Source organism: Falco punctatus (genome assembly GCF_963210335.1).
Source record: "Falco punctatus genome assembly, chromosome: 7".
Classification (NCBI taxonomy): domain Eukaryota; kingdom Metazoa; phylum Chordata; class Aves; order Falconiformes; family Falconidae; genus Falco; species Falco punctatus.
The window spans coordinates 70,606,939-70,846,727 of NC_137587.1; the positions used below are offsets into that span (position 1 = coordinate 70,606,939).

At 54.7% G+C, this 239,789-nt stretch overlaps 1 protein-coding gene across 7 annotated transcripts; it reads right to left on the minus strand.

The window, feature by feature from the left end:
• Window positions 1-21,917: 21,917 nt before the first annotated feature.
• Window positions 21,918-198,433, minus strand: LINGO1 (leucine rich repeat and Ig domain containing 1). 7 transcript variants are annotated; one of them, XM_080395439.1, is made up of 6 exons: window positions 191,030-198,433; window positions 176,128-176,300; window positions 133,010-133,052; window positions 90,738-90,915; window positions 85,554-85,639; window positions 21,918-23,834 (listed from the first exon to the last, which is right to left on the minus strand). In XM_080395439.1, the coding sequence occupies exon 6, from the start codon at window positions 23,820-23,822 to the stop codon at window positions 21,981-21,983; it is 1,842 nt and encodes a 613-aa protein (XP_080251565.1). In that variant the 5' UTR covers window positions 23,823-23,834; window positions 85,554-85,639; window positions 90,738-90,915; window positions 133,010-133,052; window positions 176,128-176,300; window positions 191,030-198,433; the 3' UTR covers window positions 21,918-21,980. The 7 variants fall into 7 exon arrangements, with proteins under 7 accessions (XP_080251565.1, XP_080251566.1, XP_080251563.1 ...); XM_080395440.1 differs by lacking the exons at window positions 176,128-176,300; window positions 191,030-198,433 and having other exon boundaries at window positions 133,010-135,864; XM_080395437.1 differs by lacking the exons at window positions 85,554-85,639; window positions 90,738-90,915; window positions 133,010-133,052; window positions 176,128-176,300; window positions 191,030-198,433 and adding exons at window positions 28,740-28,871; window positions 39,605-40,435.
• Between the last annotated feature and the right edge of the window lie 41,356 nt (window positions 198,434-239,789).

A 239,789-nucleotide genomic window follows, 5' to 3' on the forward strand; every position in this document is an offset into this window, starting at 1 on the left:
CACCCGGCAGCGCCCAGGCTCGTGCCTGCGCCCCCCGGCGTGGGCTGTGCGGCTGGAGGCAGGCAGGAGCAGCCTGCCCACGGCACACGGGCTGGCACCTCTCCTCCTCCCCGTGGTATTTCTGTGCCACCCGCCGAGCACGCGCGCACGCACCATACGGCTCTGACGTTATTCTCCTTCGGTTGATGTAGAGGAGTCAAAAAAAATGTCCATTTTAGGGTTTTTATATTTTGGGAGCCAGGCTGAAAAATCTTTTCATGGTCAGTGACAAGCAGCTTATGGGAAACAGATGAACAATGCTCTCAGGAATTCCTCTTATTGCTGCCTGTGTTTAAAATCTAAAGTTAGAAAGGGAAGGGGGGGAAAAAAAGATAAAGTTTTGTAGGCTGAATTCCAGTTGGGTGCTATGAGACAGTCTCTGCAGCTTTCCGTGTATGGGTACAGAGCTCAGATGGGAGAAGCGGGCACGGGCAGCTTGGCTGGGTACGCATCTGATTCGGAGCGAGGCCTTGCCCCCCGGCTGGGAAGCTGCTGATCCTCTTTCCTGGAACCCAGGAAGAAATGGTGGGTGCACCCGGGGACCAGCCGCCATGGGGGTGTCTCATGGTGCGCCCCAGCCAGGCCTGCTGGCTCTTTCCAGGGGAGACCATGTTCCTCTGGTGCCTTCCACCGTGGAGAACTGATTTGCTTTCAGGCAGCCTGATGGTGATGGAGGACTTGGTGACCACCCTCAGCCACCGCCGGCGTCTGCAGCAGGATTGATCTGCCTGGCTGTCACCTTTCCCAGTGTTGTTGATGTGGCTGTGTAGGTCCTACAGGGTCGATGCCTGGACCTGCCCGGTCCTGGCTGCCGCATCTTTTCGCTAAGCGTTGTGCTGCTGCCTGCAGGCTGTGCGTGCTTGTGTCTGTAGGCAGAAGCCGTGCCTGAAGGTGGGAAGGGAGAGAGAGCTGCAGCTCCTGTAATAGATGGCAAGAGGGACTGATGGCCCACGTGGTAAATAAATCTTGTGGGCTGGGTGATATAATAAGGCACTTGACCTTTGCCCTGGTGGTTTATTTTGTAATCAGTGCCCAGCAATTGATTTATGGGATAATCAATCTCTCCCTCTCTCCCTTCCTCTGGCCTTGGCATTGCCTGCACCATGGTCCTTGCTTCTGAGTGATGGCTCCGGGTTACAAACAGCGCCCAGGGACGAGGCTGCCTACCCCTGCCCCCTTCTCTCCCCCATGCCCAGCTTGGGAGCGGACGTGCTATTTTACAACCTTATCTACTCAATAAATGTTTATTAGGTAGCTCTCATCCCTCTTGCAGGGGCAGCCCTCTCCGCCTTGCCAATCTGCAGTGCTCCTGGCCTGACAATTGGCTTCCCAGCACCTCAGTTTATAACTCCTGCGACAAATTGTCCTGAATGAAAGGCTTTCATGCCTTGTGATGGATTTCCCTCACATAAATTGAGGCTGTGAGCATCCTTGCTCTTCCCAGAGATGCTCTGGGCTGGGAAGCTGCAGCTGGAGCAGTGAAGCTTGTGCGGAGGCAGAATCCATGCCCAGGAGATGCATGTCTCTGCTGCGTGTGTGTATGTGTGTGGCTGCAAGTCCCCGGGGCTTCAGACAAAGGGCAGCGCAGAGCTGCTCAGTAACGTGCGAGTAACTTCCTCCCTGGCTATGATGCACAATTTCTCATCTCTGTGGCTGTTACTCTCCTTGTTCTTGCACTGGCTTGTGTCTGCTGTGCTCAGCGCTATGCTGCCTGACAGCTGGATGCTGCTGTGATGCGGATGGGGGGGCAGGCGGAGGGTAATGGCTGTGCCGTGCCTTGGGATGGGGCTGGTAACGTTGGGGGCTGCGTCCTCCTTTGCTGCCCAGTAAATCTGTACTTGCTTGGGTTCTGGTTCCCCTTTGCTCCCTGCCCGAGAGGCTGACGGGATCCTCGCTGCTCTGATAGCTGCTGTGTGGCCAAGGCTGCCTGAGCGATCGATAGAGACCTTGGAGGGATCTCATAAATATGGTGCTGTAAGGAAAGAAAAAGAGAACAAGTGAGGGAGCTCAGCGTGTAGCTGGTCTCTTTTGACGGGGAGCAGGTTCACCCTGTCAGCGGTAGCCTGAGGAAGGCATTTCAGTGCCAGTTCCATCTGGGGGGTGTTTGTGATGACCCGGTGAGATATGAGCAAAGGAGGAAAGGTCTGAATCTCACCAGGCTTTACTGGAGGAGAGGCAGCAGGGCCAAGGCCCTAAGTTACTGAAAAACTCTGGAAAATGCTTCCCAATTTTAGCAGCGTTAAATTTGGGTCCGGATTTCTATCAGAGACCCTCCTAGTGATGCACACTTACCAAGACCTGCATGTCTCCCACCCGTCCTGAGGATATGGTATCATGTGTCATGCTATGGGGCAGCCACGGTGAAATGGTAGTACTGGGAGAGCTGCCTGCATTGATGGGGAGCTGTGGGATGGACTGAGGGGAGCTATGGTAGGTACCAACTGCTCTGAGCAGGATGCTGCTGAGAAAACAGAGCCCCAGCCCCGTGGCATGTAGGGCACAACTCCGTGTGTGATGGATGCCATAATCCTGAGGGGATGCTGTGTGGGACGTGGGGCTGGGCTGGCTGTGATCATTCCTAGCCATGACACCTTTTCTTGGAGTTTTTTTAAATATTTTTTTCGTCCTTATGGGAAATCTTTCCTTATATCTGTGCTAAATTCGCCCTTCTCTTATTTAAGACCATTCCTTCGTGCAATACATCATCTTTGGTCAGCCTTAAAGGTTGGCAAACCCTGAGGGAAGAAAGGAAAGAGTTACAATGTCTGAGGGACTAAAGGTTTGATTTGGATGCAACCACATTTATTCAGCAGCAAATTACATCTTCAATCAAACCAATGCAAATCAAGCTCCACTTCAGTCTATTTGTTTGGACTTAGTGAGTGCAAGGGGATTCATTATTTCTTGCTCTTTCTTCCATCCCGCAAAGTTTATATCCATGTGTATGGACTTGTGTGCTCTTTCTTGTCTGTAAAAACCCTCTCCCTGCCCCCCTGCAAGGTGTCGTGCTGTTGGGAATAGGTACCTGATGATCTCTGGGTGCGGGCAGAGCCTGTATCCCTTGGGGAAAGCCATAGGAAAACAACGGTTTCTGCCCCGGACGGTACTGTGTGAAGGATGGGAAGGGTACCTCAGAGTTGCAATTAGAGCTCTCTGAATGATTCAGTTTTTCAGCGTGGTGTCTGAAGTAGAAAAGTTAAAAAAAGTCTCTGTGAGACTGACAGCGGTCCCTTCCCCTCATACACACCCCGAGGAAGAAAGAAACCATGATAATCTATTTCATTTGTTTGGGGTCATTTCATTTTGCTTCTCGTTTGTGCATGCCGTGCTTCCTCTGTTTCTGACATGTCTGGGGGGGGGGGGAAATCAGGTCTGAAATTTTCATTTTCACTTATTTTTCTGAAGCTCATCTCCAAATTTGACCTGTGCGTCTCTGGGTTGATACAAAACCTGCATTTTACGGGGGAGAGGGGAAAGGTAAATCCATTGTGTTTATGAACAATTTCCCTTGCCTTTGTCCTGGTCTGCCCTGGACATCTGTGTGTCAGCCCCTGCCTGAGAAGCCCCTGCGAGTCCTTCTCCCGCGCCTCAGGCCCTACGCGAGGACTGGGGACTGGTCGGAGCCCTGAGCTGTGCCATGGGTGCAGCCACCCATCCCGGCTCCCAGCACGTGGGTAGTGAGCAGCCCAAACATGAACGCAGCAATCTGATTTCCCCCGGGCGGAGGGAGGCTTCTTCCCTTGTAATCGTCCTTTGTTTCTGCGATAGCCATGACAGTGCTGGCGGAGAAGAACCCGCTTGCGAGTTTTTGTTTGATACGCTCCGACACAGCATGGCAGCGGGGAGGTGAGCGGGTACGCGCCGTCTCCCGCAGCGCTCCCGAGCTGCCCGCCTGTGCGCGCCCTTCGTACACTGAGGCCCTGATCCTGCGCAGGCTCACGTGTGGGCTTCGTTCCTTGCACTGCCAAATTCAGTAGAACCTGACCAGTAAATCTCAGGAGAAGTTTGCAAGGTCTGGACGTGGTGGTAAGCCCTTCGAGCCTGGAGGTGTCTTTGTTGTACGTGTGTTAGGCGGGTTTTTGTTCCTGCTTGCAGCCTCCTGTTACCCCTGCCTACCGAGTCCAATCTGGATTCACCACACAGAGTGTTTTGAGCTGAAAAGAGCTCAAAGCACCTCCTGAAAACGGTAGGAGCAGAGGAGGACACAGCGGGAATTCCTCTCTCCTAGAAAGTTGCTCTGAGCCTGAATTTCAGTGCCACAAAAACCTTGGAGGATTTAGCACACGGGTCTGGGTTTGTTGGTTGGGTTTTTTTTGTTTTGTTCTTTTTTTTTTTTTTTCCACTCCTGAATTGGGTCAAAAAGCTCTGCCTTTTTTTATGGATCCAAAATTGTGCATGACATTATTTCAGAAACACTGCAACTGCTGTGTGCCCGGTGCTTCCCCAGCTGCCGGGGGTGGCTGGGAAGGGGGCTGGCAAGCTTCCCTGGGGACGTGCTCATGTTTATGGGACCAGTTCCTCAGGGCTGGTGGTGTCTGGTGAAAATGTGTATCTCATAATGTGTTCAAGTGGTGCCAGGGAGGGGATAGGATGGCAGGGAGGCTCCTAACCGCTACAGCACACTGCAGTGTGAGGCTGAGATGTTTGCCCTCTTCTTCAGCTGAAACCTGCTGGTACAGGCAGAGTGGCTTTGACAGGCGAGCACAGACCTCTGTCTTCTGGACCCTGGCTTCTCCATCCTCCCCAGGTTATCTCCTGGCAGAAGCGGAGCTGCGAGTTCACGGACCTCTGCAGCAAAGCCCACTGCGAATGCCAGGTCCTGCACACAACCAGCTCTGGGCTGGCACCTGGCAGCAAAGATCTCACAAGCATCAGACAATTGCCCATGCTTTCAGAGGGGCATGGGGGGTTGCCCAGGTCCCTGGACCCATCCCTCTTTTTCCAGGGACCTTGCTTGCTTTAGGCAAGGGGAGCTCATCTCCAAGCTCCTGGTCTCTGTCCCAAGCAGCCCAGAAGCTGTTTCATTTATCTTTTGTAGATTCTCTGCCATGTAAATACTTGCTTGTAAAGCCAAAGTTATAGACAGCATTGTTACGTGGAGGAAATGGATATTTAAGGCCGCTCCTGGTTTGTTATTGCTCACGTTATTTTGAAGGCCAGAGCCCTTTTTATAGGGCAGCTGCTACTGTTACCGGGATCTCTGAGCCGGCTGGTTCAGTTAGGGCTTTGCCTCCTGGTGCCCCCCACCAGGCTGGCTGCGGGGGCTGGGCTGAGCTCGCAGGGGGTGCGGTGACTTTTCCCTTGCACTGTGATTCCCTTCCCCTTTCCCCTTTGATCTTCCCTTCCCAGACAGGTCTGCTTTTCTTCCCTTCTACTTTAGGCCCCACCAGCTCTCCCTTGCCCCTTCCCCCCCCACCCCGTCCCCATAGCTTTTGGAACATGCTGTCAATGACTGCTACCCGCTTCTGCTCTGGTTCCAGCACAGGGCTGGCCCTGTGCCCTGCTTTCCCTGATGCTGATAAGCTCTCCCTGGCAACAGCTCCACCTCAGCAGAACATTTCCCTTCTCCTGATCCCTTGTCCCACAGATCTCTTGAAGATCTGTCCTCCCTTGGCAACCCAATTCATCTTTCCTAGTTTTTTGTCTACCTCTTTGTTTGTCTTGTCTGTCTGAAGAATCACCTTCATCGTGCCAGTAGACTGTTGGCTTCAGGAATGGCTGCCCAGAGCCCGTCCTCAGTTGCCGTCACCGCTTGCGCTGCCTGGAGCCGTATCTCTGTGTCGGTGAGCGAGCTCCGCGTGGGTAGCTGAAGGTTACCCCAACCCACGGGCCAGCTCGGCACTGCCTGTGGGTGCGCTGGCTGCGCTCGCCCTGCCTTGTTCCTTCATGTCAGGCTGCCGAGGTACAGCTAAAGCTCTCATCCGGAGTGTCATCATCTCATGGCTCAATTCCTTCAACATCCTTTTCTCTGGCCTTGACAAATACAATCTTCTCCCACTCCTGCCTGTTCAGAGCTCTGCTGCAAGGATCATTTTCCTCGCCTGTCATTTTGCTCGTGTCACCCATGCTTTACTTGCTTTTGCTGGTTCCTGCTGGCAAACAGCAGTTACCTGTCTCTGCTCTCCAGGCCTTTCACAGCTCTCTTTCCTGTTAACCTCGTAGTCCCTCTCCACCGGCGGTTTCTCGCTGTCAGTCAGCCCTTGGTGGCAGCCTCTGCCGGCACTCGCTGTGCCTCCCGGCTCTGCTTTCTGCCCCAGTGCCTCCTGCGTGACCAGAAGCTCCTAGATGCACCCTGCAAAAGAACCATCTCCCAGCCCTTCACCCCTCCTTTGCCAGTCTCTGTCCCAAACCAGTGACGGTGGCTGGGGTGCACATGTGGGAACCACCCGGCTGCCAGGCAGCAACCCTGTTTTCTCCTTCTGGTTCTTCTCACTTTCCGCTTAGGCTGAAGACCTTTGGGGCAGGGCCTTTTTCAGCAGTGGCTGTCTAAAGAAAGATAAGCTTGTGAGATCCTGCTGGCTCGCTGCGTGGTGCTGTGCCCTGCTGCCATGCTTTATGGAAGCAGCAGTGAATTCAAGACGAATTTGGCAGGCGGGGTGGGGATGTTAGGTTCCTCCAGGTTTAGGGAAAAGAAGTATCTGAATACCAGAGAGGGACCTTCTCTGGCACGCAGGGATGGAGGCTGGCTTTGCACTGGGTTTGTACAGCTCGGTGCTGTTGTGGGGGCGGGTTGAGCCCCCACCCCTTCTTGCTTGATGCCTGCTCGGTTGTGCCTGGGGCAAAGGGTGCAGGCAGCCGGCCAGGGGAGCTTCACCAGCCCTGAACCTTGCTGGTGGCTGAGGGACACCCCAGGGCAGCATTTGCTGTTGCAAACCAAGTCCAGCCCCAGGCACCACCTGCCTGGGCTCAGCTGGAGCACGGGCAGGGTCGCGGGGATCCTGAGCAGAACGTGGAGCCCCAGCCTGCACCGCAAGTGCCAGAGGGAGATAAAATCACATCAGTGCCTTCGTCTGCCCTTATGGATTTTTCCACCGTATTTCATAAGTGTTCATTTTTATTTATGTGAGGTTAGTCAGTCCAATTTGGAAATCAACTTATCTGAGGAGCTCCCCTCAGGTCTTATTAGCTTCATGTAGTATTTCTATTCATTTTTGCTAGTACCACTCACCAGGCTGGCTGCGGTGGCAGTAACCCTCTCCCTGCCAGGGCCATGGGGCCGGGAGCCTGGTAGCTGCAGGGAGGGCTGTGGGAGCAGCAGGTCTGGCCTCCCGGTGAAGGGCTGGGGCTCCCGGATTTCCAGCTTCCCACGGCGTGAGGGAGCAGTTCCTGACACCTGCTCCCGCACGGTTCCCCCTTGCTGCGCCCAGCACCACCAGCAGCCCACTCGTCGCTGCTGGCACAGAGGGCATCTTTACCTGCTGGCACTGGAAATCAGCGGCTGGCTTGGACACAGAACAGTTAGGAAGCGCTCGGGCTATCCTTGTAATTAGAGAAATTCCTGGAAGAAGAAGAAGAAAAAAAAAAAATCCAGTGAGGGCTTTTAAAGGAGAACTAGGATGCCTGACTCGGGAAGTCCTTCAGCCGCAGATTGCCGGCAGCTGGAGGAGCGTCCTGGGGGGTACCGGTGCACGCTTGGCCAGCTTTTACACCCATCCCCTGGCATTTGTTGCTGGCCCCTGCCAGAGAGGGTGTTGGCAGGATGGACCTTTGCACTGGAGCTGGCAAGCAGTGCATCCCTTCCCGAGGTGTTATTTCGGTAACCCCAGCGTTAAGGTAGGGGTCAGCTGTCAGCCCCAGGCAGAGCTGCCAGCACGGGATGCATACCTCCCCGTGTGGTAGCACGGTGCTCCGCTCCTAAAGCATCACGGCTGCCCCCTCTCTCCCCTGCCTTTGATTATTTATTGGAGCAGTTTGATACTGGTGACTGTAATTAAAAGAAGAAAAATACACACAATAAAATGATTTCTAAAATGGCAACATGCTGGATGCAGTGAAGCAAGGAATGTATTAAATATTTATTGCCACTGGTCTGCTGGGGGGGGGAAATTAAAATTACTTAGCCTGAGAAAAACATTTTAATTATTTAATTTGAGGGGAAACCTCCCCCACAGCCCTCCTCACTACTAAGCCCTAGACAAATGGCAGCATAATGTAAGGTTTGATTAAAATCTGAATGGGACTAAGGCCTGGAGACTAGAACAAGGGATGGGGAGCCACGTGGTAGCCATCTGAGCCCGAAGTCCCCCTGCTCCTCCACGGTGGGTCTGGGCACGTGATCCTGCATCTTGCAGGAGTGATTCTTGCTCCCACGGTGTGGTTGATGCTTAGCAGCAGTTTGCCAGGGATTTGCTCTGCATGTGGGAGCCTGGGCTCAGGACAGGATTGCTGGGTGCATCAGTCACGGTGTAGGAAACGGCAGCACATTACTGTGACTTGAACTTTCTGGACCCGTGGGTTGCTCTGCAGAGTTTCACAGAGGCAGGAGCTCTGGTGCGTCAGACCCAGCAGCCCAGCTCCACCATGCAGGCTCTGCTAGGCTCGCCCTGCACCAGGCATCTATGCTGTGCAATGGCATGGGGCTGTGCAGACCCCCGCATCTCATGGCATTGATATACTGAGCTGTGAGGCTTTTCCAGAGAGCCTTGGTGCTCCCCTGCAGGAGGCATAGGGGCCAGCATCCTGCTGGCACGGCTGCTTGAGGATGGAGCTGAAGATCTTCCAGCCGCATATCAAAGACTGAGAAGTACGAAGCGTGTGGTCTGGTGGAGGTTGATTTTTTTTTTTCTGTGAAAGGAGGGGCTGTGGCTTTTTTTCCCCTTGTGTCTCCAGATTGACACTCTCTCATTATTAGCCCCCTGGAAACAGGCACTTTGACTGAAAAGAGCCATCCCAGCCTTCACTGTAACAATCAAAGCAGCTCAAGAATAAACATGACTTGGCAAGAATAAACACAAATTGCAGTGCTTGCTGTGAACAGTGATATCCAAGGGAGCAAACATCAAATGAAGGATTATCCCTGTTTGCAAGGAAGCTCTTCTAGCAAGAGATTGAATAAGGACCATCTGCAGCCCAGAGCAAAGGGGCTACCAGGAGAACCAGCTTGTGCCATCAGGAGCTCTCCTGTTTGAAGCTCACGTGGTCTCCTTTAGGCACTGTCTGGTTTTACTTCATACGCTCTGTTGGCTGCTGAAGCCCTGAGCCCTTTGCAGTTACCTCTGGCTTGCAGACAGCGTGGGCAAGCCGAGAGCCCAAGGAAGGGAGGAGGGTTAGAGAGGATGAGGAGGGCTTCTCTGGGGCGGGCAGGTGGGGTAGGTAAGTGGACCTGGCTGTGGTGGCTGTTAGCAAAAACACTGAGTGCCAGCGAGAGCCAGAGGAAGATCACATCAACCAAACGCTCCCAGCAGCTCTGCTTTCTGCTCCTGACGCTGATGCTGCCGGTCTAAGGCAGGAGTCCTAAAAGCAGCCACCTGCGGGAAGCGAGCAGGAGCAAGCCCTCCTCCCCAAACCCTTGCTGAGACACAGCCTGCACAACATAAATCAAATTTGGAGGCACGGAGGTTCTATAAACAAGCTTATTTTCTGAAGCCAGGTCCCATTATGTTATCTGTCACTTTATTGGGGTTTTTGAGCCGTTTATTTTTATGTATATACATCGGAGCTGGTGAGCCGGCATTGGCCTGAGAGTATAAAGCCGACAAGACACAGTAGCAGCGTGTGAAACCTGTCAGCAGAGCAGCCGCCTGTGAAATGAACACGAGAGCTGAGGCTGATGATTTTATTTCTGGGGAATCTCAGGTAGCGCACACGGGGCGCTGGGTGCCACTGGGCACAGCCCCAGCTGTGTCACCCCCCTGCTGCCGGTGCTCAGCCCTCGGAGAGGGGCCGCTACCGCACCCATCACAGGCAGGAATAAGGTCTTGAAGCAGCTGGAAATGAGAATTTCTTCTCAAGGAATACCTTCTTAGGCTGCTGAAATACTTTGGTCACCCAGAATCTGTATAAAAGGGTAAATTTTCTTGGGGTGGAAGATTCTGAATACAGTTCTGCAACACTTTGCTTTCTGGTGTTGATACTCTTGGTAACTGTTCTCTTAATGTTTAGTTTGTTTCTTTGTATTTAAGATCAACTCAGATTTAGTGTTAAGGATTTGTTCTGAAATAGGAGAACTGGAGTTCCCTTATCTAAAAAAATATATATATATAGGGCTTTAAAATGCTTTTGAAACTTTTTTTCCAGTTATTTTACCCCTGGAGCAACATTTTGCCAAACTCAATAGTCTTGACAAAAGCCTAAATGAATAATTGTTTCTGTCATGTTCTAGGAGATAAGGATTTAGATCAGCATTTTTTCCTCTCAGTTGGAGCAAACATTTTGGATGCGAGATAGTTTTATGGGTCACTGAAAACCCTAAAGAATCGTCTAGATTGTTATCAGCGCAAGGGTAGGAAACACAGACCCTACTGTTACCCTGTCGTGACCTTGCTGTGCGTCCTCTGGTTTCGTGCAGAGAGGAGGTTGCTGTCGTGTTCTGGTCCTTCAGCAGGCGCAAAGTGCTCGGTGCACCCGCGTTGCTTCGGAAGGGGAGTGGGAGGTTGTGAGCGGCTGTGGTGCGCGTGGAGGTTGATGCTCCCTGCCTGCTCCTGCCAAATCTTCCACCTTTTTTTTCTTGCCAGATTTCCCAGATGAATACATCCAGGCTTGCTCTGCTAGCCCTCTCTGTTTCAGCGATGCGCTGGCACGTGGTGGGTTGGTGGATGATAGCGTGGCTGTGTTTTGGCAGCAGGAGGTGAGCGTTGTGGCTGGTGCTGGGCAGGAGAAGGGGCCAGCAGCAAGCACTGCGCTGCCTGCTCGTCCTGCTGCCGCAGGAGCCCTGCGGGGCTGCTCCCCTGAGCGGCTCTCAGATGAATAAAGTCTGGTTAGGTCCCGTTTGGCAGGAATAATACTTAAAATTTTAATCTAGGCTCCCACTCTTTATCTTCATGATTCATGAGGTGTAGCAGTGTGTCATCTTCCTAGAGCCATTCAGGAAAACGCCTGTGGAGCAGTTGCGTGTCTCATGGGTACCCCTCGGAGAGCCGACGGCCATGGGTTAGATGGTGGCATCTTTCTTCCTCAAAGCAGCAAGCCCTGGCCTGTGGGTAGGAAGTTTTTCGGTGCTGCTCTGCTGCCTGCTTAAAAGCAAGTGGTCTGATTATAATCCTCAGCTTTGTCTCTGGTTTGTGTGAGGAGCACGTTTCCCTCCCTGATCTGACTTGCAGCCTCTTCCCCCAGCACATCACGTGCCAGCCGGCTGCGGAGGGGCCCCTTCTCCGTGAGCGAGAGCAGGCGGCAATGCCTGGCTGATCTGGCACCTTCCAGCCTGGGTCATCCCTCTGCAGGTCTGTCTCTCACCTGCCTGGGCACTGCTAAATCTAACCTGGAAGGAACAGCTATTTTTCAAGTGAAATAGGAAGGTTTGAGTCTCACGTTCCCCAAGGCCACTTCGTAGGGCTCCAGTTGCTCTCCAGACACTTGTCTTTCTGTGCCGGCGTCTTACAGGCAAGAAGAAAGGCCACAGGGCTTTTCTGCCCGCTGTGAGCCCTCGTGGCGAGCACTGCGTGTGTCCTGTCCCCCCCAGCCTGGAAAGGTGTAATGTACCCCAGGTTTACCCTCTGTGGAGCGACGTCTGTGGTCTGCACACCATCAGCATCTGCCTTTGTGCTTCTCTGCACCGACCCGCTTATTGACTAGGAGCATAATTGTGCTGCATCGTGTCTAATTGGTTTGCTCTGTCACCCTCCATTTGCTTTCTCTGGCTGCACCCTCCCCGCTCCCCTCCGTAAGCGCACCGAGCCGTGAGTGTGAGCAGGGCACAAGGCCACACTCCTGATTGCTGGAGGGAAAAAAAAAAAAAAAAAAAAAAAAAGCCCCCCAAACTTCCTCCTTTCTTCTCCTAAATTCAAATGACAAGAAACAGAGGAAAACAATTTTGCAAACCCTTGGCAGAGGGCCAGCTCTGATAAAGAGCCGTAATTAATCTCCCCAGCTTTATTAGAATATCATTACAATTAACTCAGCGATCTTCTGTTGATCAAAGCCATTGTTCCCCACAGAGCAGAGGAAGCCAGCGTGAGCCTGGGTTCTGTGCTGCTCAAAAGCACCGAAGGCTGGATGTGTCCCGCCAGCCCGACGGCAGCCGCTCTGCCCTCCCGCCTGGCAGCGCCAGGGCCTGCAGAGGTGCGGGCCGCAGAGCCACGCTGGCACAAACCTCTGTCCCCATCCCGGCTCCTGAGCCTCTCGCAGCTTTGATTGATTTATTTTTTTTCAGCTGCTCTTCTCTGTTGAGCTCTTACAGCCCAGATCCACCATGGGCTCCTAGGTGTCCCTCATTGCCCACGTAGATGCTTCTGGGTCCAGCCTTTTAAGCAGCAGGTTTATTCCTTTGTGTGCATTCGAACAGCTCTTCGTGTGCCTGCTTCCTCGTCTCAGCTGGAGATACAGTGGCTGCTGCAATAATACGGCGAACAGCAGCATAGCGGGTAAAGAAAGCAGGGGAAGCATTTGTGGGAGCCACACGTGAAAGAAAGGAGAGTTGTCAGAATGAAGCTTCATAAGCTCTACAGTTAAATAGCCCAAGATGTGTGCTATAGAAAGGCAGAGAAAATGAGCACCGTTAAACTACCCCTTTCCTCCTTTTCAAACTGTTCTTTTAATATCTGGTATTTATCTGTAATTTAAGCCTGTGATTAGTTTTATCAAAAAGATAGTTCTGAGGCAGAGATCTTAAAAATGATTAGGTGTGTGTTTGACAGACAAGAACAGCTCCGCTTGCACTGCAGGATAAAGACGTATCTGTTTGCTGCCTGGAGCATCCATCTGTGAGGGCCTTGTGCCAGGAGGAACCTCCTGGTTCCGCACGGATCCAGCCCAGCCTTTCAGGGCACTGCTCGTTCTCCTTTGAAGGTGCCAGAGCCGGACCCTCTCATCACTGGGCAAGATTGTTTGTCTGAGGGGAGTTTGTGTTTCTTCTTCCTCACCCCACTTCTGCTTTTGGAAAATACTCTCAACTTCGGTGCTGTCACTGGGGCCCTGGACAGCACCCATCCTGCTAGCTTGGGGTGCGTGGACCTGGACACGCCTGGGACGTTTGGCAGTTTTGCTTCCAGAGCATCCCATCAGAGAGGCTTGCTGTGGAGGGGGGCGGGGAGCCCACAGCCCGTTCCCCATCTATTCCTGCCTCTTCCTGCATGGTGCCAGCCCTCTGCCCAGCCGGAGCAATGCCCAGGGAGTCCTCCGCTCTCTGGTACTCGGTGCAGAGAGCCAAGGAGGTTTGCTCCAGGGCAAGCAGCCTGGCCCTGCCTCCGCTTTCAGCCTGATGTAAGATGGCACAGGTGGAGGTTTTATTCCTAAAATGGCTCTGCCACACAGGATTTCTGTGTTGCGAGCAGGCACAGCGAGTGTGAAACCGTGCTGTCTGGTTACACAAAGGAGAAGCACGGGAATTTAAAAAGCTTTGGGTCTCTTCACCCATGGTTTCTGGAGCAGGTCGCAATGGGCGGCGAGCTGTGGTGGCAAAGGCAATGCTGCGCTGCCAGCCAGCCTGCCTGGGAAGGGCTGTTGGGTGAAGGTGTTTGAAGCCCTTGCTCTTGCTTTTTGTCCTGAATTCTCATCTGTTTGAATTGTCAACACTTGTGAGACCTGGTGAAAAGAAAAGAGAAAGAACAGGGAGGTCCAGGGTTGGGTCTAATCGACCTTGGCATCGTCCCTTAAAGCAGCCACCCAGAGGGGAGCAGCTGCCCCAGTGCATGTGCCGGTGCAGATACAGCCCTGCCTGGCTTCACCTGCGCTCTGCAGATCCGTAACCCTTCGGGTGGGCGCAGAAGGAGCAGGACTGCATTTGCAGCAGAGATTTCACGTGCAGGGTATGTTGAGCAAATGCGCCTCGCTGGTGGCACCAAGCACCGAGCAGGATCTGGGGGAGACCCCCCCAGCTGCAGCAGCGGCTGCTGCAGGCCAGGGGCATGAGCAGATTAACAAATGCAATCAGACGACTTCAAGGAAGAAAGGTTTGTTAAGGACTAATAAGAAAATGGTGCAGAGACAACAGCGTGGCTTGGAAGCTCTGTAACCTCAGGCTGCCTGAGGCTGGGAGGGATTGCAGAGCAGGGGGGTTAGCAGGGGGTTCTGTACTCGCCCGGGCATTCCCTCTGCCCTAGGCACCTGCCTGCGGCCATGCCTGGGGGCACGTTCCGGAGGTGTGGGGGGCCCTGGGGCTGGCTCAGCATGGCCCTTCTCAGGGTACAGACCCTCCCAGTCCCCCAACCCTTGTACGAGAGAAAGCTGAGGTTTTTCACCTTCCCCAAGCCTGTGTCCTTGGGTATGGCAAGGGAACCTTCTGTGGGCGATGGACACCTGGTATCTCACCTCTCCAGACCACTGAGGAGGAGCTGTGGCTGGATGAGGGTTAGGTTTGCTTTCCCCAGCACAGCTTGAGCAGCGCAGTGTCCAGCACGGGTGCAGAGACATACACCCTGCAGCTGCGGCAGGGACCTGATGCTGAAACAGAGTCCTCAGGTCTGACATATGCTGCCGCGTAGGATCCCCTTCCCACCTCTCTTTCCCTGCCTGTCGTCTGGCCGTGGATCTGAGGCAGTAGAAAACCCTAAGAAGAACAAACCAAACCCATAAGAGCCATAAAGCCTCCGGTGGCAGGGGTTGTGGCTTCATGTGAAGCGCCACAGTTGCTGTCAGGTCCTTTGCTGGTTGCCTCCCTAAGATGAGAACTTGTCCCTTCGCAGCGTGGCTGCCAGCCCTCCTCACCGTGGGCACGGGCAGGTGCTCAGCCTGAACAGAGCGGGCTCGGAGGGAGCAGGAGCTGGGGAGGCTCTTCCGAAGGGCGTCAGGCAGTGCTTCCCCACGCCCTGTCCCGCCTTCCCTGGGAGGCAGCAAGCACCACTCCTCCACTGGTGTCCCCACACCTGGGGACATCAGTCAGGCTTCTGGCGTGGCTGCCTCCGGTCTCCGAGTGAGACGCAGGGGCTGACTGTCAGGTTGTTATTAAATATCATTAGTAAGTAACAAAACTGTGTGGAGCACTTCAGGTGCCGACGGTGGCTGGAGGAGGGATCGTTTGCAGTGCTGGGGAGGCGAGCGGGTGGTGACGGTCAGGGACACCTCATTCTGGGCTGCTTCCCACTCCATCTGCTCGCCACCTCCAGGAGGGACGGGTGTTTCCTTGGGGGGAGACACGGGTTTGCAGGGAACCCCTGTGGTGGTGCTAGGGGACTTCAACATGCCCCAGTGTGGAGTCCCCAGGATGGTCTGTGCAGGAGGAGGGAGGACCTGTGCAGCCCCCAGACCCTCCTCCTCTTGTACCACTCTGTTCTCTAGGGACTCCAGTATGGGGCCGGGCAGACTCCTGCCTGTCACAGCGGAGCTGCCCGGGGGAAAAGGCTGTTTTAGCATCTCTTCTACCCAGCAGAAGCAGCTGGAAGAGAAATTTTGGAGACGTTTGTCTTGCTAACCTTGTTCCATTCCTGGTGCTAGCTTTCCCCCACAGAGAGCTGGAGATGGTGGACCGTTGGGAAGGCAGTGCCCAAATCAGCAGCCCCAGCATCTCCAGGAAAGCTGCCTGCTTCTTCGGCGCCTGGCTAGCCATGGAGCTCTGGGGAGGAGCTGGCTTTGGTGGCAGGGACGTGAGCCGAAAAAGCCGGAAAGGGCCTATCTAAGGAGCGAGATGGAGGCAGAGGCACCTCTGGTGAACACGCCTGGAGTGGGAGCCGAGGGACTGCGAGTCGTGTAATCATCTGCTTGAAGCAATTGCAGGCCGTCAGTGGAGTGGAGAGACACTTACTTGGCGTTTATTTAAGGCGAGATGCCCTAGTTTCGTTCTTTCAGTGGAGTCCCTAATTATTTCTTGGTCTTTGTAGTGAGCTAATTAGTTTTGCAGCACTCAAGGCTGGGGAACGCTGATAGGCTTGGGAAGCACAAGCTGGAGGGACGAGGAGGAGGAGAGAGCTGCTGGAAGATGGCTGACTGGCAGATGGGAATGGCTGGGAAGCAGGGCAGGGTTTGGAAGGCTGATGGATGATGGTCTGGGAAGGATGATGAAGGAGGGAAGAGCCATAATTTCATGTCAGGCAAGGTGCTGGAGCGTAACGATATGGGGAACTGCAGGTGGTAATTGAGGGGGATGATGAGGTGGAGAGGGAGTGAGAGGGATGGCTGGTGATAGAGCAGCGGCAGCGCCCGGCACAGGGCTCAGGGGTGGATCCTGCACAGAATGGTGCGCAGCTGCACCCAGGGCAAGGCAGCAGCTGCCCTCGTACATGGTGCTGCGTCGGGCAGCTGCCTGTCCCACAGTGCTGCTGACTCGGGCTTGCAGGACCAGCAGCGTTTCCTGACTGTCCCATCTCATTTCCAGCTTAGTGGTGACACCGAGGAGCTCTGCTGGAAGAGCCCAGCCTGGTCCCTGCCATACGGAGCGCGGCTGGTCCCCAAGCTGGATGCTCCCCTTCCCACCTGATCAGAGCTGCTGCTTTCAGAGAGAGCCACCACAGGTAAGGTGACCCACACTGGTCCCCAGGTCATGGTGCTCCCACGTCCGCTCTGGCTTTTGTGTACGTGGACGCCTCGCTGCTCTGATGTAGGGCTGCGCTCCAGAGCTCACGCTCCCTACGCCTGTACCGTGAGCCCGGGGATCACAAAGGTCTTGCTCCTGTTCTTGCTGTCGTTGGGAGGTTCCCAGTGGCCACCAAGTGCAGCGTGTGACAACCCTGAAGTGCCCAGGTGGCCATGGATTTATTAGGGCATTATCCTACTAGTGCTGCAAATGGTGTCATCCGTCTTCTAAACTCTGCACTTTGTTTCAGAGAGAGAATTTAGTATATCCAGGCAATATGCTGTAGTTTTAGCATATGATAAAGCCCTGCTGGGAAGTGTAGTTTTATTGATTTTGTTATTAAAGTGCCACCGGAATAAATTTGCTCATTTGAATGAGATGTCTTATTACCTGGATCGTAACAGGCACATGATGAAATCTCTGAAGGGGCTGGAGCTACCTGCTGCGTGATGATGGGGAGCTGAGATGGAGCAGCTGACAGGGACCCACAGCTTTCACCCCGCTCACCCCAGGCTGGGTCACCCTGAGACCCTCAGCACCCACCCAGGTCTGCTGGGAAACTCTACTGGGGACCCTCAGGGTAGGCACAAACTGCAGGGTGAGGGGGGCGCTGCGTATTAGTCGAGGTTCATATTGTTCCTCTGATCCTTTGCTCAGGTAAGGCTGTTGTTCTAAAGGAAATTGAGGAAAAATCTCTTTCACAGGGCAATATTTCTTTAGTACCACCAGTAATGGGGGTGGATTGGGAAATGAACCGTTCCCCATTACACCGGGACCTAACCGCACAGCCCGTGCTTTCCAGTTAAAATTTGATTGCCTTGAATCCTGCGGATTATGGAAAATAAGAAAAAGGCCTAGTAAAATTTATGGGTTTTAATCATAAACCGATAGAATCACAGTAAATCTATTGTAAGCGTGCAGATACAGACCCAGGGAGGGGAGAGCAGCAGCCCCGCTTTTTGCTGGGGGAGCTGCATGTACCCACGGTGGGGCCAGGGGGTGGGGAGTGGGGCTGCTCCCCCAGCCGCCCCCGCCGGGGGGCTGAGCCCCCGCGCCTCAGAGCCTTTCTCACCGTAAAAACCCGGTGGCAGGGACAGCACTGCAAAGTTCATGCCCTGTCTCATGGCAAACTGGTGGGGGGGGACAGCACATGGGGGTCGAGGAAGGGGGGAGGTGGGAAAAGGAGGGCAAGGTGGGAGGGTGGGGCAAGAAGGGAGGGAAAGGGAGAGAAGGAGGTGAAGCCTGAAGGTCTTTCTCTCTGCCCTTCCATCCCACTGGGCTGCTCATCACGGAGGGAGCAGGATGAGACCCTGCCAGGGGAGGAGGGAGGCAGGGATGCGGGGGAGAGATGTGTGTGCAGAGAGGGGACTGCGGGAAACAGCCGTGACGGGGGGAGAAGAGCACCTGACACAGATGGCAGGAGAGTGAGAAGGCAGAAAGTATTTTTTTAAATAAAAAAAAAAAAACATGAGTGAAAGAGCGATAAGGAAGAAAAAAGGGAGAGACTAAAAAAATGGCTCCAAAGCAGAGATAAGAGAGGAGTTAGTGAGAGAAGAAGTAAAATTAAGCACGATAAGGCCTGACAGAAGTGAGGGAAGGCAGCAAGCCCGGGCGGGGGCTGCGGGGCGCAGGGATTAATGAGGAGGGGCGGGGGGTCGGCAGGTGTAAATGCCTCTCCCGCAGGGTGCTTGTAGCTCTGCTCCTGCCCCGGCCAGGCACCTGCCAGCCACAGCCCGTGGTGGTGGTGGGGAAATACGGAGCCTGGTGGGGAGGGATGGGTGATGTGTCCGGCTTGGAAGTGGTGAATAACCCTCATCCTCCTCCCTGCCGCATCCCCACACGCTGCCTGTCATGGAGATCCCCATGGGGCTCCCACTCTGGAAGCAGAGGAGGTAAGGCGTGTTTCCCCTCCTAACACCTAACCCTAAACACATCTGTTCCTGGGGTTTTTGCTACCTCTTCTAAGCTGTTTATTCTTTGGGTTGGTTTTTTTCCTCCCGTCTTTACCAGCCACAAAAATTGCTGAGCTGAGATGTTGGCCACTCTGAGATGCTTTTCTTCTGCTCCATCCATCTGCTTTAATCACACAGTGACCGGAAAAAAAAAAATAATTAAACCAGTTCACAAAGCATTGAAGGTTAAAAAATCAGTGTGGATAATAAACTGTGTGGCAGGCAGCAGTGCTACGGAGCATTGGGCAAACTCCCTAATGAGGGACTTGGAGGCACAGCTCGGCGGCGGCAGCGCGGCTTCTGCCCCCGGGGAGGGTTGGAGCCGCGGGGGTCTGCGGGTCTGGGTGGCAGGGCCCGGGATGGGAAGAATCCTGTGCTAGCACAGCCTGAGACCTTACACAGAAAAGAAATAATTTCCTCTCCTTTTTTTTTTTTTTAAAGTTTCTTTTTAATAGTAAAAGACTTGGTTTCTCCCTTTGCTTGCCAGAACGCTGTAGTGTGCTGCAAATACCTTGTTGGACTTGGATATTAGTGTTTTTTCTTTTTAATTTCTGTGTCTTGTATTAGCTCTTTTAATTACACCATTAAAAAATGATAACCGGAGTAAACTGAGAAGCTGTTTCGAGTTGCTGGCGTTAATAGCTGCCCAGGATCACACAGACCCCCTCTACTTCTCTGCCGTTTGTTGAACTGCTGATGGAGTTATTGTCAGTCCTGGCAACAAGGCTCACCCTGAGGTTTCTGCACCTAACGTGCTGCTGGACACAGCTTTCTCGGCTACGCTCGCCTTGGCATCTTCCTCTGGAGGGCTGAGGCCCTGGTGCATCCCTGCCTCTCCCGGGGGGCAGTGCCAAGGGTCCCTGGAGCAGGATCTGTGGTGCAGGTGGAACCACGCGTGCCCACCTTCAGTTTCGAGCCCAGGTTTGTGTGTTGCTCTTTGTGGTTTCATATTTAGCTCACTGAAAATGTTGGTTAAACACTGGTGGGAGGGGAAGCTGGCAAAGAAGTGTTTTTCTTTGGCTCTTTTGAAAAGCAAAACAAAAGCAATAGGCTTGGGGGAAAAAAAAAAGTTTTCGGTTTCGAAGTTATAAAGGAAAGATTGGTTAGAGATGAGAAACTAACAAATCAAAGCTCCTGAAACCTGCTGCGGAGAAAAAAAAACCCACAAAATGTTTTGTTTGAAGATGAATAGAAAGAAGAAACCAGCAAAAAAATCCCCCCTCCCTACAAGCACAGATGTTTCAGGTTCTTCTAGATTGGCACGTTGCTGGAAGAAAAGCAAATCCATTCTTTTCCTTGTCGGCGCTCCAGGTTCCTGTCACTTATTTTTTATCATCTTGTAGTGACTTTGATCCCTGAAGACTCAGTAAGTGCTTTACAAATCAAGCATGCAAATCCCAGCTCAACCACTGTGGAGATGCCACCGAGGCTGGGCAGGCCAGGAACCCGCTGGCCAGCACAGTGCCACCGCTCCCGGTGGCAGCCGGGAAGGGTGGGAAGCACCTGCTGCCTTTAATATCCATGTTGCCTCTGTTTGCAGGGATTTTTTTTGTACTTCCAGCACAGCCAAAGGCTATCAGGCTGTGCTGGGATCCCCAGGCCGTGGTACTGGCCCTGTTTCTCCAGGCTGCGGGTGGGTGCTGGCAGTGGCCTTCCCCCTGCTCTGCACCTTCTGGGGCTTGGGGAGTTGGCACAAACCAGCTGGAGAAGGGCTGAGCTGGTCTGATGATGCTTCAGAGCTTTTCTGATGGTACTTTTCAAAGCTTGAATTGAGCCATCTCTTTCCCCATTGTTCTCTCTCTCCTAATTTCACTCTCCCCCTCTGTGGTTGCCTTCCTAGTTTGCTCCTTTCAATTCATTTGCTGTACGACACCTGTATACTGATATACTGTATACCATAGCCCCGCCATGCCTCACTGCTGGCAGCGCGGGGCTCAGGGCAGGGTGGCACTGTCACACGTCTCCCGTCTCCCCGTTGGTGCAGCCCTGCCGGGGGCCGGGTTAACCCCATTCCTCCCCTTTCCCTCACTGAGACAACACAAACCTTCCTGATCCTGAGTACCAGAGCTGAGCAAAGGCAGGTTGCTGCCCAGTGACCAGAGCCCATGGTGATGGGCATGCTGGAGCTAGCTAGCACCAGGACAGCCAGCACGTTACAGCCTGCAGCACCTCCCTGCTGCAGCCCTGTGCCTGTTCTCTGGCTCAGGCTGTGCGTTTGTGTGTTTAGAAATGATGTAATTTTATTTTATTTTATTTTATTTTTTCAGAGAGAGTCTGCAAGCCTGGAAGCTAAATTCCCTTGGATGTGCCTGGGGGTGCTTGCGAGTCTGGCTGCCAGCGGCCAGGGCTGACGACCACCATGACAGTCCTGACAGGCAGGTGGGGAGCAGCTCTGGGGGCACCCGGGCGGGCACTGCCCACTTGTGCTGCCAGCAACGGCGCTTCATGGGATTGCAGCATCCCTGCCCGCAGGGACAGCTGTCTGCAGCACAACAGCCAGCTTGTCCCCCACCGCAGAGGACACGGCAACGGCAGGCATAAAGTCCTTTGGCCACGCAAAAGGCAGGAGGATGCCCAGATGATGCTGCGGGCACGGCGAGCTGCTGCCTGCCCTGCGACGGTGCTTTGCATCCTTCTCACGGCACGGAGGGCAGGCACCGTGGTACCGCTGCCCCGGCCCTGGGGGCAGGCAGGGCAACTGGCTATAAACCCACCGCCGGACCGCAGGAAAAAAACCGTCAAAGTCCTGTGGGTGCTGTGCAGGGCCCAAGGCACGGCACGAAGCGCCTTTTGGGGGAGCGCAGCCCTTTGGCGGCAGCGGGAGCCAAGCCCTGGCCTGGGGCTGGTCTTGGTGAGCGGGCTGGAAGCGAGCGCTCGCCAGAGGTACAGAACTGGACAGATCAAGAAGTCAAGATTTTGCATTCCAACTATCTATAGGAAATAGGGTGTTTTTATTATTTCAAGTTTTCATAAAAATCCATATTATTGAAATCAAAGTTACAGAAGAAAGTTCGTAACTTTTTATTGATTTTATTTCTTTTTTTCTTTCTTTTTTTTTTCCCCCCTCTGTTGTTTTTCCCTCTCAGAGTTATATCTGACACCAGAGTCCATCAGACAAAGTTCTTACAAACACAGGAGTCCTGAAGACATCGGCTGAACGTTTTCCTGGTATAAAGAAGAGGAGGAGAAAGAGGTGATGACAGTGCGGGTGCAGTGGGTTTGGACAGGGCCAGAGGGCGTGGTGGAAGGAGAGAGGTCGGTATGTTTGTTAGCAATGTTTGTTTTTTAATTATTTTTTATTTGTTCATTTGTTCTTTTTTTTAAAAAAAAAAAAAACCAAACACAAAACCAACCCACCATTATTATTTGCAAATTGTTGTGTTGCCTGGTTAAATCATTTTCATGTTGAACTTGCGTGGTGCGTCGGCAGAGCTGATGCCCGCATCGGATTTCCGTGGCACGTACTCGATCTCAATGTTGTGCTTGGTGTTGCCTTTCCCCCGGCTCCACAGGAAGAGGAGCACCAGACAGAAAAGCACGACACCCAGGAAGGAAATGAAGCCCATGGTGGTGGCGATGATGAGAGTCTTGATGTCAAAGGGGAAAGGCACGGTGGCGCGCGTGCTGTTGGCATCGCTCTCGTTGGGCTGGTTGGAGATGAACGCGAAGGTCTTGTTGGGCTGGTGGGGCCAGTCTGGGGAGTAGCTGCGCACGTGCAGGTGGGCCAGCATGGTGTCGTTGCCACCCGCATTGCTGGCGATGCATAGGTAGGTGCCGTTGTCCTGGATCTGGGCGTAGCGCACCTCCAGCGTGCCGTCAGGGAAGACAGTGAGCCGCCCGTTGGTTTTGGTAGAGATGAGGTGCTTCCGCGGGGAGAGCCACATGATGGTGGGGGGCGGGTCCCCATCTGCCCGGCAGACAAAATGGACCGTGTGGCCTTCGTCCACAAAGATCTGCTGAGCTTTGCGGTCCCGTATCCGTGCTCGGCGGCAGGTGAAGTAGTTGGGCAGGAGGACGTCAGGGAAGTCTTTGAACTCCTTGCCCTGGACAAACTCGGGGGTGGAGCAGGTGGGCTGCTGCTTGTTGAAGTTCAACCTCCATCGCCGCCGGAAAACCCAGAGCAGCCGACAGTCGCAGGCTAAGGGGTTGTTGTCGAGGATGAGCGTCTCCAGGTTGCCCACCGAGTGGAAGGCCGACTCCTCCAGGGTGGTCAGCAAATTCCCTGACACGTTCAGTATGCGCAGGTAATTGAGGCCGCGGAAGGCGAAGGGCTCCACCATGGTGAGCTGCCCTCCCACCAGCTGGATCTCCTGCAGCCTGAGCAGGTCATGGAGCATCGAGCCCTCGATGGTGACGATGGGGTTGTAGGACAGGTTCAGGAACCGGAGGTAAACCAAATGCCTCACCGACACGTACGGGATGGACGTCAGGTTGCAGTGAGTGATGGACAAGGAGGTCAGATTCAACCCGTAGAGGCAGTTGGACGTCATAGTATCCAGGTAGGGCCAGTGTGAGATCTCGAGGACCTTGAGCCGGTACAGCCTCTTGAATGAGTAATCCCGGATGGTGTTGATGTTCAGATGGCGCAGCCGCAGCACGATCAAGCCGTGAAGGTGAGACAGGGCCTCCGTGGGGATGGAAGTCAGGTTGCATTTCTCCAGGGTGAGCTGCTCCAGGCTGTTGAGGCCGCTGAAGGCCCGGTGGGAGATGTAGACAAGGTCATTGTCCCCCACCTCCAAAGACTTCAGGTTGTACAAGTCCTGGAACATGTAGTCTAGGAGGATCACGATTTTGTTCTCACTAATGTCTAGCTTGGTAAGGTTGCTGAGTCCGGTGAACACCCCCAAGGGGATCAGCTTGAGTCTGTTACTCCTGAGCCCCAGCGTCCTGAGGTTGAAGAGGTTGTTGAAAGCCCCAGGTTCAACGGCACTGATAATGTTCTCATTGAGCTCCAGCTCCTCCAGGTGAGGGTAGTTGGCAAATTCATCCTGGTTGAGCGTCTTGATGCGGTTCTTGCCCAAGTCCAGCAGCCTGGTCTCAGTCGGGATCCCCTCCGGCACGACCATGAATCGCTTTCGGTGGCACAGGACGGCGCGCTCCTGGGCAGAGCACTCGCAGCGTGGCGGGCAGCCCGTGGCGGAGCCGGACAGGATGGATCCCAGCATCAGGAGGAGAATCGGCTGCCAGCAGGCCAGGATTGGGCTGCGCATACTCGCCTCCCCAGCTACCATCCTATCTCTCACCTGCAGGTAACACGGGGGAAGAGAAAGAGCAAGGTGGACGTGAGCAAACGGGCATGACCACGGCCGAGGGTCTGCCGTCCCGGTAGGGCTGACGTCGGGGCGAAGGGCACTGCTGAGGCAGGGCAGAGGTTCTCGCTTGCCAGCTGAAATCCAGCCCTTTGGCTACAAGACCGTATCTCCTCCCCACCCCCTAACTTTCCACTTGATGACTGAACGTGCACAGACTTTGAGTGGAAAGCCTTGAGGAATCTGTGTCAGACAGACCTCGCTTCCTCGGCTTCTTAAAGAAAAAAAATCTAATACTAAACACATCTATCTACATCCTATTTTAAGCTCCTGAAATTATTCTGTTCCCTGTAGATGGAGCCTGAATATAAAGGCTGCTTTGCAAACACAGAGGAGCTGAGTGTGGGATTGAGCATCTGGGGGAACCCCGCTCGGGGTCAGCGGGGAGTGGGGTGTCCGAGCGGGGAGCAACGGCGGCAGGTCCGCAGGAGCCAGCCCCCTGCCCCTCCCCAGGCTCCGCAGCAGCCCGGTCTCAGTGTGTCCCCAAGGTGAGTCCCCGGCCACGCAGACTCAGAAGCAGCAGCCGGCCAGCCTACCTCCAGAGGAGCCGGAGCCTGACGTGAGGTCTGGGGTCTCTGTGGGGTGCGGGGCTCTGCCCTGCTGCCCTCCCTGGGGGGCTGGGAGACCTCAGCGGTTACGGTCTGGCTCGTGCCCAGCCCCCAACCGCCCCGGCCCATCGGCCGGCGGAAGGAAACGCTCGCTGTTGTGCTGCCTCTGTTGCATTTATTTCCTTGTTGTTCAAGCTGTTGTGAGGGATCAAATCATATTAATATTGCATATTAGATGCTACTCCGGACCGTGTTTATATCTATTGTTATGTGTACGCTCTGCGTTGCCTCCACTAATGCTCTTTATGGCTATGACTGAATATACTCAATACGTTACTTCCACGGGCTCCATTTGTATCCATCATTATATGTCCTGTACATTACTTTCCCTGCTCCGGCGCTATTTATGGGTAGGGTATGCATGCTGTGCATTACTTCCATTGCGTCTGTTTATATTCATCATTTCCTACACATATATGACCCAAGTATAACTTTTGTTCCCAAAAAATTATTCAAAACGTCTTTGCAAGATGCAAGGATGAAAGATGATGGATTGGCCGTAAAAATGTCCACCAGCACCATCACAGAAACCACCAGGCCTGGCGTGCTGGGCACTGGCTGCGACGTCCCGGAGTCCCCACAGAAATCCAGGGTCCCTGTCCTTCCCCATCCCCTTTCCCTGCCACCTCTGCAGCAGGGCTGGTCGCCGGGGCCCACCCAAAGCCCGTCACCCCCAAAGCGAGGGGGTGCAGTACTGGGGGCTGGTCCCGCACAGCTCCCTCGGCAGCGGTACCCAGCTCCCTCCCGCCGGCCTCGCACCTCCCAGTCCGGTAGAAACATTTCCAGTGGCTTCACTTGGGCCTGGGCCAGGCGGCGAAGAGGCGTTTGCCCTGTTTACAATTCATCATCCCCCGTGTCATCGCCTCCCCGGCGCTGACGGTGCTGGGCGGCCTCACAGCCACCCGCGGGGCCGCCGGGCTGGGGCCTGCTGGAAGGATGCGCCGGGACAGCACCAGGGCTGCCTGGGGGTTTGCTCCCCAGGCTCGTGCCGTGGCCCCGGTGGGAGCTGAACTCCCGAGGGGTCCCCAGCCGCCTCTCCCCGTGGGCAGCACGCGGCCGGCGAGCACACACGTGTCCTGCCTGTGTCCCACAGCCCACCAAGGCGTGCCGGCTCACGCGCAGCCTCCCTCGGCCGGTGCTTCTTGGAAACCAATTCCCGCTCCTCGCAGCCGTGCTGAGAAAGTCATCAAAGAAAAAAGCAAAACACTGCATGCAAAACAAAATACAGTCTAAGGGGCTTAATTATACCAGGGCTGAAAAGCTTTCAGCTCATTAGAGCGCCAGGCAGCCTTAGCTGGCTGCGGTCGGTGCGGAGATTTCAGCTCTGCCTGCGCGTGCAGCCGCTGCTGGTCCCTGCTGGGCACGGGGAGGGGGTGGGAGCTGAATCCCACCGCAGGGCCCCACGCACGGCTCCTGCAGTGGCCCTGGGCCTCCCCTGTGGGCCAAATCCTGCCCCTCTACAGGTGGGAAGAGGGTGGCAACGCATTCAGTCCCATGCTGTTGTCCCCGCAGCAGAGGGGCAGCAGCCAGAGCTGCTGGGAGCGCTGCAGGGTCCGCGGCTAAAATACAAGCAAAGAGGTGATCGATGAATGAAGCGAAATCTGCATGGCGTGAAAGACGAGACCAACCCACCTGCACAGAATTAAAGTCTAGACACACCTCACATGTTATTAGTTCTCAGCTAAATTTAAATCTGTGATAAATACAATCCCTGACAAAAACATCTGTAATCTTAATAACCAGAGTCACCGAAGAGCTTTGGGAGAAAGACAATGAATAAGCTGAATAGTCCGGGCTAAGATGAGCTTTAAATCACTTCTGGTTCCCATTTACCTCTGGCTGTTTCAGAGGAATACTCGTGCCTCAAGGTGAGGTGGATATTAAGAGGTGCCCTTCTACAAAATGACTCGAAACATGATTTTTGTGTGAGTTGACGGCAACAACCCACACACGGCTTTACAGACTGTCGTGCATCCCCCCCGCCAGTGGCTGGACTCACGTCACATCAGCAAACCTCAGTCCAAAGTCACCGCTGCCCTGTTGGCTGTCCTGCACCTGCCGCCACACAGTCCCTGTGCTGGGGCCATGGGGACCAGCCAGGTGAGGGGCTGCGGCCACCTCGGGTGGGCTGGGGTGACTGCGGGGAGAGGCCTCGGCCTCACCGGGGGGAGAGGGCAGTGGCTGTTCCCAGCACTTGCTGCCTGCGGGAAACCAGGATGTGACTGAGACAAAGCACCACCAAAAAGTCAAGCCCACCCGGATTTATTCTGAGTAGGACCGTGAAACATGCCCAAGCACCCCTCCAGGGGGTCCCAGCCATGGTCCAGCACCAGCTGCCAGGCAGGATCAGCCCACACAGCCGTGATGCACAGGCCACGCCAGCCCAGGGAGAGCTGCAGCCCTCCGGCATGAACGTGGCGCTCGCTTCTCGGACACAAAAAAAGCATCTGTAAGAAAGGAGCAGCTGCCAGACTCGCTACCTGCAGGCAATAAGCAAACTAGTGCAAACCAAAGCAAAACTCATGCTCAGGGCGACGGCATCCACTGACCCCTGTCCTCACCACGCTGCTGCCTGGGGACGAGGGCTCCCAAGCACAAGCCCATCAGCCGGGGGAGTGCTGCCTTGGTGCGAAATGCGGGCCTGCCGAGCGGCTCCGGCTGGGCTCAGCGCTGGGAGGAAAGATGCTATTCTGGGCCTGGGCCTGGAAATGCAGCCCAGGGCCAGGCTGGAGCACTGACGTGTGTGGGGTTTGCTCCGTCGCCACAAGCACAGGCTGCCACCACGCAGGAGGAATGGCCCTGGGGAAGCCAAACCCAGGCGGTGACCCAGGGGGGAGCCCAGCTCCACGACTGGTTTTGCTCCTGAGGCTGCTGCTCCCCTCCTGCCCCAAGGGGTGGGCAGCACGCCTGGCCGTGCCCCCCACTGTCACCGCTGTCCCTGGGCTGTCCCTGCCCACTGCCCCATGGCAGTGCCCAGCAGTCAGGGCCGAGCCAGCGCTCCTCGGCACTGAGCAATCTGCCATGCTGACAGCGAGCGAGCAGCAAAAATCCCCGAGTCAGCTATAACCCCCACCTGGCAGCCATAAATTACAGTGTGGGAGACGTTCACCCTTGAACCAGATGCTTTCGAGAGCATCCAACGACAACAAGCAATTTAGGACGAAGCGAGCCACATCCCGGGGGGGCTCGGCAGGGCTGGAGGAGCGCATCCCCACCCCGTCCATCCCTGCAGGAGCTGTGGTGCTGGTGCTCCCAGCTCCATGCAGGAGTGAGCCCAACCCCAGCGGCACCGTGCGCCCACACCGGGCTGCGGTGCGGGTACGGGTACGGGCTCCCCCCCTCTGGCTTTGCACAAGACGCGGCTCTTGGAGTCGGTGCTCTCGTCTCCTCTAAGCTGCTCCAGCTAAATCAAATTTTATTGAACTTGACTACATTTTAGAAATAAAGACTCCAGGTTTACAAATAAATATTTAACAACCTTTCCTGCTGCTAAAAGAGTTGCTTATCCAGACCCCGGGCTCTGCACTAAGTGTTCCTGTAGCTATCTGCAAAGCAGCAAAACAAAGGGAGAAGCTTTAATTTGCCAAACACGTTCGTGCCCACTTCCTCCTCTCTCCATCATTCCCCCCGCATCCAGCGTGCATTTGTGGGCCCTTCTGCTTTGTCTCTCCCTCCTCCCCACCCTACCTGCTCCCTCCTCTCCTCTTTTCCCACCCAGCCCCCAGAGCACAGGCATCCGGAGGAGCTGCCCTCCTTGCTGGTGCCCAGGGACGGGCAGGGATGGACGAGAGCAGGGGCCAGAGCACATGGGGCAGTTTTTCCTCCTGGGACTATGCTGCTTCACACGGGTAAAAACAAACCAAAGAGGGAGAGCTGCCAGGGCTGGCTGGGGGGCAGCAGGCCGGGTGGCTGGAGGCACAGCGCTGGCCTGGCTCATGGAAAGCTGCCACTGCATTTCCTCTGGGCCTTCATTAATGGATGGGCTGCTAACGAAGGGCATGAAAACAGGCTGCCACAGTGCAAAGGGCTGCCCTGGCCCACGTCCTCCACAATCAGCACAAGAGGTTGTAAGAAGCGGGGAGAAACAGGGGAAAAGTTGAGGAGGACCCCTCCAGCAGCGGGGACACACCAGCGAGGAGCACGAGGCACCGAGCCGCAGCAGGTCAGCCAGAGCAGACCACCCCCAGCCCCCCCAGCCCCCAGCTGCCCGGGGTCACCGGCTCCCGCTCACCCACGTGAAGGCATGACTCTCCAGCCAGGAGCTTTTGCTCAGCCTCCTGAAGTATCTGCTTTCAGCTGCTCCGAGGCGGGAGCCTGGAATAGGTGTGCGGCAACCTGATCTGCTCTGGCAGTTGCTCTGAGGCTGTAAAAGAGCATGGAGAAGTATTTAAGATGCAAATCCCCTTCCGGCACTGACACCGCCTGGCTGGCACCAGACACCGCCGCCAGCCCGCGGGGCTGCCCTGCAAAGACGATTCCTGGTGGCAACCAGCAATTCCACCCAAAACGCGGCGCCCGCAGCACCGCAGGGCGTGGAGTCAGGGAAGCACCAAGCCAAAGGGCCAGAAGAAAGGGGATGGGGGATGCACAGGGGAGGAGAAGAGCTCTGAAGGGCCAAGACGTTGGAAGGGGGAGGCTTTGGCCCTGCTGTCCACTGCTTTAGCTCCAGGCTGTGGATCTGCTTGACCCCATGCAGGGACAGATACGTACAACCCGCGACGGCCCAGAGCCAATCTGGAGAGTGACTTTCAGGCTCGGCAGGCAGGTTATCGGAGCAGGGCCATGGGAAGGAGATCCCGGTCATCTCTGCAGGATGCTGAAGCTCAGGGCAGTTTTTGCTCAGGCCGTTTCTTGCAGCAATCACATCTGTGCAAGAGCTGCTCACCCTCCTCACACCTTTGCTCCTTCGTTTTTAACGTCTTTTCTCTCGCTTTGGCTGCACATGCTTCAGTGCCCCATCAGCAAAGAAAACATCCTGACAAGTGATCAATAAATAATTGCAAAGGCAGCTGTGGATGCTGGGGGTGTAAAGCCCTGAGCTAGCAAGAGATAAATGAGGAGTGTAAGGGTGCAGCCACTGTGGAGCTCGGGCTCGGAGCCAGCCACGCTCCCCTGCTCATCGACTGAGGTGGCTGGGACACGGGCTGGCCCACCGCTGCCGCAGCCGCTGTCGGTTAGTGGTTCAATGCTTCCCAAGCTGGGAGGAGGCTGATTTTTTTCTTCTTGTGAGACAAAGAGCAGGAGAGCTGTGTTTGCCGAGGGAGTATCTCCCAAGGGTTGGCCTGGGGGCTCCAGCACCAGAGATGTTCCAGGCTGGGTCAGCATGAGAGTGCTGGGATGCTGGGAAGGATGTGCACCAGCTAGTTGAGTGGGGCTTCTCCTCTTTATTTATTTCAGCAGATCTCCTCGGGATTCCTGTCTCCACAGACATGAGCTGGGTCACCAGGATGTTTTAGGTGCTCACCCAAAGGCACCCAGCTCAGCAGGCACTTGAGTGATGAGCGAGCACTGGGCAGAGGAGGCTTCAGTATAGCACGAGGGTCTCCGTAGATGTTTTTTCTTCCCCGTTGGTAGCTGTGAATGGTGGATGGAAAAAAATCCAGGCTCTTCTTAGGGCTATGGAAACATTTGCACCGGAGAGGTGAAAGAAAGGTCTGTCCAACGAGTGCCTTCTGGGAGAGCCGCCAGGGTCACGATGACATTGCGAAGGCATCCTCTGTGCTCTGCCTCGTGCCCGTGACCAGCCCGGCACGGGGGGACGGGGCTGCCCCTGAGGCAACGCCTGCAAAGGCCGTTTGGGAAGAGCAGGGTATTGGTACCTGCTGGAGCCTGGGCCATCATCCCACGCCTGCCCACGCAGGGAGAAAATGGCCTTCTCCTCTCAGCACAGCCCAGCCACAGCTGGCAGCTGCCCTTTCTCCTTGCGCTGGAAGGGGAATAGTATTTTTCCTGGGAATGGTCTCGAGCAGTATCCAAACGCCTCCTGTGCTCCCCAGGAGCACCCTGAGCAGCACCAGCACGGGCCCTGCGAAGGGCCGCACCCTGGGCAGCAGCGGTACCTTTGGGGCTGGAGGATGGGGGACAGCCCAGCCGTCCTGCCCACGGGCTCTGCGTGGCTCAGCACGCCGCAGCGGGGCTGCTGACTCAGCCGGAGCGCAGCTGTACGGTGCCTGTGCTAAACCCTGTGTTCGTGTCGGGGGCAGGACACCACCTGATCTTGCATAAAAGCGGCTGGTACAAAGTCACCCCGCTGCCAGAGCATGTTTCCTCCAGATCAGGCACAGATGGCATTTCTGTATGGGCTTGCCTTGATGGTTGGTCTGGTGGCCAGTGGCTTCCTGCTCCCCCAGACCCAGGCACCAGCCCCCAGGGACAGTCCCTGTGCCATGGCACCCCAGCAGCAGTGTGGGGAGGCTGAGCCACTGCTCCTGGCAATCCCCGTGCACAAACCACACCTGGGGGCACCACGAAGGGCCTGGCAGGGCCAGCTGTCTGGCACCAAGACAAGCTGCTCCCTCCCCACCTCTCCCTGCCTGGGGACACCCTGTCCCCTCCGCCTCTGCCAAAGGGTGTCTTGTGGTTCTGCAGCGCCCTGGAGCTCTGCTCAGCACCCGGAGCGGGGCTGGGGCGCCCGGCAGCTCCAGTGGCAGAAAACCAGAGCCACAAGCAGCGATGGGGGAGCACCCCTGGTGCCTGCTGTCCTCCTTCCCTCAGGGCTGGCTCAGCAGGGGAGCAAACATCAAACCAGCCAGACACCCTGGCCCATGAGCAACCTCACTCCACAGGGCTGTAAGGCTGAGGCTTCGTGATGTGACACCCCCACCCCCACCCCCACCCCCGTTACAGCCACGGGTCCAAGCCACTGTCCCCCCAGTGTCCCTGCCACTGCCTGAAGGCAGAAACCCGGGATCAGAGTCCCAGACGCTGCAGCCAGCGGGGACCAGCGAGCACGTCCTGAGCCAGCAGCGCTACAGGTCCCACCACTGCAGGACCGGCCACGTTCCATACATTTAACTTAAACTTAGACTGTACTTACAGCACCGCTTCTGTTCCCACGCCACGTGCCTTAAATACCCCTACAACCAGAGCAGGATACCTAGAAACGTAGAGGGGCTGATCCAGGGCACTGCATCTTCCCCTGGAAACCTTTGGGATAACAGCAAGAGGACTTCAGAGGACATGAACCCGGCAGCTTGGCTGGCTCTAGGGAAACCTGCTGATTTACCTCCCTTTAGGACCGGCCCTGATATTTTTATACTGCTGCCTAAAATAAGCAGCCTCAGAAGCCTTTCGGGAGAGGCTGCCCGCAGCCCAGCCCAGCCAAGATGGCTCCGTGATAACCCATCGGTGGGACAAGCTGCACAGGGCAACGAGGGCACGAGCGAGCCGTGCCACCAGCACCGACACCCCCGCGGGCACCGGGCGGCATCGGCAGGGCTGCCCCTGCCCATCTCCCACCTCCCACGGCGGGGACGCAGGGGCAGAGTGGGGTGCTGGGCTGGGGTGGGGGCACAGCTGTGTTTCAAGGCGCTGCGAGAGACGAAAGCCTTGGCTCTCTCCATCTACCGCCCTTCTCGACTCCTTCGCGCAAGCCAGATCTCTCTCTCCCCCCCCTCCTCCCAGTTACTAAGTTTTGTTCACACAATAACAAATTCAGTGCCGCAGGAATTTCCAGAAAAAAAGAAGCGGAGAAAAAAGGAAGCCAAAGAAAGCATGAGCAATGGCCAACGTGGAGAGAAGATTCCTCTTCCCAGCCTGGGCTTCTCTGTGCTGGTTTTACATGTATAATTCTTTTTTCTTTCTCTCCTTCTCGCTTGTTTGATTTTTGCATTATTTATGGCTTGTCTTCAGGGCCTGTATTTGCTGTTATTGTTTCATTCAACACTAAAATGGATTAGATAAAAACAAACCGTGCTGAGCCATGGCTCAGCCCGCCTGTCCTGCACTCAGCTGTAGCCACACAGCCGGGCAGAGCGGGCGCCGTGGGTGCGAGTGGGGACGAGGTGTCACCACCTTGCCAGCCCTTCCCAGCCCCAATGCCTGCTGGCAGGGAGGTGCTGCAGGATGTGGCCCAGCCAGGATTTTGGCTCCAGGTGCTGCCAACCCCCCTGATACGTGTCCTCTGCAAGTATGGGGGCTACGCACAGAGCTCCTGGGGTCCTGGCACTGCACCCAAGCCTCCGATCCCGGCCAAGCAAGAAGGAAAAGGTGGGAAATGATGGCTGAGAGGAGAAACAAAGCACTGGAAATGCTGTTTTTTTCAGGGCAATTTCATGAAATCCAACGCATTGATTTCACTAGTGCCCCAAGCCGAGCCGGCGCCGGCTGCGGGTGCTGTGCCTCAGCAAATCTCAGCCCCAGGTGCTTTGGGAACATGTCCTGGAAAGCGCAGTGCTGTCCTGCAGCATCGTGCTGGGGAAGGGCGCAGTGCGAAGCTGCTGGCGCAGGGGTGGAAAGCACCGTGGGTTTGATGCCTACGATACGGGGTGTCAGCATGACCAGCCTCAGCCGCGCTGCGGGGAGCCGTGCCGGTCCTCGGCTTTCTCCGTCTTCCAGCAGGCAACTGCACTGAGCCCATGGGCAGGGACAAAAAGGAGGGACCCACTGTGGGGACGGAGTGGTTCCCCTGCTGCTTTGGGCTGGTTTTGTTGCGTTTTGCTTGAGCTGAAAGAGATGCTTTCCGCCCCTTCCTCCTTCTCCCCAGTGATGCTGATAATAATACAGAGCCTGCACTCTGGACTGTACGTGAGAACAAAAGTAATCACGGGGGAGTACAGTGCATAGAAATTAAATCGGAAACGCAAGGCCAGGGTTTCCATTTCGGTTCAGCTTCTGTATCACTTCCATTGAAAAGGATAAACAGGCTGAGCACAAATCAGTTTAATGGCAGCGCAATTCCATGTTTCCCAGAGCAAATCGTAGCTCAGGCCCAAAGCGGCAGCGTGATACGCAGCATGCTAGCACTGCGGGATGGCCGTGGCATGGCACAACCCCAGCTGGGCACTGCGGGGCCCCCAGGGCCCCCACAGGACTTGCTGCCCTCAGCAGCGGTGCTGAAATAACCTGGCTGACCAGGGCACAAGAGGGGCTGGTGTCCCTCTCTGGGCTTGGGGATGCTGGTCGGCCCTTGCCTGCCCAACAGCCAGCAGAAAAGAGGTGTCCCTTTGGCTGTCCCTCACATCCCTGAGGTCCCAGCAGCAGATCTGGACCCACTGGGACCTTGCAGAGCCGTGCCAGGCTGCTCCCCCAGCGCGGGACAGGCAAGAAGGTTTTCCTGCTGCTCGCCGCTGTGGCCCTAATTCTCTTTATCACCCGGCTCCTGCAGCACACGCGCATTTACAGCACAGCTACACCTGCCATCTGTTTTTCCTACCTAACCCTCCTTGCTGCGCCTTGCTCCGTGGCACAATGCACAAGCCACTCACCGGTGGAGCTGGGGCAGAAGCAAGCCACCAAGCCAATTCTCACCCGTAATGTCCCCCCAGCTCACGGTTTGGGTTAGACCACATCAAATTGGCTCTCGGTGACTGCCCCCCGTTCAGAGGGGCAGTGGAGGAAGAGGTTTGCCTGCACGGATGGTAAGAAGAGCCTCTGAGAGTGCTCAGACTTCGCTCGCCACCCCCAGGTTGCCTCTGAGGTCTATATCAGTTGTTTCCCATTTCACACTCGACATCTCAAATCCAAACAAAGAGCTGAAAGAATAGATTACGTCAAAATATTTCTGCTTCTCCCTCCTACAAGAATTCCCCATCAGAGACCAATCCAATTAAGGTGCTGGTTATGAAATTAACCATAATTACAAGAGTGGTATTTAATGTTTTGCATTCTGATGCAGAAACAGAACAGAAATGACAAAAAAAATATTTGTGGGTCCTATTGAGATCACTAAGAGCAATGTGGCGTGGTGGGGGAGGGCTGCCAGGGAAGTGAGGGCTGTGCAGGGGGGCAGGGCTCACATGGGTGCCCAGCCCAGGGACTCCCCAGCAGCGAGGGCAGGGGCTGGGTGCTCATGGGCACACCGCGCAGGGAGCAGTGGCCAGCCTGTCCCCCAGCGCAGGGATCGGCCCAGCCCAATGACTGCCAGCAGGTATTTTGCCATTTGAGCATCACCCAGACAATGTTGGACTGCTGGAACCGTGTCCCAGGAGGCACAGCCTAGTCCTGCACCTCCTCAGCCTGTCGCCACTCCCCATGGGGACCCTCCAGCTCGCCCACAGGACTGTCCCCAGCTCAGGACACCAAGCCCAGCCCTGAGACAAGGGACAGGAGAGCTTCAGTGGGAAAAGCCTTTGGCCTCTGACCAAGACACATGGGTCCTCCTCTGGGACCCAGGAGAGTCATGTCTCTGTGTGGACACATGTCCACTGCAGGATGCCGTGGGCACCAGAAGGTTGACCGGCTTAGAGACACATGTGGGAAAAAACACAGAAGAAAGCATGCAGGGTGGTGAAACAGACACCACTTCTGTGCTTAACCAGGAGAACGAGTGAAACGAAGCCAAGCTCCCTGGCCCCCACAACAGGGATGCTGACCTGCTGCCTAGCCTGGTCCCATGCTAGTTAGGAGGTGCTGTTTGGATGGGGTGTGGAGCCATGGAGGACAAGGGATGGTGGCCGAGGTGCTGGCGAGGCCAGAGGGAGGACTGAGCCGCTGGTGGGGCTCATGGCAGGGCTCCCCCCGCCATGGCCGTGCTGCTGCCAATGCATCAATGCATTCTGCGCGTCCCCTCGGCAGGGCAAGGCATGGCCTGAGCGGGTTCTGTCACTCACTCCTAACTGCTGCTCCTGAGAGGTGGGAATCACCCGTGTCTTGCCCCAGCACAGCTGTTAACTCCAGCGGTGGGGGGGGTGTCTCTGCTCAAGCTGGGCGCTCCCCCCACGGTCCCCCCTTCCCAAGCCAGCCAGTGCAACCTGCTGCTCTCAGGGCTGGAGGGAGCCTCGTGCTCCCTGCCTGGGCTAAAGAGATGAGGCCCCTCTGTGGCATTTATCAGCGTTTATTCAATTGCCTGGGTCAAGCTGACAATTAACGCTGCCCACTCAGACACGGCCACCTTTGTACAACCCGTCTTTCTCCTGGCTCGCCACGCCAAGGGAGGGCAGAGGCAGCGCTGCTGACAGCAGCCCTGGGGCTGGGGAAGCACTGCGGGGGGCTACGGCTGGTGTTTCCCCCCTTCCCCGAGCCAGCCCCGTCCTCAGCTGCTCCTCTCCCTCTCTGTATCACACAGGCCTTGACACTGTCCCAGAGGCTGTAAGACACGGCCCCAGCCAGGGTCGCAGGGAGCTGGGACATGCGGCCAAGGCGTGGAGATCCCTCGCCATGCAGCCATTCCCCCCCGCAAGCTCCAATTTTAACTCCAACATATGGAGAGAGAGAAGAGGGAGACAACTGACTCAGAAGAAAATTGAGGCTGTGGCCTTCAGTTGCTTTCTCCCTTTATTTTTCTTGGGTTGTTTGATTTGAGTTAAGCGTTTGTAGCCCTCTTCTCTCCCATCCCAGCCTTCTTCACTACCTGAAAAGCTCTTCCAGCTCTTTTCCCACCCAAAGCCATTTCTGCCCATGCTAGGACAAACCCTGCTCCCTTCCCGGGGTTTAGCAGAGGATGGGGGAGAGCTGCTGACTCAGTGCATTGGATGTGTTTGAGAGCTGGGCAAACACCCGCCTCACCAAGCTGTGCCGTGACTTGCGCTGCCGGCTGTGCCCTCCTCTTGCTGGCCCAGAACCACTGCCACGGTGGCCAGTGACAAGCATAAAGGGTGAGTATGTACCACAGGAGAGCCAAGGGCACCACTAACATCCACCCCAGCGCCAGCACTGCCCAAGCAAACTGCCCAAGGGGCCACAAGCCAAGGGGGACCCAAGGGCTGGCAGGACTCTTCTGAGGTGACACAGAAAAGTGTCTCTCCAGCCGTTTCCACACCTGAAGCTTCACAAAAGAGTCGGCGGAGTCTCATTTTCCACCAGGACGTTCACAGAGATGTGCCCATTGCAAACACGTCCTCCCCTACCTTGAGAGGACGGGGTCCAACTTCCAGCCCCGACACAGGTGTCACCCCAGAGCTGTCACCGCACCCAGCAGCCGTCCAACACCCCCAGGCCCATCACAGCCCAGCAACAACCACGCACGTGAGGCAACACCTGATGAGGTTATCAATCCTCATTGAACCAGAGTAGGTTCAGTTGTGCTTTATAATTCAGCAACTGTAATTACACTATAATTACACTATCATTGTGGCCTTATTAGAAAGTGATTTATCAACCCCTGAAATAAAACCTCAAGTTACAGGATTTTATACTTGTTACATACATCAAGCAGTATCAACTTCAGCATCGTTACAGTGACTGTATGAAGTAGCAAACTAAAGGAATAATAAGTCATCCGGTCACGCTGCTAACCTTCCAGTGCTATGAAACAGTGGTCATTAGAGGTATCACAGACTAACTACGTTATAGGTGTAGAGTAACTGCAGTATGGTACGGTATTACAGAAGTATAACCACTGGTTTTGTAGTTAGTGCCTCCACAAAAAAGCTTGGAAAACCTGACTCTTCCCCAGGTGCTGTAAACTCAGCTCCAGTATCTCCTCCAGTCGCTTCCTGCCCATCCCGTGGGAGCCTGCCGTGGGTGCAGGCAGGTGCCGCTGCCCCGAGCTGCTGGCCAGGGAGGCATGGCCCAGAGAGGAGGAGAAGCCCCCTCCTGCTCCTGGTAACCGGCACAGCGCCCACCAGGGACACTGCTGCCTCCAGGGAGCCTCTGTCCCTGCCCCAGAGTGCAGGCCCTGGGGAGGGAGCAGAAGAGCCTGGCTACCAGGAAAACGGCCCCGGTGTGTCCGGAAGACACGGAGGCTTTAGCCCGGGGACACATTTCCCTCTGGGCCTTGCTCACCAGCCTTGCTCGGCGAGCTGCAGAGCACACCTCTGCTCCCTGGTACGAAGCTACCAAGCTACGTGCTCCAGGAAGGAGCCAGGAGCAGCAGGCGAGAAGGCAAAGCCAGCCCAGACATCGCCTCCCACAGAGACCCAGCCCAGCTGCTGGGATGGGCAGGGGGCTGAGACGGGCAGGGGAACGGCACAGGTTCTGTGCACCAGGACAGTGAGGCTGTCCCTCGGCTCCGTGGCACCTGGCACAGGCACGAGGTGTCACTGGCCATTGGCACTTGCAAGGGGTCCAGGAGAGGGACAAGGCGTGCGCTTGAAACCAGTGAAGGGACATGGAGGAAAGGGGTCGGACACAGGTCTGGGCTATGGGGCTGGCGTGGGGCTGGGGTCGCTGCCTTTGAGGTGGGATGGCTTGGGCAGCGCAGGCAGCTCTGCCGAGACCCCTGCACCCCCGTGGCGGTGGGCTGGCTGGTGGCACCTCCACGCTGCTGCTCCGGCAGGCTGGAAGGTCAGGTCAGGGCTGCTGCAAGTGGCAGAGCAGCGAGGAAAGGGTTAAGGCTGCCGGGAGGGCTGGGACGGGGCTGGGGAAGGGATATCATTTCAGAGCAGGGCTCCGGTAGGTGGTGCAGGGGAAGGGGAGATGAAGGCAGAAGGGAGAAGGAGCAGATCTGTGGAGCGGGGCTGCTCCTGGGGATGCCTGAGCTGCTCTGCTGGGTGCGAGCGTGGGGCTGTCACACCAGTCCCCTGCTGCAGGCAGGATCGCTTGCTGGAAAGGGCGTTTGCTGGGGAAGGACCGTGGATGGCGACTGCTCAGGCGGTAGCTGGGCTAGTGAAGGCAGAGAGAGGCGGCACAGCCTCAGCTCGCCAAACAGCACGTACCGGCGGCGAGGAGACCTCATCCCACCGGTGCCCACGCTCACCCACCATCCCTCCCTCCTAGTGCAAATCACTTTCACGGCACCGACACTCCTATTTCTTCTCGGAGGTGGCACCTCCAGCACCTGGAGCAAACCATGCCTCTACCCTTCGCTCAGCCTACTTATACATCCAAGATGCAAGGTGAAAAATCCGATAACCTACACACAGCATCAGAGCGCGACAAGCAATGGCACTGCCCGGGAGGGCTCCCAAAGCCCTTCTGGCCAGCAGGCTCTTGGGCATCCTCAAAATCCATCTGCCCTGCGAAGCCCCTTCAACATGAACCCCTTCTTTTTTCTGCCAGACGCAAACCGAAGGCTCAGCCCATGCTGGCAGCCTGACCCTCCCCAGCATCTGCCATTCTCCTCCCTGGCTCCTGTACGTGGGGCTGAGCCCAGGCTGGGGGACCCTTCAGCGCTCCCAGAACCCCCGCCCCGGCGACTGAGGGACCATCCCATCAGGCAGTAACTCCCCACGGCCCCGACTCACCTGCCTCCAGGCTGGGGGGCTGGTGATGGAGAGGTTAGCCCCCACCCAGAAAAATTATCCCCCTTCATGGCTCCTGCCTCCAGCCTGGTCACCCAGGGCTGGCGAGCCCTCCCGGCCCGTATTTAACCCTTCGTGCCTCTGCCTCGGGGTCAGGCAGAGGGCCCATTCCTCCTCTTGAATTAACCCTTCCGGGCCGGGGAGCCGGGCACAGCCTGCCTGAAGGCTGATCCCCCTGCTCCCCAGCAAGCCCTGGCAGGGAGCGCTGTCCCGGCCATACCCTACCTGAATATGTAATCTGCTCCAGACCGGCTTGCCTAACTACCGGGAGGAGGAGGGGGAGAGCTCCCACATCAGGATGCAGCTCTGTGCTCCCCTCAGCATCACCCAGCCCCAGCCCTTAGCTGGGCGAGTCAGCCCCGGGTGGCCGGGACCCCAGCCCCGCCTGGCTGCAGAGGGGCTGCGGGGGGCAGCGCAGGGGTCCTGGGGGGGTGAGGGGGCTCAGCAGCAGGCAGCCGCCCGGGCACGGGGGGGCGGCGAAGGCGGCGGCAGCAGCACCGGAGGGGATGGAGGACAGCAGGACACACGTCTCCCCCAGCCCCACGCCCCGCGGCGGGCAGCCCCCGGCCCCGCCGGCCCCTCCCCGCGGTACCCGCACCTCGGTGCAAGCCGGGCACCCGCAACGAGGTCCCGGCCCCGAGCCTCGGCGCGGGTCCGGCCCGAGGACAGCGCCACGGCTCCGGGCCTGGGGGGCACGGACCCCCCCCCCGCTCCCCCAGCCCCCGTCCCCCCGCTCCAGCGCCCCCGCCCCGCGTACCTGCATCTCATCCTCGCCGGCGGTCTCCCTCGGTCAGAAATGGCATCTCCCCCGCCCCCCCCCTCCGCCAAGCCTCCACCTGCAGTAACGCAGCTCCCCCTCTCCGCAGCGGCAGCACGAGAGGCGCCGGCGCTCCCGGGTCCGAGCCGCCCCCCAGCCCCGAGCCCGGGGAGGGCCGGGCCGGGCACCGGGGCCGCTCGGGGCCGCTCGGGGCCGCCCTAGGGACGCGCGGCCCCCGGCTGCCTCCCCTCCCCCGGGCGGCCGGCGGCGGCGGCGCTGCGGGGCGGCGGCATCGCCCCCCCGGGGCGGGCTGGCACGGCCCGGGCTCCGCTCGCCCCGCTGCCGCCGGCCGGGTCTGCCGCGGCGGGGCCGCGCTCAAAGCCGCCGCGCCGGCCCCCGCCTCCCCTCCGGGAGGAGCCGCCGGCGGACGCGGGGCGGTGCGGGGACGGGAGCGGCGGCGGCGGCCGGTCCCTCCTCCCGCCGCCTCCCCCGCTCCGGCGCGGCTGGGAGGGGGGAGCCGGGGGCGGGCGCAGCCCCCCGACCCCCGCGGGCAGCGGCGCTTTCGGCCGGAGGGCGGGGGTCGTGGCACCTGCCTCCGCGGCCGGCCGGGGCCGTTCGCCCCCGCAGCCCCGTGCAGCCCCCGGGGCGCAGCCTGGCTGCCCGCAGGGGCCGCGCTCGCCCCGGCGCCTAGCCCCTGCCCAGCCCCAGCCCGCCGGGGGCAGGTGCCCGGCTACCCTGGAGGTTTCGGAGGCTCCGTCCTACAGCAGCCACCTCTGCAAAGCGTTTTGCTCCTCTTTTTTCACTGCACCCCCTCCCCAGAGGAAAAGGGCTGCAAGGAGGGGGGGGGGGGGGGGGGGGGGGGGAACGACACACGACACCACACGCCTCTGAGGACTGATCTGGGACTTGGGGATCCCAAAGGCTTCCTCAGAGGCTCAGCACACGCTAAGCTGGTGGCATCTCATTCAGGACTAAGTGCACAGCTTCCTGATGCTGCCCACTGCTTCACCCCTTCCATAATGGACACTGATTTATCGAGCAGCATTAGCAGATTTGCCCAGCACTGGCTCTTTCAGCGGAGGCTGATTTCTCCGGCAGTAATGGACACAAACTTTGCTTCTAATGTGCACTTTCCCCTCCCGCTTCCTCTCTCAGGGCTCTCCTGGGGCACTTCCCGCTCTGTCCTGCTCCTGCCCAGCTGTCCCTGCAGCGTGGCTGGCCACAGGCCAGAGCAGACCCAAGACCGCTGCACCAGGGCCTGGCACCGGCTGGGGCCAGAGGCTCTGCGGGAGTCCCATTGCTGGATCCCATGAGCCTTCCCTTGGACGGCTCTTTTAGCCACTGGGAGCTTTTGAGGAAGGTGGCAGCTTGGCCTTCCTCCACCAGCCATTTAACCAAGCCCAGGGGTGGAGATTCCCGTGCAGAGCATCCCTCCAGGCAGGCTTCCCTTCCTCCCTCCTGCGAAAGCGGAGCTGTGCTCGCCCCAGGTCTCTCCTGGGTGATGAGCCCCCCCCAGCCTGCCGGGAGGCGTGCCAGAGCTGGGCCAAATGCCCACCAAATGTGCCATGGAGCACGGGACACGGCGGCTGTCCCAAGCTCTGTGTCCCTGCAGTGGGCTACGAGCAAACCCAGGGCAATGCGAGTCCCCCTCCGCACTCCGGCAGAAGCCGCTGCCTCCCCGCAGCAGAGCCTGTTATCCTCCCGCACAGCACATACAAGCTTCTGAGCGGAGCAGGAATAAACAAAGGGTAGGCACTGCGAGCTCGCCAGCTGAGGGCTGAATCACTCCAGCTCCCTGCTCCCGCTCGGCACTCCTGCCCACCCCTGGGCTGCCGCCTCCTCCTGCGGGCGCAGACCCTGGCTGGGCTGGGGGGTGGGTGCCCGTCGGGCACACAGCCCTGTGTGGGCTCGGGCAAAGGATCCTCATGGCAAGAAAGACGGGGAGGTGAGAGCATAGTGTGTGTGCATGCACACTCTGCTCCCGACATCAAGGAAATTCAGCCTGGCCCCTCTCAGTGGTCCTCAGACCTTTACTCAGTGCAGATCGATGCCTCTTATTATTATGGCTATTTCAGCGATGCCATCGATGTTAACAGCACTTCACAAACACAGACAAAGCCGGCAATCTGAAAGCGGCCAGAAAAAACAAACAGAGGACAAAAGACAGGCTAAGAGCTCCGAATGCTGTTTTTAATGCTTCCCCCATGGTTAAAGCTCCAGTAAAGTGCAGGGCACTGTGTATTCAATAATAACCCCCCCGCAAATCATTCCTGGCATCGTCTGATGTGAGAGAGGGAAATTTCCCCTCAGCCCTTCCACAAAGATACAGCAACTACGCCACGCAAGCAGCACTGGTGGCCACGGGAGAGCGATGCTATGCACTGCCTGGAAGCAGGGGGCCTTCCAAGACCGCCTTTCCCACCTTGGCTCTGCTGCCGTCCCCACCCCGGCGGCGCAGAACCAGAGATGAGCTTTTGAGCTAAGATGGCATCCACGCACACCTCTCCTATAGAAAAGTCCTGCGCAAAACCTGCCTTTTCTGTAACCTCCCCGTGCAATGTCTGACTCGGGCAAGCGAAGGGAGCAGTGCAGCAGAAGCAAGGGCAGCACGGGCTCACCAGCCGTTGTAGAGGAGCAGAGCCCTGGTTTGCTTTGCCAGCTAGGGTGGTGCGCGTTGGTCAGCAGTGGGGTGAGGTGATGGGGAGGATGGGGAGCACGGCGAGAAGCAAGCATCACTTAATAACGGCTCTCCTAGCTGAGCACAGGAGCACAAAGGCCCTATCCATGGCACCAGAGTTTAAGAGGAGCCAGTACGCCTGTCTCCCTAAGGAACCGCGCTGCCATTTGGGCTCTTCCCTTCCTCCAAATGCAAAGGGGTACCTCTCACCCCACCTCATGGCAACATGTCCTTCACTGCAAAAGCCCCAAGGATGCCTTGGCCAAAGGCAGATCCTAGCAGCAACAAACCCTGTTGATCTCTGCAGCAGGAATTGCACCAGCGCCTGCTCAGAAGCCCCGAAGGCTCCCACGTTTCTGCATTTGCCAGCCCATCATCGTAAGCTCTGTGCTGGCGGTTCCTTTGTGGCCTCCCTGCCCCAGAACGTTGCCGTCACGCAGCCCTGGTGTATCCATTTGCTACAGCAGTGAGCAGTCAGGATAGCTGCCCAGGGGTGAGGCCAAGGCACATTCCCCAGGGACCAGTGAGCAGCACAGCACCAGAGGCTCAGACCCACCTGGAACTGTCAGGCTGCCCCCAGCCCTTCACGGGCCACCACTGGCCAGCATCTCACCACCACAATTAACACAAGGGCTGAGACCACCTCACATGCGGACGGTAACACAGCTCACCCTTAACACATGCTGGGTATGAAGGTCCTGCTTGAAGAGGAGCAGTGATGTGGCTCAGAGGGGGTGAGTTCATAATGTTACTTGGGAGAAGGGCATCAATGGGACACTGGGAAAAAGAACAGAATAACTGGGTGCTACCATTCCTGGCAAGGGGCTACTTTTGTAGAGGGGCATTCAGAGTTAGAGGTAAGGGTGAGCTTACTGCTCAGGTCCCTGAGGTGGTGTAGCATGGGTGACAAAGTGCTGGGGAAAGCCAGAAGCATGCAACCAAACCTCACTGGAACTACTGTCCTCTCCTGTCCCAGCTAACAATCCCTATCTATTTGCAGCTGGCAGCTTTGCAGTAGATACGCTTTTTTTACCCTCTCCCATCACCTTCACTGGCCTCCCCCATGTTCTGGAGACCAACCCTAGGTGTTGAGGGAGGCCAAAAAGACCCACTCAACTGGGTCAACCTCTTTCTTGCAGCATGGAATGACTCAAGGGGCATCCCTGTCCTGCAAGCGTCACTATCCCCTCCTGACCTCCCTGTAGCCCCAGGCTGCAGAGGACACCACAGATAGCAGCTCCGCTCACAAGCCCTCATCAAACATTTTCGTCTTTAAAACCTGCAGGGAGCGGCAAGAACATTTGGGTGTCCATCTGCGGGGGCTCATCCCTCAGACAGATGCTCCAGTCTTTGCCACTGCCATCCTCAGATGATAACGGGCTGTGGCAGATGGTTCCCTTCTGCAGGCAGGAGTTTATCCCTGCTCTGAGCTCCCTCCCAGAGAGGTGGCACCTGCACACTGCGTGAGGGACCGAGCCTCCCGCCTGGGCAGCAGGGAGCAGACCTGCCCTTCAACAGGGCTAGCTGGGATGTGCTCATCTCTCTTGGTTTCAGCGCACGTGTCCAGGAATCCCACAAAAGGTCTAGAAAGGGCCGAGCTGGCAGGAGGGAGATGGATTTTAATTACTCCCATTATTATTATACTTCCTTTTCTTTCAAATTTTCACACTTTTGTCTTAACAAGCTGAGCTGAGAAAATACGTGCAAATGCCAGGCTGAGATAAGATGTACCACACCTTGAAGTACTGCCAGCACCAGCTCTGGGAACGCCAGATCGGCTGTCTGCCCCGCCAGCCTCCTCCCTTTGCAGCATGGGCAGAGGGAGGGTCTGCACCCACCCTGCCCTTGCGCACCAGGAGGGGAGGGTGCCCTGTGTTTCCCCTGGGCTTGGCCGGCAGCCGCCTCCTCCATCCTGCCCAGTATTAACCAGTCCCCAGAGAAGGCAGCTGTAACCTCCTGGCTGCTTGGGATGGGGATGGAAAAGTGCCCCAGACACCTCATGTTGTGCCTTGCACAACACATGCACACAGACCTCCCCTGCCCGCCTTGGGGACGCCGCCTTCCGGGCAACAGGAGCTGTTCCTGAGGATGCCCAAGAGCACCTGGCCCCTGCAGACACAGTCACTCAGGGGAGAAATGTGTTCCTAGATCACGTGTGCTTTCTTCCTTGGAGGTGGTGACATTTCAGGGTGTGTGTGGGGGGAGTGGGATGAAGGGGCAATGCAGGATATTCCTGCTCCCCCATCCCCATGGCCATCTGGATGTGTACTGATGCCTCCTCACAGCAGGCTGAGTCAGTCCAGTGGCTTCTCATTATCAGCTGGAGGGAGTCCAAATCCTGCATTGTTCGGCTGCTCCTGAGTGAAATTGAGGATCGTTATCAAGTATTATCATAATGGTTTCTCTCTGTACTGTCTTGTACTGCTCCTTGCCCTGGTCAGCTGATTGATTTGGAGCAGAAGGAGGCAATGTACCAAAAATCCTTCGACACCAGCCACCCGCTTGGGACAGCTGTGGCAGGAGCCATGCAACATCGCTGTTGACACGGGCTCGGGCTGTGCAGGCCACAGAGGGCGATCCCCCCGCGCTGCCCATGCCCAGCTGTGCCTGCTGGGAAGCTGCTTGCTCTGGCAGCAGATGCAGCCCAGCCCACCCACAGGCATCCCTGCTCAGCTGAAGCAAGGTGAGAGGTTGGAGATGCCTTGCCTATCTGAAATCGTGCCTTGCCTATGCCAAATCATGACAGGACCTCCATGATGCTGCAGGGAACAGGTAGAAAGGGGGAAAAAAAGGGCCTTTCTGTAGCCTCCCTCAAGCAGGTGCTGCCGAAGGGGAGATGAGCTGCTAGAGCACAGGGGCTGCCCCAGCCCAGCTCAGCCAGGTCTCTGCCAGGGCACTGCCTGCCCTGTTCGAGCTCAGGCTGTGGAAATTAGCCCTTGCTCCGAAACACTCTGCTGTGGAGAGAGGGCACATGTCCTAATGTCAGCCTGACTCAAGTGCCTGATAGCCTGACTGCTCTGTCAAGCAGCCCAAACACGCTGGCTGAAAGGCTGTGGGAAAAGGCTCCATTAAATTCTTAAGCTCATTGACACATATACAGACAGTATTAATAATATCAAGCATCTCAGTGTCTATTGTAGCCCACATCCAGGAGATGAAAGATAATTTCTGGGACAAGGAAGTTATGACAGTGACAGCTTTTTAACAGCTTGGTGTAAGAATAGGAGCCACACAATAGGACAAAGAGCAATGATTAAAGATCTTTACACAAAGGAGAGAGGGCCTGAAGACCACAGTGAGCATGGAGGACATGAGGGTCGTGTCAGATGCCCACGCAGAGAAAGAAAAGGCTGTGTTGGACAAGGAGGACGGGAAGGTGGTGTGGGAGACGTCCCGCTGGGGCTGACTCACAGATGCCTGGCAACTAACGGAAAGGGTCACGGTGCCTGGTGGGGATGAAATGGGCTCCTCACCTTAATGTTTAAAAGAGGTTTGGCCCCTGCCTGGTGAGCTAGGCAGAGAGGTGGGCATGCCTCGGCTGGGGCTGCAGCCAGCCTGGCACGCCGTGCAGGGAAAGGCAATGCTGGGGAGCGGGGGAGGGAGCCGAGCTCTGCTGGAGGCTGGGCAGGGACTGGGGAGCAAACACGTCGGTCGAGGAAGGGGAGATCTGGCATGGGGCAGGGCGAGGAGGGAGCTCTGCTCCCCGAAGGCCAGAGCCAGAGAAGAGGAGGCAGCGGACATAGCACCCGGACACCCTGGAAGCGCAATTATTACTAATATCCTTAGTGTTGCTTTGCACACATACACGCTCCCCTAATGTACACTGCACATGTAAACAGCCTTCTAGTGACATTTGCATGCCCAATTACATCTGCACATCATTGATTTACATGCACAGTTGGAGAGCAATTAAAACGCCGGAGCCTACTTCGCACTTTCACAGCTACCTCCGTGAACCCACCCCGAAGAGGAAGAGCACCTTGTGCCAGGGCCAAACCCTGGCCCGGTCCCCAGCCCTGGCCCAGTCCCCAGCAGCTCACGCCTTTTGATCCTCGCCCTGGCAGCAGTGTGAGGGGAGACCCCCAGCCCCAGCGCCCACCAAGGCAGGTGGGCTCAGGCCGGTGCCCTCTCCTGCAACTCCAAAACCAGCTCTAACATTTGCTGTTTGCTCAGCTCCTGTCATAAGTGACTGGCGCCTTTCCAAAAAGGATTAAAAGCAGGGAGTGAGAAACATAAAAGCTCGTGTAATTATGTGCAAAAACCCCCTTAATAATTTATAGACAGAGAGGGTAAATATCTCCGTGTGTTATTCAAGTGTAGCTCATTGTCCCGTTTGGCTAATACCCAGAGTGCACGCATCACAGGCTTTATCCGGGAGGCTGTTTTGCCTTTAATACCTTTCATAAATTATTGAATTTATAAAGAGGAAAGCAGGTGTCATGTCGCTCCTATAAACAGCTCGTTAGTTAAAACTAACAAAGGTGGGGAGCAACAGTTTCCTCTTGCCTTGTCTATCTACCCTCTCGCTGTCTCTGCTGTCACTTGCGACGCAGCGCAGACCCCGAGCTGGGGCAGCCCAGCGGCATCTGCCTAAAAACCTGAAGTCCCAGGGAAAAGCAGAAGGACCGGCTGCAGCGACGTGGCCTGTGGCACCCCTACCCTCCAGCTTTTGGAGACCTGCTTGTGCTCTCAGGGGAGGGGGCAAGGATGGAGGGGTGGGGAGGATCCCGGGCTCCATCCCCAGCTCACCTGCTGCACCGTCACCATCTTCATGTCACCTGCGGTCCTCTGCTTGGATGCAGCAATGGGGTATTAGCTCCTGGGGTACCTGAGGATGCTCTGGGCGCTCTGCTCCCAGGGGCAGGGCAGGCATGGAAAGCAGACCCCGAGGGCAGGAGGCAGAGCTCTGCAGGGCAGGAGGGCTGCGTGCCGGCCCTCTCACCACGATAGTCTGTCCAGGGCCAGGGTGCAAAGCCCGAGGGCTGCTCCTGAGTGCAGGGGCTTTGGATTCAGGCTGCCTAGGAGGAAGCACAGCATCTCCATGATTTTCTGCTGAGTGAGGCAGGGTGTTAGAAGGCTGCCTCTAAAAACAGCAGACGTGTGACTGAGTCAGGCAGCACGTGTCTGCGCGAGGGAGTCAGCCAGAGCACCCACGCACAGGAAAACCAGCACGCAAGCGTGCCCACGCAGCCTCTGCCGGCCGGCCGGGCCCCCCCTGCGGGCTGTGCCCCCCACCCCTGCGCTGTGGGCCGGGGAGTAGTGAACGCATGCCGCCAAGGCAGAGCAAGCCTGCGCGCAGGGAGCAGCTGGTTCGGAGGCTCCACTTTCACACCCATGAGAGAGTCACTGAAGAGATGAACCCCCACATGCACCCTCTCCAAAAATAATACATATGCATTAAAAAACAGATACAGAAAGCGGAGCCATCACAAGTATTTTAAACAGAGTTTAGAGCAGCTAGAGCCAAATCAGGGTGAACATGCTGCCATGCAAAGGACCCACATGGAAAGCGTTGCTGCAGCAAAGCCGGCAGTGCCAGCATCCCGACGGCCACAGCACGGAGATGGGGACGCATGGAGCAACCTGAGCTGCTTCGGTCCACGGCTGCCAGCAGCGAGGTGCGTTTGAGCCACGCGATGAATGGTGGACCCTGAAGAAGACCTAGCAGGGCCTCGTGGGCATGGGAAGAGGGAACTGAAACTATTGATAATCAATTGACTCCTTCAATTACAGAAGCCTAATGAGGTAGCACAAAGTCAGCTCTAATGAACATCAGTTTAATAGAGGTGGTTCCTCAGGGCGCTGGTTTTTGACTCAAATCTTTACAAGGTAGGAAGCACTGCAAAAGTATCAAGCAATTAGTGTCACTTAATGAACACACATTCCCTGCTCTCTGCAGAGCAGACAGTTCGTGGAGAGCAGTGGCTGTTACAGCATGGGGCATCCCTGGCCCCTGGGGGAGGTCCTGCCCTGTGCCCGGCTGGTGCCCAGTGCGGTGCCCAGTGGCACCAGGGTGGCCTGGGAGGCAGCTCAGCTGCCATGGCTTTGCTGGCAGCGTGGAGCTCGGTTATCCCAGCAGAGCACGGCGTTCCTGAGGATGCTGCCGGATGCATTAGTTGCTGTAAAACAAAGCAAATGTCAGAGGGCCCAGCTCTCCCCTATAGGCAGCTATTTTTTTGGGGTGTTTTGGTGATGACAGCGTAAGTGACAAAACAAGGTCACTACCGGTTGGTCCCGATGCCACCCTGGAAACTTGCTGTTCCCCATGAAATGCAGGGACAAGCGGTGGCCTAGGGGTGCGACAGCTGCAGGCAGGGCCCAGGGAAGCCCGGAGGAGCACGGCGTGGCTGTCCTGGCTCAGCGGGACACTGTCGAACTGGAGCCGGGGTGCGGTTCCCCCACAAAGCCAGGATCCCGGCGGAGCATCCCCGTGGAAGGCACAGTGCTGCGCCAACTGTGTTGGGCAGGGATGACACACTAAGGAGCCTCCAGCGGAGTAAAGACAACCGAACATCTATTCTGGGTCTCCAAGCCAAAGGCTGTATTTCAAATCCACTAATCAGGTGAGAATACAGCAAACTTGCACGGAGCGGAGCCGGGGAAGGAGGGGGAACCTCCGGCTCCCAGCTGCGCTCCCCACGCCACAGCCCAGTCCCCGTGGGGGCTGGAGGGGGCTTTGTGGGAATGGCCCCCCGTGACCCATCAACACCCACCAGAAATGGGCTTCCAGGGGAAGGGTCCCTCCACTCTCATGGGGGAGGAGCCCCAAACCCCTGCTGTACGGGGTGCGTACAGGGGACCCTTCCAGCATCTCACCCTCCCCGTGCAGGGGCTGCTGGGGTCCTGCCTTCGCCCAGGGCCATCTAGAGCTCAGTCAGAGCACAGATGCCATGAAGAGCCCAGAGAGAGGGAGGGGATACCCCCTCCCACACCCTGTTACGATTATTAAGCCAAACCCCCCTGACACCTGCGGTACCCAGCCATTTTTCAGAAGTCATGCCTCCACCCGAAAGAGCTCTTTAAACACAGAGACATTTCCTATGGGATTGTGTGGTCCTGCCAAGCTCCCGCGCTGCCCAAGCTGCTGGAGGGGCACCAGTGGCTCGGCCCCGCTCCTCACAGACGGAGCAGATGGAGGCACCACTGGCTCCCTGAGCCCAGGTGTGTGGTGCAGGGGCTGCCCACGCCTCCAGCTGCTGTGGCAGATGGAGATGGTTATGTTCAGCCTGCTGGGACTGTGCAGGGGCTTGGCTGCAGCCTCCCTGCCCTGCTGATGGGCTTGGGAGCAGGCTGGGAGCACAGTGGATGGCTGGGAGAGCCCAGATGCTCGGAGAAGCACAGAACAGGTAATTCACCCATGCAGATGTGTGTGCGTGTCTGTAAAAGCTCTTGGGTCTGAGCACCAGTCCCCAGTGGTGCCAACGTGTGGTGTACCCCCAGGACACGTGGCCCCCTCACCCAGCTGGGGGAAAGCACAGGTAGGAGGTGAGAAGCCCAGAAAAGATTCCTGCTCTCCCTGCCATCCCTGTGCAGAGCTGGGCCAGGGTTTGCAATGGGAAGAGGGACCCAGGAGCCTCCCAGGATCACTGGTGCTGGCAGGATAAGCCAGAAGGGAAGTGAAAGGCAGCGGACTGGAGGAAGAAGGAGAGACACAGGTACATTTTGGCAGGGAAGACAGCCCCCCATGCTTGGTACTAGACCCATACGAAAATCTGAGTCTAGGAATCTCCGGCTCCCATGAGCAACTTATCTGAGACCAATGGAACCAGCAACTGCCCCAGCTCTTACCAGCCCGACAGCGCTGACTGCAGGTGCCAGCCCTGGGGGGTACCGCACCCTGTGCTCAAACAGATCTGCAAAGATCCCCAGGGGACAGTCCCCTGGCCTGGCTGCTGGCCAGCCTCTGGGTGGGCAGGCGGCTGCTCGTCCCCTCCAGCTCTCCCAGCGCCCATCTGCCCTGCAGCGTGGAGGGGACACGAGGCGCTGGTCCTGGCTGGCCTCCCCCAGACCATCTTGTCACAGTTCATAAGGGCCAGAAAAGGTGCCGAGAGAGGGTCTCGGGAGCGCAAAACACCTGGGGAGGTGGGGTGCAGGCTGGGGTATGGAGGATGCTCAAAGAGCCGGTTACATTAACAGCTACGCAGCCCCAGGCGCTGGAGATTATTCTCATCTCTTTTCTTGTTTGGTCGACTTACTCAAAGACTATTAGTGGATTAACAACAATTTTTACGATGCTGGAGCAGCATCTTCACAGGGGGTTTAGGGAAGTGGCGGGGGTAGCTTTCATCATACCCTGGAGCCAGTCTGCAGCTGGGCGGGCTCGCCAGGGGAACAGCAAGAGGCACAGAGTCCTGGCAACAGCTGCTCTCTTCTCCAAAACTGGCAGTGTTGTAGAGAAACCGTGCTGTCTGGAGGGCAGCAACGTCAGAGGCTGGCAAGCCACGCACTCCCTCCTGCCTTCTTCCCTCTCACACATTAGGCTTTCAGCTTCTGGGCTCCATTTCACCGGGAGGGCTTGGAGACGCAGGGGACTGAACCCGGGGATGTGGGAGGTCCCTTCCCACCTTCTGTCGCTACATCCTGCGCCCCGCACCGGGGGTGACGCTCCCATCAGCTCTGCTTCCTTGTCCCAGAAGGTCCCACGGCCATGCCCTGGCCTCCCCGCTGCCCTCACAGCCCACAGATAAGCAACCTCACGGCGCCCCTTATTTTCCTGGGCCATGTGGCAGAGTCTTCCCCCTCCCCACCCCCCCCACCCCCACCAACTGGCAAAGCTCCAGCGGTTTCCCCCAGAGGGCATGCGGTGAGACACAGCAAGAAACAACTGCAGATAATTAAAGGATTGAATGGGGTATTGGAGAAGAGCAGGGAGCCTGCAACATCCATAAATAGCTCGCCTTGCCGAGCTGCTTAACTCCTTGCTTGTTCTTGCCAAAGTGCAGACCCCAAAGGGATGGCGCCTGTGCATGAATAGGGGTGGAAAGTTCAGGAGCGTATTTTTAAACCATTCAAGCTGTACTCAGGCTGAGTGATACATTATTGTCTGTGTGTGTCACTCGAAATGTCTTATGAATACAAGAAGAAAAAAAAAAAAAAGCACCATTTTGCCTCTCTAAACTCCCACCCCTCTGCTCCTACCCAAATAACATCAGGCTGGATCTGACAGGCGAAGGGAAAGCACCACGAGGTAAGGTTGGATAAAACCAGCATCAAACGCTTTTCTCTGGCGGGATGAGCCCTGGTTTGCAGGGCCGGAGGGCAGCGGGGCTGGCAGCAGGTCTGGGGGCAAGCGGCACGCTCAGCAAAGGGACAGCAGCGTATCGGGGAAGACCCTGCTAGAAAAATCCTGGGGTCCCCGCAGTGGCCCCAGGAAGGGCAGTACAGCCATGTGCCTGACGGAGACAGTGTCCTTCATCTCGCACGGCAGCAGATCTTCCCCAGACCACGGGAATACTGAATGTAGAGCTGGTGACCCAGGACAGCAGGGAAATAGGGTCACCTAGTGTTGACTATTGACCCAAAAGCACGAGCGGCATCAACCCATTGCTCACCCCTGTTACCCCAACCCGGGTCAGAATAGGATGGCATCACCTCAGTGCCATGATGCTGCCCACCCTGAGCCTCTGGGGCCTCTTTGGGCAGCCGACACATGGTGACAGTGGCAGTCTGCCAGTCCCTGGGGCTGGCAGCCATCCTTAAGCCGTAGCTGGAAACAGAGATACCAAAGAGCCCGACAAACAGGTGGAGCCACAGTGAGGTACAGTGGGATAGAGGGAAAACAACCCAAAAACTCACTGGGAAATCATTCCTCTCCTAAATGGTGCTGATGTAATTAAGCAGCACGGGCTTTATGAATGATACCATCTCTGCCTCGAAACACATCATTACCTCTCCCTGTTAGAGCAGTGTTTTAAAATATATATTTCCCCTTTAAAAGCCTGAGGAGAAGGCTCCATGGCTGGAATGCCGAGATACTTTGCTAATCACCTCTTATTTCACCAGTGGCAGGGAAGCATTTCGTGCCGAGCTCCGGCTCTCCAGCATGCACACCTCTGCTCTGAGTCACCGCGGCGCACTTCTCCCCTTCCTCTCTTCTCCATCGCCATCCCTACCACTGATACTGGAGGGGATGACGGAGCCAAAGCTGCATCCTCCAGCCCCAGTGGGTTTGAGCATCCCCGTGCCCAACCTGCCTGGGACCCTGGTGCCGGGGGTCGCCCCAAACCTCTCCACCCAAGCTACGCGAGCCCCTCACCATACTGTTTGCCTTGTTTTACAGAACTTGGGGCTTAGGGAGATATTTCACTGAGTGCTGACCCGAGCTGGTTTTCCCACCCCAGCGGGGTCTGTGTGATGCTCTCACTTTGGTACAATTTGAACGTTTCTGTTCCCAGGCGACTCACCAGCCCATGCCACATCTGCCATGAGTGCTCACTGCAATAGATTAGAGAGGCCCAAGCAAGAACGAAGGGCTTTTGTGCTAGAAATTGAAAGCTGATGGAGTGTGTCATAGGAAAATGACAACAACCCATTGTACCTCGAAAGACAATTATTTTTCCCTCATTGGAAGTGATTGAATTTCTCCATCAGTGACACTACTAATGTCGTCAACACCAACAGCTCTCTTAAGGAAAGGCTCTTTCTCAGCTGCCCACCTGAAATCTGCTTAAACCTGCCCTTCCCTCCCCTCCCTGCTTTGCTTCTTGGTCTTGTGTAGGTCGTGCTCAGCTCACGGCCAGCCAAGGGACCAACTTATCAGATGCACACGCTCTCCCTCCCCATCCCCGTGGCTCCCGCAGATGCATGCCTCGGTTAGATCTGCCCCTCCAGACTATTTCTGAATACGCTACAGCTGGAAATTACGAAGTTGAGTCATGTTGCTTAACTGCAATTTGCCATGCTGCTGCTATCTGCATGGCAGCGATGGGGTCGCATTCCGCTGCCTGATGTATGTACCCAGACTGGCAAAGAGAAGAAGCTGGGAGACACGATGCCCTTTCTAGAGACAGGGAAAAGGGTCAGGGTGCACCTCCAGCTGCTGTGGGACTTCAGTGCTGTACAGCCACCAGCACCCCAGAGAGCCCGCTCTCCCTGCAGACCTGGAACATCATGCTTGGGCACCTCCAGCCTCCCCAGCTGTCACCTTCAGTGTCATGGACACTCATGCCCTGAAGCCTTGTGGGTTTCTCAGCAGGGTGAAACTGCTGCTACCCAAAAACCCCTTCTCTGAGTGATTTTGGCCCAGAATCTGGATTAGCACAAGCCCCAAGGCCTGCGGGGTAATGTCCTTTGTGAACCTGGGGCACAGCCACGTTTTCTAGGGGTACTGGCTCCCTCCCATTCCTAAGATGCTTCCCCCACCAAATCCAGCCTGTGCTAATGCTTGCTGGCAGAAAGCCAGCCTAATTTATTAAGACACACAAACTAATGAATGAGCCACAGAAGCACTGGGAGCCCAGTACATCCCAGAACATCAACCTGCACTGGGCTACCTGAGCCTTGCAAGGCTCCTCACCACCTTTGTCTTCCCCAGCAGAAGCCCAAATCCTGAGGACATCAGGGAGCACAGGATGGTGCCACCGCAACGCATGCCTCTGGGGGGACAGCGGTCACAGCCAGGCCTATACCAGTGCTGTGCAGGGCAAAAATGCCGGCTGGAGGGATAGGGAGGGTGATGCCACGTCAGGGCGAGCGGCGAGGTGGGCGCATCACCCCGCTCCGTCTGTGGGTGCCACGCAGGACGGGGCTGGGAACTTCACACGCTCCGGCAGCTTTCAGACCCGCATATGTTGTGTGGGTTGAGAGCACATATGTTAGATACACACACATCGACGTGTGCGTACGTATATATATACACAGACATATATGAGAGAGACTATTATAGATACAGATTTACATATATAATCAACATCAGAAATTACTGCAGGATTTTTAAGACAGCAGAATCAGCCCCAGGTATCAGAAAATGGCTATCTTTAAACGGCTATCTTTATCTCTGCCCTCTCAGCTTGTGCCTCTGGTTAGGCTGGCGAATGCCACGTGTCAGAGCCCCAGCTGGGGAGGCAGGATGGGTTCTGGGAGGGTGCTGGGGAGGCAGGATGGGTTCTGGGAGGGTGCTGGGGAGGCAGGGCTGCCTGTCTCCCACACATGCACTCTGCACAGTGCCCCGGGAAGGAGCAAAGCACCCTCCCCAGCGTGCAAGCCAAGAGCCACAGGCAGGGCGCACGGGTACGTAAATCCTACAGCCCGGGAGGGAGCCGGAGGGGATCCACCCGCCCAAACGCAGCCCACATCCACGAACAAGCCAGATGAACTGCCGTATCACTAATGGAGAGAAAAGGTCTCTCAGGGGCAGGATTAATCTCTTTCTAAGGTGGCTGCCTGAGAAAGGTCAGATGAATTGTGCCTGGACGTGCCTTTTTTCTCCCCACTGACTATAAATGTCATCCAGCCAGTGGCCTCAGAGGCAGGTACCTACAGAGGGGCCACACGCAGATGAAGCGAATCCAAGTACGTAGTTGCTGCTCTGCATCAATCCTGGTGCTACACGCATCCGCAGGCAGCACAAGGCGGCAAACACCCTCCCCCCGGCTCAGGGTTTGAAAATCTGAGATTTGTTCCAGCTGTTAAAAAGTTATGACCACTTCAGCTTGGTAAGTGAAACTTTTTCATTCATTGTGTCGGATAGCCCCAAGCAGCGTCACCCATCTGTAAAGTACTTTGGAGTTGACTCAATGTCACATTTAAGTGCTGGATGCATCAGAATTCAGGATGCTTTGGAAAGGTTATGTAAACCATTACATCAAATCCTGGGAGAGTTATTAAGGTGAGCGGCAGAGCATGGGAGAATGGGTGATTATCTTGCAGCAGTACCGTGGAACAGCACGAGCGATGTCCAGCTTAAGGATGTAACTCATTCTCCTTACAAGCCTAATTTTGTTTCTCCCTAGTGCTTCTTTTAAAAAAAAAATTAAAAAAAAATTGAAAAAATATCTGTTCGCCAAAGAATTCTCTATTCCGGAAAATAATTATTTGAGAGAGTCTCCAATTAATCAGCTAAGGCATTGAGGAGATAAGAAGGTTTGAAAAATGGAAGTTTCTCACTATTGGAAAAGTCTTCTATTCCCGACCCCCTCTGCCGCCTTTTTTTTTTTTTTTTAGAATGTCATATTTTAAATTCAGCGTGGTCTATTAACTCCAAATTTATTTTATTCATCTGAACTCGTGCCTTTGAGGACTTGGGGGAGGACTGCATGGTTAATTTTGGAGTTATTTGCTATGGACTCTTGAACCTCTCAAAAGTGCATGGGCTCCCCAGGGAGTTCCTCAAGTCTGCAGCCCTTGTCTTCAAGGACATGAGAGCATCTGCAGGGGCCTGCAATTTTTCAGAGTCTGGAACGGACCCAGCCAGGTTGTAAGACATTAAAGAAACCTTTAGGAGCAGCCAACGTGTTTTGTAAAGCCCAGAGCCAGTCTGTTTGGGCTAAGTAACGGCAACAAGCTTGCAGGGGCAACATGAATGCTTGGGAAATTGCAGGCAGTTGAAGGACCTCTGTAAATCAGCAGCCATTGCGCTGAAAAGCTTTGGTGCTGTTGTGATAAAGCAGCCAAGACATGCTAATTATAAAAACATCACTGCTGGAAGTCCTACGGCACCCTGCCCATAGCATCTCCCACATGGCGATGCTGCCTCCTCCCGAGAAAAGCCACAGAAACCACCGAGAGCTGGCTAAAGCTGTCTTGTCGATCTCCTAATCCCACAGGATTTATCTCACAGGTTTTACACCCTCCATCTCCACGTCAGCGGCCTGCATCCACCTCTGGGCGAACCACTGGGATGGTGCTGCTCTGTGCACCTACGCCAGGGTGAGACGAGGAGCGGGTCCTGTTGCAGACCGACTCCCACACACGATCCCGGTCCGGCAGCTCCCGTACCACGGCGCGGGAAGGCAGGCGTCTGGAGATGCTGCGTGTGCAGGCAGTCCCGGCTGTGTCCCCTGCATGGGACACACGGGCTCTGCGCCCCCAGCCCCACGCACGCACACCCGCTCGCACGAGGAACAGCATTTCTGAGCAACTCCGTTAATTCCTGCGCGGTGTGTGATAAAAGGCTCAGCCCTGTCGCTGTGCTGCTGTCACCCCCTCTGGTGGGTTATAAATGCAGTACATGCCATCGGCATTTGAACACTGATTTTCATTTTGCTGCCTATTCAGCGGTGCGTAATGGTGCCGGTGCTGAACAAGGGGGCAGTGACTCACGGGTGGGCTCCAGCAGCGCGCGGTCACTGTCCCGGGGGAGCTGCGTGACAGCCCTGGAGAGCTGTGCCTGTCTACCACCACCGTACTACTCCTTAAATCCTGAAAGCGCTGCTACCGAATGAACCCTGCGCAAGCCCAGCGCCCTGGAGGTGGCCATGGCTCAGCCACGGCCACAGGCGGCTCTGGGGGGCGGTGCCGGGGGTCCCAGCCTTGCTGGGAGTGGAGCCGGTCCGTAACAAGGAGCTGCTGTTCTATGTAACTCACCCAAACTCTGCGAAGAGGCTGCGGGGGGACGCCTCGTCCCCCAGTACAGCACCCTGAAGGTGACAGGGGACCCGTGCCCGCGGGACGGTGTGGGGAGCATCGACAGGGGACCCGTGCCCGCGGGACAGTGTGGGGAGCATCGACAGGGGACCCGTGCCCGCGGGACGGTGTGGGGAGCATCGACAGGGGACCCGTGCCCGCGGGACGGTGTGGGGAGCATCGACAGGGGACCCGTGCCCGCAGGATGGTGTGGGGAGCATCCAGGCTGGGGTCTTGACCCACTCTGTGCGTTACAGCCTGGTTTCCTGGGCTACCAGCCGGCACCTTTCACTGATGTTAACATTCATTTAAGAAAAATTACAAAAACCCCCAACATGGGCTAATTAGCTAATGTCATTATTTTGGCCTGATGTGCCATATAATTAAACAACTAATAAACGGCAAGAGTCCTGTGCTGCTGAGGCTCCTGAGTCAATACCATGCTATTACCACGGTGTAATTGAGTTTACCGAGAACCTCAGCACAGACGTCCCAGAGCCCATGCGAGGAATGGTATTGAAATAGCCACCAGAGACCCACCTGCTGGATAAAGGAGAAAGACAAATCTTTTAATCTACAATACATCCCGACATCACACACGGAGAAGACAAGTTTGTGCTCCACAGTGTGGTAAATGCATTTTGCTAGAGAGGAGGGCACACACGACCCGCGGGGGGGAGGGGGCTACATGTGCAAGAGCTTCTCCTGGCAGCAAAAGAGGCTTCCTGGGCTCCAGGGAGGAGGGGAGTGGGATGAAATGTGGCTTGTCCTCACTTCTGCAGAAACACTTCCAAAAGTCTATTTCTTGGTAGCCAAAATGTTTCCATTTATCCATCAAAATGGTGCATTTTTGGTGTATTTCTGGTGACAAAAGGCGCATCAGGGCTACTGAGACGTCTCAGGGGTAGCTCGTGGTTTCCTTCCACAGCCTTTGGAGACCAAGTGCCCCAACCTGATACTGTGCCAATGAGCTGAGAATGGGCCAGGAGCTGGATTTGGGGCTGCAAAACTCCTTTCCTATTTTTTTAGTGCTTGCAGGAAAGAAGGAGAGGAGTGGGTTGGAAACGGAGCTCTCACTTGAGTCATGAAGCATCTACAGGTGTCTCATTATTATTTGCTGTCCCTGGGGCGGGTACCATCAGAGGTCATTTTGTTACATGGATATTTAAGTCAAATGCAGCGAACACATGACCTTTGCAGACAGGCACGCACACAGAGTCCAGGCTCCTCTCCTGCATCACCCAGGCTCACCCGCAGCGTGCGGCCCTTGCGCGCTGCTGCGCTCTCCCATCCCCACAGCCCTGCTCCCAAGCCTGTGTCCCCAGATGCACCTGGTGCTCCAGCTTGTCCTCCTCTTTCTCCTCTCCTCCCTTCTCTGGCAATGCCAGGCAAGAGCTTCTTGCACTCCTGACCGCTGAGCCTGAAAGCTTTGCAGTGGCACAGCAGCATCTGCCACCCCAAGGCAGAGGCACAAGCCTCTCGCACCATGCCGCTGTCAGGTCCCTGCCTGGCAGCAACAGGCAAAGCCGAGGTCCTGCTGGCAGGACCATGATGGGAGCCACTTGGGGACAGCACAACAGGGCACTGCGAGGGATGGACATCACAGCTGCACAGCCAGGAGCCAAGGCAGGACTCTGGGGAGCTCTGCTTTGCACACGGGGTGGGACAGCGGCTGCAGCTCAGTACGTCCAGCTCATATCCAGCACCCATGTCCCACACGGGAAATAGCTAAATGGACCCCAGGCAGAAACGCAGCAGGAGCCTGGCCACAAAGCTCCATCCCAGGGGTCGCAGCCACAGTCAGTGCAGCCTCAGAACTGCTGGGGAGTTTCTAGGAGCACAAGCGGGGCAGGCAGGCTGCAGCAATGCTGCTTTCAGCAGGGCTCCCCAGAGCCCAGCACCCTGGCACACTGGCCCTGCTTCTACCCACATCCCACCATGGACCTGCACTCCCCTCCTGCAGCTCGTCCCCATCCCACAGAACTCCTCAGGAAAAGGAGATTAGAGACCGGGTGATGAGAAAGCCCACGGGGACCACTCTCAGCCTACACTCCCAGCTTCTCCTTAGCACAAACCACATCATTCCCCAGGAGCTCCAGCATCAAGCCCACAGGGGTTCCCCACTTAGCCCGCCATTGGTATTCAAGGGAGGCGCACGGCTCTGACTTCAAGTGCGTGGTTTTGAAGCAGTCTAAGCTTCGGTGCTGGTGCGTGAGGAGCCCCCCAGGACAGTGGGAGAGGGACGACGGCCAGGGGATGGTGAGCAATAGGGCTAAGTCAAAAGAGGAGCAAAACTCGTGCTTGCAGGAGGGCAGAAAGCGGGCGCCCACCCGCGCTGTGGCTGCGGGCGGACGTGCGAGCAGTGCCAGGAGCAGAGGCTGGCAGAACCGCCGCCGGCTCCGGGGAAAAGGGGGGCGTGCAACGGCTCAGCGACGGCAGAGCTGCCGCTGACAGTGAGAGGCAGCTCCTGTCGTTAGCGTGAGCCAGGCTCTGCCAACACAAATACCGAGATTGCTGAAAACAAGATGTGCAGTCGTGCATCTTTGCTGTCAATCAGTGGCGCATGGGGAGCATGCTGCGGCTGCTCCATCGCCATTTGCGATAGAGGACAGCTCATGGTTTTGTCAGAATTACCCTGTGGTTGTCGTGGACAGCTCCACCAGGGTCTGGGCAGGGGAGGACGGCTGCGTCCAGGTGGTAGGAACATGTTCCACCCTCCTGGCTGGCTGGGGAATGTCCCCACTTCCCTCGCCACGGCTTGCCCGCTGTCCTCCCGTGCCCAGCACTCGGAGAGGGACAGAGGAGAAATATCTAACATCTGCTGCCGCCGTGCGAGTCTTGGAGAGGTGCTTGTGTGGAGAGTAATTTCTGCACTAGAGAATTACTCACAGAGCACTTGAGAGCCGTGGCGAGAGCAGGCAGGGTGTACTGGCACAGACCTGAACCCTGCACCATCGAGCCGCTGCCTGCGACAGCCCCGGCAGGCTGCAGTGCATGGAGCAGCCTGGTCCTGGTGCCGGCATATCGCAGCAACGCGGGGGGCACAGAGCCCCTGCCCAGTGCTGGGGCGGACACGGTGGGGTGACCCCAGGGACTCCCCCATGGCGAACACGGAGGGCTCAGCTCATAGCGCGAGGAGACCCCCAGACCCCAGCGGGCTGAGATGTCTCCTCCTGGGGAAGACAGGCTGAGAAGAGTGGGTGGTTGCAGGGCCAGCACTGGCCACCACAGGAGGTGCACCCACGGCAGGGCAGCTTCCAGCATGCCGACCCCCAGGGCACGACCACATCCCCTCAAACACGGCTCGGCTACGGCTGAGCCCTGGTTTCACCCCTCCAAGCCAGGCTGCCCTGCTTTGTTGCGAATGCAAAGTTTAACCCGTCCCTGTGTCTTCTCTTTTATCTCTCATTCCTATGCTGACATTTTGAAGGAAATTTGCTCTCCTCCTTGAAGTACGGAAATCCGTGTCCAAAGAGCATTGGGGCCCAAAAAACTGAGAAGATAAACATATTTGGACGTGTGATTTCACAGTGGCTACGTTGATAGCTTTCAGAGGCCGGGTCCTGTCCATCAATTACCCACAATGTGCATTCAGACGTGATATGGGAGAACAAAACCCAACTCATTAGAGGGGAAGAGAGGTGAGTGAACATCAAGACTAGTTAAACAGGGCAGCTCAGATTTCAAGGAGTAAAGGGAGATATTTCTCTCCTGCTCTCATCCCCCACCCCAACACAAGACTCCAATGCCTGGGAGATCCACCACAGCCAGCACAAGCCCACCCCTTCCCCAGGCAAAGGGCAGGACACAGCCATGCAAACCAGGAGTGCGGGGTCCCCAGTGTGGCCCCAAGCTGCCGGCGGAGCTGACCAGTGAGCAAGAGACGCAGCACAGAGCAGAATTTGCAGAAGAGACTTTGGAGACATTTAGAACGGGATTTTTGAAGATATTCAGGCCCCTCTCTTTCCTCTGGCCTGCAGGTACTTAGCAACGCTTTGCACATAAAGAATTATTTGCCCAATATATCATGTTAGATTGTGAGATGACATATCCAGGACCAACTTTTCTATAAAGCAGAGTTTTAAAAGCAGAATTTTAGCAGTCCCAGGAGGGACTGGGGCATGGGAAGCATGTGGTGGAAGTAGCAATGATTTCTGTTTAGCCCAGACAAGGCACTGTGTCTGAATTCTGTCCATAGGACAGACAATTCTTGTTGGCACCTCCCTGCCCAGGGGCTGCCGAGAGCCGCGGTGAGCGACGCAGTGGTCCTGGGGGGAACAGGGAGTTATTTCAACACCGTGCAGGTGAGAGCTGCAGACAGGGAGTGATGAAAGCTGGCTCTGGTCCTCCAAACCACTTGCCTCTCCTTTGGCTTCCCCAAGACTTAAGCACTAACCTGACAGTGGGATTAAACAATAATAACAACAGTAATGACAGTAATAATAGCTTCAACCTCACAGCCTTTCCCTGGGGATGTGGCTGGTGACGCGGGGCAGAGCCCCACCTTGTCCAAAAGGGTCCCACAGGGTGTGAGCAGGGCTCCAACCCCATCCAGCTGCTGCCTTGCCGTGCTGGGGCATCTTCCCATCTACGCTTTGGCAACTCCAACCTGGGGCCAACATGGTCCTTCAGCGCTTCCCCCTCTTGGCCAGGTCTCTCCTCCTGTCTCACCTCTCCCGCGGGTTTTTTCCAGGGTGTTATTTCCTTTCTCGTGTGCCAGTCCCTCTCCCGAGTGCAAAGTGTTGCAGTCTTCAGAGAGGCTGGGAAATATTTCTGTTCTGAATACTCCACAGATCCTCCTCTGCATGGAAACGGACACTATCATTATTGGTATTTCTCTCTCTCTTTTTAACATCTCAGCTAAGGAAACACTCTTTCTCCTATTAACTGTGAGCCTTTGCTAGAGCAGAAATGAGGGGGAAGAGGTGTAAAACAGCCAGACTCCCACTGTGAGTCTCTCTTTCATGCAGCCCAACAGGGAGTCTCTGTTGCCTTCAAGGTGGATTTCCATGATGGGAGGAGGTGTGTGACATGCCCAGAGGCCCCATGAGAGGGTGACAGCATGGACAGTGGCAATGCGTGTGTCCCAGCTCCTCAGCTCCAGGAGCAGGCAGTCTCCACAGCCCTGCCGTGCTCCCAGCTCCTCAGAGGGAGACCTGGATGCTGGAACCTTCCCTCTAGACCCCAGTGCAGGGGGTCCTGGCTGAACGGCACATGGGGTTCAGCCATTTCCACAGCCAGCTCCCCATCAGCGAGTCCTGCTGGAGGTGATGCTAGGTGAGGGGACACCGCACTGCCCTTCCAGAGAAACAGGAAGGCAATCCCTATACATATATATATATATATATAGTCTCTGGCAGGAGATCCCTCCCACACCAGCAGCCCCACAGAGCGGGGCGAAGCCTGCCCTGCTTTAACAACCATGGCACCGACCAGATTAAAACTAATTCATGAGCAAATGGATTAATTGGGTGAGGAGCAAAGCAATCACACACATCCCAGCAAAAAAGCCCCAAGGTCAGGCAGTGCGATGGTTCTGGCCATCCCGAACCTGCCTGGATTACCCTGGCCAGCATGAGGATGGATTCCCTCAGGAAACACCTGAATCCCCCGGGCAGGGACTGCTCCGAGCAATGGCCATGCCTGCAGACAGGCATGCTCACCGCCTTGCAGGTGGCTGGTTTAAAGTATTGATCTTCTCAGGTACACGATCATATTACTCTGGAAATGGAGGATCAAATTATTCCATTATCCCCCAGGGAGGGGATTAAATTATCCTGGAAATAGAGGATTAAATTACTCACCAAGGGAGAGGATTGAATTACTTTGTGAGTTGTGGGATTAAAACACTCTGCAGGTGGCAAGCTCAAAATAGACCTTCACACAGAAGGCAGGATTAAATTATTCTATGGCTGGCCAGAAAAAAAATAAAAATCAAACTACCATACTCTGGAGGAAGCCATATTAAATTATTTCTGGAGATTAAATTGCTCCACAGGCTTGTTGGATCCCAATGCTCTGGAGCAGACCATCTGCTTGGTAAGGTGTGCAGATACCCAAGCACACACAGCCATATGATGGTGTCCCACTGCTGGTACCCAACTGCCTCTTGTCCCCGACGTACCCAGCACCTGACAGTTTTCACTATATTTACTCGCACGTCACGGCTGCGACACAGAGCCGGGCTCCTCTCCCCTGCCCCGCCAGGGAAACCCGGGAACGACGGGGGGGCCCAGGTCACCCGGGGAGCCCCAGGCAGCCCCAGGGGACTGAGCCAAGCCTCAATTCAATTTCTTTAGGGAGGTTTTAGCTTATTCTCACTTTTGCATCGATGTCGTCACCACTGATGGGTCTCTCCTCTTGAGCAGTGACATCGCTATGTGTGAGGGGCAGCAGATCGAAGCCCCCCTCCTGCTACCAACTCTTCTCCCCCGATTCCTCGCGTCCTCACTGTTTTCCCTACCCAGCCCACTGCCTCCTTCCCCTCTCCCGCAGCCCGTGATGTGGCAGCAATCACCAGCCAGCGGTCAGCCCTGACTCGCCCTGTGTCCCCTTCCCTGGCACCTGTCACTGCCTGTTCCCAGTGATGGTGACAAATTGGCATTTGAAACCCGTATTGGTATTTTTTATGCTGATTTCTTCCTGAGGCTCCACTGCTGAGATTTCAAGAGAGAGAAAGAGAATGAGCATTTTAGGATAATCTTAAAAGCAGAAAAATTATTACATGTCAAACACCGAATGGGGAGTTTAAAAGGCTCCCAGGTGGGCTGCAGAATTAAATGTTTGGAGGCTTTTTTTCCCCCAGTGAGGTAAGAAATGGCAATGTCACCATAGCAACTGTAGGGCAAATTCCGGGCTGCAGCTCAGCACATCGGTGAGAGCTGGGGCCATCCCAGCCCCTCGGTGGGATGCAGAGGGGCTGGGGCAGCCCTGGCTCCTGCACATCCCAGCCCTGCAGCCCAGGCGCCTTGGGAGCCAGCAGGATTGCAGGCAGGGGAAACACCACAGCCAAAAGCTCCCCAAGACTCATAGGATGCATGCTGTGCTCCTGGGGAAGAACCTCCCGACCACCTCAGCCCCTTCTAGATTCTCCCTCCTGCTTGCTCTGGCCCCTTGCACAGGGCTGGGAGCTCCCTGCATCCAACCCTCTGGCTGCACTAGTGCTTCCAGGGATGAGGGCCTCAAGGGATGGAGAGGCAGCCAGGACCTAACGCTGCTGACTCAAAGAGGGTCTCCAAGGTGCCCCAAGCCACTGGGCAAGAGGGCCAAAGAAGCTCACTCGGGTCCCTTCTGTGGGTGGGCTGCGTGCCCCCCCAGCTGCACGGAGGTTTATCTGCCTCCTGCCTGTCATTATTTACATGTTGACTTTCTGGCAGCTGCTGGGAACAGGGGAAACCAGCACGAGCAACCAGGGGTTAATTGAGTATTAGTTAACTCCTGGTGCTCTCATCTGGCCTGCCAGGGTTCAAGTAATTAGCACAACCTGAGCTTGCTCATTAGCAGGCTTTGCAGTGAGAGTCACAGGTAGCAGGGGGGTTACACTGGCTTGATTACTCTCTTCTTAGCACCAGCGACTCTGAGAAAGGATTTGTGGGGGGGGAGGGAAACTGGTTTCTCTCCCAACAGAGCGGGATATGCCTTTGCTCTGTGGGAACAGGGCAGGTAGCTGGGCTGACCCCACGGGAAGGGACCAGGAGAGCAGAGCTTTGCTCACGGAGGAGGGCTTGGAGTCACCGCCTGCACCAGGGCTGAGAGCTGCCGCGATCACTAACAGAGCTGCCGTTCGGTTGCCAATGACTATTATGAAGAGAAACATTTTGCATTTCCAAAGGGCCCTCATTTTGCCGGGGCTCCAATTTAACCTGCAAACCGCGCCCTGACAACAGGCTCGAGGCTCTGACCGGGCGGCCCCTCAGGCAGAGGGGTGGCAGCCAGGACCAGCCTGGCACCCGGTGGACGCCAGGTGAGGAGGGGCAGCCCAGCACCGAGCCCCAGTGCTCCACAGCTGATGGCCACCATCGCTGCCCCGCTGCTCCCAGCACACACGGCTTCCCTGGGAAGCTGGATGCTAACTCCAGCTCCTCTGCCTGCCTTGGAGCCAGATTTCCCATCTGCTGGGGGGTTACCCTCAACACCAGGTCCTGCGGGGCACCCAAGGCCATGCTGAGACCCCAAACCCACTAGACCAACCGCTGGGCCCCAACAGCTGCACCCCAGGCCCCATGCCAGTCACCCACCCCCCGCTGCGGACCACCACAGGCATTAGCTGACCCCAGGAGGGACCACCTCTACGTGCAGCCACAAGCAGCACTGGGTGCACGGCAGTGCCGGGAGCCAGCCAGGCCCAGCTGCAGACCCGAATGGCATCCGGCAAAGCAGGGAGTGATTAAAGCCCCCCTCGCTGGTGACTGGGCTGGCCGAGCCAAGCAGGATGGATGCTGCTGCTGAGAGCCAGCAGGGAAGGCTCCCCTCAGCGTGAGATTTACAGCAAGGCTGTAGCTCAATTACCAGCAGCCTCCGACCTTGAAAGCAGCGGCACAGAGGGCTGCAGAGCATCCTTCTCCTTTGTAACAGCAGGAGGTGCCCGTATGGGGGGGGCAGGGGCTGCCGACAGGAGCCCCGCGGCCCCCAGAGGGGATGCACACACACAAGGAGGTTTGCTCACATGCACACACATGAGCTCTTTTCTCCCTCTTGCACCCCCTGGACCCCTGTTCTCCCCCTCCCTCGCACACCCCAACACACAGACAGGCCCCAAACCCCAGGCAGGGGCAGGATACCAGCTCTCAAGCCTGTTGCAAAGCGACTGACTGAAGGACGCGACACACAAGGGAAGGGGGGAGCAGGCAGAAAGAACCCAGCGTGTCTCTGCTTTCCCTGAACTTGCCGTAGACTTCAAGGAAATCTGATTTTTGGAAGAGGGTAGAGTTTCCTGAAGTCCAGGAGTATCTCCAGTGAAAAGAGGACAGTCGGATTTTGCAGAAGCCTCATCCTAGGGTGAAACAGTACCATTTACTCGAGAAATAAAGTAAGTGCTAGCCTCGGTGCCTGCAATGGGCAGGTCCTCCTTCCAGGAGCATGGCGAAAGCCTAGAGATGGGGCACCTTGTTGCATGGATGGTGGGAATGCCCTCCCTCATCCCAGCACATGGCCCAAAGGAGGGGACACTGGCATCCAGCTCCCTGCTTGGGTGCTCCCCCCTCTCAACCACCAGGGCCTCAGCTCAGAGGGCTTTTTTTTTTTTTTTATCATGGGCAAACAAAGTGGAAAATGAATTCCTTTAGATAGCAAATGAGTTTAATAGAAATGGTGATGGAGTGACACTGTGCTGGGAATGTTAATCTGGTACCCGATGTGGCTGGACTCTCAAACAGGGCAGTGTGGGAGGAAGGCTGCACTTAGGAGTGGAGACATCAATTCTGTGCCCAGAGGGTGTCCCTGGGCTGCTGGTCACACTTCGGCAGGCCCCAGGAGACACTGAGCAGGATCGGACCCAGCGCTCCTGCCACAACCCTGGCTTTCAGGGATGGGTGTAGAGCAACCAGGGTAAGGTGCTGGATGATAGGGACCTGTCGAGGGACCAGCACTTCACCGTCTTGGTGAGCTGGAGATGTAAGCAGCCCTGCAGACTGCCAAGCATGCACGGCATGCTTCCCTTTCTTCACCAAGACTCAGTATGCTAAGACAAGTGACGACAGTGCTGAGTTTGTTGGCTCTTGCCTGTAATCAGTGAATTTTGTACAGTGAAGTGCAGAAGAGAAGCGAGCCCCAGTGCAGCAGGAGGGACACAGGGCAGGCAGGGAACTGGCCCTGGCAGAGCCTTGGCTCCCAGGTCACCAGGGACAGGACTTGTGTGCAAAGTGGGAAAATTCACTGCGTGGAGTGTGGCAGCTCTGCCAGCACACAGACAGCTCTGGAGACTGTCCAGATCCACCCCAGAGCAGCTGAGATTTCGATCTAGGTCTTTGTAAACAGAGCTACACAAACCCAAGATGTCAACGTCCCCGCTTCTGCTGCTCACTGAGGCTTGCCCTCAGGTCACCCCTCCGAGCACGGCCCCAGGGCTGCAGCACTGCCCGCTGCATTACACTGCCCTTGGACTTCCCTTCTGGGGGAGCAGCTCTCTCCAGCAAGCAAGCCCAGGGCCGGATCCAGCCTGCGCTAGTCCTGGCCTCTCTAAGTGATTTTTCCCCCGTGACGCCAGCCCTGCTTGACCAGCAGTAAGGCTTGCTCCCACCTGCCGTCTGCTCCCTTCGTAACGTCTGCAGCCCTGAGCAGCAAACCCAGCCTTTACCCAGAGCTGCTGGCCTCCTCCGACAACGCGAGAGAGCAACTCAGGCCACAGAGCAGGGACTCAAGGGGCTGGGGGCAGGTAGGGCAGGTGGCTGGGTAACTGGACAAACAGGGAATGGGACACAGGAGCCACCGGGTAACTGGACAAACAGGGAATGGGACACAGGCGCCACTTGCTAAACCTGCAGCCGCCCTGCTCTCTCAGGCTGACATTGCTTCCATCGCAAACCTTCACCCGAGCACAGCTTCCAGGTTTTCAGTGCCTCACCGCCGTTCTGAGCCTGGCACTGACAGGTTACCTCAACCCTCTGCTTCTCCTGCCACAGCCCTGCCTTGCTTTGTCCCTGGTCCCAGCCCAGGAGCAGGGACGCGAAGGGGGACACCAGGGAGCGCTCCCCCTTCCCTGCAACTTTGCTGCTGCCAAGGTGACATGTGTCCGAGCTCGATAAAGCCTTTCAAAAGTGGGCTGGCATTTCTCTGTACACGTTTTTTTACTCATCCTTTTCATCTGGGTAATTTATTCCCTCTTCCCCCAACACAGCTTTAATTGAGTTCACAGCAGGATCCCAGCACCAGAGCAAAGAACCAAACACCATCAGCTTCCCCAGGCAGGGACCCCACAGGCAGCTGCCAGGCAAATGCTGTGCCTTGCAAAATCCTGGCTCCTTGCACCCCATCGTGCATCTCCTGGCCACCTTGGCAGCCTCTCAGGCAAGGTAGGAGCCACTTTGGCATAAGCTAGGACACGTGGCATAGACAGACCCTGGCGAACTCCAGTTCCCCACCAGCTCCTGCGACGCTGCTCGCGATCAGCCCAAGCACAATTACACTTGCATCGCCTCTCCCCCACAACCCACCCACAACACCCCATTTCCAAGCAGCCCTCTGTACACTGCCTGGTCCAGTAGGGTCTGCTTTCACCCCACGCTGCTCATCCACTGTTAGCTGCCTGCTTGGTGCCATGCTGCCGACCTCGCAAGCCACCCTCTGCTCCAGCGCTGCCCTCCCCGGGAAGCAGGATGCTGCAGCAGGACACTCCCATGCAGCAGGGCTCTGAGGAGCAGGAGCTGCTGCTGCTCCCACCACTGCTTTCCTCTCCACTCAGAGTCACCAGGAAAAGCCCACGCTTCTGCTGCCAGAGCATATTTGATTCTTCTGCTAACCTGACCTTATTTAGTTCATTATAAGCCCCCAGGACATTGCAACTGTAACTTAAAAGGAAAAAGAAGAAGAAGAAAAAAAAAAAGCCTAACAAAAACACAAACCTTTTCTCTGATCAATAGTGCAGGCAACTGGAAAAGGTATAATTCAATTTGTCAGCACACAGTTATTAGTTACTGTGATGGAGCCCTTCCTCGCAGCCCCACTTCCCTCGCCAGCCCCGATGCCACTGTCCCTGGGGCCGGGGAGCAGCCGTGATGTGACGAGGAGCCAGGGGAGGGCTGAGACCTGCGGCCACACACAAGCTAATGGAGCCATTTACTGCCTGCGAGCAGTGGCAGGGCTTCAGCGTGCCCGGGGAGGGGCGAAGGAGGGAGAGACAGAGGTTCCCGTGTTAAAAACTGCGGTGACGTCTGCTCCGTCCATCCACCACCTCTACGAAATCCCCTCCTGGGGCATACCCAGGGTTTGGGCGTTGCCACACTGGCGTCCTCTCCCTGAAATGCCAGTGCCACCGCTCTTCCCAAGTGTGCCAGTACTGCCTTGCTGTGCACGGTCCCCTCGCCGCACCCCTCCGGGATGCTAGTGAAGCTGCATCTGTCCCCAGCGAGGACCGCCAGGGGACTGTTGCTGGGCTCGTGTTGCTAAAGCTCCCCTCTTCCTTCCTCATAGGGAAGGCTGGGGCAGGACCCCAGTCAGAACAGGGGGCAGCACCACTGTCCCCACAGAGCTATGCTGTGAACCATCTCACAGCCAGGGAGAGAGCAGCAGAAAGGGACTCACCAGGGCATGCACGGCCTCAGAGAAAGTCAATTACCATAAAAAACAAGGGGATGAGAGACTTTAGGGAGCCTTATCATATGCCTTCCATTGCTCTCCATCGGCAGCCTAGCCTGAAATTACCTCCTGCTGCTCCTGAGGAGCAGCGAAAGCGGAGGGGAAAGATACACAGCAATAAGTAGCCGTGAATACCAAGCGGCTTCTGCATGTGCCCGTCCTCCTTGCGCATCCCTCAGCATGGTGTCTCCTGGACCACTTACTTGTCCGGCCCTGAGATCCCACTGGGGTGCAGAGAGCACCCCTCGGTCCACACTGTGCCACCCAAACCCCAGAAATAGAGGCATTTACAGCGATACGGCTGCTCCCCTCCCTCCCCACTCTCCTCCCCCAACTTCTTCACCGGGGAAACCTCCAGATATGCATCCAGAGATGTCTCTTTCCATTTGTTGATGTCGACAGGCATATCACACACATTCATTATTTAATCTACCTTTGAATTGGGCTAAATAGTTCTAACAATAATTACAGAGCATTTGTATTTATAGAAAACCATCATGCACAATCTGCATCCACACGGATAATGCCGCTGTGATCTATAAATACGGTAGGGGACGGTGTGGGAAGGCAGACGACACTCCTGGTCGCCATGAAACGCAAAACGCACGGATGGCCTAACCACGCAGGGAGCTATTACAGCGCTTCTCATTTCGATCATGCCGCAAACGGGGAGCTGACATGCAGCCGCGCAGCCACACGGCATGGCAAGGACAGGGACAGGGACAGGGCAGGAGCAGACCTGCCAGCAGGTCATGGCGAGGCCAGAGCAGGGAAGAGCGGTGGCAGAGCAGCCCCAGGGAAGCAGGGCAGGGGTGGGGATCAAGAGGAGCAGGAGCAGAGGGAAACGGGATACAGTCCGTGCTGCCTGGCACAAAGGCTCGGAGCCCTGGAGGAGGAGTGGAGCGAGAGCCAGGGAGTCGCAGGGATGGGGAGAAGGGAGGGAGGGAGAATCCGCTGCTCCTCTTCACACTGCAATAAAAGTTTTACAGCAGCATAGCCAGCTCATATGATTTTATTGCCAGTATTACAGAGGTAGAGCTTCTCAAAGCCCCAGCCCCTGGAGTCAAGTTAAGACGCGGAAAGCTTGGCTTTCATCAGAAACCAAGGGGAGAGGTAAGAGGCCAGACCTCCAGCCTGTGCAGAAACACCGGGAATGGGAAAACACCAGGCTCTGAATCCAGACGGCAAATAAAAGGAAGCTGATATTACAGTATTTACTTGTTTTTAAAGTAACCTTATCCCTCTGGAGTGGAGGTGTGCAGAGAGCAGGGCGTTGGGCAGTTCCATGATTTGGGAGGACTGAGAGGCAGCAGCATTAATGCTACCTTGGCGAGATTCTCAGTGAATATCCCTGTGGTCCCTGTCTGCCATGCCCAAAATCTTTTGGCACATCTCAGGCTTTTCCTCCCCACCTTCCGCCCCGGCACAGAGCTTCAGATCAGGCATGACACAGAGACACCCCAGGAGAGCCACGAAGCCGTTTCGCAGGTGGGCTTGTGCTCGAGAAGGGCAGGACCATATGGGATGCTGCTCAGGGCTGTGCAGCACGGGACTGTTACATTGCCTATCCCCACACGTGTGCACGCACGCACACAAATTATGAATACTTATATTACATTAGTGCCTGGAAATTTCGTTCCAGTCATATTCCATTCAGTGAGATACTGCACAGATACAGAACAAGCAGCACTTTTTTTTCCTAGAGAGAAAAGCTGTGTTTCTCTGCATATTGGTTCAAAGCAAACACAGCCAGCGGCTGCGCACGCTTGAGTAATGGCCCATGACTGTGCCAATGAACAGGGAAGAGATGGCAGCACAGTGCCCGCGTTCATTTGCTTTGAGATCTCCTTGTGCTGCTCTTGTAATGGATCTACCCAACCCTGCTCTGCAGAGACCATCCTCTGCAGGAAGAAGAATCCAATCCAGGCCCTGCGTTTCTTCAGTTTAGGGCTTTACATCACATATTTCCCATTGCTAATTTACGAGCAAACATTTAGCCATCTGGCAGCCCCGTCCACTGGGCAGCAAAGCGAACCGCTTGGCTTCGCTGCTGAAAGGGCAAAGCCGACATTAAACTTCTCTCCCTGAACACCGGGCACCCCCTTCCGACGCAGCATGGCATCCACCATTTGGCAAGCAGCTCCTCTGCCATCTGCGTGGAGAATTCTCCAAAGGGCATGGAGGATGCTAAATATAGCTGAGAAGCTTAGCAAACATTTGCAGCCAGGCTAAGATGACTTCTTGCAAAGTTACATGTTCCCCAGACTACCTCCCTTGCCTGTGACGTCTTGGGTATCCTTAAACATTCTGCATTTTTCAGTCCCATCTCCTCCTCGGAGTCTTTCCCTTCCCCTCTTTCCCCCATTCCCTTCTCACTACCACTCCTCACCTCTACTTTTACGCTTGATTTCTCCCAACACTTCCCTTCACGCTCGGAGGAGGGCTCTAGGTGATGCCAATGCTCCTTTCCCAGCCCACGGATCCTCAGATGCAGAGGGGGAGACCATACAGCCCAGGGGCTGGCTCTGCGCTTGCATCTCACCCCAGGACCGCCTTCTGCACACCACACCCCTTCTTCCACCAGCGCTTGTCCCCGGGGGGGCTTACTGACAGCCCCATCCCAGCCTGCACGGGGTGCGCACCGTCTCTGCACCAGCTCCCCTCTCTTCGGCTGCCCAGCTATCAGCCGGCGGCAGGTGAGAGGCCGATTTTCCCAGTTCTGTGTGGAAACCCACTGCCTTCCGTCTGACTGGGAGTACCCGCAGTGCCACAAGTCCTGACCTTCGCATCCATCTGCAGCTTAACAGTCCCTTAGTCCTCTCCTTCCCAGGAAGATGGCCTTTCCCATCCTTTCCCTTTACCTGATGGACCAGAGGCAGCACCACTCGTGGCACCACCGACCTGTTCGCTTTGCCCTGCACAATGCCAGAGCCACTACGAATGAGGACAACTGTTGCAGGGTTGGGCTGAACCACGCTTACAGACTTTTCAGCCAGCTTGGTCCCATCATCTCTCTGCTCCCTGCAGAAGAAACGGCCGTCTCCTTGCGTTCTATTATAGCAAACAAAGTGACAGAAGCAAAACGAGCACCCAGCAACCTGGGCACGGACAAAGCCCTTGCTGCTGTATGGGTCTGAACCACTAACAGTGCAGCTCCTGCAGTTTCCTTGTTGGAGAACAGAGAAAGGAAAAAATATAAGAAAACAAAACCCCCTTAACAATGAACTCTCATGTTCAGTCAGATGTAAAAGACAGGAGAAGGGGAAGAGAAGGAGAGAGAGGAAAGGAGGACAGACAATAGAACACAGAGTACTATTTCCTCTTCAAATATTTATTTTCAGGTCTGCCTTGGAGTGCTGCTTATTGAGATATAGAGCCTCACTGTGCTGCAGCTTGTAAGCTCCTGCTGCACGCGTTCGCAGCACTGCCTTATCTGGATGGCCGGGGCCACCGGGAGTTCCCATCAGCCCGGTCCCAGATCCCACCGGGCCCTTTGGGTCCCTTCCCAGGGCCTCACCTCCAGGCACCCTGCCATGCCAGCTCTCTGTCCTGAGCCCAGCACCGGGCATCTGAGGACTGTGTCTCCTCCAGGCACTGTGCTGGGCTCCAGCTGGGACCTCAAAACACACGGTTCAGCTCCAACCCTTGGCTCTCTGGCCAAGGCACAGAACAGCGCTGGAGCTGGGGCCCTGGACTGGCGCTCCTCAACATTTTGAGCTCCCTCAATATTTGTCACGACGTCCTCAGGGCGGCATAGGTGGCCTGCACAGAGATGGGAGATTCTCCAGCCGGACAAGCAGGTGAGCCGAAAGTAGTGACCAAGCAAGGTGGTAGAGAGCCCTGGGCTGCTGGAAGTGACATATCTTGGAGGAGAGCCAGTGCTGACATCCTGATCACAGACAGCAATTAAGAAATTAAGCTATCAGAGAGGCTTTTTGGGAGGGGTGAGTGTCTGTGGTTTGGTCAGATGCCAGAGCAGGTCAATAACATTTGTCCTTCCCCTCTCGGCTGCAGATGGAGATCCTCCTCGGCTCCTGATCCCAACGCGCTGCACAGCTCCCTCCTCCCACCGCCACCCGCCATGGAGGATGCGCAGCAGCAGAGGGAGAACGTCAGGGCTCTGCAAAGGCGGTGACGGTGGGGAGAGGGGCTGCGCAGAAACCACCTGGAGAACTTAGACCTGGCAAAATCAGCTTCGTCTTCCCTTGAACTACACGGTTCCCAGCTAAAGCTCGAGCCCCTTTTTTGCAGGGAAAGATGGAAATCTTCAGTGATGTTCCCAGAGCAGATACCAGGCACCAATCCCTACCCGATCACCTTCTCTGGGCAAGAGGCAACCTGTGGGCAAGGAGACCCGTGCCCGGGGAGCACTGCTGTGGGCTGCTCAATGCAGTGTGTGGTGCACCCGGAGCAGCTTGCGGGGTGGGGGTCCTGCCACTGCGCACAAACGCCTCCATATGACAGGTCAACACGCAACAGCGAGAGCCCCCCATCCGTTATCTGAAATGCTGCCGTTCTCCAAATGGTGGGGCCTGTGGGTTGTGGGGGAAAGTCCTCCAAGCTCACCTAGAAACCTTGATTAGCCCTGACGAGCCCTGATGATTCCCACCGCCTGCGCAGCTCAGCTCCACGTACCAGAAACCAGGACCGCCGCAGCGCACCTGCTCTGGCACAGGCTGGCAGCCCCCTCGGCCGCTAAATTGCCTGCCACAAACCCAAGAGAGCAGTGTTTCCTTACCTGAAAGGCCGCGCTGGGAATCACATAGAGACAAACCCCACCGTGTCCCCAGACACACACACGAGTGCGACGGACCCGGGACCCAGACCCACACCTCTCCCAGAGCAGCCCGCACAGCACCCCGGCATCACTGCCACCGCCGCCGCCCCCTCCCCACCCCGGGCTCCTCTCTGCTGCACCCATGCATGCTACTCGCACTCTCCTGCCCCAGCCCTGCACGTATGTGCGTGAACATCTGCACTTGCACGCCTGCAGCCACACGCAGACAGCTTCCTCTCCGTGCTGGGCCTGAAAAATATTGATTTCTTTTCCCCCTGCAATATTTCGCTTGGCTGAGCAGATTTAGAATTGAAGAGTCAGACTCTGCCTAGAGACCAGAACCATATTTAATTCCACGGTTTAAGAAGCCCTGGAGCAGGTTATTCTTATTTTAAACTACCAGTGCATTTAAAAGCAAGTGACATTTGGGGGGGGATGGGATGGGAGGTGGCTGGTGCCCTCTGCCTCGAGTGCAGCCAGCGCTGGGAAGAGTTTTGCACCCCTGCTGCTGCTGCGCTGCATCCCCACAGCCCCATCAGCTGCTCTGCCTGCACCAATGAGAGGCGAGGGGTGGCGGCGAGCTCACCATCAAAGCTCTGGAGATGTGTTTCCACATCTTTCTAACCGAGGAGAAATGAGAGAAAGAGAGGAGAAAGGAAAGGTGTGAAAACCACTGACAAAAATTGCTCCGTGCATTGAGGTTTCACGATTCATAGTCTACTCCTGTACCCAGGTCCTGCTCATGAAGCAGAGTCCTCGATAACGAGCAGTTTGCAGATACTGAACAAAGACACGGTGCCTCATCCAAAGGCCAGTCCCTGACGGTGGATGATAACGAAACAGTGCTGAGCCGTTCCCGTCCGCCTCCCCAGCAAACACACCTCCAGCCTGCTGTAAGTCAGGGCGGCCACCTACCCCCACAGCTCCCAGCCACGCAGCCTCAGCCCCGGTTTTCCAAAGGAGACGCAACACCAGCTTGTAAGGGTGTGGACACAACAGTTAAGGCTGGCCCAAAGCACCTGCGAGCCTACGCCAGGTCCAAGAGCTGTGCACAGGCCGGGCTTGGCACCACACTGCCCCTCCATGCACACAGAGCGTGTCTGCCACCCAGCACAGCGGCGGAGGAAAGCCAAATGTCCCCTAAATGTCTCCAGGTGAGATCAGCCCTGCCAAGGAAGGGGTGAAGGTGCGCTGGAGAAGAGGAGAGGAAACACAGGTCCCTGCAGCCTCACCTCCCCACATCCCATCTCTAAGGACTTGCAGCACAGGTCCGGCTGCCCAGCCAGCTCCCTGCCTTGGCTAAGGCAGTCTGGTGGGCTGAGCACACAAACCTCCCCTTGCACCCCCTCTGCCTCAGGCACCATCTCCAGGTCCCTGCCACCTCCAGCGGCTCTGCAACATATCCACAGAGCAAGCAAAAGGCAAACATAGATGCTCTTTCCAGCCTCAAAATAAAAAGATGAAGACACCAGGTGCCAGACGCCTCCAGGACACGCGTGTCCATGTGTACACAGGTCTACTGAACAAAAAGATCAGCAACACGACCAGCTGCTGCCCCCAGGGCCCTCAGGGGACCAGAACCGCCTGCTGCTGCGGTGGGCTCAGCTGGGCTGCGGCGGGTGCGCACCCCTGCTCAGGCTGGGAAGGCAGAGGCACCGGGGAGCCGCTCCTCCAGCTGGGAGACAAGCCTAGCAGGGCTGTGGTTTGCAACCTGGGAGCTGCAGAGCCCGCAAGGAGCTACAATTCAGTGGGAGACATGATTCACGGCAGGGAGAGCTGCGGGCTCCCAGGGGCCGGGGGTGAAGGCAGCCCCAGGGGCTGCGGTGGGGGCTCAGGACAGCTGCGGTGCAGGGAGATGTAGCGCCTACCGCAGCAGCCCATGCATTAGCTCGCTGTGGTCTGCTATGACACAAAACGTTGTTAGCTGCGGCATTGTATTTTGACTGAAGCAGACAAGCAGGAGAATGAAAATGGATCCTTTTACATAAGCTCCTGCACATGCCATAACAGCTCTTGACATCTCCCCCCCAGCTCCGCTCCTTGCTGGTGCTCATGTGTGCTGGGCGAGGCAGGATCGCACCGGGCAGGGGGAAGGGAGGCTGCAAACTGCGCCTGGCCTCAAAAGCATGGGTCTGGGCAGTGGGGTGGCACCCCACAGGGAGACGGGCAGAGCCTGCCTTGCTCAGGAGCATAATGAAAAACCCGATGACGTGGTTTGGACCTGATGCTAGGCAGGTCAGGGCCCAGGGCTGCGGGGCATGGATGCCATAGGGCACACCCCAGTGCGAAGGGGCAAGGCTAGAGGCAGGTACAGCTTAAACTCAAGCTCAGCTACCTGGATAATCCCAGGCAGGAGCAGCTCCAGCAAGACTGTGACTTCAGTACGTAACGGGGCTGGGCTGCATGGGTTTGGGCCCAGGGAAGTCACGTATGGGGGGATGCCCAGGGACCCACTGCGCCTGAAAAGAGGTCTGAGCAATGAGGAGACAGCTGAGACAGAGCAGGGGGAATGAGAGAGCACAATTAGCTGTGGTAAAAGCCAAGGCTGTGAAAGCACATTACCATTAGTGTAATTATTATTGCAATTATTATTTTTTCCATATTTTTGACAATTCAAGGAGAATTAGCTTAACAGAAGAAAATATATTCTGTTAAATGCTGGTGAATCTAAAATGCAGAGAGGCACAATAACATTTCACTTTACATCTGGACATTTCTAAGGATTTACCCAGTTCTTTAAAATAAAAGTCAAGGAACTTGCCAACCAGTTTTCTTCCTAAAGGAAAATGGCAATTACTTCATAGAGAAAACAGCGCAATGAAACCCTATGATTTTTTTTTTTGCTGTTTTTCTGCCCCAAACAAACAATTCAGCAAAACAGAGATGTATCTGCAAACTCTTCCAGTGTTGCTGAAGGTGCACTTTTCTCAACAGTCATCCCCAGAATAAGAACAAGCAGCAGCTTTCTGCAATATTGTGGCCAGCAGGACCAGGGCAGTGACTGTCCCCCTGTACTGGGCACTGGTGGGGCTGCGCCTTGAATCCTGGGTTCAACTTTGGGCCCCTCGCTACAAGACAGACACTGAGGTGCTGGAGCGTGTCCAGAGATGGGCAACGGAGCTGGGGAAGGGGCTGGAGCACCAGTCTGATGGGGAGTGGATGAGGGAACCAGGGGTGTTCAACCTAGAGAAAAGGAGGCCCAGGGGGGACCTTATTGCTCTCTACAGCTGCCTGACAGGGGCTGTAGCAAGGTACTTCATCCAAGTAACAAGTGATAGGACAAGAGGAAATGGCCTCAAGTTGTGCTGGAGAGGTTTAGATTGGATAGGAGAAAAAATTTCTTCCCAAAAGGGCTGTCGAGCATTGAAACTGCTGCCCAGGGAAGCAGTTGAGTCACCAACCCTGGAGGTGTTTAAAAGACATGTAGATGTTGTGCTTAGGGACATAATTTAGTGGTGAACTTGGCAGTGCTGGGTTAACATTGGACTCAGCCTTAAAGGTCTTTTCCAAACTAAATGATTCTATGATTCCATAATACCTTGTGTTCATCTGCTGAGACTTGTCTGGTGTCAGAGCTGCCGAAAGCCTCAGCAGATGGGTGCAGCTAGGGCACCCCTCCTGCCCTGTTCTCCCAGAGAATGAGCACAGGCGATGAATACCCCTAATGAAACGGCTTTAAAGAACAAAGTGCAAGGACAAAGTCAAAATTAATCAAAAAGTATATAAAAATAACCCCAAAAAAGCATTGCGATTAGCTAAACTGTTAAAGGAATAAAAAGGTATTAAATAAAGTTTCTTGAATGTCAAGTTGACACAGTTGGGGTTTTTTATGTTCAGGAAAGGAAATGAGTCCCTTGAGCAAATCTCCCTGCTCCAGGGCCAGGCATTAAAGGCTTTCTGGTGGATGTCGCTGGCTGAGGTCCCTTTGATCTGGGCTGCTGGATGCAGCAGGCATTTCCCAGCCAGGCTGCCCTCCTCCTGCATCCTCCTAGCCCTGGGGATGGCACAAACAGCTGCTGGCGCGGGCAGGGCTGTCCAAAGCAGGGGCTCTGCTCTTTCAGATGCAGGGGGAGGGGAGAGCTGAGCAACGGCCTTTCCAACACCATCCAAATGCTACCAGTGAGCCTTTTTATCAGGGTGCCTTTGCATCCCCAGCTTGCCATCTCTCCTCCAAGTAGGACATAAGAGCGGGGCTGCTACCCAGCACATCACCTTCACCTCTTCTGCAGGCACCGTGAATTTTCCCTCTCTGGAGAAAGCATCTTTCTTTAGCAGCATGTTACCTGTCAGCAAAGGCTCTTCCCTCAGCACCTCCTGAAGCAAGTGAAACCTTTTTTTTTTTTTTTTTTTTTTTTGGGGGGGGGGAGGGGAGATGCTCCCTCCTGGGGCAAGCACTGCCAGCCCCGCTCCCTGGCTTGAGAGCCAGCACCTTGGTGGCTTCACAGCAGGAGCCCCAAGAGGTGGGCTGGCTCCCCCACCCCCAGACCCACAGAGCAAGCACCCAGCTGCTCAGAGGCACCCCGCAGGCTGACGACATTACTTCATGCCTGCAAGGTCATTTATGGGAGATAACTACAGATACAGAGACATGTATATATGCATATATATGTGTATTTCTGGCTTTCTCCTGTGCTTTGTGTATATATACATGACCCAGAAACTTTAACTAGTGAGATACTGACAAACCCATCAAATGAAGCAATTTGTCTCAGACAATTGCCTGAGCTGCCTCTGATGTCGCTGTCTTGCCACTGACAATAAGAGGCTCTTAAGTGTCCTGAAATTGTACTGTGAGCTCCCCAATGCTCTCACCCCCGCCTTCGCTCCTCTCCCTCGAGCTCCTTTCCTGTGTTTCTCCGGCAAAACACTCTCTTACGCAGATAAACATGCAGGGAGGCACAAAAGGCATTTTGTCTAGGATTTCAATACAACCACGTATTCCTCATTCAAATATTCAGCTGTATCCTTCAGAGATCAAAAGCATAGCACCGAAATGAGGCAAGGCACGAACATCCCAAGCCAATAGCTCAAACTTCCCTTTAATTTCTGTTCTGGCTGAGGGAGCGGACATGGAACCTGTCATCCTCACGACGGTGGCTCCCAGGTGTCACAGACCCAGGGTGCTTGGGTGCACATGTACAGCTCTGTCACATCACAGATTTCTCCTCCACCTCTGCACAACGCCCCACACAGCCATAGATTACAATAATGGTCATTAAAGCCTTTGTAAGAGATGTGTATGCAACAGGCGGGAGATCTGGGTGCTCCAGAGAGGTGAAAGCCAGGGCTAGCACATCCTGGGCTGACTGGAGAAGGCTTCCTGCTACCAGAAAACTGGAGGGGGGCCTGACCCAAGGAAGGGTCCCCATGTTCTGCACCAGCACCCAGGGAAGCCACAGCTGGCTGCACAGGGAGGAAGATGATGCAGCCGTGCTGCTTCCCCAGTGCACAGCCTCTCTCAGCATGGCCAGCACCAGAGCATCACTAGCACCCGCTGCCACCTACCCCTGTGGAACTACAGAGAGGAAGGCATGTGTGGACGAAGCATACCCTGGCCTGAAACACATCCACAAGCCCCCCCTGCACCCCACCTTCCAGCCAGAGACCACCTGCCAGCCTGAACTGCACCACGGGCTCAGGTTTGTCAACAGGGACTGGCTCCCCTGCCCTTGCTGGGCCTTTTACCCCTCCTTCCACCCCACACAGTCCTTTCCTCCATGGGGACCCTACATGATGGGCAACAGGCAGCTGCCCTGCTCCTTTCCCCACCTTAGCGAGGAAGGTGCCAAACCCCATGATTCCTGCTGAGCATGTTTGCTGTGTAATGTATGAACTGGTACCAGTTTTGTAAGCCCCTCCTGGCTCAAATCACATTGTAATTCTGAACAGCCTTAAACTCATTTAAATCCTAATAAAAACACTGCCCTGCATTTGCATTCGCCGCTCCCTGCGGCTGCTGTGACAGCCGTTCCCGAGGAATTGAGAATGCTCTGGACACTGCACACCGGAAACCATCCCTCACTGGCAGGCTGGGACGCGCACTTAATAGGATGTTTAAAAAAAAGATGCAGGAAATGGACCTCCAGCCTGATTCGGGATGATGCACAGAACAGTCGCGTGCCAAAGCTTTCACAGCAACGTAGGACAGCAGCAGCACCGGCGCTAAAACCTCAGTGTCCCACCTCCTCCCGGGTCCCAGAGGGTTCAAGGGAGAACAAGGCACCTGCAGACAGCACTGTGAGGGGTTGCTCGTTGTTTTTTCAAGAGACAGGGAATGACTAATGAAGTGCCAGCAAATAACAAGCACTGTGGATGTGCAGGAAGTTTGTGCACGAGTGGCACAGGTGCCCTGGGGGCAGCAGGGACAGATGCAAGAACTTGCCCTGGTTTCCCATATTGCCTCACGTGCTGGTGACAAGGGGGGGGGGGGGGCTGCTGTTACAGCTTGGAGCACATCACACTGAGGAAGGCACTGTGACTACATCTCACAGCGCACCCCCCACCCCTGAGCCACCATGATGAAGCACCAGTCCTGCCCTTCCCCTCCTGAAAACACAGACAAGTGGGATTTGCTCCTGCTGCGCTGGAGGCAGCAGTGAGGGGAAGGTAACGGGGACCCTGGGAGCCCCAGCTGCAACCAGCAAGCCCACACAGCTCTCCCACCTCACCCCACGCACAGCGGGAGCCTCAGGTCACTGCTGACCTACACCCTGGCCATGCCCAAGATCACCCTCCCCAGCTCCACTGCTGCCTGCAGCATCCATGCACCCCTCTGCATCCTCTTGCCTCTTTCATCCATGCCCAGCTGTGCTCCGTTCCCAGCCCTCCACCCCACTCACCCTCTGCAGCACTTGCCCAGTGCTTTGAACCCGGCTGTCCTTAGTGATGACATTAATAGGCTCCCTCAAAACAGTGATATTATGAGCTATACCCCTCCAGCAATAGAAATACTAATTATTACTGAGATAAATGGGAATATCAATGATGAAAGTCAATATTATTGCCTCCTTTGTTCCTGTTTGTTTTATTTGTAGATGAAAAGACCACTCAGTCCGTCTCCCCAGGATGTGGCCAGGAGCTAGAACAGCTCCTCTTGGCCGGCTCATCCAGAGCCATACTCTGATAAGAAATCGTACTGCACACATGCTTGCAAAGGGCGCTCTAAATCAGCAGCTCTCAAAAGCAGGCATTGTCTTTCACTGATTCATAAAACTGGAGCTGCCTCCATTCCCCACTCCAGTACCAGGCGAGGGAGGATTTAGGGGAGGGGGAAGGTGTAACGTGGGTGGAAGTGATTAATTGTGGAACACTGCACAGCACTGAGAACGCTCCACGGTTTGGCTGGTTTGATGCTTGCACCTTCATCCTCCTCACCCAGCGCTTTAGGCACCAAGATGAGAACTGAGGACCCCTCCCAGGCTCTGACACCAATCCTCAGGCAAGTCCCACAGCACTGCTGCAGCCAGGCGAGCACTTACAACAGCAACACTGCCTTATTCAGCAAGTTTGCTCCCTCTGCGTATTCTGAGTCAGAGCTGCTGATTTCAGTGACAAGAGACCTTTTTTTAAGCCCTATTAGCCTTGCAGAGCTAACACAGCTAAGAACTAGTGAATGGGATGCTAATTTTGGATCGCACCTAACAGCGTCAGGAGAGCGCTTCCTGGAACAGCCCCTCTCCACAGGGAAGCAGATGCCCTCCCCATGGCCATACCCACCGCTGCCCCCCTGACCCCCCCCCATCTGTGAGAGCCAGGACACAGCAAGGAGGGAGCAGCGGGATGCACCCCAGTGCACCTAGAGCACAAGGCACATTTTTCTTGTCCCTAGTACACACCAGTATGTTGCTAAATTGCCTTCATTCCCTTCCAGGTCCCCAGTCCATCACCCACAGACACTCATGGGAACAAACCAACCCCCTGACCCCCACTTCACCCGTCGCCAAGTATCAGAACAGCGATCCCCTCCCTCTGACCCCCTCCATGCTACCAAGGGCAAACACTGCTGCCATCTCTCTCCAAATGCAATGAAACCAGGAGAACTGGAAGCCTTACAGCAGTAATTATGCTAGTTTTAAAAAAGAAACCAGCCTGTCCTGAATATTTCATGGAAATAGTTTTTTTTAAAAGCTTTCTTTAACACACACCCCTCCTTTGTGCATGTCGGGGTGCAATTAAGCAGAAAGTATCAGCGCATAAACCCAAAGAAACAAACTGCCATGCACACCCAGCTCCTGCTCTCGCTCGCTCCAGCTTCTTCCCCACATTTAACATTAATGTGACATCCCAAGCTGCATGTGCACAATATGATCTCCCACCCCAAGACAGGGAAGAGCTGCTCAGCAGCTAGAAAGCCTTAAGTGCTTCCCAGCCTCACTAACACAGCGCCCAGACTCCTGCCACAAACAGGCCCCAACCATCCCTGCCCAAACCCTATGCATCAGGCACCTTGCATGAAATCCTACCCCTGCAAAGCTCTCCAGAGCCCCTGGAACTCCGTGGTGGCATCCAGGTTTGCACCAAGGGCCAGCAGCCGCATGCACAGTGCCACCCTTGGGCTGCGCAGCCTGGCTCCCTCCCTAGCTTATTAGCATTTTGCACAATTCATACTTATTTTTTGTAAAATTACTACCAAAAGGAAAACCACCCAAAGAATCTTTGTTAATAGCTTTGTTGACCCTTGGAGCAAGATGCCAGGGAAGAAAACTGGTTTGATCTAGAGAGCAAGGTGGGAACCAGGTAGGGGGTGGGAAAGATCCAGGGCTTGTCTTGGCCCTGCTCGAAGGAGCAGACCTTCTGCAACAGCACTGCCCAAACGGGCTACAGACCTCTCCCTCCGTCCATCCCTTCCCTCCAGCCTTGTTCCCTCTCTCAGCTCTTCCCAGCCACCCTGTTAACCACAGCTTTTGGGCCAGCTAAAGACAAGTGTCCCCTAGGGTCCACCCTGGGGACAGCTCGGGGTGGCAGGGCATCCCGGGCAGGGTCTCCTGATGCATGGGCAGCCTGGCTCTGGTGCATTGATTTTTTTTTCCTTGCTCCGAGCTAGAAGATTGTTCAGCAAAATTAAGTTATCAGGGGAGGTAGTGTTTTCCACCTGACAGCTTGTATTGCTCCTTCTCAAACAAGTGCTGACCTGCACAGCGCGGCATGTTCCGGGGATAGACACCTGGTAAATGAGCTGCTGGCCCTTTCCTCCCCTCCCCAGCTCCTGCCAGGCCAGATGCTGCCACCCAGCCCCTTCCCCCTCCCATCTTCCCTGCACCCCCAGATCACCCACATCCTCCTCCCTGCTCCTGCCCACCCTCACAACGGTTTCTGGCCCATTGCAGCGTGACATGTAGAGCCTGTGGTTCCCTGTTCACATTTGTAGGCTTTTGACTGATGCTCAAAACTTGCTTTTAAATACTGAAAACTCCAGACACTCCTGTAACATGGAGGCTTAGTGAAAAGCACGACCTATTGCAAGTTTATGACTGCATGCCCAGAGCTAACACCACCAGAGAGGAGAGGAAGGATTTTTTGGGAGCATTTATGGCACATGCTTTCAGAGAGGAAGAGAAACATCCCTCAGAAACCACGTAGGTTCAAAGATCTGCTTAGTTTAAACACTAAAAATTCATGCAATAAAAATCCACTCAGGTTCAGCCCTGCCTCAGAACTAAATAAAACCTCTGACCACATCATCCAGCCCCAAGGTTCACGGTCTCCTTGAAGAGAGGGCTGACGTGCCTGGTGGATGCTCAGGCTGAGATGCCCCCTCCCAGCACCAGGTCCTGCTTTGCTCCAGGCCTTTGGGCAGGGCAAGGGGCTGTGTGCTGACCCTGGGGTGCTTAGGACCCGAGACATGACTGCCCAGTGCCTGGCTGTCCTGGTCTTGCACTGGTTAGCGGAGAGGCCAGGCTGAGAAACAGACCACATCCCCCTCCATCATCCCAAGTTTCCCAGGAAATATGTTTTTCCTTGTGCATTTTCCTTTGAGAAAAGAAAAAAAGTTAACCACCTTGTTTTCTAAATACTGTTCTTCAGAAAAATCTTCAACTTTTGCAAATGGCACTCTGGAAGAAAACACCCAAATCTAAACCAAAACCAGATGGCTCTCAGCACTCGATTTTTCAGGGAGGACTTGAAGCAGCACGATCGTTTCCCAGCAGAATTTTGATTTTATAGAAGATGGCTAAGAATAAATGCATTTCAGGGCTCGCTGCTGAGGTGTTTTGACAGGAAACTGCTATTTCCATGGTCCCCCTACTTGCTTTGTCAGCCCTGACACAGTGGGAACTCCTCTGACCAGGCACCCTTTGCAAACAGCTTTGCCTAGGGCCCAGCTTGCGAGAAGCGCACACAGGAGTGGCGAGGGATGGGTGCCTGGGTTCATTCCTCTTACCATAAAATGAGAAATACAGCAAGAAGCTAGAAATCCTTCTCTGCAAAGTAGGAAATCCCTCTCTCTCGTGCAGGAACAAGGTGAGGACGGGTCCCTTTGTGCATGCATCAGGGTGAGCCCATGCAGCCTGCTCTTTGCTTTGAGCAAAGGACATGATGTAAAGGGGAAATTACGTGTCTGTGTCCGTATGTCTGCGCGAAAGCCATTTCTGCCTCACTGTTTTGAGCCCCTTCTCTCTGAACCAGGCGTGGGACACTGCCTCCAGGGCAGCCCCAGTGAGCCCCGTGCCCTCCCCAAGCCAAGGCACCCCTCCCAGTGGCACCACTCCTGCAGAGCAGCAATCACAGCACACCCCACCATCGACAACATCCAGTTGGAACAATTCCTGCTCTGGCATATAAAAGAGGCTTGAATCATCCTTTTTATTTTTTTTTTTTTTTTCATTAGGAAACCAAATTCTGCTATTCAGAGAGATCCCTTTCTCTTTTGAGGACTGACACCCTGGGACATTGCCTCAGCCCAGTCAGCTGTGATGTTGTGTCTCACGCGTTGCCTGCATCAAGCTGACAGTTCACAGATTTCAGCTGAGGGTTTGCACGTACAGCACAAGATGAAACCTGCTCCCATCTCTCTTAACCGTCCCGGCGAGAGCGCTGGAAGAAGCCTGACCGTGCAGAGTGCGCAGGCGCCACGCAACATCAGTAATAGAGACATCTCTGCGAACACGCACCTTTTGAGGACCCTCTTGCCTGCCCTCTCCTGGAAGATGAAACTATTTCTGCCCAGCATCCCCCAGGCTGCAGCGCTCAGCTCGCACACTGCCTCACCCCACGCAGGCAGCATCTGCCCCCCACCGAGGTGAGACAAGTCAGAGGAAACCCACCTGCCTGGGAAGGGCTGTACATCCCCGTGACAAAGCTCTCCTTTCTCAGTGCCACCATCCAAATATTCATTTTGGCTGCCTCCCCCCCTTGCCCCCAAGGAACTCTCCCCCCGTGCAGACGTGATGGATTGAACATTTCCCACCTGTTCCAGCCACGCAGGCAGCGCCTGCCCCAGATCCCCGTTGAGAGCTGCATTGCCCTACGCCCCAGGGGGGCTGGGTAGCAGCCCTGGGCTACGTCGGGGGGGCAAGGGGGGAGGCATTGCTACCAGGCTTACAGCAGCAGAAACCAGTCCAGTCCTGAACTCAGCATGCCAGAGGCACGTGAGTGTCACATGCTCCGCAATGCGACGGCGCCCAAGCTGGCGTGCCACCTACCCGGGTCAGATGAAGGCAGGATGCGGGGGGATCGGATGCCAGGGGCGCGCTGGGCTCTGGCCTCTCCTCTGCTTTCCACTCATGCACTGTGGGCGAAACGATACTGCAATTAGGGCTTGAAACCTGGCATTTGAGAAGCAAGCAGGAGAGAAATTTAAAAGCTGTGAATGCTTTCCCACCCCGCTCCCAAAACCAAAGCTCAGCTGAGCTTAATCTTCATCTGAGCTGATATTTAAAAGCTGTAAATCAGGCTACAACGGACAGAAAAACACAACTACCAAAATTTAGTGGACCCACTGCTGAAAGGCCCAAAATGAACTGCTTGATAGAAGCCATTTTCCCATGGAAATAGAGCAGGCCTGTACTTAGCAGGAGCATTGATCTGCTGACAGCTACCGGGACAGATTTGGGCCAGAGCACTTGGGAATCATTTGCAGTGATCTCTCAAGAAACACATGCATGCAAAAGCCCTCTGAAAAACACTGCTGTCAAGCAGTGCTGTAGCTGTGAGGCTGGATAGCACTCGCCGGCCAGCACAGGCTGGGCTGCCCTCGGTAAGCCCCCCCAGGCAGGCGGCTCAGCCCCAAGCCTGGCTCCTGGCTGCACCCCTGTACCCCAGCCTTGGTGGCCCCAGGTTGTGCAGAGCAACGAAGTGTTTCACACAGGACAAGCAAAACACCGCGAAAACCCGGAGCTGCAGAAGGGTCTCGCAGCTCAGGACCCCAGCAGTGGGGCACAAGGCTCTGGCTGGGGGACACTGCATCCCACGGACCCGGGGTGTCTGGGGGTTCTCCCATAGATGTACTGGGATTTGGAAACACTGCGTTACAGCCAGGGTCAGCCCAAACCACCACCCAGAGCAAAGCACCATCACACTTCCCTGGGGACAACATGTTGGGCACTGCCAGGAGCTCTGGTCCAGCCAAAAAGTGCACAGGGACAGTGGCCCTGTCCCACACTACCACCCTGGTGGGTAGGGGATGCTCCCTAAACCTGGCTGGACAAGTGACCTCTCTGCTTCCCACAGCCACCCCACACACGGCAGGCAGCACAGAGCACCCAAATGGACCACGTCCACCCCGGGCTAACCTCCCTGCTGCTGCCACAGCCAGGGCACACGCCGGAGAGGGGACAGCATGGGTTTCACTGCTATGATCTCCTGCCTTGTGCAGGAAAAGGAATGTCCCACATTCACCTTTTCTCCTGCCAGAAACCATTTTCCATCACAATTTTCACTGTTTCAGGGGATGATGTCAAAGCAGGGGGACATACTCCTCCCTTTTCTGGAATAAAAAAATTTCTCTGGATCCTGTATAGCTCCACTAGCAGTGGGGGTGTGGGGGCACAGCAGAGCCTCAGGAGATATGAGGACTGCTAGAGGGGCTCCAGTCCCACCGTGGGACGCCACCTGCCCTTCCCAGCACATGGACACAGCACTGGGCTGGCCAGGAGCCTCTCACCTGCCCGCCAGCTCTTCTGAAGCAGTTATCTCAGACAACCCAAGGAAAGCAAAACTATCTCATTTCCAGAGGTGTTGAGTGCCCTTGGCACTTACAGCATCAGACCCCGGTGGTCAGTGCCCCCAGCCCTTGGCTAATTCTCACCATCACACAGTCTCCACGACAGCAGCAGAGAAACAAATGACTTGGAAGACACGTGGGGCAGCGAGGGCACAGGCGAGGGGGGCACAGCGCTCCCCCCTGCCCAGCCCCCTTACGCACCACACACCAGATCTGTAACACCAATTAATGGTTCATTGTTTGTTGGGGGTGGGTGGGTTAATGCAATTAGTGACTCCACCTCCTTATGAACATGTATCTTTAGCAGATCTTACAATGACCCTAAAAGCTACCAAAATAAACATTTCATGTGAAAACCAGGAGCAAACCGATGTCTCTGCTTTAGGGGAACACAACCTGCTTCAAAGGACATCTGAGGTCCTAACGCTCCTCAAGAGCCTGCAGAAAGCACTGAAAAATGGGAAACAACTTATTTGGTTTATTTGTTTTTGCTTTCACACATCACTTATTTTAAAAGGCTAAAAAAGTGTTTATGAATTTAACATATTTAAAAGGATCAAAATCTGTTTAGCTAGGAAGGAAAACAACTCTCCCACCCCAAGCTTCCTGTGCACTGGGACCTGCTTTTCAGTTTTCTACCCACAGCAAATATTTCAAATCCCTTTTTAAGCTGAAAAGCTGCTTCAGGGGACAGAACCGGGAAAGGACCCGTGTGTGGGGCTGTCCCACCACTCTCCTCCATCATTGCCCCAAGCACCCCTTACCCAGAGAGGGTCAGCACTGGGAGACAGGGGACAACAAAAGCATCCGCATATGGGCAGAGCCATCCAGAGAAGACTGAAAACGAGAAGCCTGCCTTCCTCCTCCTGCATCAGCCCATCAGGAGCTTTCCACAAGGAGGATCAATGCAGCCCACTGTAACTGCACCGTTGTTCCATTTTTAATTAATGAAAGAAAAAAACTAATCATTGAATTAAACTTCTCATTACTTCAGCTGAATACCCACTAAGTAAATTTAATTACTGTACGAATTGGGTTTCTCCCTGCCTGTTTCGTTAGCTACTGATAAAGACGAAGGGGGGGAAACAGGGAGAGATGGAAACAGAAAGAATGGAAGATGGGAATACTAAATACAAACCCAGGGAAATTATTCAGCAGGTTTCAGAGGCTTCCAGTAAGGACCTGGGGAAAGATCCTCCCACCTCTTCCAAACCAGGTTGGAGGCATTCCCCGTGGGATAAATCCCCTTCCTCCTGCCCACCTCCTGGCCCAGGGACACCCACCATCTCCCAGGCACCCATCACACAGGAACACGCAGCCCACCAGCTCTGCCTGCATGCCAAGCACCAGCAGCCGAGCCGTGCTGGAGCACAGGCACGATGGAAGGACCCTCGACCACAGGTATGAGGTCCTACCACCCTCCCCAGTGCCACCACTTGCCAAAGGTGGCCTGCGGTCACGGCCACCTGCAAAACAGCGGACAGAGGCTTGGGCACAACTGGCTCCCCTCCAAATGAGGCAGACAGATTTCAGATCTGCAGCAACCCTAGATCCCTTCTGATCTCGCATCGCTCTGAACAGCCAATTTTTGCCTCTGCAACAAAGCCAGCAGCCCTGTAACACTTCAGCAGGGAGCTAGCACTGACAAAAGCATGGGGAGAGCATGAGAACAGATATCAAACACCTGCTGTCCCACCACACACCGAGACACCTGCTTGGTACTCTTTGTATTTTAAGCCTTTCTGCTGGAGTGGGAGTCCTGCACACCCCGGCTGCTGGGGGCCAGGGACATGCCAGCAGCACGCTCCTCCTAGGAAATCAGCAGAGGACGCATTCCTGCAGCCCCCCACGCTGCTGCACAGATTTTGTTTATGGCACGATTTTGGGTCTCTTACACTCCCATTCCTCCTTCCTGACGAAGGGCATGAGCCATCACGGGGGCAGGCACAGCCCCACACCGGCAGCCCCCACCCAGCACAGCTACCTCCCTTCCAGCAGTTCTGCTATGGTCACATTTGGGATAAGCTGGGGGTGGAGAGGGTGAGAAGTACAGCCTCTCCTTCTCCAGTTCAGTAGTTTCAGCTGAGAGCACGGTGGAAGGGCCACCCAGGTGGTCACAGCGACGCGATTTGGCAGGTATGGTCAGACCATCTCCTCCTCATCATCAAAGGGCCAAGAGGAGCCCACGCAGGTGGCTTCTGCCAGCCCATGGGTAGGGGCTTGTTCACCCCAGGCACTGACTGTCCCTCTGCCTCACGCTGGCAGCTGCTGGTCCTCAGTGCCCCATCACTGCTCTTCTGCAAGCTGTGGTGCTGCTGGGAGATGGGGTTCTCCCTTATTTCTATGACTTTGCTCCAACTTCTGACCTCAAGCCAAGCTGACGTGTTTGAACCCATCCCTCTGTGCTTCACCCACGCAAACTGGCCGCCCTCCTCCCTTCCCTCCCCACTGCTTCCCACCCTTTCCTGCTCTCCTCCCTCCTCAGCCCAGCAGGCTCCTTCCTCAAAGGGGTTTCTCCTGTGCAGGACAAGCCCAGCTGCAAAAACCTTCCAGGCAGACCAGAAAATCACTTCAACATCACATGTATCCCTACCTCCACCCCCAGGGTGGACTTTGAGACACCAGAAGGGGAAAGCACAGAGAGCAGGCAGTGATGCTCCCGACAGGGCAGCAAACGGGGCTGGGTGACACCTGCCAAGCACCCGTGGCACCCCGCAGCAGCCAGCACAGGTCTGGGCACCAGTGGCCACCATCACATCCCTGGGAAGGCGCCAGCTCCCAGGTGGGCTCAGCACAGCACGCTCTCCCCTCAGGCACAAGCTTTCTGCTGTAGCTAAAATTAGCTCCCACAGAGCCTCTCCTGCCATCCCTGAAGTCATTGGTACAACATGTTCTGCCACCACAGGCTCTTCCCAAGCTCTCACTCAAAAAAGCCAACGATGCGTAGTGCGTGCCTCTGCTCCAGCTCCCTCGCAGGCACACAGCAGAGCCCTGCCAGTGCGGCAGCCCCCCACCCCATGGGGGGGGGCAGGGCTCCCCCCTGCTGCCTGCCCTGGGGGTCCCTCGTGCTGCCCACCAGCCCAGCAACAAACCTGAAGATTTGGACTGGAGAAAACAGGGGTGTGTGCTTGGTTCTTGTTTTGGTGGCCAAATTGAGAAAAGAAAGTTGTTCAGGTTAACTGAATTTTATTGGGTTGTGGGTTTTTTTTTTTTCCCTTTGCCAAATTTTAAACCCCCAGTAATAATCTGGGGCTGAACCAAATATTGTTTAGTCTGAAGTGAAGCTTTCATTTTGTTTGCAGGTGGCTTCCCCCCGCTACTGAAAAAAAAAACCTAGAAAAAATTCAAAATGAAATGTCATCTCGAAACAGATGGCTGAAAGGTTTCATTTTGAAAATGTCAAAATGAAACTTTTCAGTGTTTTACTTTTTCCCAGCCAAAACCACTTGCTAAATACAACCTGAATTCGTGAGCTGTTTCTGTTGACTGAAACCTGAATTATTCGGTGCATAAGCTGTTCGCTCAACGCCGCTTTTGCAGCCCTGCGTGCGCGCCCCACATCGCTGCGGCGGGGAGATGCACGTGAAGCAAGCAAGGCAGCAAACCCCGCGGCGTGCCCTCCTCCAGGGAAGGGGTGCAGGAACACCAAAGCCCAGGGACTTACCGTGGCAGCAGACCTCCACAGCTTCTTCGTTTTGGGTGCTGGAGGGGCTTCCCGTGCAGCGGGGGGAGAGGGGGGTGCTGCGGCCCCAGGCGGGAAGGACAGGGTGGTCCTGCCTGTCTCATGGGACCCAGCGCGGAACAGCGGGGCACCTCGCTCGCTCAGCCCTGGACACGCAGCCCTGCAAGACAGGAGGATGGGGAGAGCATGAGAAGGTGCTAAAGGGAGGCACATCCAATTTGGGCAGGAAAGGAGGGAGGCGCTGGGGGCTGACACCAAGCAGAGTTAAGGGATTAGGACAAGGTGGTGGCAGCGAGCAGCCCCAGAGCACTGGCTGGTGTCAGGTCTGTTCCCCTACTCCCCCGTGCAACGGTTTCCATCTCCTCTTGTCCTGCTCGAGGTGCACCCACCCATCTGCTTGCTAGCACAGGGCTTTCCATGCCAGCAGCCACACAAGAGGTAAGTGGGGAGGCTCCTGAAGCATCAGAGCAGCAGCAGCAAGGCCAAGTCAAGGGACCTGCCCCACTGGAGGCCACCTCTAGACGGGGTTGCTCCCTCCCTCCCACAGCCACCCATCACTGCAGCTAGCCCACACCACGCGGCATTGGCAGACAGCCACCAAGGCTTTGGGTGACCTCTCTTGCTCAAGGAGGGATGATGTTCATCCCAGAACCGGTCAAAATCGGATCCCAGAGATGAGGTCTAACCACCACCCGAGAACCAGCTTGGGGCTGATCAGATTTTGCTAACAGCGAACCCCATGGCCCCTCTCTCACACCCTGAGGCCACGGGTGGGTGGCCCTGGGTGCTAGTCCCTGCCACCGCCTCATGCCAGATGGAAGCCAGGTGACCCCATCCCTACACTGAGGCACGGCCCCCAGGCAGGTGCCTGGGTGATACTGGGATGCTGGAGGGCAATGAGCCCCTTGAACCACAGACAAGGTTCCTGCTTTCAGCAAGTGGGAATCACGTTTTGATTGCAAAGCTCACAGTCCAAGAGTTTTCAAGCACAGAGTCCAGCAGCCCCACATTCTGCCTTGAATTCAGGGCCTCGCCACACAGAAAGGGAATGGAAATATTTAAAACTTGCTTTAAGTTTGCCATTGCTCCCCGAAGAGCTGCAGAATCCTCTGGGTGCACTGGCAGCATGCAGTAGAAAGCAGCAGAGCAGGCCAGATTCAGGAGGGCATTCTCAAAAGACTCCAAAACTTTAACCCAATCCAAAGTCATGGTTATAAAAACGTGGTTCGTGTTTCCACAAGAAGCCAGGTAAGGGAATTGCATGCCACAGTTCTGTGAAATCAGGAGCTGCCACCTAAACCCGAAATCCACAAGCCAGGTACAGAGTTCAGGTTAGAAACTTGGGCTCGTTTTTTCTCTTTTGCCTCTGGCTCAGTTCAGGGGCAGCAGCGCTGAGGCACTTCGGGAGTATTCCCCTTCCAGCACCAGCACGCACCACAAAACGCTGAGGCTGGTGTCAGAAGACCTGTTTCTGCGAGATCACTAGCCCGATTGCTAGATGAAAGAGGATTAGATGAAGCTTAGACTAAGCATCTCAACAGCATCAACCCATAAGATGATGCTCAGCCATTGCTACTAAGGTAACAATGAGACAGATTTATCTGCTAAGAGAGAAAAATCTTACTCCAGAGAGCTCTCCTCGGCACAGAGAGGGGTGTTTGCTGGGTCCTCCGTAGGAGGCTCCACGTCCACAGGGGCAGGGCAGACCTGGCTGCCCACAGGCAGGAATCTGCTGCAGGGAGTCACATAGAACAAGAGGCAGACTTGCTCCAAACTCAAACCTCCTCCCAAGTTCAGGGGGCAGCAATCAGAAACAGCCCATCTGTTCCTATAACACTGCACTAGCAGGGAAGTGAGGAGCCTGAAAATCTGAGCTCTAAAGAAATCAAAAGCACCAGAGTGAGAGAGAGAGCCAGCGAGCCTCCTGTCAGGGAAGGGACGCTACGTCTCAGGCTCACTGCTGCAATGAGTTTGGAGATCTCAGTCCAAACCTCAATTAAATCTCTCGAGCAAGAGAGCTGCAGCAGCACACGGGAGCCCTGCATCAACCCACCCCACTAAGGATGGGGTGAGACAGCTGGAGCTCCCCAAACCTCAGGGACGGGCTGCAGACAGGGGAAGGGAAACCGAGGCAGGCACCGGTGGTGCAAGGGGCTGGCACGCAGGTGGTGCCATGCCGGCTCTGGAGGTAGCACAGCCAAACTCACCAGTGAGCTACACGGCCACAGCAATCCCAGCCCTGGCAAATGTGCCTTGTCGCACAGAACGGTGTTTCAAAAGAGAGTATTAAGTGATCAGTCAGCATTAAAAACAGCCAGTTGTGATGTCTCCCTTTTTTCCTCCCTCTGAGCCCACTTTTCATTTTAAGTATCTCCTCTTTTTTTTTTTTTCTACCACCTATCCAAACAAACTCTGCTGTCAAGCCCAAACACTCACTTTGCATTTCTGTCACATTTGTTCAAATAAATCATTCAGAACCAAACTGAAACTTCAATCTTTCCCCTCCTCCCTTGAAGGAATGATGCTAAACCACCCAGCCAGCCTGGAAATCCAATATTTGCCTGGTTCCTGCTAAAAGCTGGGAAGCAGGGTGTTGGCTGGGAGCAGAGGCATGGGAAGTAGTGGCCAGGTGGGATTTGGAAGGGCTGCCTACAAAGCATCTCTGTGTCAGGACATTCCAAAAAAACTGGTTTTATATAGCCTTTATCCCCATGAGACAGAAATAATGAGGGAACAGAATGGGATAGGTGTGGGGAGACAGGGAGATTTAGGAGCAGGTCCTGAGCACCACTCGGGTTCCCATGGGTTAGGCCAGCAAAGGGGGAGAGGTGGCTACAAGGAGGCACATCCAGCATCAGGAATGGGGCAGGAATACCTGGTCCCTCACCTTCACAAGGAGGAGAAACTCAGATTTAGCAAAGAGTATTTATGAGTATTGAGGAAAAAAAGCCATGCCACAGGGAATAATGGGGCTTTCTTGTGGCTGGCAGCTGAATGGAATAAATCTATCCACTAGGCATAAATTGTTTAAGCAAAAAATCCCTCTCAACTTGAATATTTTGCAAGAAAAATAGCAACAAAAAAGGAGGAAAACTCTGAACCGTCATCATTTCTCTCCTCAAGGTCAGAGCTATTATTCTTTTCTGCGAAGGAGAAAAACCACCTTTCACTACTAAGTTCAGTCAAAGAAATGAAACCTTTAGGAAGTGTGTGCATTCCTGCCTGGACTGAGCACCTGGCTGTATTAGGCTAAATAACAGGGCGTTATCTTTCAAAAGTGAGCGTGGGAAGGCGCAGTGGTGAGGCAGGGCAGCAGTCTGGGGCAAGGAGCAGCATGGTGCTTCACTGCAGGGATGGGGCAGGACCCCGGAGCCATGCAGGGAGCTGTGCTGCATGGTCTGACCCCAGGGGCAGGATCCCCCCCCTGCCATTCCCGGTCCACTCCTGCCCTCACCCCAAATGCAGAGGTACCAGCTCCTCCTGTCATCGCCAGGAGCAGACCTGGCTGCAGCACACAGCTGGGATGGGGCAGAGGCACCCAGGGTAAGGGAGACATCACTCACTGGGGCTACAGCAGTCAAGGAGATCAGGTTTGTGTCCGAGCAAAGGATCTAGAGCATCTTCAGTTATTATGCAGAGGCTGTGCTAAGGTTGCTGCTTTAGTGCACTGCAGGCACTAAATTAAGGGGACATTTACAACCCACAATGCAGAGAAGCAGCTGCTAAAGGTGGCCACGCTGAGTGACTTCACCTCTGGGTGAAATGCTCCATGAAACCTCAGCCACAAGGGATCAAGACAGAAAAACAAGTCCGTCCTTCCACCCACAGCCCTGCTGGGCAATGCCAGGACACCTCTGGGCACCTGGGCTAACTGGGTACCAGTAACAACCTGCTCTGCTCAGTGCCAGCCTGGGTCTCCGAGACCTGCCCTGTTCGGAGGGGAGGCAAAGCCCGCGGGATACTGATGTTTGGTCCCCTTTGCAGAGTCCTGGTGTGCCAAACTGTACCGCTGGGACAGCACTCGGGTGGAGCAAACCCAAGGGATCTGCTCCTCAGAAATGAGGCTCCCCCAGACCAAGCCTCGCCCCAGCACCGCACAGTGCAGACCAGCAAGGCAGCTGTCTCGAGCATCAACCAGCTCCTAGCGGCTGAACAAGCCCTGGTGGCCACTCACCCTTTTACCCTGCCCTTGATAGCCAGGCTGGCTGCAGCTGCCAAAAAGGGGGTCATATGGGGTGACAGCTCCTGCGGCCCGTCCTGGGGGCACCGGCACTGCCCCCTTCCTCCTCCCGTAGCCATGCCAAGCCCAGCTCACCAGGGCTTTCCACCCAGCACTGCTCCTTCCTCCTCCTCCAGCAAGAACAGCCAACCCAGCCCCGGCCAAAACCCAGCGTGCCTGCACGGGTGAGCCAGCCGTGCCCCGCACTCCCCCTTCCCCAGTGCTGTGGCAGTGCCCGGCTCATTCGCTGAGGGGTGGCACCAGGACCTTTCCCTTGCAGGTCCAGGGATGTACCGCGCTGTGTTCAGCCGTGCAGAGAAGGGGCTGGCTCTTGGTGGGAGCTGGCACCGACCTACCCCAGCCCAAGGCACCAAGCCCGAAGGGGAAGCGGAGGAAGGCAAGGTGAGAGCAGGAATGAGCCGACATGCACACGAGATGAGGAGAAAGGATTAAGTCTGCTCCAGCCAGCACAAAGGCAGGAGGGTACACTGAGAGGGGATCTCAAGGTCGCGGTGCGCCGTGCCAAGCAGCATGCACGCCGGTTTCCGTCAATAATTCAGCGTGCTGGGTTATGAGCACAACCGTGCAAGGGCTGCGACTGGAGGCGGCATTTCTACCCAAGCAGAGGGAATGGCAGCGATGGGTGGGAGGGTGCCCCTGAACAGGGCTGCCGCACCGCCAGGTGCTGGGCACCAGGGAGGCTGGCCCGCTTACACACTGGGAAGCACAAATGGCACCACGGTCACAGCCCTGCAGCCTGTAGATCCTTTTGAGAAAGTTAACTCTGAACTACCACCCAACCCCCAGGCGTTCCCTGCCTGTAGGATTTCACAGCCGCTGTAATCCCCTCCTGCAGGATGAGCCGTTTGCCTGGAGGTGCCATGTTTTAGAGAGATTTGAACCCTCCGTCACTGGGACCAGCCCAGGACAGCATCCATGGTCCCTCATGCAGACAGACTGCTGCACCCTGTGCAGCCCCCGGCAGAGCAGGGTGCCAGCAGCACCAGCCAGCCCAGGCACTCCGGGAGCACCCTTACTCAAAGGATTGCTCCAAATGCCCCAGCTAGGAACAGATGGCTGCTCCTCTGCAGGTTCACAGAGACCTCTCCTGCCGGCCAGCAGAGCCAAGATCCTGCAGCTCCCATGTCTTTGGGAACCTCATGCTTGAGTGCACTCAGAGGCACTGCACTTGACAAAGGCATACACGGGGGACAATTTCTGGCTTCCGCTGTGGAGCATGTCAGACCAGTGGGTCGCAAATTGTCTCCTTTGTATGTGCAACAGGTGGAATGCAGAGGTCTTGAACTCCTCCAAAAGATCAGCCCTGAGCCTGGAGGGCTGCCCAGAGCAAGGGATCCTGCCATTGCAACCCAAAGCCTGCACAACAGGCCCCCAGGCGAGCATGTCACAGGGAGAGCATCAGATGAGCCATGGGGAAGCCGAAGTCACAGCCAAGGCCAGTTACAGGAATAGAATTGGCTCAGGCTGAGCAAATGTAACTTTCCAACCATCCATCCATCCTGCAGACCAGCTGGCTGCCATGTCTGTGCACCTCCCATCCATTTCAAGTGTCCTGATAACACCGATGCTTCACAAGACTAGCTCAAGAAGGCTTGGGAGAGTTATTATCCAAAGCCAGGTGGCTGGACTTGACCCAAATCTTAGGCAAGTGATTAAAATGATTGGCATTTTTTTGGAAAGAAAAAAACTGCTGTGTTGTACTTGCCATCCATCTTCAGAAAACTATTAACTGCAGTCACAGAACTGGACACACCTGTAAGGTGACACAAGCACTTGCAGACTGATGAAGCTCATCCTCACCTGCAGCTCTGGGACCAGCCACCCCCTGCAGGCTCCAGAAGTGAGGAGCTCTGGCCAAGATGCACTTGAGCATTGTGTTACCACACCTGGGCAGCTCTTGCTGCAGGATCCGGGGTGCAATACTCATTCATGGGGATGAGCGCTGAACTGCTGGTCTGCACGCCCCATGGCTTGGGGGAATGTCATGCCATGGGTTATGAGATGCATCTATTCTGGCTGGGAACATTGTCACAAAACTGCCTTTGCTTAGGACCTGCATTCAAAACCTACCCAGGCCCTCTGCTCCTACAGGACACAGTAACACTGCCAGCCAAGAACACGACATCATTCTTCCCCTTTGACTGCGTATGCTAAAAATAAAGTTTCTTTTCTTTCAGAGCAAAGGAAACTAAAGGCAGCAGCATTTCCGGGTGATCAGACCGTAAGAGCAGCTTCTGAATGACGCCAAGCAGATCCCAACCTCTCCCCTGGGCAGCTCCCAGCCCCACCACCTCCCATACCCTCCTTACCACTGCCCCACGGTGCTAGTGCTGTCCCCCACATTCCCAGAACGGCCAGGAGCTGGGGTGCTGCTCCCAGGCACACTGGGGATTCAGGCCAGCTTTCCTACATGCCAGGGTAGAAAGACACCCCGCTCGCTCTCTTCTGGGTTCAACACCAGCACCCAAAACTCAGCTGTCAGCCCATTACAGATTGAGGGAGTGACCTGAAGGACAAGCCCTGCCTGTCTGATGAGCCAGCACAGCCCCAACAGCCCACATCTACTTGATTCTGTTTGACCACACTGCCCCAAGGACTGGCAACCCAGGATTTACAGACCGGGGACACTGTGTGGCCTCAGGGTTATTTTGCACACCCTTGTCCTTGCCCCTGCAGAGTACAGTATCCAGGAATCTCTGGGGAACAGAGGGAGGTCATTCAGTTTGATGTCCTGTACGTAACCAACCCCTGCCAAATGCTCAGCTGGGGCACCAACTTTGAAGCTGCCAAAATTGCTGTGCTGAGAAGTTGAACCGTGCTTAGATGGGGATCCCAAACAGGGTAAAATCTGCATTTAATACCTATTATCCTAACATCTCCCCATCTGTCCACTTCCCTCACATGCCTGTAACTGCAGTGTGCCAGGGCTGCCTGATATCAATGGCACTTTAATTTCATAATTCCCAACTTATTTAGAGCAATTAGGAGGCAATGAGCACACGCCGGGGGCCAGGATGCACTTGAATAGCATCCAAGGGTTACCGCAGTATCACCGGAGACCTTAAGATGGAATTATCAGTCCACAAAAAAAACTTGAATAAAAAGGAAGGAGATCCCCAAAGGGAGGATAAGGTTCTTCTTGGTCCTATAGGCCCCTTTCTAATTTGAAATCAGCTGACAGAAATATAAAGAGATGATATTCCTCATTTAATTAGTGAAAAGAGAGCATCTCAGGTTGGAAGACAGAGATAGATGCTTTGCCTGGGCATCTGGCTGGAGAAACGATCAGGGGAGCAAGGCAGGGGTTCCTGCAAGGTCAATTACCCAACCTCACTTCAGGCAAGCAAGTTTTGCCATTGACTTTTCTGGGAGCAGATGCAAAAAAAAGAACTGAGCCATTTTGGAAATCCTAGCCAGAAAGGCAAAGCAAAGAGTAAGCCGCTTCTCCCCAGCAATTTCAGCTGGATGGCAGGAGCACTGCACTGAGCCAGTGCCACCAAGAAAGCCATCAAAAAAAGGCAGCCAGTCCGCAGCCTGGCTTCCCAACATCCCATTTCATGCAAGGCAGGTGAGGTGCCAAAGGAGGGGACAGCTCCTCACTTCTGATTTAGCCACATGCCCACACTCCTCCCGCACAGGCTCTTTAAATGCCTGGCTGCGTGAGAAAAGCAATGGCCTATTTTTTCTGAGCAGCTCAGTACAGCCTCCACCTCAGAGCACAGCGCGCCCAGGTCTTATTTAGGATGCTTCAGACACATCCAGAGGGACTTTGGGAACAGTCTGTGGAAAGAGAAGACTGAGTGGGCAACCTGAGTCACTTCATTGCTTACAGAAGTGTACACAAGCATCTTCCATTTGAGCAAAACCCAGCACAGCTCCTGGTGACTCTGGGGACCAGAGGAAAGTGCATCTTCTCTAACACGCTCTGCAAATACAGAATAACTGCACACCACCTTTCTCATCCAGGCTTACCAAAAGAGGGATCATCCCCCCAGCAGCTATGATCCAAACCTCTGATCCTGGCAATTCCTCCACAACGCAGGAGGAACCAAGAGCTGCTCTAATCTGCTCTGATGGGTGAGGGCTGAGGAGGAGATTAACTTCCCTCTAAGGTGGAGAAAACAGAGCAAGACATGTGAGGGGAGAAGTGTGTGCACACGCGTGTGCGTGCCCTGAAGAGAGATGATTACGGCTGGCTGAAAAACTCTGCTCTGAACTCGTTGCCAAAGAGTCTGACTCATGCAGACAAATCAGCTCAGCACCACCCGCTGCACATGGGAAAAGGAGGCGGCGAGCACAGGAGACCCCAGCCCAGAGCCACGACAGGCTCAGCCTCTGCCTTGAGCCCTGTCCTTGGGAAGTCAATTCAAGCCGTCAAAAAAGGGCCAAGATCCCCATACGCTGGGGCTGAGAAGGATCCCCACAAGGCAAGGACACGCATTACCTTTCCTCAGGAATGCCCGTAAGAGGTGCTGGTTTGTGCCATGAGGCCACAAAGCCTCTGCTCGCCCACCCAGCAGCACAGCCCGGGTCACACAGGCTGGCCCTGGGCTGTCCTTCCAACGCACCTGTCCTCCCCTCAGACAGGGCAGGGCCACAGGCTGCCCTCGCTCTCCCAGTCTCCCCTTTCCGCTAAGGCTGGCCACACCAGCACCACACAACGCCAAGGTGCCTGCTGGGGGGTTCAGGTGCCCTGACCCAGCTCAGAACAAAGCCCTGCTCATTACAGCTGCAAGATGCTAATGGCTCCTGGACGCTGCACTGCAGCGACCGAGAGTGCTTCCAGCTCTCCATCAGGGTATTTATTTTCCACAAGATAAAAGCCACAAAGTGGCACCCAGCACAGGCGATGCTATTTCACAGAACTTCTGATGCCATCAGCAACCACACGCACAGCAGCTCCCCAGGACAGCAGGGAGGGAGGCGCATGGGAATATATGAAAAGTGCCAAAATATGAACTGCTAATAAGATGTATTTTCAAATGTCACCAAATTATGATCTATTGATCTTGCACCAGAAGTTTGACTTTTTCTGCGTAATATTAATTTATGTCACTTACACGTTCCGGGAACTGCAGACTGAACGAGTGCCATTATACTAAAATTAGGTATTACAATTATTAACTGCTAGGGGCCGAAACCAGCAAGGTGCTGAAGAGCCAGTCCAGAATAACACAGTTTAACAACCTGCTGGGAGCACCCGTAAGCTTGAGTACATCAATGCAGCAGTGTGGGACGGGGCACAAGGCTCACCACAAAGCAGGCTCTGCTCTCAGGACGGCTCCCCTGCCCCAGGAAGGGCCTGGAAGAAGCAGATTTGGGCGCAATTAGGAACACGAGCCAAGTCCTACCCTGAATCAGGGGAACCCCAGGGAGGAGAGTGTTTCCAACCTTATCTGACACACAGCTACGGCCTGACAGCCCCCCCAAGCTGCTAGGGGGCTGTGACACATGGCCGGGGCAGGATGCTGGGGACATCTTCTAGACTGGCTAAAGCCCTTACCAGCACCTGCAATTCCTCATGGAGGTCACACCAAACCTGAGAATGTGATTCTGGTAGGAACACTAGAAACAAGTCGTCTAGCAGAAGGCTTTTGCAAAAGCTGAAAATGCTCCAATGGGACTTTGGCCAAATATTTTAGATTCCTTATAAAAACAAGACCAATCCATAGTCACTTTAATGATCCCATTGACTGATCTTCACTAAGTGATAACAAAGACTAGTTGTCTCCTTTAGGCCACTACATCATGGCTGAGAGCATCAAGAGGCGAAGGTGATGGGCTTGGAGAGGAAGAGCATCCTTCCTTCACTCCACTTCAGCTGCTAATAGGCATGCCAGAGCTCTCTGAATAGCATTACATTAGTGCTGCATAAAAGCAATACAGCCCTAAAACAACACATTACATATTTACTGAACTGCATGTCACACAAAAGACTGTCCCCAGGACACCACATGAAGACCTGAAATAGCAAAGCCCAGGGCTGTAAAAAGCACCAGACTGGGCAGACATCCACCGTGCCCACAGCCGCGGCGAGGGTGCACGTGAGGGCTGGGCATGCAGGAGCTTGGCTCTGGGGAGCCAAAGGGATAATCCAGCCATTGCATTTACCCAAAGCAGCATAAAACAGTCCTCTCTGCCAGAAACTTGGGCAAACCCCAACCATCAGGCACAGAGTCTGCAGAGAAATCAGCATCCAGATGAGGGATGCAGCATCCAGGGCGAGACCTGCTGCTGTGCCAGTGCACGGCCCTGGCGGCTGCCTGCCTGGCACTGACCTGCAGTTTCACCCCGCCCCTTTGTTTTTACTTCCAGCACTTAACTTTCACTCCTAAACTCAATGAATTGTCATTTCCAAATGTCTTTTGCCCACAGGAAAGGGAACTGCACAAAGTGCTGTTTGATATTTTCCGATAACCATCGCCATGGCACAGGGCTGATGTGGAGCCTTCAGAAGTAAAATTGTCACGACGATTTTGGTGGCATGAAATAAGTGGGTTTTAGAAGACCTTTTTCTCCCTCTGCTCCCAGCACTTGGCAGGCCTACAGCATGTTTCCATAGCCAGGCATATGGCAAGATTACTGGACCTGCCACCACAAAGGACCATTAAATGCACCTTAGCTGGAAAGGTGAGATCCCAGCAGCCTGGGGCAGAGGAGAAGCAGACAGATGTGCTGGGACAGAGGTGGAGAACTAGAAGAGTTCAGAGGCAGAAGTGGAGGGCTCCCCCCTGCACCAGTGCTGGAGAAGTGGAAAGAGTTTGAGAACTTTTGGATGCACATTTCCCCCCTGCCCTCAGGAAGGACAGATTTGCTAAATCAGCACAGCTTTGCACGAGAGCTTTGCCCTTATTGGCAAGCAGGAGAGGAGCACAGAGCAGCCCGGTGCACATCTGACCCTGCACCCTCACCTGCTGGCCATCAGGATGAGTCAGAGCCCCTTGCAGCCGGCGGGGCTAGCACTCTCCAGGAGGTCTGTGGTCCCTGCCACCACTGCTGTGTCACCCAGGGCACAGATCCAGAGCACAACACTTTGACAACCTCACCCAGGTAGCTGTCTGCCCAGCTCCCTGCCGCTGGCATCGCAGTGGGAGCCTGCTGCAAGTTAGCAGCTCCCCAGCCACAGGGGCATCAACCCCTCCGCATCAATGGAAGCAAAGCCCACTTTCTGAAGACTCCTTCTGGAGGAGGATTTCTCCAGGACAGCTTGCAGAGGTGCAACCAACACATGACATCAGAGGTACTGGCACACCAGCAGAGCTCCCCAGTGCCCCAGGGCACAGCTGCATGTCCTTACCCCACACCACACAAGCCAGCCACAGCCCCTGCACCTGGCCAACAACCAGGGGTGGCAGGGAGTAATGCCGTGCCCAACAACTTTTGAGAGTTACTGTGTCACGCCAAACGGCCCTGACCTTTTCAATATTCTGTATTTTTATTGGCTGCCCGTTTCCCCTTGATCCCCACAGGCTCGTTAGGCAGCGTGGAGCCACAGGCAGCCCCAGCAGCCAGCGCCGCTGCACAACACTGAAAAGGTCAGACACACGAGGCCGAGTGAAGCAGCTCTCGGGAGGGCAGTTACAGCGGGACGGGAATGCTCCCTGCACACCAGGACCTGTTTCCCAGGGACTCCCCCAAGGTACAGCCCCCGCCCTGGGGTCCCTGGGGTGGCAGGGACCTGCAGCCCACGCACACCCGCTCCCAGCCAGAGCGACTGTAGCTGCAAGAGGACCTGCCCGTGGCTGGGGCTTGGTACACGTATTTGCAATAAATAAGTACGTACTTGCAAGGGCGCACAAGGCGGGGCTGTGCTCCTGCCCCACAGAGCCAGCAGAGGGGCAGGCTGCAGAAGCGGTCACAACTGGCACAACTGAGCCCCACGGCTCCTTCTCAGGTGCTGCCAGCAGGGAGAGGACCAAGAACATTTCCCAGAGTCTCTGGCACACTGGGATAGGGAGTGCAGCTACCCAAGCTGATTACCACGCATCTTTAGTAGATGCCAGAGGAGACTGTCCGGAGCCCAGGCCTCCCCCGAGGCATTCAGGGGAGCAAAGGGATAAGTCACCCCCGCTAGCAGGCTGCAAGGTGGGCAGGGGCAGCACACAAACAGCACAGCTGCTTCGCTCACAGCCTTTTGATCAGCCACAGTCCAGCCCAGCCACCTTCACATGAAGGAAAAGCATGCCACCCCCTTCCTAAGGGCCTGGCACCCCCTCCGCATGCCCCAGAGGCGAGGCTGAGCCCCAGGAGTCAGCCTTCACCCCACATACGGGCCCCAGCCCCAGGAGGGCACCGTGAGCCCTGCCTTCAGCAAGGCCACAGATCCTGAGCAGGGCCACTGGTGGATAACACACACCAGCCCAGCTGGGCTCGCCACGCTGGTCCTCAGCATGCCCAGTCACAAGCACAACACATTGAGAAAGCCCAACTTCAAAGACACGTGCTGGAGCCTACCCAGGAGGTGGCAGGACAGCCAGTGCCTTCCCAGAGCTGTCAGCCCTCTACCACGGGGTCAAAACTCACCGGGCGGCTTCAGAAGCACGTCTCCTGCCAGCAAGGGCTGGCTGCTCTTTCGGGGAAGGCAAGCCAGGAGCAGAAGGTGCTCTCTACGATGAGGCACGAGCCCATGGCTCCAAACACAGCAGGCGCAGGTGGGTGCTGCAGCCAGCTCCATCAACAGCAACAAACCAGGTCCAGGGGTCCCACAGGCAGCCCAGGCTGGAGCAGAAGGAGATGCCTCCACCCCCACTGAAGCTCAGGGAAGGTGTGAGGGGGCCAGCCCAGAGCTTAAATACCCCGGCTCCCTTGGAGACAATCAGGTGCAGGCTCCAGGTGCGGGTGCTTAGCACAATTAAGGCCCTTAAGCAATTAGCTTGACTCACGTCAGCTGGGCTCCCAACGGCCACCCTCCCCTTCCTATGGTAGGTGACAACCACGTTTGGGCAGCATGGCCAAGCAAAGCGATAGAGCAGCCTGCCTGCTGAGGGGGTCCCTGTGCCCCTGGGCAAAGCCACTCAGGCCAGGGGCTGTTGGATGGGCTGTGCTGCCTCTGGGCAGCCCTGAGGCATGGGGGGGGGGCAGCTGCCCCAGTCCCCATAACGGTTTTCGTGCCATTTCCCAGTACCACCAAGGCTGCACAGGGAGAAGTGGGGGTGGCTGCTGCAAGGAGAAGGGCTCTGCCTGTGCTTGCTTGTATGCCGTGGTGGGGGACTCGGCTGCCCCGCGGATCCAGCCCCTAGCCTTTCATCGGCTCATAAATGTTCAAAACCAGGGAGATGCGCAGTAAATGCTCTTTATCAATACATACTGCCAGAGCGAGCGTGGCCAGGGCTACCGGGGCGGGCGTGTTGGAAACGGCTAAATGGCACTCAATAAGCTTGTCATTTGCCAATATAAAAACACACCCGAAAAAGACCCCAGCCTGGTGGTGGGAATAATAAAGGACAGAAATAAAGAGGCAACAGCCAGAAACACCACAGGGGAGAGCAGGGAGGAAGCGAGGGCTGCAGAGCCCCTCGGGATGAACATGAAGGGTTAAAAACTGCAACAGCTCCTTTCCGAGAAATGGAATATATCACAGCCCTGGCAACGTGTGTTGAGATTTTTCTAAAATAATGTTAGATTTTTTGGTGTTTTTTTTTTAAAAAAAACTGGATCTGGGCAAAGGAGTGCATTGACATTAGTGACAGATGGGATGGAAAATTTTTTGTTTGGAAAAAAATATCTTCTTTTGAGTCACATGCACAAAGAAAGGAAAACAACTTAACCCCTCCGGTCCCCCTCCGAGGATGAGCTGTAACACGGCAGCAAAGAGCCAAATCCCGACGGGCTGCTGGGGCAGACCCCTGCCCTCCAGGTCAACAGAAGCCAAAGCTGGAAGGAGCAGAGACAGCAGTTTTGCCCTACAAAAAGCCATTTTTCTACTTTCCTGGAGAAGGCAAACTGGCATTCAGCCCTCCCCGTTCAGCCCAGGCGGCCTTGCTTAGGAGAGGTGTCATCCCTGCAGCCCCAGCACCGCAAGGCCGTGGTAATGGCAAGTCCCAGGAGCCACATTGTCACCTCCTTCTTGGCTCTGCTTGGCCAAGCCCAACGCTCAGCCCAGGGACCCAGCGGCCCCGGGACAGCATCAGCCACGTGTGATGCCAGAGCAGGGACGGGCTTAGCAAGACCTTTGCTCACACCAGGAGCGTTAAGAGACGAGATCTGGGGAAGATGGGCTTTATCTGGAAAGCAGAGCCAAGCAAGGCATCGCGTTTGCCTGGCAAAAGTGTGGAGAAGGGAGGAGTGAGGGGCAGGAGGAGGGCTGGGATGAAGAGCGGGGCACGGGGGGGAATTACAAGGTGTTTGCCCTTGTGGTGAAACTGGCTGGAGATGAACTCCCACTGCTGCTGTTTTGACAGCCCAAACACACTCGCTCACACAATATCTCTGTCTTGTTAAAGGTAATTACAGTTCTTCCTGTGTAATGAGATGGTTTTTAAAGGCCATTCAAAAGAAATTTTCTATAATGAGGTTAAGGGTTTTATGGTGTTATACATCAAGGGAGCTGGTAATTGGTCGGATCCAGGCAGCATCCTGAAGCAGGGAGATAGGAGGTTCTGTGAATAATAGGCTAGCACAGAGTGCAGAGTCTCCAAAATGTTTTGGTTCTGCAGAGGAGGGACAGTAAAAGTGAAGGAAGGAGGGAAGAAAAGAGAGAAAACAAAAGGCAGAGAGTTGGACGCTGCCAGCTCCTGCAGGACTGCAGTGGCTTCTTCCATGTTGCTTTGGGTGGGTTTTGAGGAGCTGCTTGAGAGAAGAAGGACTAGCATGTGTGCAGTGGGTCCCACAGGACACCGCTCCTGGTCCGGGTGGGAAACGCCGCTCTGCCAGTGGGCGCGGGGTGGCAGCCGGCTCGGTGCCGGGCAGGCAGCAGGGAGAGGGCAGGCAGGGACTGCCTGCACAGCACGGCACGGCTGCGAGATCTGCCTGATCCAGACTTGCATGCCACCCCCGCCTGCTCCATCTGGAGAGAGGAAGAGCAGAAGGCTTTGCCCGCACAGGGATCTCCCCGCTGCGCACAACGGCACGGCTGCGGTGGGTTGAATGCTGTGCGGGTGAGTGTAAGCTGCTCCTGCCTCTTCCCTCCAATGAGTCCCAGGTCCCTCCCTCAGGAAAAGCCCCGGCAGACCTGTCACCCAGCCCTCGGATCAAGCTTTCCCCACCAGATCACTCCTTGTTTATTATTGCTGCTGCTGCTGCTGCTGCTTCCACTCCCTCCCGACATCTCTGCTCTTCCAGGGCTGCCCAGCAGCGGGATCATTATTCCTGTGCGTTTAGCAGCAGCTCCCCGGTGCTGCTGCCGAGGGCCTGCAGCATTTCTCTGTATTTAGAAGAAGCTGACAGTGGCTGAGACACTGCTGTGGCTGAACAACCGGGAGCCAAGCTCAAAGAGTGGATATTTTAGTGCCACCCCCAACCCACGAGCCCCAGGCACTAGCAACTTCATAGCAAAACTTGTTCTCTTGGGATCTCCAGCCCACTTCTTCATGCTGAAGAGGCAGGAGTGGCAGCAGAGAGACAAGTACCTGAACTCTGGGAGGCTTAAGTGCTCATCTGATTGAAAAATCAGCCTTTAGATGCGTAGAGGTTCACCCACCACTTTTGCTGGCAGTGCTGAAGGAGTCGGACGAGGCTGCTGGTGATGGCAGGGGAGGATGCTCTTTGCATTACTCCCACCTCCTCTGCGAAGATTGCTGGCTTGGGTGGTTAGCAGGGAATGCCTGAACCCCAGCTTCCCTAATAAACCTAATTTTTCCCTCAGCACATCAGTTGAACTTCCTGTGAACCTCAGAAGATGTTTGAGTCGGGGCTTTTTTGTTCGTTTGTTTTAGTTTTCCCAAGGGTAATCTGCCCATACATCTGCTTTATAGCCCATAACTTGCCCTTAGCAAAAGCCAGGCCTAAGCTCTGGGTCGTGATCTCGTGACCCAGTGGGGCAGTGGAATCATCTTTCCAAGGGATGGACTCACACCAGGATGTGTGGGGCTGGAGCTGAAGTCCTTGGAGAACCTGGCACAGCTGGAGGTGGGAATTTGCAGGCAAATCCTGAGCAGATGCGATTGCTGCACGGGGCTGTGGGGCGGGGGGGGAAGGGAAGGGGGTCCCCCTGGCACTGCTGCTTCCTGCGCCTGTCAGCTTGCAGAAGAAACAGAAACATTTCCCAAGCCCTTGGTTTCAAACCACACGAAATGGATGACGCCACCAGTCGCTGGGTAACATACATTCCTTGCCTTATTCCGCCTGAGGAGTGGCATTCAATATCCTGCCTATTTATGCTTTTTAAAGACCAATTAAATATTAAAGGCATTTATCAAGGTTTAACGCTGCAGCGAGTGCATCAGCTTGGATGCCATGATGCCAGCGCGTGTGGTTTCAGCGGGAGGTGCCAGGGGAGCCACAGGTTTCTCAGCTGCTCTGCCCTGCACAGAGCCAGCTACGCAGAGCACAGGGGGGGACACGGGTGGCCCAGGGGACTCCAGAGGGGACACTACTGCCCTTTTCAGCTCCAGGTCTCTGCCTTGGACCTGCGCTAGGTGGGCGCAGAGGGCTGCAGCTGCCCGAGATGCACCCGCTCTCAGGACGTGTCCCCACCCGGGGTGCGAAAGCCCCTAATCACACCCCAAAACTTTTCTCCGCTCTGCTCTGGAAACCCGAAATCACAGCCACTGCCTGAATAGAGCTGCTTTGGGAATTTGTCAACCAAATGTGTTTTCATCAGTAAATACCAGTTTGTTGAAATTCAAAGCCTCCCAAAAAAGGATCAATTGTGACAAATTACCCATTTCACAAAAATTCTGGAAAAAGGCTCAGAAGGTCAAAATGTCCCATTTTTGACACATTTGAAATGAAAGAAAATCATTTTTTAGGTTAATAAATCTAAGGTAATTTATAGTTTTGCAAAAAGAACTAGAAATGAAAAGCAACTATCAAAATGTTTTGAAATTATTTTTAAAAAAAACCTATTCAGTGCAATCAAAAGGGCTGGGGGGGGGGGGGGTGAGATTTTTTTTTTTTTTTTTACTGCTTGCTGGAATTTTACATCTCTGTTCCTGTTGCTGGTGGGAGCTGGTTTCTTTTCTATCTGAAGAACTGCAGGGGCGGGGAGATGCCTTCTCCGCCAGTTCTGGTCTCGCTAACACGACCTCAGCTGGGTTATCGACATTACAACAGATGCCAGCAGCCTCCGCTAAGCTCCACTGCCCGGGAGGCTCCGGGTGAGCACGGCCGCAGCCACCCACCGCACTCCCCGTCCCGGTGCCAGCCTGCCACCCGGGGTGAGCCAGGAAGACCCATCAGCTCAGCCGCCACCGTAGGGAGCTGGTGGCACACAGGGCAGGAGGCAGGTTACAGCGCAAGCTGCCAAGGGGACGGGATCCCTCTGCCTGGCTGTTCACGGGCTCCGTGCAATGAACAAACCCCAAGGAGGTGAGCAGGCAGCAAGCCTTTGGGCACAGAGCAGGTGACAGCGCTAGGCAGGGAGTGGATGAGGGGAATGCTTCCTCTGCCCTCCTCGTGCCCCTCAGCCCCGCGGGCTGCGCTTGGGTCCCCCCAGATCTGCAGCATCACACACTGGCACCCGACATGGGAAAGCAAGACTTCTCCATCGAGCAGCATAAACCCTGCAGGCCTGGAAAAAGGGCATCCTGATCAATAGGACACCCCTCTGCCACCACCTGGCATTGACAGCTTCTCCGCGGCTGTGCCACCCAGGGCCCCGCGTTGTCACTCGTGTCCCCAGCACCTGGTACCTGCGCTTTGGGGTGGCTGTGCCAGGGCAGTCTGGGGCTCCGCGGCTGGTGTGCAGGTGGGCACGCACTTTGCGATAGACATCTGGGCGAAGATAAAGGCAGCAGAAAGGGAAAAGATGCTGATAGGAATAAATGAGGCTGAGATAATGAAGCAACATCCAACATTTCCAGCGATGAGTAATAGGCAGGCAGATCAAACGGGCACCCCGTTAGGGGTAGCAGTGAGAGGGGGAGCCAGCTGGTCCTCTCCTTCCCCCAGCACGCTCCTTCCCCCTCTCTCTTCCCTCCTTCCTTGCCCTCCTCCCCCTGCATAAATCTTTCATCCAGAATAACGTCTCTCTTCATAAGGAGAGAAAGAATTAAATATTTCACGAGACTGCAGTCAATCTTGCAGGGCCCTTCTGTTGACATTTCAAACATGTATTTGACATTGCTTTCTCATTCCCTCCTGGTAGAGCAGAGAGCTCTGCAGAAAGCTGTTACCATTTACAAGGAGGGGAAACTGTGGGCTCTTCAAACCACCTTAATGGGAAATGAGATGGAGGGAACAGCCCTCTGCCACCCGGCATCCCTCTCTGTTTATCTCCCCTCCCTTCTCTTCTCCCTCCCTCTCTGTCTCTGCCTGCCCAGCGCCCCCAGAGCATGGGCAGCCCCTGCCCTGTGCTTTGTCCCTCCCTTCCAGCAGAAGTTGAGTTGCGTCCTTGCTGTGTCCAAGGCAGGACCTAAAAGCCACGGGCTCAGTTGGCTCTGAGGGTCTGACAAAGCATCGTTGAGCCACACACTGGGGGGACCTTAGCCCCTCTGCCCGGTGGCACCCGTGACAGTTCCCCCCCACACACCCCAGGCAGAAAGCACAGCTCACCGGGAAAAGGATATAGGTTGGGGTTTCATTCTGCTGCCAACCTCCCCATGTCAGCTGGCCATTAACACCTGGAAGGAGGGTAATGAGAGCCTTTCTCCCCCAAATCCACATTCTTCTCCCCAGGGAATTTGTTAGTCTTGGATGCTCCCGTGCAGCTCTGCCACCAGACAGAACAAGCCTTGGGCAGCACGAAGACAGTGTTACACAGCAGCAGTGACTGCAAGGTCTGCTTGCTCCATGAGACAAGCATCACCGCTGGCTCTGTTCCCCACCACACACCCTGAGGTCCCCACGGCACAGCAGGGCAGGGTCGCCTTGCCAGCCCACTGGAAAACATTGTCACAAGGCTGGGAAACTGCTAGGAGAGCACTGGAGCTGTGCCCAAGGGGTGACATTCCCAAGGCTCCTTGCACAGGGAGTCTCACTCGCAGCTGGAGCACCAAAGGGTGAGGAACCCTCACCCCCACACAAGAAATGACGGAGAAGAAAGGTGGAGGGACCTTCCCTTCTCAGCACAGATGTATCCAAGTGGCTCTCAAACACATAAGCCATCTTCAATAGGCTCCCGGGTGCCAAAACCCCCCAGCTGCTCTCTGGGGTGCTGCCAAAATCTCCAGCGTCCCTCTCACATCCCAGGAGGCAAAACTGTGCAGCGTGCTGAGCGGTGGGGCCGGCCAGGCCTGGGTGACATCTCCCCGTGAGCAGCCCACAGAGCGTGCCCCCACCACAGCACGCCATGGCAGGGCGTCAGGATGGCGAGTCCAAGCTGTCACCCCCTGTTAGTGCTTCTCTGGCAGCCACCGCCACCCCCTGCAGCCCCTCTGGGTCCTCCCCAGCCTGCTCTCCAGGGAAGGGAAAACGGCAACAGCGTCACAGTTTCTCTTTGGCGTCTCAAACCAAGGAGATGAGGACAAGAAGACATTTTGCAACAGAGACACGAGGTAACAATTCCAGAGCAGAAAGATGACCACATCTCACCCCCAACATCCCACCCCAAACCCCAGGCATCCACTGCCCTTTCCACTCCTTCCACTAACACCAGCCTCACGGCCCGCCTAGCGCCTGGAGAAACCGGGAAAATCAGAAGCGATGGCAAGGAGGGACCCCAACCCTGACTGCGTTCACCACCCCACATCACGCTCCCAGGGTCCCAAGATGCAGCTGGGTGGCTTGCGGTGCCTGTAGGCAGGTTACGGCGGCAAGCGGCTGCAGACCGGCGGAGGAGGAAGGTTCAAAGTTCTTCGGGAAAGCTGGACGGGTTCACAGAGCCTTCTCCTATTTAACGAGGCTTTACAAATTGTTTCTAAGGTCCTACAATTCCTCCGGTGTGTCAGTTGAACAAATCCCTTCCTTCTTTTTAAGTTCTGTGTTTAAAGATATATTTAAGCCCCCTGTTAAAATATTTCCCGATGCCTAATAAAATTACAGAACTAAGATTTTCATCTGGTTCTACCTCTCTGACTCAAACTCTTACTGTAACCTTTGAGTCATCTTTAGATCAGCAGAGACTGATGTTTGGAGATCAAAAGGAAAGATTTATGATCACCGGTATTTCCCCTGGAAACACCCACGACCCACACAAGCTCCCTTAATGAGATCCAGTGGCTCCCAGTCAGAGCCAGGCGACGCGGGCTGGGGAAGGCACCGCTGTGCAGGAGCAGAGGAAAGGGAGGCGCAGAGCTGCCCCCGAGAGCACGTCCCTCTGCCCTGCTGCACCTTCCAGCACGAAGCAGCGTTGCTAAAAGCCAAGCTGCTGCCCTGCGGGTGCCAGTGGGGACCCCGGGTGGAGCGGTGGCACCGGGACCCCCCGCCCAAACCAGCGTGGACCCTGTGTCCAAACCAGCCACCGCAGAGCCAGCCTGGGGACCTCAGAAAGCCCCCAAATCCCTTTGGGGATCCCAAAGCCTCGGTGGAAGCCCTGTGGCGGGCACTGCACGGGGGGGTAGCTGGGATGATCACATCGATTCTGCTGGTGTTAAAGCTCCAGGAAGAGAAAAATATCTTACGTTGCAAGGAAGTATTTTGCAGTGAAGCATTTACGTGCCAGTTCTCTTCCCTGCTAATTTTTGCTTTGTCAAAGCTACTGGAAAGTATTTCTTTTGACTGACAAAGCGGTAGAATTTATGAATAGGCAAATTAAGAATAAAGAGGGAAGAAATAAGTCTGTTGATAAAAAAGCTGAATAATTCAGTTGAGGATCAGTTACTTGAGTCGATTCCCTCAGAATTTGAATGAAATAATTTTTACTTAAAGTAAGTTTGTCTTTTGGTTTGAAAACCTGTGAGCTGGAAAGCAACATATTTGCATTTTGCTTTCCAATACATAAACTGAGACTTCATTTTGTAGGCTTTCTTGTTGAATAATCTGCTCTAATTTAATTGGAATTTGAATCCTATAAAAAGCATTTTCTACTTAGTTTTCTACTGATCTCGGGTATTGAGATTTTGTGATCTGAAAAAGCAATACGTCTGTGTGTGCTTATTATCATACTCAGAGGAGTTTCATTGTTCTCGCGTTTTCTGCTGAATAATCTGTTGAATCTAAAATGCAGTTTTGACTTAGCTCCTTATTGATATTTTTATTTTAAAATGTTATGATATGAAGAGCGATTTGTTTGTATTTTCTGCTGGGAAGTGTTTTTTATTGAGTAACGGGGGGGGAGGGGGGCTGATTCTGTCAATGTTTACCGGAGTAACTAAATCAACAGAATTACTCATAGAATTAGCTTTACCTGGCCCCAATAGCCAGATATTGAAAGACATTTAAAATGCGGATGGGTGTGTAAGGGGCAGCGGGAGAGGGCAGAGACACCTCATCTTTCTCAGCTTCTCTCTCTATCTTTAGGTGCCTGAATACCTTTACAAGTCCAGCCCAAAGTTCATCATTCTGCGGAAGATCGGACAGGTTGGAAACAAGCCGCGATAGAACAGTTTGGATTTGGTTCTGGCCACCCAAGCGAAGCCACTCACCGCGCCCAGCTTGGACCCCGCAATCCCAGGGCACGGGGACAACCCTGCGGGTCTGCCAACGGCAACTGAGCCGAGCCAATTCCCATGGGGACCTGCCATGCGCTACTGGGATACAGCTCTGCTGGGAAACACGCCACGTTCGCACACCCAAAACCATTGCACCGCACTGAGCTCAGGGCCAGGACCCAGCCCCATGGAACTGCGATCAAACAAATGCACGTGCCGAGATCCCGCGTGGGGCAAACCAGCTGTGCCTCATCTGTCAGTCTCACTAAGCCAGGCCCTGTACGTCAACTCTGCCCACAGCTTGTAGCACCTAATCACTACCAGGATACATAAAACCTGGCACATAATTTAATCACAGCAGCAATCATAAGAAATTAAAATAAATTTATATAAGTAATAATCAGTCAGTGCCGGGTTATCAATAATACAACAGCAGCTCGGGAGAGAGCGAAGACTGAATGGATCCGTACCCCGTTCCTGCTCTGCAATTGCCAGTCATAATTCATGGCAGCAGACAAACACGGCTGCCCGTGGACGGTGGCAGCTTGCCGCTTGGAAACAAAACGGACAGCGGGAGTGCTAGGGGGAATACAGCATTTTATTCGGTGCATCAACAGAAATGGATTAATATAAGACAGTGATCCTTTGAGCAATGTCTGGGTAAAATATCACCAGGAGGACAGGAAGGCTACTACATTGACTGTGAAATAATTCCAAAGGGCGATATCCTAATTTTGGTATCCCTTCTGTCCCATGGGTGTTATTTCACCACTCCTGTCATCAAAACAAAGGCATGCAACACTACAGACCAAATTCACTGCGTCGGAGACTTGCAGGCTGATTTCTTGCAGCCAGGCTGTCGCATTGATGGGTGCATGGACGCATGCGGCAGCCCGGGTCCCTGCTGCTCCTGTGGTGTGACATGGGACACCGGCACGGGGCTCCGCATGGCCCCGGAGACGCGGGGGTCTGCCTATGGGTGACGGGCACCAGCTGGATTAGCCAGATGCTGAGGGCACTGTGGCACAACCTTCAGCAGGGGAAGAAAAGACAGATTTGGCTCTCTTACAAGCAGCCACAAATCTCCCTGACCTCAGCAGGAGCGGTGCCGCCGTTCTGCAGGGCAGAATTTGATTTCAAGACTTTAGGAGTTCAATGCCAGCCATTCATACATGCATAATCCCCCACTTAACTAGAGGCAACCGTGTGCTGGTGTGGCTCAGAGGCTTTAGCGGGAGGAGCCCGGGATGCATGCGGCTCTCATCAGATGCAAATCCATGAAAGGTCTGCGCTGAGCCCTCCAGCGCGCCGGTGCTGTGCCACTGTAATCTCCCTCTCGCCGTACACTGCTGCAAAGTCATCCTAAGAGCCCCAAAGCTTATGGGTCTCCTTGTTTGCTGCAGGTTTGCTTTACTACCACCCTGCTTTGAAAACCGGGGCTGTGAGTTGCAGGGGGTGAGGGGAGGAGACCCCCCCGCTGTATCCCCTGTGCCTGCCCTCACCAGCCCCCCCTCCTCTCCAGCCAGCACCCCACAGCCTGGCCCAGCGTAACCCGACAACACCCCAAGGTTTCTCCAAGCTAAATCGGGAGCCCTGGCGAAGTGCAGCCCACCCATACAAACACCCGAATGCCGGGGAAAGCAGCTCTCCCAGAGCCTGCAGCTCTGCACCAGCCCCAGCGCCACGCACGGATAGTGTCCCTCACTCGCTGTGAGTGACAGGGCAATTTAGGAAAACCACAGCGCTTTCTTGTTAACAATCAGATCACAGAAGGTGACAACAAACACTGGTCGGGCTCAGAGGCTTGGCTGGTTGAGGAAGGCTGGAGGAGAAACGTGTCAGGATGACAAGAGAAAGAGCCAAGCGTGGACAGGGAGGCTGCACAAGCACGCAGGGCATGGACAGGCTGCCAAAGCACATCGGTGCCTCCACTGAGCGGGCTGCGCCGTGCTGCACAGGACGGCCCTACCTGCAAGCTTGCACATGCTCGTGTGCCCAGGCACAAGCAAACGGCCCCCTGGGCACCAGGGATCACGCAGTCAGTCTGCCTTCAGTATGCATCCCTGGCACACACGCATGCACACACATCCATGTAAGACACTGTAGCAGAAAGCCCATGCTCCAGACTTCAGTCAATAAGCAGATGGCTCCCCAGCACTATCATTTTACATTACAGCTTCTGCTCTGCTCATGCAGCAAACATTTTCTGGCTTATTGCATGAAAAAGGTGGCTACTGTGTCCTTGCAAATTTACACTCTTCCTACATTATCTGCTTATCGAATATTTTGGGGGTGGAGGGAGGGAAGAGCATTTCTATTTTATATTTACATCCTGCAGGACACAGATTTTTCCCTGGATTCCAGTGGGGGTTTGCTTCTTGTTTGCCTCTTTCCAGATTGTTATAGCTCTGTCACTCTTTGCAGGGAACCAGGAGATGGAAGGCTGTTATGCAGACATCAAGGGGTTGTGATTGCATGCTGGTAAACATGAGAGCAAGAGGGATTTCTGATGGTATTAGAAACCACAAGCTATCTGCAGATGTAAGTGTTCCTGGAGGCAGCGGGTCTAGCTGTTAGCACAGCAATTAGACCTGGTGTTATTCCCAGCCCTGCCGCTGCCCTGCGAGTCACCATGGAGGAGTGGATGGTGCCCACATCCCACCCCGCCACGGCACGCATGGGTCCCTGTATCCCACCCTCCAGCCAAGCCCCCACTCGTTTCCACCAGGGCCTTATGAGCTGGGGAAAGGGGGAAGGAGATGATCTGGAGGATATGGCAGAGTGCCTTGCTTTACATGTACTGCAATTACTGTGCTGGCATTTTCCCTGTGTGCGGAATAAAAATGTCAATAAGGAACAAGTTATTAAACCAGCAAGAGAGTGAAAATGGCAAGAGCTCCCAGAGGCTCCGGGTGCTGGGCGTTATCATAAACGCGCTGGGGCGCGGGCACAGGGCATGCTGTCCTGCCCCCCCGCTGCCCGCCGCCGAGGCCGGTCCCCCTCCTCAGCACCAGGAGACCGACACACCGGGGGGTCCCCAGTCCAACGCGGGTGCTGCGGAGAGTGCAGCGGGAGCCATCCCGACGGTGGGGGCTGGAGCATGTGGCATACAAGTAGTTGGGTTTTCAGCCTCCGGGCAAGACCTTACTGCCCACAATCCCACGGCTGCCCCAATAAATGCAAATGTATTTTTCTCTTTTAATGAGATCTTTCTGTCCTTTTCCTTTCCAAGTCTTTTCTTGGTGCCCTGCTGCTCTTTCTGCCTCCACCAGCACTGCCAGAGAGCCCCGCAGGGAGCAACGCTTCCAAAGAAAGCAAAGCAATTCCCCACCACTGCTCAGCCTCGGGGCTCCTGTGTTGAGCGAGATGCTGGGCAAGGGGCACCCCTGGCACTGCAGAGGCCAGAGGAGACCTTGCTATGCCACAGGGTACAGGAGGAGGAGGACAAGGGGAGAAGGGTGCTCACAGCCAGAGGTGGGTAAGTTTTCTTGCACGGAGACCAGCAGGCAGGACGAGGGCAGAGGCTGAGGGCAGGGGGCTGGATGCTGACAGCGTTTGGCAGCAATTACAGCCCGGCCCAAGGAGCAGGGCAGGAGGGCCACCCACAGCACCCTCCTGATCAGGGATGGTGAAACGACTCGGAACACACCTCTGCTCTCCTGCACCTATGGTGCCTCCCTCTCCATTTTCAATTATCAAAGCAAAACACCACCAAAAAAACCCACAAAAAAACCAACCCTCCAGGAATTAATTAATGATTCATGTTGGAGCCTTGGCAAACCTCGCTTTGCAGAAGTTCAAAGCAGGAACAATAAGTATTTGGCAAAGAGGAGGCAAGCGGCTCGTGCTTGGCAGCGTGTGGTGCGGAGCGCCAGTAGCAGCGCTCGCATCGCGCTGCCCAGCACTGCAAGGGGCCGTGGGGAACGGCACCGCTGAGCCACCCCGAGCCCAACCGTCACACCCTGCCTGACGGATCGGCCACGTATAAAGTACAACCCAGCTATGAATAAACGGGGGGCAGAGGCTTGGGAGAAACGCACCGCTGGTGCCAGCCTGAAAGGGCTCAGGCCCTGCTGGCAGCGGTGGCTGCGCGTGCCCTGCTGTGACCACGGAGCATCCTCCACCCCGTGCTGTCACATGCACGTGCCCTCCCGAAATCCTGGGCCTGAGCAACTCTAACTCTCCATCCTGGAGATTTAGGATAATGAGAGATTTAGGATAATGAGAGATTTTTAATGCAATTAATAGATGTCATGGGACTTGGTCTTGTGAGTCTAGAGCAAATGAGGCTTGGATAATTGGTGCTGAAACACATATATCAGTGATTTTTTCCACCACCACCCCTAACAGAGTTGGAAGCTGGAACGTGCTGTCGACTGATACCATACAAATGCATTTGGCTATTTGCTGGCAGCATCTTCCAAACAAAGCTCTGGTATGGAGCCTCTGCCAGGCAGCCCTGCAGTCCTAGCAACAAACAAGCTGTCATTTGTTTTTTAAAAAAGTTGCCTGGCAAGCGGCTTTATCCCTACATGCGTGCACAAACACACGCACGTGCTCACATGCACACGCAAGCAAGCAGCCAACAGGCACCACCAGCAGCAGCGTTTCAGTTGCCCCGAGCTCAGCTTGCAGCTCTGCTTTCCTTTTGCTCAAGCGTGGGTCCGCTGGGGGTGCAAAGGTAGCTTTGATTTGTGGCACCCCCAGTCCTGTGAGGGTCGCAGCAGGAGCAGAGGGGTCTGACAGCCCCAGGGCAGGGAAGAGGGATGCCTTGCATGGCATCTTACCAGAGGGATGTGCCACCACCTCCCAGGCACCCTCTCCAGCAACGTACCCACACCAGTGCAGGACACGGTCCTCCAAAGGCACCTCCATCCACAGGCAGTCAGATCAAAGCCATGAATCTTTCTCTGTGTTATCTCAGCAGCACCTCTGAACACCACCAGGGCACACGTGGCTTCCCCAGACCCCCGAACCTGCTCCAGGGCTCAGGTGCCCCTTTGCAGGGCGCACGCAACCAAAAAGCTGTGAATTTGTCAGGAACTCCACTATCTGGTCTGTGCGAGTTTCCTAAATGAAAAGTTTTGTTTTGCACTGAACTCAATGAGTCAAAATCACCCACAGAACAGGACTCAGGAAAAACCCAAGCCCTTGCATTTTGCCGGGAAGCATTCAGGCATTTTGCTGCAGTAAGGCAAAAGGTATTTCATTTCTCAAACACGAACCATAATAAAAAGTTAAATATAACCTGGATATTAAATTAAAACATAAAAGTCAAAACATGTCAAATCAAAGAGATACATTTGAATTTCCTGGACATTGTCAACAGACGGAAGCCAGAACAATTTGCTTCAGTACACTCACACCTGAATGTTTGCTTTATGGCTACACACTGGTCCTGTAGCCTGATTAAAAAAAAAAAATGCATTTTCCAATGGAAAATTTTATCCCTGATAACCTGGATTTCCCAGATTTCCAGAGTGCAGGTGCACAGATCTGCCTGACCAAAGATGCAGGGGATGGAGGTGGTGGTCCCTCCAGTGTCAGGTCCCCAGCAGAGAGTGGACCAGGCTGCGGCTTTGAGATGCTTCCTCACACTTGGCTTGCGCAGGACCAGAGGAAGGGGTAGAGGTGGAACAGCTCCTGCCTGAACCGCTTAACGAGCAGGAAAACTTTCCCCCGGGTTATTAAGCATTTGCATATGGGTTTGGAAACTGTAACCATGTCACCCCATTATAATTATGGATAAACACAACGTGGGCCATTGGAGCGCAATCGAGCACGAGGCTGAAAGGAGAAGGGCCCTGTTCCCTTCCCCATCCTCTCCCCAGCGCTCACTGGGAGTGATGGAGATGGCGATGGGCAGCCTGGGCCATTAGCCACGCACTGGAGCAGCTCTGCCAGCCAGCCCTGGGCACTCCTGACTTGCCAAACCCGAGCTGGCCAGGGGCCAGGCTGCTCCGAGCCAAACACTGGGAGGGCTCCCTGGGGACAAATCACTTCTGACAGCAAAAGTGAGAATCAAACCTTGGCTGAGCCCAGGCACCTGCTGCCACCAGGCACCTGCAGCCAAGCCCCAGCCCCTGCAGAGAGCCAGATGTATTTGCAGGGCTCCAGCCCCCGGGAACAAAAAAATCACAGCACTAAAGAGAAGCTTGTTTAAAAAAAAAACAAACAAAAACCCACATTGGGGGAATAGCATAGCCATGGCCTCGTGTTATTACTGTCCGGCTCTGTATTTCTGCGGTGGTGGAATGGTACCAGGGGAGATGTGCCCGTCCCAGGGACCATTTAACGATGCTCCAGCACTTCGTTAGGCAGCCGTGGAGCCTCGCGAAGCCCAGCTCTCCCCACCGGGGCAGCAGTGCCAAAGGCACCGGGTTGGTGTCAGGGTGCGGAGAGACAGGGGTGCCTCTGCCACCACTGGCAGGGAACCAGGGCATGGGGGTGCCGAGCCCCCCTGCCCGTGGGGCTCACACACAGTGTCTCAGCCCCCGTGTCCTGCTGGCTCGGGGGTCCACCCCGCCTGCACCCCTGCCCAGCACGTGCCTTTCGGCACTGCTCGGGCCACGCCACGTCAGCGCAGCCCACGGACACAGCCCGGCTCCAGATGTAGAGGAGCAGAGGCTAATGCAGTCACCACCTTTGAGTCAGAAGTTAAAGAGCAGCTGAGAGGCAGCGCCGTGGCTGCCTGCCAGGTGATGCAAGCAGCACTTTCATAATTCAACAAGCAATAAAGTACTACAGCAAGGTAAACCCGGCGGCCTGTCTCGGGGAAGGTATCTGGAGAGCAGGGGTAGCACCTGAATCTTCAAGCACGCAGGTCTGCAAGCATGGAGGGGAAGCACGGATGCCCTGAGAGCAACCTGCAGCACTCGCTGCTACAGGAGACGGTAAAAGCAGATGCTTCTTTAAAGTATTAGATGGTATTGATATGAATGAGAACAGTAAATAGAGTTGGACAAATGAAGGCAGCAGTGTGGAAACTCTTCATCCCTTATGGGCTAGGGTGAAGAGCTGGAAAGAAGATTTACCCAAGATCTGCCACTTTCTGTTAGACTCGTAGCGCAGAGCACATTCTCCTGCGCTGGAGATTCATCTGCTCCAGCTGCCAGTGAAACAGAGATGGGATGCCTTCCTGAGGGATTCCTCCAGTTCTGCCACAAGTCGCCAGGCTCTGGAGCACCTGTGCAAGCAGCAGGGAAGAGGCTTTCTCTGGATGTCATTCCTGCAGAGCTCAGCTAGAGGGTCTGGATTTGGCGGCATCGCAAAGCCACGAAGCTGGCACTTGGCTGTTCCAGTCTGAGGGGTTGCCGAGGGTTTGGGAACAGGCTGGGTCTTGCTCAGTGACCTGCCAGACCCATCCACCATGTCCCCCGCTTCTCCGCAGGCAGCCTTGCTAATCTCTGCAGCTCTGCCGGCCATCCAGCGACAGGGCATTAGGGATGGTGATGACGGCAGCGGGAAGAACGTAGCAGCTGGAAACCATCACTTAAGAAACAGCCCAGCATGGGAACCCCAGAGGCTTGACACCGCCCAGCCAAGGGATGTTCAGAGCCGGCACAGCAGCATGCAGATGCTGTGTACACCCAGCACAAGCAACACCTGCCTGGCACCCAGGCACAGTGACAGAGCCCATCCTGCCTGCGGGAGCCAGGTCCTGCCCAGGGAGATGGGGAGACACCAGGAGAGCCGAGGCAGCACAGGGAGAGTTAACTCGCAGCCACAGGAGCAGAAAATGAGGTTCCAGTTATTAGTTGATTTATTGGTGTGTCCTCAACTGGCACTCAGGACTCAGAAGAAAATGTTCCACTCCAAAGCATTAAGCATCTTCAAAGAGCAGAAGCATTAAAAATTGAAATCATAAAATAGACATGTAAATATAGCAGAGGTAAACGGGGCAGCGAGGAGAGGAGCAGAGCAGAGCCAGCCCCAGCCGAGCCTGTGGGGCAGCGAAAGGGCTGTGCTGGGGGGCTGGAGCCCTGCTGGGGGGGGCAGGGGCGGCTGTGGCCCCCTGGCACAGGGGGGTAACCTGCAGGGAAGCTCTGGGTGGCTTCACTGTACGACTGCCCTGCTCACCCAGCTCTGCAGGGTGCGAACACACCGGAGGGCAGAGTTGCCCTGCTGCACACTGGAAGCCTGCCTCCATCCCTGCCCATAGATGAAACCCTAAAGCCCGTGGCGGGGGTTATACCCAGCGCTCCTCCCCAACCAACCTTTCCCAAAAGACTTCAAACATGGCAAAAGAGGGGGAGCAGGGCTGGGAAGGACAGGAGGGATGGAAGGGACAGAAGTGGTGACAAACAAGGAATAAAAGTCCATCAGCCGTGGGGCTGGCGGGTCCTTCCAGCTGGGGGTGGGGAGTGAGCTCCGCCAAGCCTCGCTGGGTGCCCAGGTGAGGTTTCAACACCCAGAGGCTCACGGCACATGTGGGGGGAGGCAGAGCCAGCAGCAGCCATGTGAAGGGGTTTAGAGTACGAAAATCTTACCGCATGGCTGCTTTCCAGCGCATATGTCATGGGGTGCTGACTCGGGAGCTTTAGTGCAGCCCCTCTCCCCACGCCCGCCAGCAGTTCACCCAGGTCAAGCAAACCCAGTGAAGTCACCAAGCCACCCTGCTCTGCACCAGGGGTCACAGCTGGATGGCAAACAAATGCTGTCATCTCTTGGGGCAAAGGTGGTTTCTCGCCTGCAGTATTTCACAGAACCAGACAGCACTCATTTTCCTCCTCTTCTACAAGAGCAAGGCTGAAAGGACCCAGAACTCCTCTGAGCCCCTCTGGCCATTTGCCTGCGAGGCAGCAGGATGGTACCAGCCCTCCCAAAGAACCCACCAAAGGAGAGCACTCGGCAGCGGTGCCAGAGCCTGGGGATCGGCTGCTGGAGGTGCTGGTCCCCTCCTGGGCATAGAGGGAGGGAAGGGACCTGATGGAAATCACTACCCCTGCATAACAGCCCATTGCTGGACCCAGGATGTGTAAGTGGGAGCTGAGAACTGCTTCATGTGTTGCTTCAGCATCTGGCCCAGGGGTAAGGCACCACCTGCCAGCAAGGACACCAAGCCAGGGGAAAGGCGTGGAGGAAGGAAAAGGGAGGAAGGGAAGGACACAAAACCTCCTTGCCACAGTGAGAATATGCAGCTGACTGGGGACTGGCATCTGGGGACAAGTGTGTGGCAGTCCTACCCTCCTCGCAAGCAACAAGTGATCCACCAGGCTGCCTGTTCACAGTTAGCTGCAGCAATACTGAGCCCTCCTGGCTTGTCACCACTTCACAGGAGGGTGGCGGATACTCAGCCACTCTCCAAACTCACATCAGACTATGCTTAGGGGGGGTTGAACCTGTACGTGCAAGAAATAAACCTTTTCAAGAACCAAGAAACCAGCCAAGAGACAAAACATCAACCAGCCGAACACCAAGAGTCACGCAAGCTCCTAACCTTTAAAACCCCCAGAAGCCAAACCATTGTCTTGGTAAAGGTCTCTGGTGAGAAGCTGGGGAAGCACCGGGTGCTCCATCCCACAGGTGGTCAGCGAGAGGGACCACCACCCCTGCCCCTCGCCACGCTCTGGCACAAACCCAGCTCTCTTGGCACCCATACCTGGTTTTCCCCTACACACAATTTTTTCTTAATTGGGCGCTTGTTAATTATCCCAATACTTTGCAGAGGAAATAAACAGCAATTAGAGAAATAAGTGGTATTTTTATTCCCTGGCACTCTCGCAGAGCTCCCCGACGCCTCCCACCCGCAGCTCCCACACGGGCACATGTTGCTGCCTGCTCTGGCGTTGCTGCCCAAGCGCTCTCCCCCGTCTGTTCCCCGAGAGCAGGGCGCTGCGGTCGTGGGCTGCCTTGCTCTCCCCCGGGGAGGAAGCGTTACTGCGTGAAAGCAGCAGGCTGTCCCACTGTAATCTGTTTTAAAAGTCATAAATTGCTGAGAAAAGCCAGTTTTCCTGCACAACAGAAGGTTAGCGTGTTTAAAGAGAGCACTGGAACTGTTTTTATTAATCAGAACTGCTATAAAGAAAGCATTTTAATTAACATAATTATCCCGTTTGAGAGAAGCAACCCGCACCTCACAGATACTTTTCAAACTAAAGATGCGGGCTGTCACAGTCAGTTATAATTAAGCAAAATGAGTTGGTTTTCCTTGCTGTATGTCTGCCTCCCCCCATCGACACGCTTCCCCTTCCCTATTACACTCCCTGCAAGGCAAGCGGAGACAGCATCTCGTGCCATAGGGATGGCAGGGCCCCCACAGCCCCATCCCTGCATCCCTGCCTCCAGCACGGACCACTCGGGGTTAAGCTCCATCCTAGCCACCGGCTCCACAGACCAAGCTGCAAACAGGCAACCTGGGAGATGAAGGTGGTAATAAAAAACCCAGAGATTTGTAGGACTTTGTTTCCAGCACTGTCTCATAGTCAACAGATAAAAGATTTATTTTCATTGAAAAAGACCAAAAAAAAAAAACCCACCAGCATAAAAAGCCTATCTCTGGGCAGCCCGCCAGCAGGGAGAGAAAGGAGTGGGAAAGGGGAATAAAAGCAGGTGCGGGCAGGCAGCGGTCTGGGTCTGGGTCTCTCTGAGCATCCCAGAGCTGAGCCAGACCTTGGAGGGCAGCGAGTCAGCCAGGAGCTTCAGTCCTCATGGGCAGCTCTCCTCCTCCTCCCGCCTGCTGCCTGCAGCATGAGGCAGCACCACATGCTCAGCATCCCTTGCGCTTCCTCCGGAGGCAGTAACAGGGTCAGTAGCTCCTGCGGCCCATCCCTGCCCACCCTTCGCCCCAGACAGTGATGCCCCTGGGCAAACGGCAAGATGGGGCACACAGCCTACATGAAGCAATCAGGCATCACCTGCAAACCCACTGCTGGCTGCTTCAGCTGAGCCCGCCTGTCCCACCAACGCATTCTGGAGCAGGACTCTGACCCGGGGCTGGAGGCAGCACCTCCAGCAGCCAGCCAGAGTCCCTCCAATGGCAGCACCATTCAGTATTTTAACAGGTACTTGAATGGATGTTCTGCTGTTTTGCTAATATCTCACATTAAGGTGCAGTACACTAGGCTGTTAACTATTAGTGGTTTTCATTAAAACCTCCTTTATTTATAAAGGATGGCTCTGAGTTGACGGGTCTGCCCCAAAATTGCACAGCACCACTGGAGATGCTCACACCAGTTCTTTAACGCAGACCCAGTGTCACGGCTGAAGGACCAAGTCATCGCGCCAAGCACTCAGCGCCGTGTCCCCATGGACTGTGGGGACAGCAGCACCCATCCTGTCCCTGGCAGCACCCAATGTTGGGTGTCACCACCCCGGAGCAGCCCACGCTCCCTGCCTGCCACAGTCAACAGCCGCCTGCAGGTAAAACAAAGTGAAAAATTTGAAAAGAGGGATTTTTAGGTTGGTTTTTTTTAATTTTTTTTTTGTCCTGGTTTCCTTAAGAAAATCAGGTTTGTGCAATCACGTGCTCCATGTGTTGTCTGTCTCCCCTAATTACTCTCCGACTCAGCAGTCAAATTCAACAGCATGTGATTGACAGCTGGAAATCTCAAAGATATTAAATATCTGGAGGTTTCATGAAAATAGGCAGGCAGGTAGAGAGGAGAGGCCTTCCTCAGCTCAGCTGAGCCAGGTTGCAGCAGGAGCCCAGGTCTTGTGAGGCTCTGGAGGATCCACACGGGAGAAAGGAAAAGCACAAAAGCCCCAACGATGCAGGGAAAAGCTGAATCAGAGGATGCGTCTTGCTAGATATTGAAATCAGTCAAACTTCGGGTATTAGCCCCCGGAAAAGCAGCCTTCTGTAGTGCCGAGCGGCATGTTCACAGCCGGTTTCTAAACAGGAAATGCAATTTCCATGGGAAATTCAGTTTTTCTTGGTGGAAGAAATAAAATATTCAGAAAAAATAATCAAACACGCTCTTCTACTTTGGCTCAACAAAACCTGACATATTTCAGGTGATTAAAAAGACAACAAAGTTTGGCTCCAATTCAACTAAACACCTCACATCCCTACTCCACATTTTCCACATGCTCTCACCTCCCTGGGTGGAGATGGACTCCACCAGCCCCATGACCACAGGATGGACCTGTGGTCCAGCCCCAGGACCCCACGGCTGAGCAGTGGGACACGACCCAAAGAGCCCCTTTTGTGGCAGTTGGATATTTCTCTTGAAATGCTGTATTTAAAACTGTTATTTTTACTTTTCCATTCTGGTTTTCCCTGAGAGTGAAAAGGCCCCACCAGCCCCATCCATCTGGGATCCACCATGGAAAGTCCAGAAGCACCTTCTGCAAGTGAACTTTGCTAGGCACAGGTCAGCCCTTGTGGCAGCCTGCTGCAGCATCCCCAGGAGAGCCAGGCAGGGACACGGGGCCAAAAGGGAGCACAGGGGCACAGAGAGCAGAGCAAAGCCTGGGGCTCGCTGCTCTAGAGGGCTTTGTGTGCACGGGAGGGTTTTATTTGCATGCAGGCTATGAAGCATCCGCTTGGAGATCTCTCCAGACCTACTTGTAAGACCAAATAAAAATATCTCTCCCGGTCCTGGAAGGAGCTGGGAAGGAGGCTTCCAAAACTGGGTTCTCTCCCTGCCTGCGCAGAGGATGGGGTTGTGACACCACGGGGAAGCTGTTTGTAGGTCTGCGTTCGCAGGCTACAGGCTACCAGCTAGGCAGCCTCACCCTCCCTCAACCGGGGCATCTGCCTCCCCCAGGCTCCCAATCCCGGTGTAAGTAGGACTCCTTGCTGGAAGCATTGGGCCTGGTGGCGTTGCAGAGCGCAGCGCAGCAGCTCCCCAGCCACATCCCCTCCCTCTGCTGCCCCACCGCCAGCCGGGCAGCACCCACAGCCCCGGGGGAGCCTTCCCCCACGCTCTGCTCCACGCAAGCCAAAGCTGCAGCCAGATGAAGCGATGTTCATAAACGCCTTAGAAGGGAAATGTTAATGAGCACTGAGCGGAGGGCGAGAAAAGCCCTTAATCGCATTAGCACTGCTGCCAGAGCTGATGAACGTCCCCAGGCCACATGGCCCCATCCAGCCACACCGCAGGGGAGCAGCTGGGGAGAGCCAGACCCTGAGCCGCTGCCCCACCGCTCGGGGTGGGAAGGGAGAACGTCGTCGGTCAAAGCAAAGCTGGTCCCTTGCTTAACCTCAACCACATCCCGCGAGCTGATGGTGCCTGTGCCACGTCGTTCTGGAATCGCAGGTCCTGCCAGGACGGGATGCTTTCTTGCTGTACCTGGGCAGGAACAGGAGGCCATGCCAAGCACGCCTGCCTGCATCTCCAATGAGTTTATGCTTCAGTTGCATAAATAAGTCACGCTCCAGGTTTTTATATTGGGAACTCAGTTCTGAGCCTGAGTTAACTCTCTGATTTCTTTTATGCAGGCAGGAAACTGCCATATAAAAATATATGTGTAAAATAATGATTTTCCACAGCTCAACAGCCACGTGAGCAATGCCTTTTGTGCTGCCCTGCCTTTCAATCCCTGCGTACACTGCGCACACACACGTGTGCTGCTCCACAACACACAGGGACATTTTTTATGGTGACAGCCTGCCACTCCCCCCTGGGGGAAAATGTGGTTTAATTTTTAGTATAACCTTAAAAAGGAGACTGGCAAAGCATCTTCCCCATAAATTTGGTAAGTGACGTTTACTTCTTGTGCATCATCTCTAGTGATGGACAAATCTCGAGTTAAGGGTTTTGGTTCAGAGGAGCTGCCATCTCCTCCTGCCAGCTCTGCCAGGATGAGGCAGTTGTACTTAGGGTCAGCTCAGGCACTGCCTGGAAGATCTCCAGCAGCTGGAGATGATCTTCCCTCCAACACCACAGCCTAACATGTGGCTCCTACATGCCTTAGGGGGCTCTGGGGACTCCTTTTGGCTTCTGGAGACCCCATCTCTGAGGAAGCCCCCTCTCACCCTCACCCATGGGCTGGGTATCAGCAATAACACGGCAAAGTTTCCCACCCAATCTCATCAGTTCAGCCCATAAAAGCATCTCTGGCATGCTCAGATCCCTGCCCATCCTGGCTGGGGTATAATGGAGTTTGCTTTAAGAGTGCAACAGATCTTTCTGGTCACCGCATCCTGCTCCCTGCTACCATAAGCCTGCCAAATTTCAATTTGAACACACATAAAAGATCTCAACAGCTGGGTGTTTAATTACAGGGACTAGAAACCAGGCTCCGCAGAGTCAGATCAGGTTATTCCAGCTCCCTTGAGCTGGCTTTGGAGCGTGCCAGGACCGGCCCTCCCTGGGAGGCTGGTGTTTCCAGCTCTGCCCGAAAACGGAGGCTCAAGGAAACACAAACTGTGCCGAACCCCCAAGGGCAGAGCTCAGAGCACCCGGCGGGTGCTTTGCAGCACAGCCCTCTCGAAAACGGGGGTGCAGGGGGTTTGCATCACTGGGCACAATGCTGTTATTTGTGCCTGAGCAAAATGCAAGATAGCACTGAAATCCATGGCATCCACATGGATCTTAGAGAGACAGAGGGACATGAGGTGCCATGAACCTGCCTTGCAGCTGTCTTGCAAAGCCCTGTGGGGAAGGGCTCAGCACCATCTCCTGGTGCTGACAGGGATGCAGTGGTGCCCCCTGCTCCTCTGAGCCATGGGCAGCGCTGCCCTGCCCCCCCTCCCGCCACCCACAGCACCCACTGCCACCCAATTCACTGCTGCGGGGCCGGACTAGACCCAGAGAAACACTTCCAGTTCCTTGGCACTAATAAAAGATTGAAGGAGCAGAAAACACCGTTAACAGATAGTTAAGTCTGGTGTAACCTGCGGCGCAGTTATTTGCACCGGGGAAAAGGCGGGCGGCAAATTCACTGGCATCAGCCCTGCCGCAGCAGGCCCTGGAGTGCTGCTCCAGCTGCTGCCACATGGGCATCTGCAGAGACAGTTCATTTGAATTTCGAGGGAGGGAAACTGAACTCTGAGTCTTAAAAGGCCTGGGCACCTCCGCAGCAATCTCTGCAGAGTGTGATAGAGCACTTCAAAATAGCTGCTTGGCTTTCCCCAAGCTCTGGCAGTGGCTGGAGACTGGAAAAGACTTTTCTTTGGGTGGATGAGCACTTCCCTCTGCCAAGGTGACGCAGCATCCCCAGAGCATCTCATGTGCTCCCAGGGATGCCTCACTCCGCTGCTCCCCAAGCAGCACCCAGGCTCCCTCCCAGCCAAGGGACGGCAAACACTGAGCGGAGCCACCAGCTGCTGCCCCGGCCAGGCTCCGGCAGCAGGTCCTGCCCTCTCCCAGCACCAGCAGCAGCCCAGCCACTTCGGTGAGACCTGGGACTGATCCTCACTCTTCCACCTCAGACAACCCAAGCCAAAAGCATCTCTTGGAGTCGCCCAACATCGCTGTTCTTTGCTGTCAGACTCCCGAGGCGCGCTGCCTGCCACCCTCTCAACACGCGCTTTGGCAACCTGAGCTGTTATTTCCCAGGCTGTTGAATCCTTTCTTGCACAGGCATCACCATGCGCCCCCAACTCCCCACATAACATCTCAGCTGCTCCCTGGCTTCTCCCCAGCGTCTCCACTCAACCAGGGGCACAAGCCAGTCTCTCTTGTGTTTTGGCAAAGGGGTGCCTACGAAGCCTTGGCTGTAGCCCTGACTTAAAAAAATAAGAGAATATGAATGGAATAAGGCAGCCTGGTGAAGTAAGCGTCCTCGGCGATGCTGAGCAACACTGACCACCAGGACTCATCACCCATGTCACCCAGGTTGGCAGTGGCACCCCAGGAGCCCTTTTGCCCACAGCAGTGGCTTGCTCTGAGCACACGGCTGAGCCAAGAGAGTGGTAATTCCTCCTCTGCATTGACCAAAGGCTGCATCGTACCCCAGGGCCCCCGGGGGAGTCAAAATAAGGAAGAACATCAGGTCAGGCATGTCTCCTGCTCACAGCCATGCACACAACTGCCTCTCCCAAGAGCTCAAAACCAGAGTCGCAAGCACAGCCCCAAAACCGCTCTAAAGCATTTGGACGAAGAGGGAGGAGAACCCTGCGGTCAGCGCCGCAGGCTGCAGGGTCTGAAGGCAAGGCTCAGAGATGCTCAGACTGAGCTTCCCGTCCCCTGGCTCAGCTGCCCACGACTGCTGGTGCCTGTTGGCCAGAGACCCTGTGGGGCCATCCCAGGCACATGTCAGAAGGAGATCCCGAACAGCCTTTCTCCCTCCCCAAAACGCTGTGTTTATCTCAAAGCCAGCTTACTGCTGGTGTAAGGGAGCCCATGCCCTTATGAATTAAGATTTAAAGTTCTAAAAAAAGCAATTTACTGTTTTGTCTGGGCAAGCTGCTGGGAGCACCAGCAGCTCAATTTTTATTGATAAAAGCCTCTTTTCTGTAAAAGCATGGGACCAGGTCTTCCCCTGACAGCAAAACGTGGGCAACGCAGAGCCTCAGATCACCAAGTACAACAGTTTCCCTGCATTTCTGCTGGGCCACAGTGAAAAAAACCCCACATCTGACAACATCTGCAGAGTCATCGTGAAACCCTCAGAGACCAGCGGGCAAAGCAGGTTTCCAACCTCTTCCACCAGCTCAGAATCCACTGAAGCATGCCATCAGTCACCGTATGGGGCATCTACATGGTACTTTGTTTTGCTGTCTGTTCCTTCGCATCCCAAAGCAAGCATTCGTCGTGTTGTCAGCAGCCCCCCGCAAGCTCCAGGAGAGCAGCCCCAGCAGACCTCTTCCAAGGTGCTTGCATCAACTACGGGGGGACAAAGCAATCAGGGAGCAGACAAGGAACGCGCGACTTTCCTGTCGTGGAGGGACTGCTGGGACTTGCTGGAAGGCGTCCAATTAGTTAATGAGCACTCCAGAGCTGAGCCTGGTCTGGAATCAGTAATTAATTGCCACAAGATAAGTGAGAGTGAATATACTGGAGGAACCCATGTCTCCCCTAGGGATTGACCTAGGAAAAGAGGGTCTGCCCAGCCAAACCCATACTAAAATGGAGACGAGCAGCTGGCAACGAGCAAACAAGATTATGTGGATCCCAAAAAGGCGTGCAGCACCAGGACCAAACACCACAACTGGCTCCCACCCCAAATGTCTTGTACCAGGAGCTGGCACCGACAAGCACCCCCAGCCCTGGAGCTGATCCTCCACGTCGATGCCAGCCCATCGCAGGCTGCGGGCACACTGCAGGCACACAGCTGGTGAAAGCTTTGCTCTGACAAGCAGCGCTGTAGTAATTAAGCAAACAGGACACATCAACCTGGCTGGGCGCCTCCTGCTTCCACCGTCTGCAAACACCCTGGTTTTGGAAGTCCTGGAATAATTTCTTTGCATCCATTTTCCTCATTAATCTCCTGTTCCAGGTTCCCGAGCATCCTCCAGCGCAGGAGGATGTCAGCTCCCAGGTGGCTCAGAGGAGTCAGGCTGTCACCAGCAGCATCGGCCCTCTTGGATGTGAGCAAACTCCTGCCAGGTTTGCCTGGTCGAAAATCAACGCCTGAGCTCCGGGAAGGAGAAGACCTCCTCCCGAGACATTCGGTCCCAGCCCTTGCAGGTCCCCGGCACCAGCCGCCTCTCCAGAGCATGTCCCCATGCAATGGGAACTGTGGAGCAGCTCTGCACCCTGCCCCTGTGATAAATTAGCCAGAGATTCAGGCATTTCGGCGCAGCTGCCTCATCCTCTGCCAGCATGACAATGTGATTAATTTTGGGTGCAAATGAAGCTCATTTATCAGAGGCACGTGATGGTTGCGCGGGCTGCAGGGGCGTATGGGGAGCCCCGGGGCATGGGGGAAAGCGGGAGCAGAGGCAAAAGGCAGGAGGCAGGGAGAGAGAGCGAGGAGCTGAGCCCGGGGCATCTCCCAGGAAGGCTGTTTGCCACACTGGCTCGTGATTAAGCACACTGGGGAAGAAGAGCCCCGCGTGGGAAGAGAGCTTTTATCTCTGCTAACACACACGGCCGCGTCTGGGGAGAGATGTGCAATGGGAGGGGTGTAAGAGGATCAGGGAGAAGAAGCCATGAGCCGATTACCATGCTTCAGGAGAGGCAATTCCAACACTGCTGCCACTTCTGCCCTTGCTGCCCCCTCCTCCAGGCCATTTTCCACCTTCTCCTCTTTTCTGGGGACCAGCAGATCCCATCCTGCCCATCCTCACTCTGCAGCCAGAGACACTTGCTCTTGGCTGTTGAGAGGAGCGCAGCCAGAGCTGCTCCTGCAGGAATTGCCTGGGAAGGCAGAGCTGTATGTTCACTTCCCAATGTAACACAGCCTTGACATGGAAAAATCATTTGGTCAGTTCATCCACCCATTAACTGGAGCTTCTCCATGCGCTGGAGCAGTGCCCGACGCGATGATGATGCCTGCATGACATGGCGCAGCTCTCAGGCCGAGGCAGCCCGACGTGCTGGTGCAGAGCAGCGTGCAAGCATCACACCAGCGGCTGAGCCAGCCCTTCCCTTAATTCCTACCGTGACATCGCATGTGGCACCAGCACGTGCCCCAGGCCAAGGTCCATCCCATCAGCAGCATCAGCACTACCCCTCCTCAGCTCTCCAGGGTCTATCTCCTGGCTGGCAATGCCTTGGGCTAGCAGACACCCCGCTCAGAGTGTCACCTGGCATTAGGTACGAGCTGCCAGCTTCTGACGGCACATGTCCTCCACAGGAATCGCTGCCCAAGCAACTGCACATGCACGGTGGACACGATAGCCAAGGCCGCAGGAGCTCACAGAACAGACAGGACCGGAGAGGGTGACACCCAGCAGCTCATGTCTCCCACCAGCCCACCCCTCCTGGCTGGGCAGGAAGGATCTCAGGGGTGAGCGGCACCAGGGAAGGGATCTGAGCTGCTCCCAGCTGAGGCTGCCATTGTCATGAGCAAAGCATCAACAGATCAGGAGTCCCTGCACAGTTTTGGAAGAAGGAATAGTTTCGGGGGTGAGACGATGCCATGCCAGATGCCCTCTGGTGAGATGGATGCACAGGAAGAGGACATCAGGCCAGCCCCTCAGGCACCACGATTTACAACCACCCATGCCACAGCATCAGCTAGGGAGGGGACAAGGTAGGTGACACGCAGCTGGCGCGGCAACTTGCATCCCAACACTCCCATGCAGACAACACCACAGGGAGTCACCAAACATTACAGCTGGGAAACCATGGGGATGGACTGGACCAAGGAAAACCATACATGGTCAGCAACAGCAAGAAGCCACCATCATTCCAGGCACTTGCATTGCCCCTTGCCAGTGTCCCCATCCCGGAGCAGCTCTGTCCCAGAGCAAGGTCATGCCAGCAGCACCCAAAACCCTGAGACCACCATAACACCTCTCCCTTCCATGGTTTTGGCCCCATCTAGTGAACTATTTTCTGCTAAAGAAAAGAAAAACCCTGAAGTTCAACAGGTCCACACAACCTAGGACAATGGCAACAAATCCTTGGGCACACGGCCAGTGTCAGCACCTTCGGTGGGACTCAATTATCAACCCAACAGGTAGCATCAAACAGAGAAGCTGCTTTTTTGATAAATACATATTTTTTTAGAGAAAACATGTCAAGAGGGCAAAGATGAAGACAACGGAACATGAGGTAGCCCTGCTGCGTGCAAGACAGCCCGGCTAATTTATCCCAGCACAGAAGCAGGACCCTTTCTGCTGGGTTAAGTGTATAGTCAGGAAACCCACGGGGGCTTTGGAAGTGCGAAAACGTCAAACACAGAGTGGCATAGGGACCTGAGCCTGAGAAAGGGGAAATTTTATGCTTCTACCCACTGGGTCCCCCAAGAGAAAGCAAGCAGGGTGGCCGGTGGCAGAGGAGGTGGCCTGAGAGGAGCCTGTGGCTGGAAAGGTTACAGGTGACGAAACCAGCTAGCAGCCAGCACCACAACCTCTGACTTTCACATTTCCTCCAGGTCCTAAATGCTCCTCTAAGCCTGGCTCCCCTGCGAAGCTCCCCAGGGAGGTTTTTCCTCTCCTCCCACTCATCACCCCACCTTCTTATCCTTCCAAAGGTCCCCCGAGTCCCACCCCACAGCTGTTGCAGCGGTGGTGGCAGAGCCCTCCCGGCTGTTATTGCAATCATCACACCAATTACTCAATTGAAGTTTTCAGTTCCCGTCCGTCAAAGTTTACCCAGGAAGAATCAAAGATGCCCACGCAGTTTCATTTTGCGGATTACAGAAAGGCAGCGATAAACGCATCTCAGCCAATTTTCACGTGGCGGGGAAATAATTGCGCCAGCACGCAGCCCCCCGTTCGTGCTGGGGTGAAGCACGCAGGAGCTGGCTCCTTGGCAGAGGCATGCTCAGGCTCTCACACCTGCCTGGGGGGCAGCGACGGTGCCCAGCCCCCGCTGCTGCTCCAGCACCACGCGATGCATAACTCCGACACACTCGCAGCAAGGAGGAAACGCTATTGCACTTACCAGAGCTGAAATCTTGCAAGGACCTGCTGGCGAGGCAAGAGACCTGGAAAAGAGAAAGAGATGGCTTCGGTGGGTTGGCTGGTGACAGCAGTGGGCATTTTAAGAGGGTGGCTGGGGAGTGTTGGCATTGCCCCGGTCCCACATGGGTGGGATGGGGCATGGTGCCCCACAGCAGTGCTGAGCCCAGCCCCGCGGGGCACGAAACTGCTCCACAAACTCCAACCACCCCAAGTCACAGACTTACCATGACAGTCTTGGACGAGATGTGTACACATCCTACTTAATTAGCACCAGTTAATGTCCTGGACATCACCAGAGGTGCTCAGATATGGACCCTGCTGGCTGCTCTCTCAGCCACAGCATCCAGGTGCACACATGCTGCCTCTGGAGCTGGCCAGGGCGTCCCAGCACCCAGCAGGCTCCCACAAAGCAGCCTAACGGTGCCAAAGCCCTAAAAGCAAGAAAATGAACCTTCCCTGCCTGCGTCCCTGCAGCCAGCGCATTCAGACAGGGCTGCGGCACTGCGGGCGGGAGAGCGGTCACCTCTGCCTGTGTTCTATCAGGACCGTCTGAATCCATCAGGGCTGCCTAAATTCACCTAGTCTCCCCCACCAGCCTCTCTGGGCACTCATCCGGCGCTGGCAGGGCTGCCAGCTGCCACACACCGTGGGAATTTGCCAAGGGATCAAGAAACGGATCACCACTCCCATCCCAGTATGAGCACAGGGCTGCCCCATCACCGCTCCCCTCTCCTGGTGCCTCACCAGCTCCTGCAGCACGCCATGCAAATCTATGCTAAGGAGTCACAACAACGCACCTGGGAAACCATAAATATCTGTGAAAAATCTCCCCATAAATCCAAGGGAAGGGGAATTTATGATGCTTGCTTTGGAGATTTCTCCAGGTGTTCTCTATTAAGCCATTGTGCTTGTTTGCATAAGTATTCCTCAGACAATAAAGTCTTCCCCGCCATCAGTTATCGGCTCTGCAAACAGGAGCAGTGCCAGGCATGGGGCGTGCAAACACCCAGCTGTAAAGATGAGGGACCAGCTCCTCACCTTGTATAGAAATAAAGGATATTAATTGCTTAGTGGAACTTATTTAGCACTAGCAGCTCGATGTGCTGAAGCCTTAGGCTGTAAGCTGATGCCAAGGGCGGAGAAGCTTAACAGTCTGGTGACCCAGATGGGACCCCAGACCACCACCGGGACCCCAGGCCACCCCCATCAGATCCTCTCATCTCCAGCAGGTGAGTTCACCAGGGGTCTTCGGAGCAGGAGGCATCAAAGGGTGAGTGTTAAAATGCCCTGAGCAGATTTAGTGAAAATACTGTAGTGGGTTTGAGTCCCTCTCGGTACTGGGGTGGATTCGAGTCCTGCCCACAGGAGGGTGCACACAGGAAAGGGGTGAGCTCCTCTTAGTAGCTGAAAACAATGGGAAACACACCTGGCATAGAGAAGGGGGCACCTGTACCCCAGGTACTGGAAAATAGAGAAGGGGACGTCTTTAGCTGAGGTATTGGAAAACTGGAAAAAGATTGATAGCACAGTTGGTCCGTCAAAAATGTGCACAGTTACATCGTGTCAGGAAGATTGGCCGTTCACAGCCAAGGAGGGTAAATGAACAGGCTGGTGGCCACTGCAGGGGACTTCTGACCAGCAGAACTCACCTTTTTGCAACACCATCTAAAGAACAGATTCCCAGAACAGGTGAATTACTGGTACGTTTAGGACAACCGGGCATGGGAAAGGAATCACCCAAGCTGCTGTTAGAAGGAGGAAGAGATTTTACCAAAGGTGACGCTTGTGGTAGCGGATGCTGGTACCCCAGATGACAGGCCAATGGTGTCTGTCCTGCCTTACATGCCTAACGCTCCTTCTCTGCTGCCTATTTCTGCTTGCCTGGCTGCCAGACTCTAGCCTATGGTCTCCAACACCTTACCCAACCCTGCCGCTCCACAGCGAGGAGGAACAGGCAGAGCAAACCCTCCTCCCGCTGTATCGCACGTATTTACTAACAACCCTGGAACCCCAGAGACCGCGCCTTACGAGGCAGGAAAATGCCGAGGCTGAGGGAAGATGCTGAAAGATGTGCCCAGTTATTTTCTAACATACACACAGAGTATAATCTGAGTTGGGGCGAGACTCAGGTACTTTTGAGAGAATTGTTTCGGCTGAATAAGCGAGAAAAAATAATTAACAAAGATGCAGAGTTAGCGCAACAGGCCAGGGGAAATCGAAACCCTTGGCCAACAAATGACCCAAATTGGGACTGTCATAATGCAGGGGATGGAGCCACTCACCAAACAGGACCTCTGCAACTTACTGGAGGCAATTAAGGTATGTGGTGAGCTAGGATTAAATTGGACTAAAGTGCAAGCGTGTAGAGAGAGGCTAGACAAACACCCCAGTGACTTCTGGGGACAGCTCTGACCAACCCTGTTAAAATATGGGGGAATGACCCCCCAAAACTTCCATGACGTGCTCACAATCACTGTCTTTGCAGATCAAGTGGCCCCTGACATATGGAAATATGTTAAAGAATGTATGCCAGCTTGGCAAGGGGAGACTGCAAAAAAATTTAAGTGTGACAATATTCGTATGTGATGGGCAAGAGGGGAAACAAAAGGCTGAGCAAGTGAAGAAGAGAAAGAAAGCAAAAGAACAAGAGGCTAACTCAGTGGCTGCAGCCCTAACAGGGAATTTGCAGATGAGAGACAGGAGTCGAGGAAGAGGAAGGCCAGGCATGGCGTTGGCCCAAGACCAGGGAATAGAGAGGGGAGAAGGAGCGGAAATGAAGAAAGGAAACGCTGGTATTGTGGGAATCTGGGACACGCACAACAAGAATGTCCCCTCTGTCTGGGGAAGGGCCGGGAGGGGGGGGGGGGGGAGTGACGATGGAAGAAAATTATCAATGCAAAGGAGCACCCCGTGAAAATAACGACTCGCAATGACAGGAGGAAGGAGACCTGGTAGATCCTGAGGGACTGGAAGGGTTAGAAGTCCTTACTATGTGGGAAACACAATTAGATCAAAAAGGACATACAGGCAAAGTGGAAGGCTGGGAAGTTGAATTTTTGGTCAATACAGGAACAACATTATTCCTTTTGAATTTTACTCCCAAAAGATCTAGGATCACAGACGAAATTTTAATATGTGGAGTCATGGGGCACGGAGAAAGGAATTTGAGTAAATCCCTGTTAGTAACAATAGGCAACAAGAGTATACGGGGGAGATTTGTACTAGCAGAGGATTCTCCAGCACGCTTGCTAGGGAGAGATCTCTCGCAGGCCTTAGACGTGGAATTACGCTTGCCACCTGAGGGAACAGACCTGATAATCATGGGAATGAGTGTATACTCAGAAAGCCCAAAGAATGAATCTAAAATCCCAAAGGCACTAGAATCCGTATCAACAAAGCTACGGAGTAAAGCCAGCACTGAGGCAGGATTTTCAGTGTCGGCTCAACCCATGAACATAAAAACAAAGGGAGGAACTCCACCTGCTGTGAAACACCATCCTACTCCCCAAGAGGCTAAAAAAAATATTCAAAAGCAAACAGACCAGTATTTAGCCCAAGGAATTTTAGAAGTATGTGTATGTCTATATAATACTCCTATACTTGTAAAAAAGAATAGATCGGATGAAGATGGGAACCCAGGATATTGTTTTGTACAAGATTTGTGGACAATTAACCAGCACACCGCGGCTCCTTATCTGGTGGTGCCCGAGCCCTCACCCATACCTTTAGAAACACCACATTGGGCAAAATATTTTACTGCGATTGATCAAACCGCTGTCTTCCTTCGTATCCCACCAGGCGAGGACAGCCACCTTCCGTTTGCCTTCACATGGAAAGCGCGACAATTAACTCGGACACATCTTCCACAAGGATTCACAGTGTCTCCTAGAATTTTTTCGTGAATACTGTGAAATTATTTAAGGGATATAGAATCACCAGGTGGATCAGCTCTTGTGCAGTATGTAGATGATTTGCTAATAGCAAGTAAAGACAAAACCGCCTGTGTATTAGTCACTGTGCAGCTGGGTACTGCCTTAGCAGAGAAAGGTCACTGCACAGCTCCATCCAAACTTCAGCTGTGTCAGAAAGAAGTTAAATATTTAGGTTTTATCTTAAGGGAAGGACAGTGAATAATAAACCCAGAAAGAGCAGAAGCTATAGTCACGCTTCCACGACTGCTCACAAAGAAACAGTTAAGAGGGTTCCTCGGAGCTGTGTGATTTTGCTGGCCATGGATTCCCGGGTTAAGGGAATTAATGAAACTTCTGACAGAGGCAACAAGAAATAGAGAAGTAGAGGCTATTACGTGGGGCCCGGAGAGGGAGCGAGCTTTTAAAGCAATAAAAGGAGCCTTAGCATCTGCTGCTGCTCTTGGGCTCCCAGATTATACAAAGCCCTTCAGTTTGTACATGCACAAACAAAAAGGAAAAGCCAGTGGAGTGGTAACGCAGAGATTAGGACCCCACCGGAGAGGCCAGTCGTGCACTGCTCAGGAGCGCCAGCTCACATCAAATCAGTGACAGCAGCAGCTACAGTATTAGTGAAAAGTTGCCCCCTCATTCTGGGACACCCCATAACAGTTTGTGCCCCACATGAGGTGGAAATAACTGTCAAAAGGGTATGTAACCCAAGCAGCGGTGCCACAGCGGGCACCTAGGTATGAGCTGGTCCTTTTAATGGTGGATAATACGGTTTTGAAGTTGCAATACTGGGAATCCAGCAACCCTCACCCCTTTGCCGGCTGATGGAGAACATCATCAGCACGAAGAGCTGATGCACACCTCAAGCAAACCAAGAACAGATTTAACTGATGTTCCTTTGCAGTACCCAGATCTAACTCTGATTGTAGGTGGCTCATCTTACTGCCCACGTGGACAACGATGGACCAGGTACAGTGCAGTCACACAAGGGCCAGTGATAGAAGCTGAACCACTTCCAGCAAAGATGATCATGTAAGGGACTGACACATACAGCATGTCTGGGAAAAAGGAAACCCGTCAGATGGACCTCGGTATGCTTTTGGGGTATGCCATACAACGGGAATGCTATGGGAGGAACAAGGATTTTTCATATCATCAGGGAAAATAGTGTTGAATGGAGAAGAAATACTCAGGTTGCTGGAATCGGTCCAGCTACCCAAAGAAATTGCTGTAATACATTGTCCAGATCATACCAAGGACACCACAGGAATTAGTGAAGGAAATGTCTCGACTGACACAGCGGCAAAGGCTGCGGCTCAACAGCCTCTGAGGGAACGTACGGTTACAATGCCAGTGGGGAACTGGAGCGAACAGCCAAATCTAGCTGGTACCAAAACCACGTATGAAAAGCACTGTTCATCAGAAGAAAAGAAACAATGAGAGAAGTGGGAAGAAGAACAAAATGATGATGGAAGACAGACAGTTGGAGGAAAACCAATATTACCAAAAAATATGTAATTATGGTGACAAGGTGGTTTCACAGTAAAGCTCGTGGAGGAGCAGCGGCAGCAGCCAACCAAGGGCAAAGAGTACGGGCAGTGCCAGGGGTTTATGCAGCTGCAAAAAGCATCACCGACGGCTGCCCAGCTTGTCAGAGGTTCTCAAGCATCAGGCCGAGTTCAGAGTTAGGAGGGCAACTGCGGGACTACTCTCCTTTTCAAAGACGGCACATAGATTACAGGGATATGCCATCTGCCAGCAGGTACAAGCACTCCTAGTGATAGTAAATCAGTTATCAGGCGGGGTAGAAGCCTTCCCACCAGGAAAGGCTGACACAGCAGGAGCAGTAAAGGCCTTACTGAGGGATGTCATACCCAGACATGGAGCTCCAGAGTCAATCGAGTCAGACAGGGGTGCTCATTTCACAGCAAACATAATCGACCAACTGTATAAATCATTAGGAATAGACAGAAACCTGCATACTCCCTATCACCCACGGTCTTTGGAAGAAACAGAGAGAATGAACAGAAAGTTAAAAGGGAAAATATCAAAAATATGTATACACGCTGCTTTAAAATGGCCAGAAGCACTGAACTTAGCTCTACAGGATGTATGGAACGCTCTGTGACGATCCACAGGACTAGAACCAGCAGAAATTCTCTTTCGGAGCCATTTAACTATACCAGAAATGTATATCCCAGAAAAGACCAGCCTACTGGACAGAGATGAACAGATGACCCAACATGTCACACGCATATGCAGAAAGGGTTTGAAAATAACAGAAGGCATGCTCGATGGTATCAGCCCACACCTCTGGAAATACAGGTACACGATATACAACCTGGAGATGAAGTTTTAATTAAGGTGTTCTCGGGAAAATCCAAATTAGAACCTAAGTAGGAAGGTACATATACCATTTTACAATGTTCCTTTTTTGCTGTTAAAATAAGACTGGATACACCACTTTCACATTAAACAGGTGGTCAGCCAACCAGCTGACAAATAACTGACTCCTGAAAAACTCTCCCATCAATGAAGAATGAAGTGGGACATCTCACTACTCTTGATATTATTGACTGGTGACCGCTACAGCACGGCTAAGTATAAAAATGATGGATGATGCAAATTAGTGGAAAGTAAACAAAACCAAAAGGAAGATCATTTTCCTAGATTATAGCAGAACACGGTTCCCAATTCCTAAAACACCCGATAGGAAGACTCTTGATTTCTGTTGTGAATCAGATAAGGTTTATAATTTAGCCTTAACAGAGGTAAACAGTAGGGACAGGTCTCATTGCCTCAATAATACCAGTTGTTGTTTAACGCTTAACACCGGTTGTTGCGTGACAACGGATTCTAGGTTAAGAATTAATAGGATACAGGTTAATGTATGCTGTGAAAGTGTTGACCCCGTACCAACCACAGTTTCTTTGCCCACCATGATAAGTCCTACCTCAACTCCATGAATAAGAGAAGAGGTATTCTCCCAAATATCTGGAATTGGACCATGCGCAATCCAACATGCAGGACAGCAACAAGTGGAATTTAATCCCTCATGGTCCCTTAAGCGAGTAGAACTACTGATGCAAATGAAGATCAAACCAACCTGTTCACCACTCTGGCCAGCACAGTTACACGGGTGAACCCTTACCCCTTCCAAGCAAACAAGGGATGCAACTGGACCATAGGGACAGGACTCGGAGTCCTAATAGTATAGATGCTGAAGTACTCATAAACAGACTAAGCACAACAACAAGTGATTTAAACAAATGACAACACCCATTGCAATCCTCTCTATTAGCATTGGCAACTAATCAATGGCTCTTATCTGATACATTGCCTCAGTGGGAGAAAATCAGTAAAAGAGACCACCAGCTGATTGTAAAGGCATTTGGAACAGTCCAGGGCAATCTTTCACCAGCTCTTAGCTGTATCCAAGCCTAACAGTGGATGCAGTCTACAGCAGGAGCAACTATAAGGGAAGGTGTAGAAGGCACCTTACCCACAGAGGCTGGAAAAGTAATTTGGAACAATGCAACCGAATTTGAAAGAGAATTGCAAGCCTGATGGTATTCGGTCAATTTTACTTAGGACCCCATTAACAATAAGGTCACAACCTTTTTCTCCACAGGATATGATACTGGTGTACACCATACACCCAGGGGCTGAGCTAGGATTAAATCACCATGGAACAGTTCTCTTTCCATTAGAACACAGGGTACGGGCACAACAAAGTGGAACCAAACGGCAAGCTGTTGATGTTGACGCATGTATCATATAGGAACAACAAAGATTCATTTGTAAAAGAAACACCATTAAAGCCCAAGGCATACATCTTGACACCAAGCAAAGTGTTTGTCATTTTGAAATATGTGTCAGTGAAACCCCTGCAACTGACTTAAAAATACTGGAAAAGGATGTGTTTGCATAAGGACCCTTTGTGACTTTCTATTCACAGGCAATATGTAGAGCCAACTAATCCTTCAAACATTTGTAACTTTACTAGAATTATAGGGCGTGATTTTAATTATTCAGCTCCTGTTACATCCCATCAATTGTTACAGTCTAATTGTACACGAGTTAAAGATTTGTTATCTGCTTCAATTGGAATGAATCTTACGCGGGTAAGGAAACTATTACAACACAATGACTTATATCAACTATTAAAACATATATGAACTGATGGGAAAAAAACCTCTAATTACTGTCAACCATTATGTAGATGAAATATATCATGTGTTTGAAAGATTGAAAAGAGATGCAGACCAGCACTGGTGGGAAACTCTCCTTGGGTGGTCACCTGCAGCCACAGGAATTGATAACCTCATGCTCCACACAGTGGTAATCTTACCAGCTTTGACTCTCTTAAATTTGTTACTTGCAATCATTTTGCATGTAAGATCATGGAAGTTGATCACACGTTTGGAAAGGCTTCGCCAGCTTTGCTTAACATACTAGCAGGAATAATTAATAAAAACAAGAGGAGGAGTTTAAAGAAATAAAGGATATTAATTGCTTAGCATAACTTACTTGGCATTAGTAGCTAGATGTGCTGAAGCCTTAGGCTGTAAGCTGTGAACTTTCACCTAGATGTGCTGAACTTTCACCTAGTTAAGTAAAAGGCCCCAGAGCCCATCTGAGCTAGAAGACAAGGAAGCAAGGAAAGCTGTCACACTCAGCAGCAGAACCTGCAGCCTTAGAGGTAAGAAAAGAAGCGGCACACCGAGAGGCAAGGAAGGGACCCAGCGAGGAATGGGCACACCCTAGACCCTAACATTATGGCCGGTCCCTCTGCGGAGACACCCAGTTGGAACAGTTTCTAGTACCATACCACCCAAATAAATCACCTCATTGGACTTACACCTGAGACTCTGCTATGGGATACCCGGGGTGGAGACGCTTCTTTAAAAACGTCACCACGTCCTCGGGGGGGATGCTTTAAGTCAGCCACTGCCAGCAACAGGCTGTGCTTGCTCAGGGCTGTTGTAGCACAACCAAGCTAGCAGGCTGCAACAAGGCCTTTACTATCGGTCAGATTCTACTGTCCGTGCTGTTTCTTCATACTCTTCAGGCCAGTCCCTCTGCTTCTTGCCTGTGCTGCATCCTTTTCCTTACCTCTCCTACATCCAGGGCACTCCCTCCTCCCTCTGCTTCTTCCAGACCTGACTTCACTAGCTGCTCCCCTTCCATACCCCTTAGAGCTATTTAACTACTTAGCAGGAACCAGCCACAGCTGCACCTTATCCACATCAGCCAACCCACCGCCCCTGAAGCCAGCCCACAGCTGGATATTGTTAATTAACCCAGCTTCATTCCTCTGGGCCACGGCAGGTCCCAGGGGCAGCACCAATACCCACAGCCCAGTCTGCACCCAGGGGACCGCAGTGGCCTCTTGGAGGTGAGGACAGGTTAGACCCAGTGGTTCATGTGGTGAAGGGACATCCCACAGCTCGGTCTCTGGCAGGGACCGGTGCCCAGCATCACCCTGCTTCTTCAGAAAACAGAAATAAAATACAATTGAAAATCTGCCTCGGTACTAGACCTCAGGTTTCACCCTGAGCAGCTCCTGACAGGCTGCCCAGGTTAATTGCCAGGAGAGCATGTTGTATTTCAGCTGTGACATTTCTTTGCATGTTTAATGTATCCTTATCATGACTTTCATGTACTTCTGTGTAGATGAGTAGGAGACAGGAGAAAATGAGTAATACATTTCTTTCCAGCATGAAATTCTAAGTGTTTCCTCCGCTGAGATACATTACTCTGTATATGACTCCTGTAGTCTGGCTAATACTGTTAAGTATACAGCAGATTAAGGGATTTGGAGCTGCAAAGTCCATTTCATCCATCCAGGCCTTGCAAGAAAATACAAGCAGAGAAAAGGTCTTGCAGAAGCCCCCGAACCAAGCAGGGTCTGGCCTGCAGGTGACTGTCCCACCATGTCCCCTTGCTGCTGGGGACCTCTTCCCCGGCAGCTTTTGGCTCTCCACTGGGGCTAATGCAGAGGAGGGCAACCAGACCTGCTGTGGCCAAAGCACCTGTAGCCACATCCCCAGAGCTTGCCCGTCACCAGCGGCTCCCAAATCCAGCGTGCCGCCGTCTGGGATGCTCCTGGCCCTACGCCGAGCACCACTGTCACATTCCTGGAGCACGGAGCAGTCCCTGGTGTGGCGTGCTGGGGACATGGTGGCCACAGTGAAGGACTTAAGCAGTCACAGTGCCACTGCCGAGAGCGCTCTCCAGGCACCGGGAGAGGAGCTGTTATCTCCAAGCTGGAGAGTTAATAACAGCACTGGAAAATTTCTGCTTTGGCTGAGGCGATGGCCTCTCTCTGCCCCACGGAGAGGAAAGCCACAGTGCCCGCGGGGCCAGACCATGCTGCCAGCCCCCAGCCCCACTGCACCCCAGTTCCCCAGCAGGGACTTGCCCTGGGGGCGCAGGCTGAGCCAGCAGGGGCAACACCCTGCCCTGCTGCCTAGAAGCAGGGCAGCAAAACACCATTTTGTAGCCCTCATGCCTAAGGAAGCCTCAAAAATAACCTACATATGGAGTCAGCATCCTTCCCCAGTTCACAGTGGGCACAGCCCGAGCCCGGCCATCGCTCCTGCCCAGAGGGAAAGCCACAGTGAGCTCCCTCCAGCTCCTGCAAGCCAACGTAATATGAAGCAGAGCAGATACTGGGTTGTTCTGCAAGCATAGGTGAGTGAAGCAGAGCAAGGAGATGGCTTTAAGTAGTAAAAGCTGCCCTTTTGTTACGAGCTCAGACACAGCCTTATATATCCCCAAGCAGCAGAGGAGCCATCTCCACTTTGATCTGGGTTTGATTTAAAATGGAGCATCTCCCTCAGCATCACCAGCGGGACAGCAGCAAAGTAACCTTGTTTTCCTCTGCTTTGTCCCTTTTGCCACCCGCTGTGTGCCAGAGGACCCAGGGCCACGTGCCAGAGCTGCATACCCAGCTCCCTGTGCTCCGGGGGCTTGTGGCCATGACGTGCTGGGGCAGCCCCCAGCTCTGACTGCGTTCCCCTTGCCGTGCCCACCCCCCCGACACACGCGGTGCCTGCCCTGCCTTGCCCGGTCCAGCCGTGGCAGGTGGGGATGCTCGGGGCGACGCTCCCTCCTCGCGCTGGGGTGCGGATGAGCCAGCACAGAACCAGGGAAATGAGAACCTGCCAGGGCATAATGCCAATTCACCGCCCATTAACTCCCTGCAAATCCTCCACTCCCCAGCCTTATCTTCCTCTGCCATGTCCCCTCGCTCCCCCTCCTCCCCCTCCTCCCAGGCTAATGGGCTTTTTGGACGTGGAGACGAGCTGTATAGGTACCTCAGCGGTGCTTGGGAGCCTGTAAATGGTGGTGCAGTGGTGTCTGCAGGGAGGTCTGATGGGAGACATCCCCAGCACCCATCGGACATCCTCTCGGCACCCATGGGTGATGGGGCTACCCCATGCAGCAGAGCTCATTGCCAAATGCTCACTTGCTTTTGTGGATTGAATGTCAGACTCCGAACATTAACTTTTATGGCGTAATATATCCAGCATCAACCCACATTGTCAGGAGATACCCCAAAGCTATCAACACATCTGGATGCGAATGATTGTTTAAACGCCCCGCACGGTCCTGTGCGTACGGGATAGATTTACTGTCACTTCTGGTAAAATTGGGAGGGATAAAACCCAACAGCTGAGCAGCAATATCTGCTGGGCAGGGGGGGAGCAACCACCAGTGTAGCTCAAGGGCTTTGGCTAAAAAGGGAGCTCCAGAACAAACACCAGCAAAGCTCACCATGAGGCAGCTTTGCTTACAGCTCCTGCCTGAACAGCGAATTTGACCTGTGAGCCCCCCTGACCCGCGGCAACCCTCAGAGCACTGGCTGTGTTTTGAATCAGCACTTTCTGAAATCAGCCAGATTTCAGTGGTCCTTCACTGCAGCACGGGCAGGGCAGGCAGGGCAGGCAGGGCAGGCAGCTCCTGTGCCCACGGGTGGGCAGATGAGCCACCCCAGGAGGTTCTGTGAAATTCCTCAGATGAACACTGGATGAAAGCCACCGAGAGTCACGCACCAGGTGAGCCCTCGCCGTGCATCCCGGGCTCCCCCGGCTGAGGCAGCTTGCCGCACTGCCGGCCGCGCAGGAATTTAGCGGCCATCTGCAACACAGAGGCAACAGCAACCCTGCAACGGCCCAAGGACCGCTCCTGCTCGCTCAGTGTCCCCTCATTCCTCTGGCAAGCCCCGAGTCATCTGCTCCTTACCTTGTTCCCAAAGTAGCCATGTCCATGAGCTTGCAGCACTGGCTTTTCAGAGGAGAAAGTTCCCCTCTGCAGCAAAGACCACATATTCTACATGACAAACTGAGCTCAGCCCAAACCTGTTTTCCGCCAGAAACTGTTTGCACAGGAAATTTGTGTCCAGCTCTTTCCATCAAGCAGCACAGCTTCCTACATGAGGAAGGGTTTTGGACTAGCACAGCATTCCTCAAGGCAGGAAATAAATGTCAGACCAGAGTTAGTGGCTGGAGGCTGAATCTAGACAAGCTCAGACTAAAAATAAGGCACAATTGTTGGACAATCACAAGCACTATCACAGCTGCTAAGTTAGGAGCAAAAGGAATATTCTGTCTTCAGCTATCTGAAAGGAAGAGAGGCTGTTCCTCCAAAACAGGTGCTATAAGGTTGCTCACAAGCAACATCCAAGAGTTAGAAGCATCCCCATAGGAGCCTGGGGACACCAGCACTGTGGAGCTGAGGCAGCGTGCTCAGGGATGGCACGGCCACCATGGTCTCAACCACTGCACCAGCCTCCACCAGCAGCCTTTGCTCCAGCTCAGCAGGTCGCATCCATCTCTGGCAGTGCTGAGGCTTGTGGGATGGGAGAGGAAAGCGTTGCCAAGCCCATTTAACCTGCTTACAAGAGCTTATAGCATCGTAGCATCGTCCCCAGCTTGGTAACCATAACCCCTGCAGCATCTCCCAGCCCTCCCCAAATTCCCCTTCATCGCAGCTTCCATGTTTTATCTATAAAAACCACAACAGGCAGGGTTAAAAAAAAAACCATGACAAACAATCCAAGGGAAAGAATAAAACAGCCCTTCAAACCCCAACCTACATTTGAAAGGGAGGGATGGAGGCAAGGCAAGAAAGCCAGTGTAAAGCCTCATTACCATCAGAAATCCTCTCTCCCTGCCCTTACCTCCCCGCTCATTTCCATATCACAGGGGACACAATACCTTTCTTCTCTTGAAAAATGTCCCATTTTTGCAAAGACCGGCTGTCCCCACTCCCAGCACTGGCTTTCGGAGATGGGGAACAAAAGCTGGGCGAACACCTGCCCTGGCAGGCGGTGCCGGAGTGTGAGTCTCCAGGCCCTTATCAGCCTCCTGGGAGCAGTTTTTATCATTATTATTATTAGTCTACTTTATCTATTTTTTTTCTTAGCTTCAAGATCCTTTAGTCAGTCAAATTATACTCAGAGTAGCAGAAGCGGCAGAAAATAAAGCATTATAAGGGGTTCAGGAAGTTATTTTCGTCTCAAGGAGCGTGTAAGAAAGGTTGACAAGCCTTTATTCTGCTCTTATGGGATAATCTGTAAGTTCCCAGCTGATATAGGGGAAAAAATTAAAAGCATCAGAAGAAATTACAGAAAGAAGTAAAACCCAGGTCTCTGCATAAATGGAAGTACCATGCACCGTGCACCTTGGCTGACAGCTGAAGGCACCAGAGGGTGAAATGCGAGCGCAGGGAAGGGAAGGGGCGGCCACGGGTCTGGGAGGGGCTGGGCAGAGGGTGCAGGGTGCAGGGCAGGAGGGTCCCTCAGCCCCCTCTGGCTGGTCTTTTCCCCTGCTAAGTGGACCTGTCACATCTTTCCAGTCCAAAGCATCACTGACACAGCAGGCGGAGGAGGGAGGGAAAGCAAAGCAGCTCCGATGTCGACCCGGCATCTCCCATACTGCTGCGGGTTACTGGATTCATCCTGCTCCTGTCTGGCTGCTCCGATAAAAGCTACGAGCATCAGGTCAGGCACAGCAAAATTTTTTTCTGCAAGGACTGTGGGCTCTTCCACCTACATAGGTAGTGAGGGGCCCCAGGAGCTCCCAGCAGCCATCTGGCGAGCACCAGGCACGGGGCTGGGAGCGGAGCCAGGGTGCCGAGGAAGGGCCAGGGCTGCAGGGTGCTGTGCAGAGGAGACAGAAGAGGAGGAACCATCAACCCCTTTCCACGGCGCCAGCCTGCGGGGATGAGCGATGGATGCACGCAATGCTGGATGGCGAGGGGACGTGGGGCCTGGCTGCAGGCAGGCGAGAGGCAGCAGCATCCCGAGCGGTGCAAGAAGATGCACAAAGGCATTTGTGGTGCAAGACAGCCCTCCCCACAGGCGCGGTGCCGGGGGCAGGGGAATGGGTTGCCCCTCTTCCTGGCCGGGATGCAGGGTTGAAGGCAGCCCCCTCCCATCGAGGCACGGCAGCCAGCCCCATGCTTCCCTCTCCGGCTGTCTGGCGGCTGAGCTGTGCGGTGCCGAGGCGGTGCCGTCACCCGTGATTGATGGCACGGTTCAGGAGGAAATAAATTCCCAGGCTTTTTGCAGGAGGTGAACTGGGGGGTGTATCCATCTTAAAGATACTTAATGAATGTGCCACAGCCCGCAGAGTGGCAGCAGATACATCTCTGCAGCCAGCACTCCCCACGCTGTTCCTTGCGAGGTTCAGGCACAATTTAACAGCTTCTTATTGATTTTATTTATGTTCCCCAGGCCCTGGCAGTGTCTATATTGCCCCAGTCCAACAAGAGCCCCATAGTCACGGCAGGGACCTGCACTTGCTTTTCCATTCCTGCTCCTCATCCCTTGCCTACCCTGGATGGGGCAACGCGAAATCACCTGCCCCAGGGCAACTCTGGAGACAAAACCTGGTGTTTGGCCAGAGAAGACGTGGTTTGGGGTTCCTTAAAACATATTAAAGTCTATGTGGGCTTCAGCTCGGCTCTTCAGGCCAAGAAAGAAGATGACGCAGGATGACTAGAGCAGTGGTGAGCACTGGCACAGCACTGGGGGAACTGCTGGTGCCACCCACACCACCCCGGCACCAGGCTCTGGGTTGCATCTTTAGAACTCAAAGCAAAATAAGAACCTTACAAAAGATGCCTTTGCAAGACGGGACTATGGAAAACCTTAGCTTTTATGTAGCATAGCAGACCTTCATTTTCAAGGCAAGAAAAATGGCAATCAGCAGTTCTGGTGTGTGGCTTTGGCTTTGTTTTTCCCTCTTTCCCTGGGGGCAGGGGGGAAAGAAAAGCAGCAAAGAACAGCAGAGACCCAGCTGACCTTTCTGGCTAAGAGACCTTGTCTGAATCACTGGATGGTAACAATGAATGAAATGCCAGTGCCCTGCCTTATAAATACCAGGTTCCTCTTAGGGTGAAACGCCAGCTTTCGAACGTGGAAATGCTGCAAAGAAAATGTCACCCTCCCCAAGGTGTGAAATGCCAGCCTGCTGCAAGCGCCTGGGCTCACCCACAGGGAGGTGGGCAGGATGATGCCTGCTGCCGGGTCCCCAGCCTCCTCCCAGCCGGGGTCATCTCCAAAGCTCACCGAAGGCAATGGCACGAAGGGGCCAGGCCTTCCATGTGGGACAGCCAGAGCATCAGGTCCTCCAGGGCTTACCTTCAGCATCACAGCAGCAAGCAGCTCAGAAAAGCTGCCTTTGGGATTTGGGTTCGGGGTTTTTTCCCTTTTCCAGTGGCTATGAGATTTGTCAGTGTGGCCAGCAAACCAAACAAATCACATTTAAAGATTGGTTCGGATCAAGCAAAAACAGTTATTTCCAGTTTTCCCAGCTAAATAGAAAAACAATTGAGCATAAGAAGATTTTGCCATCTAAGGAGTTTATCACAACCTGAACTCCTAGTTCACAGTAAGCACTGTTGTTGCTGGGTTTAATCCTATTTATTAAACATGGGAAATCATCCAAAACACTGTCCTTGTGTGAAGAAATGCTTCCCTTGGAGCTGGTGATATTTGCAACATCTCTCCTACCCTTCCCAGGGCCAAGCTTGGTAAAAGTTAGGCTTAACCCAAATTTTTCAGCTGCTCATCCTTCCTTTTCTCCCACCTTGGCATCATCCTGCCCCGGCTCCCTGGGTACCAAAGCCCTGAAACCAAACCCATGCCAGGTCAGGGCAGCAGAGGAGGAGGGACAATTCCCACCTCAGGGACCAGCAGCACTCCAGGACCAACACTGGGAGCTCTAGGGCTGCGTAAATGTAACCAAACCTTTCTACCTGATAAAATTACATCAGGAAATGAATGAAGTTGCTTTTTGTCATGTAGGAATTGGAGCTGTTCTCTTTCCCCACACCCACACCTTCCCGCCCCCCCATGTGTGAAATAATTTTACCACACTTTTTTTTTTTTTTTTTTTTTTTGGTTACTCCTCCTCCCCTCGGATCTCGCCCTTCCTGGCGTTTGAAAATAGCTCATAAAAAGGAGGAGGAACGAGGCGGGTAATAAAAGGAAATGTGTGGGGATGCAAGATGGAAGGAGAGAAAAGGGAAAAATACAAGACTGAAAATACATGTTTTTCTAAGCAAATCAGGAATGGCTGACGCTTTGATTCCAGCACCCATTCTGGGGAAGATCTACTAATTTAGAAAGTTTTGGAAGGCTCTTTGCATCCTGCCATTTGTTAGGCAACACCTAGGACAAAAGTGGCACGGGCATGCCTGCCTGCGCCTGCCTGCACCTGCCCGGGCAGGCAGCCACCTCCCGCTGGGCGCTGTGCCACAGCGAGGCAGCACGACCTGCCAGGGAACCCAGGCATCGTTCATGATTAGAGCTGGTCAGGAGCCCTCTGACTACACAGATTTTCTCCTTGTGCAACGCTTATAGCCAGAACTGAAATGGTTGGAAAAAACATGGCAGGTTTGATAACCTTCCATCGGAGCAAAGGCACGGCCCCTGGGGAACCGGACTCCCAGTTCCTTCCCAACTTTCCTGCCAGGGAAACAGCCAGGGGGGGCGGCAGCAGTGCACCCCTAATGCAGTACGGCTCATCTGCAAATTCGCTCTCAGCTGTGGCAGCAGTGGGGCTGACAGCATCGGCGGAGGGACGCTCACTGCTCAGGGAGGCACCGGGGGCAACTTTCCCCTCCTGCATCCTGAGCGGTGGGGGCAGAGACACCTCCTTCTCCCCAGCACTTGCACTTAGCCAGGTTTAAGGTCTTTGGCCGTAAGGCTGTGTCCCTGTGCCCCACCTCTTGGCTCTTTCCGGAGGTCTCTCCTGTCATTCCTATTTGTATGGGGAATCACCTGGGTATCCCTCGTTTCCTTTTGATACCTGCTCTCTCCCTGCATGGCACCTTCCACCTCCTTCCCGCTCCTGTCCTTTGGGCAGCAGTTCTGGAGCCAAAGGGATGCTTTCCATCTTTTCTCTTTTTAAAAAACCTAACAACCTAATTCATTGCAAAGCAACCATTTCATGTCTGACATGGAAGGGACTTGGGGATTTATGTTAGCGGTGGCACAGAGGGGAATCTGCAGCTGGAGCAGCAGCAGGAGAGCTGGCAGCAGCAGGCGCTGCCCACACGGCTGCTGTCGGAGCTCCGGGGAGTGACCCCCCGAGGAGCACATCTCCGCAGGGATGCACAGATCCAGTGCCAAGTCCAAAGGATGCTTCCCACTCCATTCAGGAGCACAGCAAGTGCTCCTTGCCTTGAAAGCAATGGAGCCAAGAGGGGAACTACATCTCATCCTGTGCCACACCAGTGCCTGAAAGAGCTGGGAAAGCTAGGCTGGGCTGGGTGGCAGCGCACCGGGGAGAGGCCAGCTGCTCTGGGCTGGGTTCAGGCCAAGAAAGAGCATCCCCATGCCCCCCGAGGTGAAGGCAGGGAGACTCTGCCACTGCATGCAGCTCCCTCGGGAGCTTGGAGGTGATGAGTTGACCCAGCCCAGCAGGCAGCAATGCCCCAGCCCAACACACAGCAAAGGGCGTCTGCAGGAGCTGAGCGGGACCATCTTGAGATCCCAGTGGGATACCGAACATTCCTCCAACTGAATCCCCGAGCCCAGCAATCTGCATCTTTCCTTGGGAGATGCCACCCCGCAACACTCCCTCTTCCCACCCTCCCACAGGGACACTCACTTTTTCCAGCTGAGCTGAGGAACAAACAAGTCATCAGCCACTCCAAGTAGGTGGGTTGGCAACGGCCAAGGAAAAGATGCTTTATGTTTGGCGACAGTCCACGGAGCTAACTCAGCAAAGCCAGATGATAGGCAGTGAGGCCACCCTTTCCAATAATAGCACTGCGTGGCATGCAGATCACTCTTGCTCAAGAGATCTCCAAGGACTTAGTGCGAACTTCATAATACCCCCATTTCCAGCACACAGGAACGCTGCTTGCAAAGCTAATAATTTTCTAGTGCATCTTCATTAGGCTTTAAACACTCTGCTTCTGGCCTCCAGCATCTCCACAACTGCTGGAGGCCCCAGGCCAGATCCTGTTCTTGCACACACTGGTGTAAATGTGTTTATCCACAGCTGAAAGCACGTTGCTAGATGTTACACCGGTGTCTGAGTGTGCTCTCGCATGCTCACCAGCGCATCGTTCTCTTCACCTCCAAGGTGACGATGAGCCTTGCAAGACCCCCAGCCCACCTTGCTGATGTAACCTGGGTCTGACACAGTTCCTCCTCCACAACGCCACTTTTTCGCTCCAGCAGCCTGCAGAGGCCTGTAGCTCTCGAGGTTTGCAGAAAACCCTCCTCTCCCGAGCTCACGTGAGGCACGTCAACTACCAAGCTTTGAAATAAGACGCAGCACCTTTCCCCTGCACCTCCCCTCATGCCACAGACCAAGAAGCAAATGCTCTGAAATATGCCTTAGTCCTCACTCACAGAAGACTCTCTTCCCAGAGTAGCAAAATTATTTAGTTATAGGAAAAGTCCAACCAGGGACCATGCTGAAAGCCCTTCCCAAGCCAGTGCAAGTAGCCACAGGCCAACAGCCAGCAAACCCCTCTGCTGGCAGGCAGCACAGCAGAGCAACGCGGGCTTCAACTGGAAACACCAGCTCTGCACCAGGCACGGCCAGCACCGAGCTGCCTATGTGCCTGGAGCTCCCCATTCTCCTCTCTGCCCCCCACCATCTGCTGGTGGGGTCCCCTCACGTTTCACCCCACTCTGGGGCTGTTCACGGGGGCAGCCCTGCCCCAGCCCATCCCTGAGAGCCCACACTGCTCTGCCCCCACGTGAGAGAGCATCAGATACCTCCCCAGGCTTCAACACAGAGTCCCACAAGTATTTTAGCCTGGCTGAACTGGCTTTTTCCCAGAAAGGGTAATTTTGATGGATATTTTCCAACCAGCTGGAAAGCTGCAGGGCACCTGCCAGCACTTGCATTGCTCAGGTGCTCGCCAGGGGTCTGAAGCAGGTTTGGCACAGAGACACCAGCATCCACCCCGGCTGGGAGGTGACCAGCCACAAAGCTGGTTCAGCCTTACACAGACAGGCCGAGGAAGATGTGGAGTTTCCGTACTCCGTAGTTCCCAGCACGGGAACAGCCCTGCCACATCTCCAACGCGGGATGTAGCGTGGCGGGGAGGCGTGACAGCCCCGGGCGAGCCCAGCTCTCCCACTGCCACTGGGGCTGGATGCGGGGCTGATTAGAGGGATTAAAAACAAGTTTAGCAGCTGGCAGCAGGAGGCATGTGCTGGCAGGGGCCAAGCTCACCAGCCTGCGGGATGCCACAAGGGGATCTTGAAAGGAAAGGAAGATCTGAGCGGGCGCATCGCCGCCCAGCTCCCACTCTAATGAGGGACAGGAGCAACCTGCGGTTAGCAAAGAGCTCTCAGATGAAAGCAGCTCCATCCCCGGGATCTTGTTATTATTTCACAGATGCTATTCACATACCTTTTCTTTATTGTTATTTTTCTAAGGTCTCTCATCGCTCTCGATAAACGGTGCCTCTGTGGCTGCAGGTAGCGGGTGGCAGGGAAGGGAAGGCAGCGCCCAGGGGCTGCAAACTCAGCTGCCTGCAGCCCCGGCAGGGCCATATGCTGCCCGAACACGTGCTCCACCTCTGGGGATGCTCAAACATACCAAGCAATAGGGTCTGGCAGCAAATACCCCACATGGGACCCCAGGCTGCCTTCCCAGCCCCTTCCCCTCCTCACCGGCAGGCTGGGCTTTGCAAAGGCCATCTTCTCTGGGAATTGCTAAGAAATCCCAGCATGAAAAGCACCAGCAAAGAGTGAATTGTTGTGACCCAGCCTTTACCCCTGCCTCCAGGCATGATTGCCATAAGGCCATTTGAAATCCAGGCTGAGGAGATCCTGCCCAGCCTGCCCCAAATCTGACAGGTAAAAAAAAAAAAAAAAAACTCCCTCCTTGAAAAGCTAAAGGCAGCCAGCCACAGCTCGCTCTTCCTTTGCAAAGCAGCCCTGACCAGGATGGCCTCAGCCAGGGTCACTGGACAGAGGGACCGTACACGTTGTCCTCCTGCTGTAAGCTGGGGCACCCAGCCCAGCCCTCGGCCTCTCCCAAACCCTGACCGAGCTTTTGCAGGGTTAGCGCAACAGCAGGGTGACAAGGGAAGGCAGCAAGAGGGAAAGCGAAAAGATTAAAAACAGATTCCAGTTTTGTTTCAACTTTTGTAAAATAAAAGGTCTTGCAGCAAGCATTGCTGAACCACAAAAGCATGCCTGTGTCTCGGGCCACAAGGCAGCTGAACAGCAGATGTATTTTTCATTAAAAGACTTGTTAATATTGCAGATTCCCACTGCGGACCTGGTTTCCTGGCTCTGGTTGATTGCCAGAGAGCCACTTCTTCTCCCTCCCTCATCCAGCAGAGAGGGACTTCGCTCCCCCAGCCCTGAGCATCCCCTTCTGCACACTGTGTCCCTGCCTTGATGTCCCCAGAAGCATCTCCATCCCGCACCAGCATCCCCCCACATGCACTTGGCACTGCTATTGGTGGGTAGCAAGAAAGTCCCAAGTCCAGCACATCTGCTCCAGACAGGGCAAGTGATATCATGCCATCAACTTGGTGAGCAAAGGTAAATAAGAAACAAATTATCTGATATTTAAAAAAAAAAGGCAGGCGAGAGCCAACTGTACAAGCCCAACGGCTGGTGGTAAAGGGAACTCATTTCCCCCTAATGAGAGACAACTACACTTCGTTAATTCAAGCATTCTCATTTATCACCTTTGCATCACCTCTGTCTGCCTGATCGCTGTCAGGCCATGATAATATATGAAGAACATTCATTTATCCCCCAACATCCCACTCAGTAAAGATATACGGTGCTGTGGAAATGGATTTACCGTGACACCCGGCTCCCAGCACAATAAGGCTAATTTAGACATGCCGTTGAGCCAAACCCTTCTTTCTCCCCTCTCCTCCTTTTATTTTATTTTAAAGCCAGCAGGTGCTGGGCACGGCAATTAGAAGCGACAGGCAGCTGCAGGCAGAACATCACAGGTTCAAGCCTCTGCTCCAATGCCCACAATGCCCGCCTTGAGCCGCTCCCCTCAGGTACCCACCCTGGGTACTGGCACCCAGGGGGCTGCACCAGAGCACCCAGTGCCACCAATGCCTGCTCACAGCACTGTGGGGCTCTCAAAAGTGGCACCAGAGCCATCAACATACAGGAGCATCTCAGCAGTGGGGTCTCGACGGAGGCAATAGCCTCTCTAGGTCCCCCCTGCGTTGGCTTTGCCGTCCCTCGTTTCCCAAACACGCTGTATTTTATCGAAATCGTATGCAAAACGCTGCCTCTGCCTCCCACACAGCTGTTGATTTTGCAGCAGGGCTCCGTTTGTATGAGATTTGCTCTTGCAAGGAAGGGAGGAGGGAGCAGCAGGCAGCTCTGCGAGGGGGTGCGTGGCCGGATCCTGCCATTTTTTAAAAACTAAAGGAATTGGAATTAATTAATTCTTAATTAATTGACAGGCACTTCAACGTTGAGAGATGCAAAACGCAGAGAAGAATAAAAAAGGGCAAAAATCCCTGGCTGCTGGACACATTTCTTCTGGTAGAAAAGCTTTTCTTAGCAAAGTAGAAAAGCTAAGAGCTTTTTAAGGGATTAAAAAAAATCACGTTCAGATGATTTTGGAAGAAGGCAGTGAGCAGCAGGCAGAGCTGGCAGGAGCTCGGGGGGACGGCCCGGGCAGTGCTACCTCAGGGATGCTTCAGTGGGTGCCAGCCCAGGGATACTGCAGTGGGTGCAGCCTCCAGCCCGCCTGCCCCAGGTCCTGTGTCCCAGCCTGTCCCTCCCCGGAGGGACACTGCCGGCACCCAAAGGCGCAGCCCTGGAGCCCGCAGCCCGCAGAAGGGCTCGCCGGGGGAGGAAACGTCAAACCCGTCTGGAAATCAAACAGCAGAGTCGGAACAGAGGGAAGGAAAGAAAGAAGCGATTGGGAACAAAACCTGAGCTGATGCCTTTGTAATTGAAAACATCCAATATGGAGAAACGCCACTCCCAGCGTGGGTCTCTCGGAGGACAACACACTTCCTCATCACCCCTCGAGACCGCAGCGGCGTGCGATGGAAATCCAGAGTGACTCCCACCCCCAGCAGCTCCCCAGCCACCGCCAGCCACCAGGGAGGGCCTGAGACCAGGACAGCCACCGCTCAGGCTGCCGGGTGCTGGCGACAAGCTCCGGGTGTGCAGATGTGGCAGGCGTCATTAAAAAGCCCATTTGCTGGGGCCGTGAAGGACACGGAGCTCCTGCCGGGAGCAGCGGTGGGGGCAGGCTGCGGGCTCTCCCACCAGCAGCAGCAGCGAGGCGAACAACTTGTGTAAGAAGAGCCCTGCTGCTGGAAGAAATCTTCCCCGCAGGTACCAGCGGAGCCCTGATGGAGTCCAGCCCTCACGTCTCAGCCTGGTGAAGCTGTCCCCTCTGCCACCCGGCTGGCAGCAATAAGCAAAGACCCAGGAAACCTCGTGGTTAGCCCAGAGCAGCCACCAGCTACGCATGGATGAAAGCCAGACAAAAAAAGCCTGAGGATGCAGATTTCATGGCTCGCTAATACCTCATTTGAAAGCGTTATTTTATCCTGAACATTAAAGCAAGCCATGTAAAAAACAAACAAACAAACAAAAAACCAGTGTTAAAATTGGAAACGGGATGCTGTTTCTCTGCTCATCGTTGCAGTGATCTCTTGCTGATTACCAAGTTGAAGCCATACTTTAAAAACATTCGCGTGCACACATCAGGCACTGTGGAAGCAGGACCTCTGGCAATTCACACTTCCATCAGTTAAAAATCCATACAGGAATCAGGAATCACAGGCAGCAGAAAGCATTTGCAGTCCAGCTGGAAAGGCCAAGGCAGGTAGAAACAGAAAGTGAGGAAGGAAGGGACCAGGAGCAGGATGAAGGTTCGCATCCCCAAAGGCTCCCTCGCTTCTCCCTGCCCCAGTCTGACCAGTATGGGGCATGTGTCACCAGATTGGAGCAACGTGGCATCCCTGGAGCATGCAGTGCATGAACAGAGACCTCCCAATGGCTTCCCAAGCCCGCAAAGGGAAAGGATGGGAGCTTTTACATTTTCCACCCTGACCTGCCAGCAACACACCCCCGGCGGTTTTGCTGCCAGGCTGGACCCCAGCACGAGGAGCTGGCTGCAGGGGGGGTCACAGCCACCACCCCCACGCCACCTCACAGCTCCATCCCTGCGTGCCCACAGCCACTGCTGCCGTGCGGGCGAGGATGGGGGACACGCTGTGGGCACCCACGGGAGCTGGCGCCTCGTCCTCCCTACCCAGCTCCGTCCCAGGCAAGACAGTGGAATTAAGTGCAAGTTATAATTAAGACTGGATGTTTGAAGAGAAACATAATCTCCGTTCTGTGGGATTCGCCGGCACAACAGTAATTAACGTCTCATTAACATTCGCCTAATTAAGCAGTTTATGAAAGTGGATAGATTTGCATACTGCTCCACTTCAGCTTCAGTGCATCCAGCTATATCCAAGCGCCAGAGTTAACCCTTCCAGGACACTGCCAAGTCCCCACAAGCCTTCCCAGCCAGGCCACGAGCTGCCGTGGCTGCGCCTCTCACAGCATGGCGCTACCCAAAACCAGGTAAAACATCTCCCCTCCATCGCCTCTGTTCCAGACAAACCCACCCTAAGCCCTTCAAACTTTCTCCGTTGGTTATCTATTTTTAAAAAACCCAGCCAGTTTCAATGCTTTTCCCCAGATTCTTGAGACGTTAATCAGGGAAGCAAAAAAGACTTGTAAGAGTTTCTGAAGATGGGGAGAAATGTCTCCTAAAACATTTCATGCTACGCTCATTTCCAAATGTTCTTTAATGTTTAAAAACAACAACTTCAAGATTAAAGAGACACTCCCAAATCCAAACACCAGCTTAAAAGCAGGACGCAACAAGATGTCTCAGCAGCTTCCAAAAAAGTTTTGACACAGGGATTACATCCTCTCTCTTTTAGTCTTCCCATTGTCAGGAGGAAAGGAAAACCAGCAAGAGCAGTGGCAAACCCCAGGTCCCCAGCTGATGCCCTGTCCCTCCTGGGGACAGCAGGGACGAGGACCACCATTCCCAGATGGATCCTGGCACAAGCGAGGGATGCATAACGCAGCCCATCAGATAAGACGCATCCCACACGCAGCCCCTTATCGATAAGTCACTTGAAGCGCTGGACATAACATTTTCCGCTATTAATACTGGCTTTCTCTTCTGGTGTTGGATTAGTAAAGCCACTGCATCCATCATGTGCTTAAAAAGACCATGTGCAAACTTGCCTCCCCCCCACCAGCATCTCCTGGCGGGGGGGTGGGGGGGTGGAAATGAGCTCTCTAGTTAGTGGTTAATGCTTGGAGACAAGATGCAACTTTGCAGCAAATACAGTGGGAGAGAAAAATTCATGACACAGCCTTTCATTGAAAATCAATAAAGCCCAGACCTGCCTGTGATATACACACTCAATTTATTCCCCGCTTGGCTTGCCTGCTGCATCTTCACCACCGGCCCTCTCAGATCAGTCCAGGTCCTTGCTGAAGGATGCAGTGCCCCCGATCACCTCTGTCCTCTGGGTCATAGCACTGACAGCACCAGAAACACGTTAGCATGGGACTGTCACCTCCCTGAGCCTCACAATCCTGGGCTGGTGGCCCCGTGCCCCTGCCTGCAGCAAGCTGTACTTCCATGGCTGCGATCCAGCACCCACGGCATCCCTGTCCACAGCGCAGCCGGGAGCGGGAGCCCAGTCATGCCCTTGCGTGGCAAAGGCAATTTCCAAGTTTTCTTCCATCTCACAAGAGGTGCCTACAGCTACAGCAAAGTGCTGCATGGGGCTCCACCGGGAAATGCTCCTGATTTGCACTTGAAACACCTCTTTCCTGAAAGCACATCTTAATTTTCCCCTCACTCCGCAGCCACAAAACCTTCCTGGAAGTGGTGATGGACTGAGCAGTCCTCCTGAGCCAAGCTGAGGAATCCTCCAGCCCCCGCCCCAAGCCCAACCCATGGGACCCCATCACTCATCCTGTCCTGCCCCCATTCCCCTCCAAGGGAGGTTTTGAGAGGCCCACGAGGCACCCAAAACCGCTGCAGATTTAGGCATTGAATGCTGCCTTTGACCTTTTTTTTCCTCCCCCCAGATCTTTCTGCTGATGCAAAAAGTGTTCCCAGAAGGAGGGGGGATGCTGGCCCTGTGCTTTGTTTACCCCCAGCTAACAGGGGACCCCAAAATGCTGGGAAGCTGGAGCAGTGGCAGCTCCCTTTTGATGCTGGAGTTGCATCCCTAGGGCATCCCTCCTGCAGCCAAACACGCATCCCAGCCAGGAGGCGGGCTGAGGGATGCAGGCAGGAGGCAGGGGAGCTTCCCCACGGCCATTCCACCCCCTGCACCTCTGCCCTCCCTCAATCTCTGCTCCTCGCTGCCACCCTCGCCCAGAGCCACCACTGTGGGACCACGGGGCAGGGAAAAAGAGCCACCCCGACACCAGGGTGAGGGGCTGATGCCCTTTGCCATGGGGCTGGCTGCCCTCGGCTGCCAGCAGAGCAGCCAGCGAGGGGATCTGGGGAGAGGAGGGTGCCTGGCTGTGCTGGGGGCTTCGCCTTTGCACCGATCTCTGCAGCACAGCCTGACCTACTTTCTCCGACGGCACAGCCACACCAGCCGCAGCGGCGGCACGGGGTTTCTTCTCTCCTCTACCACATCCAGACGTCTTCTCATAAACCGGCAGCGAGATCGCGGCGGGGCCCCCTCCCTGCCACCTCGCAGCACTGGCTGTCCCCTCCCTCACCTCTGGCCAGGCTTCCTGCCTTCGATGGGCGCCCCCCTTTCACCACCCTTCCCCGAAAAATTCGCAGCACATCTCAGCCGAGGATTTATTGATCGCCTTATCTGTGTCTAATCCCAGCCGGAGCGCCGCGATAAACGAAGCCGGCTAAATAAAACGCCTCCCTGCAAGGTCTCTGTGTTCAGAACAGCTGGCTGCTAGTGGGGTGCAATGCAGGGAGCAGCCCCCCAGGGACCCCAGACCCACCTGCGCAGGGAAGAGCATCCTGCAGTGGCACAGACACCCCAGCAAGGATTAACGGGCCGTGCTGCGAACACCCATCCAGAGCTGAGGGCAGGGGTGGGGGGACAAGCTGAACCCAAACCATTCCATCTAATCGATGGTAACCAGTTTAAATGCTGTTTCTCTGCAGTTCAGGGAGCCCTAATTCCAGGCATGACCTGAATCTCTTTAAAGAGAGCAGGGGGGGAGGCAGGCCGGCAAGGAGAGGGGAGAGCCAGAAATGTCGGGGATGCTGATTTGTCCCCATTCCCTCCCTGCAGAACAGCATCTGGGAGAAAAAGCACCTGCTACAGAGAAGGGACCCCCAGGGAGCAGAGATCTGACGGTGCCTGCTCACAGAAATCCCTGTTACCCAGCCTGGACTGAAAAAGCTCGATGCAAGAGCAGACAGGATGATGGATGCTGCCGTCTTTGTGAGAAGGGGCTGGGGAGCACCAGGCACAGCACCAGGCCACCTCCTCGGCACCGACACACCAGCAAAGCACACTCCAGCCCACCAGGACATGGGAAGGGTGCAGGGGAGACACAAGCAAGCTCAGCCCAAACATGGCACAGCCATATCCAGGTCAGCTGGTGAGTCTGCCGGGAACCATGGGCTCAGGCTATAAAAAGCACGGGTGAGATGCAGGGAGCATCCTAAAGCAGCCAAGAAGAGGTTGGGGTGGCCCCGTCCTCTAAGCGAGGAGTGCCAGGCTGCGGACGGGCTGCAGAGGACAGCATCAGCCACGCGGGATCACGGGCAAGCGCCCTTCTCCCCAGGATTTCCAAAGTAATGATCCGTAAGACAGCACTGACTAAGAGTTACTGCTGGTTTTCCAAAGGGAGATGGGGTGTGGAGGAAGGGCAAGGGAGATTGCCAACAGGGCAGGGTTGGCAGCAGGAGAAATATGGTTTGGCACCCACAGCCCTGCACCAAAGAGGAATCACCATCCCCCTGCACCCTCAGGTGTGTGGAGCCGAGCAGTGGTGCTCCTTTAGCAGGGACTGCTGCAGGGAGCACCAGCCTGAGCCCCCGCTCTGGGTGGCAGCAGACATCCCGGGATGAGGCCACCAGTCCGATGAGCCTGTCACCCCTGCAAGCCTATTGCTGGACAAGGCACATGTGTATGGACACAAGCCTTTCCCTCAGCTCGCCACAGCCCCGAATCCACCACAGCCAATGGAGAGAGGCAGGGCTGCACCGGGCTTTGATCCCAAGCTGCTCCCACCCTGCCACCCTTCTGTCACCCCATGCCATGATGTCCCTACCGCTCTCCCAAGGACGATCATAAATCTGTTCCCAGTCCCTCCTTGGAAGCCTGTGCTTTGCTAGACCCCATGCCAAGCACCACAGAGCAAAGGGTTAATGGCTGATGGGTGGGAAAAAGGCTGGGACACCTGGTACCCCCCCTGCCCTCCAACAGGACCCACGCAGGCAGCCCCCCCAGCCCCACCATCGGTAGAGCCTGGCAGGGTGTGCAGGGAGCTGTCAGGCCCCATCATGACTCACACAGTCATTTCTCCCTTCAAGTCAGGAAAAAAAAAAAAAAAAGAAAAAAAAATCAGGCAAGCGGTTGAAAAACTGGAGATAAACAGAGGGGAGAAGAGATGGAGGCAGCTAATGAGGTCCCTGGCCCTGGTGCGAGGCACGCACGGATGCTGCTCTGGCCAGTCGGGACCCTGCCACTGGGCACAGGCAGCACCCAAGGGACAGCACTGCCCGGCACAGCCCCGGCGAGGCTGGCAGGGACCCGCAGGGCAGCTCCTGGGAGCCGTCCCCAGGGCAGCAGAGCAGCCGGCCTCGGGGCAAGGACCCCCGGCAGCCCTTCGGCAACGTCTGTACAGTCACATGAGCGGAGGGATGGCAGCATACCCCAGACCCATGGAAAGCTCACCGCGCTGCAGTGAGCAGACTGGGATCACTCCTAGATTCACTCCCAGACCTATTCTCTCCCCCGGCCTCCCCCCCCAAACACCCATGAGCTTAGCAATGCTCAGCCAGGGAGGAAGCCATGCCCCCACAGCCCCCCAGTTTGCCCCATGCCTGAGCCACCCTCTGCCCCAACGACTAAAACAGGAGAAAAGTCAACCAACGTTGATTCTTACAGTTAAAATCAAATGTGTCACTTCAGTAACAAATTGGCCTGCCTGACTGGCAGAAATAGCTCTGTTAAAATATATATACGTTTGGGGTGGGTTGGTTTTTTTTGGTTGCCTTTCCCAAATGAGCCCAAGAACAGGGAGGTTTTAAAGTCCCCATGGACAGCAAGTCTTTCTGCTCCTTTCCCTGCACCCTGCAAGGTAATTATCTGCCAGGAGCCCAGCTGTGCAATGGCTGGTTACACCGCTAATTAGCAGGAACGAGCCAGTCCCCCAGGGCACCCTGGGTCCATGCCCATCCCACTCTGCCCTCCTCCTCCTCCTCCTCCTCACTCCGGGGCACACAGCAGAGCATTTTGTGTTTAACACTGCAGCTGGGAGGGCCTTGCCCTTCTCCCTTGGATGCCAGAGGTGCAAAAGTACCTCTGCCCACCCAATGGACAGGGACAGAAGGACCCCAGAAACATCCATTGCCGAGAGGTTGCTCCTCGCTGTGCGACTACCTGCGGGATGAGGACAGGGTGAAGAGCACTACTTCTGCTCTTCTGATACAAAGAGACTTATAAAGTTCATAATCTAGTGTCTGCTTCAGTCTCTTCTGGGAGGGATGCTTAGGAAGCGGAGGCTTCCCAACAAGTCTCCTCTTCCCAAAAGGACAGGAAAAAAGCTCTGAGCCTGGAGGAATTTAGCTCACAGGAGAGGCAGGGCTGCTTTCCACACCTGGACATCTCTCCTTTTCACTCCTCACAAGCTTCCCCATCTCCTCACCACCAGCTTCTGCCACCGGGAAAAAATCACATTTTAAAAAGCCACCCGCTTTGTTTGCAGAAGAGCGCAGTGTGACCGGGGTGACTGTCAGCTGAGCAGCACGGAAGGCACCCATGGGGGAGCGCCGGGAAGATGCCCGCTGGCACGTGATGCGCCGGGAGGAGCATCCCGCGGTGCTGGCCCAGCAGCCACGCGCACTGCAAGATAGGAGGGAGCTGCCAGAGCCCAGACACCCCTGCAAGGATGGCTTAGGGCTGCCAGGACGTCACGCAGTCACCATCCTTGCCAGCAAAAGGAACAGGATCTTGATGGAGCATGCAAATGGACGCGCTCCCCATCCTTGGATCTCAGAGTGCAGACCAGCTTGGTAAGCTGAGGAACTCGGAAGACAACTCAGGCTCTCCAGATTTACACCCATCCCTTCCTGATGCTCCGGTGCAAGACCCCCGAGGCCCCACGTCACCAGGAGCAGGGACCTTGGATCTCAAGGGAGCAGCAACAGCAAGAACTGGGGCTATTCTCAGCACTTAAGCTGGGCACCCAGCACAGAAAGCCTCCCAACCTTCACAGCCTGAAGCTACTTATCCAAAGCTACACCAGGACTCAGAGAGAACGCCCCAGCTCATCACTCCAGGGGCTCCAAGACTTCGCTGGACTGTACACACAGGCTGTCCTCTGTCCTCCGTGCCCCAGAGGTTCCCCTCTCCGGCTGTCTGTCCCACCCTGCCCCAGGGAAGGCTGAGATAGCCCTCAGCCAGCCCCGGTGCAAGCGCAGGGCTCACGTGTTGCCAGCATCAACCCCTGCCCACTGCCTGCTGGTTTCAGCTCCCCCAGGAGGTGCAGAAGGTGATGATGCTGGTCCTGCCTTCCAAGGCTGCCCCACAGAAAGGGGCTGGTGAGACACCTCCTGCCATTAACGGGCAGGATCCCGGGCAGCCCCTGGAAGCATCCAAAGTGGGACGAGCATGGGGCTCGTTCCCATCTCCCCCTCTGCCCCCCACTACCATCCCTCTTCCTGCAAGGCTCTGGGGCCCCCAGACGTAGGGAGCTGCTCAGAGGTTGCACCACCCCGGAGGAACAGGCACTCACCCAGACACCATTCCAGGACAACTCAAGCTTCTCTTCCCATTCCCCCCACTCAACCATGAGCGAGATCAGCCTGCAAGCGGCCGCAAGGCAAGCCGTGACCGTGCTCCACGCTCACCTGTGCTCTGCCCCTCCGGAGAGCGGCTTGGAGCTGCTCAGCCTTTGCAACAAACTCCCCTCCGCGGCAAGATATCAGCCTTTGGGTGCTGCTCGCCCCTTCCACGCGCTGGCTGCTCTGCCTGCCTTTGGGATTTTTTTCCTTCTTCCCCCCCTCCCCCCCATGAAGCGTTTTGAATGTGCAGATGCCCCAGCTTCTTAAAATTCAGCCTGGGGGCGTGGGAAGTGTTTTGGAACATGCCCAAGCTGTCTGCTCTGTGCGTGCACGCCGCTAAAAACGATCCACCTACAGCCCCCATCTCCTGAACCGCTTGTCAGCGCCACCGTGCCTTTCCAAAGATAAGCAAGCTTACACATGCAGCCGGGGATCAAAGCACCGGGAGCAATCCCGTCAGGGCAGGGGGAGAAACTTCTCTGCTCGGAGTCACCAGACAAACTTTTTATGTAGCGGCGGTGAACGAGCAGGGAGCCAAACGGACAGCCCTAGGCACAATGCCCTTGAGCCAGTGCTGCCTCCATCCCCTCCACATTACAGCGAGGAAATAGCATCACTGCTGTGCAGGGAGAAAACAGATGCAGAAAAAAAAAAATTACTTGCTATCAAAGGATGCAGCAGCAGAACTGGGAGATGAACACAGGCCCCCTCAGTGTGATGAGGGTATCACAGTGATGGGCAGCGCTACAAACGTGTTCAGGACACCCAGCTCAGCCTGACAGCCGAGCGTCCACGTGGCAGCGTGGTCCAAGGGAGCGTAAAGTGTCTCCTCCCAAGCAATTTCCAAGTGCTTTACCAACAAATAAACGAGCTACAGAGATTTAATGACTTAACCTGTCATTAAATGTGTGTGTGACATTTAATGTCGGGAGTGCCGGCAAAGCCCAGCTTGTCGAAGACACTAGCAAGCAACTCTTGGTGGGGCAACCAACGAAGGTAACAGAGCAACACCAGCTTACACCACTTTGTTATCTGGCACCAACAGCCACCATGTTAAAAAAAAAAGAGCATATAAACCACTGAGGCTGAGATCTGGTCAGGAGAGTCAGGCTGAGCCCTCCTGCCATATGCAGGGTGTACAGTGAAGGCTCCAGGTCCCTGAGGGGTGAGGACAGCAGGACCATCTCCAGCCCAGCAGCCTGGCTCTGGATTCACAACACAAGCTGTTCAAAATCAAGTGACAAGGCTGCTTTTCCCTTTGCTTTTAAATCCCTCCAGCAATCTGGCCTTCAAGTGCTCATCAATCCATTCAGGGCAGTCTCCCCCATCCCCAGCATCACTTCTCTGCAAATTTGAGTGAAATTGATATTTTCCCATCAGAAACATGAAATTTCAAACACCCAGAACATTGAATTTGAAAGCTGACTTTTGTTGGGAAGGTGCTTGTCTCTTTGTTCACAAAAGGGCTCATTTTTCCTGGAAAAGGGCCCAGAATTTGAGTGAAAGATCAATAACATACAGAAAACGGGTCCTTTTATTTAATTTTGCCACAATATCAAAAAGAAAAGAAAGAATCCAATGCTGAGACTGAATGACTTCAAAATATTTTGCATTTGTTACCACATTGTGACACTGGAGCATATATTCAAAGGAGCTCAACAGAAAGGACACAGCCTTTGGGCCACCCCTTAGTGTATCCCCCATCACCTGCTGGTACCCCACTGGGGACAACATCCTCATCCCAACCCCAGCCCTTTTTGGGGGAATTATTGGAAATTTAATCACTACCTCCTCTGCCCTGCCTTGGATAGAGGCCAAGGAGCTCCCTCACTGAACCGCTCGAGGGTGACCCTCTGCCCACTCTGATTATGGGGAAGGGGGTATCAAACTTCTATTTCAATTACAGCCTGGGTGGGGGAAAGAACGAAAATTAAAAAAACCACCGTGAAGACACAGCATTCAAGATGCTGTGCAACAGTCATGACATGCTGCGTCCTCCCCAATCCATATGGGGGAAAGCTAACACTTTGGCAAATTTATGAAGATGTGTGAAAGTGATTATATTCCTGAAAATATCTCAAGTGGAACGGCCTACCTGGCATATTTTGTTAGTCATGAAACACGCTCCCTCCACCGACTGTAGTTTGTGGCTTCCCATCTGCTTAAATACTTTAAATACTGAAACTTTCTTATTTTTTTTTTTTAAGCCGAAATAGCACGCCAGCAGCCGCGGCATACTGCTGACTCAGGGGCGCGGGACGGGGACACGCTCACCACGTGAAAGGGATGCAGGAGGTACCACGCCAGGAAGGCAAGAGATGCACCACGTGGGTGGGAAGTCCTGCCTCCGGCCGAGAAATGCAAGAGGTCAGCTTGTGCTAATTGTCCGGCGAGGGAGTGCCAAGTGCGAAGCAAAAGAAGAGTATTTTGGGTCAAGTGTGGGCATGAAAGTGAAAAGGTTAAAGGAAAGAAATGGCTCTGGTTGGCCATTTTGATTTCATTTTGCCAGAAATAAAAAGCAACAGTTGTAAAGCTTACGAGTCCCCGCTGCCAAGCCCAGCTTTCGGTCAGACAGGGGGTTTAGGGGCACTTGGCCCAGGGCAGCCGCCACCCTGACCCCCGTGATTCCTGCTTTCACGGGCAGCAATGCCCCTCTCTTCCCAGGGGAGTCGGGAGAAGGCTCCAAGGCACCAGGGCTCACTAAACCCCAAGACACGGCTGGCATCCCCCCAGAGGGACCCGGCTGCCTTCCCCCTGCCCTCTCCTGCTCTTTAGTTAATAGCTTCTATTTTAAACCCCTGACTGGAGCCGCTCTGACCGCAGCGGCAGGAGGTGGGGTGGGCACGCGTGGGGATGCAGCCAGAGCTCAGCGCTGGTGGCAGGGGCGGGGGAAGGGGGGGGGGCAAGCCGCAGCGATAGCACCTCCCTGCACACACCAGGCTTCCGCACCGGGTGCAAGGGGAACCCAGCCAGGGCTCCCTGGCCAAGGGGAAGCCATGGGCAGCAGAGAAACATCCCCCCAAAACAGCTCGGGCACAATCCCATTCCCACCAGGCTTCCCTGGGGGTGCCCTTAGATGTGCTTGAGCACCCCACACCCTGGGAAAACTCTGGGCATCAACACCAACCAAGCATTTCACCGCAAAGGGATAGTTTTGAGTCATTTAAGCAGTTATCTACCGGTTGCACAAGGCGATGGCAATTGCATCCCGCACAGCAACAGTGCATAGTACTCACAGCGTAACTACAGTGCAATTACTCTTAGCCTGATTATGGAGAATGATCAAACTAGATGGGAGCATCTCGGCCGAATCGCCTCCTCCCCAGGGCGTTGTGGGCTGTGCTGTAGAAACCCCAGCTATAGATACAGGTAAAGTAAGAGCAGAGACCAGTAGAATATGATGAACATTTTCCCAAATGGCAGCGCAAAGCTGAATGTTAGGTGATTTACAACGGATTCCCTCCAAGTGAAAATCTCTCTTACCACGGTGGAGGGTTTTTTACAGCTCATTTGGCTTTTCATTTGCTGAATGGCTTTGTGCTGTTTTCCCTTGCAGGACGGGGCCTCATCACTTGTGTTTTCTTACAGATTTTTTTTTTTTTCTCCTAAGACAAAACCATCTCTCCTCCTGTTCTCCGTGAGCCTAATTCTGCATCCCCAGCTGGTGTGCAAGAGTATTGGAGTTACTCCTACCTTCCAGGGGGATAAATCATGTCGGAGGCAGGGGCTTTTGTTCAAGGTCCAATATGTGGAAGAGGAGTTTCTCCTTCCAAATGGAGATAGTCCCCAGGAGAAATAATCCCACTGGAAATAATCCACTGCAAAGAAGGTTTATTGCATCTTTTTAAAGGCTTTTTCTTACTGACAATTGATGAGTTCATAGCTACCAATATCCATTAGAGGGTTTATTTTATTTCTTGTTAGAAAATAAAATAAAAAGGCAGAGCCTGAGAAGAGTAAAACCAGCCACAGAGACTGAAGACTGACAGCAGCTGACTGGCAGACAGTGAGTGAAAATGCTCTGACAAGATGAAATGTTTTTTCTTTCATTGAAATCACTCCCTTTCCGAATGACTAATACGCAGCTATCGCACCATGGATATTTCCAGAGTGATGAGATGTTTTTAAAATATCTCACTGTGCCTCAAAATATCTCACTCTGGCTCAATAGATCATCCAAAACACCACCCACGGAAATCATAAATAAATAGATACTACACTGCCGTAAAAGAGCAGACTGGCCAGGGCCAGGGCAGCATCCTTCATCGGCAAGTAAACGAGGCCACTGAACTCCTCACCCCAGTGTGCAACTCCTGCAGCAAGGCTCTTGCGAGATGGAGACACCAAACCCTTGCAAGCAGAGCTGGACAGCTTCTCCTCCCTCAGCACCTTTGCAAATCTGTCTTGTACAGATTAGCTCCTTGGTATCACAGAGCTCTCCTTGAATGAGCAAACTGGATGCAAGAGGTACAGCGGACTCCGTGGTACCAGCAACCACCTGCACTCACCACAGCACAGAGGCCCCCAGGAAGGTGGCTGACAGGCTGTGACCCACAGGGCACCCCTGGAACCCCCCTGGCACCCCTCTGCCCTACAGAACAGCTCCGAACGCCAAGCAGCAGGACCCAGAAATGCTCCATCCCACTCCCTGCCCCTAAGCACCCAGTGATGCTGCTGCGGCCCCTTTGCACATCGCTCCCCTGGCAGCCAGCAAAGAGGGTTGGGAAAGGACACCCACACCCTGGGAACAGCCGGTGCTTGGGTGGCACGCCGGCGGGGGTGCCAGCCCGGCAGCCCCCACATCACCTCGCCCTGGCCCCACTGGCAGCGGGTCCCAGTCCCGCACACAGCACCCCACTTCAGAGCCAGGAAACTCCTGCCCTCGAGACAAAGGCTCCAAGGAATTGCAAGCGAGCGGTTGCAAAGCCACTCCCAGGCAGATGATGGGGGGTTTTATATATTATATTTATTTTTTTTTACACATTTCAATGCACTCACTCCACACTCAGAAAGAAAAAAAAGCAGCAAAATGGCAACAAGGCAGCACTGAGCAGAGCGGGGCACCCGTGGGCTGACTGGCCTTGCATATGCTCCAGCGCCACTGCAGGGAGAGGGCTTGGGGCAGCCCCCCGGGCAGCCCTCCTCCCTGCCGGGAAGGGACCCCAGTCCCAGCTGGGCTTGGATCTGGGTGCAAGGACAACTCCACTTAGTAACACAAACAAAACTCCGGCAGAGCCTGAGCACAGACGGACTTCAAAAGCTCCCCAAATCCCGATGCCCCCAGCTGTGACACCCCCAACCGCAGGCAGCTGCAGCCCGGCCTGGCACCACTGGCTCTGCAGGAGCTGCACCTGCCTCTGCTCTTCCCCAGGAACCAGGCAACACTTTTTGTTTTGCTGATTGAGGGAAAACAGAGCAAATCGTTTTGAGGAACTGAAAATGGGCTCCTTTACTTTTCTCAGCAAGATAAAAAAAATTGTTCAGATCACCCAGGCTGTATTGTTCCCAAGTTGTTTCCTCTTTAGAGGCATCTCCTAAAGTGCGTTTTGAAATCTGGGGAGATGAAGTGGCTTTTCAGAACACCCAAGTCAAAATATATTCCTCGGAAACCACAGACAGCCTGACACACATAGTCTTTTTTTTAAAAAGGGCTGAAACTACTTGTCCAGCACAGCAGGAATTGGTGGTTTCCCTGGGTTTGGGAAAGGAAAACACCTTGCCCGTAGAAATTCAATCCTGCTGCTGATGGACATGGGGAGCCTAGCATCAGGATGCTGCAGCAATCGGCCATTGACAGCCAGCACCCCTGGCATTGCTCTGCCTGTCCAGCCAGCCCTAGTCCTTCCTGGTGACCCCCGCCTGGCTTTTCCCTCTGCTTTCCTTTCCTCCACTGGGAACGGGCAGCCCTGGGGGGCTGCAGGGAGATGGCAGAGATGCTGCAAAGGCAGGAGAGAGAAAGCCAAGGCCCCGCATTTCCAATGAAGATAGCTCCAACATCTGTCCTCAGCCAGAAATGTATTCACCCGCACAGACACACTCATCAGATGAGGCTCTAAAATATTTACTGCCCAAATATCAATCCTCATAAAGCAAGGCAGCCATTTGGGCTCGGGGAGGGGGAAGGAGACGGGGCAGGTTGTCAATAATGTCATAACCATGGGCAATTTTATGTATCTCTGGAAATGGCCAAGGAACACGCAGTTTGACAGATGTGCAAACGGGTAATGCAGGCTTCCCAGTTATGAGCATGAGGATGTCAAGAGGAATAGATGAGCAGTAATTCAAAGTATATTGGGCTTAGAGAAGTACACGGGCATCGTAATGAATACGGGATGGGCACCGCGGTGGAGGGGGGGCTGGAGGGGTGGCGGTGGCACGCTGGTCTGGGAATGCAGCCCCTGCCAATGCTGCGGAGCCACTGCGGGGACAAGGGACCTGGGCGGGTACCTGGCAGGCAGAGCCATGCTGCCATGGGGTGTTACTGCACCAAGGGACGTGTCAGCCTGCTTGTCGCTTCCTGGGGCTGGACCGACCTCCAGGCTGACTTCTTCCTCCTTTGCAACTGCCTCTCCACACACGCCTCTCCCACCATTGTGCCACTTTTCCTTTCCCATGCTGAGAAACTCAAGGCTTTGGCCAAGCACCTGCATTTTTCGCCAAGAACAGTCAAAAAAAAAAAATCTCACCATGAAACCAAATTAAGTTTCAAGTTTAGGCTCAGCAGAACTACTACTTTTTTTTTTTTTTTTGCTTCCATCTCCAAACTAAAACCCAACCCCCAGCACCGCAGCAAGGGCCGCCGCCGCCCCCAGCCCCGCCTGCGAGGCGCAGGCACTGCTCACACCTATGACTAGTGCCTCACCCAGCATTTCCCCATCCCACCTCAGCTCTTTTAAAAAAGCATCATCGCACAGACGCACGCTACACCTCCAGCCACACGCTGCCTGCCGCCTCCGGCACACACTCCCACCCTGGACCTGTGGATCCCAGCAGCACGGAGGACCACGGAGGCTGGCCAGCTTCCAGCACAAAGCTAAGGTGCTAGAAATAAAGAAAACTCAAATTAAATACAAACGAATGATGCCGGGACGTGCTTCTCGGGTGTTTGCTTTGCCGGAGGAGTGCTGCCGCACGCTGCGAGGGGGAGCAGCAGCCGGTCCCAACTGACCCCACTTGGCCAGCCTGGAATGGCACGCACTGACATCTCGGTTCTGCTCTTTCTTCCCCAAGATTCGCCTCCTTCGGCATTTCTGGCAGTGAAATTCCCACTCCCCCAGCTCCCGCGGTGCTCTTCAGAAGGACACAGCCACCGGCTGCAGCGGTGGAGCCCAGCACAGCCTTCCTCCCTCTCCAGTTCCACCTGCAGCTCCTGCAGAGAAGTTCATTGTTTTTCCACATCCCGGTGCTTTCAGAGTAGGGGGGAAATCACTCACGAAGGCAAGCAGGCACCCTGCACACCAGCAAACCCCACAAAGGTGATTTTTCCTGTGGAAAAATCCATGAATCACTGTAAAAGTCAGTCTGGCTTGAACCAAGACACACTGCTCACCATCGTTTATTAGAATGAATTAATCAGCAATCTTTTTCCTGGCTGATTTCATGAAATATGACTTATCCCAACCATTCACTAAAAAGTTATTGCAACATCCAGCTGCAAACTTCCCCTGCACGTGCTCTGGGAGCTTTCCCTATGGCTCATGGAGTGCCACAGCGGTTTGCTCGGTCAAATGCCCGATGCCTGAGTAAGCTTGAACCTTAAGGAAATGTTTACTACAGGTCTCAGACCTCGTATTTTCACTCCCAGTAGACACTTCTGGGACTGCCCATTCCTGCCGACGTGCTGCCCAGTGAACAATCCCACTGGAGCCAGGGAGCCCTAGGGTGCCGCAGCCTTGGGCCAGGGGTGACACCACAAGGAGGAAGGGGCACGGGTGGCGAGGAGCCTGACATGCAGCACATCTCCTCCACCTTCTTTAAAACCCACGTGCAGCCACCACCCAGCCACGCCACACGCGGGCAGATGCCAGGAAGGGCAGGCAGGGGCGAAGGGGCAGGCAGGGGCTCCAACGAGGCAACCAGGTGGGAACAAACCCGTGATGAGGGCTTCTTTCCAACAACTGCCCATGCTATAATTCCACTTATTTTCTCCTGCCAGCACCCTCCTGTGCACAAGAGCTCTGCCGTGACACGGTGTAAGAACAGCAGACTTCAATGCCCACAGTTGCGATAGCAGAAAAGAGATAATTGCACTTCTAAGAGCAGCAGTAACTTCTCTCAGGGAAACTTTTCCTGCTAATGAGGCTGTTCTGGTCTGAAATTCAGCGAGGGTGAAGGGGGCTGGTCCTGCTGGCAGCTCGTGGTGGGTGCAGGCAGAGGGCAGGCAGGTGTGGGGAAAGCAGCCCAGGGAACCATCGCCACGGCCCCAACCTCATCTCTTTGCAGTTTGCTGGAGTTTAATTTCCCAGTGCTAGCACTGCACCAGTGAGCCGACTTGCATTTATTTCTCCTTAAAAAATAAATTCCACTGTATCAGCTATTGTCTCCACTGCCTCCTCTTGCCTTTGGCTACGAGCTGGTTTCAAGGCATCTCCCAGTAGAGCTGCACCTGCCATCCAACCCTAGGCCTCTGAAGAGGATTTTCTGCATCAGTGCCCACATGCTCACAGGTCCCAGGGAGCCCGTGGATGGCACCGCCAGGGGTGACGGGACAAGCCTCTCTGCTGATGACTGGCAGCTGCTGAGCAGGTCGCCCGGGCTGTAGTGACTGGAGGCAGAGGTAGCGATTTGCGTGCTCACCTGGAAAGGCAGACATCCTCCTATCCCTTGCAGAGCTGCTGAGAAACCAGCTCCTGGCTTTTCTCCTAAAAGTTTACCACCACCACACTTGAGCTGCAAGGGGAAGATGCAAAATCCCTTCTCCCTTGGTCCAGGCACTGCAGTGGTAAAGCCAGAGGTGAGCCAGCTCTGCGGGAGAGCCTGCTTCCAGGGAAATGCTTGGAGGGTCGCAGCAGCCAGCTGGGACTCCATCTCCCCTTTTGTAGGGACCCAGGACCACAGCTGCAGCATGCCCCAGGGCAGAGACACCGCTCCCCGGCACCAGCCCTGCTCCTCATCGGCATGCCGGGCACACGCATCCCAGCGGCACGGGGCTGCTCCCCCGGAATTCAATGCGTGTGCCCAAGCAGTGGCAGCAGGAAGGCTTGGAAAAGTAGAGCAAGAGAAGAGAACAGGAGGGAGGCGCAAGGCGCAGCATGGCAGCTCAGGCTGCAAAGCCCCAGCTGGCAGCATTGCTCCTGTTACCTGCGCGACCTTGGGAGCCCCGGACAAGCTGCAGAGATGAGAGGGAAAGCGTCCAGCGGCATCTCTGCGTGCTGCTGGGGACACGGAAAGTCAGGCAGGGGACAGAGGGGTGGGTGCCATTTAGTCTGTGCCACCCCAGCAATGGAGCTCACCGGGTGGGCCAGGTTGCTTTTTCGTGTGTCTCAGCCCCTTCCCCAAAAACACAGCTCCCAACCCCAAGCCGCCTTTGCACAGCACATCAGCGGGTCTTTGGTTTTGCTCCCACAGGAGCACTTGCACGGGAAGAGGTGCACCCCCGCGTCGCTCCCCTCGGACCCAGCTCTTGCAGGGGGCAGCGGCAGGAGGGGGGGGCAGGCTCTGCCGGCGCTGCCCGGAGGGAAGGGCAGCAGCCTCCCTCTGCCATGCAGGAGGCAGTGTCAGCACGCAGGCAGGCTCCCCAGATCACAGCGTGCGTATCTTGAGAGCTCACAATAAATATTTAAAGGTGGAGGGGAAAAAAAACCCGCTCCTCTCTGCGAGTTCTCTGTCTTTGCTCTGGGATTTGAGGCAGAGACAGACAGAAATATGACAAAGGAGACGCAGGTTTCAGCAAATCATGGGCACATCAGAAGCGATGGCTTTCAGATGCCGGCTTTGCTGCAAGATAAATTCCCTCCTGGCCGCATGCCTGACAACCCTGACAGCCCTTGGGGACTGCAGGTCTGCTTTCCCTGCACATACGCAGGGCTGCAGCAAGCCCACCTCCTTACATCCATGCACCCCAGAGAACGCCCAGCCCGCGACGGGAGCCAGGCATTACCTAGATCCCTTTCCAAGCCAGTTAAAGCTGGTCCTGAGCCATGGGGGTACGCGTGTTCCTCCTTGCCCTGTCTTGCGTGCATGCACGACGTGATGGGCTCTACATCAGGGTGTCAGACAAATGCTCCCAAATCCCTGTCCCCACAGCAGAGCTCTGCCAGAGGGGCAAACCACGGCTCGGCTTTCTGGATGCCTCACATGAGCAATGGCGGGGGGGGGGGGAAGGATGGGAGGTGACAGCCCTACCCAGCTCCCACAGCCCCGTGCTGGGCCACCACTTGGAGGCAGTGGCCGGAGCAGCCACAGAGGACGGGCTGTTCTGTATGGCAAGGCTGTCCTCAGGATGCTTTTATTTCCAGAGAGAGCTCATTAGCTCCGGTTGTGTAGCAGTTCGGGGTTTTTTTTCCCCTGTTATCAAGAGCTGGAAAACTCCACTGAATAGTATCTCCAAGCACGAGTGGAACAAAGACAGGGCACAGGGGGAGAGCAGCAACAAAACCGGAGATAATCAAAGCTGCTGCTGCAGCCTGGTATCACTTACGATCTCCATCTCATTTGGATTTCCCAGCTGGAATGGTCGCCACTTGCCCAGCCCCCAGCAGCCCCCTGTGCACCTGCAGGACCCATCCAGAGCCGGCTCTGCTCAAAGAGGGTTCAGAGCAGCACAGGAGGGTTTGAGATGGCTGGGAACCAGATTCAAGGCTCCCTGGAAGCAGCCCACTGGATCGGATGGGATGCCAGGAGCCAAAGGGGCTTGTGCATGTACTAGGCAAGGATCTGTCCCTGGCATGGCTACAGGAGGGGTTTAATCCAGGCACATCCTACCCAAGGCAGGCGCTCAGGGATGCTCGGGCAGCGCTGCCCTGCCGGGATCGCTCTGCAGCAGCCACCTCTTTATCAAGCCCTGATGTTCCTCACCCACTGCTGCACAGTTCAGCACATGCTGCAGGGGATGCAGCCGAGAAAACACGACAGGGGATAAGCCAACTCCCCAGATATGATCACAAGCCCCATTATCTCCTTAACCATCCCAGATCTATTCCTCCTTATCTAAATCCTCCTTCTGTTTTTTCCCATCTCTTAACGTAGTTGCTCTTGGAGCATCGAAGCCTCCCCAGAAGTGAGGGAGGCTGCCGGAGAGCCTGATGCCCCGGGCTGCCACTCACCACAGCTAATGGGATAGACTCCAATTGACTGGCTCCGGCGATTTAAAGTTAATAAAATGTTAAAAGCAGCCCTATAAATCATCCATGCAGGAAGTGACCTGGACAGGAGGCCTAACGAGTTAGCAGAGGGTTTTATTTAAAAGCCATTTGTCTGAGAAGTGCAACACAAAGAGTCAAATAACTCTTAGGGAAACAGCAGTGCTGGAGCTACCAGGAGGATTAGAGTGGGCTGGATATTTACGGCCGCGGACGGCAGCCCTAGCAGTGCTAACTGCCCCCTGATTCCCTAGCCGGACAGCTGGAGCATCCCAGCTGATCCCAGCTCCAGAGGTATGAGAAGGGAGCTCCCAAAGGGAATCAGGACAAGTCAGACCCCAGCTCCAACTTGTGTTTTTAGCTCACTGGGGCTACTGTGACCCTCTCACGGACCTCCCAAAACAGGAGTCTTGAGCCCATGCCCACAGGGTGACAGGCCGGTGACATCCACATCTTCCCCCAAGCCCCAGCAGCCCAGCACAGGGTAATACACATGTGGACAAGTTGTGATTATCCTGTGTTACCAGACACAGCCACCACCTCTGTTTGCAAGGAGGAGCTTGAAAACAAAAGGCCCTAAAGTCTAAAAACCCAAAACAATCCCAGAAATTGAGGTTTTGGTTTCTAAACCTAAATTTCCACTCCGCAGCCATGAAGACCTATTTTGCACCCCTCAGGAGGGCGGTCAGCCCCACAGCAGCCTCAGCCCCAGCTCACAAACCCAGTTCTACTTCCTTAACCTTAAAAAAAAAAACCCTACTGTGACGTGCAAAGAGCAGACGAGTGTGTTTCACTGGGCCAGGGGCTCAGTCCCCCTCCAGACACACAGACACCCCCAGCCACCCTGCACCCTCCTGCCACAGGAAGCCTCCGAAATACCCCAAAGGCCTTTTACAGTGGGAGCAAAGGCGGCGCACGCTTGGGAAGCCTCCAGAGCATCGTTAAAAGGCAAATTATAGACAATTATCCTCCGAAGTACATCAGGGAAGCAGAGGCAGCCACCAGGCGCTGGTTCCACCCAAGCCTGGCTCCTTGCAGCAGCCCAGGCTACCTTCTAAAACTACGAGCAAATTCACAGGTGGGATACAGTCTGCCAACAACCGGCTACATCAGGAGTGATGCCACCTTCAAAATCACCTTTTAATTGCAAGACAAGGGCAGTTCTCACCCCTGACCCAGCACCTGGCCCTCCCAGCAAGCGGAGGGGGAGAGGAGCAGCCTGCCAGCAGCTGTGCACGCTGCCCAGGGGACAGAGCCCACCTGGGCAAGGCAGGAGGTGCAACGACCCGAGACATAACCTAGCTTTCAGCTGCATTAGCAGCCTCCTTGCTGTTCACAGACAAAGGATGCGGTCCTTACCTTGGGAGGGATGTGAGAGGCTGGGTGCGGGTGCAGCTGGCTCTCCCCACCTGCGACAGGCACCTTCCTGGGGGAGCAGGGAAGCCTAGCAGCGCCGGGGGGCTGTGGCCGGGGGGCTGCTCCAGTGGCTCTGCGGGTGCTGAGGGCGGCTCATGGCTCCCGGGTGCAGGGGGCTGTGGGTGAGAAGGCACAGGAGATGTCAGGCAGGGAACGCATGGCCTCGAGCGCCCACCGAGCAAACCCACCCCACAGCAAGCTTGACTTGAAAATTAGGAAGGTGAAGAACTTTAAATATTGACTTTTTTCTATATTGCTTTTATTTCCCCCCTCCCCATCATCAAGGAAACAAGAGAAGCCACATGGGACCTGCTTAGCTCCGGACCCTTAAGCAGATGTGAACACCTGAAAATGTCCAGCACCCCCTGAGGGGCTCCTGGCAGGCACAGGGTGGTATTTGGGAGCAGTTCCCACGGGGTGTTACTGCGCTTCCAGCATCCCTGGTCCACAGGAAGCACAAGCTTGCCTGGGCAAGCAGCCCACCTGCCCGCACTGACGCATGCAGCCAAGAACATGCAAGGGAAGGACCCCCCAGCAAAATGGGCCAAGTTGGGGGTCTCATGAGGCCAGGGGAGCTCTCCCTCCTGCTACCTCAGAAATACTAAGAGAAAGCAGGTCTCTGACTTGCTGATCTGCAAGTATTCCTGCCAACTTCAATGCTGAAAGAGAAGTGAGACCCTTTTCTGATGGAGGAGGTGGCACCTTCACCCCTCCTCTAACCAGCCTCACCTCCCTGTGCAGTGCTATCCTCTCCAGCACAGGTTTGATTTAATGCATTTATTTAGCAGTGAGGTCCCCAAGGCAAAGCTCACATCCTCTTTTGCGTCTCAAACAGTTTTGAGCAGTCCGTGTGTAACAAATTAATAGTAAAGTGATGGCGCCTTGAAAAATAGACTCTCCCATCCTCAGAAAAGGGGCCACGTCTCCCAGTTACTCCAAAGGGCACCGCTTTAGACCTTGCTGAGCAAATGGTATTTAGCCACAGCCACCTTTTAATGGGAATGATGTGATCCTGCAAGGGCTGCGGTCATCTTAAGATACCCTCATGCTGCACAGGGAGAGGGCAGGGAGGAGGAGGAGGGATGGAAGCAGGTGCTGTTAGCGGAGGTGGTTTTTAGCAGCCATCCCCAACCTGAGGTCTGGCAACCTACCCCAAGCTGCCAGTTACACTCAGCATCCCTCGGTCATGAAAAGTATCCATGAGGTTAGCAGCAGAGGCTGGCAAATATTTGCCAAGGATTCCTCCAAATCTCCAAGCCCACCATGCACTTGCTGCAAATTTGTTTGCTGATCGTGGTCCTTATGCTAATTTGCAAAATGGAGAGCAAAAAGTAAGACAGCTGTACTGCTGAAGAGTGAAGGGGAGTGAGGAGGATACTACTTCACCTGGAAGACAACTCCACCGACCCTAACAAGGGCTCAGTAATTAACACCTGCAGCACTGGAGCACAGGGGGGTCTAGTGCCCAGCTCCTGATGCTGCCTGTGGCTGAGGGAAGCGATCTCTCAGTGAAGGCAGCAACAGGGAATGGAAGGATGCTGCTGGGGGTGGCGATAGCTGCATGTCAGGAGCACCTCTGAGGTATATGGGCAGCAATTTCCCCAGCCCAAGCTCCCTGCACGGGTATGTTGCAAAGGGGTGGTGGGAAAGCACCCCCCTCCTCCCCTTCCCTGCTCCCCCTGCCTCAGTCCCCAAAGAGGTTTCCACCAGTCACTCCCCTGGCTTCTCCTCTGATCTTGGCACCTTACCAAGCTCCAGCCCAGGCCAAGCAAGCTGCTAATTAGCTGCACTAATTAATCACAGTTTCCATTGTTTATTCTTTTGTTCTCACACAAACACCAACGCTACCCGCACGGTGAGCTGCCATGCGGCTGCAGAGCAAAGGTGGTGGAGCTGGGACCGGGGGCACTGACCACCCCTGGCTGCTGCCACCACCGCGGGGGCACGGAGCCGCTGGAGCACACGTGCCACCATCCCAAGTCCCACCTATGGCCACCAGCACCACAGCCTGCCTCTCTCCAGCCACGGGGCTGGCTGCCCCTCCATCAGATCCCCCCAGGGAGCCACCCCACATCTGCTCCCAGGAGCAGGCACCACAGCCACAGCCGGCACACGGCCCGGTGCACAGCCAGCCACCCGCTTCCCCGTACACCGGAATCCTGCCTTTGTGCCGCTGGATCCACTGCCCCAGCATTAGGCACCTGCCCATCCCGAGCTAACCTCCAGAAAGCTCCCTGGGGAGGGGGGAAGTGGGGGGGGGCTTCCCTGGGGTATCCCTGGTATGCCAGAGGCATGGGAGGGCAGGAGGACACCCCGGCTGTGACTCCTTGCCAGCGCTGGCAGGCTGTGCTGGGAATGAACACAACAGACGATTTACCTCTCCTCTCCACTCCCTCTGTCAGGGCTTTTTTTAACCAGGTATTTGGGGGGGAAGAAAAAAAAAAAAAGATGACACCAATGGAGAAAAAAGAACTGTTAGTCCAAGGGAGCTTGTGTTGTTAAATACAGAGAAATCCAAGTCTGGAGTCCAACAGAGGCCAAGGTTTCTGGGCTTTGACACAGCTGACAAGCTGGAGCACAATGAGAAAATACGTGCACAGAAATAGCCAGGCAGGATAAAGGATTTACTGCCTCTTTCACAGAAAACAAAAGAATAAGCTTAAACACTCCATTTAGGAGCGCGGGGAAAAAAAAAAAAAAAACCACAACAAACCCGATCTGCACGTAGAATATTTGAGCAGCAGGATTACTGGGAGGTGAAGAGAAACCAAATCCTGCCTGTCCGGGGTGCAGGAGGTGATGACGACGCTGCGGTGAGGCAGCAGCATCCCCAGGGAGCTTCTCACCGGGCCTGCACTAATCCCCAGCAGCATCTTGCAGCGAGCGCACACACAACACGCCAGGTCCCACCTCAGAGCCACCCTGTCCCTCCCCTCCTGCCCTGCCCTGGGGCAGATCGGCACAAGCACAACCCAGCTGTGGGTCAGAGCATCCCGGCACAGCCCACTGTCACACTAACATCTGTGCCCTCTCCTGTCTGGATCACTTCTCGTGGGCTGATCCTGGCAGCGAGATCCCCCTTTCTGCTGAAGTCCCTCTCCGGGGTCCATCGCCCCGGTGCCACGCACCCCAGCTAACGGGGCCGGGGCTGCCTGGCTTTCAGACAGGCTTTTCCATGATGGGAAGGCTCCAGGCTGGTGGCTGCTCTCCATTTTGTGAGGAAATCATCCCAGACTGCCTCCGTGGGGGAGGCCTGATGGAAGGAGAGCTGGGGCTGGCAGGGGTTTGGGGGAAATTCTCCCTCCCACCACCTCTCCATGTTTGTCCTTGTTGAAGAGGGAAGTTTGGAGTTCCCTGAAAGTTTCCTCCAACTTCCATGAAAGAGAAACTCTTCAGAGAACAGATGGGAACCCAGTTTCCCTGATAAAAGTGCTGCAGTGGGATTTTTTGTGGATTTCTTTTCTTTCTTTCTTTCTTTCTTTTGAGTAGCACCAGCCAGAACAGAGCATTGCAACCAGTCAGGCAGAAGGTCTTACCCTTTCCATGGCAGGACACCAAGTCTCCCAGCTGGAGACCAGGACAGAACCCATCCCTGGTCCTGCTGAGAAGCAAGTTAAAAGCCAAAGCCATCATTACTGGGATGAAACACCACAAGATTCACAAACCCGCTTACTCCTCCAGCCTGGAAGTGCTCGTGCCAGAGCAGCTCAGACTGTATTTCTGAAACGCCCAGGCGGCTGGGAGACGCTGGTGGGTCATTTAGTCCATTCCCCCTTTGGAAATGGGGATTCACTGTGCCTAAAGCACGCCCAACGGCTACGGTCAAGCCTAGCCTCCAACATCTCCAGCAAATCCAATCCTACAACCCTCCTTGGCAGCTTACACACTGCTTAATTGCCCTGATATGCACTGAGGGGGTTTTGGTAAAAAGCAGCTGATTTCTCAGCAGCAACAAATAGTTGGGAAAGCTTTCTCTCTGGCAAACTCTCTCTATTGTTCATCTCTTTCACACAAAATGTTCCTAATGAAGAGGGAAAGAAAGATCTTGGCTTCTTTCAAAACAATCTGAAATATTATATTAAAAACATGCACCGACGGTTGACATATTTAGTGCATTGCTTTATAAAGCAAATTGCCCGAGCTCATTCAGAGCTTGACACCATTACAGCAGCACATAACTACGGGGCTGGGAGGATACGCTGCAAGAAGTCCCACTCTGGCAGGGCTACGGAGCACCTTGGAGCAGCCAGAGCACCCTGACTCCGGCTTCAGTGGTAGCTGAAAGCCACCAGGGTCACCCAGACCCCAAAGAGAGGGGTGTTCAAGCACCACCCAACATGCTAACATGAGGATTACAGCAGGTTTCAGACCTGTGAATCCCTCTTGCTCCTCATCTAGACATCTGCAAAGGTCCGAGGCTGGGAGGATGCAGTACATGCCGTGCCAGGCTCTCCCCGCAATGGGCACCCACGCTGTGGGAGCAAACCTCAGTGTTTCCCTCGCCACGCCAAGCCTAATCCCTTGGAAATGGGAAGAACCTCTCAGTTCAGTAGGTTTTGACCTGGGGATGTCTGGGTTTCTGTCCATTTCAAAGGGGAAAGGAGACAACCTGCCCTCAGTGGGAGCACACGAGAAAACAGGCACTAGAAGCACCAAAACCTGACAATTTCTGTCCAAACTTCAAGAGAAAACGCACTCAGCGATGCAACCTCCCAAGCTCAGAGCCGCCAGACCTAAGCCCTTGCTGCTGCCAGCCAGGTTCAGCCCCCACATCAGGCAGCTGCCCCTGGAGGCTGGCAGGGTCTCCCTCCCTGCCTGGCACACGCAGGGTCCCTACAGAGCATCCATCCTCTCCCCAGGCATCTTGGAAGTGCTCCGGGATCTGCTGCAACAGGATTTTCCCAGATTTTAAAGTGATGCTCAGAAAACAAACAGACATAGAAACAGCTCTGATTACAAGGCTGGTTTGTGTCCAAGAGCAGCCCAGGGGCCAGGCTAAGATCGGCAACAGTGCCTTAAGAGCCCCTCGCTGGAGGCTGCTGTGAGGTATGGCTCCCCACCGACTCTGGTCCATGCCAGCTCCATGTCTGGTTTACAGGAGCAGGGGCAGGAGAAATGAGCAGGTTTTCTGGCACATCGGATCTCCTCCAGGGACCAAAAGTTTTGATGCTGACAAAGCCACTGCACCCTGTGCTGCTGTAAGGGTGCTCAGCCAAGACATTAGGGTGCTCCCAGAGATGATGCTGGCCTCAGCAGGGACATCCCAAGGGTGACCAGCATCCTTCCTCCAGCACAGGAAGCACAGAAGGAACCTCCAAAGGCTGTCATGAAAACGTCAGCACTGAGAACTTGGATTTTCATTATTGTATTCCCTTCTGAACAACCTGCTATACCATTAATTACCCAGTCATGGGAAGCCAACATTTCAGGTGGGCGCCATTTGTGATGGAGGGGCAGACACTCCTCCAGGTGGCCCAGTCTGCACCTGCCAGAGCCCCTGGCTCTCAGACACACAGCTGATTTCATTCTTCTTAGGATCAAACTGAGATTCAGGCAGGAAATATCCTGCACCCACCACCTACCAACCCCCAATGCTGGTAAGGGTGGTGGTCCTGGGGGAATCACATCTTCCCCTCCAAGCAGGAGAGGGGGGTCTCAGCACAGGGCAGGGTGTGCAGAGCACCTTTAGGCACATTTGCCTGTGACCTAACCCCATCTGCAGGGGGGGTCGCTAACACTGGGTCCTGATTCCCCAGGACAGGTTGGTGCAGAGCCAAAAAGCACAGCACAGACAACTGCTGCCCCATGCCAGGACGCAGCTAAAGCCCCCCAAACAGGGCACAGACCTTCAGAAGCCCTGGTGGGCCCTGAGCTCTCTGACCTTCTTTGACTCAGGACTGCAAGCCCTCCAAGAAGGTCCAGCAGCGCCTCATCACTCCCACCCTCTCCAGACCCCCTTGGGTGCACCAGCACCAGCAAGTGGCTACGCTCCCTGAAGCGAGATCCACTGTGCAAGAGGCATCACAACAGATCAGAGGGACCCAGGGCTCCTCCTCATTTATATTCCCCTCCAGCTGCAGCCTTCAACATGGCTGAGGAAGGCAAGGCAAGACAAGGCCTACAGAGAATGCCTAAAGATTATTTCTCTCAGATTCCAATTTATTTTCCATCATTAATGCTTTTGAAAGCCCAACACGTCCTGCAAACAGAAAGAGCATGTTAAACACGCAGGCAGCGGAGCTGCAAAACCAAGATGGGCACGTGCCTGGCACAGGTACCCGGCCAGCTGGGGGGACGCGCGGCACCAGCAGGCACCCTGCTAGCAGCACGGCCGAGGGAAGGGCTCTGGGGCCAGCCAGCACCACCCTTGCTCAAGAGAAGCTGCAAGAGAAGCTATTTATCCCCCACAGAGAGGTCCCTCACACATCCACTCGAGCCTCTACCCACAGCCCTGGAAACATGAAAGCGTCATCCTGGAAAGCAGAGGTACCGCCAGCCTAGGTGCTGAGCATCACACAGCGACGGAAAGAACGCAGGACTGGGGGAGAACGACGTGCATGAAGGATGAGAGGAGCTGGAGTCTTCCATAATGTAAAGAAAATTGCTTTCACCAACTATCTGCACTTTTAAAGCAATTACATTTGGGGGGAAGCCGAGAGCACGTCTGAGTGCTGTGCACATGGCGGGTGTGTTTTAAAATGCGAGAACTCAGTAAGGAAAAAAATAGAAAAAGAAAATGCGTTTAAAAAAAATTATTTCACGCAGTAGGTACTGAGCAGATAAAATATTTATAACTTAGGGAGGGGACAGCTCTTGGAGGCAGCCAGACATCCCAGCAACGGGATAAGCCAGAGCTCAGAAGAGGAGCCCAGGCAGCACGCCCCCACTAAGGGTCCCCTTCCCTCGAAGCAGGGACACCCCCCCCGGGAAGCCCTGACAGCACAGCAGCTGCGCGCTGCCTGGCCCGGCAGAAATAAGGCTTGCCTTAATTAAAACACTGTTCACCCTTCACTTCAGCTGCTCACCCAGGAGTGATCGTAACAAGCGAGAGTCGCTGCGAGGCCGGCATCAGGGTCGGCTCTCAGTGGACTTGAACACCCTCGAGAACCTGCTGCCCTCAGATGAAAGACGGAGCCACCTTAATGCTTCCATTTACGGACCTGCAGGCTGAACCAAAACTCAGTAAGCAGCCCAGCGCCGACCAGTTAAAGCCTTCCCCGGACCAGATCTAGACTGGGAGGCAGCGGCTTTATTTGGCCATAGATTAGAAGCTCCTTCAGGCTATCAGAAATACTTCTGATCTCCTTGCCCAACAAGCTGTCACCCTTCAGCACCATTTTTCCCCTCTAATCTGCTAGAATTAGGAAGGATCCCAGGCCATAAACACATCTCTAATTACCAAAGCGGCAGGGGCGAAGCTGCCCCGCTCCCTGCAGCCGCTGCACTGACTGCTGCCAGCGCTGCTTAGACATCTAATTTATCAGGCGGATGCCCCTTTCACTTTCTGGCCATGTATCTTCCCCTCGTCTTTATCTGCTCTGGGGACAGGTGTGGGAAGTGGAGAAGTGGCATCTGTGGCTGCTGGTGACAGAGCCCCTTTTCAAAAGATGCTGTTCCGCTGTTATTACCAACTCTTGCCAAGTGGAATTGAGACATGAAGTAGATTTGTGCCCAAGATAATGGCGTTTATTAGACAAGCTATTGAGAAGAAAACAAAAGCTAACCGTGGAGAGCCACTAAGAGCAATGCTTGGAGAGAATACATCAAGAATACAAAGAGGAGCAGTGTTAATAGGTGGTGCTTCCCATCAATGATTAGAAACCTTGAGCAGTCCCTTAACGACACCGGGAGAGCGAAGGTTAGCGTCAACCAGCAAGAGGTGACAAACAGTACAAAGGTGTCCGCACCCTCAGACAAGGTGTTCAACCCCTTCTTTCACTGTCAGACACGGCTGAGCATCTCTGCCCCAGGGTGGCAGCCCCCAGCTTGCCCACGACCCTTCTCCTCACCTACACGAGCATCACACAACCAACCCCTAGCCCGTATGCTTTCGCTACACACAGAGATACCACTCCACAGAGCAAGGATTCCGGGACAGCTGCTCTGCCCCCCACCACTGTACCCCACAGCAGCACATGAAGGGAAGGAGAATTAAGTCTCTGCACCCTCCTGGAGCAACCAGGGCACTTCTGACAAAGCCAGAATTGCCTTTCCACAGGGAATGCCTTGAAGATCATGGATCCATCTAGATTTTTCCTATTGGAGACCATCTCCTCCTCACCAATCTTTCCTTGCCTGCTGGTTAACCACCAGCCAGCCCAAGCCCCCGGTGAGATTAGCTGGAGCCTGGCACAATGCTCACACCGAGCCACAGCAGAGATCTTTGGGAAAACAGTATCACATGGGAAAGCAGATATCACAGCTGCTAAACAACTGCTGGTCTGGGTCCTTGGCGTTTTCTGCTTTCAGATTTCCAGTCCAGGCAAACAGCACAGGAAGTCCCCAGATCCCCTAGCGTCACGGCCAGCCCATGGGGATAGCTGCTTTCACAGCCAGACCTCTCCATCCCAGCCTTCCTCTCCTGCTCTGGGAGGATGCTCAAGGGCTGGGCTGGGGCAAGAGCCGGCGGCACCGGGCAGCGTGGAGGAGGGCGAGCTCAGGCAGGAGCACAAGGGCGTCCCTGCAGCCCAGCACCTCCCAAGAAATTTATTGATTGTGACACACTGTCAAAGTGAGACGCGCCTCATTAGTCAGAACCGAAGCAAATAGGAGGGCTCTTTAGCCAATTTTTAAAAAAAAATAATAATAATCAGGCATGCTCCATGGAGCTCACCACCTCCCCGCCTTCAGCCCCAACGGCAAGTCAGAAACTAAGGCAAGATGTAACACAGATCAGAGTCACGGCTTCTCCCCTTCCCCAAGATGGTGAATTCCCGATTTCCAGCAAGCAGCAGCAGCCAGGAGCAGCCAGCAACCATCACACAGCCAGGCTGGATCCGGCACAGCCATCTGGAACAACATGGAGCTCCAGGAGCCACACCTGACACTTGGAGAGTTTGAAAATGAGAGGTTTTGTTTCACAGCTCCTGGAGCATTTTATTTCCCAACTCTTGAAACAGAGCTCATTGACTCTCCTGAGTGGCACTCTCTGCTTAAAAAAAATCTATTTTTAAAAGCTTTTCTTTTTTAAATGACGTGGTTTTCCTTTGTGGGTTAAGCTGAGCTGGCACATGCCTTTTTTGTTGTTTTTTCTTTGTGGTTTTCCTCCAAGATTTATCAGCCTTTGGTGCAAAGGGCACTACAACTCTTCTCCAGCTTGCTGGCAATGCTGACCCTCCAGAGTTTTACACCACCTTCCTCCACCCCAGCCTCTTTGCACCACGAGGGAGCCCCTGGCCCTCAGCAGCGTGAGGAGAGCCCCCCCCAGACTCCCACCATGCAGCAAGCTGCTCAACAAGGGGGGCTGCACGGCAAAGCCTCCCAGCACCTGCAGGACAGGAAGGCGGACGGAGGCAGGACAGGCAGAGGGACCATTTTGATGCCACCAGAGCATCAGCTGCCCCACCACAAGCCAGTTTGAAGTTTCACAAGCGCACGGACGTGCCTGTTGGCAGAGAACACCCCAGCTCGCTGCTTTCCAACCGGCACCAGAGGAAGGCGGGAGCTGAAGACGGAGCCGTGGACATTGGGTGGATCAGTCGGGTCCAGCACCACAAGATGAGCCTGTTGTCCCTGCACCAGGGGCCAAGGTGCCCCCAGGCAGAAAGCAAAATTCACCTTACAGGGGACACATCCAACAGCTGGCGGAGGCACCCTGAGAAAAGCCCTCTCTCCTCCACTCAGCAAGAGAAGGGAGAGGCTGCTGGCCTGAAGGGTGCCATCACCCATGAGCTCCCCCCGCCCAGGGCTGGCCGGGGACACCCCACCTGCCACAGCAGGGGCCACCTCCAGCCCTCAGCTGGGGGTTCAGGCTGCCCAAGCCCTTTGGTCACCAGCCTAGGAAGGAGCACTAGGCACACGGATGCTTGTCCTGCGCTCCCCTCCCCGCCCCTGGCCCAGCACCAGGCAAGCCGAGCCCAGCCCAGCTGCATTTTTCCTAAATTAAACAATAAACAAGGAGCTGTTGCAGATTTCCCTTACACTGCAGTTCCTTATTAATCCCCACAGTAAACACAAAGGGGAAAAAAAAATAATTAACCTAAGAGGGTTGCTTTCTGTTTAAAGATACAAATGGATGCTAAAAGCAGACAAAGGAGCCCAAGCAGATGCAGGGCAGAAGGAGCGGGGAGCTGCCCACCGGCCCCCGGCGCAGGGAGGGCAGCGGGGCTTGCACTGGCCAAGCCTGGGAGCCTCTGGCCCACAGGAACCATCACCAGCACGGGAAGGCAACCCGCAGGGCTGCACAACCCTGACCCCCGGCAGGGTCTGTCACCCTGGCAAGGGCTTTCTGAGGAGCGGGGCCACCCCCCATACACCCCAGCCTGAACAGACTCTCTCCTCCCAGCAGGTCCCCAAGGCTGGGGGGGTCAATGGCTCCCGCCGCAGGCGTGGGGTGCAGCACGCCGGGCGCTGGGGGAATGGCTGGGCAGCAAAACCACAATTATTCGCCTGGAAAAGGGCCAGGACACTGAACTAACCCCCTGCACGCGGCGACTAAACCTATGCGAGGAGGCTGCTTTAGTGAGAAATGGCCATTTGAAGCTTAACAGCTCTCACTGGCAGATTCCCCCCCCCCTCTCTCTTCCCTCTGTAGCTGCTTCCCGTACAGTGCACCCAGCTAATTAATTACAGAGCACAATCCAATCAGTCAGGCCATCCTATTGCAGTTAAAGGCATTTAAGAGATAATGCCATGAAACTCCAGATGGACTGGCCTGACCCCTGCCTCCGACACCGCTGGGGTGCTCAGGAGCTGCCGCCGCTCCAGCCGACATCCCAGATCCAAGCATACCAAAAAAAGCCCTTCAGACGCTTGCAGTGCTCCCGTGGGCGGGTTGCCAAGCCCCTGCTGACTTTAATGAGACCTGTGCCGTCCTCTTCCACTTGCAGCTTGCCCCGGGGCACCCGGGCTCACCGCTGCCTGCGGAGCACATGCTAGCCTGGCTCAACACAAGCACGGGTAAGGGAGATGCCCCCCGCCCGGCTTCTCCTGCTCCGAGTTTGCCCTCAGGGTGGCAGAAGGACAGATTTGAAGGCCAGATGCCAGCCCATCTTCTCCCCCCTGCTGCCGACACATGCCCCACATATGGTCAGCTGCGGCAGAGGCTGCCTCAAGGTGCTGTGCGCCACTGTTGGGGGCACCCTGATCCTTCCCCATCTCGTCATAGGGCTCTGCTCCAGCCCCCTGCCACTCCCCCAAATACCAAGAGATGACGGCTACTGCTCAGCAGCAGAGACTGGCCGCACTGGAGATGGGCTTTGACGGCAAACAGAGGTAGGGGCGTGGCTAAAGTGATGGCATGCTGAACAACCAGCTCCTTTTTGGTTACTGTTGCCAGCACTGACGTGCTGGTCTCCATATGGGATGTTCTCAGCTTTGCAGAGATGGTTTCAATCTCCTCCCTGGGCTAAAAGTGTGGGAGTTCAACCGAAACCTGAAGTGCCGAGGAGTGAGAAGTTACCAGACCCCTTGGACAAAGGTGGGGGCTTGCATTCGGTCTTGAATCAGGTACTGTCCCTCCCACCGTCCCCGGCAACGGGTTCATTCAGTGGGTGCCCTTGGTACATCAAGCACCCTTCTTTTCTTAATCACAGCTATCCGAGGTCCAATCCTGACCATGTATCGCTGGAAGCCCGGCTGGTTCCCAAGCCACTCGCTGCAGTGGTATTCAAGGAAAAACCTGTGGCACCAGATCCTGAGCATCCCCACAAAGACTCGGTGTGGCTACATTGCTTTCTGCCAGCCACGCTCCCAGCCGCCTCATGTTTGATGATGAAAGTGGCTGATTCTGCGATTTACTGATCCTACCCTTGGTTAATTTTGCCTGCCTGGGGTGAGGATAAGCTCTTGGATTTGCAAACATTTTGAGGATTGTTGTTTTAGTTATTTATTTCCCCCCCCCTGTTGTGTGTGCATGCGTCAAAAGCTCTTATGCCTTGGTCCAAAGCCCAAAGTTAAGGCGGGTGATATACATCAAGTCTAAATATGCTCCTGTCACAGGTGGCATCAAAAGCTAGTTGCAGTGGAAATGAGCAAGGGTTCTGCTCTCACTTGGTCCAGCCCATCTCACAGCAGTTTAACCTCCAAGGAGAAGCGAGGAAGAGCCTCTCCTCCTCAATCACGCCTCCAAAACGCCTTTGTCAGACTCAAGCACAGCTAACTACGGCAAGGGACAGAAAGGCTCTTCTCAGAGCTCTCCTCACTCAAGCCAAATACCCAGCTATCCTGCATCAGGACCAGCACCACGCAGGCCACAGTGCTTCAGCACTAAAGAGCATCAACAAGGTTTGCACCCAAACGACAACCTCCGGGTTTCCCTATTGCAGATTTGCAAAAGGGGGACACGACTCTGGCGGGGCTGGAGCACAGCTGCAAGCAAACGGTGGCATTTACCAGCCACAAATGGAAAGGGGACAGTGCTGAGATGACGTCTAATAACTGGGTCTTCCTGAAAACACCGTATCTGCGCATCTACAAAACTCACCATCTTGCAAGGACATTTACTGAACATCCCTTACAGTGTCAGCAACAGACACCAGCGATTAGCAAGAGGAGCTAGAACCGACAGTGGTCAGTGTGGATGGGGCAGGACCAACCCAGACCTCCACACACCAGCTGCTGTTACATGTCGGTGGGAGCTGCGTGAGGGCTGGCTTGCTCTAATCAGCACTAAAAGAAGCACAGCTGACTCCTTACCACGGACCCTAAAACAAGGAACGTAACTACAATAACAACACACCACCAGAGCTTCAGCCAGAAAATCAGCCCACCAGCTCCTCGTACCCACATCCCCCCTGAGAAGGCTAAGGAACAAGGACAGAGGACAGCTCAGCACATCTAGATAAAAAATAAAACAAAAGGTGATGTCCTCCCTCCTCCCACCGGTGTGCCCCAGATGGACTCGTTACACAGTCTGGCTGCAGAGAGGCCTCGTTTCACGGTAGATACGGCCACGGTGGGACGCCACGGCAGAAGGACCGTCTGGAGGAACTTCTGCTCTCTGGTCTGAACCCGGCTCCTGGGGCCAGTGATCTCAGCCGGGCGGGATGAGGAGACAGATGCTCCACGCATCCCAGCACTGCAGCCCTGGCAGGGTGGGGACATCCCCCGTGAGCACTGAGCCCCCCTGCTGCAGCCGTTTGGAGAGGGAAGAGGCTTTTCCCCATGGAGTCAGGGAACCGAAACTCTCCAAACGCTTATCTCAAGAGCTCCTGTAGAGCGCTACAGGGATATGGCAGGAGGAGGGAGGAGAAGCTGTTCAATAAACCCTGAGGCCATCCCACCTTATGTGCTTAGACACAGCTCTGGAGTACCTTGGTTCTAGAGGTAATTCCCGCCTCCTTGGCTCCCTGGGGATCCCATAAAACAGGGCACGTCTCCTGACAGCCCCGCAAGGACTCCTTGAGACTGAAAAGATGAGCTGAAATGAAGCAATGCTGGAAAAGCATCAGCCCCTCAGAGGATGGCATCGACTTGAGGCTGTGCTACCAGCCCAGAGCATCCGCTCTGCACCGAGCCCCCAAAGCAATGCACCAGCGAAAGTTCTCAGCCTTCAGCATCCATCTTCCCTTTGCCACAGCTGTAGCACCAGCGTTGCTGCTGGAGCCTGCACCGTCCCATTTTCTGCACCTTGCTATGAACCCTTCTAGAAGCCACCAATTAAACCACTGAACTGTTCTCAGCTCAGCCTCCCATGCATGAAAACGTCCTGTTATTTCACACCTGCCAAGAGTTGTGTCCCAGCAGATTTATCTTGAACTGACACTTGAGGATAATTAAACCCCTCTCTCTCTCCTGTTAGCAGCGCAGCAGATAAAAGGAGAGCCCTGGGGCCCTCCGATCGCTGTTGTGGCGGGTTGCTTCTGTACAAGCCAAGGAACATGAGATGAGCCTCAGTTTCTCAAGAGACATGGATGGGGGGAGGGGGCAGGAGGACAGCTTTGCAATTTGCCCTAATTTGGCAGAGGAGCTGAACAAGACGCAAGACGCATGCAGGCAGCTTCCCTAGCAGGGCAGATCATCTGGAGAATGAAGAGCTGGAAAACAAATGTCTGGGATCGAATCGAACCCACCCTTGTTGCTAAACCTGGGGTATCATCCGTCACCGAGCCATCGGTCCCCAGAGGTCCGACCATCACGGTCCAGGCACCCTTCCCACCACCTGCTCCAGCTCCAGCCTGAGCTGCCCAAGGCAGGGCTGGCTCCCAGCGCACCCACCGTTACCGGAGGCGCTGGGTGCCCCATTGAGTCAGCCCAAAGTTGGCCGCGTTTGGGGAGTGGGTGGCAAGGTGGGCGAGCAGCCGGCCTGGCAACAGCCCCCTGCTCAGCCCTGCCCACCCCCCGCCTGCTGCCTGAGGTTGCTGCGCGTATCCAACCTCAAAGCCCAGCTTCGATCCTGGCGGTTTTGAGGTTGGCGCTGAGCATCTGCCATCACTCCGGGCTGGGCCTCCGGCAGCTCGGGCGGGGGGCGGGCGGGAAACCGCGAGCACGGGGACCCCCACCTACCTGCCCCAAGGAGCCCTGCACGCCGCCGAGGGGTCCCTTCCCTCCTCCTAGCCCCGCTGCGAGGGCGGCAGGCGGCAGGTCCCACTTGCTGAGCGATGCTCAGAGAAGCCGCAGGTCCCCAAGGAGCGCCCCCCCCCAGCCCCATCCCGCTGCGGCTGCCCCCTCCCCCCGCCACCGTTACCTGCGGGGGCTCGGGCGGCGGCCGGGCGAGACGCGCCGCGCTGCAGCTGGGCTCGGCTCCGCGGGGCTCGGCGCATCCTCCGCCGCTCGGGGCTCGGCCGGGCTCCCGCGCCCCGCTCCCCGCCGCTCGGCTCCGCGCTCCGCCGCACGCGCTCCCCCGCACCCCGCGGCAGCGGCGGGGACGCGCGCATACCCCGGGGCTGGCGGCTCGAGGCTCCGCTCGCCGCCGCGGCGCCCGGCACCTCCCGCCGCCGCCGTACCGGAGCGCCCCGCCCGCCCCCGCCTCCCCGCGCCCCTCCGCGCCCGGCCCCGGCGACAAATCGCGGCCGGGATTGCTTTAAAGAGAGAGCGTCCGCAGAGCCGGGGGAGGGGGGGCACGCGGCTTGACCCTCCCCCGGGCTGCACGGCGCCCCCCGGGCCCCCTGGGGCTCTGGGCATGCTGTGCGGCCGAGCCCCGACAGCTCAGCGCACTGGTGGCTGCAGCGGTGCTGCCATTGATGGCCTTTGCAGCCATCAGTGCGTTGAGCTGTCGGGGCTCAGCCACGTCCCCCCCGCACGGGGCGCGGGCAGCCCTGATGCTGAGCCCCAGCCAGCAGCACACCATGCAGCCCCCCTCCATTATTCTGTGACGGTGAGAGACACCCCCTAAGCAACCTGGCGGGGTGCCAGCCTCGTGGGGGGAAATGTTCCTGGATCCCTGGGGAGAACAGAGCTGACTGGGGTTGGGGCAGGTTATCCACTGCCCTGCACCTTCCCAGTGAGCCCCAGTCCTGCTGCAGCTGAGGGACGCTGGGCCAAGCTGTCCCCAGGTGCACAGCACCACCAGCAGCCTGTGACTTACCAGAGGGGCTTTCCAACAAACATTTTACCCATACGACGTCTCAGCAGGATCTGAGGGAAGCCACAGCCTTCCTTGGCACTCGGTGCATTCAGCAATCACGCTAAAATCTCTGCCTGGAGATCATGGGCTCGAGCTGGCAGCTCTGCAGGGCCTGGCTGTCCAGCTGCCCACGGAGGAAGCCCCTCTCCTTGCCCCCCGCTGCGCCCCATGCCTAAACAGCCCCCTGAAGAGCACCATCAACTGTTTCTCTGCAAGACCAACTTACACCATGCCCTGCACACATCTGGTGCTCGTGTCTGTACACCTGGCACGGGCCACCTGGCACAGGAGACGCTAATCCAGTGGGAAAGGCATATGAAGCTTTGGCAGAGCCCCCTCCCCAAGCAGCCCTCACCTTCTCCACAGGCCTCCTTTAATGAACGTGTTCGTGCACTCATCCATAAAAACCATTGCTAATTTGGGGTGCTCTGTTGCAAATTTGCAAGATGATTGAATCGGGCATTGTCCTATTCCCAGACCTAAGTTTATCCCCCTGGCTGGGTTTGCCTTACCCCTTCCCAGGGCTGGAGGAGAGGACCCACCGAGGTCCTCAGTGCCCTGGACCCTGCCCTGGGGAAATGCCCTGGGCTCCCTTCTACAAGCCAAGCTGCAAGCCCCCTTCCCAAAGCTGCCACCCTGCCACACTCTAGCTTCAGGTATTATCAGATGTTTTCTGATTCTGAAAATCCATCAGATTTTCTCCTGCCAATATCCTCCTCCTGCTTGCTCAAGCAGGAGCAGAGGCTTGCAGGCCTGTGGGTTTTAATCAAACCCGGAGTTCTCTACACCGTTAAGTTACCTCTGTTTGTCTTGCTGGAATGAAGCAACCTGTTTGGTGAGGTTTTCCAGAGCACCCCAGCCTGTGCAGCCTGGGGGAGTGAATGTGCCCCTGGCCCTGGGCTACCGGCTGGACTGCAGCAGCCCACCGTGGCCACAGCTGGCACGGGTGCTGGTGGGGGTGCCAGCGGTGCTCAGCGCTGCACAGCCACCAGGAGCAAGCCCAGTGCTCCCTGTCCCGAGGAAACTCCAGCCGCCACAGCAAGGGCAGGCAGACCTGGGGGCAGGAGCAGGCAGAGGGGCAGGCAGCTCGCTCAGGGGGACAGAGCTGGGAGCAGGATGGGAGCAGGCAGCGCCGCGCAGCCCCGGCTCTGCGGCAGGAGCACAGGCAGCACCCCTCCATGCCTCACGCTGTGGTACTGATCCTCGCTGCTTTCGCGCTTGGTGTGTTTCATCAGTGAACACCATCTGTACCAGAACCAGGTATTGTTATGACCTTTGAGGCTCCATCCAGTGGTCGCTTCCATCAGATGCTTTTGTGTCTTACGATGATCCCAGGCACGGTGCCAGACTCAGAACACGCTGAAAGCAGGGAACATCTTTCCTCTGGTTTCAGGAAGGAGATATAGCATCCAAAAAACCTGTCCAGGATTTGGGCTAGAATTATTCCTATTCCATTAACACTAGGGATAAGTGAGATAGGAAAATCCACCTCATAGGAGGATTGGAAAGTAATTAATGCATAACATTAGTAATGATCTTCTTATTCCAGCTCTGCTTATTATTACAACAAGCTTTGCTCTAGTCCACCATGATGTGCTGCATAAAGCAGCTATCTTCTGAATCTGATTTCCTGTTTGGAGATGATCTCTAGCTGAGAAATTACCTGCTCTCAAAACTGATTAGAGTCCTCATCAGCAGATTCTTCACCCATCCTTTAGGCAGGCCCTAGAATATACAAGGAATTCAGAATAATTTCATGCAGGAGGTAAAATCTGGAGTTGGTGGCCCAGCTGTGTGCTGTTTCCAGAGAAAATCCAGAAAAAGCAATGACGGCAGCAGGTCGCCAGCCCAAATCCGGGTGCTATGAGCTGCTCCGCTCAGGTCAGTGGATGCTTCAGCTCCTGTGGTGCCTTCCCTGCCCACGGCCGATGCTGGCTGCCTCTGGCTCATCGCCGCGTCCACTCCCAAGCACTTTGGGGGGCTGTCCCCAGCTCTGGGTGCCTGACAGTCCCTGTGCAGAGGGGGCCTGGCATCAGCTGTCCCTGCCTGCAGGAACGATGCTCCCTGCCCTAGGAAACTGGGGTCCTCAGAGGTGCCAGCACTGCATGATGCACCCAGGACATCCAGAAAGGAGCCTGGAGTGGGCAGGACCCTGCTGGCTCCCACTTCAGACCCCTGCAGTTGCAGGCAGCTGGTTTTCTGCTCCCTTCACATGCTGGTCCAGCTCCGTCTGGAAAGCAGTGAGGTATTTTTCCTTCTCTGCTTCCCATGGCTAAAAACTGTCTCGCAACTCCCATGGTTAAAAACTGTCTCCTAATTTCCAGCCTACATTAGACAGTTTAAACCTATTTGTTCTTGTGCCAGCACAGTCTTTTAGCTTAAATGGTTCCTTTCTGTACCTAGTGTTTACTTGCTTGATATATTTATGGAGAGTAATCATATCCCCGCTTTACCTTCCCTTTTCTGGGCTAGACAAGCCAAGTGCTTTCAGTCTTGTCTTATAAGACAGGCTCTCCATTCCCCCCACCATGCTAACAGCCCTTCTCCGCACCACTTCCAGCATGAATTAATCTTGCTGGAAGACGGGCCACTGCGGCTGCGTGTGGCACTTTGAACATCTCCCAGTGCCCAGCACAGCCATCGGTGCCTGCTCCACCTCGCCTGATGCCACCCCAAAGCTGGCAACTGCAGCTCGGAGCACAGCAGTGCCACCCATGTGCTGGCCTTCCCCGTGCCAGGTTGTCACCTGAATGAGGTGACGCTGCAAGAGACCTTGCCCTGTGCCTGCAGAACAAGCCTACCCAGCCAGCTCCCCAGGCTGCCGGCTCCTGCCTTCCCCTCTGGCCGAACGCAGCGGGGTTGGGCGCTCCCGCATACTAAAGAGGGTTGATTTCTCTCTTCTCTGCTGCACTGCAATGGTGTACGTGCGGAGCTCTCCCGTGGGGGGTTATAAACTCCTGTAGCCTTAAATGAAACTCACAGAGGACACACAGACTCATCCCACTAAACACAAGAGGGAGATGGTATCACCATGCTCTGATGGTCACTAATAACTTTACCTCTCCTGTGCTATTCTCAGCAGAGATAAACCTCCAGTGTCTGATGAGCCAGAACAGAAATATCCAATGGTTCTCTGTTCTTTTCTATTTTTGCTGCAAGCTGGTTAACCCTGAAATCCAATTACTGCTCATTATTCAATGGAACTTGCCTCTTATCAAATGGACACATTGCGGGGCCGCTGTGCCGACTCCAAGTGCTAATGGAGCTGCAAATTACTCCTGCCATGCTGACGGACCCATAGGTGTGAGCCCAGGGGTACTGCTGCAGCACCCCCATGTACGCTCCGGGGACGCCTACACCCTGCATCCCTTTCCCGGCGCTGCTGAGCGCGCTGCCCACGTGCCAGCCATGGGCTGATGTGACCACAGGCTCCCTGGAGCTGCAGGCACAGCGCACACAGCAGCACCGGCTGCGAGCTTCGGCTCCCAAGGTTGCTGCGGCATGTCCTCGCCCTCCAGCCCAGTGCCATGGCCAGAGCTGCCCTGCCTGGCCACCCATGGGTGCCACGGACCCGTCCCGCACCCCAGCACGTGGCTGGGCTTGTTGGCTGGGTGCTCGGAGGGGTCAGGCAAGCAGCCTTTAAGCTCCGGGGGTTATTGTGCACGGTGTGAAATGCAAGGGGCTGATCCAGGCGCGCCGTGGATCAGCCTGGGAGCCTTGATGTGCGGGAGAGGCTGGCTCCCTGCATTAGCACGGGAAGCAGGCACGCAGCCAAGCCCAAATGCCACCTAATTCACATTCGGCACTGAATTCAGCAGGTGGGGAAAGGGGAGAAAAAAAAAAAAAAAGCTTTGCAGTTTTCCAGTTTTCTTTGCTGATTAAAGTCATGGCACAGCAAGTTTCACCTACGTTCATTAGCAAGAGGGGAGGGAGGGGGATGTTCCCAGCAGCAGCTGCTGCCAACACTCCCCCAGCACTGAAGACGCAGCTGGGCACGAGCTGAACCTCCTGCCCATGACCCGGTGCTACACAGGCTGGATGCTGCCCCGGGGCCCTGACCCACATCCTTTGCCCTGCAATCTCCCATCTTCCTCTCCCTGGCATTAGCCTACCCTGCCACGATGGCCTCAGGGATAGTTTCTCAGGTCAGCTTGGTTTAAATAAGCCCCACAGTAGTCTCTCTCTCTTCCAGATCATCCATCGTTTCTTCTTTGAGACAGCTTAGGCTAATCCCCCTCAGAGACAGATGATGGAAATGGCAGGGGATGCTCCAGGCGAGGTCTCCTGGCGCCACCAGACGCGCCTGCCACTCTTCCTGGCACCCACCACTGCATCGTCACTGGGCTGCTGGTAAACCCTGCCAAGCCCTGCTTGCTGCCTGCCTGCCTGCCTCCCCATGCGCTGCTGACAATATCACACCCCCAGTTTCTCATCGACTAGACCAACAGGCAATCCGGTGGGGATCTGGACCAGCCATGGACACACGGCTGCGTTGCAGCCTCGTTAGCACGGTGACACAAAGATCGGGGCTGCAAAGCACAGCTGCGCAATGGGGACCCGTGTCTCACTTGTCCAATTCAGCTCATACCGCCTCGGCACGAGCATGCTCTCAGAGCACCGAGGAGCTGCTGCTGCCATCTCTGCCCTGATTTCCCTGGCTGCACCAGCCTTTTATTCATTGCACTGCCCGCCCATGCCCCTGCAAAGAGATTCTCACGCGAAATGTCATCCACTCACACTCAAGACATCGAGGCTGCTGGCAGGAGGATGGGAGCAGGACCAGTGTGATGGATGCTCAGGAAGGATCATGCCCACGTCGTCAAATTTCAGTCCCTCCACACAGGGCCAACTGTGGGAAGTCAGCAAAGCCAGGACTGGAGCCACAGGTGGGTGCGGGACATGGGGAGTGGTGGCTCAAGGTCCTCTGGCTCGGTGCTGTGCCTGGGGGGCGCTGGAGCTGGGCATCCCCCGCATGCAGGGGCAGGTGGGCAGTAACAGCAGGCACTGAGAGCTGAGCACAAGGCTTTCACTTCCACCCCCAGCTAACTTGTCAGCTATCATTTTCCTGATTAGAGCTAATTAATTCCCCCAGCCACCCTCCCAATTCGTTAAAGTGATTAGCACCTTGGCCAACAGCACCAGCAGTGCCCTCCCCGCTCCCACCCCTGATCATGGGAGGATCAGTCTGCACCTGCCTGCCAGGCACCCACCAGAGCAGAAGATCGTGAGGTGCCACACTGAGCTCCTGTGGGACCCAGCAGCTCCCCGTGGCCTGGGTCTGGTCCCCACTCTCCAGTCCTCGTTTGGCTCTCTCCTGCTCGTTCCAAAGGCAGAGCATCCCAGGGAGCCACGGAGGGGGAAGGGGAGAAAGAAGCTGATGAAACCCCAGTAAGTGAAAGATTAAACATAATGCCAAGTAAATTAATATACAAGAAGAGAAGGCAGCTTTTAAATTAACTCATTATACTGCTAGGCTTTCAAACCCATTTATTTACCCCATAGGTCCTGCAGCTTCATATGGAAAATGGCTTCTGCTTGACTGCTATTAAAGCTCAAACGCAGAGCGACGTGGCTGCGCGACAGCCGCCGAAGGCTGGTAGTCGACACCTGAGCATGCCCACAGATATATGCAGGGACGGGTAATTGCACATGCAAAACGTTCGGCTGTGACAGCAAGCAGGACGGTTGAGCAGAGAAATGGGAATGCATTTCCATGCACAATTACCTGGGGTGGGGGCTGAGCCACAGCTCCAGAAGACAACAGGGTCGGGCTCCCCCCCCCCCCCCCCCCCCCGGCAAGTGCTGTGTGTGCTGTGTGATAGCCGCCTCCTCTCCATGCCTGCCTATTTCCCAGGGGAGCAGGGCATTTCCATCCTCCCAGGAACCGGGGAATGCTGAGCTGGATGAACCCAGTGCTTATTACTGGGTTAGCTGTGATCACGGAGCAAAATGCGCTGTTCTTTGGGCAGGGGGTGGGGTGGGGGGGTGGATTTACTGGGAAAAGGGGCAGGGAAGGAAGCAGATAGTCTAAGCCCCTTTGTTTGAGAAGTGGCTGTGATCAGGTGAGGCTTTTCTATGGGGTCTCTTATTCAGGAGTTGCTGTTCCCAGGTCTTACTGATGAGCCGGAGCTGGTTCATAATAGAGGATAATAAATAAAAGGGCAAAGGGGGGAAAGAAGAAACCCAGACCTCATTTTCTTCCCACTGCCTCCCCTTGAGCTGGCAAACAAAAGCCAAGCCGAGCAGCAGGATGCTCAGCCCGAGCTATGGCGAAGCGGCTCATGCTGGCGCAGATGGCACGTTCCTCGGGGTCTCCTTGTGCCAGGGGCAAGGTCTGGTGCTGGCTCTGCCAAGGGGAGCCGCACAGGCCAGGCCGGCAGCTAGCCCAGAGCCTGCTTTGTCCCCATTCCTGGCTGCCAGCTTCACTGCACTACAATTCCCAGCAGCCTGCAGGAGGGTCTTTGCCTCAGAAAGCAGCATTGAGCAGGGCACGGCTGATAAAGCGCTTGAGGGACAGAGCCAGCCCAGCAGCCAGCTCAGTGCCAGACTGCCAGAGGTGGATGCGGATGGCGAGGCAGCACCAGGAATTTTCAAGGCCAGGGCAAAGGGCTGGAGCGGGGCTTGGGGGCACAGCGCTTCCCAGTGGGGCTGCAGTGGGCGAGGGCAGGGTGATGGCATCACATCTTGCACGCTCGCACTGTCCTCATCATGCTTTGCTTTGCCCTTCAGCAACCAGCATCAGCTGCTCTGCTGGCTGGGCAGGGAGAGGAGGTGGTCCTGGGTGGTCTTGGAAAGGCTTCTCCTGGCCCAGTCTTGGGAGCACAACATGGGGGGGCCACCTCTGTGGCCAGGCGGGAGCAAACCTGCCTCCCCAGGGGCTCCGAGGACAGTGACACTGTGGCCCTGGGCTCAGGTGGGAATCACTGGAAAGAGGCAGCCCCCAAGCCCCGCCCTCCCCCATGCCTCTAATTATCACACCTTCACCTCCGGGAGTGCCAGTCCTACTTTCCCCCATTCATAATTCAGCCTGACACAGCCCAGCAAAAATCAATTCACTCTTATAAGAAAGTGCCAAGGCAAATTATTTCCTAAAGCCTTCGACAGGGCTTTCTTCTCCCCCAATGACTGTATCTTCTGTGTAGAGTCCTAAATTACAGATTAACCCTTTGAGCTCTTCCAGCTTGCCGGAGAGCCCAGCCAGAGGGGTGATTGATGAAGCCATCAGCAAGAGCACCTTGTCGCCTCGTTGCCCATCCGTTAGGGGATGAGCCCATCTAGCTGCCTAAATGCAAGTCCACCCATTCATCCTCCCCTAAATCATTCCTCTAGCAAAGCTGCTGGCTGTACAACCTTCACCACACAACCTTGTCGGGGGAGCAAGCAAAGCAACGGCTCCTCGATTCATAGCCAGGCAGTTCAGGTGTTTGGGGGTGCCGTTCCCCAGAGGCCTCTTTCTTTTCCATAGCAGTTTGTGGCCATCAGAGATTATTTTATTTTTTTTTCCTTTTTCACCGTGTCCTGGTAAGTCACTACCGGCAAAACACAGCTCAGCATCCCCACAGCCTTGGCAGCCAGTTCCCAGTGGCAGGGTCTGGCCCCGGTGTGTACCATGCCCTGCAGCCCCCCGGGCACAGTCAGCAGGGACTGGCCATCCCCTGCCTGACCCCCACAGCTGTTTGTGCTAGTTGTAATTGCCCCCATTATTCCCCTGCCAAGAAACAGCACAGAGGAAGATAACAAAGCTCTTTTTCCCATGCAAGGTCACCGGCTACAGTGTGTTGGATTATTATGTGGCATTTTAAACTCATTAACATAATCAGTACCCACGTACAGAGAGAAGGAAGGAAGTGAGAATAGAAATGTTAGGGTTTGGGGTCTTTGTGGTACAGGCTTTGAGGTCCCTGAGAGCACCCAACAGCTCCTGGTAGAGTATTATGGCAGGGGCTGTCACCTCTGATCTAAGCAGATGTTGGAGAAAAATACTAGAAATCTAAAAAGCCTTAAAATCTGCTCAGCGAAAAGTCTTTCCCCAGCCTTGGACCACAAAGAATGGAAATCATGTGGAGCCGATGAAAGAGCAAATCTAATAAAGAGAGTTTGAAGCGGAGAGGGGGAAAAGAAAAAGAAAAAAACAAGAGGGGGAGGAAGAGAATGGATCAGAGTTGTAAACTGGCTGGAAATCAGTCCGTTATCACAAACACATGATCAGAACTTAATAGTATTTGACATTTCATTAATTTAAACCAGGAGTCTTGGGAAAAGAGAGAGAAAAAGAAAGAACATTATTAATTTTAAAGACCTCCTCCCGGAAGGGCTCACACTGAAAAAAGAAAAGTGTTAGAAGAAATTTGTATCTTTATATATTTCCCCAGTTCCCTCTGTCTTTTCTCCTCTGGCTGTGGAAGAACTTGCTAGCCATCAAAAACTCAGGGCTGGGCTCCCCGTGCCTTTCCCAGCCCCAAGCAGCAAACGTTAAAAGGCCATCCCAGTCCCAGCTGTACCACGGGACAGATGCAGGGTGGGATACAGGGTTGTCCCTACAGGCACATGGGTACGAACCAGCAAAAGCCACATGCTATTAGTAACTCACAGACAGGCTTGCACAGCTTCAGGAGGTGCCTACAGCCGCTGCCCAAAAGCGTCCATCTGTCCTGCATCCACTGGCGGATGAGGCACTGAGGACTGAAATAGCTGTCCCCGAACCCAACAGCATCAGAGCATCCTCAGCAGCTGCAGGAGGGGGACAGCATCTCCCCGCTTCCCCGCCACAGAGGAGCTGAAGGCAAAGTTGCCAAAAATAAAACGATTCAGGACACCACCTCTATTGTAAGGGCAGATGGATGTCACTGGGGCTACGCTTGAAAAGGCAGATCTAAAAGGATGGAATTAAAGAGACTTCGGAGGAAAAGAGGCTGCTAAAGCAGATATGCGGCTTTGCAGATAAGGCTTCTGCAGGTGGAGCGGCAGCCCAGCCTTTGGGTCCGAATGGGAAAGGGAGCCACCCCCCAGCCCTCCCCAGGTGCCTTCAGCACTGTGAAGGTGCCTTCCCTCACCCCTCCAGCTTCCACCAACAACTTTTTAAAAAGCACTCCTGGATCTTCCCCTCGTATTTTAAGGGACTTCAATAATCATAGTTTATTACTTCAAAGGATTTTTGAAATTGTCGTTGTTTTTTCCCCTTTCAGTGTGGCCACGCATCACGACACCGGAGAAGCTACACAGCTGCCTGTGGGGTGACCAATTTAGCTCCATGTATTTTGACTGCTTTCTCAAGTCCTGCTATTCATTTTTCTGCTGGGTCCATCTGAGAATTCAGCTTATTTTAAAAAAAAAAAAAGCCACATGTGGGGCAGAGCTACACCACTGATGCCTGCCTCCAGACAGAGCTTCCACTTTTCCCCAGTGTGGGTCCTGCCACCTCAGGGGTCCTTTGCTTTTAGGGCTGATGGGAGCTGGTGATAAAGGAGAAACATTTCCCCGACTTCCCCAGCGACACCTGGGGTTTGCTCAGTGCCAGCAATTACCTGTTTCCCTATCACATGCCCTGTTTAACAGCATTTGCTCTCACCTAGTTTCAGCACAGATAATTTTAGTGCTTTAGCCCTACACTTTATCTCTTCAACAGAGGACTTCACTTGCTGCCAATGAAGCCGGTGGTGGTTTCAAGAGCTGGGCCAGGTTACTTGCCTTCAGGCAGATGTTCAGTGCTACTCAGGCTGCTGAAAATGGGGAAATAATAGGAAAAACAATCATTTGCATGCCAAGCCCTTCAGGATCCTCTTGGGCCAGCTCCCAACCTCACCATCTCGGTGCCCAGCAAACACCCCCATGCCACCAGTTCTCCCCCAGCTAATTGGGTTTTACTCCTCACCACTATTAAACATGCCCTGGAAGGGGTAAGGAGGTATTGGAGATGCTGAAGCCACCCCACGATGGCTTTGGCTTTTGTTCTCTTTTATTGCTTCCTTCTAACAGAGCAGAAGCACAAAGCGGGTATTTATGAGCCCAACCAGCGGCGGGTTTGGCTCTGGGCTGCATTTAAAGCACCTCTGTTGTTTCCCAGCATTAACCGCCTCCCAGATATTTACAACACTTGACAGCTGGAGACAGAGCCAGGTTAAAGCGCCCAACTGCTTCCACCTGCACCTCGGGCAAAACTTTGTTAGGGGGTGTGGGAGGAGAGGAAAGGAGAGCTCCTGGATGAAAGCGTGGGCATCTCTTCACCAGACCAGGTCCCGCTCCCCAGGTCTCCATGTTGAGCACAGCCAGGAGGGGCTGTGGGAGGATGCTAAGCACTACCCATGTTGTACCAGTGTGTTCCCAGTTTGCTCCCCCAGTTCCTCGCTTCACATGCCAGGACTGGGGTGGCTGGGCTGTAGCAGGTCCCCCTGTGCCTTTACTCTGCTTCCCCATCCCGGCTGCGGAGTTGCCTCATTTTTCTTTCTCTCCCACGCTCCCTTTATCGCACATTTATTTTTCTTCACTGCTTTTGCATCCTATTCATCTGTCTCTCTTTCCATCTCATCTCCCCCATCCTGAAAGGCTTGTCAGGAGAAGAAAGAGCAAGCCCAGCTTCTCCCAGCTCTATTTACCAAATAAGGCCTGGAGTCAGGTTTTATTTAGGAAAAGGAAAATGAACTGGATGCAAGTAGGCCAGAAGATGCGTCTGTGAATAAAAAGGATGACGGCAAAGAGAAAGATGAACAAGGGAGAAGAGGCGGAGCATCCCCTCGGGATGCCGGACACAAGCTCATTGCCAGAGCCGCGGTCCAGTGCTGGGGGAGCCGCCGGCTGCAGTCTCGGCAGTTTTGCTCGTTAGCGGTGTCGGAACAGCATGAAAAATACAGGAGTGTCACGGGAGGTTAGGGAGCAAGTCAGGTGGCTAATTAGTTGGTTTAGGGCATCTTTTCTTTGAAGCCAAAGCAGTGGTTTCCTTCCCCCCATAGGCTATAATGCAATTAGACAGGCAGCAGCTCTCAGGAGCAACAGTCTGGGTGGGTGTGTGGAGGGCGGGGGAGGGAGGGAAGGAGTGGGAAGGGGTGTAGAAAAGCTGTGGAAATCCCTCCTGCCCCCCACCACAGCGTGGGAAGCACAGTCTTAGGGGAGAAAAGCTGTACAAGTAGAGCTAGGGGATGCTCTGCCTTGTCAGCCCAAGGGCATGGAGCCTTGAGTGCCCTCCTGCCCCCAGGCACCCCAGGGTCCCCTGGGGGCAAGTTCAGCTCAGCCCCGAGCTGCAGCAAGCCCACCCAGACCCTCCAGCCCCAAATCCAGGTTCTCCCAGTACCTCCCTTCTTGGCCACGCCACAGGATGACAGGGACCCGCCATGCCACCCTGGCCAGAGGCAGGCATGGGAGGGGGCTTTGCTTTCCTTGACTGCACACCTTTCCCCATGCCACAGGGGCTGCGAAACATTCCCCACCTTCCTCCAGCCAGCCTGGCCCCCCCTAGTCCTCCTCGGGTGATGCTGCGGTGCCTGGGAGAGGGCAGGGCTGGGGGCTCTGCAGTGCCCCGGCAGCACTCGTGGGATTCCTTCGAGAGATCCAAGGGGAAAACAAGGCTGGATGCTTGCAGCCTGCCCCCCCCCCCCCCCGCCCAGCCGTTCAGGGGCCTTTCTGCACATAGCTTGCTTAGGCTTGGCCAGGCTCAAGGCAGTCAACTCAAAAGTGACTGAAAATATATTTTTGCAGGCAATCTTCCGCCTTTCTGGAAAATAGCCTCTAAAGAGGGGCCTGGCCCCATGCCCAGGGAAGTTAACTTCAATTGACTCGGCTGCATTTTGCTTCGGGCCCTCTCTGATTTTTCTGGAGTGCCTTGTAATATTGAAGTGCTACTGCAAGGAAATTAAATTCACCACACTTAGCATAAGTGTAAACCCTTTCCCATAAGCCACGCTCTTACACGAGCACCCGAGCATCTTCACCATCACCTACCTCAGGCTACCTGGCAGCAAAGACACGTTCCCCAGTGTTTGCAGGGTACCCAGCTCTCCTCCCAGGAGTTGGCTGGTTGTTCATGGCTGTGGTTCCTTGTTAAACATCTCTCACCAGCCTTGCTCCTGAGATAGCAGGAAAAAAAGAGCCACAGCAAGAGCATGATTGCACATAGAGCTTGTACATTATATGTTTTAGCCTCTCCCCATGCGTATCATACGTTCTCCAGCACGGCCCTATCAATACGCTGCAACAGGAGCCTTTGTACTTACTTTCAATTAAATCCTAATTTACCCAGATAATCAGGGCCTGGGAGAATCCCCACAGCTTGTTGCTGTTCTCATCCTTATTAGCTGTTACTGGCCATCTCCAGCTAATTAACCCATGGTTACCCTTACTTGTGTACGGTCACCCATGGTGACCTTATTTGCTGGGGGTAAACACAAGCTGAGGCACCTTGCTGGGAAGGCTGAGGTGGGATGCAGCTCCCAGCTGACTGGGGCAATGGGGCTGGGGCACACTGCTGCTGGTGGGGGGTCTGGGATGCTCCTGAGGGGTGGTCACTGACCCACTGGACCTTGTCTCCACTGCAGCCCCAAAACGCTTGCCGAGGAGGCGGCTGCAGGACCAACACCTGCTGCAGCCATGGGGACCTGGGACCAATGCTGGCAGCAAAAGGAGCATCTGCAGCAACAAACCAGGACCGTTTTCAGATCACCCTGTTACTGCCTTTCCCACAGCTGGACATGCTGCCTGGCAAACCCTCTGCTCCCCTAGAAAGTTAGCATCTCATAGAACAAAGGCATTTGGCCTTAAATTCCCTTTTCCTCCTCCTTGTGAACTGATTTGGTCTGGGAGCCGAGCGTACTCGGCAGCAAACCCGCGTACAAGGAAAGCACATCAGCTCCTAGCGGGAAAGTGAATTATTGAAGTTGAGGGGAGTTGTTACGAATTGGTTCGGGTGGACTGCCGTATGCTCCTGGTGAATTATTTAAAGCCTGAGTTTAAGTAATTCCTCAAATAAAGATGATGGAGACAGGGGAGGGAGAAAAAAAAACACCGTAAAGGGCCACCACAGTGCCTCCCCAGGTGCGGGGACCAGGCTGTCCCCTCCACAGGCTGCTGCTGCCTGCAAACCCGGGCTTTTGTAAAAATAACCCCCAAAAAAACCCACCCCATGGATGTATCTTTTAATGCTGTTTTCTTCTAAGGCCAGCATCGTGGTCTTGAAACGGCAGGGCTGGTTTAAATCCGTGACGCAGCCGGGCAGGAAAGCCAGGCAAAGAAAAGTCCCTGCTCCAGAGGACATCATGTGAATTTTATTTGATTTCAACAGACCAGAAAGCAGCAGAGCTAGAAGCGGTGTGTGGTGCTGGGAGGGGGGAAAACTGGGCTGAACTGCCTCAAAGGCTCCTAAAAAGGCCAAAGCACAAAGGGAAACAAGGAAAGAGAAAATACTTTATTACATCTGTTTGAAGCGAGGAAGATACAGGAATGAGCAAACACCGAACTGTTTTGCTTCTGCTTGCAAATGAACACGCTGCTGAGCCTAATGGGATTTTAGATTAAAAGATTTAATGAAAAATAACAACCACCTCCACAAATAGAGTTTGTAAGGTCAAATAACAGATGCATGGTAGCAAAAAACATTGCCAATCTTTTGCCTTCTTTCTGCAAGGATGCCTCTCCCAGCCTGAGCCCCAGTCATCAGGTGCCTTCTTCTAATTCCTGCCTTTATCCTCAGTGGTCATGTTTCCTGCTGAGGACAGCTGGGAAATAATCCTCTGGGATCTTATTTCAGCTGCCTTTTCTAGGCAGGGCTTTGCAAGAAGTTTGGCACCCGTGAGTGAAGGCCACCTTTGTGGGGCTGGGGAGCAGAGACCTGGCCTGGATGGCAGCAGGGATGTCCCACAGGGAAAGGTGCTTCCCCAAGGGGTTTCCCCATCACTCTTGGGGTTTCCCCAGTGATGAGGGGTGGCAGCTTGCCTTGGCATGAGGTCAGGGCATCGCTCCCGAGCACCCAGGGGCATTCTGACCCCCCCTAACACTCCCTTTATTAATTGGGACATGGCCATCCCATCATGTGGGCTGGCCCTTTGCCCACTTATTTCTGCTGGGCATCAGATGCAAGTCTCCCGTCACCTGTTTTTGGAGGTATCGGGTGATTTCAGCAGGTACTGACTTCAAGGGCATCGGGGGTTGCAACACCCTTGAAAAATTAGGCAACTTCTGCACGCCTAAATAGATGCTTAATGACAGACACTTCTGGGTGAGTGTGTTGGCAGCAGGCCAGGGCTGGAGCAGGGTGACTCACACGTCGGGCTGTGTGATGAGCATCGTTGCCCCTGCTGTCCACCCTCGCTTTGCCCCCCAGGTCCCTGCACAGACCTGGGAACCCCTCGCCCAGGGGAGAGCTCCTGACAGAGGGGTCCCCACACTCCCCACTACGCCAGTGATGCTGTGGGATGGTGGAGGACCACCTGCACCCCCAGCTTGTCACCTCTGCCCTAAACCAAGGCTGATAATTCTTTCTTGCCTCTGCAAGCCGTTACCTCTAACATACTGAAGACCTCTGTGGTGCTGGCAATGCCAGGCAGCATTAACCCAGTGCTGGAGCTGGCCTGGGGAGGATGGTTTCAGCCATTTAACCCTGCAACAAGTCAGAAATTAGGCAAATCCCCCCCTGCGATACCAAATACCCGTCGTATATCCTCTGCCTGCCCATGCATCATCTCCAGCAGTGCCAGGGGAACGGACAGGCAAGGGTTCAGCTCCATTGCAGCCTGTCCAGATTAATAATAGGATGTGCTTTAGATCATGCTTATCCCTTTAAGCTCTTGTTTTCCAAGAGCCCCAGGGTGCTCTCATCCTGCTGCACCCTGCCATTAGCCCAGCGATAGTCCCCATGAGACAGGGTGTCCTGGCACCCACCTCCTCATCCCACCCACCCCAGCAGTGAGGATGGGCTCCCCCTGACTGCATCCAGTGCTCCCAAGAGGGAAAGATGAGGGTGTGAACGTGCAGAATCGTTCTGCAGAGGAATGCTTGGGCGGCTGCTGGAGAGGATCCGCTCCCCAGCACGAGCCATGTGGGGCAGCCACCCTGCATAGCTCGTGCTGGGGAGCGGATCCTCTCCAGCAGCCACTCCGGACCACCAGGTGACTGGGAAGCATCATCGGCCTCTCCAGCGCTCTCAGCCCCCCTCTCCCCCGCTGATTGCAATCAACACCTCATTCATACGCTTCTGTTTACCAATTTTCCAGGAGGTATCACACTAATGAAGGGAGCCAGGCAATCAAGCATCTTCGCAGAAGTGGGGAAAAGGAGGAGAGGGGAGGAAGAGAGGATTGCTGCCAGGACAAAGAGGGGACTGGGCCAGGCAAGGTTGGGAGAAGGGAGAGAAGAGCCAGATGTGGGGAGCTCCTGGGATTTGCTTTGCCCTGCCACGAGCGCTGCATCCCTTCCTGGAGTGGCCCTGTTACCTGTTAGGCAACACCTGCAGCATCCTTGGCAGAGGTGTTGAGGTACCTGGGTACCACATTGTGGAGGATGCTGGCCACAGTGCTGTGAGGAAGGCGTACTGCTTCTGAGAAAGTTCAGGTCAACCTCTGGAGAGCACATTACTGAGCCCGGGGCAACAGACTCTGCTCTGCAATAATATCTGCCTCATGAATTATAAAAGTGCCATACAGCTGAGGGCTCCATACAGATATCAGAGCTAAAACTGACCAGTGAGTGCCAAGCCCTTAGATCCACCATCTCGGCTGTCCGCAGGCGGGCATTACCAGTGCTTGCAGTGGGTCTTCGAGTTCCCCTTACCTGGCAGAGTGACGAGGCAGGTTGGATGGTTTTCTCCCTTTTCACTGTGAGGTGTGCAGCATCTGGCTGCAAGACCCGGAAGGAAGGTTACAGTCCTCTGCCCAAATTCCTGCCCTGGCAGGAAGTCGATACCCGTTTGGCCAAGCAGGTCCCCAGGCTGCATCCCCATCCAGTATAGAGGCTAGGGTCCAGCAGGTCCATGCAGGCAGAGCTGGAAGTGGAGGGGTGGTCCGGCTCTGGATGAGAGGCCAGTGGAGTGAGAGGCAGGACTGCATCCCCTCCATCTCCCTCTGCCTTCAGCTGGCTGATTTATGCAGACCAGGAATGACAGCCCTGCCAGCCACAGCAGCTCAGAGCCGTCAGCACTTGGAGCCCTTTCGCAGCTTCCAATCTGCTCACTCACCAGTTAGCAGGGAGGGTGACACAGGCACAAGCTGGGAAGGGTGGTGGCTGTCCACCTGGGACCACCTCTTGCTGAGACGCCTTGCTCCCACGGGCGAGAGGAACTTAGGGGCTGGAGGACCAGGGTCTCCCCCCTTGCCAGCACACCAGCCCTCTATAAATAAACGATAAAGGGTTGTCCAGCAGGATTTCCAGACACCAAGCTGCCCATGACATGCTGCTGGCAGCTTCTTGTTAACCATTCTGCAAGGCTCTGCTTGCCCCCTGCGGCTGCCTGCTGGCTCCTCCGGGCCAGGGTCCAGCCCCAGGCTCACCGCAGATGGGGACAGGCTCTCCATCACCTCCTGCGGTTCGATGGAGCGGAGCTGCCGCAGGACAACTGCCTGTTCCCTGCCTGCTGGCTCACTGCTGCCAGGACTGCGGGTTTATGGATCATTTTTGGAGCAAGGTCCTATATTTCAGAGCAGAAAGTCCCCCGGGGCAGGATTTCCAGCAGTAGTGGACTGGGATCCCACGTGGGCTACTGGGTCCTGAGGGTGGCTCTGGGACCACGCAGCTGAGGACATCTCTCGGTAGAAAGCAAAGGAGAAAGGATGGGTTACAAGTGGCAATCAGGCAACAAATAACACAATGGAAGACAGACGTGATTCCAGCCAGATGGAGAAACAGCAACAGACAATCTGTCTCTGGCAGAGGAAGCCCCGTCAGCCCCAGCCGCCAGAGGGAGGGGAGCAGCCGAGGGAGCATCCTCCAGCGGTGAGGGGAGCAGAGGCTTTGCCAGGCACCCAGCTGGGTCTGAAGCCCACCAGGGCTCTGACACCTCCCCACACAAGCCCACTGGCATCCTGCTTCCCAGCCCCACTCCGATCCCAGGGGAACCCCCCCTTTCCCCCAAGGTGGCTTTTTGGGGTGCTGCAAGCTGCCTGCATTCCCTCCCTGCCTGCTAAGCCCTCGGCACAGCTGATTGATGAATGGGTTCTTGAAATGATTGATCTCTTTGACGGTATGAAATGCAGTGATTACCTGGTGCTAGTAGATTTTTCTAAGTGTATCTCATGCAGGCACAGGACATTTGTGCCATTATCGTTATTAACTCCATTGTTAGCAACTAATCTATGCAAAGATTTGGCCTGGCCTGTTTGAAGCACATGACGCAGTGTCTGCTCATGCCAGGACAAACCCTGCAATGGGAAAGGGGATTTTTGTCTGTCTTTTTTTTTTTTTTTTTTTTCTTTTGAGTCTGTTTATGGAGATGAGCGTCCTCTGGGTGTTCATGCTCACTCCCTTGTCACAGGGGTTTGCAGGTTTTCCCTGGGGGGACCGTGGGAGCTTGTGGGGTGAGATGCTGAAGGTGGTGAGTGGTTCCTCCGGCCCCTGGCATCTCGGGAGCAGGGGGCTGTGCCAGGGGAGCGAGTGGGTGGCAGGAGGGTCCCCACCATCCTGGGCCAGGCAGAGACACAGCAAGGGTGCTGGCCACAGCCCCTCTGCTGCTCTTCAGCCCTGGGTGCTCAGCATTCCTGTGTGGCCACAGCGAGGTGCTTCAGGAGCTCTGCCCTGTCCTCTCCCAGGAGGGACACTGCAGGTGTCCGCTTCCCATTACACAAAAAAGGACAAACCTTTTCCTAAAAACATTTTCTCCCCAATATCTGCCATCTGCCAAACTTAAATTTCAGCAGAGGAACTTAACTGCAATAAATGAAAGGCAGCAGGGCCACGAGGGACCCAATGCTGTGACCCTAAAGCTGTTTCAACCTGCTCTGGCCATCCAACTGCAAAGCCAGGGAAGCGAGAAGGGAGCAAACAGACTGCTGTCCCCTCCGGGTCCCCACACCAGCTCCTCCCAGGGCTGGTGCAGCCTTTTTCTCCGTGTTTTCTCCTTTAAAAGCAGCCGTCGGCTGAGACCTAATCAACTTCTTTCCAAAAAGGGAAAAAAACAACCCAAAGCTCCACAAAGGTTTTGTAGCTGATGCTCAAGTCAGGGGATCATTTAGGGGATGATTTATTAAATAGCAAAGAAGTAAAAGGGAGATTGGGCAGAGAGGGGAGGCACAACAAAACAGGAGGGATTTAGCAACAAGGCAAAAATAGCTTAAAAATACGGCAAATGAGAAAATAGCGACAGTTGCCATCCCCACAAGGATGACTTAAAATCCTGGCTGGTGTAACTCAGCAGAGAGCCCAGGAAGCCAATGGAGCTGCAGTAATTTACAATAACTGCTAGTTTGGCTCAATTTAAATAGCTCAGCTTTATGAATACCAGGAATACGTGTGTGTGTACGCGTGAGAAAGAGGAGAGGCGAGTTGGGAAGGTTTTATTTACACTGCAGCTTAGAAGCTGCTTAAACTGATTTGGAAGCAGGTGAATAATTAATTGCATCTTTAAGGAATCGAGCTGTTAATAATACTCCCCACAGTGGCAGTTTATAAATGTTCCTGTCAGGGCGGAACATGGAGCATCGCAGAGGGAAGGTGAGGGGGGAAAGCCTGGAGGAAAGTCTTCCCCCCCACTCCCCTGCCTGCAAAACGAATTAAAGTTGCCATTTTTCCTGCCATCCAGCTGTTCCTGACACCTGGATGTCAAATCAATATTATAATGACAGCACCACAGAAGAAAAAGGGGGGGGGGGGGGGGAATAAAAAAAGTCCTATTACTACATGGAAAATATTTATATTACCTCCTACTCTCCAGGGTATAGCATGTTAATTGAGCACAAAGGTAGGATTTGCCTGGAGCCTGCAGAACCCATTAGAGAAGCAGCCGATAACGTTACGATGAAATTAGGTAAACGGGTGCTGCAAGGTGAAGGTGGTCCTGAGCAGTGCAGCGTTTGGCCCCTCCTGTCCGCAGGCAGCCCAGGACCTCCTGCTGCATCCCTCCCTCCCTCCCTCCCCTGGGCATCCCGAGGGATCCCATTCCCAGGAGGTGCTTGTGGAATGGGGATGCAGGACCCAACAGGGGCCTTCATGCCACTTTCTCCACTCGCTAGGGATGCTGCCCTGCTCAGCCCATCTAGCGCCCTGGCTAATCTCCCACAGCCAGGCTAGCCCAAAGCCAGAGCAGCCGGGCTGCGGGGATTAGCACAGCACAGCAAATACCTCCGGAGCCCGCAGTCCGGGGGGGAATCTAAACCCCTGTGCTTCAGGACAGGAATAAGCCTCTAATGAGAAGTCAGGAGGGAAAAGCTGGGGGGAAAGCTGCTTTCTTCAGGGAACCTTTAACCTTTTGCTGAGAGAGGGATGTGGCTACGTGCAAGCCTAAACCCCCTGTGTGAGCAGTCGCAGTGGGGGCACGGCTCAGCTGGGAGTATTGCTGAGCATCCCCCAGCCCCAGCTGTACAGAAGCTCCTCCACTCCCACCAAGGACAGGTTTGTAAGGACAAGAATCACTCAAAGCTTTGCTCACGCTGTCTCTGGGTGTTTTTCTTCCTCCTTATTCCAGCAAGGAATAAAACCACCACTCCTTACCTCTTCAATCCCACAAACCATATCCCAGAACCTGTGTGCAGGGTAGGGAACAGCAAAGGAGCCCCACACTGCTGCTTCCAGCCTCTCCTCCTCTCCCAGTCCACCTCCGAGGTGGAAAATCAGCACCTGCAGAGCCCTGCCTCATTTTCCATGATTAATCAGTTTGCTTGAGAGCAGCAGGACTCCCACCCTCATCCATCCCCCCACCGACAGCCACGTGTGAAGGCTGACGTTAATCAGATAAATTCCTTTGCAGTAACACCAACAATTTTTCTAAAGCACAGTCTCCCTGGAGCTACTAATAATTACTCCAGATCCAGACATTAAAGCACCACCAAAAAAAAATGTTTTTAATTAAAAAATTAATTTTTCTGACAGACCCACCGACATTAACTTGGAACAGCAGAGCATTCATCAGGAGGGAAAGGAGAGGGATTGCAGTGACCGGCTCACAAGCCCCTGCTGGGAAAGGGGTGAGGAGCAGGGTTGCATCCCTTGGGGCTTTGTAGAAGTCATCGCCGCTCACACCTGCAAACCCCCCATGGCCAGGCAAAGCAGGACTTGGTCCTGCACAGAGTCAGTCACCTTAGCTCTGCCCGTGGTGACTCTCCCTGCACCAGCAGTTTAATTTTATCTTTGCTCATAAAGGCTGGATCAGTTCAATCTCAGCCCTGCCGTGGCTGTGTGGCTTTACAGCTGGCATTCCTGCCAGTCGCTTGCCTAATTACACAGATTGATTGCGATTGCTCCCCAGTGGGGCAGGGCTGGCTGGGGCTGCTGCTGGTCAGCAGATCCCTGCACCACAACCTCTCAGCTCCCATCAACCAGCGCCCTGACAAAGGATGTCATGGGTTTTACAGTGGAAAAGCTCAGCTGGGTACAAAGCATTGGGCTTGGCCACAAAACCAGGAAGATGAGAAGGCACCTCCAAGTGCCCCATAATTTCTCTGCTCCTAACAATACGTCTCAAACAGGGCAGAGTTAAGGTGATGCCCGGTTCGGAGGCTGCAATCCCAATTGCATCTTTCCCAATTAATGCCTCTGTGCTGCTGGCGAGGGAACATGGAGCCAGGCAAGAGCTGCATCTCCCCAGGCCCCTGGGAGCAAGACCCCGCTGACAGGGACACCCTCAGCCCCAGCAGGTGCAGGACGAACCCTACAGAGTAACCCCCTTCCCTGGAGATGCCTGAACCATCCAGCCAGGCTGGATTTGTTATCCATGGGCTGGAAGGGGAAAGAAGGGGAAAGGATGGAAATCACATGCATTGTCAGTGGAAAAAATTTCCATTACCTCAAAGGGTTTGTGGTGGGGAAAATGGGAAAAGAAGCGCAGAATCTCTCAGCCCCAGTTTCCGTGGCAGAGCTCAGAGACGCAGCCCACTGCCCCAGCGCTCAGCACTACGGTAATACCGTGGCCAGTGCTAAAACAACCCCTACAGTGCTCTGGTGAGCTCTGTCACAGCTCCCAGGGTTACAGCCCCAACTTTTTTCCCTACTAATCATAGCATCACTTGAGCTGTCCTTCCCTCTGGCTGCCTCTCATCTGGGGGTCTCAGGCTCAGGTACCTCCACAGAATATAATGAATTTCTTCCCTTCCACTCACCAGCACCAAGGTTTGCAGAAGAGAGTAATGAAGGTCTCTATCTAACAGGTTCTGGGGGTGTTTTACACAAGCCTGATGGAGAAACACAGCCCGGCAGCGAGCCGCTAACAAAAGATGCCTTTGTTGCGGGAGGATGAAAGGCAGGACAGATTGAGGTGGCGCGTTCAGTGGCAGGGGCTGAATTAATTGGATATGGGAAAGTACCTAAATATATACGTGGGGGGAGAAACAGCAAGGTGCTTGTGCAAGACTGTGTTCAGGAAAAGTCAAACCGATGGGCTTAGATAAAGATAAAGATGCTGAGAGCTGATTTCTTGGCTGGCACAAGGCCGTTAGTACCACTGCAAGAGAAACACAGGCGAAAAAGCCTCCTGAACTACTGGAGGCATCCCCTCTGCCTCCCCAAAGGCCCCCAGGGCATCAGGGCAGAGGAGGAATACTCAACTCCAGTGGTGAGCCTGGGTGCTGGCAGGGCCTTCCTCCCTGCTGGCCCAAGAACCTGTTAATGAATTCAACGAAGTCAATCCAGGAGATCCGGGGAATACAAAAGGTTGAATGAATTTGAGTTGCTTAACCCAGAGAAGAGACAGCCAAGGGCAGAACGGAGTCTGCAAATACAAAAGACCAGGGCTGCAAAGTGGGAGACAAAATGTTCTCTGCACCCAGTGTGGGGAGGAGTGAAAGGGCTGGGTCAGATGTTAGGAAAGCCCTTTCCAGTGGTGTTGGGGGGCAGACCTAGACAGCCCAGGTCCCATCTGAGCACGAATACACAGCTCAAGTTGGTTACCCAATGATGGATAGTTTTTCATGCAGAAAGCTGCATTTTTTGGAGCTACACCTAGAAGACCAGTTCCCAGGGCAGGTGGATTACTGGTATGCTTGGGATAATTATGCCAGGATACCTGTTGGCATACAGGATGTCTGCCCACTGCTCCCCGAAGCATCACACACCCAAACATGGTGGCTTGGCCTCTATCAGAGCAAGGACAGGAGCAGGGGCAGTGAGGAGGAATAGTATTTTATTTTCCATCAGCTCATCAAACAGGTGAGCAAACAACCTGCAGAGCTATTACCTTCCACATACAGTGAGCCAAGATTGACAGTCATTTGTCTCAGCTTGGTAAGCGTCCCCTGGTAAGCATCCCCCTGCCCAGGCTGGAGGGATGCTGGGGGAAAGGGAGTGAGGGCAGAAAACACCCATGGGACTTTGAGAACCACGATTCTTGCCTTTCACCTTTCTTTGAGGATAATTCAGTGGATGGAGCTCTTTTGGAGACTTCGGACCCACCCCTGCCTTCCCATGCCTCACCTCTGCCTTATTTTGGTGTATTTCTCCTCTTCTTTAAAAATGGAACAAGGGGGAAAAAACCACATCGCTACCATTCAATCTTTTTTGTGATGAGGGGAGTGTTTACGCTCATCCAAAAGCCTTCTATATAATCTGCCTGTAATAATCTCACACTTCAGGGAATTATTTAAAATCATGTCTATTTGGGGAGCTGGTAATTTAGACCGGCTTCCTCAGGGGATTGCTCTTCCCATGCGCGTGTGCCTCAGCCCTGCCAGCAGCAGGCTGATGGAGCAGAGCCGCCCGCTTCACCCCAGAGGGGGTCCCCTTAGTCACCCAGCTCCCACCAGGCTCTGTCACCTCCACTGAGCATACCTATGCCAACACCGAGTGTATCTCACAGCCGGACACCCCACACACACCCCCACACCCCGAGAGCCCCAATCTGAGTTCAAGAATTGCTCCCCGCTGGGATGGAAGGGAAACCTCCCTGCAGAAGAAATGGGGAGGAAATGGTCCTTCCTTTTTGGTAAAGCTCAGAATCCAGCTCCAGCACCCGTCTGCAACACACCACTGAGCAGCACTGCCAGCACCAGCAGCGGGCACCAATTAGAACAATAAAATAAGAGAAAGCTTGCTGGAGATGGCTTAAACCCATGGGGGACGGCGCGTGGATGTTTTTCTCCCTCTTACAGCACTTAAGCCCCTCTCCCGTTCCTCTTGAGCATCTTTAAGCTTTTTCTCAGCATTTGCCAAACACAGAGGCTCATGTGACAGCAAACCCAAGCCAGACGGGATCCTCCTGTGTTTTCCTGCTTCCCTGGGCACAGTAAGAGCTGGGCGCTTGGTAGAAGTCCAGCTTCTATTTTTAATGAGTCACAGCATCACTGCCGACTCCTCTCGGCAAAACGAGGTTATTCCTCAGAGCAGAGGATCTTCTAGTAATGCATCATATTGGGCAAGCCTTTCAGAAAAGGCAGCCAAGCATCCTCAGCACGTTTTGGGGGCAAGTGATCAGCTCTACCAGTGTTTATGCCGGCACTGTCGCCTGCACTGGGATCTGCCCACATCCCCAGCTCCTCTTGGGGAGCACCCAGCACCCCACAGCAATGTGATCCTACAGCACGGTCACGTCTTCAAAGGGCATTTCAAAGGGGCTGGAAAGAAGTGCCAGTGACAAAAGAACATTATTTTAATACACTGTGCTGGGAACACTGGGACTGCACTGGTAAAACTGAGGTATATGGATACCCTGAGCTAAAGCTTTCTCAAAGGTGAAATTACAAGCAATGTGAAAAGACCTGGCTCTGCCCCCTGCCCTTCCCTGGGGTCTCCTTCCCAAGCACAGATCTCCCCTTTGCTGATGCAAAGCAGCATGTTTACAATTAAGCATCTTCTCCTCGAAGAGATATGCTCATTAACATGACACAACTGTCCCGGGAGACCTCACAGGGAAGGGGTTACCTGGTCCTCGCCACCAGGGTGCCAGCACCACCAAGATGCATCAGCAGCCCATGTTCAATGCAGCCCCCTTGTTGGCCCCAAATTCTGCTGACATTGCAGTTTCTAATCATTTCCCTGCCACTTTTTTTTTAAAAAAAAAAAATACCAGGAGCATTTGCAGTAAAAGGATTGCTGGCTTCTCTGGTGATCGCCTGCTCCATGGCAGATGGGAGTTTTCCAGGCATTTCACCTATGGAGCCGCAGGCAGAGGCTCATTAAACCAGCATCAGGAGGTGGGGGGGGGGGGGGGTAATGAGAGGCTGGGGGTGACCCCCGCTGACCCAGGCAGGGCTCCGCCAGCAGCCATGAGAGCATCACCCCACCAGATTGCACCACTTATTTTTCCACAGAGTGCCAACAGAGAGGGAAAGAACCCAAATCCTTGCATAGAAATTTGGCTCCGGCTCTCGCCCCCCTCACAGCTGGCCGTGCCTCTCCAGGCTCCAGCCCTGGCTGATTTCCAGCCCTCCGTCACTTCTTAACACGTATTTTTTTCTGGATTCTTGAAATAAAATGCTGCTAATTTACTTTGCAGAAAACTCTGCATCCTGCTGGTACTCCTTTGCCAGCTGTGACCTCATCCCCCAGTGATTGGATTTGGGAGTAAATTAATAGATCCAGTCCATTAATTAATAGCAACTAACTCACATGGTGAACTGGACCCATCTCTCACGTTTACAAACTGCCCAGGAACTGCTCCAGATTCCTGCTCCAGGAGCACTTACTACATTTTAATTTCAGCTGAGTGGTTTGGATGAACACTTCCCAGTGCATAGGCTATTAGCAACCAGCAAACTTTTAATTATCCCCTGTTCAGCTCCTGTTTCTGAACCCCCAAATAAAGGGGGAACAGTAACAGCAGCATCCCCAGGCAGCAAGGCTTCTATAGCCAAGGATAACGCTGAGCATCACAGAGGAGCGTCTGTAGATAGGAGCCAGCAGAAAGCGAACGCTCCAGCAAAATCTCTAAACACTGCACATATATTTTCAGTTTATTTGCTGGGCCTACCACTGAATCTTATTTGCTGGCGTGGTTGTTTTTTTTTTTTTTTTTTTCCCCTCCTTCTCCCTGGGAGAACTTAATAAATCTTTGAAATCATCAAAAAGAAATGCAGCTTCAACACTTAGAGAGCACGGTTAAGTTACTTCCCAGCAATATAAACTAAGGCTGTAAAGTCAAACATTTCCATGCCATAACGCGAGATGAAAATGAGGGTTTGGGAGGAGAGGGAACGGGAACAGCCTCACCTTGGCTTTCCCATTGCTGGGGGCTAGGAAAGCCTAGAAAGCCTGAAGCTGGCTGACGGTGGGGACAAGGACATCGCTATTCCCCCCACCCCCAGCTTTTGCCACCGTCCCCTCCTGCCACGCACAGCAATCTCAGCTCTCCTTATTATGGGGCTTGTCTCTTGTGACCCTGCTCCAAGGCACGCACCAGCGCGATGAAGCACACCTCCACCACGGCACGCGGAGGGGCACGGGCACCAGCACCTTCAATAAGGGACCAGCAGAGATGGACTGGATAACCCAGGGGTGCCCGCCTCCCTCCCACTCTCTTTTCATCTTTTAATCATGTTTTATCCAGTGTTTGGAGAGACAGGAGCTGTGGCCCAAGCAAACCCACCAAACCCCCTTCAGCAGTGCCCCGATGGAGGGGGCTGGTGGTACTCATCACCTGCTGGACCAGGGATGGATGCAGGCAGGAGCAGGGATGGATGCAGGCAGGATTTCCATGGCAACACAGCAAAAAATCAGCATGGTGGCAGCCCAGAGAGAAGAAAGGGGTCAGGGGAAACTTTGCTGCCAGGGAGGGCACAAGGACATGGGTCCTCCGGCACTGGGGAGGACTTGGGGTTCCCACCCCAGGGCACAGCACCCACAAACCTCCAGCAGCTTGGGGTGCAGCGGGGACCTCACATACAGGTCCTTGTGGTGGGGTCCTTCATCCTTCCTCAGTGCTGGGGAGCTGTGGCTAATTGCGATGCAGATTGCTGAGGCTGTGCCGTGTCCTTGATTTACTCTCTTAAGCCTCCTGCTTTCTAAATCTTGCTTTATTAGTATTACCACACAGCAGAGCACAATTAGCAGTATATTAGCAATAAAAAAGCAGCCAGAAGTACTGCAGGTTATTGTTTTAAACCCTACATTTGCTGAAGCGGCTGCTGAAACACACTCCCCCTGTGACCCCCAGCCCAGGCTGTGGGGCCACCCCATCTCCATGAGCAAGGGAGACCCCAGCTCCCCCTCAGCACTAGGGCACCAGCTAATCCCCCCCCATCTCAAGAGCTTTTACATGGTGCTGCAACAGAGCTGACGCTAATCCTGGCCACGTTTAACCATTTATATTGATTACCCTGTCAGCTCATTTGAATAATTAAGACCAGATGGAGCCCTTTTATGTATTTAAGGGAACAGCACCGGGAGTATCCCTGGAGCTGTGTGGTTTTGGTGGAGGGGTGCAGGGGAGGCTGGGCAGCTTTTGCTGTCAAATCTTTTAGTGACATTTGCCACCCTGTGTGGTACCTCCCACATCCCCTCTGCCACCTCCAGGGATGAGTGGTGGCATCAGCTCAGTTCCCATCCTAGGGCCCCTCGCAGGAAATAATTGCTGTTGTACGCTGATGACATCTCTTAGACAAATGCCACTAAAAACACCAGCCAGCCGCAAACCTGAGAAACAGCAGCAAATAAATTCATCCATTACCAACAGCTGAATACTCCAGTGCCAGTGTGTGTGTAAGGATGGGGATGGGGGGATCCCAGCACCCAGCCCCACCTTGGCATCGTGACCCCCAGCTCTTGCTTCAAAGCCTCACCTGCCTGCAAGCCAGAGCAAAGCTCTTAAACCAGCATCGCCTGGCAGGTCTCTTGCCAGGGACCTCTGGCTTCTTAAAATGTATGAGCGATACCAGCTCAACCCTGGTTACTTGTTATTCCACTGTCTTTTCAGAGCGAGTAAAATATTCCTGGCATGGTGCTGGTTGTGCACTCCTGCCATCACACAGGGATGAGTTATCTTTACAGAAAGAACCATAGATTAATATGTCAAATGAAAATGAACTATCGGCAGATTAAGATGAAAATGCTATGGCCAGTGATAGGGAGAAAAGGAGAAGAAAAAAGAAAATGAAGCTTCTCAGGAGGACAGGAACATTAAAAATGGAGTAATTGATCAGCGTTGGGGAAGTTGGATGGAGTTCGAACACCCAGTGTGAAGCGGCGACCTTCTTCTCCTGCCTGCTGATGGGATGGGAGGGGGACGACCGTGCTGGGAGCCTCAGCCCTTCCCGACACAGGGCCAGCCACCCTGGGAGGGACATCCCACAGCAGCCCTGGCCACCTCATTGGACCTTGCCATGTTGGTTGTTGTGCCAGCGTCCCCCGTCCAAGCCTCGGGTGCTTGGCAGGCGGAGGGCATGTCAGTGCAGTCCTGTCCCTGGGATGGGGGCATTTCATTCAGGGGACACTAAGTCACCCCTGCCTGTCACATCAAAATACATCTCCCCTCTCTCAGCACATTAATTAGGGAGCCCGGGGGGGGCATGAGCTGCACCACAGCCCCTCCAGAAATGTCAGCTTTCCGAGACGCACCATCAGACTCCAAGCCCAGCACATCCTTACCCTGGCAGGCAGCCCCAGAGGCCGTAACCCCATCAGAGCAGTGCGGACAGACCCCTCATCCCTGCAATCAGCTGCCTGACACTCACCCCTGCTCTAGAGACTTTGGAAGGACGAGTGTTTTACCTCTGGAGCTGGGCCGGTGCTGCAGGGGCGCTGCCTGCACAACCCCTGTCCTTGCAGTGATGCTCATCAGAACAATTAGCAGAAGCCCTGAAAGAGCGGTGGTCTCAAACAGCAAGAACACAAAGCAGCAGGGACTGTCACCCAGCATGGATGGGCTGGCAGAGGAGGGAAGAGATGTAACCCCCTGCCCTGGGGGGTCATGTCCCAGATGCAGACACAGGGGCTCAGCCCTGAGGCACAGGGTCAGCAAAGGATGCCCAAGACTGGAGCCCTACAGGACCAGGGGGCCCTGCCCAGAGCAGAGCACCACAGCCAGGGTTTGTCCTTGACACCCAGTCCCACCATCACCACGACAGCCCCCCGGCTGAAGGGAGTTTCCCCAGGGCACGTCAGCAGCTGGTGGAAATAAGTGCACTCGGAGCAGCTCTGCCATTGCAGCACAGCGCCGGTGTCACCCCTAGTACCAGCTCTGCTCCAAGAACTCATGCTCTGGGCTGCTTGGAAGCTTCTGGACCAGCTGCCAAAGATGCTGGCAGCAGGACTCTCCAGTGGGTCTCCACCCCACAGGCAGACCCATGCCCCCCTTCTCTGGCCTTCCCCAGCACTGCCGGTGCCCTGCTCCATACTCTTTGCATCTGAGGTGCCCCTCACCACAGCATTCAGCCCTGCTTTGCATTCCCAGCTACAGAGCCAACCACCAGAGATAAATACCACCAGCTGAGCTCAAAAATATTTTTTCAAGCAGAAATGGGTGCACTCCAGCAGCGCATCATCGAAACCTCACAATTTACAGGTGTTTATTGTCCGTGATGAGCAGTCAAGCCTAGTTTCTTTTATTTAGACATACTTCCAGTACCTGGAAACAGATATTTATACAGTCCCAGTGTTTTTACGCATTTATGTGCCTGGATTTTGATGGATCAAGCCCACGAGCAGCAGGCTGGCAGGTTTCTGTTTCCTCTCCTCCCAGCAGACTCCCGTGCTCAGGCAGGAGCCCCAACCCTGCTTTGTGTCACCAGGATGCAGCCGCGGAGCCCCGATGCTGGGCAGGGTCCTGCAGCCTCCCCTGCCCTCCCCTCTGGCTCTTTGGCATGAAAAGAGCCAAAAAGGATCCCTCTCCCTGCCCACCTTTCGCTGCCTCTGTTTGATGTGACAAGAATTAATTAAATTTGCCTGCCATTGTAACTGCCCAGGGGATTTATCAGCTGCCTCTACTACGGGGTGTAGCTGATTTAAGGGGGGGAACCATATATACTGCATTACGCATGTCTCAATATTGCAGATAGGATATCACCCCCAAGCACCGAACAAATCGCAATGGGAGCTTGTGGGCAGGGCTAGCAGGGGAAGGGGACCAGCCTGCAACAGGCAATAACAAGGGTCCCTTTCCCGGGACAGGGCATTCTGGACCCGACCCAGCACCCTCCCACCCCGACCCCATGAGAAGGGGACACACCACCCCTGTCCCCAAGGCAGTGCCCAAAGGCAGCACCCCGATGGTGTGCAGGATCCGTGCCTTAGCAGACGTCAAGCATGGGAGCATGCCATCCTTCGGTGCCAGCAGAGACTCAAAGGCTATTTGCAGAGTTGCTTCTTCATTCCCCAGTGCCTGGGATGCCACAGCATCCCCCAGCAGTGCCAGAAAGGGCAGGGACCAGTGTGATGCCCAGGCCTCCCCGTCTGCGCATCACCCCCTATTCAGGCTCACACGGCCTCAGCCGGGTTTCTGGCCAGGCAGGAGATTATGCAGTAGATTAAGGGACGGCTCCCTCCAAAAATCAATAAGTAATTTGGCTCCCCCAGCTCTCCGGGACTTTGCATAGCAGAAGGGGACCCTCCCAGGGCCGCAGAGGTTGGCTCACCCACACCATGCTGTCAGTGCTTCTCCGCTGGATGAAGCTAGCAATATTTCCTCCAGCACAGCGCATCTTCTTGGTGCAAAGGGAGCTGCCAGGGTTTGCCAGTGTGGGAGAGAGGAGCATCCATGGAGGCTGCCAGGGACAAGAAACAGAGGCTGGTGTCCGCTAGAGGAAGAGGACCCGGCTGTCCCAGCCTCGTGATGTCACCCAGGGCCACCCTGCTCTGTTCCCACAGCCCTGCCCACCCCACACAAGAGCTTCAGCCCTCGGACACCTGACATCCCGGCCAGCAGCAGCATCAGAAGCGGCACAGGCCACCCCGTGCCCTCCGCCCCGTCCTTGCCTGCCCAGGGGTGGCAGGGCTGTAAAAAAGCCTTTGGCAAGGGACCTGCCATGAATCACACTGAATTTACAGCCGAGCTGCGGGAAAGGGAATTATATAACTCTCAGGAGACAGGCTGGTGGGGAGCGAACATCCATCAAGTGCAAATTCTGGATTATTTACCGCGGCTGGATCTCGCCAAGAGAAACACCCCCTGTACCGGACAGTCTGCAAATGGATCCAGCCATAGGGACCTATTCAGCAAATGAAAAGTCTCTGTCGTGCTTGTCAGAGCAAACTGGGATGTTTATGTTCCCCCCAGGCCCCTCTGCCCGCGGGATGATCCCAGCACCCAGCAAGGGGAGTCCCAGCTCTCATCCCCACCACGGCACAGCCCCCACTGGGTCCTGGTTCCTGGAGATGGAGGAGCTCAGCAGCAGTGCCAAGCAACTCTTTTACGAGTGGCACTTAATTATTCACCCTTTTAAAACGTTTTGCATCATAAACCTGGGATGGAGTGGAGGAAGGCAATTATTCTGCCACTTGCTCTGCCTTGCTGGAGGCCAGCGGTGTGTTTGCCGCACACAGCAGCCAGTGTCTGGGGGTCCGATTGAAACCCACCCTTGCTGACACCTGCAGGCTCTCGTCCCCTCCGCGATGCAATATTTACCAGGCAAGGTGACACCTTCACCTGCATGAACGCTGAGCCCTGGGCAAGCAGCAGCCTTCCTCCCCCTCCACCGCCATCCCTGCCTTCCCCTCCCAGCCACGAGGAAGATGAAGGGCACAGCTCAGTCACACGGCGGGAGGCAGAGTGACACGTCCCCATTTTGCACTGAATTAAGACCCGGGCAGGAAGATTTAGGGAGGTGAGACGTGGTCCTCAGGTGTGTATCACAGCCATCGGGATCCATCATCAAACCACTCTGTCCTCGACACCAACAGCCTTAAATCAAGGCAACAGAAGGAACAGGAGATGCTCTCCAAAGCTCAGCCCAGGTGGCCACAGGGGTCCCTGTGATATACAGGAACGATCTTCCCCAGACACAGGCTTTATTTTGCTTTCCTGAAGTCCTGGACACACCAGACCACTGGCTCCCACCCTTAGGGGACATCATTTGTCTGCTTGGCTCTAGCAGCTGCTTTAGAAGCAGAAGATGCTCCTGTGTGATGCACCAAGAGCTAAACAAAGCCTTAGTTACATAAATAACCCCCTAACTGTGCCCTGTTCAGTTCCTTTGACTTAAGCATGTACAGAAGAGTTTCATCAGCTAGGGAAGGATTTGAGCTTAAAGTTTAAGACAAGGCTTGCAAATCCTGTATATTTTTTTTTTTTCTCAGATTTTGACCGGTGCAATGGCCTGTGGCTTGTCCTTGCATTTGGCAAGTACCTGGAGCTCAGGATGTGCCCCGTTAGCTCACTGATTCTGATCTGCTTTCGAATGGTCCTTGATCCCACGAGGGGAAGGGAGATGTGGAGGCCCACAGCCCTTGTGCCCGCAGACATTCAGCATCTGAGCCATCGCAACAAGCTGCTGCAATCCTGCTTCCCCAGCATCTCCCCAGCCCTTGAGAGAGGGAAACAGATTGGATATGCCCAAAGGTTGAGTTTTTAGGAGGGGCTTTGGATCCACTCCCAACCTGGAGACTTTATATTGGTTCTTTCTTCGCCGCTTTCCTTAAATTGGCAGTAAAAATTCAGGGAGACTAAAAGTCTGTGATTTGTACTTTGCACATGGGAAGCGGAACAATCTTTTGTTCATTTACTGTGACAACTGCAGTTCAGATTTAATTATTTACGATAATGTTCCAAGGCGCATTAGGGAATGTTCTCTTAGTTCGTAAAAAATAATGACGCCTTAGTGCTGAGTGGCATCTAGCTACAGGCCCTGCTACTGCACCGGTGGAGGCACGTGCAGCCCCAGGAGCAGAGCCGAGCCCGGTTGTCACCTCTCACCTATCCAGCAGCCGAGATCCATCCCTCCTGCGCCCATGGGAAGGGTAGGAGACGAGCCCCACGTGGCCCCTCACCCCGGGACGCTTGCTGGCGGTTCGCAGGCTCCCTCAGCTTCTGCTCCTCCCGCAACCCCTCTTCCACCTCGCAGGTCGCAAGCAGATGAAAAAAAAAAAATAATAAAAAAAAGGAAAAATGGCAGCAGCAGATGTGCAGGCAAGGAGAGCAGCGTCAGCACGCAGGGCAGGCAGCTGCCTTCAGGCCAGGCGTGCTCCCAGCCCCGGTGCTGAGCCTGGCGAGCTGAGGCGGTGGGCAGCCTGCTGCTCCTCTGGGAGGGCATCTCCCACCCCAGGGCTGGACCCCGGCACGATGGGAAACGCCACCAACCCCCTGCTCTGCTGGGGTCAGGATCCACAGGGATCAGGCTATCCATGACAGACTGGGCACCTGCATGTCAGCTCACTGAAAGGGTTGTATGTAGGTCCTCATGGGCTTTTCCTGGCCCTCAGAGCTGTAAGACTGTCTCTCTGCTGGAGAGACACCTCCCTGGCTCATTCAGAGGCAGCAGTCTTTGCCTACAAAGCCCTCTCCAGCCCTGGAGAGCCCCACAGCTCCCCAAAGGCACCCCCAGCAAACTGGCAGACGTGCCATACCCACCACCCAGAAGAGCAGGGAGACCAAGGCAGGGTCCCTGCAGCACTGGGGAGCGCAGCCAGGTCAGAGACCACCAAAGGGAGGGGACATCAGCAGGGTGGCTCTGCCAGCACCCCGGGCTGCTGCGCACACAGCCAGTGCTCCCCTCCAACAGCCCCAGCCCGATGCTCCCCTGGCTGATTAATCCAGATGAGCCTTGTTGCCTTCCCCTCTCCCTCACTTGCTTTATAGATTGCATTTATCAGCAGTAAAGGTGAGGGGATTAAAAAAATAAATCATTCCCAGTCTTAATTTTTCTTGGCTTATTAAGAAGCACCCAGGGAGCCGGAGCAGCCAGCTGTGAGAGGATGGGCTGCCTGGGCAGGACCACTGCTAGGGGCCACGGGCACGCCGGAGCAGCACCTGAACACAGGGACTGGCATGGCTAGCCTTTATTTTAGCACCTACACACCTATAACTTCTGGTGTCTCCATGGTCTCCATGGGTGTATTTTTATTCCCACTAAGGCAGCCCCTCCCCTGAAATACAGCCTGCAAGCCCCATCCCCTCCCGGAGCTGCTGGCAGCCCGGAGCTTCGTGTTCTGCTCCTCGTCCGTTTGCACTCAGGTAAGTACCCGCTGCCCCACCTCGGTGTGTCTTCCAGCCCTCACTGCACCAGTATGTGCTGATACTGTCTACTATGTCCTTCTCCATTAGTCACAAGAATTAGAAAAGACAGTTGGTATTTCATCATTAAATGTATCACATCCAATAAATTGATCATTATTCTCTGCTGATTAGCAGCTTGGTTTCCATCAGCTTAGAGTAGTTATGGTTTTTTTCTCCATCTTCAAGGAGTAGCACAGTTTCTCTTAAGATCTGTTATAATCAAAGGATTAGAGCTCTGGAAATGTCCTTTGCATACGCAGGAAGGGTTTTTTTCTGCTCTCCCTCTCTCAGAGAGAGCATGCTTTGAAACCCTGGCTCCCAGCTCCACGATACTGCCTGTACCTGACCTGTTTTAATTTTAGCCTTGCCTGAATCTGCCACCAGCTCATTTAGTTGTAGCATTGAGAGCTCTCTATAGAGCCGGCCACAGGTCAGCTCACATACTTTTATGACAATTGCCAAGTCCACCCGTGTCCTGCAGCTCTGACCCAGCTCCGAGCTGCCAGATGCTCCCAGGTCCTCCCACATCCCTCCGCTCCAGCCAGCCTGCACCTTCGGGATGGGAGGCAGGAGCTGCACCCTGGGCAGAGCTCCTCTTTTTTCATGCCCCACATCACAGCACAGTTATCGACGGCAGGATTTGCGTCACATCCACAACTTCACAGGCTGCAGAGAAAATGAGAAGTGGATATTTTCTTTTGGGACATTTCCAGCATTTCTGACATGGCAAGTGATGCCCCAGAAAAAGCTGACCCAGCTGCCTGGTTAAAGCCATGATGGGCCAAGCAAGACGTAAGAGCGTGAAAAATCCAATGAATATTCATTTAAAAAGTTGTTCAAATATTCCCAAGGTAAATTTGGCTCTGTATTAATTTCACTGTGCACACTAAGCACATTGTTACTGCTGAGATAAAGCCGCACAACAAGATAGAAATAGGCTGGGGCTTCTCTCTTGCCAGAACAAGAGGATTTAATTACCCCAGCTGGAAGGGGTCTGGAGCAGCATCCCACCACCCTGCCCCTCTTCCACCATGGATACGCCAGTACATGGTGCTGAGTCCTTCTTCCCCACTGGCATGGCTGCAGCCAGGACCAGAGCAGCAGGTCCCACCAGGCTATGGAGGAGCAGGTGGTTGCCCTTTTGGTTTGCATTTTTCCAGAGGTATGGAAAAAAGCACGCTCTGAAAATAGCCACATAAATACTCTCACTGGAAATTCAATTCAATTAGCTTTGTTGACCTTCGAGGCAACCCTCACCAAGGCTTTTGCTGAGTCTCACAAGTCACAAAGAATGTGGCAACATAATTAGCCAGCGGAGACCAGAGCAGTGAATCCCAACAGGAGGCAGCTCTGTACCAAACAGACCCGACCGTGCGAGCTCCTCCGTCAATCCCAGCTCCTCCCTCACCGATGCTCTGGCTTTTCAGCACCCAAGGTTACCTCTCCTTGCAGCAGACCAGATCCGCCCCGCTTCACCAATGCCCCTTTCATCCATTCCCATTCCTCACGCTCTGCATTTCTTTCCAGGCTGTAATTGGGATGATGGCCACGTTTGTGGACATGTTTGTCATCAAGCTCGTCTTTCTGTCCACTCCATAACGCGAAACCCATGCGTATGTGTACATTCATCATTCCTATGTGCTGCTCTGGCACTAATGTCCTCGTGAGCGTTGCTGGATTGCTTGGGAGATAATGAGTTTGCATCTTTAACGGCTCCTTCAATATTTGTAACAGGCTCGGTCTTTGCCTGGATTGAATCTCTTTCTTACCAGGAGATCTCTAATTGTGGTCTGATGTGTCGGTTCAGCCGGCTGATCACCAATCACTCTGTCAGCCGGACCCTCAAAGCAGCACCTGGGGACCAATTCACTTTGGTGACATCTCAGCTCTGCATGGTCCCAGGAGCAGGGATGCGCACAGGAGGGAGGGGGACAGGGAAGGCTGGGATGCACCCCCACAGCCGACGCAGCTCTCTGCGGCTGCATCCCATTGCAGGGGCTCCAGCAGCAAAAAGAGCACACAAAGAACTGGAGCTGGGCAATTTTGGCTGGGGTTAGGAATAAGCCAAGTGAAAATAAGCAGCTGAGCTTCAGACAGGCATGCGGCTTCTGCCTTGTATTAAGAAGTTTTGAATCTCTACCTCCTTTAAATCAGCCCTGGAAATCAATCCCTTCCATGCTCGGGGTCAGCTTCTGCCTGGCTGCTTGGACCTCCTTAATCCCCTTAAATCACAGCTCCTCACTTTCCACCTGTAAATCTGGGGAGTAACACCCTGCTTCATAGGTGAGCATTTCAGTGTCACTTGAAAGACACCTTGTGCTATTTGGGATGATGGTGAGGCCTTTCCATCCCCTGCCGGAGGGAAGATGGCCACCCCAGCTCTTCCCACATCCCATTTGCATTAGTATGAACTGGCACTGAAGACACAATCCCAAACCAGAAGGTGTGTAGGGAGGGAGCAAGGGATGAGCTGCCCCCAGCCCACCCGCCTCCACCCTTGTGAGGATACTGCAGCTCTTTCCCCATCCCGCTCCTTGGTGTTCGGAGGCTTGTTCTGCTCTGGGCTCAGAGGGTATTTCAGCCATTTCAGTGCTCCTAATCTCTTTGGGAACATTGCTGAGAAACACAATTTCAAGCCTCCCAAGATGTGACATGACTTGTAATTCAAGGCAGAGGTGAGAGCCTACCACCCAAGGGACAGAAAATAAACAGCCTCCGCATGCTCCTGCTCCCAGCCCTCCTCCCCATGATGCTCCCATTTCCAGCCTGAGCCCCAAAACCTGGGGCTGGGGTCCCTGGGCAGCCCCCATCAGCCCCACATCCTTGCATCCAGCACAGCAGAGGCTGGAAAAGCACCTGGGTGAGGTGGGGCAAGAGATGTGGGGCACAGGCTCTGCATGCAGGAGACGCTGGCAGCGAAGTGGGCACGGGGCAGGGGGCAAGCGTGCTGGGCCAGGGTAGCCAGCCCCAGCCCAGAGCGGCCACATGGAGAAACAGTTTTGGAGCAGCTTCTGCAAAGCGAGAGGCTGTGCGGTGCATTGAGGAATGCCATCTGCTGGCCCCCAGCTCTGCTCCCAGCCCACCGAGACCCCCCAAAACTAGCCCAGGTGCAGGTCCCTCGGAGCAGAACCCCTCTGCAGGGACCCAGACAGCCTCAGAGCCCACTGCACCCCAAAAACCAACCTGCCCAGCTGCAGGCAGGCTCCAGCCCGCCCCCCACCCCTTGCCACCTCAGCTCCTGCAGCTCCACTTCAATTAATCTCTCCACAAATAGGAGTTGCCGGTTCAGATCCACATCTGGATGCTCTCAGCCCCCCTCTCCAGCTAAGCAGCTTGCAGCAGCACTGCTCCCCACATGAAGCTGCCTCTCCCCACCGGACCCAGCCACCCCAGCTCCAGGGCCTGGGGTTGCCCACACCAGCGCTGGGCGATGATGCTCGGCACACGCTGCCTAATTTCCCAGCACTCAGGTGGGCGAGGCTGAAACAAGAGGAGAAAATACTGGCAATTAGCCTTGACATTTCTGGGGCCAAAACAAGAGGGAGGCGGAGGAGTGGGAAACAAATCAGAGAGACTAAATCTCAGCACCAGGCAAATCCAATTAAGCATCCCAAATTTCATTCTTAAAAAAAAAAAAAAAAAAAAAGCCATCATTGATTTTACTGGAGAACACAACGCTTTTGCAGATCTGCAGATGGGTGCCAGCCCACCCAGCACCCAGGAGTTTGCTTTGTGCCCTCAAGCCCCCCATGAGGGTCACCCCATCCGGGAGAGATGTGGAAGGGACACCGAGCCATGGGGCAGTGAGCAGGAAGGAGCCGGCCGTGGTGGCACACGTGCTTTTGTGTTTCACAAACACAGGAGGAAATAACAGCCATGCTGCAATCCTATGAACTTTCATTACCACGCCGGCATCGCCAGCCACGCTCTGTTCACGGCTCGGATGTTAATTGTGAGATTCCTCCACATTTGTTAACATAGCAGCACATGGAGCTCCCCAGCTTTTTGGCTGGGGGATGGTTTCATTATCTTTTCCTATATGTTAGCTTTAAATCCCCAATAATCCCACATGACTGGAGCCCATTCCAAGTGAGCAGCAAAATCCAATTTAGGATCCCATTCTCTCCGGCTGTGTAACCAGAGCCTACTTCATATGGGCACAAAAATCCAGTTCAGCTTCTTTGCCTCTCAACAGCTGCCCTTGTGAGACTTGCCCCCATGGAAAAAAAAAATTAAAAAAAATTAAAAACCTGCAAAAGTCAGATTTGGGGGTGAGACGAGCTGGCCCGAGCAGGCCGGCGCTCCGGGAAGCCGGCAGCTCTGATCCCGCATTCCTGCCCTGCCGCTGGCTCCCTGCTCTCCTTGCAGGGCATTGCGACCCGGCTCTGCTCGCCACGTATCCCTGCGCCTGGCACCGCAGGCTGCTCTGCATCCCACTCCATCACAGCCCAGGCAAGGATGTGCCAACACAACACATGTCAACACTTAGAAGCTTTCTAATAGCCGGAGCCACTAACAACATGTAATTAGCTCGCACAGCACTCAGGCCAGCAGCTGGGACATCTCCCAGAGGAGCCATTGTCATCGGGAGCCAGAACAGCCCTGTGGGGCTCTGGTGGGGAGGGGGGCTCCTAACGCCACGGACACCCCAGCCCGCACTGTCCTGGGCAGCATCTGCCAGGGAAGCTTTCACCAGGGCTCTGCTGTAATTTCATGGAGCTAAGTACAGAGCAGCATCCAGCTTTTTCCAGCTGTCACCTCCCTTTCGCGGTGGTTCACTGTCGCATTAGGCAGCATGGGCACGGCATGTCATGAGCAAGGCTGAGGAGGGGACCTCGCAGACCCTCAAAGCCCTCCAGTGAAGGAGCAGTGCCCAGACCTCCCCCAGGATGGCATGTGACTTTCAAATCAGATGTCACCAGCAGCAAAATACTCTGTACTCCACGTGCAAAGCCTAGAAATAAGCAGCCCCAGGTGGGTCTGAGCAGACCCCCTGCCATGTCCAAGGTGGTGACCCCAAACCCTGCCCCACGTCTTGGGGTAGAGCATCCCCTGGCCTTGAGGCTTTGTGAAAACTATCATCCAAAAAGGATCCCAGTTTCTAGCCATCCCATACCACAACCAGAACCATGTCCCCAGATACTTCCCAGGTAACGCTTCTCATGCTTAATGCCCATTCCCAAGGCAATTTTGTCCTCCCAGTGCTTCTCTCCCGTTCTTATTTAATTCCCATTAATCCCTATTAAACACACAGTGTTCAACAGTTACTCCAGCACAGACCATTTAAAAAAGATTCCCCTGATTTAGTGACTTACCCTGCACAAGTGCCAGCCCTCCTGCCAGAGGATGCTGCTGCAGGGCTCCCGCTCTCTGCACCCCTGCTGGAAAAGCAGGGGCAGGAGGTCAGTAGCAGCACCCACAAAACCAGAGTTTGGATGAGACACACTGAGCTTTCAGCATGTTTAAATTCCCAGTCCCCTGAACATCCCTTTGGGGCTTCCAGACTGACTTCCAGCCACTTTCTTGCCAGAACTGGTAGGAAAGGGGTTTGTCCCCCAAAAGGACCGATGTCCTCAGGGATCCAAGAACACAGATGGCCAGGAAGGGCTGCGAGGAGAAGGTAGGAGTCAAACCCAGCACACCAGAAAGCACTGAGTGAGTGCGGTCATCGAGGCTTGCTTCTTTTTTGTCCTTACATGTTGCACTGCAAACTCAACATTTCCCAGGCAAAAAGATTTTTGAACTAACTCTCCCCCATTTTGCCCGCTTACAAATCACCAGAATGAGACATTCCTGAGCATTTCTGAACGCCTGCTTTCAAACTGGGGAGATTTATCAAGTCTGACCTTCCCCACAAGCACTTTCTGTTTGACAAAGGAGCAGTTTCCAGAAAAAGAAAAAACTCACACAACCCCGAGGCTGAAAATCCATCCTCATCCTCACACCTGAGACCCAGCCCACTCTCCCCTCCTTTCAACGTCCCTGCCAGCCAGCTCATCCTTTCCTCCTGCCTTACTCTTCCTCCTCCAACTTGCGTTCTCCCTCAGTGGCTAATCGCCCCAGGTCTGGGCTGGATGGGGGCTATCCACATCCAGCAGAAAAACCCAGTTCTTGGTCCTCACCCCACACACATCCTGGCAGCCTTGGCTTACATAGGAAAGTCTTCTGGGTTACACCTGGCCCTTTTACCAAGCTAGAAAATAAGAAATAATTATTATCTGTGCAACAAGTTTGATGCGTCTCCCTAACAGCATGTGGAATGAGAAAAATCAGTAAGAATGGAGAATTTTCATCTGTTTAAAGAAACAGCATGGGGAAGGGGATGCATGGCTGTGTGCATCCCAGCGGGGCTGTGGGAAGCAGGTACAGCTCCAGCACTGGGGGCTCTGCTAGGGTGTAGGAGAGAATGGGGGTGATGCATGGGGAGGTGGACCCATGGGTGCCAGGTCACCTGGAGGGGTGGAAAGAGCAAGTAGGAACGAGGAGCATTGGCTGGAGAAGGCTGAGGAGGTAGCGGAGGGGCTGAAGTCAGCCCATGCCTCAGGGATGGGGGCTTTTCTCTCATCCAAAACATTTTTGCCCCATTTCCTTCTCCAACCAGTCAATCTCTTTGCTGGTGCTGCTCTTTAAAAAATACTGCCCCCTTTCTATCACCTCTATTTCCCTCTCTGCATCCCACTCGGTCCCCAGTCAGACCCAAGCAGCCCAGGCTTACGCCCGAATGCACTTGGCAAGGGGTTTCACCACGCAGCAGCAGCGACGCGTCGAACGGAAACACACAACAGAGGCTGTTTTTTCCAGGGAAATGGCTCTATTTGTGCCGTGTCAGTGGCTGACAGTTTTCCAGGGGCTCGGCAGCGCTGCCGGAGCTGCTGGTGGGCGGCAAGATCCCAGCAGGAGGCGAGCCTGACCCTGGGCTGCTGAGCTGCCACTCTCCCTGACATTTTTTATATTATTCTTATTATCCCTGGCTCTGTAATGCGCTCGCTGCCTGCTGAACCGCTTCTCTCCAGTGCATTACACCCTTCCCATCAGGGGTCTGGGTTTATTATGGCTATATTCTTCACGGCTGCTTGGCTTTTTTCCCTTTGCCCGGTGGGGAGCTAAGAGGAAATGGGAGCACAAGAGGCACCTTCCAAAAATTGCTTCCATCATTGCAACACCTACCCATGCCCAGAGAGCAGCCCCTCCACATCTCACGCGCATCACCTGCGCCACTGGTTTCAGTGAGGCTCCATGCACGCTCACGGGGTGCTCCAGCCCTGCCAGCATCTCCCTGCTCCCAGCACATCCTTGGTTTCACCAGTATTTGAAGCTTGAAGAGGCTCCAGATGCCTCGAGAGTATTTTTCATGGGTAAATAGACCCTTTTACCTCCATGTCACTGGCTCAGCTCCAGCCCTGGGTCAATAGAGACAGAAAGTCGTTGCCAACTGATGAATGCCTGCCAGAGAATAAGGCATTGGTCTCCTTCTAGTTATGAGGAGACAGATGTCCACATCGCAGCTCCTCCTGTCACAACCACTGTTAACCAGCAGCCTCCTCCAAGGGGAAGTTCTTGCCCTGCCATAAAGAAAAATCCAAGATGCGAGTATTTCTGGAAGCATCTTCTCCACCACCTTGTGCCTTCAACAGAACAAAGCCAGAAGCTAGTTTCCTTCCAGTGAGTGTTGAGGTCCCATCAGCACATGACCAGAATCCTCTGCATCACCAGTTTCTGCTGGGAATCAGCCCTGGATGGGGCAGGGGCTGTTCAGAGAAGCCCTGCCTGGTTTAGGGAGGAACATATCTCCAGGACCTTCTCCCTAGCTCTTTCCACAGTTGCTATATTCATGGAAAAAAACGACAAAACCCACTGAAACATGGCCTTGGTTTGAAGTCAGAAACACTCAGACTTCAAGGTTTGCGGTGACATTTCCAGCTCTCACATGTAGATGTATAAATAGCCCAACAATGAGCACGCGTTGGGTGTCACAGGTGATTGTCACCCTTCATTTCTGCCATCTAGAAACTGGTGCATGTCTTTGTAGACCATTACAGTTCACGGAAGCTCCAACATTTCACCCTGCAGAAGGAAAAGCTGGTGATCTGAGCAGAAACCAGCCTGCAACCATCTCCCTCTTGTTAGTTGAGTGCAGACACCAAAGAGCCCCCAGACAGTACAGAAGAGACAGTTGCTGCCCAAGAGCCCCAGCCCTGACCCTGGATGTACGGGGCCTCCTTACTCAGGACTCGGGTCTCTCTAGCACTGGCCCAGCTGCCCCCTGCGGGCACTGCATTGGAGAGGAGGAGGTGGTGATGGACAGAAGCCAGGAGAGAAGCCAGCAGGTGATGGGCAAGGTGGGGATAAGGGCATAGAGGGGAAGAGGATGGAAACACAAGCACTTCTCAGGGAGCCACCACAACCTTGCCCCATGGAAGGAGGAGACAGCCCCACTCTGCCACGCAGCCGGGGGGACAGATCCTGCCAGAAATAAGGCCCTTGTTACTATGGTGATTAACATTGCCTTGGAAATACAATCATGTGCTGTAAGATGGCTGTGACAGCAGTGGGCGAGCAGACAGGCAAGAGACAGCACGACGGTCCCAGCCATCCCAACGGGGACAGTGCAGAGGAGACCTCGGGCATCATCCCTCCTCCAGTCCCCGAAGCGACACAGCTCGGAGGCTCCAGCCGATGGGCAGGTTTAATTGAATGTTTCTCCCTTTACGTTTCCCTTTCCAGCAAATAAAACTGGAGTAAGATAAAAATATATGATGCTTAAAGGGGACACTGCCAAGGAATTTTTATCGCTTTTAATTTGCGTTTTACTCTTCATTTGTTTGCAGTACTGTCTCTCCACAGCTGCAAAATAGCACTTTTTCCTCTTCCCGAGTTTTGTCATGTTTCCAGCTGGCGGCTAGTGACTGGGGCCCCGTGTCAAGCACCAAGGCAGGCTGGGCTGCTCCCATGCACTCAGTGAGACTCGGGTAACCCTTGCAAATTGCAACAGGGTGATGTTGTTTGTGCCACCCTTGTGATCATTATGGCAAGCCCAAAGGCTGAATTTATACCCTGGCTCCTGGAATTAACAGCTGGAAGGAGAATATTAGCTTTTGGTTAAAAGCCCCAATGCTTAAGAGATCCCGGCTACTCCGCCTCATAAATTTTAACAGAATTTATCGCTCTCAGCACCATCAAGACCCAAAGGTGGAAATCCCAGGCACCGGTTTCCTTTTCAGGACAAACTAATGCCAAGTTAGAATAGTCTAGAAATCTCTGCGACCTTTACCTACGCCACCAGGACAAGCCAAATTTCCTTCCTCCCTGCCCAGCCCCTGCTAATTTCCCCAGCCACCATGACAAATGACTGTGCCGGCAAAGTGACATCTTTCTAATCTGCTCTGAGGCAGATGGGTCCTGCTGCAGGGAGAGAAATCCCCTGGTGAAGCCTGACTGGGAGGGAGACCACAGCACTGGGGACTGGGGTGATGGGAGGGCGGTCATTGCACCCACCTTCCTCTGCTTATTCATTCCCACCCACCCCATTTAAGCTTTGGGGGCTTCAGGGTTTGCATGAAGGAAGGAAAAGAAAAGGGGGTGCAGGGAACTGGGTCCCTGGTCCACCACGAACACCATGAGCCTGGCTGGGGCTGGGGAGATGGAACATGAGCACCTTACCCTGCTAGCTCAGCACACCCAGAGAAACCACCACCTTTCCAGGTGAAAAAGCCATCTCCATCTCTCTCCGAGAAGCTAGATGGAGAGAGGCAGCTCCTGGTGCCTCTCACATCACAAGCTCGGTGAACACCAGGTGAAGCAGCAGCCAGGGCTTTCCAGGGTCAAGGCACAAAAGGCTTCTCGCTGCTGCTCTCCCAGCGCGTGCTCCCGGCAGCCTGCAGCCATGAGCTTAGGAGAGAAGGTCACCGCAGGCAGACACCTGCCCAGTCTGTTTTGGTGACATCAAAGAGACAAGAAGAGGCCAAGCAGCAGGAAGGCTGCTCGGGAAGAAAACCAGCACGTGGTAGGAAAAACAGGGGTTTGGATGGATGCAAAAGGCTCGCATCTTTGCTTTATAACTGGTGTCCTTTGGGGGAAGCTGCCACCAGTGCCTGTGAGGACTGCAAGGTGGAGGAGCCACCAGGGCACCTGTGTCAAGAGCAGAGAGAGGAGGGACCCCAAGAGTTCCAGGGCTGCTTGTCACTCACCCCTGGGAGTCACAGCAGGGTCTGGCAATGGGCTGCCCTCAGACCTGGCCACCTGTCCCACATGGCTCCATCCCAATTATTTCTCCCTGTCAAAGTTTCACCCTCTTCTTCCTCACGATCACCTTTGTTTTGCACCAAGTACCTTCCCCCCCCCCCCCCCCCCGCCAGCAGACGTGTCCCCACACAACCCCAGCACTCAGCCCTACACAGCTCAGCTTGGAAGAAAGGACACTTCAGCCCTCACCAGCTGAGGTGGGCTACCAGGGACATGTCCTCTGTCATCAGGTCATTTTTCCCTGTGGTGCAGCCCTACATCCCAATGTAAACATGCTCATCCCACCCTCCCCAGACACATCGTTTCGGTTGGAAAAGACTGTCCCACCTCCAGCCACCAGCAGCAGCCAGAAGCTACAGGAAGACCAGCCCAGCCAGATCCCCACACCTCAGCCACCTTTCCAGACTTCCTTCCCAGCTGAGGCAGAGGTGGGCTGGAGCCCGGGCAGCCCCCACTTGCTCAAGAGATGGGGAGCAAAGGAGGCACCAGGCACCCTGGGCTCACAGGGACCCTCCGTGGAGCAGGCTGCATCTGCCAGAGCTCTTCCCATTCCCCCTCCCCATATCCCAGGAGGGATGCTGCAGGGCAGGGGGTGTCTCCAGGCCCTACATTCACACTAGCTTGGAGGGAAGACCCCTTCCAAATCAGCACGGGTGCCAGACCAGCGCGGGGCGGGGGAATCAGCCCCCAGGCTCCCCACCACTGCCTAGCGCCAGGAGGAACAACGGCCCCGGGCTGGCAGCGGAGCCCTGCTCATCCCAAAGCCCCCCGCGGAGCAAGGGGAGGGGGTGGCCTTCGGAGCAGGACCCTTTCCCAGCCCGGCGAGGGGTGAGCATCCCCCGCCTGGCGGTGGGGGGAGCGCCCGGGTCCCGTGTCCGTCCGTCCGTCCCCGGCCGGGGCGGGCGAGCGCGGTGCGCTGGTGCCATCTCCTGGGCTCCCCGCTCCCTGCCCGCTCCCGAGCGGGGCAGCCCCCGCTGATATCAAACGACTAATCAAACGGAACCGTTTGCAATAGTTTGACTTCCAAACAATTAGAACCGACGTGTCGCTACCGGTTAATTCAGGTTTCGAGCATTTCAGTGGTTCCCCCAAGCAGGCGCCCCCCGAGCCCAAGCCCGGCTCTGCCGCATCCCAGGCGGACCCCCAGCCCTTGCTGGGCACCCCAAGTCATCCAGCACGGCTCAGCACTGCTCCCCCACACGCTCCAAGGGCTCGCTCCAGCCCTCCCCGTGCCCCCAGAGGTTTCCCCGCTCACACAGCGGGGAACTCGCTCCTTGAAAATACATCGGTCAATATTTATCTAGTGTTAAAAGCCGGTTCCTCTATCTGACAAGCCCTAGAGAAGCCGGTGAGCCTGCTGGCTCCAAATCACAGCTCAGTTCCTCTTCCAAAGCACCCTAAATCCAGGCTAAAAATAAATGGGCTTTATCGATTTCCTTTTTTAAGCTAACACTGGGGAGCGATGCTTTCAGCGTTCAAGGAAGAGCAAAGGGTATATTAGTCACAGGCAAGTACAGTCACAGCACTCCAAACCCCCTAGGGGTGCAAGTAAAGCCCATCTCCCACCAAGCCCCTTGCACAAGGCAGAGGGAAAGCAGCAGGAGAGCTGCGAGTCTGGCCCACAGGGGTTATCCCACGGCCCGGCACTGAGGCAGCCCCCCCAGCACTGCCCAGGGTCACCCCTGCAGGTTGCTTGTTGGGGTCTTAAAAACCCACCCTGGGGCAGAGGCTGTTTGTGATGCACCCAGGCAGTAACACCCTGAAGCAGCATCAAGTCAGCAGAGAGGAGACACTCGCTCACCGCACTGCGGACACATCCTGATCCCCATCCTGGTCCTCAGAGGGCTCCCACTGTGAGCAAAGGGAGCAAGGCAGGCAAGCAGTCAGCTGAGTAAGGGACGCAGCCCCTCTGCCCAGCCAGCAACAGCAACCAGCATCAGCCCAGGGCCACAGCACCACCCTGGTGGAGGGGAGCAAGGGCTGGTGGCACCTGAGCTTGAATGTGGGCGGAGGGAGGGGGTGAGAGCCCAGATGGGGCTTGTCAGGGTAACTAGCACTCAGGGCCCTGCATCTCTGTGAAGAACTGTTTGTCTCCTTAAATAAACAGCATCACAAGTCCCTGCTACACAAAGACTGTTTTGTTGGTGGTTGTAAAGAGACAAGAGAAAGGCTCGCGAGGATGGGGCTGCACTTTTGCCTAATGCAGCATCCCCAACTCCCCACAGCATCCTCTTCCTCCTCAAGCTCATTCCTTCACCCCCGAGGCAGGGCGCGCCTGACATACCAAACTAAACCCCATGACATCCCTCTCTGCTCCCCTGGGTAAGCCCAACCGCAGAGACATTGCACATCTGCCCAGCTGTTTTGAACCAGGGTCACAAGGTTCCCGTTGCTTTCTCCCTAAGCAAGTAGAGAGCAAACCGCCCCGAGGTGACTGCTGTCTGTACAGCACCTACGTGCTGAGACAGGAGAGGCTCCAGCCTGGCTGAAACAGCACCCAAGCACCCAGCTGATGTCCCACTCCTGGGGCAACAGGCACGTGGCCAAGCCTGGGGACCTGCCACCCCAGGCCAGATCTGCCCAGCACCTCCAGCTGGGGCATTGCTTTGGCCAGGTCAGATCCAAAGGCTTTACTTTGTTTCTGATTAAAACCCCCTCCAGCACTTGGGAAGGCAGATGCTGAGAAGCTAAATCCCAGCAGCATTCATGAATGCACTCCCTCCTGCCAGCACCGGATGGGATATTCCTTCCAGGCACTCGCGGTGCGCTCCAAGCACGCTTGCTGCACTCCTCCCTCGAACAGACTCGCTTCCCCAGCTGCAGCCCCTCACAGCTATGAGGAACCTCCATCCTTGCTCCACAGGCGGCCGACCCTCTCTGCCGGAGGTGGGTGGGAGTCTGGGGCTGGTGCAAAGCCCAGCTGGGGTGCAGGACGTTGTGTTGGTGGGAAAAGCCAAGCACAGAAGCTGAGCTTTGCTTATTAAAGGTGCATGGGGTGTCTTTTCTCCACAGGTGAACACCAGCATCCCGTCGCTCTGAATCACTCGAGTCCCAAACAGAGCAGCAGTGGGCTTGGCAGGGTTCCCCAGAGATTTAGTGCATCCTGGGTTATTTGCACAGAGGCTGCAGGGCACAGGAGACAGCAAAAGGCATGCCATGAAATAGATGTCATGGACAGCTTTGCCCACAGCAAACAAACAAGGCACATTGCTCCCCAGGGAAACGATTCCTGGCTTGGCCAGCCCACACTGGGATCAGATGCAGTGGAACAAGCAGGGCTCCCATGAGAGATGGGGTGCCCAAGAGGTGCCTGCACGAGCAGGGTACCTGCAGGCATGGCAGGGCTCTGGGCTGGGGGCTGTGGCTGCAGAGCCCCTTGGCACCCCTCCACACCTCCCTCCGCACCGGCTACCCTGGAAACACATCCTAAATAAAAGCTGAGCTCGGATAAATAAATGTGTCTGGAGGCCGGCAAGCTGGCCGACACGGAGAGGAGGCGGGGGAGCAGCCCTGCGCCAGCAAGGATGGAGACCACGGCTGCCTCATCCACCAGCCCCTGGGCTGCAGGGCAAGGAAAGAATTGAACTTTTCTTATTTTTCCCCCAGCTTTCCTCAGAACAGCCCCCGGCAGGCTCCCCCAGCCCCCTGCCCACCCTGGCAGCCAGGTTTCCCATGGTGGGCACTTACCAAAGGGTGAGGGCAGCTCCCTGCTGCCTGCAAATGGAGGTGGGGGCACCCAGGCAGGGGCTTCCCACGCCAGCAGTGGGCAAGCCCTGGCTGAAGCTGCTTTCAAGGGGGGGGAGGGCGAGGGTCCCGCCGCAGCAGTGCCGCAGTGGGTTTCAGTGCAGAGCCAGGCTGCCAGCCCTGCCCGAAGAGCGAAGGCACCGCTCCACGCTGGCTCTGCCCCGCCACTGCTCGGCCAGATGTTGGCTCGGAAAGGGAAAAACAAATCCCCAGCTGTCACCAGGGCCTGGCTGAGGCAGAGCAAATGTGCTGGCCAGATGTGGGGCATGGGGCTGCGCTCGGGGGCTCCGGCAAGGGGGGCAGCCGTAGCAGCCTGCGGCACGAGCGGCTGCATTGCCACAGGGACTTGGTGGGGACATATCTCTGGATAACACAGGAGGTTTCAACAAGAGGTTGTACTTTCTTATTGGAGAGGAGGGAAAAACAAAACAAATAATAAAAAAAGCAGTGAAGGTTTTACTCTGTCCTCACAGTGGCCAGGTTTGTCCCTGATATTTTCCCACCAGCCTCCTCCCAGTCAGTGCCGGGTGATGCTGAAACCAGCAGGGCCAGCAAGCGGCAAACCCTGCTGCTGCAGGTGGCTGTCCTGCTGCTGGAGTAGGGAGACCCCCACCTGCAGAGGCAGGAGTGGGCCAGGAAGCATCCCAGAGTGGAAGATGCTCAGGGTGCCTGGACCTGTCTTCTTGCTTAAGCTGTACTTGC

Excerpts from the sequence above, each read along its gene's own strand:
- LINGO1 (XM_080395437.1), bottom strand. Across the intron at positions 23,835-28,739 it reads AGAGTCATGCCTTCACGTGG|GTGAGAGATAGGATGGTAGC; the intron begins GTGAGCGGGAGC and ends TGTTACCTGCAG.